The following is a 241,769-nucleotide window of genomic DNA, read 5'->3' as shown; positions in this document are numbered from 1 at the left end:
AAGCGCTCTGATACCTCCGGGTCTAGCCAGCGGTATATAAAACTTTAGAAATAAACTAGTCCGATGTGCTCTGGTCCACATGTCTGGCTTCTGTGCGTCGGGACATCTGACCTCAGCCTTTGAATGCACAGCAAACGTGACGAGTTAAGAACAAGATTTACAGGGTTGTTTACAGACCGGGAGCACTCGTAAGGATTAGACAGCGCCTGACATTTGCCCTCAGTCTTTGAATGTCCAGCAAACATGACGAGATACAAGCCCGATTTAAAGGCCTGTTTACAGAAAACGAGTTTGTGGAAGAAGACCGTAAATACGGTTTAGGAAACGGGATGGACAAACTGAACCTGCACAGCTTAAAGCAAAAAAAGCTAGCAAATGGAAAGCATGCAATGCAAGTTACAAACTGCAAAGCAAATAGCATGCAACAGGTGGAATGCATTCCTTGGTCAACTTTCTGAAAGTCCCCACGATGTCTTTAGCAAATGCAGATAGCTGAGCTGTCTGGTAGGCTGAGACCTAACTTGGAAATGGAAATTCATGAATGTGAGTGGTGGAAGAACACACACCATCCAATCAAAGGGAAGGCAAAGAGGCTGTGCTCCAGGAGAGGGACAAACAAAAGTAGAGGAAGGCAAGCCATCAAACAAGAAGCAGGTAAATTAGAGTGACAATTATATAAAACAACAGAAAGCAGTGTCTTTAAGCACACTGTAAGTGTTTTGGTATGTTCAATTCACGGCTGGCAGCACTAGATAGTGGTAGGGCGGGTAAACGGGTGTGGACTGCACATTTTAAACAAAATACAAAATGAGTATGTACTGACCTGACAAACGTACTCCTCGCCCAGGTCTGGTTTCTTTTTCTCGGCTCTGCCTCCAGCACAGGACCCTCAAAACTTCCTAACCAATCCTGGTGCTGCTCTCTTGCTGCTAATCAGCATCAGAGCAGCGCCAGGATTGGATGGAGTGGCCTTTCTCTTCGCTACCAAGGGCACTGGAGGCCTGGGCTTGGTCTAACCCATCTATCTTAAGACAGCAGGGTTACAGCCATTCTTTTGAAATACCAAACTTACTAAAATGAATAGAAACCGCTGTCTGTCCCGGAGTTGGAAGCAATAAACACTTTTCTGAACCCTCACCATCTACCTGAACCCTTTTTCAAAGAACCCTAAATAATATGCACTGCTGTTACAGATCAAATAAGATTGTGTGGAGTAAAAAATCGGGGTGAAAAAATATAATGGAATGTGAAAATTGTTTGTGTACGATGGTCACACTTTAAAATAATGTAATATGTATGGCCTAATCCATGTCATTGTATACCACCAGGCACTTTCACTTCATAATATAAGGGAGGAGGAAGGTTTCATGTGGGTCCCTGAAGAGATGAACATGCTGTCTACCAATGTGGGTAATGCTATAGAGTTACATAGATACCTGTTGGAAAGTTTAAAGGATCCTAAGGTTAGACCTTTCCCTGTCATAGTCCATGCTCCACTTTTCAAAGCATTGCTCAAAGACACCCATTGCTTCTTCATTTCACTAAATATCCCGTCTGGACCACGATTATCCCCTGAATCCGAAACTATAGCAAAAGATTTCCAATTCTAAAATATCAATATGGTTGCCTATTTCATGTAATTGGATGTTTCTTTTTAGGTGAGGTCTTTTAACTATTTTTATATGTGGTTTTTTTTCTATTATTGTTCTATATTTGTGCCAAAATTAACTTTTTGCAATTTCATCGTTTTTCATTCATTGATTTTTCACAGTCTTAATGAAGACCGATCTACTCACAATCATTTGCGTGCAGAACATAAGAGATTTCCAGACAGTTTTATTATGATGTTCTGAGAGAACGTTGGTGGGGACGTTTGGGAACACTATACACTGAGGTGGTTGTACACAAACATGCATGTGATCACATACGTCATTCTATAAAATGTCACTTCTACTTTGCAGAAGTAAGCGTCAATGTGGAGGCTGAGCCAGAGCGGCCTGCATTGCGAGAACATTAGCCTACACCACTTCCTGTATAATCACTCGCACTGTCATCACTTCCTGTACATTGTTTGGTCTGGTGCCATTGTCGGTGGTGCACTTTGACCTCCTAATACCCAACAATCAAGGACCGTGGTGTCACTTTCTGCGCAGTAACTTCCTAAGAGGTGTATCCTGCTCCTTGAGTTGTATTAAGGGATTGACTTTGTAGAAGAGTGGTCACTCAAACTATAGCAGTACATGTCACAGAGTATAAGAGTGGCCACTCAAACTATAGCAGTACAGGTCACAGAGTATAAGAGTGGCCACTCAAACTATAGCAGTACAGGTCACAGAGTATAAGAGTGGCCACTCAAACTATAGCAGTACAGGTCACGGTGTATAAGAGTTAAACTAAAATATAGTTCTGCACCTTCACAAAAAAGTTAGGCTGTACATTGCTTTACGTAATTTCAGGAGTGAAACCTTTACCCCAGAAAATGCACTACACCAATTCTGCGTGTGGTAAATTGCAAACTCAGCCATGGTCCAAATTATTCATTTACCTCAATTACTGACTGCTGAGTTCCACGTCATAGGTAGCCTTGTGCATATTCAGCGACTTGTAAGAGACAGATAAGGGCCTCAACACAATGTACGGTTATCTTAGTTTTCCCAGCGACTTACAATAAAGAGTATGGAAACTGCAACTTAGGCCTGATGAAGAGCTGACCCTGTTCTAGGCCGAAACTATGTTTGAATTCACGAGGACCGCCTTGTATTTGCAAATAGGCCTAGATGCATTTGTCCCGCGGACTCACAGCCCCAGTCCAGCATTAAGCACATAGTTAGTGGTTAGTGAAAGTTCTTAATAGTTTCATATGCACAGTCTCATGGCGTTTCTTTTACTTTCAGTGGGCACAGACAGAAGAAATACCAAGAGAACTGAGAAAGCAGTAAGAAGGTGGCTGCAGGTATTAAGTTGATTAAGAATAGTTACTAGGGTTCTTTTCTTCTTCCGGTTCACCCTATATTCAGACTGAGTGGGTGCACTTATTTGCCAAACAGTTTACGGATAGTCAAGCAACTTTAGCATATGTAGGTTACGATGCCTGATTACTTGTGTTACACATAGGTACTGCTTACAGTTACCTACCTCGGCCATGGATGACATTCACATTGCCTATTATCCGGTTATTGGAAAAGATGTTGCTTTTGTGGAAGGCTATCCAGGAGGCTTCAAACACATAGGCTTCATATGCATGTCAAGTATGTATCCGTGTATTCTTCATAACCATCCCTCATCAACATTGTTCAGTGTACACTACCAGCACAGAGTGTGTGTTTTGGTACCTTGGAGGTTTGCGATTTCCAGGTGATCCAGAAAACTTGGAAAGGTCCCTGGGCAGACAAGGGACTTCTGTTAAAAATTGCAGTTCCCATGTGCCGCGGTGAAAGAGTAACTTTCGTTATGCAGCAAGAGAGATTTTACAGTATAGTCTGTGGACAACTTCACACTAATGAAAAATGCCCACAACAAAAACATTTGGCAATATTTATTTTCCCCAAAAATATTCAGCAGCATTTTTCCATCTAGGAATTTACTGTACAATCTTGTCGTCTTTATTGGTCCAAAACCCAACCCTGTCACAAAACATTCATTTTCCGCCATCAAAAGTAAAACTATGATTGCTCAGACTGTCTTACAAGATTATATCTTGAAAGAAATATAAGAATATTAGTTATAAAATTCTTGAAGATTTCAATATAATTTCACATAGTGTAGCAATATTATTTTTCAAAAAGTCAGCCCAAGGCTTTTTTTCATAATATTGTATAATATATAAAAAATGAAATAATCTTAACCATCGCTTTCACAGTAAGTCACTCAGGTCAGATGCCATCGGATTCCAAAACGCCATTGGTGGATTTGGTGGGTGGGCCGGAATCAGCATCAAGAAATTGTTTACATGGACAGGGGAGATAGGCCCTATGGTGTGTGGCTGCGCTTGGCATAACCTAGGCATTTTCTTAGGGGAAGGGAGTGGGTAAGGTACTGGTGGTGAGTGCAGCATCAGTGCCAAGGCTTTAAAGGACTTGTAATGGACATGACATGGAGGCCTTTTAATGAGGATGAGAATCAACCTCGTGCAGACCTCACTGCCTTGTGTGTTTGGAGGGTGGGAGATAGACCTCCATACCCGAGGCCTGGGTAGGGATGAGTAGGCCCCCATGATGTGCTGTTGGGTGCGCTATAGTGTTATGGTATAGAGTTCTGGTAAGTTAGGGCAAGTGGTCCTGTGCTGGGTGTTACATTGACTCTAGGCCTTTTGTTCAGATGACAAAGCTAAACATGTTGACAAATGTCTGGTTTACAACAATGGTTATGACTCAAGAGGCGGGGTGAATCTGCGTACTGGCTTAGAAAGGTTTGCACCATGCCTTGCACCATGTCTGACATTGACATGCGCAGTGAGAGAAGGGTTGGAAGTCAGTGGTTATAAGGGAAGGTCTTGTTGGGGATCGGGAGTGGTATGAAGAGTAAATATGAACTGTGGTTTGAAACAGACATAGTAGGTACACATCTGCAGTCCACAAAGGTTTGAGAATTTGCCACAGCCCCAGAGAGGAAATGCAGCTAAAGCAACCCCTAGGAGAGCTAAAAGTTTTATCAAAGGAAGGCATAATCAAAGGTTCCAGGGACAGATGAAAAGATGCATCAGACACCAGAGTGGGATTTATATCGGTAAAGTGCAAAAAATATACCCTTGAAAAGTTTCCAGTTGCCCTCAGAGCCATCTCCAGTCTTATGGACTGCTGGAGGAAGAGGCTCCAAGGAGGCGGTGCAAGATATATAGTGCGGCTCAAGCTCCCTTTTAGTTCTCCTATTGACAATATCCAAAATGTAATGTTCAAGTAATATACCATGTGGATCATTGCAAATGTACATCCGTCAGTCTTGGTGGGAAATAGCGTTGATATATCCCAAATGCAAATCTGGGTCCGTAATGTGAAATAAGAGGACCTCGTCTACAGCATTGTACAAATCCAAAGCATTTCCGCAGTCACGAACCAGTTCCATAGGATTCACTTGAGCCCTATAAAAAAGAAAAAACAAGAGTCCTAAGATGTACTGAACAACCTTATTATCATTAAAAACAATGTACTGTGTAAATACAAATACTTTCAAACATGTTGCATTTAAGTAGAGTGTAAAGCCTCACGCTTTGGACCAGACAAGCTCCTTGGACTGCGGGACAGAAGACTGCTCTGGATTGTGGCTAGCCTAGAATTCCGTAGTCAATCCATCCCATTGGGAGCTAAATACATTGTTCCAAGTAGACATAATTGCCTACTCCTGGGTATTCTGCCAAACTTTGGAATATTTCATGAGCTCCTCCTAAGAAATGTCAGTAAACGCATAAGATGTTAGTCCATATGGTGATTTAAATATAATTGAATTACCCCATTTCTCATTTTTAAATAGGTGGTGTGGTGTAATGCTCCCTGTGCAGGCCATTTTTCAGGATCATTTTAATATTGTGATTAGATTAGAACATTTTTTACAGGTTCCTTTACTTTTCCGATCAATCATCCCTGTTCAGGATTTAAAGGGTAGTGGGGGGAATGGCTGTGCTCTACTCATTATACTGCACTTTAGATCTTGTGTATCCAGCATCAGAATGCTCTGTCCTTCCTGCAGGCAGAGGAGACTTTATGGTGTTTTGGGAATGTGCGCACCCCTCCGTCCATGTGTGATTTACTGGGGCCAATCTCCCATTGTGGTGTTGCTGCGCCTAACTGTGGGATAGATCTGGGATTTCCTGTTTGCGTGCTTGTATGCTGGCTACGTGCTACCTCACCTATGACCTGTCCATCAGTAACCTTGGGCCTGGGTCTCAGGGTCTGCCTAACCACATATTTCTGAGTCAGGGTTGATGTGTAGTTCACGATGGGTGAATATGTAAAAAAAAAAAGATGCGACCACTGACAGTGTTGCTCCACCTCTCCTAGGTATGTTTCTCAAAAGCTTTGATGTCGGCCAACTTCATCAAGATCAGCGGCTGGCAAGCATAGAGGTTATCCCCAAGGAGAACAAGCTGCCTGATGACAGTGCCTCCTACATTCCCATATCCCTGCCAAATGCAATGATATAGACCTGCTTCTCGCAAAACCTTTGGCTTCACCATTGGTTTGGTAGATCAGATCCCTGATTCATTCTGTTCAATCCGGATTTATGCCAAGAAGAAACACGGAGCTCAATCTGCAGAGGTTACATGAGATACTGGGACAAGCGTCTGACATCCGTGAGGACACGCTGGTGCTGTCCTTAAACGTACAAGTGGCATTTAATACTGTGGAATGGCCCTTTATGTACACAGTCCTAGAAAAGATGGGCTTCGGTCCCAGTTTTATCTGCTGGGTCCAATTGTTATATTCGGGACCTCTAGTGCAGATTGTAGTGAAATGCGGCACATCGGCACAGTTTCCTTTTTGGAGGGGCACCAAGCAAGGCTGTCCGCTCTCCCCCTTGACCTTTGCCCCGATATTGGAACCACTTGAAGCCTGGATCCGTAGCGCTCCTTAGTCAAGGTATTGAGCTGGACCAAATCTCCCTATATGGAGACTAAATCATGTTGTATGTAGCCGACCCCTCCACCTCACTGCCCATAGTCAAGGGATTGAGGTGGACCAAATCTTACTATATGCAGACGATATCATGTTGTACGTAGCCGACCCCTCCACCACACTGGACAGAGTAGAACATATATTCGCCCTCTATCGCAAGTACTCTGGCTACACCATCAACTAAACTAAATAGCTGATCTATGCCCTTCACAGGGTCCTCCTGGTACTCCCTGATAATTGTAGGGTGGAGGTGGTCACAGATGGATTCCGCTACTTCGGCATATTTACTATGAGAGATCCGGTCGCTTTCTATACACCCAACCTTGAAACCTCATTGCTGCACTTGTGAAGAGATGTGAAACACTGGAAAACTCTACCTCTATCCTTCCTGGGGAAAGCGGCTTGCTTTAAGATGATGAGCCTCGTGCGATTGTTATACACACTCCAAAACACACCCTACCCAATATCACAGCCCAATTTCTGCACCATAGATAGCGAGGTCTATGCGCTTCTTTGCGACCAGGGTCCAACTCGCATATCGCTCCAGAAACGGACATGGGGGGGAGGGGGGAGTACGATGGGGGAATAGTCTTTCCACACAAAATACTACTGGACATTCCAGCTCATGGTTGTCAATCACTTGGTGCACCTTCCCTGGGGCGAGCTGGCCTAATGAATGGACAGGAGAAATTGCAACCGGGGGGCTACCAACAGGCTTTCTATGGAGGGGCGACCTGTACTCCCCACTTTGACCCAACAGCCATCACTGTCCCCTTGTGGCATGGGGCACTAACCGACATGGGCTGGGGGGGGGAATGAGGATTTTGATCACACAAGCTACACCCCTGTGGAACACAGCACATCTTGGAACTCTTGCTCGCCAGAGGGGGTATGACAAATGGGATCTTATAGGCCTGTTTCCGAGAGGGGGATATGAAGAAAAACTGCAAGGTGCTCCCCTATACCAAACTGCAAAATGACTATCATTTGGCGACCAAGGAGGCCTAGGGATACTTGTAGGTCCGTTATGTCCTGTATAAAGTGATCCCACCCTGGGGAAGCCCTTTCCAAGTCCTCCCCGCTAGAGAACAGATTACTTGAAGAATACTTACCCAAAAAGGCGATCTCCCTCACACATCAAAAATTGTTAAACAACTTTCCAGACACTCTGATCCGACTGCTGGAAGCTTGGGAGAGAGATCTGTGTGGTGTGGAGGAGGATGAGTGGCCTGAGGCCTTCGCTCCCCCACATGAGATGGCCATATGCTCACGCTTCTGCCTCGTTCGGATCAAGATCCTTCTTAGGAGTTATTATGTAGCAACAACACTACTGAAAATGAGTAAAGTGGATGAGGCACTCTGCCCCAAAAGGTGTGGACAATAGGTACATTTTACCACATGGTATGGGACTGTCCAGTGCTGCAGCTGTATTGGGCGGCAGTGGTGACCTGCATTACAAGTGTGTGTGGTGGTAGATTAGAGCCCTAGGAGAAGTGGTGGCTCAAACATTTGGGGTGACACAGTTGTCACCCGCATGGACCGCCTCTGGGTCACTTTGGGACTGATGGTGGCCAAACGGAACGTATTGAAACTTTGGGGGGTTGCGATTGTACCACAGTTGGGAGACTGGAAAAGAGACAGACTGGTGCATGCAGGCAGAGAAGGCAGTCTTTAAAAGTAGAGGGTGTCCGTACAAATGGACCAAGTTGTGGGGAAATGGAATGATTATTGGGGACAACCATGTGCTCCTGTATTGCATACCCCTTCAAATATTTGGGAGCTAGGGGGGCTAGAATCGAGTGTAAATTTTAGACTCACAGGAGATGGGCCAAGGGGCGGGTAAATGAGAAAGTTTTCGTCGATATGTATTGCAAAGTGCCACTGTACTGTCGGTCATTATGCTATTACTTAATGTCACCTGGTTTTTCTTTTTGATTTTTGATCTACATACTAATAAAAAGAATAAAAAAAAAAAGATGAGATTTTGTTTTTATACATGAATGTATCGTTATTCATATTGACATTGACTTTCTCAATATTAAAAAGCACATCGGGTGAAAGCGGAAAAACAAGCATTGGCAAAGCCAATAGGTTTCGCCTAGGCAAAGTCTATTGGCTTTGTCAATGTTTGTTTACATGTTGCACAGCTTCTGTGCCACATGACTAAGTAAAAAAAAAAAAGCAATATGACACCGCAAGCATTGACTGCGTCATCGTTTTTTGGCAATACTGGTTTTAGATGTTGGCAGGTTATTCATTTTGAAGAAAGTCAAGGATAGTTTTTAGTTTTAGGAATTTTTTTATGTTATGAGTCACATTGCAAATGAAAAGCAAAAATCAAGTATAAATTAATTCATTTAGCAATGTATCCATAGTTTAGGGATTCCCCAAAAGAAGCTGGCTAAAATGATATTTCACATAAATTAATGTTGAAGCAGGCACACCCCTACACATCACAGAAGCAATATATATGTGTACCTGACACTATATACTCTGCGTGTGTTAACTTTATTAATGTAAAGTGAAGCACTAAATACATATCACTGAGGTGTATAAACTGTACAAACTAGAGATTTATATACACGTGTTCTAATGTTTAGCTTAACGAAGATTTGTAGTTCTCATTCACATTTACACTTGTATTTCAAGATACACTGCATTTATTAAAAGTACATTGCATACATAATCATGAACTTATTATTCATGCTTTGCATTTAGTCTGACATATTGCGTGCACATATAATCATGTATTTGAAGTGCATACACTGGTGGCTCCTCCGCTAATGCAGAGGAGCGTCGCTCCACTGCTCAAAAATAAAAATAAAATGATAATAACGTGCTGTTATCATTTGATTTTCCCTATTGCAGTCGGTGGGCAGGCGGGGCTGGCCAGAGCATGGGAGAAGTGGTGTACACTCCCTAAGTATGATGAACTGTTTGGACGGCCCTTTTGGGCCGACCAAACAGTTCATGCGCACTTTGCATGTTCCTACCCGGCTGCATTACACAGCCTGGTCAGGGACATGCACAGGTTCCCTGTTCCAGTCTGAGCGCTGATCTATGGCACGGAGGCACAAGTTACTACTTGTGTAACGATATATCTGTAAGAGACATTAGTTAGTATTAGATTCCTTACCTTAGAATATCTCCAGTCTGACGCCTGGGGATATTCTAAGGTAAGGAATCTAATACTAACGTGTCTCTTTCAGATACCAATCACAATGCTGCACAGCAGAGTTGTAATAGGCTCAGGGGAGCCTGTCTGCCCTGCTGCTTCCAGGTGCTGCCGGCCAGGACAGGGAGATGAAGAGGACGAGGACGGAGGCAAGGCGGAGGCCGGCCGTTAAAGGCAGGTCCATTTTTTTATTTACATTCCAACCTCCGGAACAACCCCCACAGGGAGCAGCCGTTACTGAGTGCACATTCAAAATTATTAACCAAAGTTAGCCTGACGAGGCCTTTATTTCTTAACCTGAAATAGATTTTTCCAGTTCTGCATGTTTTTTTCCTTTGCAGGTGCATTTTCGTAATTTCATAGCTAGATAAAGGAGTAATGTGTATTAAAGATAATGAGGCCTGAGAAGAGAAAACTTGTCAAGAACAGGATGATTTAACAAGCAGAAGATACCTTCTATTCATCGTGTACCAGGAACGAAGGTGCTGAAGTTTAACTTGCTTGTTCGAGCTCTGTGGGATGGGAAAAATCAATGGATGTTGCAGATGCACACTGTGAGAAAGAAAAATAATTGGGGTTTCTGGCGACGTGTAAGGAGAAATGGATACTACTCGAACTTTCTGGTTTTAATTCGTGTTCACACTGTTAGAATTTTAGCAGATCACTTTTGACCTTGAGAGGTACAGACCTCTCTGCTTCCTTTTGCCCTTACAAGTGTGTAACTTCATGCTAAACACCGATTCCCATTTTCAGAAAACGTCTACTGGAGTCTTCACTATGCTGTCACCTTCCTTCCTTTATTCCCGAATCCTTTAAGACCCTCTATTCTGAACCTTCTTTATTCCAGCTTAGAGCCTGGATTAGATGACCCTTAAATCTGTTCATGTTTAGAAAGGAAAATGAGTGTTTCTTTAGGGAATGCCAATTTATGTTTCTAGGTATCTGTATTGCCTTGATAGTACTCTTTGTATGTCTTATGCTACTGAGACTGAACCTATTCCGGCGTTTTAGCTTGCCAATTAGGATTCTGAATCTTTATGATGAGATCTTGATATGCACCAATATTGTATTGATTACTAAATTGTAATAAACCTACTAAGCTGTACCTACTGATTCCAGGTCCTCATTGTGTGGCCAAATGGGCCACACGAAAGTTAAATTGTAAATTTGTTGTTAACTCCCCTGCCTCTCAGTCATCTAAAAGGATCCATTGAATAAAGACCGACCTCCGCTTCCATACACATCCTCAGTGTGCTCTAGGTGTGCATAGTGTAATATGTCTAAAAATGTAGCAAGCCCATTAAAAAGAAGTTTAAACCTAAATTGGCCTAATAAATTCATTATTTTGCTTCATTTCAAGAGATTAAGAATTCTGCCACTCCAGTTTCTTTGCCTTACCTTTCAAGAACTCGGCTACTGAAGTGCATTCTGATATTCGTAGTTTTAATTTTCAAATTAGATGCAGCTAGTAGGATGAGAAGCGATGTGGAAAGCCAGGAGATTAGTTGCAATGGTTGGTTGCCCTTTTGCAGCAAACATCGGTAGTTGTAGGACCGTATTTTGCGTCATGAGTCCCGACTTACAATTTGTTTTTTCAAGTTATTGCTCATGGAGACGGATAATAAACAATTCTTTGAGGACACGGCCATGAGGAGAAAAATTGCCAGGTCAAGTGTCCTCTGCATCAGGGGGCAAGCAGCCCTCCGATTAAGTATTTATTTTCATGACTGTTAAAGGAAAAAGCTTCCCATAATACTTCTAAATCATGTGGAATACACTAGGCAACATTTATTTCCAGTTTATCTCATATGTCTCCTCAAGAATTTGGCTATTCTTAGACAAATTACTGCAACCATTCCCAAGTGAAGATGGGGTTTGTTTTGTCGCTGCTCCTTTTACGACCCCTTCCAGCACTGCCTGCTATAGTTACTGGCATCACACGTGGGAGCCACTGTGGTCTGCATAACAAACACACCATCACAGACAGCAGGAAGAGGGAAGGAGGGCAGGAGGGTTACAGGGCAAGCAAGGATGTGGTGGGGGGGGGAGAACCACTATAAACAACTAAATGTCTACTTTTAGTACAATTTTAGATAACTAAAAATGGCAAGTGTTGCAATACATAAATAGCTCACTGACGCACTATGAACTAATTTAGGAAATCAGTGAATTCCCATGACTGACACAAACTGTATACAGATGTCTGAAGCACGTTTGCTGCAGGGCAATTTATCAGCGTGTGCACCCACAATTTAAGTCAGCTGAATGATGTTATTTGTGATAAGTAAATCTTACTAGCAAACATGGATGAAAGAACGGGCAGCGGGAGGTAGAAAAACACGAGGGACATGTGGGAAGCAACAACAGGGGGGCTATGTGATAGGGAGCACCTACAATGGTCAGTGGGAAGGGGTGGGGTGGCGAAAGCAAGATGTGGGCGGGGGAACATGACTGCAGAGACATGCACTGTCAAAGAGGGCATGTCAAAAATTTAAAAAGTAGTACGTGGAGGAGCCTGTGGACAGTGGAAGGACACTGGCCACAGACTACAAACTGTACTTGGTCCAAGCTCTGCCACAACGCTGAAGCCCAAAAAGGTAGCAGGAAGGTACAGGAGGCGCTGACCAATCAAATTCAAGGTAACAAAAGCAACGTGGGAGCCAACCAATGGTAAGTACCAGTAAGTAAAGGGCGGGCTTTGGGCCCATTTTAAGATTTTTTTTCGAATAAAAGATTTTGCAAGCACAGCGCAAGCACTGTGAAGTCGAACCCTAAAAAGCAATATGACGCAGTCAACGATGGCTGTGTCGTAGCCCTTCCCTTTTTGTTTTATTTTCAACCATGCTGCATAGTAGCCATGCTGCTGTAAAACATGGTTAAAAAAACATTGATAAAGCTCAATAGCTCTCGCTTTGGCAAGAGCTATTTGGCCTTGTCAATGCTTTTTTTGTGAGGAGGAGCGTTCCGGTGGGACTAGGCAAGCAAAAAAGGTGGGAGATAGAAACGGAGGAAGCTACAACAGGCAATCAATGAAGGGGCAAGCAATAACGGGGCAAGCAACGACACAAGAGAAGGGAGGGGGCAAGCAAAAACAACTAGCAAGCAACAATGCAAGATGGAGTTGGAGGGAGGGGGAAGTAACAACAACCGTGCAAGCAAAGATGTGGGAGGGGGCATGCAACAACAAGGAAGATGAAGGAATAAGCAACAAAAAAAAGCCCCAGCGCGAGCAGTGGAAGGACATTATTCAAAATGGAGCAATCAGTATTTAGTCCATGCTCCATGGAAGGAATAAACGACCGAAGAGAAAGTAAAGCAAACACACACTGACCAACCAGGAATCATCAAATAGGAGTGACAATGCAGCCAACGAATAATTACCTAAGAATTGGTCGGGTTCGAGGCCCCTTTTAGTTAACAAAATGTCTTGCAACCTATGGAGTATTATAGCCCATTATGCTGCTTGTTTCTAGCTACAGGATGTCTCACCCAGGAAGGGCAGGACATCCATGGCTGGAAAAAGAATCAGAGGTATGGCATTGGACAGGGAAGGTGTGTGTGTGTGGGGGGGGGAGAATGAGGAGGCATTAAGCTTTAGAAAGGAGGGGAGAGGGAATGACTTGCAAACTTTCCATGGGACAGATGAAGGGTAGCTGTCTGAGTATGAGGTGGTTTGGGGAGGAGCTGGAAGGTAAGACTCAGGCTCATAATATGGGACTTGGGGTGGTGGAGTTGCTAAAGTGGTGTCCTTCATTTTAAAATTCTCAAAGCTTTGCTCTTTGCAAAACATTAAACTTTTTGTTTTCAAGAAAATATAAACACTAAGTTGGAAGCTGACCTATTTGTACACCCTTAGTCTATGATTGAGAATCGGTTTGGCTGGGCTGTTAACTTGGCATTTGACACTGCTATGACCTTTTATTTACTAGTGAGATACAACCATAACTTGATAGACAGACAGACAAATATTTTAAAGCTATTTTATGATTTGCTTACAACTTTTGTCCCATGGATGATGTGCTGTAAATTTATCAATTGCTTAGGCGAGTTAGCGAAGATCCAGTGTGCCACATTTTGTGCAGTTCCCTGCAATGAGTAAAAATATGCATTTCCCTATTTAAGCACCCACAGGAAATGTTGCTTACAGAAATAGCAAAAATTGATGAATAGATTCACGCCAAACTTGCCATGAAAGTAAAACTACATAAAGCATATTTTTGAAGGTTTGGTATGAATCCATTCAGTCGTTTTGGAAAAATGTACTTTAAAAAAAAGGTACTGGTGGGCTTTAAAGGGTTAACACTTTCTTATCTTGGACATTTATGTTTGCAGACTAAAATAGTAACCGTATAGTCCTCCTAGAGCTTTTTGCTCCTGTATACCATTTTGGATCCATGGATAAAAACCGAAAGAACTGACTGACTGGCTGGTCAAGACGCACAGATCCCGAGTCCCACAGAAAAAAGTAAAGACCACATAAGGGGGAGAGCATCCTATCGCCAGGCCTTAGAGGCAGTGTACACTCAAGGGCCCCAATATTAAACTGTCGGCATATGGTAGTCTGCATGCTATTTGCCAAGGTTACAAACTTGATGCATCTAAGATGGCACCCACAGTCCACCTCCTTGACCATTGCACCGCAAATTATGCGTGCCAGTTTGAGTTTATCAAATCTGTGGCCTGGTTTTTGAGGCCTTAGACTACCAGTGCCATTTTGGGTGTGTGGGGTATACAACCTCCAAAACTAGTCTGCAAACTATGGACACCTTTGGGAACTACTTAAATTGTATTTTTAAAACCCCTATACTTGATAAACATGACACCCTGGCAAATTGTAGTGGGTCATTCATACTCCATTTTTCTTTTGGTCAAGCTTAGCGGCAGTGCACATACACTGCTCGCTCTATGATGCATGCTGTAATTGAGTATGCAGTGGAAGCCCTGCCCACTCTATGCCCATATTGGTCATTGGCTTGTGTCATTGTCCTTCTTAAATGCTGGCTTCAGATTCCTAAATGGGCTTGTTATCTCCCCTTGGTGCCGCCTTGTCTGCATTTGTTACCTCCCATAACGACTGGACCTTTTACTTGGCTTGTTACACGGTCTGAATTATGAGTGGGTGAGCATTATTTTGTTTATTGACACTGATGGGGAAAATGGCGGCTGCTTGTTTTTGTATTTGCATGCTGAAGCAGGCTTCCCTAAAGCGGGTGCCGCGACAGCACACGCTTTAGGGACACCACGCTCAGTTTACATTTTATTTTTAAAACTTTGATGTTGAGCGCGAAGTCTGCTTCAGGGACACCTCACTCTGTATATTATTATTTTTTTAACTTTAATACTGAGCGTGGCGCCCACTTCAGGGACACCTCGCTCGGTTTCAGTTTTCTTTTTTTTAAACTTTAATAATGAGTGTGGCGCATTCTTCAGGGACACCACGTTCTTTAAAAAAATAAATATTTTATTCACTTTAACAATGAGCGTGGCGCCCACTTCAAGGACATCGCGCTCTGCAATACAATAAATAGGTACTGCTTTTGAAAAACGTTGAACTAGAGGGGCGTGGCTAGCGGCCGATGCAGAGAGTCGCAGCCTAACGAGGCTCCCGACCCTCGGCCCGGCGATCCTGATCTACTCCTTCCCTAGGCCCGGGATCCCCGCTCAAATCGGGTGGATCCCGAGAGCTCGCCTCGGGACTGCTCCGTCCTGCGGCCCAAACCTGCGGAACCCCTCTGGAGGCGGCCGCGACCGAAGGAACGTCAGGGTCTCCGGCGACCAAGATGGCGTCACCGGGCGGACGATGAGCGCTAGAGGGCCCCGGTGACGCCCTCCCTGGCGACCCACTGTGCGGAGTGCAGCCGGCGGACTCTGGCCGACGGGGGTTGGCGCCCCCTTTGGAGTTTGGAGGCCCCCGTCCGTGGGGCGACCTGTGGCAGAGGACGGCTGACGGCGGGACTGGAAGGGTCCCACTCCCTCCGGGAGGACCGAAATAGACACCCCGGCTTTGGGGCCTACAACCTACGAGTAAGGCGGTTCGGCCACACGGAGGAGGGCACCTACTGACGACTGCGGAGGCCGGCAACGGGAGTCAAGGGGGATCCGGCCGACTCGGCTGCCGTGACCGGGAGGGAGCAGCGGAGCCCTGCCCCCGCCGAGGAAGGTACGAGGGCCTGCCCGGCGCGAGCTGCCGCCATCTTCTCCATTACCGATTGCCTCCCAGAGCGGACCTGCTAACATCCGGGTCGCGGGGGGCGCCTGGCAGCTGATTGTCTACCGAGCCTGGGGGACAGTGGCTCTACGGGAGGGTCGCCACCTTCACCCGCCTGTGACTTGATTCCCCGGGTCGCCGGGGAGAGCAGCGACGACCCGTAGCCACGCACGCTTCGAGGGGGCTCCCCTTCCCCCCCCTCACCTGACCACGACTGGGCGGTGCGGCCTCCTACTGTCCCGGGGAGGCCACTGATTGCGACCACGGGCCGCAGGGCCTATGTGCCGTATTGCAAGGACCACGGCCTACAGTGACCTGAGCCGACCGGCGCAGGGGGCCCTGCTGACACGTTGACACTGTTGCCTGACCTGGGGCTTTAGCCCCCCCCCCCCCCCCCCCCCCCCCCCGGAGAGTGGACCTGTCCTGGTCAGAGCACGCCTAAGCCCCACTGGGAACCAACACTGGGTGCAACCCCTGGCTACACCATTTGCGGAGGCCCCGAACTGAGGCCATCCCTTGCGAGGGGGGTTTTTCACAGCCACTGGTTGGCGCTCTGCTCAACTCGGAGCGCGAGGGGATCACCCCCGCCACATACCCACAGGTCCTCGGTTGGACAACGCGAGGGAGCTATGGGCAAGCCTAAAGGCCCCAAGGGCGGTGGAAACTCTGCCCCAGACACGCCTGACGACCCCACGCAACCAGTAACGGAACTACAGCAAATGCAGGACAAAATCCTGGAGGCCATTGCCGCTACAAAGGATGCCTTGCACCGCGACATAGCACAAGTGTCGGCGGGGCTGGGGCTACTGCGGGCCGACCACGCCAAACTGGCGGACAGGGTCAAGGAAACGGAAGCAACCCTGCAGGACCTGGTACCAGCGCAGAAATCATTGGATGGAAAACTTGCGGACGCGCTGGACCGCATCCAGGCGCTGGAACGGAGAGCCGAGGACGCAGAAAATCGTAGCCGGAGGAACAACGTACGCCTCGTGGGCCTTCCGGAAAAAACGGAAGGGGCGGACATGGTGGGCTTCCTACAGGAATTGTTGCGGTCAGTGGTGGCCCCGGAGGGTTTATCCCCTTTCTTCACTCTAGAGAGGGCGCACCGAGTCCCGTCGAGACCCCCGAAGCCGGGTCTCCCTCCGCGCCTGGTGATCATAAAATTGCTACACTACAGGGACAGAGACTGGCTATTGCAAAGGGCAAGGGAGGTGGGCCCGTTCCAGGTCGACAACAGTAAAGTGACGCTATTCCCGGACTACACATTCGAGACGCAGAAACAGCGCGCCTCCTTCCTGTCCATCAAGAAAGAGCTCAGAGCGGAAGGGATACACTATTCGCTGCTCTTCCCGGCCAGACTCCGTGTGGTGGTGGACGAGAGATCTTTGTTCTTCCCAACGTCGGCGGATGCTTGGGCCTGGTGGGACACCTACAAAACTGGCACGGATGGGGCCCGCTTCCCGGCGGAGGAGGAACGCCAGGGACAAACGCTCATGCGCTCGAGGCGACACAGAGGGCGCGGACAGAGCTCCAAAAGACCGACGGACTCTCAAACAGCAGGCGAACGAAGAGCAGCACTACAAGCAGTGAAGAAAGTGTCAGGCACGGCACTAACTCACTCGGAGAAGGGATCGGGCTCGGACGGCCAGGGAACGGGCTCGGACACTGAACTATCGGAACTGGGCGGAGCCAAAGGCCCGAAGGTCACACCGCAGACGTCGGGAGAGATCATCGAAGGTTGAGCCCTCGACAAGGTACTGCATGGAGCTGAAAGGGCTTTCGGCCACTCCTGGGGACTCTGGAGCAGTCGACTGTGAGAATGTGATGGTATGGGAATTGTCATGTGTACCAGGGCGGGGGACTAGGAGATAGCACCTAGGGAGTTCGGCGGCTAGCGTGCGCACCCCGAGGCCCATAAGGCCAACGTAGCTTCGACTACGTACTAGGAACATAGAGAGTACGTTGCTCAACTGTTTGGATGGGAGCAACTCTTTTGAAGTTAGGTCCCGTTCTAGGGGTGGGAGGGACTAGAGAGGTTGGGGCGACTCTAGGTATGAAGGGGAGGAGGGACATAGGGGATGGTTGGAGAGGGCTGGGGAGGGGTCAAGTCAGTGTCGAAGTTGTTGCATACCATTGTTTCGTTTGCGCTCCAAAGAGATGATGGCTAATGTTGGATCGCTGAAATGTGTGTCCTGGAATGTGCGGGGGTTGAACACTATGGCGAAGAGACACAAGGTCCACTCATACTTGAAACGTAGAGGAGTACACATAGCATTCTTACAAGAAACTCACCTGACTAAGAAGGAGGGTATTGCGCTCCAGCGTAGATTGAGGGGTCACTTGTACTACACTGCATATTCAGCGTACGCGAAGGGGGTGCTCATTTGGATTAGAGCGGGACTACCCCTCCAGGTGACTAGGCACACAATCGACCCCAACGGGAGGTATGTAGCAGTTGAGGGACTCCTCAGAGGCCGACGCATAGTGCTCTGTAGTATTTACGCACCAAATGCGGAGCAGGCACAATACTTTGCGGGTCTCTCCAGGGGACTCGCCAGCTATCTGGCGGGCCCGATACTGATGGGAGGCGACTACAACTCGGTAGAGAACATTGCATTGGACAGATCACACCCACCGCTTCACACCTCCCCTGTGCACCGACTGGCGAAATGTCGGACGGACTGGCAGAACACATGGAACCTGACTGACTGTTGGCGCGCGCAACACCCCACTGGGAGGGATTACTCATTCTACTCTAGTATCCACGACTTACATGTACGCCTAGACACCTTCCTATGCTCCCCCCCAGTAGCTACTGCAGTAACTCGGACGGAATACCTAGCACGCACATTATCTGACCATAATCCACTTCTCCTAACACTGGACTGGATGACTGAACCCCCCAAGATTCCTGCATGGCAATTGCGACCTGACACACTGGACGATCCGCCCTTCCGAACTGAGTTGGGGGAGCGAATTACCCAGTACTTTGTGGATAATGAGGGTACTGCCTCGTCCAGGGCCATGGAGTGGGATGCATTTAAAGTGGTGGTGCGGGGACACTGTATAGGGAAATACGCCGGGGCGCGCAAGTCACTACTCGACGACCTGGACAAGGCTGAGCGCACTCTCCGTGAGGTAGAGCAGGATCGACCGAATCGTCCTGAACTACAAGAGAAGGTGGGAGGAGCACGGGAGGCGGTGGCGGTAGAGATGGAACGCCTCCGTAGCTTTGATTACAAGGCGTACCTCACGAAGACTCTGGCGGAAGGCGACAAAACGGGAACATTACTAGCCTGGCTGGCAAACCCCAACCGGAATAGCCAGCCGATTCTGGCTTTAAAGGACGGTGAGAATCACATCCAAACCACGCAATCTGCAATACTACACTGCTTCAGATCGTACTACGAGAAGCTGTATAGAGCGGAGCTGAGTGACCACACTGAAGCTCTGGATGTTTTTCTAGCTGACCTGCAGCTACCGCGACTAGAGCAGGAGCAGGCGGACGTTCTGGGAGGCCCTATTGCCCTGACTGAAATTAGGGGAGCGGTGAAGCGAATGGCGCGTAATAAAACGCCAGGGATCGACGGGTTACCCATAGAGTTCTACGGGAAATACCTAGACCTACTGGCCCCGAGACTCCAAACAATTTATAATGAGGCCAAGGACGCAGGCAAACTCCCCCGATCGATGAGCGAGGCCATAATGGTGCCATTATTGAAGCCACGTAGAGATAGTGAAGATCCCGCATCTTACAGGCCACTGTCCATGCTGACAACCGACTACAAGATACTGAGCACGATCCTGGCCACTAGGCTGATAGCCCATATGCAAGACTTGGTCCATAAGGACCAATCGGGATTTATTCCCACGCGAAACACCACACACAATATCCGCAGGTTGCTTAGGTTGGTGGACACTCTGCCCTCCGAGGCACGATCCCCCCTGGTGTTAGCGGTCGACATCGAAAAGGCCTTCGACAGTCTAGAATGGCACTATTTATACAAAGTGCTGCATACATTTGGCCTCGGTGACGGGTACATACAGTGGACGAAGGTGCTCTACTCCTCAGCAAGAGCGAGGGTGCGACTCGGGTCGTTGGTATCGGACCAATATGACGTGACTAGAGGCACCAGACAGGGATGCGCTCTGTCCCCCCTGCTATTTGCGCTTGCAGTAGAACCTCTGGCGGCTCGGGCGAGGCGGGGGGAATATTACACCGGGCTGCATCTCAGGGGAGAGCTGCATTACATCTCTCTCTACGCAGACGACCTCCTCCTCTTTTTGGATAACGATGGAGCAGCGGTAGAGGGGGCCGAGAGCCTATTGGGGCATTTCGGCGATGTCTCGGGCCTGCGGGTAAATTGGTCTAAGACCTGCCTCTTCCCACTGCGGAGGGAGGAGGAATGTCCTCCCCTTCGTCGGAATCTACGCTGGGAACCCCATTGCCTGAGTTACCTCGGGGTGCACATCTATCACGACCCGTCGGCTCTCCTCGACGGTAACATCGGCCGCTGCATCCGCTCATTGAAGGGCTGTCTGTCCTTCTGGGCCACTCTGCCGCTCTCAACGGCGGGCCGAGTTGCACTCCTGAAAATAATAGCGTTACCGCGTCTATTATACTTCTTCCGGACCCTCCCGGTGTGGATACCTGGGACAATCTTCAAACAACTGAGCTCACTGTTGATCTCCTTCTTGTGGGGAACAGGTAGGCGCAGAGTGGCACTGTCAACGTTGACCCGCCCTAAAGACGAGGGGGGCCTCGCTGTCCCGGATTTCGAGCTCTATTACTTAGCGGCTCAGATGCAATTCTTTACACAGGAAGTAGCGAGAGTGTACCGCGGCCCGGCGCAAGGAAGAGACCTCGGCACACCCCGCCATGTCCTGGCATATATCACGCTGCAACAGAAACTGCTTCTGCGGGAGCTCTCCCGGGAGGAGCGGACCCTTCGCCTGTGCTGGAACCGCATGCAGAAGCGAACCGGTACTGGCCACCCGTATGCCCCGGAGATCCCGTTGGGCATGGTGACGGCGCTCCCACACGGAGGGGACTGGTCGGGACTGCATTTATGGGAAGAAGCGGGCCTGCAGATGATAGGTGATCTTTACGAAGATGGGATATTGTCCCCGTACCAGACCTTGCAGGAGAGATATGATCTCCCGAGGGGAGACTACTTACTGCACGCGGCGGTGGTGAGAGCCATACAAAAGCACTGGGCGGGGGGCCTACTAGAGCCTGAAACAGCGCTAGCATGCCAGTACACCATGATGGCGGCGGGGACGTTCAAGGCCGTAACGTGCCTTTATCGTAGAATGCTCACGGAGACCCTACAGCCGCTTACTTCTCTTAAAACTAAATGGGAAGCGGACCTGCAGTTAGACATTCCAGACACTGTGTGGTCACAGCTAGTGAGGAGGGCCAGAAAGAGCACTAGAAATGCGCGATTCCAATTGATACACTTTTACATCATTCACCGCGCTTACCTCACTCCGAGTAAAATTGCAGTATACTTCCGCGTGGCAGACGCAGCAGGCCCGAGATGTAATCAGGAGAGGGCTGACCTGGTCCACATGTTGCGGGGTTGTCCAAGATTACAAGACTATTGGGCGGACATAGAGGTAACCCTGAACGCAGTTACTGACAGGAATATCCAATATGACAGTGCAGTGTCTATCTTACACTGGTTCCCCCACACGAAAAAGAACAAACTGACAAGTAAATTCATACATATGGGGCTACTCATAGCGAAGCGAGAGCTGACTAAGGGATGGAAATCGAAGACAGCACCGACACACAGGAGGTGGTTGAATGAATACATAAAATGGGCGGCTGCGGAGAGCACGATCCGTTACCAGATGGCGCTCCGCGGATCAGACGACAGAGGACAAGAAGCAGCAATGGGGTGGGAAGCACTAGTGCAGGCATTGAGAGACAGCGCAATAGAGGAGGATGAAGAAGAAGAGGCACAAGTCGAGACACCACAGTCAGGGACACGCGTACCAGCTGCGATCCCCTAGGACACACACATGCACTCAGTAGTATTAACTCCGTGATCCAACACCATTACTACATCTGTTCATACCATGCACCGACTTAGACACTGGGAGGGAAGGGTGGGGGAGGGACCAAGTTTACAGACTTTACAGTTGACCAGGAACTGCAACACGGACTAGCAAGTGGGGACTCCATGTTGAAAGCTGAAAAGCGGGTAGAAGAAATCCTGAAGTACTGACAATGGTATCGGGCTCAGCCTGAGGAATGCACGATATCCGAAAATAGCGCCGCCCGACCTCCGGGATGTGGGCTGAATGGCTGTGTCCAACAAGCTTAACTGACGAACATTATATTATGTTGCGCTGATCTATATAATGTACATTGAATCGATGACTGTGTTGCATATTCCTGCAATAAAAACTGTTTAAAAAAAAAAAACTTTGAACTATTGGTATTGTAAATGACAGTGTCTTAATTTTTTATAAAAGGCATTGCCATTTACAATGTCAATAGCTCAAAAACACACAATTGCGAGACCTAAAGTAGGCCCAGTCTGCAGCACTGCTCGAGGGCCCTGTAAGCCCACCAATGAGGGCTGTACTTCCTGTGCAGTCTGTCGACTAGCTTACATATTAAAGACCATTCTAACATTCTGCCAACTCAGGTAAGCTTGTTCGATTGGAAAAAAATGCAAATTCCTTGGCAACAAGAGGAAGAAGCACTAATGTGGAAGGAGCAGGAGACTGGAAGAGCTAAGCAGTTGTGTTTGGCGGAGAGCTTGTTTCCAGCATAAAAGATGGCTGACACAGATGAGGAAGTGGCCTCCACTGAGGAGATGGTGGAATTTGTAGTATTTAAGAAGGTGTGCCGCATAGGTATACACATGCACTGGTGGGGGTACAATTGTTTGTATGTACAACTGAAAAACTCAATAAAGTTTGTGTAAAAAAAAAGTTATTCTAAGGGACCACAACCCACACTACCCCTTTGCTTTTTTTCTCTGCACCAATGACGTTAGCCAGACGGTCTAGGGTCAGCACGAAAAGGAGTGGCAAGAGGGGGCAACCCTGCCTCGCTCCTCTCTATCGCTATTGTGGATGAGTTAACCTCATTGACCTAAGTAGAGGCATGAAGGGAGCCATACCTCACCAGTGCCCATGTGTAGAATTGCTGGCTAAACTCCGCCCTGCTCAAAATCCTGACAGTAGAAAAACCTAGTTCACCTTGCCAAACACCTTTTCGGCATCATGCAGGAGTAGGAGCATTTTATGGTGAGTCCTTTGTGCCAGTTCCAAAATATGGCTGAGTTTTTTTTGTTGCATTGTCTCCTCATTGATGACCTATTATGGAGCCTGCCTGAGCTAGTGCTATTATCTCGGGCAGTTTTGGGCCCAAGTGTTTAGTAATGTGCTTGTGAAGAGCTTTCTGTCCAAGTTCAACAGCAAGATGGCCCTGTAGGATGAGCAGTAGGCAGCACCACTATCCCCACGTTCCTCATGCAGTGGGTCACCTTCCCAGTTGCACTAAAGTCATTGGAAGAATTGGGCCCGAATAGAAACCAGTTTGTGAAAGAATACCTCTTAAAAAGATAGCTTGATAACCAACTGGGCCCTTCCCTTGCCCCGTTTGAGTCAGTCTGTTGATGGCGGAGAGGACTTCCTCCGTTGTCATGGGTTCCTTTAAGGAGGCTGCTTGTACTGCTGTTAAGACTAGACTGAAATGGGATTAAACAGGAATCTATCTGAGGAGAAAGCGCCTCATCCCAAGAAGAAAGATCTGGTAAAACGGACAAAATTAGTTTACTATTGCTCTGTCCTCAACGACGCCCCCTACCCAATCTAGAGTAGTTCTTGTTTTCACTCTGCCTGAATTAATGTTGGCCCTTAGTTCGAATGCTAGAAGATTACCAGCCTTGCTATTCATCTCCCAGCTCGATTTTTAAAACTTTTATTGTTTTCCAACATTCTGTTTGATTGTTTTGTGCAGTGGCATCAGTAGTGATGTCATTAATTATGCCATTTGTGATGTCATCATTGATGTCATCTGTCAGGTCATACACAAAGCAAGCAGGTGACATGAGTTATGGTTTGTGCTGCAAATCACAACTGAGAATTTTAGCAATTTTTCATGGTTGCGCCAGAACCATAACTAGGTTTCTAACAGTTTCTTTCACTAAAGATACATCAGAACAATGGTTCCACTGGACTTCTTTTGTTGTTACATTGTGATAAAGGGGCTACTATAATTAGCATGTCCAACTCCCCTTGACTATGTGCCAGTTATCCTTGCTTAGAGGGGGCTGGGCAAAACAGGCTAGAACATACTGAATATTCATTTACACTGTCAGACTATAGTTCATTTTGGCAAACAAACTATACACAGTTATGATGGATTCAATTCTTATTTTATCCCTTTGTTTACACTTACAGTAATAAACTCACACAACATAACATTCTATAGTTATGAAGACCAGCCATTGACTGTAATGAAGTGTGTAATTTCTATTCCAACTCCACGCGCGTTTTGATAGTAGGGTAGCTTATAAAGCGGACTGAAGCAAGTCTAACAGCACTTTTAGTTTTTTGATACACTCGCTCGAAAGTACCTAAACAAACTCCTGGGACCTGTCCTCATTACGCACCGGTCCTCACAAAAACAGTGTTTATCTGGTTCTGACAAGCTTAACCCACGCAATGAGAACAGAGAGAGAAAGAGAGGAGAGATGGAGTATATATATATATCTATATATATATCTATATATATCATCTACCATGTCATAAGACACTGCATCTACCACATCATAAGACACTGTTATGGGCAGTCAGTATTTGGCAATTAAGTAATCATGACTGTAAATTATTCAGTCAAGATCTCTTGCTAAACATTTTCTAGAGATAAATTACAACCACCTTCAGTTCACTCTCCAACAATGTAGGCTGCAGTTTTTACCCCACATTTTTTGCACTGACACACTGAGGGGTCTAATATATGGTCTGGGCAGTGGTAGGAGTGTTAGATTGGTAGCTGACGATAAAGTGGAGTTTTCCATCTCAGGGTTCTAAGTGACATCACAGACAACTCGAGCTTCATTCTCCTCATCCATTTCATGAGGCTTGGAACTCCGCAGAGAAAAAGAACCCTGTTATTGACAACTACCCATCTACTTTTCTATAAGTGCTACTAGCTAGTTCATGATTTGTGATTAGCTGCCGTTTCTTATGGCTATGCAAAGGTGTTTTAGTTTCCCCCATCACTTTGGAAAGGCCTGCCTCTCTTAGGACAGCCACAAAATAAGTAATATCTATTGCACATGGCTTTTGATGACAATCTCTGAATTTCTGAAGCATGTCTTGATTCCTGAAGCACGGAGAGCCATGTGATCCCCAAAATTAAAAAAACACACAACAGTAAAAAAGATCAACATGCATAAATGATGATACACAAAATGCAGTCTGGTATACACTCCTGGCTGTTAATTAGTCATTCCTTTTCCTAATGATTTATTTGAAGATTATTTTCAGTGGAACCCTTCTACCTAGGTGCTCACACAAGTCTGAAGACAAGGTGACTTTGCATGGACATTTGAAACCAGTTAAAGTCCAGAGAGCTTCACACGGATTCCCAGTAAATCAGACCCTGCCATTCTGCATTGCACTTTTTTATTTTGTTGTGCACCAATGCCTTCTAAGTGAAGAAAATATTTCTTACCAATTCGTAATCGTCCACATATTTATATTTCTTCTCTCTGTAGTAGTTTCTTTTCTTCATGAAGTGGAGGACTATCAGATCGCACAAGACGGTGGCCTGAAACGAAGCGAAAAGCTCAACTGAGACCTCAATCACGTCCAACGAGAGTCTAAGTTTAACAATACCATGATCCTGAACAATATGTCCACTCTAAACATTTTTTTCCAGTTTGACACATTGTAAATATTAAATTCTTAGCACTTACCACCCCAAACAGAGCCAACCCGGAGCCGATGTTTATCATGGTCGGAATGATGTCAAATTTTCCAGCCTATCAGAAAAAGACAGTAACAGAGATGAGCACCGGACAGGGCATGTTGTAGAATACATCATGGAAACACATCACAGCTCCGCGTGGCCTATCGGTCTATTACACTAAGGACTTAATCACTCCTGGGCTGCATGATGCACTAAATCACAACAGTGACACTTAACATTTGAAATGTAATTCTCATTTCTTTTATTATTTAATTTCTTCATATACTTTATAAAATTTCATTTTCCCTTCTTTTTTCATAAAAAAAAACAAAAAACCTTTTTATGAAGGTGTATTCATCACAGAAAACGAAATCACTTCTATGTATGCAATAAGAGCTTCAATTGGGCGTCAACCCTAACTGAGCATTGGCGAACTCACACTGGAGAGAAGCCCTATACATGTAGTGAATGTGGGAAGAGTTTCAGTGGGTCATCAACGCTAGCAAAACATAAGCAAAGTCATACATTAGAGAAACAACGGACGTGAGGACTGGTCGACGTATTGTGTTGAATCTCATCATACTTAAACCTCTGCACAAGGGGTCCTGTTACCATGACGAGGTGAAAGTCCAAAGGGACAAAACTGTGTTGGCTATAAACCGTACTAGACAAGAAATTATTTAAAGGGTTAGATGTTCTGTTAACGGGCAAGAAATTAGCCTGACACGACTTGGTGAATTAATGTGCTTTATTCCTATTAATGCATTTATGCATAAGCTAAACACAAAGGTCTACAAGTTCAAGACCAATGGAGGAAACAGTTAATTTGTTCTGTAAGTCAAGAACATTAATTGCAATCGTTGTTTATGGCAAACCACCAACTCAAGAAGAATATAAAGACTGGACCTAAGAAGAGCAGTGACCTATGCTTAAGGGCATGTTTACCAACCTGCCCAAGTTAACAACTGAGGAAGCTAAAGAGACCATCCAGTTAACACTGCAGCTGGAATGGCGCATACCATAAAGATGCCCTTGAAATACAAAAAGGCATCTACAAATAACACCTAAATGGATGATAACAGGAAGCACCACCTACGCACTTGAGGAAAACCTACTACTTCCTGCGTTCTATGTCCCCTCACAAGGCAAACCTCTGAACTGCAAGACATTGTAAAACAATATGAAGGGGGAAAAGTGAGTCCTGCTTGTTATACAATTGAGATTTGTAAATATTTGTCACTATTTTAAAGATACATGCTAATTAGAAAGATTAAAATGTTAATGTTATCGGATTTCTAGAGCGCATAGCTGCCCGTGAGCGTCCCAGCGCTGAACAAGTACTGATGGAGAGAGAGGGAGAGAAGCTCACGGGAACAGCCATGTTTTCAAGGATTTTCGAAATGCCAGAAGATTGGGTTGGGCACGGAGGTCAGGGGGTAGGGAATTCCACATCTTGGACGCATTGTAGGAAAAACGCCGGCCTCCGGATCGTGCTCAGAGGATCTTGGGTGGTTTGGGAAGGTTGGCGTTGGATGATCGAAGGGGTCTAGAGGTGGTGTAGGGAGTGACCAGATTTCTGAGTATGGGGGGGGGGCTTTCCCATTCAGAATTTTGTGTGTGAGGCAAAGTGATTTGAACTGTACCCTTTCCATTATGGGTAGCCAGTGCAAAGCTTGCAAGGCTGGTTTGGCTGAGCAGCGGTTCCTGGTGTTGGTCAGGATCCTGGCGGCGGCATTCTGAACTACTTGAAGTTTGGTGGTGACTTTTAGAGGTGCACCCAGGTAGAGTGCATTGCCGTAGTCCAGTCTTGACAAGATGAGACCCTGTATCAAAAGTTTCCTTGATTGGAGGGGGAGTAGAGGTAGGATTTTTCAGGTGGATCGCAGAAGACCAAAGCAGACTCCGGCAGTTTTTCTAGCTTGGGTTTGCATGGTGAGATTTTTGTCCAGCCATAAACCGAGGCTTTTAATCTCGGGCTTAGGGGTTGGAGGTTTACCCATGCAAGGGGGCCAGAGGGAGTCTGTGAGGAGGTGGGCTTGGTTCGCCATCACCATGATCTCCGTCTTGTCGCCGTTGAGCTTTAAGTGGGATCTATCCATCCAGCTGACGATGTCCGTCAGGCAGGAGTGAAGGTCTATCTTAGGGTTTTTTTGCTGGGTGAGGGAAACCACCAGCTGCGTATCATCTGCGTAGGTTAGAAGTTTTATCCCGTGTGGGGTGACTATCTGTTCCAGGGGGGACATATATACGTTGAAGAGTGTAGGGCTCAGAGAAGAGCCCTGGGGCACTCCACAACGTACAGGGGTCTCTTTGGATGAATAGCTGTCCTCTATCACCTGGAATGATCGGTCTTGCAGAAATGATTTCAGCCAGGATAAGGCGAGGCCTGAAATCCCAAGATCGCTAAGCCGCTGGGCTAGGATCTGATGGTTGACCGTGTCGAAGGCCGCGCTTAGGTCCAGGAGGATCACTGCCACTGATCCTCCTGTGTCCATGATCTTCCTGGCCTCCTCGACCACCGTCAGCATCGTGGTTTCAGTGCCTTGACCCGGTCGAAAGTTTTTGTAAGATATTTTGGATTTTTTGGTCAAAAAAGGCGGCCAGTTTGTCACATTGGTTATTTGAGGGCTCGACAGATCCTGACGGTTCTGGTGTTTTTAGGAGTTATTTAACGATGTGAAAGGTCTCCCTTGATGAGCAGGATGCTGAGCTAATTTTCTCTTGGAAAAAGGCAGTTTGTGCATTTTTCAAGGCTTTTTTGTACGCAAGAATCGACAGTCTGTAGTCTTTTTTGCGCTCAGGGTCGAAGTCTTTCCGCCATATTCTTTCAGCTTTTTTACAGAGTTTTTTTAAGTGGCGGGTCTCCTGTGTGAACCATGGGGCGGGGTTTTTATATGGGAGGTGAGGTGCGGTTTTTTTGGAAGGACCTTGTTAAGAGAGTTTCCGATCCAAGCGGCGAACTTCTTGTCTGCTCTTATAGGGTCTGACTCGTGGATTGGTTTGTGGAGTTCTAAGGCTTGTTTCCATTTATCAATATCTAGTTTGGCCCAGGGACGCGTGGGAGCAACAGAGGGCTTGTTGGGGGAAGAGATGTTATGTATTTCCCATCTGAAGGGGATGAACAGGTGATCCGACCAGGGCAGAGGGATCGGGGTGTTGGTTTTAAGGTCATCGATGTTGCATATGATAGGGTCAAGTAGATGCCCGAGCCTGTAAGTAGGTTGGTTGTTCTGGAGTTGAAGCTGAAGGCTTGCTAGATCTGCCAGTAGTTCTGTGGCGGTATCGTCATTGTCCTTATCAAAGTGATTGTTAAGGTCCCCTAGAATTAACATGTTAGACGATGTGCTCGAAAAAGCAGTTGAAAATTCTAGTAGGGAGCTGCAGAATTGGCCCAAGGGCCCTGGTGGGCGGTAAATGAGGACTCCTGAGAGGGAGTTGCAAGGGGACAATTGGATGTTGCAATGAACATTTTCGCAGTTAAGTAAAGGGCTGTCGTGAAAACGACATGTAAATTGGTTGTTATAGATAATCGCAATACCTCCTCCCTTACCTTTCGCTCGGTCTAGATGTTTCAGTAGGAAGCCCTGAGGTAGGGCCTGGACAATCTCGAAATCCAATTCTGGTCTGAGCCAAGTTTCTGTGAGAAACAGGATCTCAAGTTTCTCCTCTTCTAATAGCATATGTATTTCCTGGGTGTGTTTGGGTAAGGAGCGACAATTTAACAGACCAATTTTAATGGTTGTCGGGGGCAGTTGGTTCTTCAGAGCTGGGGTGAATTTGAATGAACAGTTAGGACATTGGGTGCACTGGTTCACGCCTGTGAGGATGTTGCAACAGGAAGGCTGTAGGGGCTGGTTCAGTAGGAGCAGGGAGTCCCTAGAGTATGACAGAGTTGCATGATTGGAAAGGTCCAGGGTTGCTGGCCCTGGGCTTGTCCTGGCGCGGACGGGCGCAGACGGGCTTGTCTTAGGCGCGCTGCCGGCGCGCTGCCGGCGCGCCCGCTGCGCTCGTCCGCTGAACTTCCTCCAGATGCACATGTTTATAGTTGGAGAGGGGACTCGCGGGGGGCGTGGCCTCGAGGGGGCGTGGCCTATGTGCACGCCGGCGATGGCGTCCGAGGATGTTTGTTGTGGCCCAAATCTGCTTGCAGCGATAGGATCCGCTGTGCAGCGTTTAGCCAAAGGAGGGTTGTCAATCAGCAAGTGCTCTTAATAAAAGTAAGTTTTACAGCAAAATACAACAAAAGGTGACACTCGAAATGTTAAAACAAAGTCTGCGCCCGGCTTCCGCCTCAGGAGTACTGTTTATCAAGAAGCGCTAGCAATCAGAGCCTTTTGTACAGGTGCGGGGGGGCCGTGGCCTCGAGGGGGCGTGGCCTCGAGGGGGCGTGGCCTATGTGCACGCCGGCGATGGCGCCCGAGGATGTTTGTTGTGGCCCAAATCTGCTTGCAGCGATAGGATCCGCTGTGCAGCGTTTAGCCAAAGGAGGGTTGTCAATCAGCAAGTGCTCTTAATAAAAGTAAGTTTTACAGCAAAATACAACAAAAGGTGACACTCGAAACGTTAAAATAAAGTCTGCTGGGGGAGGAGCCTAGCTCGCGACCGAGATGGCCGCGTTTTAGCTCGGCTCCGTTCAACTGCCTGTTTTCTTCGATTATCCTGTATTTCTCCTGCCCCGGGAAGCCCTCCTTGCTGTGTTTCGGTATTGCGGACACTTTGCGGACACTTACCCGTTGCTCCGGCGATCCTGGGTGCTGTCGATCCTGTGCGGTGGTCCCGCTCGGAGCCTTCGGGGCGGACTGGCCTGGACCTCCTTGCAGCGACGGGACGTGACGGAGCGCGATGGTCGGCCCTTGCTGGCGCTGTGGATCTGGTTGCGGAGGCTGATGTGCGAATAGGCCGGCTGTGCCCGTTGGCGGACCCGACTGGCCTGGGCCTTGGGGTGCGGACGCTGCCTCCTGCGGGAGAGCCTCCTCATTTATCCGGCTTGGTCCCCCCCTTTGTTCCCCGGCCCGGCCATTTTGGATTTTCCGCCCGGGCTCGGAGAACGGGGCCGGCGGCACGAGGGGGCCGACGAACATCCTTCTTCTGGTGGGTCTCCTTCCTGCCTTGGGGCGCCCTGCCGCAGTTCGGCTGACCTCCTTTTGCTTTGGTGTTGCTCCGGCCGGGGCCCCCGACGACCGAGGGCTTGCTGGGCTCCTAAGATGGCGGCCGACCCTGGGAGTCTCTGCCGGGCCTGGGCGAGCACTGGGGGCCCGCCACACGGCCCGGATGTCGAATCTTGTGAAGGGTTTCCTGCACTTCAAGTTGTCCTGGATGCACTATACTCCTGGCGGACTTCCGTGGCTGCGCCGGTTTCCCCTGTGGAGGCGGACCCACTTTTCGAATTATACGGGCCCCCGTCGTCGGATTTGGCTTCCTCGTTGCAGGGTACGGCTGGTGTGCTCCTGGTCTCTGTGCCTCCGGCGGAGACCGCATCCTTGGGTTGGAGACTCTCCGACGCCCTTCGTCGTCCTGCTTTGTTGCCTCGGCCGCTGGTCTGCGGTCCGTTTGCATCCTGTCCAGGACTCGATGATCCTTTCTGTTTCTCATCGCGTCGGCTCCCCGGCCGGGGCGCCTGTGCCGACCCAGCTGGGCTTGCCTCGTTGGACCTGTCCTTAGAACGGTGCCTGCGGTGCGAAGGTTGTACCGTAACTTTTTTGTATCCTCCGTATTTTCTTTCACGTTTCTTCTCAGGACTGCCGCTGGATTTACTCCTGAACCCTGTGTCCCTCGTCGTTTGGACTTTGTTTGTTTGGATGATTACAACCTTGGACAAAAGCGGACAGGGCTGAAATGACTTATTATATGCGGTAGTCTTGTTTTTGATTTATGACCGACATGTGCTGTTGTGATGTTGCGTAACTTCGTGGGACTCCTGAAACTTATCCTGATATCGTTAACTTCCCGTGGGCTCTGCCTCTCCCCTTTTCACAGGTGGTGGGATGGTTGCAGATGATACTGTTTTTTCGCCCTCTCCCGTGTGTAATGTTCCCTCCTTTCCCTGGCCCTTCTCTTTTGCCTTTGTTTCTACCTTGTTTCTTTCTTCTATATTTCGGGTTCTATTTAGGGCGACAGACACGCTGCTGGGGGGTTGGCCGTAGCCTTCTGCAGGGGTGTAGGGTGGGCTTGTGGGGTGGGTGGGGGGGTCTGTTGCTGTTTTTGGGGGGTCTTTTTCCTCCTTTTTTTTCCCTTTTTGGTTCTATGGCCCTTGTGTATCCCCTCTTTCGGGGCTCTGTCTCGTCGTCTGTCCCCCTGGTGTCTTTCTGGGGTATTTTTCCGGTATCACGATGATTGTGATTTGCTGCGTGTGTTTTCTTTATTTTTAATGTCTATTTTGTACCGGGTTATTGTTTTCCTGTTTCGTCGCCCGGGGGCGGGTGTTTGGGTAAGAGTCCCTTCCTTTTCCTTCTTCCCCTTTCCCTTCCCCCCCCCCCTTATGTGGGGTTCTCTTCTTTTATTGGGGGTACGTTTCGTATTGTTTTTGTATTTGGGTCCTTTTCTGTGCTGTTCGGTGGGACGGGTGGTGGCTGCGGTGGGCGGGCATTGGACGATGTGTGCAATGGCCTTTCCTCATGTTCGTTGTTTTGACCGGTGCTTATTGGTATGCCTATTTCGTATTTGTTTCTCCTGTTTTTTACGATCGTTGTGTTGCTGCCCGCCGCGGCCCCACCCCTCGGCCCGCCCTACTCCTGAACTCCCTAACCCGTCCTTTAAAAATAAGAAAACTACCTTTCTAATTCTTTTCTCCTGTGACTGCTCTAAGATGCTTGTTATTTCTCCTGTTTCTTTGCCTTTGTATACTGTGATACTCTGTGCATTGCTCCTGACATTCGGCTCTGTGGTGGCCAGCCCGGTGGGTTGTAGGCCCGTATTTGTGAGCTCTCTCTGTACAATAAAGGTTTTAAAAAAAAAAAATAAAGTCTGCTCCCGGCTTCCGCCTCAGGAGTACTGTAATGAGCTTGTTATGTTAGGCACATCTAAAGATTTCCATGTTCAGTTAAAAAAAATGAAAGTCATAACACGAGTAGTTGCAAAGCTCTTCAGTGACCCAATAGATCCCTGTGGCAAGGGTCTTACTAACAGCTACCTGTTAACTGAAGAGGAGACGGGCTGTGGATCCCCCCTCGGCTGTCACCTATACAGCCGGACATTTGGCAGACGTTCCTTCGTCTATTTGTCGTATCTCCCTCCTACCCCTTCACCCTACCCCCTTCCCCCCTACGCTCCCTTCTTCTTGCCTTTAATGTTTTTCTTTTGAGACCTAGCTATTTGACCAATGCCCGGTGGAGCTACCTGATAGCTGAAGAGGAGATGGGCTGCGGATTCCCCCTCGGTCGTCACCTACCCAGCTGGACCTTGGGCAGATTTACCCTTTGTCTCTCCGTTGTATCTATACCCTACCCCTTTCTCGCCTACCCCCTTACCCTTCTCACTCCATTTTCGTTTTCTTCTATGCTCCTTAAATGTTTTTACTGGTATCATTGGTAATATGTAACTGATGTAAGTTTGCAACTATGTGGAACCTTATGTAAAGCGCTCCGATACCTTCGGATCTAGCCAGCGCTATATAAAACTCTTTAAATAAATAAATGATTACATCAAATACACATAGCACATATTAACATATATAAATTTACTTGACAAGTAAATGTATATATGTATATATGTGCTGTGTGTATTTGATGTAATCATAGGAGTGATTTTGTTTTCTGTGATGTATACACCTTCATAAAAAGATATCTTTTTTAAAAGAATGAAGGAAGCAGGAAAAAATGAAATTTTATAAAGTATATGAAGAAATGAAATAATAAAAGAAATGAGAATTACATTTCAAATGTTAAGTGTCACTGTTGTGATTTAATGCATCATGCAGCCCAGGAGTGAGTAAGTCCTTAGTGTAATTGACAGATAGGCCACGAGGGAGTGTCCTCAGTGTTTCTTGGTTTCTTACCCTCTTCTCCCTGGCCTGAAAGTGTAATCTGAGGGGGTCCCCTATTATGCAGTAACACATCAAAGTTCTTCCTGATGTTGATTATTTGTTTAGGTTTAAAAAACATCCATAAACCTTACCCAGTAAAAAAAGTGCTGCATCTCTGAATAAAAGATTGTAGATAATTTACTACCTAGAACATATCAAAAGCAAACTCAGCAGACACCCTGCACAAATCATATTGAAAATATGAAAGTTATAAACCATATGCCCTTCTCTCAAATTTTAAAACTAGTTTAAATGTATTGGGGCATTTATAAGGCGCAAACCTAATCCCAAGAGTCAAGGGAGATCTTCGTATAGCACCATCATATGTTTTCTACACATGAGGATACAGAGACGTGCACAAATGCTTACATTCATCTAGCACTGAAGTTAACAGGAAGTCCTCTAGTCTTTTATATTTATAGAAAATCTAACTTTGTTGCCACCACAAATGTTATTGATTCAGTTATATGCAATACACAACTAGGTGTTACAAACTTTTACAAATAGGCCAGCTGTGGTTCTTAAATAGCGGGTTAGATCCTTCCTAAAGGATGCTTAAGCAATGGTTTGCTCTCAAATGAAGAGAGAGGAGAAACTATGATATGGGGACTTGGTGGTCCCCACAGGAACGAGAGATAAACCTGCTAACCTAAAAAAGCACCTTTGCCACACAGCAGCATGGTAGGTGTATGAATGTAAGAGAAGAGGGTAGTTTCATCCCCACTGTGCCTTACAGGAGATTATGCTTTGTAGGTCTCCAGCTTTACCCATGAGCCTGCTGGAGGCACACAACTTTTCCTGGAGATCAGAAAATGGACAGTGACTAGACTACGTGGTGGGGGAGGGCGGTACACTACACGTTGCTCCAGGTGCTTCTGGTCAGAAAACATATGCTCATACTGTGGCCACCAGACCAACACTGGTCCCTTCTTGCGTGGGATCACATTAATGGTTCCTGCCAAGCTCAACCCCCTTCCTCGTAAGACTGCAGGTCCAGAGTACACTGGGGTGCTATGGGCCAAGTGAACACTTACAGGCTTGGGGAGTGCATGCTTGGCCTCTTGAATTGCAGATCCTGAGGACTATACTATTGGGTGGTACTGTAGATTGAGCTTCGGTGCCCAGGCAAGTGTCATTCCAGGTGACTTAGGTACTTGATGTGAGTGAGTCTTTATCGAAGTTACTGCGATCAATGTAATTGTGAGCTTTACTGCATGCCTTCTTGTGAATAGCACAGTCTTGTGGGTATTTGATTTATTAATTTTTTTTGAGTAATACCTTTAGCAATACCATGCGGTTGCTTGCATTCTGGCTCGGTTACCCTACAAAGGTCCAATCTGCATGTCAAAGCTTCTCTCCAGGTACCAAGGTACAAAGCTTGGAGGTCGGTTACATGACGGTCCTGGTGGAAACTACCATGATTCAGGAAGGTGCAAGCCCCAGGAGTGGTGATAGCTGTGTTGGTAGCTTCTATTACCCTTGGTAGCTCCTATTACCCTGTGGAATGAGTGTGGCCCAAGTTCATTTATACTATTTTGGGAGCTATAAAGTTGACAGGTTTAGATCAGCACATAAATATGAGTTGGATGAGAAAGAGGGAGCAGAAGGAGGAAAGGCATGAGGAGAGATGGGGGAGGGGGAGTTTAAAGTCTAGATGGAGAGGCATAGGTGGAAAGGAATATTTCTATTAAAAACTCAAGTGATTGCGCTTGTCCCATCAATAGTTTCCACCTAGCGACTTACACAGTCTCACGGTTTGTTGTGCAGAAGGCGTGGCAAAGAAAATGAACCTTGCACCTACCGTTCCAAAAACGAGGATATCAAAGCGAATTCCATATGCTTTTATCAGCGTCCTCGATTCCTGGCCAGCGGCATCTTTATAGTACTTTGCAAACCTAAAAAACATGAATGGCAGGATGACTACTGAGACTCACGCTTTTTTAATGAAAAATGCACAAATCTTTCTAAATGAATGTAGGCACATGAAAAAGGTAGCCTCATTTTTAATGTGCATGAGGGCAGACCACGGCAGTAAAGGCAAAACGGTTAACTGATGAAGACACGAAGGAGTACATTATGCTTTAAGGTAATAGGGCTGCTTATGGGTAGCAAGCCTTTGAGGGGTCATGAGAAAATGTATCTTACAGTAATTGAATGGACAGAATAAACAGGGGAATAGGAAAGATAATGGGAGGGTGGAAGGGCTGAGGAGACCAGTGGATGGGTTAATGGATACTGGAATGGTTGATGGTGCCAATGAAATGATTAATGGGGTCACTGAAAATATTAATGGCGTCTGTAGATGGGTTAATTGGGTCACTGGAAGGGTTAATGGTGAGTCAGAAGCCATTTGAAATTCACAGGTCAGACAGGTGCTGCTGGTCCCCAGGTTTAGTGGTTGAGGTATTTTCCCACTGGGGGCTGTCCTGCTATGGCCCTGCACTCGGTCAAATACAAACTTTCCACACTTGAGTCTCTGGGTAGCGAGGGCGAGCAGTCAGGCTTCTTAGGGAGGAAGTCAAGAGCTCAGAACTCAACAATCAATCAACAGGCAAAATAATGTAATGACCATCCCAGTGCTTTTCTAGGTAAAAAGAAAGTAGTTTATTCACACAGCAGAACTAAATACTACACAAGTCAATGAACATGACAAACATGGTCAAACACCAAGTAGTGTTAAACAGTGAGGTGAAACACCCACCTTCCTTCCGGTATAACCCTGTAGTCCCCAACATTCTCAACATGGGTCAAATACTCTTACAGGTCCAACGTGCAACTAAGTTCAAGATCATTTTACTCCTTCGGCAAAAAGTCTTAGCATACACGGTACAATCGTCTGTGCGTGTTTAGTCTCTTGTACCCTGTGCTGGATAAGCCCAGAGTTTTACCTGCTGGTTATTGTAGCAGTTCCGGGTGTGTGGTGAATGCAGTCCGAGTTACTGCCTGCACAGCAGCTGCTCCTCTCTTGAACTCGCCATGCCAGCACCCCAACTCTAGACAACATTTGTTGGGTCACTCAGTGAGGCAGATCTGCACTCATCCTCAGTGGCAGAGGACTTCCAGGCTAGCTGCCGCAGGTGTTTTGATCTGGCAGTTTTGGCCTCCAGGTCGTATCCCTTGCCGTCATGTCTTTCTAGCAGTTGTGGCCTCCAGGCTGATCAGGGCTTCCCACTCGCAGGAACCAGTGCTTAATTTGAGCCAGTGGTTTCCAGTACTCAGCACCAGCACTTAATTGTCAACACTACACTTATGACAGTCTGCCACATGGTGGCGCTGCTCATCTAATTTAGAGGGGAGCAGAACAACGGTTGTTTATGAATACAATATACATAACAAAATTACTAATGCATACCTCCCCAGCCATTCCTTTAGCTTTGGGGACCTAGAATAATCTTAACTGTCGAACTTGTTGGTTAGAGAGATGGTTAGTAGTTGTTTCGTTACCTCCATTGGCAGCGATGTCTGGGGCAATGGGTGGTGGCAAGCTGCAGCGGCCTCCTGATCAGGGCCCTTGCAGCTATTTTACAAATTAAGCACCGGCAGGGACGTGGTTTTCACTCAGTGTTGGAAGCAGCAGCACAAGTTTATTAAGCCAGCAGCAAACTGCCAGTTGATTTGGGACACTTGTTCTGGTACTGCCTTATGCAGCTCACATGGAAACTTCACAAAAAGACTGAATGAACCTCACCACAACATGGCTCACTGCTGACTTCTCTCTCTGGAAAGTCAGTCTTCTCTGGGCACTTTTTGTGCTGAGATTCTCCTTCAGGCTTCTAGGCACTTCGGGCAGAACTGCAGCTTCTCTAGCAGAAAGTACAGACCTCAGGTGATGCTCTTTCACCTCTGGGAGACTGGCTGTCAGGCAGACACCAGCCTTGATTGCAAGGCAGCTCTTAGAGTACTCTGCAGAACACTCCTTTCCCTGGCCTAGAGAAATTTGGGACTGGAACAGTTTGGATTCTTCTTTTACACACATTGCCATTAAGTGTAATGTGGAGCCACTGTCTAAAGCTTCAGACCTGGTTTGGGTTGGTTCTCTTTCAATTGTGATTCTTACACTACTCTTCAGACACAGCCTGTGTGCAAAGTGATGGCTCTAAGAGCAGCTAGCAATGAGCTGGGCTCCAAAAACGAGTATCCAAAATATGGGCACAATGAAGTGCGAGATCTAGGCACCCAGTTGTCATTAGCTTTCAGTGAACAATCAAGGACAGACAAAAAGGTGCAGGCGTTATCTAGAAACGTCCTGGAGTTGAACAAAAGAAACAGTAGTCCCACCCCACATCCACACCATCTACCAAACGTCAGCGCTTAGGAAGAACTAATCAGCTGCCCTTTCCTAACAAGGTCTTCAATGAATACTTAAAGGGAGACCCTTCTTCATTCTCCCACACTTCAGTGCCTGGGTTTCCACCTTCCAGCTACAGGAATGTGGGCAACACACAAACATAATAATATTACTATACATGTGATAAACATAGGAGCTCTAAGTGTGTTCTGACGGTAGGACATGCCTGTGGAAAAAACTTTAGTACTCACTCATAATAATTTATTACAAGCAAGTAGTAATGTCACAGAGCTACGGATTCTATGTTCTGCAGGATTTAGAGGCTCTCTGACCGACTCCTCCATGGCTTCACCAGCTGCAAAGATCCCTTTCAGAGTCAAATGGTTCTACAGGTGGCACCTACCTGCACCGCCTACAGCTACGTCTTAACTGTTGGTGGAGCTGCATCCCCTAATGGGAATGAAGATTTCTCTGTTGCTTTTGCCAGCGGGTAGGAGGGACCTACATCTATTTCCACCACTTGTGAATCACCTCTGCTTCGGCTTGCCCACCCAGAGCACCAAATCAAACACAAGACTGCAAGAAAATCCATACTGAAGGATGCACTCCTCTCGAGCTGCCCCTGGTTGGGAATAAGCAGTGCACCCAGTTTCCTCTTTCAGTGCACCCTCTGTTTGACCCAACCCTTCATGGTTGGCCAGGAGGTGATGTACTCAAAGCCCCACCTCATTGCAGATCATGTCCCTACAAAGTCCCACCCCTCTTCTCTCACAGTAGAACATTTTCAAAGATGGCAAGTTGAGAAAATAAAACACACGAACGTTGATGGGAGGAATGCTTGTAATTTGTCTAACCACTGGCAATTGCCTGGGGTAGCATCCCAATCCATTGTTCCTTTGCTCACCATGCCAACTCAGTTTGGACTCGGACATATGAAATCAGCCTTGACACTGCGCCTCATGGGAACAGTCCAGCCCAAAGTGGCAGGCTAGCAGTGGTGGCTGGCATGTCCTGAGGGTGGGATATAAAAAAATAAAAAATAAAGACAACTTACCTGCGAGCGTGACGTGATGTATTTCTCCTCACCGATGATCTTCTCTCCTCGAGGCAGGCAGGCAGGCTCCAAACTCCCTTCATCAATCCTTGAGCTGTTCTCACCAAGATGAGAGCAGTGATAGGATTGGTGGAAGCAGCCTCGCTCTGTGCTCCACAGCGTTCTGGAGGCTTTGGCTTTCTCTAACCCAGCGGTCTCAAGACAGCTGGGTTTAAGACAGCTGGGTTAGAGACAGCTGGGTTAGAGACAGCTGGGTTAGAGACAGCTGGGTTAGAGACAGCTGGGTTAGAGAGGTTTAAAGTGCGCATCTGTGGCTGGCCGTCCGGGATCATGTTCGTGCTATATAAAACTTTATAAATAAATAAGACTGCCTGCCAAAAAGACATGCGCGCTTTAAACAGTCCAGACGCTCCGTTCAATACGGGGCAAAGAAAAATAAAATGGGAATGTATTGACTTCATTATCATTATATTGTTCTCTCTGGGGACATTTCAGTGGGGTGATGCTCCTCTGCTCAAAAGGTCGAGCCGCCCCTGCACGCCAGTTCCTCACCGAAAAATATTCAGTCTTCCAAACTAGGAGAGAAAAGTCAATGGAAAACAATGCATGATGCAGACTTGTACACTCCAAGCCACTTACACGTATTACCTGAAATTATATCCTGGCGATACATTATGGTCCGATTCTCTGTTGTCAAGACGACGGAAGGTATACTTTGGGACACAATGGGTTGCTTTGCGGTCAAGATCACAGTCCCAGTTGATCTGTATAGCCATGACACCACCCTAGAATGCCAGGACAAATGGAAAGAATCAGTGATCCAAAGAGGTAGTTCAAGCCGGATTTCCAAATTCAGGCTAATTACATTTCTATAAAGCACTTTCCCTTCAGAAAAAAAAAAGCTGTAACAAGCTATCTTCGGTGAGATGGTCAACGTCAGAGCATTGAAAGTAGTTTTTGACGTACAAGATAGCAGGGTACAGAGAATGACCACCAATCAAAGGACAAGTGCCTGGAGAGGTGTCGCCTGTTTAGGCACAGGAAAAGGGGTAGATTTGCTGGTAAGCACCTAATATTTAGTCCAGTTTTGCTGCTGCAGCTACGAACATGCTCCTAGGTACTGTGGAAGGCATTGAAATAACAAGTATTTTCAGTGCCAATCATTCTGACTTTTGTATGGTGAAATGATTTTAAGCATACACAGATTAGGTATCATACTGGCAAATGTACTGCAAGCTTCCCTCACACAAAATACCTAAATAAGGTAATTGCTTCAGCTAGTCTTACAGTCAACATTTGACACTTGCTCCAACATGTCTCATTAGTTGATCAAGGAGGCATCAGGGACAAGATGGCATGGGGTGCGGTGGGCACAAGGCGGTGGGGGACACGCACCAAGCCAAGTGCAGAAACCAATATAGAGGAAGGGTCAGAGGGGCGAAGGATGTGGGAAGGCAAGGAGGCACAGAGGACATGAGGAACAGACAGTAGTAAAGGCAGGTAAGTGCAATGGGCATGAAGGTAGTGACAAGGGGAATGAAGGGGGACAGATGTGATGAGGGAATAGAGGAGCACAGCACACGCAAGGTGGGGAGCCCGAAGGCAGTACAGTAAATGGAGAATCAACATAGCCCCCCTCGCTGCTTCTGACAGCCAACGGCAGTAGCGCGCCCTACGTCCGTTGGACGTCGTGGCCCTGCCCACTGCCCTAAACCGTCACACCGTGGCGGAATCGCCACTGCAGTTAAGAAATGCTCCAGTGATTGAGGACTTTGATGCAGAGAACCACTGATCAGCAGCCCCAGGAGAAGAGCACATGAGTACCATGGTGGGCCTACACGTCTCAACAGTGTGGAGCCACAGAGGAGAGACTGGGTAGGTGGAATAACACTGGCACAAGGAGATGAGCCAGATGGCCCAAAAAGCACCACAGATGAGATGTGTGAAAGGCAGATGTTAGGTCCAACCACAGCACTGCATGGGCCCATCATTCATCAGCAGGTCGGGATTGAAGGAGGAGCATCATGGGGGGTCTGCACGTGTCGTCAGCCGGTGCCACACTGGTGAAGAGAATCTGGTCAGACTGCTAAGCAGCATGACAGACCCTCTACATAGGAGGCTCTTGAACATCAAAATAGCACGTCGAGATCTCCGATGTTGTTGCTCCTTGGGTTAAAAAAGACAAAGAAAACCAGCTACTGTCCTGCACATGTCAACTCATGCTCTACCATCAAAAAAAGCATGCTGGAGCAGAAGGCGTAGTACATGTCGAGGAATCTCCTGCGCTGTCAGCTGCGGCACCACTGCCACCTGCACTAAATGGCAAACAACCATTTTACTTTTGTGAGCATGGATGGAGATCATCGCCTTCCAAGTTGGCAAAGCATTCCAGTACTTGTATGACAGGAATGGGCACTTTCACTGCCCACGCGCTGTAACGGAAGCACGCATTTGGCAATTCAAGCATATGTGAGGGGTTCCAGTACTTCCTGCTAAGCAGTCCATTTCTTGAAACATACACTCCAAACGTGTATCTATAGTGGCAAAAGTAATAGGCACTAGCCCATTATTTCAAAATTTTATTTTGGGAGGAACAGCACCGAACGAATATCTCACTCTTGCTAAACATACTTGATAACAGATGGGGTTGCTATAAACAAAGATTCCAGTGTTGTTTTCAGGCCTCCATCTGGTCTTGATGAAGGCTTTGTGCTGCCATCACTGGCACTAGCCAGGTTGCTCCTTCTGCACAAACGTTGCCTTGTTACTGCCACAAAACACCGTTTAGACTCCTGCAAAACCAGGCAGTTAAGGGTACAAAGGCCATGCAGAGTGTGGGGTTCATTAGTTGGATGTAACAATGAGACATGCATGCATTTGATGCACACTAACCTTTTAAATGCTGGGGTAGGCTGAAAAACTCTGTGTTGCAACCTGTAATTCAAACATATCTGACTAAATTGGATTTGTATTCTTGGATAAGTCACTGGAACTGCAGATTTATCGAAAAATGACACCTCTCAGTTACAATATATTTTAGTGATCTGTCCAAGAATTTACAGGATGTCCATCTACAAAAGTGAGGAAAATGTTAACTTCAAATGTTGGGCGTCAACAATATCCTTTTATATCAAGGTTAAACTCTACAGGCAGAAAAATAAAATATAAAGCCTTTTCAGCAGCGTACTATATAGTGCAACTCCTTCAGGCAGGTGTTTCCAAATAATTTAAACAAACCCTACCTTTAGCCTAGGGACCAATGTTCATGCAAACCAATAAAGCTACATTTGGCCTAGTGACCAATGTCTATGCAAACCAACTAAACTACCTTTGGCCTGGTGACCAATGTCCATGCAAACCAAGTAATCTCCCTTTGGCAAAGTAACTAATGCCCATGAAAAACAATTAGGATTTATTTGGCGTAGGGGCTAAAAACAAAGGCAAATGGTAACATCAAGAAAGTGAACTATACCTCCCTAGTAGAGATGTGGCTCGGTGACTTGGTTGTTTGTCTTAGAACTTGGAAAACAGGAATCCAATCCAGACTTTGGCACTTAACCAAAATCAACTAATTCTAAGTGAGTTCCTTCAACTCCTAGTGCCTGTATTGTAATTTTGCAAAACACAATTGTATTGAACTGCCCCAATCAAACTGGCGTTTGTAATTTTGTATCCGCCGGACCCCGCGCATGACAATGTTCTATGCACAGCTCCTCAAGTTTAAGGTGCCCCAGTTAAATTGTTTACTGTGACCTGTAAGGCTGTTTTTTGGAGCCAATTTCATGTTATTCCAAATACTAAGAAGTCTACACAGTTAGGTTTTATCCAGACTGAACTTTACTCTAAAGTTAAACACTTTTCTGTACTGCACAAACCTTAAACAATGAGCACGGAGAACTTGCTTAACTAACAATGCAAACATTTATTGGCATAATGGTAAAGCATTAATACATGTGAAGACAAACCTGAATGGCCATCTCCTGGAAGTCCTGTTGAGAGTCTTTTGCGATCTGTCCAAGCCGAAATATGGGGCAGAAAGGATCCGTGTTCCGGCTATACTCGCAATTTTTTAGGTAGTCAGCAGTTATATTGGGCAAAATGTTTCGCCTACAAAAGTAAGAAGAGAGGGCGGCATTGTTTACTATGCTTAGGTTGGAGGCCTCAGGACAGGAAGGAGCCATACGGCATTACCTAGTACAAGCACTCTATTTCGGGGCTCAATCTGACATCAATTCCAGCTGGCTACCAACAATACATTAGGTGTTTTAATTCTAAATTCCAAATTAAATGATAACATATGTATGATATATTAGACTATCATCGTACTTAAAGTTTACTCATTTGAATCCAGTTTCCAGCTGGCAATAGCACATATAGAAATAAATACAGAACAAGGCTCATCGCCAACAGCAGGTTACGTCTGTAAAACCTCAAAAGTGCCATTAAAAAATCAAAACCAACTTCTGCTGTAGAGATGAGGCAAGCTTAATGCCCAGAGTTACCGAGTGTGTTCCCTGGTTAGAGTAGGCACTGAGGCGAGAATTATCGAGTCCGTTGACCCTGGTCCAAGACCCTGCCGCGTTGGGAATTGAACCCTGGTCCCGGGCCATTCTCTGCTTACAGGTATACCGCCTCTAACCAGTGAGCCACACCTCTCCACACCTCTTTATGGGCGACACCTTCTAGTCTCAGAAGTTGTGGTTTCCATAGTGACACAAAATTGAGTGCTCAGCTGAAACCTTTGCTTGTAGAGCGGTTCTGAACATCAAGAACTAGATGAGTTGGCCTAACGGCTAGGGCGCTTGACCTCGGACCTGAGGAACTGGGTTCGAGTCTCGGTAATGATGCTAAACATCCTGTGATCCTGGGCAAATCACTTAATCTCCCCGTGCCTAACAAAAATATATGTGTGTGATCTCATGTAACATAACTGATGCTTTGTAAAGCGCTCTGATACCTGATTCGGGTCAAGTTCGCGCTGTATAAAACAACAAAAAAAAAGAAAAACCTGGGAAAGCATCTCAACAAGCATTTTAATGTTCACAGTCAGAAATTTGTGGACATTTTCCTGGGAAAACAAAGGAAACTTACTTGGTAAAGCCAAACTTGGGATACCAGATGTTGTTTTTCACCAGAACAGTAAAATTTTCAGCATCTTTGAGGACAGCAGGCCTGAAATAAATAGTGTTCAATTGTTACACTGGAATGTAAAGGACTGAGTCAATTACTTTTATGAGTGTTTTAAAATCACTGCACAGTTAACCATCTCATTTACGAAATTAGATATTTATAAGAATTACATTCATAAACATCCACAAGGCAGAAGTTCCATTGTTTTAAGAATGAAGACGTATTGGGGTAATTGCAATAGTGATAAGAAACCCAAAGAGATCCAAGACACTGTGGCCATGAAGGTCACTTCTCTAATGTTTTACTTTATTTATGAGGGAATATTTTCAGTTATTGGAAAATACTGGGTTTGCGAATGGGTAGGCTTTCCTATATTTAAAAACATGTAAATAAGTGTCCAAAAGTGTCATAATTTAGTCTTTAAATAACCCATAATATATATACTGTCAGTAGGCACACCACAAATTACAGTTTAAGCACGCATTTCAAAGCCAAAAGGTCTTGCCGTATTGACCTACTGGCTTCGCCAATGCTTTTTTGCCCAAGCTGTGCAGCTATGGTCAAACAAAAGCGGGTGTGAAAGCATGCGGATGCAGCTGCTTCATTATCTAGGCGCCAGCGTGCGTGATGACGTCTGTGCATGCATCAATGAGATTAACAATTTGATAAGTGATGATTGAGAGTACTTTTCAGAGTACTTTCGGGACCTAAAGGGTCTTCCAAGCACCCATAGTGTTTGCAACCTTAGAGTACATAAGTAATGAGTTGGTACATTTCATTAGTCTGCCTCTACATATTCCACGAAGAAGGTCTTAACAGGCAATAAAGTAGAAAGTGTACACAATTGGCAAATAAAATGTTACAAAAGTTTTTTCGCACTACATTCTGCCAAAATCCCAGAAGGGATCAAAAACCCAAAGCGGGATCAGAATCAGAAAGCACTGGAGTTTATGGGTGCCCTGGTTTCAACTCTTTACCCCGATTTATTATGCGGGTTGTCGCCTGCACTGTGAAAACACGTAGTGGCTTTAAAGTAGCGGTTCCGTTTTTCGCAAGGGCAGCGCAAGTTCGCAGATGCCCTAAGCGCATTCATCATAATACGGCACATTTTCCTTCATTGCGCTGGACGCACCTTTTTAAATGTATAATGCAGCCCTGGCAGCCATGAATAACCTGGAAATCATATGCACTACTATGCCAGTTACCAACGACCGCAAAGTCCTGTGCAGCGATCAGTGCTCTAAGACATGTTGCTTATGTGCAAGTTGTCAGTCATGCACATAGGGTTGATCATCTGTCAATTCACATTTACATCTCTATAACCGCATTTTACGCGTTGGACCGCAATGCCCCCGTTGTTGGTCACTGGGACCAAGCATTTTCTGTTGTACGCTTAGAGTGGAAAAATAAACGGGGACAGACTAACTAATGACTAAACCAGATTGTCGAATTCAATACATCGTTTTCATGTATGCATTGTTAAACAGCTAATCTCGCTATGTTATTATTCCGTGTCATTAAGTTAATTATAGTCAAGCGCTCTGCGTCAATTAAGACCGGCGAGGTACGTTTGGGTAGACCAGCATTATTTAACAGCAAATTATGTTAAATGTTTGAAAATAAAGTGAACAAGAAATGACACTGTGCAAGCGTATGTGTGGGCTCGAAGCTGCTATCTGTGTGACTGTGTCGACTCTAAAGAGATGAGACCAAAATCCTCCCAAAGCCGATTGAAGCGACTAGCAAAATGAAACCAGCTGCCATCACTGGCAAATGAAAATATAAGATGTCAGAGTGACGAGGAAGCCAACCAATGGAAAGTAATGGGTAGGCTCCAATTAAATTTTTTCATTATAGCTTTTTTTTTTTTAAGAACAATACAACTCGCAGTGACCACACACCACAGTCTCAGGTGAGACCTAAAAAAAAAAAAAGACAGCAACAAAATAGACTACTCACTTAATTTCTACAGCGCCCATGCGAATACATGTGTGTAGATTTGAAAAAGGGGTGTAGAGCGTATTAGAGCTGATCTAGTGGATGAATTTATTGTGTGATACAATAATTCAGAAGCTGATATATGCCAGCTTATAAAACACAATTATAAATATCCACACTATGTGGTCGTACCATCTTGGGGTGACTTTCAAGATCATTGGTGATCCCACATCTGTTGCCACATGAGACTCCACAATGGGAGTACAGGAGAAACTAGAAATAGCTTGATAGGGACATGCTTGTAATTCAACCTGCATCCTCTCTAGCGCAAATGTGTTGTGATGCAGTAGGCAAGTTCTGGCTGTTCAATCAAGCCATCATGGGTACCCTGACACTCTAGTCCCTTCGCAAGCAGGACAAGAGCCAAGTCACCATTCCTCAGAACCACAGGTATAATAGAGAGCCTGCCACCCGGAAAGTTGAAATGCACAAATGAGAGAGGAGATAGAGTAGAGACCATTCCTTTGACATCCATCCTCCTGAGGCGGAAAGCCAGGAGAGGCGAAATTTCACTAAATTTTTAAAATTGTACCTTGTTCTTATTTGCTGCACACCTGCTCCCCTTGGGGACACAATCTCCAGCGGAATTAGCGCTGTTTACGGGACTCTGGGGAAAGGATTAACACACTGCCGCCATTACCGGCGAGATCGCTGGCCACGCCCTATTTTAGGCCACGCCCCCCGCCCTCTTCATTTAAGACCTCGCTGAATGCGAGCGCGGTCTAAGACATCCATCCTCCTGAGGCGGAAAGCCGGGAGAGGCGAAATTTGCACTAAATTTTTTAAATTGTACCTTGTTCTTATTTGCTGCACACCTGCTCCCCTTGGGGCCACAATCTCCAGTCCCCAGCGGAATTAGCGCTGTTTACGGGACTCTGGGGAAAGGATTAACACACTGCCGCCATTACCGGCGAGATCGCTGGCCACGCCCCCCCTGCCTCCTTTCGACAACCATAAAAATGTGCCACTTTAGGCGCGCTTAAGGCAAGCCCGTCTGCGCCCGTCCGCACCAGACCGGGCCTAGGGGCCTGTCAGGCTGGCCCTATCATCACATATTCGGCCACTTCCCTAAAGGACTTACAGTCTCCCAACCCCACACTCTCCCCCTCCACCATCAGACGTGTCCTTGCGTCCGGCATCGCCCAGCCGGGTCGGCACCTCACCAACCTGGCCGCACCCCTTAATCCGCCTACTCAAAGCAACACCTCTATCAGAGTTCTCTATCTAAACACTCGATCTCTAATTAAACATCAAAACCTGATGTCCTCCTACTTACGGAAACTTGGCTGACTGCGGACTCACTTCCTGACATCCTGGCAGCCCTCCCCCCAGACTATTACATCCTCCGCGCCGATCGGCCTGGAAACCGCTCTGGGGGTGGGGTAGCGGCCATATTCTCCAAACACCTGCATTCCACTTCTACCTCATCCATCCCCCTCCCGGGTGTCGACAATCTCATCTTTAGCTTAAACACGGAAAGCGGAGCCCTAATCTTTTTTCTTCTCTACCGCCCTCCTCAACCGATGCCAACCTTCGCGGCCACTCTGTCTGATCAGTTGATCAATCTTCTCACTTCTCATCCCAGATTCGCCCTCTTTGGCGACCTCAATTACTGGTTCAACGACATCAATGCCGGGCCCCACGCCTTGGAGCTTTTTGAGGCCCTCACCAGTCTGAACCTGTCCCAACAAATTTCTTCGCCCACACATATCAAGGGCCGTATTTTAGATCAACTTTGGACCCAAAACCTCATTTTTTCCCCTCCCTCCGTCTCACCTTGTACTTGGTCCGACCACCATTTAATAGACCCCACCCTCACCATCAGTGGTTACTCCCCCATCCCACTGAAGGCCGGAGGTCTGTCTCGCAAATGGAATGCCCATGATGCTGAAGGACTCCTTGCGAACTTGTCAGACACTCGCCCTACTCTCGGGTCATGCACCAATGTGGATAAATTAGAAAATGACATCTCCCTCTGGCTGCAGTCAGCCAGCGATAAATTTGCCCCCCTCACTAAATTTCCCCCGACCAGACACCAAAACTCCCACAGATGGTTTTCTGATGACCTTAAAAAACTGAAATTAAAGGTACGTCAATCAGAAAGGGTATGGAGATGTAATTACTCCGAACAAGCTAGATTACACTATATCTCAGTTCGCAGAGAATATAAAACCGCCATACTCTCTGCCAAATCCTCCCATTTCTCTGATCGAATCTTCTCCTCAGACAATAACTCCAAAGAAATTTTCAAAATTATGAATGAATTGACATCTGACGACAGAACCCTCCCAGGCCAGACTCCCACCCAAGCAACTTGTGACGCCCTCAACCTTTTTTTCGTTGAAAAAAAATCCCTAAAATCAAGGCATCGATTTCCATCACCCCCCAGACCATCACTCCGGAAACTCTTTTTAACAACACTTCTACTTTCACTGAATTTCCCCCTATTAACCATACCTCCCTAGGACTGCTCGCTTCCCGGGTAAAATCAGGTTCCCCGAACGATGGCTGTCCACCCTCAGTCTTGCGAAGAGTATGCCACTCTTTACCCGATTGCATCCTACCTCTCCTTAACAGCTCACTCAGCACAGGTACCGTTCCGAGACCCTTCAAAGAAGCCATCCTTGTCCCGCTATTAAAAAAACCTGGCGCGGACCCAGCGGAACCTTCCAATTACCGCCCTATCTCGCTTCTGCCGTATTTTTCAATACTCCTCGAAGCACATGTTACCAGATGCCTTTCCAATTTTATTGAGTCCTCTTGTTATCTAGAGCCCAATCAGGCTGGCTGCAGGCCCTCATTTCCCACCGAAACGTCATCTTAGCTGTCCTCGACACGCTGAGAAGAAACGCCGACTCAGGAATACCCTAGGCTCTTGTTCTTCTGGATCTCTCGGCCGCGTTCGACATGGTTGATCATAACATTCTGCTCAACCGTGTCGAACAGGCTGGCATCCTCGACTCTGCTCTCGGCTGGATCCGGTCCTTCTTGTCGAACAGATCCCAAGCCGTCCGTTTAGGCCCTTACACAGCCCCCAAGACCCCCACAACCTGTGGAGTCCCTCAGGGCTCCTCCCTATCACCTCTCCTGTTCAATCTGTACCTCTGCCCCCTACTCCATTCACTCTGCAATTGGGACATCACAGTCTTCAATTATGCGGACGATCTGCAGATCATTTTCCCACTCAACTCCCCCAATGCAATAGACAATTTTCACTCTGCTATGCTTCACATCCAAGATTGGATGAATTCCAACCAATTGAAGCTAAACCCCGGGAAAACTGAGCTCCTTCTCCCAGGCTCTAGCCTCTCCTCTTGGGGCACCCAGTTCTGGCCTCACGAACTGGGACCCCCGCCGGCCCCTTCCACCTCTGTAAAAAGCCTCGGCGTAATAATTGACGCCGATCTCTCTCTCCGACCCCATATTAGCTCCGTGATCTCATCCTGCTCCTTTCAGCTCAGAAAGATCCGGAAGGTCAGCCATCTGCTTCCTACACCTGCCTTGACTCAGGTCATCATCTCCCTTGTGCTTTCCCGTCTGGATTTCTCCAACAGCATTTACCATGGACTCCCCAAAACCCTTCTCCACCGCCTCCAGGTGATCCAAAACCAGGCAGCCCGGATAATTTTTAAATCTCCAAAATGGCAATCCGCCAGACCTATGATACGCAAACTTCATTGGCTCCCAATTGAACAAAGGGTGGCCTTCAAGCTAGGCTGTCTTACATACAAAGCCCTCAATTGCCCCTGTCCTGCCTTCCTGACCTCCCTGATCACTCCCTACCACCCAAACCGCAACCTCCGTTCTACCCATCTCAAATCACTCACCACACCCGAAACCAGAACTAATAAATTCGGTGGACGAAGATTTGCCTTCTTGGCCCCGAAATTCTGGAACTCCCTTCCCTTAAATATCAAATCAAGCAGCTCCCTCCTTCATTTTAGGAAGTTGCTAAAAACCTTTCTCTTTCCCTCAATCTGCTAACCCTGCACCTGACCTCAGCTCTGGAATTCGATGTCTCACAGCGCCAGGAAACCCATGGTGTCAGCGCGCTCTACAAGTTTCATTTAATAATAATAATTTAGTACAACATTCAAATATAAAGGCAGGCATAAGGAGTACTCATGAGGAATCAAGGAAGCTAAATTCAGCTCAGTGCCACATTGGTGCTGGTGGTTGTGGTGGGATCCTCTGTCACTTAATTTAGAGGAACTGGCAATATCTAAATAAAAATCGAAGCACGGCTACTGAATGAATATAAGAGATCACAGCGGAACTTGCTTGGTATGGACAGTTTCTTCAAGTCTTCAGTGATGCATCCTGTTCTACTTATTTCAGCAAATTTGTTTCCAGAAATGCAAAGCAAACGTTGAGATAAGTGGATCAGGGTGGCTCAGGTCACTAGTGTATACTAAAACTGTCAGCAGTTACCCTCTACGCCAAGTCTCATCTCAATCCATCATTATTTTCACTGTGACTATACAAAAAAGAATAAGTGAAGCTATGACTTCTAGAATGTCAATGAATTTATTATAGTCAAGTCTTGTTTTTCTCAAAGAGCTTTTAAAGACATAAGAAACGTTCCCCGAAAGTTGAGCACCGACAGCAACAATGCACACTTTGCCTAAACAGAGGGCAGGTAATGGGCTTTGCACTGATGTTGCAAGTGATGTACTAACATACAGACTGGGCGGTGTTGATATCATTAGAGCAGCAGGTGCAATGTCACTTGACCTCGGGAGCGTAAGCGGTCCACTACAGCCTGTGTGTGGCTGTCCTTTACTTCCCAACAGTGGCCCATTTGTTTTACTTTACCCTTTTTTATTTAAAATTGGGGAGAACCACCTGAATTCATCTCAAGAAAAGAAACATCTCTCGCAACTCCGGTCCAGTAGAAACCCCCAACTTTGAGAGGCAGCAGTGGTGGAAGTGTGCAGTGCAAATAGGAATAGTAGTGTGCAGTGGCCTTAGTAGAACATCTTAGGCACTTTTTTGTTTTTTTTTACAAATACAGAAGCGAGTTAGCCACTTAAATGATAATGTATTCCTGCCAAATATGTGGGCAAAGAGCTAATTAGGAATGTAGAAGAATGAAAGCCTTAAGAATCTCTCGAGTTCCTTTCTCCTACATTCTTAAACAGTATAAAACAATTTGCCAACCTTGTTCAGGCAGGAAGTACCAAACATTTGTCTGCTAATTGAAGAGATAGTGTGCCCAGCAGACTTGTCATCCTCTTCACTGAAACCTAACATAGGCCCATATTCACTGGATTTGCTCCACCATCTTTGCAAGCGGCTTTAAAGCTTCCCTCTGAGAGGAGTGGTGGCTGTCACCCTCATCCTTAAAAATCAAGCTTGAGCGGATACAAGCAACTTCTGTCCCAGCTGTCCCGTACCCTATAAAGTTTACACAATAAAACGGCAACTCCAGGTCTTGGTGGAGGTCAGGGTGGCTCCCTGATTTCCAACAAGATGGTATCCCCATCCGGGGTAGCTGTGCGCTTTATAAATCTTTTATTATTAATATTTTTATTAGGCAAGGCTGAAGTATGCAGCTGGTGGTCCTCTTCACTTTGGGAGACCTGCTGTGGGAGGTGCGTGGCAGGGAGGTTAGGGCCCTAAAACTGTTGGATCTGTCCATCCCCTCATGCTCTAATCTACTGGGTGTCAGGAAGGCGGAATACATGGCGTTAGACTCTTCCTTGCCGTCTCAGATAGTTTTTCCCTTTTTCGCTCCATGGCACAAGAAATCAAAAGGGGGTGTTCCTCAGGGCTCCATCTCATCACCTCTGTTTTGAACACCCTTTTATGCACCTGGAGCGGGATCGTATATGTAGGCAGACAACACAAAGATGTTGTTTGGGCTGTCTGGAATGGGAAAGTTGCTGGGGGACCAGGGTCAACCCACACTCCGTACCTTACCGGCGTGTTTACAATGCACTGGTCAATGTTCGCCAATTTTCTTCAGATGAACCTTTTAAGGTTCTACTACCTTTTTCAGATACCTCTGCAGTTAGCCAGATATGATGGGCATTAAACCTATCCAGGACATGTTGGTGCTTAACTTGTGGCTGGCCCTGAAATGTTTGCTCATGCCAGAAATCCAGGTCTTGGCGAGCACTTGATTTCCTGTCTTAGCGTCCAGTAAATAATTCTTCAAATTTTCAGACCCCGTTTACACTTGGTTGTGGATTGAAATTGTCATCATTCAATGGAGGATTGACTATAGGGCAGGTGTGTACCTTACTTCCTCCAAGAGAAGCCTGGATCAGCTGCAGCAGATTTAAAACACTGCAGCTGCCTGTTCAATTTCACAAAGTTTATGGCACTGATCATCAAGCAAAAACCTATAATTAACAGCAGTAAAGGTTAGCTGGCACACACCAGAATCTGCATAGACCTACTGGTAGCACTGCGATCAAAACATTGCAAATGTCATCACAGCCACCATTATGGCCCGGGCATTACCAAGGAGGAATCTCTTGAGAAGCGGGAGAGAAGTCACCAGAGCTGTCACAAGCACAGAGTTCAGGTCTGTAACCTCTACCTTGAACAACTGTATCTCTGGGCATTGAGAATAGGTCTTTTCAGGAGTTATTCATTCTGCACCATGGTTAACACGTAAGCAATTTATTGTCGCCCTCTGTAGATTTGGAAATTTACGGTCAAAGTTCAAAGCAGAGTAAAGTATTTTCAATGCGGATGAGTAGAGAGCATTACCAAAGACCTGTGTATGAGTAACAGAGGAAATAAAAAAGGTGACACTTAGTTTTCCCCCCCAAATGATAGACTCGGGAACACTGTGATGTTTTATTGGGTATATTTCGTTTTATAGAATGTGTATCTACATTTGTGAATACCCCTGTTTGAATGACGGACTATTCGGATACTAAAGGGAAACTGCTCAGTAATGTAACTCAAGGGGCACATGCCAAAGTATCATTAAAAGTAATTTTACAAACAAAATCTGCTACTGCCATCTAAGGTTTCAGTGCTTCCTGAAAGGAGCGCCTTAATTTAGAAGCACCAACGGCGAAGTGTAATCAGCACTGATTTAAATGAAAGATATTTTCACTTCAGAGAAAGGCAACACTATTTTCAGGCACCGCCTGCAGCGTGAAGAATAGGGTTTCAATTGTGATGAACACATGTTAAAGGGGATGAGTGCGCCGACTTAAAACAGACAGAATCGGCTATTTATGTACACATATTTTTTAGGACAGGCATACGTCTTTAAAAAGCAACTGCTAATGGTATGTGTTATTCGCACAACCATACGTTATTCATCACTTTAGTAAAAGATGCATCTATGTTCATATTTATTTCATAGTAGTAGGAGGGATTTTATATTCAACTTCTGCCTGCTTTCATCATTCATATTTTTAAATACAAATACACAGTTATGTTTATGCCTGTCTATTGCAGAATTAGTTGAACGCAGAGGGCAGCATTCATGTATATATTATTAATTTCAATAAAATGCATGTATTTTTTATTGCTTATTATTCACCAGAAGTAGTGGAGTCACTCTAGATGAATTGAGCAGTAAATCATTCACAATGTCGGAGTGTGGAGAAGTGTGGCTCAATGGTTAGAGCGGCAGACCCTGATGCAGAGGTCTGGCCCGGGACAAGGGTAAATTTCCTGCCTCGGCGGGTCTTGGGGTCAATTTCCTCGGACCTGATAATTCTCGCCTCGGTGCCTATTCTAATCATGGGTCCCACTCTGCAACTCTGGGCAATAGCTTGCTTAATCTCCACAACGGCCCTAACAGCGCTGGGATGCCTGGCTTCACCTTGGGGGTGCCCAGGAGTGGACATTTATTTCACAGGGAAAAGCCAGGAAGGGTTCTACAGCAGTATGCGTACAAGCGCCAGGACACCCCAGTTGGGGTATTAGTGCGCTTTACAAGTACAAATAACATTTACATAGTGTATGGTGCTACCTCACTTGGGTTCAACCGGCTGCTCATGTCTAATTATACATCTACAAAGGAAAAATTGGTGGAGTGATATAGGAATTCAGTCAGTTACTGTGGTCAAAGGATTCACATATTCCTGTTTACCATTCAGCATTCATACTACATACTCAGTGTAGTGGTCTGGGTGCTCCTATTATCTGGGTAGATGTACTAAGCCCACATAGACCATGGGGCAGTTAAATATTGCTTGTTTACCAAACGTACCTCATCATTTCCTCGTCTTTGCCTGATCAGCACAGGCCCTGAGCTGGTCCAATAGAGATAGAGTGAGAGAATCACTGCACCACCGAAGGACATTGATTATCAGGGATGTAGCATAGTCAGTGTGATTTGGGCAGTGTGAATCTCAAATTTCCCAACTAAAAAAGCGGTGGCTACAGTGGGCGTGGGATGACCAAGGTTCGGCATGGACTTCTTCCATGAGGGACAGGGTCAGTACTGAGTTGCATTAGGTGGGCCTCTGTCTAAGGTGGCACAGTGCGTGAAAAATGATGGTTTAGAATGCTACCCCGAGCAGGGGCCACTAGATGGACTATTTGCAAACACTCATCGCATGTTGGTTGTTTGATTACCAGTAGTACGCCTGGAAACCTGAGACTGGTGCAGCTTTTCGAGCCTACTACTGCCAATGTATGTGCATTCCAAAAATGTGTGAACTTGCACCCATTTAAGGAGCACTTCCGTAGGAGATGATTTACTACTTTGGTAAACGGGGATATATATATATATATATAGTGTGTATGTATGTATTTGGCAAGGGCAATTTATTTCAAAATCTCGTGGTAGACAACATTTTTTGTTTCATTAGAATAGGGACGGAGTAGGCCCAGCTGCAGCCCTGGTTGATGTTTAGCAGGTGCGTGTAATTGGTGTAGTGATCCGCCGCCTGAGCCCGGCTACAGCCCTGGTTCATGTTAGCAGGCGCGTGTAATGTCGTTGAATGAGAGAGTTATCAGCCGCGGTTAAATCCATTTAATGAGAGAGTTGAGTGACAGCGAGTAGGAGAGGCTGCAGTAATTGTCCCCGCAGACACACTCATTTGCGTGTTCCCCCGCTTGAGGCCCAGATGCAGCCCTGGTTGATGTTATCAGGCGCGTGTAATTAGTGTACTGATCCGCCGCCTGAGCACGGCTAGAGCCCTGGTTGATGGTAGCAGGCGCGTGTAATTTCATTGAATGAGAGAGTTCAGTAACAGCACGCAGGAGACGCTGCAGTAACGTTACTTACCAGGCCTCCAGGTGAACGCGTTTGTCACGACCCCAGCACACAGCCACTGCAGACGATCTTCTGATTAATGTACGACCCAAAGTACGTACTTGTGCTGCAGCAGTTGTTTCCAGTGCTTCAGAGGGCCGGGCTTGGCTCCGCCGATCTCCGCCTCACCAGCAGCTAAGGGCCGGGCTTTGCTCCGCTTCCTCCCCCGGCTGGGCTTGGCTCCGCCGGGCCCCTCCCATCCCCGTGACCAGCAGTGGGCGTCAGAGGCAAGTGCCAGGAGGCGCATAAAGGCTCCCTCGGTGCTGAGTCCGAGGGGAGTCTTACTTGTGCTGCAGCAGTTGTTTCCAGTGCTTCAGAGGGCCGGGCTTGGCTCTGCCGATCTCCGCTGCACCAGCAGCTAAGGGCCAGGCTTTGCTCCGCTTCCTCCCCCGGCCGGGCTTGGCTCCGCCGGGCCCCTCCCACCCCCGTGACCAGCAGTGGGCATCAGAGGCAAGCGCCAGGAGGCGCATAAAGGCTCCCTCGGTCCCTCGTCCCGCGGGACGCGCGCGGACGCGCCGGACAAAGGGCGGACAGTCTGTGACAGTCCGGGACAGGACGCGACTGGGCTGGGCTAGGGACCCTGATTCTTATTTGATGGTGGACTTCCGTTACCCGCACACAGTGAGATTATAACATATCTAAATCCATCTCAAGTATTTGTCCTAGGTGTCTTGTTCTACCCTGTGTACTTTGGTAAAGTTTCTGATTGTACCTCCCAAACTATCATCCTCGGGTACGTATGTCTAAACAAAAGGGTCACCTAATGCCAAACACCCTGGATAATTATCTGGTGAAGGTTGTGAGTAAAATTAACAGTGAGAGACGGCAGTCATTAGGGTTAAGTTGTTCTCCTACATCCCTCACATCTTCCAATGCGCAACCTTCACCAGTATTACTGGCAAGGGATGATAGCAGGGATATCGTTAATCCCGATTTCTCGGCCAGTGACTTGCCCGAGTTAAACACTGTCCCCACAGTTGATCTAGAATCATCCCTGGACACGATGGTACAGAATCCGCCGACTCCTGTGCCTAGAGCAGTCAGAGCATGCAGGAAAGTACAGACCAAACGTGGGGGGTCACGTGCTGCTAGAAGAAGATTAGTTTCTCCACCCAAAATCCCAGATAATGATGAGGTCATCTCGGTAAAGGGTGACACTGTGAAACTGGAGGATGAACAAATAAAAAAATTAGTAAGCATGCTCGATTTAAAGATCAAGGGTATTGTCAAACCCCTTGTGGCTAAAATCGATCAGCTTACCGCAGAGGTCAATAGACTAGGAGGTCTCCTCAATAAGACACTGGAGGAAGTAGGTAGCCCATCAGCTTTGGTATCAAATAGGTGTGAAATCCAGGAGGTTCACCCAGGAAGAGGGGTGGGAGGTGGTGAGAATGTGGTACTGCAACCTCCGCCCACCCAGCTCCCAGTAGGTGAGGATTGCCAAACTGTAGTCATAGAGGCTCCCCCAACAACATTCAAAGAACCACGCCAAGAGCGCGACACATTCCAATTTGTAGTGGAAACATCTCCTCTAGTTCTAGTTCTGGCAAACGCTCCTCCTCTGACACCCGGGCAGGTAGAGTCAACGACCTCTTTGATCGATAAAGCGTTGCATTGGTTGACGAAAAACATGAAGATATCTCCCTGGGGAAAACAGCAGCTATCAGGGGAAATTATTATGGCTAGAAGGGTAGCATGGCTTGGGGATTACCCGAAAAAATTTAATGGTGACTGTATAGCCTTGAATTTCTCAAGACCCGAGGTACTCCCAAACATACTGGTAAACTTATTCCCCCCCACAACGCAGGGATTCTGATATGATCCCACTAACTCTCGATTTTTTTCTACAGTAGGAGATGGAGTGTAGCGAACCTTAGTAGATCTTGGCCGAAACGGGCCCCTGTGTTGAGCACATTGGGGAGGGGTGTCCAAACTAGGGATGGAGGTATTAGCTTGGAAAATCGGTTTGGGGTTTTGTCTGATCTGAATGAATGTGATTGACTCCTGAGAGCTGATAGATCTGTAGATATGGTAGCTACAGTGATCGGCAGAAAGCATGGTCCTAAGGATTGGAGCGGGTCACAAACTAACATGTCCCCTATACCTCATACAATCCCACTGGAGAGATCCCACCCCACAGGGCAGCCCATAGAGAGCAGGAATCTTGGACAACTAATTTGCTCGGATCCATTTGGAGAATACGATTGCCCTGTAACAGACGGGCTTCCCCCCAGAGAAGTACTGCCTCGTGCCCATAAACATAGAACATCAACCAGTGATTGAGGGCGCGACCCCAGTAGCTAAAATCTCGCAGGATTCATCTAGTATTCTACCAGGTGAGGCAGGGTTGGCTTTTCTTTCATGGAACCTCGCTGGAATCGATAATAACATAACATCCCCTGAATGGTGTAGTTTTGTTGACCAGTATGACATCATCCTCTTTCAGGAATCCTGGTCAATGGTTCCAGTTTATCGTCTGGGGTTCCTTAATTTTCATGCTCCAGCCACCAAAAAATCTAAAGGTCGTCCTGCTGGAGGTTTGATTATCTGGGTTCGCCAAGTCCAATGCTGTAAGGTGCAACAAATTAGTTCTCCTTCGAATGACATCCTGTCAGTTAAAATCACATGGGAAAATGGTCAAGGGGTGGCTATTTACAATATTTATGCAAGGGGGGACAAACATCTGAGGTAATCTCAGCTCTTGATCAGCAGCTTGAGGGACTCCCAATACAGTTGTCTACAATAGTAGGTGGAGATTTTAACACCACTTTTGAACCTCTTGGACAAAAGGATCAGTTTCTCGCTGCTGAGGAGGACCGCAAATGGGGTGTTCCCCAGCTTGAAGTACCTGCCGTAAAAAGATGGTCAGCCGTAGCTATACAGCTTAAGGCCCTATGCTTAGTGAGAGGGCTTAGAGCAGCAAATGGACGCACTCCGTCCGATCGCATGGGAAAAAATACATTCGACAATGGTAGGCATTCTAGTCGCATAGATTACATCCTGGTGGACATAAGAGGGTGGCACAGTCTGATAGATATGACTGTTAAAACTAGGATGGAAAGTGATCACAACCCACTTTGTATGGATTATCAAGCACAGATGGGGACTAAAGAACCGAAACCGGGGTGTGGGAAGGTCACCCTGGACATCGTTGCTTCCAATAACATGCGTCACATTAAATGAGGTAGTTTTATTGAGAACCCTGAGAAATTGGAGGTCCTTAAAAACATGGCTATCGAAGAAGTGGCTAATTTAAAAACTCACATTAACAAGCCAAACTTTCCCCAAAAAATGTTTGAGGCACACATCCACTTTTTCGCAAAACTCCAACTAATTTTTAGGAAAACCATAAAACCAGAGAAGGGAAACAAAAAATAACCCAAGGAGGGGTGGTATAACAATGCATGTAAATTAGCCCGCCTAAACTTGAGCATAGAAATAAGGCGCAGGAACACCACAGGAGTGAGAAAGGCAAGGGAGACCTATAGGCTTGCCCAGAAGGTAGCATAAAAACAGTGGGATGAGGAACAATGGCGTGATTTGAAACTAGCATGTGGAGCAAAGGATTCAAAAGAATTTTGGGCCATTGTGAAATGGGATAGAGGAGGTGTAGCTGAAGCCCCCCAAAACAATGTTGCCAAACAAGAGTGGGTAGATTTCTTCAAACCACAATATGCTCGTAATCGAACTGAAGAAGATTGCCCACTACCCCCAACTATCTTTTATCAAAGTCAGCTTTTTACAATTAAAGACGTTAGTATAGCCCTAGATTGCGTGACCGGGGGAAGAGCCCCAGGTATGGATGGCATCCCCGCTGGCGTATTTTTAAGTGATAGATCATCTTGGTGCCAGTACTTTGAGTGTTTAGCTAACTCTGTGGCTAGGGGCGCGCCAATCCCACCCTCATGGAAAGGTGCTGAAATAATTCTGGTCTTTAAAAATAGTGACAAATCCCTACCCAGTAACTACAGACCCATTAGTCTTATAGACTCAGCCCAAAAACTCATGGGTCGTTTAGTGCAAAACAAACTGCAAATATGGATAGAAGAACATAACATTTTGTCCCCATATCAAGCTGGCTTTCGGCCATGTACTAGTTCAATTGACCAGGTTTTTTACTTTATAGCACTTTACTGGAGGAACGTGGCCTTAACTAAGGGGACACTTTATGCGGTCTTTGTAGACCTGAAATCGGCTTTCGATTTAGTCCCCCGTTCCAAACTTTGGAGGGTTCTAGCTGACTCAGGGATATCCCCGGAGCTATTGACTCTTCTCATCCACCTGCATGAGAACAACTACGCCAGAATCAGATGGGGGATGCAGGGTGAGGTGACAGACTCATTTCCTGTCGAGCGTGGTGTTCGGCAGGGGTGCGTTCTGGCACCCACGCTGTTTTCATTATACATCAACGGCATAGTGGATTTCTTAACCGTTCCTCCACTGATGCCCCCCGCGTGCCTGTTCTCATGTTTGCGGACGACACGTTGATTGTTTCCCGGACCCCCAGCGGGCTCCAGAAGGCTGTGACTGCGTTCGGAGAATTTTGTAAACTGCGTGGACTTGAGATAAACACCTCAAAAACCAAGTTCATGTCCCTGAGTCAGCGGAAAACCTTCAAAGGTACAATTCATTTTAATGGAACTCCACTAGAGCAGGTAGAGGCGTTTACTTATCTGGGAATATCTCTCCAGAGTAACATGGGCTGGAAAAGTCATATTGACATGGCTGTTTTAAATTTCACCAGCTTGCGGGTGCCTTAGCCACAAAGCACAGAGCTTCTTTTACTAAGCCAAATACACCTGCCCTAGAGATCTATAACATGAAGGCCATAAGTGCCTCTCTGTATGGTTCAGAACTTTGGGGATTTAATCATTTGAACCAACTAACAAGGGCGGAGAATACATTTCTACGCTGTTTAGCAGGGGTCCCCCAAAGTACACTTACCATCCCGCTTTTATATGATCTTGGCAGGAAAAAAATTGAGGATATAGTACGGCTACCGCCCCTATTATATTGGAGGCGTATCTGGACAACTCCAGAACTAGCTCACTACGCCCTTGCACTAAAGGACATCATTAGGGCAGATCGCTTTCATTCTATCCAATGGCTTAAAGAGATAAGGGGCCTATTAACAAAGTTGGAGCTTGACCACCTATGGGTAGATGCAGACATCCCAAGTTTCCCGTCAAAAACAATTCTGAAAAAAAAGTATTGGGAAATGATTTGGACGTCCACCCATAGCACCTGTGTAAACACTAATTTAACAGGACGGTTCCTTGATTTTAAACCTCGCCCACTCTGTGAGGCTTATTGGGATAACATAGAGGGTCAGCTTTACAGAAAGTTGTATTTCCAGTTTAGAACTGGAGCTTTACCTGTAAAAGCTTTCAGCTATAAGTGGTCAGCAAATCGGGATGACAAATGTCATAACTGTAAAGATTTGATTGGGAACGTATCCCACATACTGTTTGTATGTCCCCTCTACACAAGTCCTCGCAGTAAGTGGCTAAAACCAACGTGTATTAATATGGGCACCCGGAGATATATTGAGGCGTTAAGGATACTGGAGACAGATTGCTCACCCTGTATAGCGATTGCTGTTGCTAAATTTCTAAGGTGGGCTTGGATTATACGCACTCGCACTTTAAACTCTATAGAAGGTAGCTAATGAACTTTAAGACACTTAAAAAATATGATTGATCTTGTCTTATGTATAATTTTAGCTCTTAAAAAATTGTGTTTTTTAATTCGTAAATGACAGCTATAAAGATTTAATAACTTTTTAACATTGTTTTTTTATTGCTATTTAGTATTTATAATGTTAATGTATAATGGTTGTGATAGGATGTATAATTTGCTCTTATGACATGCTGTCGAATAAAGCCTTTTGAAATTGAATTGTATGTGCATTCCAAAAATGTGTGAACTTGCACCCATTCAAGGAGCACTTCCGTAGGAGATGATTTACTACTTTGGTAAACGGGGATATATATGTGTAATGTATGTATTTGGCAAGGGCAATTTATTTCAAAATCTCGCGGTAGACAACATTTTTTGTTTCATTAGAATAGGGACGGAGAATGCCCAGCTGCAGCCCTGGTTGATGTTTAGCAGGTAATTGGTGTAGTGATCCGCCGCCTGAGCCCGGCTACAGCCCTGGTTCATGTTAGCAGGCGCGTGTAATGTCGTTGAATGAGAGAGTTATCAGCCGCCGGTAAATCCGTTTAATGAGAGAGTTGAGTGACAGCGAGTAGGAGAGGCTGCAGTAATTGTCCCCGCAGACACGCTCATTTGCGTGTTCCCCCGCTTGAGGCCCAGATGCAGCCCTGGTTGATGTTATCAGGCGCGTGTAATTAGTGTACTGATCCACCGCCTGAGCCCGGCTAGAGCCCTGGTTGATGGTAGCAGGCTCGTGTAATTTCGTTGAATGAGAGAGTTCAGTAACTGCGCGCAGGAGAGGCTGCAGTAACGTTACTTACCAGGCCTCCAGGTGAACGCGTTTGTCACGCCCCCAGCACACGGCCACAGCAGACGATCTTCTGATTAATGTACGACCCACATGGCATGAAGAGCGGAACGTAGCACACGCCCCCAGCGTTTCTCACGCCCCCAGCGTACCCCTCGGTGCGGCGCAATTGCGTTCACATGGCATGAAGGCCGGATACACGCCCCCAGCGTTACGTAATTGGCGCTTGTATGTACGACTCACATGGCATGAAGGGCGGACACACGCCCCCAGCGTTTGTCACGTCCCCAGCACACGCCCACAGCCCACGATGTGATGGCCGTACCATACGCCCCCAGGGTTAGTCACGCCCCCAGCCCACGCCCACAGTACAACACAGAAACGCCCACAAGGGACTACTTTCCTGGCACGGTTCTTTTACCTTTTAAATGCATAGAGGAGTTGGCCTAACGGCTAAGGCGCTCGACCTCGGACCTGGGGATCTGGGTTCGAGTCTTGGTAACGACGCCAAACATCCTGTGATTCTGGGCAAATCACTTAATCTCCCCGTGCCTAACAAAAATGAATGTGTATCCTCATGTAACGTAACTGGTGCCATGTAAAGCACTTTGATACCTGATTCAGTTCGGGTCAAGTTCGCGCTATATAAAACTCTGCAACTGCCCTTTCCAACGCTGTATTGGGTGTTGTGATTGGTGCTGTGGTTACTGAGATTACCCGCCTCAAAGGTTTGGGCTCTCTCTTTATAATATTAGTATGGATATATATATATATATATATATATATATATATATATATATATATATATATATACACACATATATACATATATACACACACACACATATATACATGCCTATACACACACATATATATATATATATATATATATCATCCCTATCCAAAAGATTAACAAGTTAAAACCTCTTAGTGAAATGAGAATAAGAAGAAGAACTGACAGACATAGATGATCCGACTCTGGGCCACTGACTCAACGGTCAAGACAAGAATGCAATAATTGGAGTGGTGTCACACACCAAACACCTCCGCCCGCCCCCTCACCCCCCCCCCCGAAAAGCTACACCCTTGTTGATTAGGCCTTCTAAAGCTGCAGATATGGAATCTGTATAAAGGTGGTGAGAAAAGTCGGAACCCTGAGCAAAACAATTCTAATTATTTGGATTTATGCACCCAAAAATATTCAAAAAGCTAATATTTTATCCAGATGTATGCCAGACACAAAACCGAGAACACATGAATATTTTCAAAGAATTGATTGTAAACATCTTAGTTGCTCTTTCACCTTCACCTCCACCCAATATCTGTTAATAAATCACACATACTAACTTACCAATCCACACAAACAGTTTTTTTGTCAAGCCCGGAGGGAATCTAAATCGAGCCTTTGCATTATCTATTTTAAAAGGCTAAGGGTTTGAAGTTTTAATTTTGAAATGTAAGATAGTTTAACAACCAAAAGATTTAAATTGTACTCACAGGTGTCATAGTTTTGTGTTTTATTTATCTTTTACTTTACTTTCTCTCTTAATCATTTCACCGAAGATTACAAGTGCCGTGATTCATAATCTTTAAAATTAACCTCTTCAGTTACACATCCCTATCCTGAACCCTAACCTTACACTACCTCTATCACTAGCCATAGCCCTGACCTTACTCCACCTAAATCCATAGCCAAACCCCTAACCTTACTCTACCTCTATCCATAGCCAAAACCCTAAACTTACTCTACCTCTATCCATAGCTAAAACCCTAACCTTACTCTACCTTTATCCCTAGCCATAACCCTGGCATACTCAACACCTCTATCCACAGCCAAAACCCGAACCATACTTATCTCTATCCCTAGCCGTAACCCTAGCCTTACTCTGCCTCTAAACCTAGTCATAACCCTAGCCTTACTCTACCTCTTTCCTTAGCCTTAACCCTAACCTTAGTCTACCTCTATCCTCAGCCAAAACCTGCACCTTACTCTACCTCTATCCTTATCCATAACCCCAACCTTACACTACTTCTATCCCTAGCCCTAAAACAGCCTTGTCCTTTCTGCTGCCTTCATCTTTCACCATACCCATACTCCTACCATAAACATTCACCTTTGTGCAAATTATCAATTTCTCCGTATTGTTTTTCCCGGCATTTTCAAATCCCTCTCTTTTTTTCAAACGGTTTGTATCCATGCCTTTGTCTTGAACTTTTAATTTCCGACCTTTTAGTCTTTCAAACTATTTTGTTTGAACCATTGTCCTAATACCTCCTTAGGAAGCACGGGTCACTCACTCTGGCACAAAGGTGTCATTTTCCACCGGACACCATGCATAGACTTCACAGGTGCTCACACTGCCATTATATGGAACACAATTTCCAGTCTGAATTCCTAAAATCAAAACAAAATAAAATACTATTAGTGTATGGACATTAACAAACATGTATGAGGCATTCAATCAGGGGTGTACGTGCACCTCTGGATCAGAGCATATTTAAAACAAAAAAGATATCAGCTTTAGGTTGCTTAAACACATGTACCCATTTGGTCTCTAAGAGCACAAAGACAAGCTAGATAATTTTTCTACACATCCGTATTTTGTAACATATTTGTGTAATACTTTGTTGTATTTCTCAAATGGTCAAATATAAATCCTGGAAGGCTAAGCAAGGAGAAAATGCCCTTACCGTGCGGAGTCCAAAAAATACCAAAAATGTGCAGGTTTCCCAGACATTTCGAATTATGTAATTTTAGATTAAATCACAAAAAGGTGGCAGAATTACTGTTTATGATGCTCTGCTCCTTTTATAACTCAGAATTTGATAGAAATAATAGGAACAATATATTTTGTAATGTCTGTATGACCAACAAAAACTAGCAGTGCGAGACAATCCTCCCTTTCCTTCATCGGTAGGCCTTTCTAACACACAGACCATGCGGTTTGTCAAATTCTCTTCCCCCCACCCCACCCCCCCTAAAAAATAGGCTAATCCCTCCACGCAAAACACACAAGATGATGGACGGAATGTTGCACAATGGCAAAACCTTCACCCCCAGTCACAGATCTGGGTTTAATCCATCGTTATTTTGCTCACCAAGCCACCCCAGTTCAGACATGGCCATATGCAAATCAGTCTTGACCCTGTGCCTCATGGGAACAGTACAGACCGAACTGCCAAGCCATGTCTTCTTTGGACCGAAATCAAGCATCCTAGGAACGGTGTCTGGCTATCAGCCGTCTTCAGCCAGGATAGCTTGACTCCAGTAGCGTAGTGAGCACGGGACCCACGTCTGGGCATACTGTCACCACATAGGGTGAACAGCAAAACACACAAGATGATGGACGGAATGTTGCACAATGGCAAAACATTCACCCCCAGCCACAGATCTGGGTTTAATCCATCGTTATTTTGCTCACCAAGCCACCCCAGTTCAGACATGGCCATATGCAAATCAGTCTTGACCCTGTGCCCCATGGGAACAGTCCAGACCGAACTGCCAAGCCATGTCTTCCCTGGACCGGAATCAAGCATCCTAGGACTGGTTTCTGGCAATCAGCCGTCTTCAGCCAGATACAGATGAGCATGGGCGATTGTGTATGGGCATCTGGGGGGTACGAGTGTGTTATTGGTTAATGTATACGGGCCAAACACTGATGATCCGTCCTTTTTTTCGGGTGTGTGGCCCTGAATTTCTGGGTTCCCACCGGCTACGATAATCTGTGGGGGGGGGGGGGGGGGGGAGGGGGGGGGTGGAGAGGGGTGATTTCAATGTATGTTTAAATATAACCTTAGATAGGGTTGGTAGTGGCACAGGGAGGCTTAAGCAGGCAGCGGAGTCTCTTTTGGGGATATTGGATGCGGGTCAATTGCAGGATGTCTGGTGTCTTTGGCATCCAGGGAGCCACGAAAGTACGTTTGTCTCCTCAGTACATGGGACCTGGTCCCGTATAGATTTTTGGCTGGTCTCCGAGGCCATCTGCACCTGGGCGGTGTGGGTTGGACACATGACTTGTACACCTTCAGACCACACGCCAGTCGTTCTTGAATTACAGGTACCCACATGTATTTGAATTTAAAAACATTTATTGAGCGCACTTATACCAAGCGGTTTCATGGCGCTTTAAGGGTTACGACCAGCAGGTAGCAGCAAAAAGCATTTCAAGTAGAAAAGGCGCTGGAAAAGAGAAAAGTTTTAAGATTTTTCCGGAACTCTAAGTAAGAGGGTGAGGTACGGAGCCCCAAGGGGAGGGAGTTCCAGAACGTTGGTGCCAGGGCCGCAAATTTTGCCCCGCCAGCTTTCTTTTTCTTGAAGCGGGGTACGGTCAGGAGTGCCATGTGGGTTGAACGAAGTTCTCTGCCCGGTAAGTAGGGGCTGATAGCTGAGTTGATAAACTCGGGAGCAGTGCCCATCCTGGCCTGGAAAGTGAGGCAGCCCAGTTTGAATAGGGATCGTTCTCTCACAGGCAGCCAGTGCAGGGCCTTCAGCAATGGGGTGGCACGATGGTATTTGGGCAATCCATAGATCAGGCGGGCAGCCTGGTTCTGGACCAGCTGCAAGCGATGTATGGCATAGGCCGGTGCGCCATTGTAGATTATGTTTCCATAATCAAGGCGCGAAAGCACCATAGCCATTATGATGACCTTTAGCGCCGGGAGGGAGAAGAAACTGGATATTTTCCTGATTATCCTGAGGGAGAAGAAGCAGGAGGATACTACCGAGCTGACTTGGGAATGTACAGAAAGTTGTGAATTTAGCAGGATCCCAAGGGTCTTGACTTTAAGGACCGGGAGTGGGGGGGTACCAAGTGAGGGGGGCCAAAATGACGGGGACCATGGACTGCAACCACCTCCGGTCAAGACTAACTCAGTCTTGTCTGGATTAAGCTTGAGGTGGTTGCAGTTCATCCAGTCCTGAATGAATAACATAACAGTTTGGACGTTCTGAGCGGACGAAGGGGAATGGGAGAGATTGAAGATTAGCTGGAGGTCGTCGGCATAGTTGAACACCGTGACCTCCAGCTGCTGCAACATAAAAATGAGGGGGTAGATGTATAGATTAAACAAAAGGGGGGAAAGTGACGAGCCCTGGGGGACGCCACACTCCACCTTGCGGGGAGCGGCAGTGAAATCAGCAAGGTGGACCGCTTGAGCCCTATCGCATAGGAAGGATTCAACCCATGAAAGGGCTAAGCCCTCTATGCCCGCCGCCTTGACACGGGTGAGGAGGGTGGAGTGGTCCACCGTGTCAAAGGCGGCGGACAGGTCCAGAAGGATGAGGGCCTGCGAGAGATTGGTGTCAATGCCTTCGCGAAGTCCATCCATTACCGAAATCACTACCTTCTCCGTGGAGTGTAGCGGTCGGAAGCCTGCCTGACGGGGGGAAGAGACAGTGATTTGCTTCCACGTGAGCACTCAGGGTGGTGGTGACGTGGGTTTCCAGAACCTTTCCCAAGTAGGGTAATAGGGAAATGGGACGGTAGTTGGAAGGGGATGAAGGGTCGACACCAGGTTTTTTCAGGATTGGAATTACGACCGCTGCTTTGTGAAAGTTGGGGACAACGCCATAGCTGAGCGAGTCGTTGAGGAGAGTGAGGGGGGGACAGGGCAGTTTAGGTAGATCTCTCTAAGAATGTGAGCAGGGCCGAAGTCTAGAGGAGAGCCAGAATTTACCCGTTGGAGCAACGGGGGAAGAGAGTCCATGGTCAGAGGAGGAATAGTGGTCAGTTTGGTGGCAGTGGGAGGGGGAGAGGGATTAACGAAAGTTGGTGAGGGAGGGGGAATGTTAATTTTGATTTTAGCAACCTTCTCAAGAAAGAAAGCATTGAGCGAGTTGCATAGATGTTGGGAAGGGGGAATCGTGGCCGTGGCTCTGTTGGATGCAGCTAATTCGTGCACCGTGGCAAAGATTTCTTTGGACTGGGACTCGGCCATTAAAACCCTGTTAGAGTAGAAAACTGTCTTGGCCTCAAGTATGGCTTTTTTGCAGGTCTGGAGAGCAGAGAGGTATGCAATTTTCAGTGTAGGGCAATAGGCTCTCCTCCAAGCTCGCTCAGCTCTCCGCGTAGCTAGTTTTATTGCCTTAAGGTCTGAGTTGAACCATCTGTTGGCTGCGTGAGCCCTTTTAACCGTGATGCGTCTCAGGGGAGCGAATTTATTGCCCGATTGAGTCAGCCAGTTATTGATGGTTGCCAGCTGGGCAGGGGCGGCGAGGCCTGAGAGGTCAGGGCTGGTCCTGGCCAGGGACGAGCAAAAGGAAGGCATGTCAGCTTTGCCCCATTTCCTGACCCAGATGTTCTTGCGGAGTGGAGGCTTTGCATCGGGGGCAAGGGCAGGGAGAATGAGATAAGGGAATGATTAGACCAGGAGCAGGGGGAGACAGTGGGGGGTGAAATGGGGACATTCAAAGCCCAAATCTGGTCCAACGTGTGACCGTGGATATGAGTGGGACTGTGGATGTAAGATGTAAAGTTGAGACTGGTCATGAGGTCCGTAAAGTCCCTGGAGTGGGGACTTTCAGCTGGGTCATCTGGCCAGAAATTGAGATCCCCTAGGACTAAGACTGAAGAGTTATTGATCGCCAAAGTGGCTAGGAGTTCTTGAAAGCTAGAGTTAAAAGACGGGGTGAGGTGGGGGGGGCGGTAAATGAGGACACAGGTCAGAGGCGTCTGATAGGAGGTTGAACGTGCTACCAGGTAGTCCACTTCTGGAATTGGGGGGGGAGGGGAGGATCTGAAAGTGGAGGTCAGTGCGAGCTATCAAGGCCACTCCTCCACCCTTCTTGCCCTCTGGCCGATCCGCTCGGATGGCAGAGTGTGAGGGGGGCAATATAGCTAGAATATTGGGTAGGGAGTCCGCCTTGAACCAAGTCTCTGTTAAAAACAGGAGGTCGGGAGCATGCGTGTCGATTAGTAAGATAGCTCGTGCTGGTGGCTAACTGCTGACCTGGTATTGAGAAGCGTGGCCGAGATGTTAAAAGCCGGAGTTTGGGGAGTGAAAGGATGGTCGAGGATCGAGGATGGTGGGACATGCGGGGGTATCATTTGTGACACAATCGTAGGAGGGGAGCGGGGAGGGGAGGCAGACAAGCCAAGGGCAGACACCAGGGTTGCTACAGGGGAGGGGATGGTGCCAGGAATCCAATGAGAGCATAGTTGATATGGGGGATAGGTGATCAGCCGGGCAGAGTGTGGTGCCCCTTGCCCCTGCCGGCCACATGTGAGAGACAACCTTTTGCATGGAGGCTTCAACCTACTGAACTCGCTGACCCGGTTTTTAAGCACACTATTGGCGAGGCAATTCATAATTTTTTCGCGAAAATGAGGGGTCAGTTGACAGCGCCGGCATGCTGTGGGAGGCATTTAAGGTGGCTATTCGTGGGGCGTGCATCGGAGCATAATCTGGAGTGCTACGAGATCTCCGACGCAGAATAAATAAACTGGCGTCTGAAATCTCTACACTTGAGCGGGGCTATGGGAAAAATTCCACCCCACACATGTTAGCCAAGATAGGAGATCTGGTCACTGACCATAATGAAATGGTTGATCAGGAACTGTTGCATAGCTCCCGGTGTGGAACTGCTCACTATTATGGGGAGGAGGGGGGGGGGGTCATCCTAGTCTATCCCTGGCGCAGAAATTTTCGGTGCAGCGTAGTCAAGAGTGTATTAGGGAACTCTTAGACGAGGAGGGAGTGGCACACTACTTGACTCCCAAAATTAGTGATATAGTTTTAAGTTTCTACACCACACTTTATGCAGCCAAAGATGCCCCATCGATGGCAGAGATAAACTCCTATCTTGAAGACATTGCATTAGGGTGGCTTTCAAACGCACACAGGTTATACTTAATGCAGCCTTTTGATGTAGAGGACGCCAAACTGGCTATTATGTCATTGCCTACCTGTAAGGCGGCTGGTATGGACGAGATTCCCAGCTAATTTTATAAAACCTATGTGGACGATCTAGCTCCTGGGTTACTGGCTGTGTTTGTAGAGGCTTATGAAGAAGGGAAACTCCTGCCTACCCTTAAAGGGGCTCTGCTGGTAACCTTGTTGAATCAGGATAAACCCGCAGATCATTGTGAATCCTATAGACCTCTCTCAATCATCAATATTGACACCAAAGTTCTGGCAAAGATGATTGCCACTAGGATGCAACCGTTGATCCCTCTGTTAGTCTTGTCTGACCAGTCAGGTTTTGTATCTGCGCGCTCTACTACACACAACCTGCATACTGTGTTCTCCACGCTACACTATTTCGACCCAGATTTTCAGGTAGTGGCTGTGCTGCTTGGTGCAGCAAAAGCCTTTGATTCCCTCCACTGGGATTTCATGTTCACAGTTTCAACTAGAATGGGTCTACCCCCGTTCTTTCTTCAATGGATCAGAGTGTCGTACACTGAACCAGTCGCACATGCTGGGTGTCTTCAACGTTCCCCATCGGTAGGGTCACGAGGCAGGTATGCCCCCTGTCGGCAATGCTTTTTACACTTGCGCTAGAGCCTCTGGCCTGTAAACTCAGACAGAGACATGCAGCTGTGGCATTAAGATTTCGGCAGAGACCACTGGTGGTCTCCTTATATGCCGATGATATGCTTTTATATGTCCAGGACCATGCTAATTTTTTACCAGAATTGCTACGGGAATATGTAAAATTTGAGCGATATTCAGCCCTTGGAATTAACCTGTCAAAGTCGGTGGTGTTTCCGCTGACGGCTGGCACTAAGGAGATGGAACTGGATTTCCCGCTGAACAGACAGAACATGACCTTACACAAGCTGCTTTAGTTTTTTTGTTAACATACCAATTAAGTGGAAAATAGCGCTATTTCAGATGCTCCAATATGCAATCCTTACATTTTTATGGGGTGGGAAGAAGCCTCGATGTAGTTGGGATGTTTTAGCTCAGCCATTTGACCGGGGTGGGTTTGAGGCTCCTGACTTCCAACTATATTATTTATGCGCGCAGGCACAGTTTGTGCACTATTGGTATTTTGCGCCAAGGTTTCAACCTAATCTTGCTATTGAATCCGCCGCTGTTCTTCCATTGCCTCTGCAGGCAGCAACCCTTTCTGGGTGTTTGGAGGTCCTAGGACTGAAATTAACCCAGTGTTATGCACTGCATGGGCTTGGAAGAAGATGCTTGCAAAAAGGGCGCGACTTTCATATTGGTATGCCCCGCTGCTGCCACTGGCCTACTACAGCTCGTGGATCCGTGTTAAGTTTCACCTATGTCAGAGTCTGGCAAGCTGTCAAAACTATGTACCCAGATTACCCGGAGGAACTGGTGACTCTGCGGGCACTGCAGGCTATGCTGGGGGGGGGAGAGGGGGGAAGTGGGGGGGGGAGTGGGAGGAGAGCGAACGGGTCTCATCACCAAACTATACAATGCCTCCTTGCAAGAGCACGAATTTGGGGAGCAACCTTCCTATCTTAGATGGCAGACTGCACTTGGGCCTGTTCTTACATTGGACGTTTGGAAAACCCGGTGTGAGCTAACTGGTCGCATCACGGCAAATTTTTATTCTCCGGATTATCCACTTTAAATATTTGCATCAATTATATGATACCCCTTTACAACTTAGTAAGTATGGTCTGCACGAGTCTGCTAATTGCGTGCGGCGTGGACAAGCTGACGCTGATTTCCTACATGTGGCTTCGATGTGTACTGGAATATCTGCATTTTGGTCCAAGGTGTTGAGTATACACACTGATGTTAACACTATGGATTAACACTATGGATGCGCATGACGGCCCAGTTGTCCCTATAGACAGTGACAGTGATTCTGATGAGGATCAGTCCTATCAACCAGAACTTGATTTGTCTTGCTCTTCAGAATTCAATTCGGATTATGAAGACACACCCACCGGTCAAAAAGGGACATCTGATGAGGCATCTTCAGCCTCTGGGTCTAAAATCCTGGACCCATTTGGGGATAACATGTTCGACCCCCTATTGATTAAACATCCCCTCTCTTCCGAATGGACTCCCTCACAACATGTTGCCAAATATATTACCTTTTGGCTCAGGAGGGAGATACCGAAAGAGGGTAGAACTCAACTACGATCCGAATGCCCCCGCCCATCTCACCCAGATATGATTGTTAAGACCCCCGAACTAGACCCAAAGGTGCCGTCTTTTATTAATAAAAGCGGAAAAGACCCTAGAAGAGGCCTAGACAGGGGCCTAAAGTCCTGTCAAGACAGGCTGCTTGACATTGTCGGACCGCTTACCAAAATCTTTGAGATGGCTGAGTCAGCCTATTTAAGAGACACCAAAGTCGACCCCAAAGAGCTGAGGGAATGGACTCAGAGAGCTGTCTGCCTCCTTGGAAACGCAAACACGGCCCTATCCAATGAAAGAAGAAAAAGCATCCTTTTAAAATTGGTGTGCTGGAACCGGTAAATGTACGCCTGAACTCTGCCTGCTAGGTTATGTGAAAAATTCAAAGCCCTGCAATAGACGGATAATTGCAATTTCCACCCGGTTTGCTAAGAGAGATGTTGCACTCTGCTGGGGAGGGGAAAACCACTCCAACTGTGAAAAAAATGGGTAAGAGACTTACTTTATTGCAGGAAACAATGTAGATTTTCCACAGCCTACTGAAAAGAAAATCTGGATTTTATTAACGACACGGAGGCCAAGATTATGTATCTTTATTGTTAATGATGTTTATTTTCACGTACTAAATGCATTTTGCATGCTATTTGCTTTCCTGTGCTTATGGGGACTTATTATATGTGTTTATGCGCATTCTCAACTCATAGTGTTTGCAGTGTTTCCTTTCAAGGCTACCGCCTTAACCCCTTTGTCACCCCAACATCCACCCGTTAAATGTGTGCCAAATTAATGCCCCACTATCCTTTCCCTTGCACTTAGTCGCTTGGGGGACATCCCGGAGGCTTTTCCTCCCTCCCTCCTTTGTATAATACGCATTTCAAAGACGCGCTGGGGACTCGTGCTGGTTCTCGCTGCCCCTCACGCACGGAACAGTTAAGCCTCCCACGCCTCGAAGGCTTTAGAAGACGGACGCTGGAGCGCAGGTTTTTCCTCTTGCGGTCCCAGCGCACATCTCAGTCTTAGCCCAAACATCGCGTCTCTCGCCACCAGCTGCATCCCTAACTTCCGGTCCACAAAACTCCGACATTACACCTGGTGCAGCCACTCTTCACAACGCGACTGCACCGGGGATTCTTCGTGCTTCCTCTCTAACTTCCAAATCATCGGCTCCTCAAACCAAGCCTCGCTTTAGCGGTTAGAGGAAAGTCCCTAAAGGAGAACCCAGAAACGTCCCTTTTTAAAGGCTTTTGCTTTTCCAACGACGCTCCGAGCTGAACAAGATTAAGCCCTATATCAAAACAAGCCGCTCCAAAGCCGATTTTAGTGATTATTTCCCCCAACATTGACCTTTTAAATATAAAACCCTCGAGTATCTTAAATCCTTATATTTTAAATAATTTATAATTTTAAATAGGATTAAATATTTATTTATTTGTTGTTTACAACTAACTACTATTATTTTATTTAACTAATAATATATTAAAAAAAAGGAACAAAATGACTGAACAAGAACTAGATTTCTTAATTGAAAATAAATTAGAAGATCTTGTAACTAGGGCTTTGACTAAAATGATGGCCGCACTCTAAGTGAGCTCTGTGACCGACGAGCCCTCCTCTAAAAATCCGAACACTCATCCGTACCTTTTGCAGCTGCTGCACGACGGGATTGTGTGCTCCTTGACCTCCGGTGACAGCGGCTTCAATCTGCGTCAAAATCCGAGGTTCCCCGGGCCCGCTACGCCGTGTTGTGGATTGCGGCCTGTTCTGGCGCCAAGAGCCGGGGTCTTGCGTGAAAGCCAGCCCGAGGTACCCAGCGCACGGCAGCACCTGCCGCACCCTGCATGCACCCCGACCGGAGTTCTAGGTACAGACGCGCTCCTGGCCCGCCTGCGGGATCTGCCAACGTCCCGAGTGACTTGACTGGGCTGCGGGCTGGAGCCGTTGCCGCTGCGCTGCGTGGCGTGAGAGGCCCACTGCCTTGCTGCGGTACGCTCCTGCTCCGGCGGCTCGCTGGGGATACAGCGGCCCGCACCCGTTTGCCATTGCTCACGCATCTCGCGGGCCGCTTGCCAAGGCGCCCCGAGGCTGAAAGGAACGACGAGGACAGGGGTGAGAGAGGTCCCCAGTGCAACTCAGCTAGCCCACGCCAGCGGATCACTCCCGGGGCCCCCACTGGCCGTGACGAGCCCTCGCCTGCCCCAGGTATTCACGGTCGCGGCCACGCCGGCCTAGTTGGAGGACTGACAATACGAACAAGCAGAGGCGGCGAGGAGACCCCGCGGCACAGCGGACGGCGCGACGGCCTGCCAGAACCACGTAAGGGCACACTTCACTTCTGAGGTACTGGGTTTTTCAGAATCGGTACTGAACCGGTAACCCAGCACCTCAGTTGGCGCCCAACGTGGGGCGATACCAACGGTACCGGTCCAAGCCAGAGGTTCGTGAGGAGCTTCGTGTGAAAATTCTGGAGGAAGGCCGCCACTTCATCGACCCCTGCATGTCGACGTGGTCCGAAAGTCTTTGCTGCAAGGTTCCCCGCTTCCCGACGGCTACGAAGGACTGCTGCCCTGGCTATCGCCCTGATTTGGACCCTTGATGTTTGGTAGAGCGAAACGATAGGCGAGTCTTCTGGTGACGTCATCGATATCTCAGTTAAGTATAAGTGGAGCATCTCCCAGTCCTTAGTTGGTCTTAGTTTGGTATCCCTCCGGGATCTTTGATTTGGAACTTGCAATTACCAAAGCCGAAGGACTCGTGTATTCACGAGAATATCGTAATCGATAATCCTTTGAAGTTTGAAGCTAGACTAGAGAGCGAAGATGCCTGGTCTTAGCAGACTTGGAAACTTGTTTTGTCTTGGTTGTAATAATAGGGATTCCCGATTGGAGGACTTGTGTCCGGTTCCTCCGATTGGAACTCCAACTTATGACTTATATGTGAAACATGGAGTAGGCCCCATCACATATAATGAAGTGTGGATCAAATACACCAGAAAAGATGGTGTTTTAAAATGGCCCCAATATGGAAGCTTTGACACGGAAATCCTAGATAACCTCGAAGTTAAACTCTTCAAGAAGAAAGCCCGGCCGGCGATGTTTGACTCTTTCCGCCTATGGCGTAAGGAATCCAAACAGAAAGAAATTAAATTAGCGAAGAAAAATAAGAGAGAAAGGGGTATTTCGATAATGCAAGCTGCTATGCAGTTTAAAGAGAACGAAGAAGAACAGATGAGTGAGCAGTTGCACAGGCAACGTAAAATGGTAATAGATAAATGCTATCCAGTTTTGCTGCCTCTTCAGCAAGATGCAGCAAAAGAGCTTGAAAAAGACCCCCTAATGTCGCATTTGTTAAGCTACAGCACCTCTGCAACCTTTAGCTGCGCAACCTGTGATTGCATTGCCTCCTGCTCCTCCACAGCACCCACCAGCTGTTCTCCAGTTGGCTCCTGCTCCTCCGGTGCAGCCTCCTCAAGGGCCACCGGCTTGGACATCTGCTCTGCCTTTACTTCCTACAACTTTAACTACTATAACGACTACCACTCCTGGTACTCCTCCTGACACTGCCTCTGCGTCTGCCTTGCCTCACCCTGCTTTTCCGCTTGTCTTTTCATCGACTTCTCCTTCTGTTCGTCAGAGAGTGGCTAGTACTGTTACTAGTATTCTATATCCTTTCTTTGGGGCGACAAGTACGACCCCTACTTCTGAACGTAAACAGTTGCGTAGCCAACTGCCTGATTCTAGGGAGAAGGAAACGTTGAATTATTTAGCACATAAATGGGTTACCGACCCGACGAGGTATGGGCTAGAGACTGTTATGGATGTCTTCCATCAGTGGGAAGCATCGAAGCAGAGATACGTTTTTGAGAAAATGTGTGGTTTTCTATGTGAAGATTTAGAGGACAATGATTTGGAATCTAATCCGCCCGAGTTGAGCCATGTACGGTTCAAGTTTTCAAAAGGCGCAATTGTGGGTTCGGATGTTGAGAAAGCAGTTGCGACGTTGTTGTCGCTTAGGACTGAAGGTGTTTCTAGGTCGTTGTTTGAGTCTGATTCTTCTGTTAAGAAGAAGGGGAGACAATATCCCATGAGAGAAGTTCCCCCGGTTTGGAGAGATGGGGATGCGAATGCTAATCCAATTATTCTGCCACACTTTCAGCGTGTGTGGGTACATGTTCCATGGAAGCGAGCTGAAGTATTGGCCCTTAAGCAGACACTGCCTGATCCCCGTAAAAATCCTGCAGGGTATTACAAGGAGTTGTCACAGACTGCTGGGTCATGTATGATGAATTTAGCGGATATAGACATGTTGTTTGGGAATGTTGTTCCATAGCCTTTATGGGGAAAGATTCGTCATGCAGATCATGATCAGGAGTTAGGTGACTCATGGGCTAATATTACTGCTGCAAATGGCCGACAAGTTGGTGGTGCTAAACCCGAGCCTTTAGTAGCTGAACTTCCTGGTAAGATCATTGATTACATGAAAACTATAATGCCTGCGATGCGTGTGAATTGGGATAAATTGTCTGCGTGTAAGCAGAAGAAAGATTAAACGGTGTCCGATTTCTTCACCAGGTTTGAGGAAACGTTTGTCGACCACAGTGGTCAAGATATGAGTACAGAAGGTGGTCAACGGTTGTTCGTCGATAAATTTGTGCATAATTTGCTTCCCGAGTTGTGTAAGAAGTTAAAAGATTCAGAGAGTTCTTGGGCAGTTTCCTCTTCAGCACAGATATTGGCTACTGCACAATATTACGAAAATAGGGACAAAGATAAGAAAGATAGAGCAGAGAAGAAAACTAAAGAGTTGAAAACGAAGGTCCTGTTACAGCAAGCGTATCCGCCACGTGGTGGTGGTCAAAATAGTGGTGCTCAGAGTAACTATCAGAATAATTATCAGCAACCTCAACTGTTTCAAAGGCAAAGAGTCGAGTATACTCAACCTCGTGTCCCTGTAGGTCCCAATCAGTGTTCATATTGTAAGGAAGAGGGTCATTTTAAGTATAGTTGCCCTGTTTTGTTACAGCGCGCGAATGGTGTTTCTAATGCACGAGGTCGAGATGTTCAGCAAGCGCCTAGAGGTAGAGGACGTGGAAACGTCCCTCAGAACACACGTCCCCTTCCACCTCAAAATTCTATGAATAGTTTTCATCAGCAGAATAACGCATCTGGTAGGACGGCTCAGTACTATGCTGATGATTACTATGCAGAAGATGAGCATATGGAAGGTAATGATTGCTAGGACAGCCATAGACAAAGAGAGGGAGTTGTTTCAGTTCCAGTACATCAGAGTGGACCTTACGTTGAGGTGATTACATCAGGCGTGTCAGAACCTTTTCTGTTGGATACTGGTGCTACAAAGAGTTCTATTATGCACTCAAAACTCCCTGGCGCACCTTTGTCTGGCGAAATGAATGTTTCTGTAGGTTTTTCTGGTGCCCCGGTTAGGAACCCGATTTCTAGTCCTATGTCCCTTTCTGTTGGACCTTGTGAATTCGAAGCACCCCTTATTCTGACGACAGGTTGTGGTGAAAACTTGTTAGGATTGGATCTGTTAAAAAGATTGTATGCGACTTTGCACTGTTCTCCTTCGGGAGTACAACTTACACTGGGTAAGAAAGTGGTTTCTCCAATGTATTTGTCAAGGGATAAACTTCCGACAGAATTGTCGTTTCTTCCTGATATTCTTTGGGCTACTGGTCCTAATGATGTGGGTCTTTTGGAAATACCATCATATGTTGTAACATTGAAAGCCAATGTTAAAATGCCACGAATTCCCCAATACAAAATCTCTAGTGAAGGTGAAAAAGCGTTGTTAGCGATCATTTATGATCTGATTGAAAAAGATGTAATTGAAGAGACAAGAGGCAACGTTTGCAATAGTCCTGTTCTGCCTGTTTTGAAGCGAACTGACCCTTCCCAGCCACCTGTTTACAGATTTGTGATTGATCTTAGAGAGGTGAATAAAATAGTTGTGCCACAATTTCCAGTTGTTCCTGACATTACTGCCCTATTGACTATGATTCCAGCTTCTGCCACCTGGTTCTCGGTGATTGACTTGAAGAATGCTTTCTTCAGCATCCCGATTGCTGAGGAGAGCAGGGATAATTTTGGCTTCAGTTTAGGAGGTCGAAGCTTCCGCTTTAAACGCGCTCCCCAGGGCTACTGTGAAAGTCCATCAATATATAGTTAAGCTTTAAAAACACAGCTTGATACGATTGTTTTACCTGATGGCGCTACCCTCATTCAGTATGTTGATGATTTGCTTGTTGCTGCAGATACTGAGGAAATCTGTATAGAAGCCACGTTTTTATTGCGTCATCTGTGTGATTTGCATCACAAGGTGTCACTTTCCAAATTGCAATATTGTCGACAAGAAGTGACCTACTTAGGTCATCTCTTATCGAAGGAGGGAAGGAAACTGACCCCAGAAAGAATTCAGGCAATAGCAAAATTGAGTGTGCCAAGAACACAGAGAGAAGTGCGTGCTTTCTTGGGTATTACATCGTACTGTAGACAGTGGATACCAAATTTTTCCTTGCTGGCCAAACCTTTGGTGGCATTAACCTGTAAAGATATACCGAACCCCCTTCCATGGTCTGAAGAGTGTCAGAAAAGTTTTTCCGAATTGCGTGATGCATTATGTTCGGCTCCTGTGTTGGGTACCCCCGACTACAGTAAGCCCTTTACATTGTATGTCCATGAGAAAGAAGGTTGTGCATTGTCAGTGTTGACACAGTTGTTTGGAGACAAGCAGCGTCCATGCGCGTATTTTTCATCAACTTTAGATCCGGTAGCTAAAGCATTGCAGAGTTGTTTAAGAGCAACAGCGGCAGCAGCTGTTTCTATTCGACAGTCTGCTGGTTTAGTGATGAATAACACGTTAATTGTAATGGTTCCACATGCAGTGGACACATTGTTAAACAGAACCAAGACACAGCACTTAACTAGTGCTCGATTGTCAGGTTACGAGTTGACATTGTTAGCGAGTCATGTGCACATAAAAAGATGTAATACGCTAAACCCAGCTACGTTGTTGCCGATTGTAGAGGACTTAGATGCTTCAGAACAGCATGATTGTTTTCTTAGAACAGAAGAAGAAACTAAAGGGAGAGTGGATCTACAGGATACTCCCCTTGCGAAGTGTGATGGTACATTATGGGTGGATGGTTCATGCTTCAAGCTTCCGAATGGTGATACGACTGCAGCATATGCTGTCACGACTTTGCATACAATTGTTGAAGCTGCACGTATCCCACATAATTCAGCTCAAGCAGCAGAGTTGATTGCACTCACGAGAGCATGTGTGTTGTCGAAAGGAATGAAAGTGACCATCTACACCGACAGCCAATACGCATTTGGAGTGGCTCACAGTTTTGGACAATTGTGGAAAGAACGTGGGTTCCTGACTTCGCATGGAGCTAAGATTCAGCATGGTCAGTTGGTGAATGAGCTTCTTGAATCACTGACCTTGCCCCTGCAAGTTGCGATTGTGAAATATAGTGCTCACAAGAAAGTGACTGATGATGTTGGTCGTGGTAATGCATTTGCTGACGAAATAGCAAAAGAAACAGCAAGGAATGTGATGAGCCGTATGTATGTTGCAGGCCCTGCAAGATGGATTGGTGATGTTGGAATGTGTGAAGACACGATAGAGAGTGTGAAGTCTATTCAAGCTGAGGCTACAGAGAAAGAGTTGAACATGTGGAGAGAAAGTACGGGTAGAATGGATGCAAATGGTTGTTGGGTTGAATTGTCAGAGCATCAGAGATGGTTGCTACCCGATGCGTACGTGCTTGCAGTGGTTACAATGGCCCATGGAATGGCTCATATCAGCGTGAAAGGGATTTGCAAGTTGTTGGCTCCAGTATGGCAAAATGCAGGAATTCCTAAGTGTGCAGAGAATATGGTCAAGAATTGCATGGTGTCTGAAGTACAATCCTGTTAGGGGAACCCCAACTCCAGCTGGTCATTTTGCGCCTCCTACGTATCCGTTCGAGGTTTTGCAGCTAGATTTCATCCACATGGAGAGGTGCAACAACTTAAAATACATACTCGTTGTTGTTTGTGCCTTCTCAAGATGGGTAGAAGCATATCCCCTAAAGGACAATACTGCCTTGTCCACAGCGAAAGCCCTTGTGAAAGAGTTCTTCCCCAGATTTGGAATGCCGAGAATGGTCTGGAGTGACAATGGGAGTGAATTTGTGGGTCGAGTGATGAAGAAAGTATGTGAAGGGCTAGGCATTCAACAGAAGTTCCACGCTGCAAATCACCCCCAATCAGCTGGACTAGTAGAATGCTATAATGGCACGTTAAAACGTAAACTGGCCAAGATTCAAGCGAGCACTGGTCTTAAATGGCCTGACGCTCTGCCCTTAGCACTCCTATCCACCAGAATGACTGTGCATTCGCGAGTGGGACTTAGTCCCTATGAGATCGTATTCGGCCGCCCGGCCAACATATGGGGAGTGCCAAGGCCCACCAAATTCAGTGAAATTGAACACCCTGTTTTGCTTGATTATTTGTACGAATTGACGGCTAAATTGCGTTTTTACACCAACAGGTGCATGATACACTGCCTCAGGTCTGTGAAGCTCCAGGACATCAGATCGTTCCTGGATTCTAGTAAAAAACTTCCAGCGGACAAAGAACGACCAGCCCAGGTGGACCGGCCCACACCTCGTCCTTCTTTCAACGAGATCAGCTGTTCGAGTGGAAGGAAAGAAGCACTGGATCCACGGTGTACATTGTAAGAGGGTGCCTTTACCTCTGCCGTACGACCAGTGGGTCCAGGAGGGTGTCGCTGACACAGACTGAAACTGTGCCTCGTTTTCTGCCTTTCAGTGATGCACGTATAAAAGGAACACTTACTGAAAAAGAGAGTGACAATATTTTGCAACCAACTGTATCACCGTCAGTTCGATTGGACACTACAGAACCTGAACTCCTGTTCTGTGACCAGACAATACCTGGAAAGCAAAGATACAATCTGAGGCCGAGAACTATGGACAAATAAAACAAATTATCTTTTCTAAGAACTATTTTTGAAAGTGCAGCTCTCCCATCTGAGAAACTTGCTTATTTTTGCTTTTCGAACCGCCATCCGGGTTCCGCTGGTAGGGTCGCGATTGCCCAAAGTCTTTGGGGTGCAGCTGACGACGTTAGGTCGACAGTTCTGGTTGGTCTAAGGGAGTTGCCCTAGACTGACAGAAGCATTCCTTAGCAGAAACAACCTACCATCGCGAGCAGCATTTTAGAGAGGATGGAGTTTTTCGAGATCTGCCAAAACTGTGAACTTTAAAGCTAGAATATGTGAAATGATGACCAAAAAACGTTTTCTGATAGTATGCATTTTTGTTCTATTCAGTGTAATGACGTTTTTTATTGGATACGTTTTATTCTCTTATCAAGTGACATTTGCACCCACTACATCGCCCGTACCTCCTCCTACTGTTTCCTCACATTCTTTTCAACCCCTTCCTGAACACGAATCAGCTAGGAGATTAGAGTTTATTAATAACTCCTTTGTTCAGCTCTTGCACCAACACCAACTTGTAATGAACACGACTAACTGTTGGGTGTGTGGTCTTATGCCTCACACAACGGATAAAGGTATCCCCTATCTGGTCCTGCCATTCAGCCACAATGGTTCTGTGTGGGCATACAGAACAATGTTCATCTATGCACATGAAGTCTATCCCCTACGTTCTGTAACAGACAATCCTAAGAATAGTGCTCTAGTTAAGGGTATAGTAGATATGATTAAGGAAGATATTTCCTATGAGACTATCCCGAGAGATGAGACACTAGTATACATAGGATGGAACGTGACCGGATATGGAGCTACTCTGAGTGAGAAACAGCAAGCTAAGAGATCTTCCCCAATTTGGATTGTACCCCATCAGGGTCATCTGTGTCTGCAAGGTACTGGCAAGAATCCCAGAGCTCAGTTAGGGAAGAGTATCTGTACTGAAACGTATGTTTTTGCATCTCAGACTTCCCCTTCGTTTTTAGCAGCTAAGGGTACCTATTTCATCTGCCATGATAGAGCCTATACATGGTTGCCCCCTGACTTTTCGGGCTCATGTTTTGTTTCGTTCCTGTTGCCTCCCACCTACACAGCAGCGGCAGTTTACCACAAGACAAGGATAGTTAGAGGTGTCTTGAGTAAAGAAGACACTGCAGGACAAGAATTTGGGGACTTCGCAAAGGGTTTTCTGCCGTTCTGGGGACCAATGGTTAATAGCAGGAACATAAGGCAATTGACAAGGGTGGTTGAGTCCACAGTAGTTGAAACTGCCGGTGCCCTTAGTAACTTGACTGCTGAGCTCCAGTCGGACCGTCTTATGACCCTTCAGAACAGGGTCGTGTTAGACGTCATACTTGCAGACCAAGGTGGGGTATGTAAATTGATCCAATCGAGTTGCTGTGTTTTCATTCCAGATAACGCTCCAACAGTGTACCAGGCCATCTCCAAACTACATAAGATTTCCGAATCTATTCATGTGGATAAAGGAGATTGGTCGTTAATGGGATGGTTCTGGGAACTGATATCCGCCTGGGGATGGAAAATTCTGATGGTCATTGGGATGGTCTTAGCCATTCTTTTCCTGTTCAGTCTGTGCGTGCAGTGTGCTCCTGCAATATGTGGCCTCTGCGATACATCTTGTATAAGGAAACCTGTATCAAGAGACCAGCTAAGTACTAGGATGGTATTGCAGCAACATCTCAATGACTTTAGGAATATAGACCTGGACTCAGATTAGCATGAGGATAGGTTAATTGCCTATGTAAGGGCAAAAGGAGGGTTTGTGGTTCTGAAAATTCTGGACTCGTGTAATAAACTTCGTCGTAGCATGACGATTTTTATATCAAAGGACAGAGAATGGCTAGTACACTATGTACAAGCATTTTCGTCATATTCGAGTGACGATTTCACCTCGAAATCGTCATTTTCGTCCTGAACCCTTGGCTTCCATTTTCTGTACGGCAGCCATTTTGTGAGTTGCCCTCACATAGGCTTATAACTACAGCCAAATTCAATTTCAAAGGACACGTACACCTTAATTGACTTCTCTGTGACCTGGGCAAGCTGGAACCATTGCCCCAGGCCAAACCTGTTCGGTCAGTTCCTCTCCCAGTGGCCGAACGAGATAGCATCAAGGTACAACATGCCATAAACCCTTTTCATCGCACACACACCCTGCCTAATCTTGCTCACACCTGTCCCTGTTTCTTTACATATGTCTTGCTTTACGAGGAGGAGGTGCCCGTTTTTATTGGGGGTCCACCGATATCTGATGAAAATGTTGGGCCTTGCCGGGTAATTTGTTGTGGGCTGGACGAACTGAAATGTGGGCTTGTCATCATGACTCTGCTTTTTCTTTGTAGTGAAAATATGTGAATAGTCTACTGTAAATATAAGAATGTTTGCCTGGAGCTTAATATTTTGTATAAAAAGAGAAGCCTGACTTAGTAAGATTGAGCAGTCTCCTGAGAATATACACACCGTGTTGTTGTACTTCTAGGACGCCTGTTACTAGGTTGCAGCCAATAAATTCGATCTTTGACTTCACCTAGAAGACTCTGAGTTTCTGTGTCTGAATCAGGAAAGTACTCGAGGTCTTTGGGTGTTGTCCCTGGCACCGCTGGGTTACCGGTTCAGTACCGGTTCTGAAAAACCCAGTACCTCACTTCGCTGTACACCCCAGGCAACAACTTGCGCACCACAAACGACGTCGGCGGCGATGAGTGGCAGGGGAACGAGGGGTCAGCAGACCTCAAAACTGGACAAGTTCGCTTATAATAAGGACCCGCCGGACGCTGCGAGGGGAGACTCCGCGCGGACACCACCCCACTCTGGGGCAGAGGTGAACAACACCGACAAGATAACTCTCCACGACGTCATGGCGACCCTAAAGACAATGCAATCATCAATGGGCACCATCTCAACGGACATCGCCCTGATTCGCGCTGACTTCGCAAAAATGTCCGACCGCCTGGTGACGGTCGAGAAGACTACTACAGACCTTGTGGTAGACACGTCGGCTTTAAAACGCAAAGTCCAACGGCTGGAAGACGACAATCTCATGCTCAAAGCGAAACTGGACGACCAGGAAGGCCGCTCGAGGCACAATAATGTGCGCCTGATTGGCGTTCCAGAATCAGAACGCGGCCCGGCCCTGGACCTCTACGTTGAGGACCTTGTAACCAAACAGCTCGAACCCAAAGGACTCTCGAAGTACTTCTCGGTGGAACGTGCCCATCCAGTCCCTGGAGGTCAGCCAAAGCCCGGGGCTCCACCTCGGCCTATCCTGGCACGAATTTTTAACTTCAGGGACCGGGACACCATTTTACAGGCAGCGCGCACTCGACCTCCTATCCACATTGACAACTCTGAGATCCACTTCTACCCAGACTACACAGCGGCAGTGGCTCAACAACGCCGGAGCTTCAAGGAGGTAAAGAAAGAAATGCGTGCTCGAGAACTAAAATACTTGATGATTTTCCCAGCGAAGCTGCGTGTGGAATCCGAAGGAAAATCGTGGTTCTTCGACACGCCACAAGCGACTCAGGAATGGTTGGATGGATGGAGACCGGCGAAAAATCCGAAGAACCGGAATCCGCAACGCAACCCCGGAGAGAGGAGCCCTCAACCTAACAACGACGCGGAATGAGCATGGATCGTCCCATTACATACTCCGTCATGGTCACCACAATCTTTCGACCCTTGATTCCCGAACCAGACGTCTACCCCCTTAGCAACATGTTGAAGGTTGCTGGACATGCGGGGAGCGGATGAGGCGGTGTCCACTTACGGAGGGCCAAGTATGGTGAGACTATGATTCGACAGGGCAAGACCCATGCAGGTAGGACTAACCGGCTATGACTAGCACTGCACGAGTTTCTACAGAGAGGGGGGACCGACAACAGACACAGAAGTCTCACCCCCACAAACAAATTCAATGTGTTGGGACAGTAAGCACTCTGCTCAGTTGGGGAGGTGGAAGGTTCATTGTCCGCCGGGCAGGGAGGCAGGGAGGGGGGTAGGGATTCTTTACATTTTAACCTTGTTGGGTTTTTGTTTCAATAGTTTCTTTCAAACCGTTTGGCTACTTGCAGACACACGCAACACAGACACCATTTCCTTTGCATGCACTTAGGTTCGATGGTCTGGCTGGAGCGCCCAACCGGGTGCTTCCGGTCAAGATCCCTTCAACATGACACCCACCTCACTGGCACACTGCTAGACACACAGGAGTACGTTCTACACTCCAGCACACCTCGGACCGCATCCTGAATCCGATGATACTGAGGCACTTGCTTACCGATGATCATGGCTGATCATGAGATCCCTACATCGGGCTCCCAATCGCAATCACTAGTTGCCCCCACGCTCACAGTATTATCGTGGAATGTCAATGGCCTGGGCCATAAAATTAAAAGAGGCCTGGTCCTCCAATATCTTAAGAGAAAGGCTCCCACATTAGCTCTGTTACAGGAGACACATTTGGTAGGGACTACCTCTAAGGCCCTTAATCGCTGGGGTTTCAAGATGGTCGCACACGCAGAATTCTCGGCGGGTTCCCGTGGGGTTGGAATTCTGGCCCAAAAGAGCGCCCCACTCCTCATTCAACGCACATGGGCGGATGACCAAGGGCGATTTGCGGCGATACATTGTCAATGGGAGGGAGGGCCATATAATATACTCTCAGTATACATTCCCCCCACGCTACACCAAGGGGCGTTCCAAGACCTGGGTAAATTCCTGCTTGACCTCCCAGAGGGCGAACTGATCATTGGAGGAGACTTCAATGCAGTATCAAATGCAGCGATTGATCTGCAACCCCCTCGTGGATCCACTAGATCTAACCAACTGTTTAACGACTTCCTAGAGGCCATGGGGTTGGTGGATATGTGGAGACTTAAACATCCCCATGACCGTCACTACACGTTTCACTCAGGGGCCCACAACAGTCTCTCTAGAATAGACTATATGCCAACCCTGGCGATCCCCCCAGAAAAGATCACGGCCCTGTCGCTCCTCCCCAGAGGGATATCAGACCACTCCCCAATGCACCTCACCTACACGATACACCCCACTAGACGACAAAGAATATTCCCGATTTACCCCGGTTATCTTAAAAATAAAGCCATTTTGAAAGCACTTAAAACCTCGACAACGCACTACTTTGAGGAAAACCCAGACTCTGTAGATTCGCCCTCGGTTCTATGGGAGGCATTCAAGGTAGTACTCAGAGGGCAGGCTATCTCCACCATTACCAGGCACAAAAAAGAACAGCGGGCGACTGTGGAAGCACTAGAAACAGCAGTCCAGGCCGCAGAACTGGCCCATGCCTCAGTTAACTCGGAAGACACAGCGCACACATTAACATTGGCGTCACAGGAATACAAGGCATACGTAGAACATATAACCAAGACAAAACTGACTGACACACTGCATAGGATCTATGAGTTGGGTGACAAGACTGGGAGGATGCTGGCGTGGATTGAACGTAAGGAAAGAGCCAATAGGTGGATTGCCACATTAGAACGCTCAGATGGCACACACACGACCGCCCCCCCAGAAATTGTAGAAGAACTGGCCACATATTATGAGACCGTATACACTGCACGGGGTGGGGAGACGGAGGAAGACTGCTCACGATACCTGCGGGACATACCCCTGCCCACACTACTGCAAGAGGATGCACAGACACTTGAGGAAGACTTTACAGGGGAAGAATTGGGGAAAGCAATGGCAGCGCTACACACTGGGAAAGCGATGGGGCCTAACGGCCTACCAGTTGAACTCTACAAAACACTAGCACGACAATTAATTCCCTACATGCTCCCGATGTATAATGACTGCCTGTCGAGAGGTGAGCTCGCAGCTGACCAACGACTGGCCACAGTAGTCGTGGTACACAAACCCGGTAAATCACCTGACCAGGCATCCTCTTATAGGCCGATCTCCCTTATGAATGTGGATGCTAAAGTTCTGGCAAAAATTCTGGCGCTGAGACTGCAGCCCCACCTCACAGACCTAATACACCCGGACCAATCGGGCTTTATGCCTGGTAGGAATACCTCACTTAATCTGCGACGCATTAATGGAGTCCTACATCGTGTTCCCATGCTGCGGGAAGACGCGGCCATCCTCTCTGACGCCACATTGGCCTTCGACCTGGTCGAGTGGCCATTCCTATTCGCAGTCCTCAGAAAAGTTGGGTCAAACTTCTCTACACTGTGCCGACGGCGCAGGTGGTAGCCAATGGCAACACTTCCCGCACATTCACACTGGGACGAGGAACGAGGCAGGGATGCCCTCTATCCCCGCTTCTCTTCGCTCTTATTCTAGAGCCCCTGGCGGTGCAGGTGAGAGTAGACACCGTAATTAGAGGAATCACATGGGGGACCGGATGGGAAGATCGCATCTCCCTCTACGCGGACGATGTATTGATCTACTTGATGTCCCCCCCACCCAGTCCCTGGCGGCCTTGATGGACCTACTCAGGGCCTACGTTGAGGTGTCAGGCTACACCATTAATTGGACCAAATCGCTTCTTTATGTCTTAAGAGGTCACACACCAAAGCTGCCCCCTGACTGCACCTTACAGACGGTCACCAGGGGATTCAAATACCTGGGAATCTATGTCACGCCACAGGAGTCCTTATTCATGGAAGAAAACTTGATAAAACCCCTGCTGAGACTAAAATCAGATGTCACACACTGGCGCTCTTTACCGCTTACTTTGCTGGGGAGGCCCGCATTATTTAAGATGCTTTCACTCCCTAGATTTCTTTATGCATTGCAAAATACACCTTTCCCAGTCCCTCTCACCTATTTCAAGTCCATAGACACAGAAATCTCGGCACTCCTATGGGACGGGAAGCCGGCCCGTATAGCGCACTCTAAATTAATCCGGTCCTGGTATGACGGCGGGATTGCCCTACCTAGTGTTACATTGTATTACTGGGCAGCACAATTAATAGTGGTTAACCAATGGTTACACGCCCCGCAACTGGATCCAGCCTTCCGACTTGACCGAACTGTGCTGCCGCCTGACCAACTCATGCGAGCACTATACACGAACAAACGACGCCACACCTTTACAGGCCCAACAGCCCACACGATCAAAATCTGGCACATAGCGCAGAGAGCCTTGGGATGTGAGGGAGTGCTCACGCTCGCCACGCCACTTTGGGACACGCGGCGTCTGGGTACCCTGGCAAACACAAAGGGCTTTCGGCAATGGGACCTAATTGGTATATCCAAAATCGGGGACTTATGGAAAAGAGGTGAAATAATCACATTCCCAGCCCTTCAAGAAAAATATGGAATGACAGACACCGAACGCTATCGCTATGCACAAATCAAACATGCACTACAAGCGACAATCCCGACAGGCACACAACTGACTGAATCCTCCCCCCTGGAGGACAGACTCCTTACTGAATGCTTGGACAAAAAGGCGATCTCCCTCACATATCGCAAACTTATCAATAACATGCCCGACCCCACGGCTGTCCTTCGGAGCAAATGGGAAATAGAACTAGGGGACATAGGGGATGAGGAATGGCTATACGCTCTAGCATCCGCCAGGGAGGCCTCCATCCCATCACGACTCAAGTTAGTGCAATTGAAAATATTACACAGAATATACTATTCCCGCACACTCCTACACTGGCTGGGCCGCATCCCGGAACCTATCTGCCTGCGCGGATGCGGTCTCCCGGGCACATTCTTTCACATTATGTGGGACTGTCCCAGGATCCAATCATACTGGGGCCGAATACTCTCCGAAATATCGGAAGCCAGTGGAGTTGAACTATTAAGAGAACCTAGATGTTGTTTATTAAATATTTGGTCGCCCACTGACATGAATCGAGGAATGCAAACATGGGCAACTTTGGGTCTAGCCCTTGGTAAAAGGAACATTGCCAGGAACTGGGGCTCGGGTGTGACACCCACATGTACGCAATGGGGGAAAGATATGGACATAGCGATGTTGGCTGAAAAGGCGGTATATGTTCATCGAGGATGCCCCAAAAAATGGACTAGGATATGGGGGAAATGGAACGAATACAGGGGCCAGCTGTGCGACCCACCACATTAACTGTCTGATCTTGAAAGTAGCCCGTGAGGGGGATGCACTGAAGTGCTAAACATACACTGACTCGGGGGGGAGTTTACCGAAGGGGGGGATGTGGGCCCCATATAGCTATTATCTGGAACAATGGGGAAAGAGTGAATGTACATGACGTGAAGACGTCCCTCCCCTTTGAAGTATGTTTTTCGGACACACCCATGGACCGATATGTTGAAATATCGCTAGCTATGCTCTGAGGACAATGGCAGTATGCCTCATGTGTGAAACAGAACTATGCATAGTAAAGAATATATGAATGTATCCTATATTTCAACCGAAATATCGATTGTTGTGTGTAACATGTAAAAGCCAATAAAATGTTTTTTTTTAAAAAAATCAAAAAAATCAAAAGGGGTAATTGAAAATGTACCGGATGACGCCGGTGATAGACTCAGTGTACTCGACACTGTGGATGGATATGACGGCCCGATTAACACTATGGATGCGCATGACAGCCCAGTTGTCCCTATAGACAGTGACAGTGATTCTGATGAGGATCAGTCCTATCAACCAGAACTTGATTTGTCTTGCTCTTCAGAATTCAATTCTGATTATGAAGATACACCCACCGGTCAAAAAGGGACATCTGATGAGGCATCTTCGGCCTCTGAGTCTAAAATCCTGAACCCATTTAGGGATAACATGTTCGACCCCCTATTGATTAAACATCCCCTCTCTTCCGAATGGGCTCCCTCACAACATGTTGCCAAATATATTACCTTTTGGCTCAGGAGGGAGATACCGAAAGAGGGTAGAACTCAACTACGATCCGAATGCCCCCGCCCATCTCTCCCAGATATGATTGTTAAGACCCCCGAACTAGACCCAAAGGTGGTGTCTTTTATTAATAAAAGCGGAAAAGACCCTAGAAGAGGCCTAGACAGGGGCCTTAAGTCCGGTCAAGACAGGCTGCTTGACATTGTCGGACCGCTTACCAAAATCTTTGAGATGGCTGAGTCAGCCTATTTAAGCGACACCAAAGTCGACCCCAAAGAGCTGAGGGAATGGACTCAGAGAGCTGCCTGCCTCCTTGGAAACGCAAACACGGCCCTATCCAATGAAAGAAGAAAAAGCATCCTTTTAAAATTGGACCCGAAAATAATTGAGCTTGCAAATAAGGAAGGAGGAGCTTCTTCTCAAGGGCAACTTTTTGGGGATAACTTCATCAAGGAAATGGCCAAATTTGTTGGAATTTTCAGTTCCATTCAAAAATCACAAAAGGAAATCAAGCAAGTTTTCAACGACCGTGTTTTTGGAAGGGCCGGGCGAACAAGGGGTTGGTTCCCTGGCCGAGGTATGGCTTCCTCCAGACCCTACAATTCACGAGGGAATAGATCCTTCCATCCCTATGGCTACTCCAACTTCTATCCCCAAAGACAGAGAGGAGGTCGCTTCAGGAACAACCGAGGTGATAGAAGACAAAGAGGATTCTCAACAGGTATGTCACCCCAAAGACCCTTTACTTTTCCCCATAAAGGTGGGAGGCAGACTGGCCCAATTCTCTGGAAACTGGGACATTGTGACACAAGACCCCTGGGTCCTACAAACGGTCAAAGGGTATCATATAGAATTCGTGGACACTCCCTTTCAAAACAAAATCCCATTTTCACGAGAACATTCAGATCTTGTAACAAAAGAGGTACAAGACTTACTGGCCAAGGGTGTCATCAAAGAAGCAAGTCACCTCAAGGGTGGATTTATCAGCAACATATTTCTGGTAGAGAAAAAGAACAAAGAGATGAGACCTATCATAAATTTAAAAGATTTGAACGAATGGGTAGTTTACCGCCACTTCAAAATGGAGGGCATTTATCTCCTAAGGGACATCCTAAGAAAAGGGGATTGGCTAACAAGACTAGACCTCAAAGATGCCTATCTTACTATCCCCATTTGGCCCCCTCATCAAAAATACCTCCGTTTTACATGGCAAGGCAAGACATGGGAATTCTCAAGTCTCCCCTTCGGTCTCTCTTCAGCACCCTGGTGCTTCACAAAAGTACTCAGACTGATAGCAGCATGGCTAAGGGCAAGAGGGGTGAGACTAATTAACTACCTAGACAACATCCTCCTGATGGGCCAATCAAAAGAAATTGTATCCCTTCATACTCAATGGGCAATAGAAATTCTGGAAAAATTGGGATTTGTGATAAATCTAAAAAAGTCTTGCTTCACCCCAGCACAAGACACTCAATTCTTAGGTTTCGTGGTAGACACCGTTCACACGGAACTTTGTCTTCCCAGAGACAAATTAAAAAAGCTAAGAAAGGAAATAAAGAAAATCTTATTAGCAAAGAGCATCTCTCTGAAAGAATTGGCGAAAATCCTAGGTCTCTTATCTTCCACCATCCAAGCCATATTCCCCGGTCCCCTCTACTATCGCGCCCTTCAGAGACTGAAAAGGAGATGTCTACATATAAATCATTCATACTCCCAAATCTTATCCTTAGATCAGGAATCAAGGGAATAATTGGAATGGTGGCTCAAGAACGCTCAAGCTTGGAACGGGAGAGCGATCTTCGGGGAGGAACCCGATCTAGTGATAGACTCAGACGCGAGCTTAGAGGGATGGGGCGCAAGGTGCGGACAGGCTTCAACAGGGGGACGTTGGTAAAAAGAGGAGAAGAACATGCACATCAACTGCTTGGAACTCCTAGCGGGCTCCTTCGCAGTCCGGAGTTTCACTCAAGAAAGGATGAAATGTTGTGTGATGCTTCGCATGGACAACATCTCAGCGGTCCAATATGTGTCCAAGATGGGGGGCCCACACTCGAAAGACTTAGCGGACTTCGCAAATGAATTTTGGGGGTACTATTTAAACAGAGGGATTTTAATTGTAGCACAACACATACCTGGTCTCAGCAATGGAGTAGCCGACTGGTTCTCCAGCAATTTCAGAGATTCCAGCAACTGGAAGTTAGACAGAGAAATATTCCTCTACATCAATCACCTATGGGGTCCATTCGACATGGATCTGTTTGCAGACAGGCTGAATACCCAACTGACTCATTTTTTCAGTTGGAAGCCGAACCCTCAAGCTGCTGGCGTGGATGCCTTCCTACAGAATTGGAGAGGTCTGACATCATATGCCTTCCCGCCATTTGTCATGCTACCCAGATTCCTATTACATACCCGGAGATTCAGAGAGACAGTAGTAGTGGTCACCCCACTTTGGAGCTCTCCGGCATGGTTCCCTGTAATTTTAGAAATGTCAATAGACTTTCCCCTATTAATCCCTCAATTCAAGAACCTACTCTCGGGCCCTCAAGGAGAAATACATCCCCTGATAGAAGAAGGGTCCCTCACTCTGATGGCTTGGAAGATTTCCGGAGACAGTGGGAATTCCCTGGCCTTTCGCAAAACCACTCCAACTGTGAAAAAAATGGGTCAGAGACTTACTTTATTGCAGGGAACAATTGAAGATATATGCTGAGGAATTGCCTGAAGCCTCACGCCCTAGGGATTTCAGGGCACCTCTTACTGCATATTTGCTCACTCATCCAGATTTGACATGAGCTGTTTGATATGAACCCTTATTGTTTGGTGGAAAGTTGTTTTTATTATGTGTGTCCTCACCTCGAATGGGTCGCTGATCCTTCACTCATGCTTGTCACTGATGTCCAGTATACTTCAAATGCACGATGCACTGTCACCTGTACTGTTGGGGGTGGGTAGGGGGTTTGGTCATTTATCGATATGGCTATTCAAATTGCATTTATTTGTTTGTCATCATGCTAATTGAAACCAATAAACATATATATTTTTTTTTAATGCATAGTACTTGTTGATATTGTGGCAACAATAATATGTTACAAAGATTTTCCCGAATGGATATTCAGTACCGCCACCCATTCCTAAATATAGCTGAAGGCAAAAGGGAATTACAGTGGAGCAAATAAGGTTTTGGGTGTTTAACGGGATAGCCTCGATCCCCAAGAGAATGATGGTCCACTCTAGTATCCAGTGCTGTAGGGGGGATTCTCCAACAAGGATGAAGACTTAAGCATGGCTGCTACTGTTTTCAGTTTCTTGTAGCTAGAAGCAATTGACGATACCATAATCAATTCCAGGATACGCTTCTTGTCATGTCAACTGTAAATATATTGATCAAGGTAGATTTCTTTGCAGCTTGAAATGTATTACTTTTTTGTTTACAGAAAGTATTTTCTTCAACATAGAACCACATTTTGACTATCCTATTTTTCGCTGGGAAAAGAAACAATTTACAAAGAATGCCTTCTGTGTTTAACATCGTTCAATATGTTGTGACTACAGGGCACTATTTCTCAGTAAGGTGAAGTCAGTAGGGATTTGGCTACTTACCATTGCTGTGTGTACCCGCAAAATCTTTTTTGCAGTCATTGTGTGATTTACACATGGTCTTGTTATCCGGTAGCTGTGAAAACATATGATAGTAACAATGTTAGAGGTTGTAGTTGCAAGAGCTTGATTATCTTGCGGGAATTCACAAAAAATTGAGCTTTTGACTTTTTATAACTCGTACTTTTATTGGACATGCGCAAACACAGTGTACTGGTGTTTGAGGCTATATATTTTCCATCAACAGATATCCAAATAGCAGCTTAAGAGGTTTTTTAAGACTACACGTTTTGGCTCTTATTCTCAAAATGTATAATGGGCTTCTGTGGGACATCATAGGGAGCAAATGCTACAGTGTCACTGAAGTGCTGATGTCATCCAAACTAGCTCCTTTTGTGCCAGAACCTGGGCCGCAATCACTGGTCATATCTTAAGATCAAGGTGGCCGGGTGTACATATAGGGCCTAACCGCAGATCAGCACGGACTGATTTGAAGACCCAAAGTTCTTACGGGTAATAACACCCACAAATTAATTAATATGGAAGAAACCAGCCCTGTATAGTAGTCCTGTTTCATACAGTATCAACATGCAGCTATGTTCAGACTAGGCAAGCCAGTTACAGTTTGCTACCATTACCAGTCATCTACACTTGCTACCTGGCCATGTTCAGAACTAGTAATACAAAGACATACTATGGTTTATTTTACCAGTACAGTGCAGCTTCCATTAAGTTCAGAGCTGTAGGCCCTATGGCCAAGACCAGGAATAAAGGGTCAGAACTTAAAAACATGATAGCTTTTCATCCATGTCAAATGTGGTGTCACTTCTTGTGAGGTTATTAAGGTCATATAGAGTGCAAATGTGCTTCCACTGAAAGATTTGTTGGAAAGGACAACATGGCAATAACAATTTCAAGTTCTAACCCCAGCAAGGTTGCATGATTGGATAGCAACAAGATCTCATACTACATGGTTGGAAGTTTGAAACTCCACAAAGTAGGTATGTGGTATTTGCATTACACAAACCTTGCCAAAAGGCAGTGAAATGTTGGACAGGGTAAAAGGAAGCAATACATTGAGAGATTAAATCTAGGCAGATGTGCTGGGTTCCACCAGTGGAGGTGGGCTATACTACACAACATCTCCTCCCAGAGAGGATTAATGGCCAACCAGTCACCAAAGATTTCAGTCCATGGGGTGGAAACTGCCAATAGATCTGAAAATAGGGGTGAAGCACTATGTGCTGCTCTTAATGAAGTAAAAGGACTGCCATTACTTTACAGCTAGTACTTTACAATCATGTTTTCAGCAACCTGCGTGCCTCCCCACCCACTGTGAAAATGGTTCTAGCACTTCTGAGGTTACTGGTGGAAAGCCCTATAAATAATGTGCCGGATCAGGCTGATTGTCTGTTATTTGCACAATGTAAATTAAATTAAAGCTAGCCAAAAGCTGCAGTTTAACGCCATTTACTTACCTCAGGACAGCGACCTTGTGTTTGGTTCTGGGTAAGGATTATGTTCGTAATGACGAAAAACGTGTTTTCCGCCTATTTGTAGACACAAAGAGGTGTGGTTAACACATATCAAATATTTACATATCTTGCCTAATACAGAACTTCTGCTCTTCACGACGAAAACACATAGCAACACCACAATCAGACCCACTCTTCATCTGACATGCTTTCAGCACAATGTTTTATCATTTCTAGTAACAGAAAATTTGAAGGAATATGTTAGAACTTTGATCCTGCGGTTACCTCCCAACCCCTATTTTGGCTGTGATGGCTGTGTAACAGGGAGTGTCAGTTCTGGTGTCCATTTGCACCTGAATTCAGTACAGAATGTCTGGGGCGACTCTTTGCACTGCTGCTAGGAGTAGTAAATGGCATCTTAGCTTTTGATACCTGCCAACTGTTTTACATTCTTTTGCATCCTCCATAAAATAATATTCCTGAAACATCCCTGACAAATATGGCAGAAGAAGCACAAAATGGCTGCCATAGGCAGGTCTAATATTTAGTGACCTGCTGGTCACTGGTCTAGTGTTTGCTGTGCCAGCCACTCCCCAAGGGATGGCTAACAACCCACCCCACACCCATTCAACACAGGTGTCACAGGACATGTGACCCTGGCAATAAAAGTGGCTGGGCGCATGTGCCCTGGGCCAGTTCCACTAACAATATTCTAGTGTCTATGTCTTCATTCTATATGCATGGGGGCCTAGGGCCCCACCACATTACAATACAGACTCATTGAAGGAAGGACTGTTTGATGCAAGTGGACCTCTGAGCCGCCGGTCTAGTATATTCACAGCCAAAGTGCTGATGGACAAATTACTTGTCTGATGCTGTCCCGCTCTCGGCCAATTTTTTTTCTTTTCCACTCTCAGTCCCTACCAACACACTTTACCTGCCCATCTCTAATTTCTGAGGGTCATCATTCTTTTATATAAGCACCAATTACTTTAGTACTTCACTAATATTTGCAAACGTATAATTTACAACTGTACATTTTTAATACCCAGGTATTTCACCAGGTGAGGTTCCATCTGCATATTTGATGCACTTTACATTTAAATATTGGCTGTGACACGCAGGCGCTATTCACCAACTGGATCATGGTCAACGTAGTGCGTAGTTTAGTTTGTGGAGCTGGTGGTGGGCACAGGCACTTATTTTTGGGCCCCACCACTTGTTTTTTCCTCATTAGACTTTGACCCAGGGCAAGATAGAAGAGGGAGACAGAAAGAGGAAGAGACCAGAAGTGGTGACAAAGGGAGAAAGCAGGAGTGGGATAAAGAGAGAGGAAGTGCTGGGTTGTGAATGGAAGAGGCAGGACTCAGAGGTGGAATCAAAACTGGAGAGTCCTAATATTTGGCATATGTGGCATTCTGCTGCACCAGCTCTAGGCTCCGAAGGAAAGAAATGATGCTTCAGGCATCTGCACTTATTTAAATTAATTAAACAATGGCTGAAAGGATCACTTTTTGTCCCTTTTATATAAGGAAAGACTGGAGACCTCAAGCAGCAGATTAGATTATCAGGGAGAGGAATCATCCAAGAGCCACAGCAATAGACCGCCTGCAGATTTACATAAGCCAGGGGTCTGCCTGCAGGACAGAGGATGCATAGGGCTTCTTTCAGGGTCACCACACGACAGACACTGGACACCCAGTGCAGTCTAAGGAAATCGATCTGGTAACAGTACCTGGATGAACACATGCTGAAGGTAGGGGCGGGTCAAACACAAAATAAGGAGGAAAACCAATGACTCAGGAGCATTGAGCTTCAATAGACAAGAAAGCCATCCAATCATGAGCTCACTCTAGGCATTGCATTGCAGACAACCGATATTTGACAAGATCCAGTTAAAGTAGTCTGCAGGCAAGACCTAAAAAACACACTGCAGCTCGCTCATGGCTTGTGTGAAGAGCAGGGCCTTTATTTCCACCTCCTCATTGGGCTAGACCGAGGAGAGAGACGCTTAAAACTGCATCAAATGATGCATCCCAGATCTGTAAAAAAAAATTAAAAAATCTGCCCTTTTCTAGCACTGTTGGCCAGCCCCCCTTTCACAACTTCCTCTCCCTACAACAAAGATTACTTATTCTTCCTTCCTTTACCTCGCGTCAGAGCCCAGTGCTGGGGAGGTAGAAATATTACACTAACACTGAGGCAGATATCAGGTGTTCTGATGTTTTGTGACCCGCTTGGCTTACCCTAGCATTTATTATTCACCCTGTGATACATATTCTGTTATACTACTTGAGATTATAATTAATACTCTTGTTGTGTATTTATTAACGATCTTTTTTACATTATAACCTCTTATCTTTTTCTCCAAAATCCAGATAGTGCCCGTGTACACCAATGTCTGACTTTTATGTATCGCTATTGACTTGCAACTCTATTTCTTCTTTCTAAATACAATACAATATTTGAACATAAAACCCTTTCGACCCACAAGGCCAGCATGGTTGACCATGTGCTTCAACCCTATCGCCTCGTCTAAGGCAAAAGTGTGTGCGTTCCGTTCTCACACTTCCTTGCCCAAATAAGCAAATTTGATATCCTCGGTCTTGCCTCAAGACCGGGTATGGTAGCCTTCCCTCACCACTCTTAGAAAAGCCTTAAACAAAAAGCAAGATGATAACCTGTTGTAAATATTATGCACAACACAAAACCGAAAAAATGGCAAAAAGTCCAGTTAAGGCACAATTCAGATCAAGGGAGGACTTCAATAAAATCTGCCAGAATTGAAGAAAAGGATTATGGCAACTATTAAATCAAGCTAATGTGCTTGTGTATGCATGAATGTTGAGACTTATAAAGTACTTAAATAGCTGAGAGGAAGAAAGTGCTGGGAGGAAGTGCCAGATCTTGTCGGTGCAGATTGAAAAGGCTTCCTTTCTTGTATTTTTTCATTTCGGCACAGATTGACCCAGAGCCCGGCAATGCCTTTGCTTCTTGTATTAAAGACCTCTTGAGTTGGCCAGTTTATAATCCAGGGCATTGGCTGGGATGGTCTTGTCGGTTGGAAATGGCCTTTACCACGCGAAACCTTTACCAAGCATATGCCCCTACCACGCATGCCTTTACAACAAAATTGTAAGTCTATTGCAGATAAGTGAAACCTATATGTGTGAATGTATGTATGTGTATATACACACAATATATAATGCGTCTGGCATTCTACTTGTGTGCCGAGCCAGGCCGATGGAAATCCTTGTAATAAATGGCTTTTGCACGTTGTGAGCGGCTTCGTCTTTTGGAGGCAACTCTTGGTGTTTTAGATGTAACGGCATGCCCTGCCGTGACGGAGCCCCACTGCACATCATATGGGTCGGTAGTGCGGAAGACTAAGAGGCACTATTGAAGCAGCGTGTCCATTTCGAGGATTTATAATTTCCTAAACCTGACTGTGTTGCACATACCCACTGGGGTAATACTAACATTTTACAGGACCAAATGGCGCCCACTGTGGTTTTATTACGAGCGGACTTCACAGACCAGAATACTTTCCAAGCACACGCCCACTGGGGCGGGATATTTAGTGCACAGGTGGTCTGCTCTTGCTGTTTGTGTCTATGCGCCAGTGACCAAGGGCGTGCTCCGCCCGAAACGCGTCTGGCATTCTACTTGTGTGCCGAGCCAGGCCGATGGAAATCCTTGTAATAAATGGCTTTTGCACGGTGTGAGCGGCTTCGTCTTTTGGAGGCAACTCTTGGTGTTATATATATATATATATATATATATATATATATATATATTTCACTTACCTGATATATTCTTACAACGTCGTTCTAAAGGCATACGTGGTAAAGGCATATACGTGGTAAAGGCATATGCGTGGTAAAGGAATTGCGTGACGAATTGCGTGACTTACCTGCTTTTAGGTATCCAATTTCTTTAACCATTTGAGGAGCTTTTGTCCCACATGGCCGAAGAGCCTTGGTAGCACCCTGACTAAGAGGGTGAGTCGCTTTTGGGAATAGCGAGCATCTAATGTATATCTAAAACTGTCGGAGGCTATTTTTTAGATATCAACTGATTGTAGAATCATTTTAAAATATCATTGATCATTGTTTGTACTTTCCACCGTAACAATTGATTGTATGATTTCTTTTTAAAAACTGCACTGCCCACAATAGTCACTGACCCTACTAGTGATTCACCTGTTACCCTGCCCGACCCCGGTCCGCGGCGGCGTATGCCGTTTGTTGCGGAGGGTCATCTTGGCAGCACACTCACTTCCGCTTACCCTGACGGAAGCAAAGGTAGCGCACTAGTCGATCTGGCCTCCTCTCCCTATTTAACATCGAGGGAGGCGCGGACGCGCGCAGCGGCACCCTGACTAAGAGGGTGAGTCGCTTTTGGGAATAGCGAGCATCTAATGTATATCTAAAACTGTTGGAGGCTATTTTTTAGATAAACTGATTGTAGAATCATTTTAAAATATCATTGATCATTGTTTGTACTTTCCGCCGTAACAATTGATTGTATGATTCTTTTTAAAAACTGAACTGCCCACAATAGTCACTGACCTTACTAGTGATTCAACTGTTACCCTGCCCGACCCCGGTCCGCCGCGGCGTATGCCGTTTGTTGCTGAGGGTCATCTTGGCAGCACACTCACTTCCGCTTACCCAGACGGAAGCAAAGGTAGCGCACTAGTCGATCTGGCCTCCTCTCCCTATTTAACATCGAGGGAGGCGCGGACGCGCCGGCGGCGCGCCGAAGGTAAGCCCGTCTGCGCCCGTCCGCACCAGAACGCCGCCAGCTGCCTTGCCACCATCCTCTGTTCAATCTGGTCCTTCTACTGTGCCCCCATCTCTGAGAATGGTTACAACTACTCCACCCCATATCAGGTATGAACGAAAAGATCTATTAGATTTAAATCGCCTCCCTTTTAAAGTATCAGAAGAATTACGAACTGATCTTGGGAAGGCTCCTTGCGCCTGCATTAAGCTAGATAATGCCCAAACCAAACTCACTAGCCCCCCACTGGGAAAATACACAGCCATGTATTTTAACGCCAGATCCATCCCAAGACATGCTCTTGAGATATAGAGTCTCCTTAACTCTGAAGAACCAGATCTATGTTTTATATCTGAAACATGGCTACACGAGCACGCCATCCCTGATCTTCATACAGCCTTTTCCCAGCAGTATTCCATGATTAGACGTGATAGAACAGGGGGAAAAGGTGGTGGAGTACTCATAGCAGCCAAGGAGAATATGAATGTTCAAATCATAGAAAGCCCTGTGGTAAATGATTCTGAAATCATAATTTTCAAAGCAAATATGCTAGGAAAAGAAGAAATATGGAAAGGGGCATTATTATACCGTCCACCTGGGAATAAAGGAGATTTTGCCAACATCCTCTTAGAAACCATAGCCCCTCACGCACTGACAGACTATTTTTTACTATTAGGTGATTTTAACTATCATGCCGACGACCCGTCCAACACAGATACAGAAAAATTAATCTCTGCTATGAACACCCTCAATTTGACACAAAAGATTACTGGCCCTACCCATCAAGCTGGCCATACGCTTGATCTCCTCTGATGTCTCACTAACCACCCCTACTCCATTATTATGGACTGACCATTTTCTTGTGAAATTTTTCATAAATAGCTACAGACCAGAAATCGCAAGGAATAAAAATAAAAAATCATGTAGAAATATGAAAAAAATAACTTTAGCTGCCTTTTCTAAGAATTTTGCGACAGACCAAAAAAATGTAAATGAAAATGTCAATCTTGGAGCTATGTATCTGGAGTCCGCTGTCCACAAGACACTGGACAAGATAGCCCCTTTTCGAAAGGTGTACTGTAGGGAGAAAATTTCGCCTTGGTTTACTGACCAACTAAAACATCTCAAAACTTTAACAAGGAATGCCGAAAAAACCTGGCGTAAACAAAAAGACCCTAATAATCGTAAAATCTATCAAACCCTACATACTAAATATATGAGGGAAATAAAATCAGCAAAAAGAACACACATAGCTGAACGAATAAACAAAGCCGAGAATTCGTCTAAGGAGCTCCACCACATCCTAAAGGAATTCACTTCCTTTTAAAGTCCGCAAGAAACGTCAAAAACAAATGAATGGACAGAAGACCTTTCTACGTTTCTAGACGACAAAATTATAAAAATATGTAAATCCTTCGAAACAGAGAATACATCTCTCCAATACCTGGAACTGGAGCTACACGCGAATCAAGCTGTACACTTAAAGGATTCATCCCCGAGCTGGTCCACTTTCGATCTGCTGGATAACGAAAAAACTATGCTATTGGGACGTAAAATCAAATCAGGCTCCCCTAGTGATCAGCTAACCTCAAAACTATTTGCCATTCTTGCCCCAGTGTTAGTAGACCCTCTTTCCTGCCTCTTAAACACATCCCTGACAGAAGCGGAATTTCCTAAAATTTGGAAGGCAGCAAGAGTTAAACCTATATTAAAAAAACTCGGTGCTGATGCAAACACTTTCTCAAATTACCGCCCCATCTCCCTGCTGCCCTATCTAGGGAAAGTACTGGAGGCATTTGTAAATGAACAACTGGTAAGCTATCTTGAGAGAAATAACCTACTCGACTCCTCACAGTCGGGTTTCCGTGCTGCCCACAGCACGGAAACAGCCCTGATCGAGGTTGCCGACAACATCAGACTTGCTCTTGACAGACGTCAATCTTGCATTCTGGTGCTTTTAGATCTGTCGGCTGCCTTTGACACCATCTCCCACCAGATCTTGATCAGAAGACTGTGGTGTCAAAGGGTAGGTTTTAAAATGGTTCATCAGTTATTTGTCAAATCGAACAACTACACTGCAAATAGGCGAGACTCTGGCCAGTACTCGGCCTGTCACAAGAGGTGTGCCCCAAGGTTCTATTCTCAGCCCCTCACTTTTTAATGTTTATATGGCCCCCCTGGCCAAATTGATTAGGGCATATGGATTGGACGTGTTATCATATGCGGATGACACGCAAATACTGGTTACCCTCGGCCCTGATGTAAATGATACCAAAAAGTGTTTTAAAATGTGCCTGACAGAGGTAAATAACTGGATGAGTCTAAATCATCTCCAGCTGAATGGCACCAAATCTGAAATTATGACATTTGGGCGAGCAAGCGAATATTGGACCCATGACTGGTGGCCCCCGGAATTGGGGGAGTGCCCTGTCCCAAAAGAATCAGTCCGTAACTTAGGATTCCGCATGGACAACACATTATCCATGAAGGACCATGTAAATCATAGTGTAGGCACCTGCTTCGGAATCATGCGGAGTCTACGTAAGGTCTTCAAATGGTTACTAACAGAAGCACGCAGGACCTTGGTTCAGGGCCTTATAGTAAATAGGCTAGACTATGGTAACTCTCTTCTTCTTGCCATAAATGAGTGCCATATTAGGAAATTGCAAGTTGTGCAAAATACGGCTGCTCGTCTGATTCTTGGTTTACCCAGACGATCCCCCTCTTTGCCATGCCTAAAAAGCCTACACTGGCTCCCTGTTAAAAAAAAGAGCCATTTTTAAAACCATGTGTTTGGTTCATAAACACATGTACGGCCCAGGACCAAAATATTGGAATCAAAAACTGACATGGTACCAGCCTGGTCAACAACTGAGATCAAGTTCCAAGTCACAACTCACGCCTCTGAGAGTTCTAACTGCTAGAAATGGCGGACGCGCCTTTTCCTTTATGGCGCCATCCTATGGAACAAACTCCCCCTAGACATACGCACAACTACTGAACTCATGAGTTTTCGCAAAAAATTGAAAACATGGCTCTTTAGTTAAAATCCCATTCAGACTCATCTTTTCCTTCCAGGACTGCCCGCATGCGCCATGAGACTCCCTTGGGATGTGATATGTTGCGCAATACAAATATCCAGACTAGACTAGACAAAAATATCCAGACTAGAAGAGTTTTAAAAAAGCGCCAAGCACCAAGCCTAAAATAAGAAAGAGTGCCACATCTTTTATATATTTTTTAAAGATTTCTTAGGATTCACAGGAGCCAACTCAAATGAGAGGCAGGACTTCTAGAAAGTGATGAATCGGAGTCCACGAAACCGGCACCAACCTAGGGCTAGGATAAGGGTGGCTAGGTGGCGCGCACTAGATAATATTAAAAGGGAGGAGGACATAGGCCTGCCGGTAAATTACTGATGCAGAAACCAAGGGCTAGAATCTCAGCAGAATAAATCAAGCACATTGCGTGATCCTTGACAAACCACTTGAACTTTCTTTGAATCAATCTTTCAAACTTGGAAGACAAAAAAAAAAAAAAAAGAAGCTATACATAATTGGACATTTCAGTTATCCCTGGCAGTCAGCTGTGTCCCCGTTTTACACTCGCCGCAGAAAATCCCTAACATATCTCAGCAATAAAAGTAGACTCCAAGCCTCAGCATACTTCCTTTCCTCATGCAACTGTGACCTACTTTAAATGCCAGAAACATGCTGTGACTTCCTACTTGGCTCTCATTCAGCGTTTCGAGAGTCGCCAATTATTCTCCTCCCAAATCCGCTCAGAAAGTTTCCCATCCAGCCAGGTTCAAGTTCCTATTTTTTTCTTTTTCTGGCAGAGAGCACACCGAGAGGATAGCTTGTAATGTCCTACTATTTTACTCGTTGCACTCCCTCAAGGATAAGTTGTGTATGAAATAAATAAGAGTAAAGGATTAATACTGGTGACCTGAAGCATCTGACTGTCAGTGGCAAACTCCCCTGTGAGCACAGCCGGCTGCACTCCTCTGTCTCTCCTCCAGGGGTTCTCACGGATCTAAATCCTGGAGGAAAGCTACTGATTAACAAACCCTTCACAGTGCTCAAACAATACACAGAAGCGTTGGGAGCCAAATCTATTTTCTGGCAATAAAACGCCCAAACTCTTCCAATAAAAATATCACGATGTGTAGAGGTTTGAGCCAAAAGAGCTCAATTTTCCTGGCTTTCAGTTTCAAATTAAGCGGTGTCTTTTTGCTAACTTGCTGATTCTTGGCCATCGTCACAGGCGCGTGGTCGTCTCTTCTGCACCGCGGCCATTTGGGCAGCTCTTAGTATAGAACAATATATGGAGGAAGTTAAAAGGACTATTGTTATGTAAATGTTTTTTGCATAGCGCAGGGTTCAAAGAACACCTTGGCTGCGTGGTCAGACGCACATCTAGATGTGAGATTCCAGGCACAGGGGGCCCGATCCACAAAGATAAACTTACACTTTTGTGGAAGATTACTACTTTTCGGTATTCACAAAGGTAAACTTAGACCAAAAGTCTAACTTTACTTGTAGTAACTTAACTTTGTGAATACCGAAAAGCAGTACAGTTACACTTTTGGTCTAAGTTCAACTATTGACCTAACTTTAACTTTGTGAATACCGAAAAGGAGTAAAGTTAGGCTTTTGGTTTAACTTTACCTTTGTGAATTGGCCCAGGGAGTCCCATGGAGGTGCTTCGCTTGCATTTCCCCTGGCCTGAGTGAGTGTATGGTAGCATTAGCTAGACCAGAGGGGCTGGAACAGTTTTCAGAGTTGGGGTGCTGCCATCAACGTTACATCACTGAAGGCGCAGCGATAGTGAACCATGCAAGCGTCACACAAAGAACAAGTGTAGTAACTGAGCCATGCCCATTGAGCAGGAGTCTGACTGGGTAAAAGTAAGCATTTAGTTGTGCATTTTGGAGCATGGTGATCCAAATATATAACAAAAAGATGGTGTGATGTGCCATGCTACTTACTAAGAGCACTTTTTCCTTTGAAATGGCCATTGAATTTGTATCATACTTTCAGTTTTACAGCTAAACAAATAGGGAGCACAATTGACAGCACATGGAAATCGGGTTTCCATGGAAACAAAGAATTACAAAAAACCTGAACAGGTCTCATTCCTACTTTTCTTGCTGCTGATACATTTTAAAATATTTGTATAGTTAATTTGGAAGTATTTACTTTTTAGTGTATGTTAGACAATATTTGACATCCTTTTCCGTCATGCTCCATGTACCTCAGCAAGCAAATCACTTGGTTCACACCAGAAATATCCCTTTTTGTAGTTCTTTAAAAGAAAAGTAAACAGTGATCTCAATGTTAAAATAACAAGAAGCGGTTTCCCAAATGCAGTGCTATTAAAAAAAATCTTAAAAGCTCATTCCCTTACACTGCTACAAGATTATTTTTGGGGGGTGCTGCACCACCTGCTGCACTGCTACTTCCAGTGCCCCTGGTTTAGAGTGAGTTTCTCCGCAGTGGTGTTTCCCAAAAGGTAGAGAGCGGGATCCTTGAAAATTGCACCCTATCTGGTGTTCGTGGGATCTCATGGCTTGCCTCTGTGAGATGTTTCGGCTCGCCTCTGTGAGGCGTTTCGGCTCGCCTCTGTGAGGCGTTTCGGCTCGCCTCTGTGAGGCGTTTCGGCTCGCCTCTGTGAGGCGTTTCGGCTCGACTCTGTGAGGCGTTTCGGCTCGACTCTGTGAGGCGTTTCGGCTCGACTCTGTGAGGCGTTTCGGCTCGACTCTGTGAGGCGTTTCGGCTCGACTCTGTGAGGCGTTTCGTAGTGATGCTTCTGTCCTTAGGACCCATCACCTCACAAAAGTCAACAGAGGTAGATTTTTCGGCAACAAATAAGCAACAAGACTGATATCCCTCCATACAATCTAGGCCTGTAGCTATTCAAGGACTATTAACTGGTGTTTGAGGCTGTTCTATTCATCATCTGGGGTGTATAGCGCCTCAGGCTGGATCAGAGGGGCTGTGGCTGCTGCAAAGGTTATATCCTTACCTGTAGTAGCCTTTCCAAAAATGTTTTTGCAAGTCAAATTTTTTTGCAAGGTTACCAGGAACCAGGATGAACTTCGATCTATGTAGCCTGAAGATAGAATTAAATGTGTCTGTTAAGCAGATTGGAAACATATAGTCCAATCTGAGCCCATTGTTACTTTCTGGTTAAATAGCATTATTTCACCAAAATGAGGTAGATTGGAAACAGCCCTAATTACGCAGAGACCAAAGCCTTTCCAACCCTTTCTGAAGAAGGCGTCCTGAGTAGACTGGCTATACGACACAGGGATTACAGAGCAGGCAGTTACGAAGACCAACCTCTGACTTAATTTGATAGCTCCAGATCCCCAAAGTTCCCAAGAGTAGGTTTCTCCTGCATTAGAAATTATATTCATGCACCCACATCCTCAGTAAATTGTGTTCCTAACACTATGTGCATTTTAGACAAATCCTAGTGGCAAAGGGGAAATAGTGCCCATCTGAGACAGAAGGCTATGGCTTTCTTGGGGGAGTGGATTGGTGCACAAAGGCAGCTAATACAGATTGTACCTGCAATTATATCACCTCTAATCAACACCATTGAGAGGATTCATATTTTTGAGAGACCATAGGCCCCATTCCATATTCGTAATAGGATTTAATGCATCTGGCATGGAAATAAAAGACATAGTACTTTCAGAAAGAAGGCCCCACACCATGACGATCACAGGAAAGAAGTATAGACAGGGAACTTCCTATGGGTCTTCTCTAGCTGGTACAATATATGCTGTAGGGATACCATCTTGAAACTGGCTGCCCTGCATGTGAGAAAAGGAGGACCAATAATTCAAGTCTCTGCGCAGTTTGTGCATTTTTGGAACCAGATTGTGCTGCCATGCACTTGATCCATCCGTCTTCAAATAGACCCTAAAAATAATGAAAGCCCTTCAATGCCTCCACCAACCCTCATGCCAACCACAGGTCGCATGCAGTCGCCTTCAATTAACATACCACAGACTTAAGTTAGTTGCTAGGCCTGAGTATTTGCCAAAGGAACATGGAATATGCAGCATCCATGGTCCCCACTAGGCTGATTCATGGAGATATATAAAAGGATCTGTAAACAACGAAACCCTACACGAAAGTGTGGGCGGCCACTCAAACCCTTTCACCAAGGCATCCTTTCATATCCACACTGCCAAAGGTTCAATCTCAATCTGAAGAGCAGGAGGGATGGTGGGAGCCCTCTTCGGTGTCTCTATATATTGGATATGCTTGAGATATTCTCTACCCACCCGCACTCACCCGCCCCCTAGCAATCAGATTTGTGAAAAGCAGGAGAGTGTACCCAATGCTTGGTACCCAAAGTTCACAATTTCCAGAAGAGAAAACAAATACTTCCATTCCATTGAGTCAAAGGCACGCTCAACCCCATTGTCGTCCTTTAAGAACGCTTGTTGCAACATAGAAATACATTGATTGAGGGGGCCGGATATGAACTCCAGTTCTGAGGAGACTGGTGAGGTGGCGGGGGTTGGGGAAGAGGGAATGGGCTTTGTATAATTTTTGGTAAAATGCTACAAAAACTCGGGCTATGGGTTGCCTGCCCGTGACCAGGTGTCCCTACGGATGCTGATGCGTCCAGATGTGCCCCTTCTCTGACATGATCTATGCAGCTATTCTCTGGATTTGTTACCCCATTGGTCGATGCAGCAAACCCACACCATTCTAGCCTCCTCCAATGCCATCTGGGACAATTTAGACTTATGATAAATATTGCTTATAGTCATCGGGTAAGGCCTGGCTGCATACTGTGCCTCCAACTCAAGGAGAAGAGGCTCTGATCTAGTTGTTTCCTCCCTCTGCCATCTATCTGGTCCCGCAGCATACCTTCTAATTCTACCTCTGGTATATGGCTTGAATGCCTCTGAAACTATCCCTCCAGACTTGAATGAATCATCATTCAGGGCAAAACAATTATCTGCTTCTGTGACAATCGAGTTTTTGAACTCTGAGTCTAGCAGACACCATGCACCCAGACACCATACACCCCTCCCTGTGCTCTCACCCTCACTAAGCACCATCTCTACAGGGAAATCATCAGAAAGGACCCCTCCAAGATATGTAGTCATAATACTGCATTCAGTCCAGCCTTTGGAATGAGATAATAACCCAGTCTGGAGAATGACTTGCACGCAACAAAATAGAAGGTGCATTCCCTTCACTCAGTGTCCAAGAGGCGCCACACATCTACCAGACCTGTGCCTCAAGAATGCCAGCCTTCTTGAGGCACAGGACATGATGCCTGTAGTAATGCTATATTTATCCCAATCTAGCACCCGCTGAGGTCTCCCCCAATGATTAAGTTACGCAGGGGAAGCATCACTATCAGTAAAATCAAAGGCTTGGAGGGTGTCAGTGGTGAGGGTTGGGGACGTATACACTTTCAAATGAGACCGGTCTGCCTAGCACCGGTCAAGCAATAGAGCCACAGTAACTCTGTGGGTCTCCTCATATCGGTTCAATGAGGCTGCACCCTATGACAGATGTTAGTTCCCTTTCACAATTGTTACTGTATTTACGCCATAGCTATACCGGCAAAGTCAGAATTGGAGCATTAGCAGTTTGTACACATATGCCAATACCTTTCCATAAGTTCAATCTTGTGTTTGCATGAGACTTCCACCACTGCCTTCTCTATCAGTCCGGGTGTAATGGAGCATGGGACATGTCTGTAGTGTACATCCTTATCCCTCACTATCTGGAAGAGTTACGCTCACAGACTTATCGTCCACCCCCAAACCACAGAGGAGGGACACCACCACCAGAGGCGCCATTGCAACACTCCACCTCCTCCAAGGAGTCTGTTCAAACAATCTTCATCACGCACTCTAGACAACATGACGTCTGCAGCCGTTCTGCTCCATAGGTCTGTAATTTCTTTGTAGCAGGGACGTTTCCCATTCCTTCCAGTTTTTTTGAATAGGATCCAGCTGTGGGCGTTTTTCTACCCATCTCAGGGTTTGTTCAAGGGACTCAAATGGGTACTTCTTATATTGGAAAATAATTTCAATTTGGCAGGCATCCTTCGAGTTTCTAAGTGTACTTCCTTTCTCTCCTGTTAGTTGTAACACCAGGTCATGATCCCTTGCGTCTAGGGTCTAGTAGGGATCCCCAGGAGGTCTCCAGATTAATAGAGTGAGCTGCTCACTCCATCAGAAAGCAATGAGCCTTTAGGGATAAAGTTCTTAAGCCTAGATTCCAAGAAATCTTTAGGATGCTGGCTCTTTGCTCCCTCTGGGAACCCAACTAATCTAAGCCTTTTGCAGCAGAAGCCGCCCACTACGTCCACTGCATGCGCCTATAAATTCGGTCAAGGTCAATTCCAGTACTTGCACTGCCATTTTGGGCTCTTTTACTGTATCTTCCAGATCAGCGATGAGGCCGTCAGCCATGGTAACTAGACAAACTATATTTTGGAGGTCCTGATCCAGCAAAGTGTACGCCTATCCCTATCTCATCAAGTATGACCTCCTGGGCCTGACAAGAGGACTGGATGGTCTGCAAAATTGGTCCAGTGGAGGCAGCAGCGCCCATTTGGGGAGCCATCATCTCTGCAGGATTTACCCTCAAGCCACCCAGTGTCTCCGCTGTGGATGTGAGCACTTTAGTATATTTATCCTGCTCAGCGCTGGGGTACCCTCCCGGGTGATAGTGCACTTTACACATATACAATTTCCCTTTGTTTTGGGATCACTATTGTGTGGTCTATCGTCGTGTGCAGTTCCGCGACAGCCCTATATGACTATCTTGGCTGTTCCAGCTACCGGCACAAAAGGTGCAGGCCAACTGATATCGAAACAGTTGGTCAAGTTACTGATGGGGGTATCGCAGTATTACTTTGGCTAGCTCTAATACAGTCGGGGCATGGTCTGGGGGTGTGCACAACACCAACCCACCTTTCCTCTGTATACTACGGATGACATCTTCAGTTTGGCAACACAGATGCCCACACCAGGCAGTGGTTAAGCAAGTTATATCCATCAACTGGTCACCAAGGAAGCTAGAAACTCACCTAATTTGTGCCTAGCAACATGTATACATAATCCTGACCAGCTAATGTTGGATGATGAGGGTTGGATGAGGAATTGTGGTTGTGGCAAAACCTGGATTAAGTTATGCCCAGTACCTGCAATCCACAGTGGTGTTATTTATTGAACCACAGCAGGCGCGTGAAGGTTCAGGGAGGAATCCACCAGCCGATTACCTCTGTGCAACATGAGGCAAGTCAGACCCTGTTGCTTGGCCACTGCCAGGTATCAGACAGCAGTCCAGAGTCGGGCAGCCGCAGCCCTGCTCAGCTCCTTCACTGCAGCCTACAGCACACATTCTGTCTCAGTAGCTCCCTGCTACACCAAGCAGTTCAGGTTCTGGAACCAAACATGAGCAGCAATGACAGAGGCAGAGTTGCGCTACTCACGCCTGCCTCCCAGCCACCACGAGCCCACTGATGTGTTGAGCATCAGGGTTGAGCTCCGCCAAACTCCAACTTCAGCCTTGCACCTCTTGCACAGGATCTTCAGCAGCAGGTTCTCCCGGCTACAGGTTTGCAGTTGTAGTAGTGCCAATACTGGCTTCCCCAGAGCACATGCACCTCGGTTTCATCTGGTGTTGCCATTTTGCTCCGGTCAGCCTAGAAATCGGGGCACTGGATTTACCTCTGCCACGTGCAGCCGAGGCAATTCCCATTGCTGCCCCATCACCTCACGGACCCCCTTCCTGCTAACGCTGTAAAAGACTTTACCCCTTTGCTCCTCCCACTCTGGACTAAAATTATCAACCGCTCACTTCAACAAGGAACCATCCCCGACTCCCTCAAAGTTGGACAAGTCACACCTTTACTAAAGAAACCTACAGCTGACCCCTCTGATTTAAACAACTACCGTCCTATTACCAATATCCCCACTCTCGCCAAATTGTTGGAAAAATGCGCACAACTACAACTGACAAAACACATTGATCAGTTTGATCTCCTCAAGCCTCATCAATCAGGCTTCCGAGCAGGACACAGTACAGAAACTGCTATGACCCACATAATTGAGGACGCCCTTCAAATCCTAGATCAAAACGATACCTACCTCCTCATCCTTCTTGATCTCTCTTCAGCATTCAACACCGTTAAACATGAGAATTTACTCGAACTATTAAACACAAGAATGGGTCTATCTGGGACTGTTCTCAAGTGGTTCACTTCCTTTCTACACAACAGGTCGCAGAAATTCAAGAGCAACAACCTGATGTCCTCGACAATACCTGTTTCGTTAGGCGTCCCCCAAGGTTCCTCCCTATCCCCAACTCTGTTCAACCTAGTTATGGAACCTCTCACCTCCTTGCTACAAGCATCCAATGTACACTTTCACATGTACGCCGATGATACCCAACTATATCTCAAATTACAATCCCCCAAAGACATTTTGCTCCTGAACTCAACGATCAGAAGCACCCAATCCTGGCTTGCCGATAATCATCTCAAACTCAATGCTCTGAAAACGGAGTTCCTTCTTATCTCACCTCCCGCTAAGATCTCTACCACTCAAAGTTGGCTTAAACACCTAACTGCACTCAATGTCCAACCCACCATCGTGGACTCAGCAAAATCTTTAGGCATAACACTTGACACCAATCTCAACATGCAGCAACATATCAGCAAGGCAACCAAGGGAGCGAACCACCAAATCAATACCCTGAGGAAACTTAAACACTTCCTCCCCGCCAAAGACTTGCAAACTGCAGTACAAGCACTAGTCATCCCTGGAATAGAATATGGCAGCATCGCCCTCTGCGGACTCCCCCTAACTACTACCGCACCCCTAAGAGCTTCTCTAAACGCTGCAGCGAGACTCATCACTGGGTCAAAAAAACACTCACATATCTCCCCTGACTTGAAATACCTGAACTGGCTGCCTTTTGAAGCCAGAATACATCTGAAAATCGCCTGCATGACGCACAAGGCTGTCCACCTGAGCTCACCCGGCTATCTCACTCAGAAGTCGACAATTTCTGGCGGCTCTAGAAACACCAGAGGCACAAACAATCTTCTGCTGAAGCCTCGAAGATTCCGGAAGGAAAAAACGTATAAACGCTCCTTCTCGGGAATGGCACCCAGGATCTGGAACTCACTCCCTCCCGAAACGAGGCGTATCTCCTCCTCTACACTGTTTAAGAAAGAAGTAAAAGCTATCCTCATGGCTAAATACACTTGAAGTATTATTTTGAAATCTTTTAAGACTCTGCACCGATCTGTACTACTTGTTCGACCCCTTTGCTTATTTGTTTTACTTGTATTATCGACTTACGTGATTTTCTATGCTCCCACGTATTTGTACTATTAGCATTACTGACGTACCTGTTTGACTATGTTCCCTCATGTTCCCCCTTTCTATGTAAAGCGCTCTGATATCTGCAAAGATCTTGTTCGCGCTATATAAAACTTTCAAAATAAAATAAATCAGGCAGCCACCATGGCCACTAATCTGTCTCTTCTCCAGTCAAGGGAGTGATTTGCGGGTCTGGATGATAAAGGATATTGGGTGTTAGTGCCAGAGTCCCAAGCCATGGAGTCTGCCATGTTCGTGCATTAAACCAGGCCCCCAAAAATATCAATAAAACACCAACTACATACTATCAAGCAAAGTAGCACAGAAGGTGTAGCCTGTGACATTAGGTTTATGCTGCTTCCCGTAGAACTAACTATATAACTTCATTTACACCTAAAGCAATTGCTCCGCCTGGCAAAGGTCTCAGTAAACATTTGAGCTATGTAGCCCAGCGCTAATAAAGATCTTTTTGATCAGTCCCGTGTGGTCAGCTATCCAATGAATGACCTTGTGGGGAGGCCGATGAAGCAGCAAAGGCAGAAAATACAGTATTTCCAATTCCATATGTTATGATGCAACTCCAAATGACGCTGCATGTAATCACTCTAACCCAAGCCTCGGCAGAGCAGTCTGAACAAATTGAATTACTCAGACACTTTGTATTACAACTGACGGGGAATACATTTATTGGTCTCACAAAGGCTTTAGAGTCAGTGTGCCGATCAGCCTCCTCTGTGGCTTGCACAAGGCAATCATAATGTATTTTTGAGGTGCTAAATTGCATAATAAAGGACATGAAATCTTGCTCTCTCCTTCAGTCTATCTGGAAGGGAGGGGATAGGAATGAACCAACAAAGTCATATCTTAATTCTTTAGTCATGAAGAACATCATGGGGCAATCAATGAATAACCATGGCCCTATAATATTGCCAAATGTCTTGGCATAACAAACAGTCATTAAAAAAAATTGTTGCGACATGTGGAAAGTCACATGGAAAATTATGAAAAAATATTATATTGCAAAAGATGAGATCATCCCAGGCTCTGGTCTAATTGAACTTCATCAAAACTTGAGGAAGTTGGTGATTCAGTGGAGCTTGGTTGGTTTTCATTCTATATTGCACTTGTAGCACAATAAAGAGGTGGGGAAAAAGGAAGTGGGCAAAGAAACAGATTGCACAAGCAATAACAACCATATTTTGTCAGCCTCAAGATCAGACAGGGCTCCAAGGCAACGGTTACCCTTCTCCATGTGCAGAGTATGAGCATCCCTTAGTCCGTGTTGACCAGGGGTTATCTTCAAGCAAAATTAGAGACAACAAGAAATTAGCAAATTTGATGATTTGCAAAAGGAACCTCGCATTCTTCACATGAAATCGAGCTGGATTCATTCGTGAACACTGTCAGTAAATCTGAATCCGCCTTCGTTATTTTCAAGTATTTATTTTTTGTTAAATAATTTTTATTTGGATTTTTAAATTAACATAGATATTGTACAGGTGACAAATCATGCCTTACACGTTGCTGTACAATACCATGAATTGCATGGTTTAGGATTATACAAAAATACAATAGTCAAAAACTCACCAACAAGGGTACATAAAGGACTGCACTTGGGCGCAGGTGATGTCAATCAGTGCCAAAAATGCTATAGAGCGGGACTGCTTACAACTGCAGGTAACAAACAGATCCTGCACTCGCTCGATGCGACAGAGGCAGTGGCGCATGGATGGCAACCAACAAGGGTGCAACCAGGGTTTCATATAATAGACCCTGCACAAAGGGCGGATTCTCACCTCCGGTGGATGGATGTGTTGTGATAGGGGATAGCCCACGGGAAGCATTAAGCAGGTTTGTCTGCGATTTGCAAATCTTCATAGATCTTCTCCAGAAGTGCATCCCAGATATCAAAGATGGGGTATTTTCCAAGACCACTTATTTCCTCCCTATGCAGTGCTGCACTCTCCACCTGTATCCGGGTCACCATGGAAAGTGCGCATGCGGAAGAGGTAGGGAAGGTTTGCCTCTTTCCACTTACGGGTGATCAAATGCTTCGCCATGATGAGGGCCAGCTCCATAAAGTGGACAGAATGTCAGAGCCTGGTGGGAAAGAGGTCCAATGTTGTAGAGTCCTAATACCCGGATTATTTGGAGACGTTGATAGAGCTAGATTTCATCAAGATTAAGCATCGCTATGCTTTTTGTTTCAGGCAGACTGCGTTTAAAATGGCACACAGATTTTGGTGCAAGTGAAAACATATGGCACATGAAACATAAAATGAGGCCTAGTCAAATGCTTTTTAAAATTGGCACTTTTGGTGCATGCAAAGTGAAAGACATGAAATGAGGCCTAGTCAAAATGCTTTCAGTCTGTAATGCTTTCACTTAAAACCATGCTTAATGAATTAATCATGGATGTCTAATGTGTTTAGTTTAGATTTAACCTCACTATAGAATGTACATTTAATTTAGAGAATGGGGTTATTGTTCTGAACTTTTAAAGTAGCACATAATTGTGCTGAATTAACATGTGTTTTTGAAGTGTAGAAAAACTTGTGATTTCAGTTTCCTCTTCAGTTTTGAAGAGAAGAATGGAATGTGTGTTCTCTCCTCCCAGCTCTTTTTCCTTGTAATCTACACTCCCTGTTCCAGTCTCAAGAAACTTTGGCTTTGTTGCATATTTAGACAATACATATTCAGTTCATAACACATCTTTCTTATAATATGTATTAATTAATTAACCATGCACCAACACTACATTTGGGGCAAACGCATTTTGCATGAAAAGCTATTTAAAACATTAGAGCATGTTGCTATGAGTATGTATTAACTGTTTGTGCTTTGAAAATTTGCACTAGTTCATGTTTATGCTATGTTGTAGATTGCACATTTTGCAATGTTGTGCACAAATAATAGGAAAACTGCTTTAAATTAATAGCTTTACAGGGTATTCGAATGGTTGGAGGTGAAAATAATGGGTTTTATTTCATAAATTAATATTTTTTTGTGTTTGTTTTGCTTTTTGGGCCCACTATAAAATGGATGCCTAGGAATCCAGCATGGTTGAGAATTGTTAGCAGGGTGCTGAATGAGAGATGCATGCGCAGAAGAATGTTCCTCAAGTGAAGACACAAGGGTCAAGGCCACAATAATCTGTACACTCCTGTCCTGCCAATGTACCAGTGTTTGTGGGAGAGTGTCATCCCTGCGTGCGATGTGAATGTGAGAAGGAAATAGACGGATACATTTTTTCCGCTTAAATGTTGCAATGTTGTATAATTATTGATGGGGATGCATATGACTGTATTAAGCCTTAACGCTTCCTTTCTTAGAACCGGTATGAGTTGGATTTTCAATGAGAACAGGATGATGAGACCCCTAAGTCACATGTGCTAACCAATCACAGTGCAAGTTTCTACTGAAACTGTAACATTATTAGTATAGTCAGCCAAGAATTAAAGTATAAATAATGACCCCTTAGGGGGCGTGTCAGACTTAGAAGGGACTTAGAAGAGAAGAGATAGGAGAGAGAAGAAGCAGATCAGACCAGATATCATTTGGGTTAGGTACGTGAACGTCGCAGGTGTAGCCTGGGAGGAGATTGCGGCCGAGGAGACACAGAGGGAGGAGCGGGCCTTGCTCATATTTTTTTTTAGAGAGGCATAGGCTAGTCTTGCATGCCATATTTTTGGCAAGGCAGATCAGATTCTTCTGTGGTCTTGTGAAGGGAGGGCATCCTCTCTGTGTGAGCCACAGAGACAGATGAACAGACCAGGGCAGAGAGCAGCTGTTAGAACAGGTTTAGATTTAGATGCTAAAACTCTAAGTTTATGCTTTGACTAACTAACTAGTTTTGAAAAGATTTGTTTTATGCATGTATTTCTCTTTATGGGAGATTTTTACCAATTATAAATTATTGATTACCCTTGCAAAACTCCCTCTTGAATTATATTTTCCTGAACACTTTAAAGAATTCTAACTGACACTTGATGCCTCATTCCCTTCCTTTATGGAATGCCTTGTATTCAATCTGTAATATGTTCTGTAATATTTCTATTTTTCCTATTTTCAAATCTGTAACCTGATTGATATTTGACTAATAAATAAAGGGTCAGAGAACCTTAACGTTTAACTAGAAAGTAAAACCCTTTAACAATACTCACAATTCTCTTTATTGGCTTAAATATTAATTGCATTTAGATTTAATGAAGGTGATACACAGTGGCAAAGGTCCATCACCTTTAAAGCGAAATAGAGGTAAATGATGTTTTGAATTGAGAAATTACCGCTGGATCAGTTTCATCTGCATTTGAAGGCCAGGTGGGACCACAGAACTCTGCTGCTGCCTGTAGTGCCCTTCTCGCTCCTGGATGACCTCCTGTAAATTCAGAGATCAGGATATGCGAAGAGCTGCCAATGGTTTCAGTTTTGTGCATTTCCTGGGGTTTCCACCTGTAAACGACATTTCCCTCAGTGCTCCAGCTCTAGGGTCAGTTCCTGCTAGTCCACAACTTTCCATTCAGCTCCATGCATTCTTGGCAACATTAAAGAAGTGTGCTTTGCCATCAGCTTGAATACGGAGATGGGCTGGGAAGAGGAGGGAGTACTGAATATTGAGTGCTCTCAGCTGGCACTTGACTTCAAGAAAGTATGTCATTTGCATTGGACTGCCAGCATGTAGTCTAGGAAGACCATCACCTTGGCATTGTCAACTGCCAGATTGTTTTGTTTGCAAGCCATGCTCAGGATAACATTCCTGTCTATGTCATGGATTTGGCGTGCCACCAGTGGACGAAGTGGGGCGCTTGGCGGAAGTCTCTATAACGGGACTCTGGACGTCCGTTCCACCAAAACAAGGGTGACGTTTTTCAGCAGGGACAAAGCCTCAAATCCAAGTTTCAAGATATGAATCTGCATCTCGGCCTTCCACATTTTCAGGGATAATTTCAGATGATCGTCTCTCAGTAGTGGGAGATCTGTAGAGGCAGCGTCTTTGGCTATTTGTAAGTCTTTGGTTGCACTCAGCCAGTTTGATTGAGGAGTAATTATACACTGAGTGATCTCGGTCTTGCATTAACGTTATACATTTTATGTATTCGCAGACTATAATCTACACTGTAGAGTCAGATATACACAAAGTGATATCGCACTGTCCTTATACCAAACTAATTGTGGGCAGCAAGCTGAAGGCTCTCATGAGCAAAGATAAAAATGTCGACAATCTAGAAGTAGTAATGAGAGGTTTTTCTGCAGTGTTTACAGCTAAAGCCTCCAGCATAAGAGATGATGCCATCAAACGTTTTTTGAAGGAATTAAATCTCTGTGTAAAGAGTGATATTCCCCACTATGTGAGCTTTTGGTTTGGGTCAAACTGCTTGCTCACAGACTATGTACCTGTAGATTATTTAAAATATTAATTCTGCATGGACTTTACAATATTAACCTTTGCTAGCAACAAGCATCCTGAACTATGTTGCTTCTATGTCACAGAATCTAGATCCAACAGTTTACAGCCTCAAACACTGGAATGCACAAAGGAAAGATTGAATACACACAAAAACTTTACAAAGAATAGAAAAGCCTGACGAGCTGTGAACAAAGAAATAATGGATTTAGGCCGAGATCTCTGTACTGGGGTGAATGTATGCCATTGTTCTGCATTCTGTCCATCAATTATTCTTTTTGCATTTGTCACCCCTAGTGGGATGGGTATGCCCAGATGTGGGTTCCTTGCTCTCCATGGCACTGTATTCAAACTATCCTGGCTGATGAGGGGTGGAACCCCAAATCCGGTCCTAGGATGCTTGTTTCCAGTCCAAGGAGGACTTGGCCTGACAGTTCGGGCTGGACGGTTCAGATTGGGCACAGGGTCAAGACTGATTTGCTCCACTTTTTTCTAAAATCATAACAAAATTTTCATCCAACCCAAACGCAGTGTTGCTGTATGCAGATGAGATTTTTGATGAGCAATTGTATGTTAAATTCTAAGTATCCTTTTAAAGTCCTCATGGAGTCCCTAATGCTACCCCCGCTAGGTGCTCCATCGCATATATAGGCAAAAACCATGAGACCGGCTACGAGGACTCCGGTTGTTCTGGGTAAAAAACTGTGGTAAGTCCATGGCTCTCTTTACTCAATTTTGAGCTGCAATATTCTCAGCTAATGGATCTTTGAGGGGGACAATTGCTGAACCAAGTTAAATATGACATTATCACATTTATATTATAGAATTTAGTAAGTGGCAAAAAAAACACAGGCTTCACATGCAGGTACCACAAAAGTCTACAATGAGGTTAGTACAGCCGCTGTTACTCCATACTACTTACATGATGGAGAGCGCTTCCTTTCTCGCTTTTTGTAGGCTTCAGTCCTACTTCTACCAGACTGCATCCACTCTACCGTAGAAAATCCTGAACTGGCAGGTGTAGGAGTTCCTCCGTAACGAGCCAGTAGATCAGCGTAGTGACTGGGTCATTGGTGAGTCTGCGCTTATCAAAAGGGTGAAGGTTGGTGGCAGTTCTGCACATGCCCTAGCATAGGTACAATGCCCGTCTTGTATATCCTACAAACGGTACGGGTGAAATTTAGCATGTGCACAATTGGGCTGTCAATGTGCCTGCAGAGTGGGAGAGATTGGATTTGCAGGAGGGGTGTATCTGAAACAGCCTAAGCCAGAATGTATGGGACGAAGCAGAGTTAGTAAAGTGTGAGGCTGGAGTGATAGAGAATGATTTCCTTACTGGGATAATGGTTGGCACCCAATGATACCTACATCTGGGAAGACCGTACTTCGGGCTGTCCACCCTGGGGGGAGGGAGGCCTTCCGGAAGGGAGGTCCAACATCAACAACTTGTGGGTGATACTTTCAAGTTGTCTTTGGAAGATCCAAATGGCTACAGACCTGCAGATGTCAGAGTGCTGGAGACACTAGAGGAAGAACCTTAAGAGGAAGAGGCATGCAGATCACTATTATGGCCATCAACCCAATTTATCCACTACACTCTATCCAGGGCCGTTGCCATTTGCGGCAGGCTAGGCACCAGCCTAAATGTCCTAGTGGCAGGCTTTTTAGATAGCCCATTCATAGAGTGAGTTACTGTGTCAGGCGAAAGAAGGGATCATTGATATATCATATCACATAGATTTGCACCGTCCTGCTCATGAAACAACTCCCTGTTCCTCCAGCAGATGGGTGTGCCTGAGATAATGATGCCGTAGGACTGCTCACACAAGATTGTTCAGTCAGTGTTCTTTTGAAGGGGGTAGGAGGCATTACACCGATATTTGTGACTGTTACTATCTCCACCAAAGGGGGAGCTACCGCACAAATACATTTACCCAGGATTGGTAGTCCTCACTCCTGTTCAGTCAGGAGCAGAGCTGAACTACTCTGGGGCCTACCCCAGCAGGGACAGAGAAGTAAAACTGGGAATTCGCGTGGCACCTTATACTGCACCTCCCGTCATCAGCTGAAAACAGGCGCCGGCACTCGAAAGCTGCACTTTTCCGCTTTAACTTTATTGGCAGACTGCCATAACGCGTTTCGGCTCACAAAAGGCCATGTTTACACAACATGACGCCATTAATTATTCTGCATGTGTGCTCACATGATTTCCTGATTAATAACAAAGACGACATTATTTTAGCATTTTTCTATAATAAAGTGAAATTGCGTATATATGCCTCACCTTCACAAAACACATGATCATATTTCATTACACCTTTAACGCGTGCTCATCAAAAATGAAAACAATCAAAATTCAGTACGCCATTTTATTTGGCGGCATGTCTGATAGAGGACAATTTCCTGGCACATATGAACCTCTATGTATCCCAAAATATATTCCCGAGTGGGATACGACTTCATCCTCACTACTTACAACAGTATCATATGTAAGTAACGTATTATCAAGTATTCTCGCCAGTGGGTAGTAACTATCAGACACGAGCCACGGCCGCTTCATTGGGGCTTAGGGGCCACACCCCTCCCACCTTTTGCCTCTCACGAACAGTGTCTGTCAGGCTGAGGAAAAGTCGGCCTGACGGACACTTTTCATTTTCAGGTCAGCAGCCAGAAGTTAGCCATGAGCTAAATGCGCAGGCTCCTGGCTGCCTGAGCTGAACTTTGCTGGGCTGAGGAAGCCACAGCTCCTGTGGTCGTGACCTCCTTAGCTCAGCAAAGGACCTCGAGGCTCTCCCACTCGTCACGAGGGGAAGTGTCACTCATTGCCTCGCACCTGGGCCCTTCAGTTTTAAGCCCTGAAACACTCAGGGTCGAATCTCAAACAGTGACACTTCATCATGGAGTGGGGTGGGGTCAGCAGTCTCACTGACCCCATACCACTCTGTGATGATGTTGGGACTGCTGCCTTCCCTCATTGGCTGACCTTGGGTCAGCCAATAAGGGAAGGCAGTAGTCCAAGCCTCCTGGGACCTCAGAGGCAGAGCTACAGGTAAGTGTGTGTGTTTTTCAAAAAAAATTAATGTTTGGTGCCTGCGTGCGTGTATGTATGTGTGTTAAAATGTTTGGTGTTGACTGTTGTGAAAGGATATGTTTGTGTGTGTGTGTGTGTGTGTGCACGTGCACGTGCAAGTAAATGCATGGCTGTGAGTGTGTATGTGTGCGTGCGTAGTCCGTCCGCCCTCCCTCCTCTACGTACTGGCCGCCACTGTCAGACATCAGTGAAGTAGTGTGGCTCACTGGTTAGAGGCGGCAGACCCGAGAGCAGAGGACGGCCCGGGACCAGGGTTCGATTCCCGGCGCGGCAGGTTTCTGGACCAGGGTCAGCGGACTCGATAATTCTCTCGCCTCGGTGCCCACTCTGATCAGCGATCACACTCGGCAACTCTGGGCATTAGCTTGCCTCATCTTCACTAACGGCCCCACCAGACCGCCGGGGATGCCTGGTCTCACCCTGGAGATACCCATTAAGGGACCATCTCTCAGGGAAGCCAGGAAGGGTTTCGCAGCGGTCGAAGCGCCTTGGGACCCTACGGGTAAGTAGTGCGCTATATAAATGCCTATACATACACATCAACATGCCAGATGCCTGATTTGGAGGGAGGTCAGCTTTATAATAATAATAATAATGCGTGTACACGTCTTCTTCCACGTTGATTTCCCCCGGGGTCTTACAAGCCAGCTCTACAGTGTACTTAAACTCCAGTTTCCGTAATTATTTTTATCTTTTCCCACCTCTGTAATGTCCTGGTATAGAACCAATCACATATTATGGCAGCACCCTGTCATCACTTGCATGGACTTCCTCAAAATTACTTGTAAGTATTATCTTTGTTTTTATAGCCCTGACATGTTGCAGTATCTGCTTATGAACTTGCTTGATGGTACTACCTAGAGCAAACCGCATGGGCATCTCAGGATATACACAGCATAGTCTGTTCTGCAATGATACATTACTAAGATTTTCACAGGCTTCTTACCCAATGAGGAGAACAACTCAGTTCTATTGATGCCATATTGGCAGGCTTTGCATTTCTTACACTTGATGAAACACCAACCCCTTCCTAACCAATTGGATCTTGCAGCCATCTCTGAACTGGACCTCACTAGATCATCCCTCATGGATCCAGTCCTTCTGTAGGTCTTCCCAGGTCTATTCAGACAATTATGGAGTCATTCTTATTCACATGCTTGTATTGACACATTATTCTCCTAATGGACTCTCTTTCTTGCAGCATGTGGTGATGACATGGTGTAATATGCCATAACTCTGTTCTTTCGCTTCCTTTCAAACAACAAGTTCTATCTCTTCTGTTAATTGGCTCTGTGCCTAGCATCCTCTATTACCTTATGCAATTAGCTACTTTCCTGGAACCTACTCCCCAACTCTGCTTGTGCCATGCTTTGCTCTTCTACCTCACTACAGTTTCTCTAAATATACAGATGCTCTCTATAAGGAAACTGTGCCTCAAACTTTCAGGGTGGAAACTGCTTGTGTGGAAAATTGTATTTCCTGCAGCAGGCTTTCTAAACATATTGGACTGTATCTTTTTGATCTTGAAGTAGATTATCAAGTCCAAAAAGTTTACCTCTTTACTACTTATTGTGCTGGTAAAGTGTAGATTTAAGTCATTGACATTTTTCCTCCTTACAAAGTTTTGTGAACTTTCCACTAAATTCATATTGACCTGGTATGAAGCGTTCCATCGTTCAACTGTATATGTGTGTATGTGTATATATCACACTGGCTAGTTATAGTTAAAATTGCTTTTCCATGGACCACGCGTAAACTTTGGAGGAGTTTGATGAATCTTTATGAAACTTTTAACAAACAAAAACAAAAAATTCACCTCAGCTCTTTCCTGGAAAGATTCAGGGTGATCGGTCAAGCCGGGACGGGAAAAATCTTGCCCCAGAGATTGTGCTGGTTGTGATTTGGTGTAAACATGCACAGTAGTTTTGGAGAAATTACAGTTCAAAAATAATTGTGCTGCTAGACAATTGGGTTTGAGGGGCTCTCACTAGTGTCCCTGGGGCCCAATTTTAAAATATAGAGTGTTCCAATTGGCCCTGGGAGCTTTTTCCCCCTGGGGCCTATTCACTCATGCCTGAGTCAGATTCCCACATGAGCTAGGGCTCTGATTGGCAACCAGCAACGTGAGAAAACTGTTGCTGGCAGCCATTACAGGACTTGGAAACTTAGTCCCCTGTCCCGAAGTTTAAAAAGAAAATCATATAAGGGGGCTGGGTAGGGATAACCTTACCCCCTGAGCCACCACCCGAAGCCAATTTCTGCTGTGATCCCACTGGACTCTTGCCAGATTGCGGCAAAAAATAAAATAAAATGGTGACCTGCCGTTAACTTTACTTGTGGAGGAGGGCATGAGTGGCCCCTCTATTCAAGCCTATTTTCTGGAGCGAGTATGTGGTAAAATGGGGATGGGGGGCAAGCACCCTTCTCCCCAAGCCATTCTAGGTCCCGGAGAGCCCATGCCCGGGGCAGTTTATCTAAAAAAATATATATTAAAAAGGAAGGTGCGGCGTAGCCCCCATCTTGTGCCTATAATGGCCCTGGTGACCCCACCCCCCAGGGACAACGGATTTAAAAAAATGGGGAGGTGTGCCACATGTCCCCCTTCTATAGCAACTGTATGACCCGGGGACCCAATTCCCCAGGACGAAAACTAATTATAAAAAGAGGGGGGGGGGGCACCTTTCCTGACCCTTAGAAGGCCCCAAGGGCCCCATCTCCTAGGGCCCATCTCCCCGGCTCAGTTACAGTGTTCCAGGGAGCCCACCCGTGGGACATATTGTGGGCAGGGAAACATGTGCTTGTTCCCACCTGGGGGAGCACTTTTAAATCTCCCGCCAAATAGGAGCAAACATACAAGTCTGGACCCACCCATAGGGAGATTTCAACATGCTCCGCCTGCTGGGAGCAGACTTCTGTTCAATTTCCCTCCTTGCACTCCTGAGAGCAGTGAAACAGAGCTCATATTGCTTATACCTGGAGGCATCATTCATAAGTAGCTGCTCCCTCTGGGCGGGAGCAATTTGAGCACCTGCATTATGCAGGGAGCCACCTGGGGCCGCAGGGGCACCCTCTGTGGCCACCAACTTAGGGTTTGTGGGTGCCCAGGTGGGGCACAGGGGAACTTACCTCTGGCCCAGGGGGTTGGGGCCCGTGGCCCAAGAAGGCTCGAGGAGAGGGCCTGCATGCTCCCTTCCCTTAACACATTTCAGACCCAGGGATTGGGGTCCCGGGGACCTAATAAGGCTTTGGGGGGCTGCATGACCCCTCCCTTTTTAACTAGATGTGGTCCCCGGGGCTGAAAGCGGCTTGGGAGGGGCTGCATGTCCCCCCTCCATATTTAATTGTATTTTGCCCCAGGGCCTAATAAGGCTCAGGGTAGGGGCTGTGTTTGAGATATCATCTGTGATAAAATTAAGGATGTCATAGAACAGGCCATGAGTGGTGTAATATGTGGATCTTTGTTTACTGTCCTGGAACTAATCTGTAACAACTCCCAGTTTTGGTTGAGTCCACTTGTGTAGTACCATCTTACTTTAGTGTGTGTGTGTGTGTGGGGTGAGGGGGTGAGACCTTAAATACCTAATTTTGAGCTGATAGGTAAGGAGGTCTCTAGTACTTAGGTTACTACTCTTTTTCTCTAAGCATAAATAATACCCAAGCACCTTGTCTGTATATAGGATAAAAGCAGTGCATGCCAGGGGCGCAAGTTATATTTTGCTCTGCTAACTATAACTTGTGAATTTCTGTCTTTTTTTTGTTCAAAACGTTATGTTGGCACGGACACATTCACCCAATTATAACGTCACTTTAACCTTTGTTTTTTTCAGTGAAAATACGTGCTGTGCAGTTCATATGCGGTATAGAATATTTGCCACGTAAACTTTGGTAGTCAGATGGTAGGAACATCTTTTGAGTAGGCTTACCTAACCAAACACAGCGTTTAAACAGCTTATGTATATTTACAAAGCAAACATTCAAAACAAAGGAAAAAGGTGGGACGTGGTGTGTTTGTCTAAGAGTCTGCTCTTTTAAATTGTATATATTTTCTGATGCACTTCGTTTCCAATGATAATTTATATTCCAAATAATTTTAAAGATGTCAATAGGGGTGCACTTGAAGACGTTTTAAAAACGGAGGCAAGAATAAGTGGTTTTAGAAATGACATATAATTGCCACTCAACTTTGTTTGATCAGTAAATCCCATATAGAGTTTAAAATGTAGCTTTATTCTAGAAAAAACACAATCTGGAATGTAGAAGCTTCTTTCTAAATTTACGCACGGGGGTTTCCTCTGGAACAAAATATGCGCCAGTGGAGAAAAATCTCAAGGATACAACGAAAATGTGGGTTGTGTGATGAGGGGGTTTAAAACTATTCAACATAGTTTGTTCCACGTTAAACTATGTAAAAGGTCTTGTTTTCCCAAAATATATTCAAACTCTTGCTGCAAAGTAGCGTTTGAGGCACTGAATTTAATCTGCTTACCAGGCCAATTAGACCATGGTTTTTTTAATGCATGAAATTGTTAGATTTATTAATCTGATGTTTCTACATATTATTGTTAATTGGCTATTTTTAAGTTTGGATACTGGATTGAAATGTATGTTTTGTTTGATTTTATTTAAAGCTAAAACCAAAACTAGTCAAATATAATCAGCACATATTTTCTGGCAAAATAAGTGTTTGCCTTTTAAGCCCACCGGACCCCACCCCTGCTCCGCACCTAGAGACAGGTCGCCTGGAGGTGGCATCGTAAGGCAGCTGCAGAAAGTGACCTTAACATACAGCTGTCCCGGTTACAAAGCACCAAACAAAGCGTCAGATGTTTGCAGTACAACTGCAGCTACTTCCCATTAATAGAAGCAAAGAGACAATATCACCACATCGCCCCAAAAGCACCAGAAGTAGAGCTGGTAGAGGGATGCAGCGACTCGCCATTTCATTAAACCTATTTACACTAAATGTTCTATTAACTATTTGCAAAGAGTTCATAGTCTTCTAGAAAGAGGCCTTACTGCAGGTGGGACAGGGTAATTCGAGATACATTTACATAGATTGTATCTAAGGGGAATCATTTACATAAGCAGGGGTTGTTTTGAAACTGTGTCATGGCTCTATTCTAGACCTTGTGAACCCATGATGGACACTGGTGATACAATTTAAAGGCCCAGTTGTTCTTAAATGTCACAGTTTGAGGGCCTTGGATATCTCTGCTGTGATTTAGAACTTTAAATTGAGTCTGCATATTCTATGAACGCATATCTGTAGGGTCAGATGATCCAGTCAACAAGAGTACTTTGTCAAAATATTTATAGTATCCTAAAATAGGCCTATGTGGGTTTATTAATTGAATAGACATTTGCTTCTTCATTTATTCCATTAATCCTACATGTCTGACTAGAGAGAGAAGCTGAACATTCCTAGACTCTCAAGCGCAAGCCTAGAAGATTCAGGTTGTAAATGTGGAGCTTAAAAGCGAAGTCGATCTGGCAAGAGTGCAGAATTCTTTTTTAGCTTCCTAGGACTTCCATTGAATTTTAACTCCAGCAAGCCAGCAAAAAGAGGATCCAAAGATCCATGTTGCAAGACAGCTACGGATTGGCGCAAGGAAGAATTTCCTGTGGAAAGGTTCTGGACTTGAAGTCTAGTTGTTGTCTGCTTTTAATAAATCCTGGACCTGATCTATCTTTAAATTTCATTGGTATAACAAGCTGTCAAGAGCAGGTCTTTTAGACAACAGCAGTAGAGTCTTCTTGGTGGGGAGTAAGAGCCTACTATCTCCACAGGAAGGAAAAACTTGTAAAACTTTCCAAAGGTCCAGGCCAAGCAGCAATGTGAAGAGCAAATAGAAGTTGAAGTAAACCTGTAGAAGGCAGAGATTCTATGAATCCAGAGAGCAAGCAATCGAATAAGCACAATTCATACAAAAATAGTATCTACTCCGGGCCTATCAAACCAAAATGTGTCCTGCAGATATTCAGATTCCGATCGGGCAGCAGTCAATTTTCAGCTTCTGGAATCACAAGCAAGTGCTCGGCTCAATGTCATCTTTTTATGGCAATGTCCCTTTAACATAACTTTGTAAGACTGAAGCAGACATTTCTCAAAATACGGTAAACGATCACAGACAGATTTAGCCATGTCGGAGTCAAGTCAATCTGACTTTGTTAAAGAGAGATCAATAGTGCCCCTGAGTTTGCCAAAGAATAGTAACAAGAAAACCATGGTAGTACATCACGAGGAGTGATACTACATATGGGGGAGGATGCGGGTGGGTTAACCATGCTACTATAAGATTGGTCAATTCATGTGGCTTTATTTCCTGTTGTCTAGAACTGCCCAGATACTTTACTGTGCATGTTAAACCACACCTATCACATCAACCTACCATGCTTGTATCCATGGACCCAATTATAATGATCATCATTTGGCAGTCATATCAGCAAGCCCCGCCCATTGCGATATTAGCAGAGCTGTAGAAACACTTACCTGAGCAGGGATAATGTAATCTGCCACATCCCAGATCCGGACTCCCAGTTCGGATGTATTGGTCACCGCTATGCCTTTCACCTTCGTAGTCACAGAGCTGACCACAGAATCAAACTCCTGGTAACCCTTTTCCCACACAAAGACCCACCTGCAAAACATACAAAATACAAGTAAGTCCTCTCCTTGAAAAGCCAGAGGACATCCCCATGTGACCAGGACAACTGTCATCATCAACAGGGCAGTTTCTTTAACTATATGTAAGCATTTCATTGAGCATCAACATGCCAACTTCCAGCGGTTTCAAAGAACTTTAAGAAACTAAGCTCACAGAAATTTCTAGAGCAATAACAAGTGAGACAGTGGCAGGGAGCACACATATACATAATATACACATAATATATATATATATACATACACACACACACACACACACACACACACATATACATACACACACACATATATATATATATATACACACACACATACACACACATATACTACTAATATAAAGGAAGAACTTTGAACCTTTGAGGCGGGTAAACTTGGGAACCACAGCGCCAATCCACACACCCGATACATCGTTGTAATCGCCAGGGTGTGCAGATGGACATAGGCTATATAAACTTAATAAATATACGTCATTTCAAAAATTTACCCCCAAAAAAAAGTAGTCCCTTGGAAGAAGCGCTGGCCGCGACGTGCGTGCTGACGTTAGGAGCGCGGGGAGGACCGGTGGACATGAGCGCGGAGAGGAGCGGTGAGGAGCGGCGGACAGGCGGTGAGGAGCGGCGGACAGGCGGGGAGGAGCGGCGGACAGGCGGGGAGGAGCGGCGGACAGGCGGTGAGGAGCGGCGGACAGGCGGTGAGGAGCGGCGGACAGGCGGTGAGGAGCGGCGGACAGGCGGTGAGAAGCGGCGGACAGGCGGGGAGGAGCGGCGGACAGGTGGGGAGGAGCGGCGGACAGGCGGGGAGGAGCGGCGAGCGGCGGATGAGGTATGTTATTTATTTAGGAGCAGTGAGTGGCGTCAAAATACAAAAGCAAACCTTACATTAAATGAAACAAAAATGACAATTGTGTGCCAACAAAATAAAAGAGGAAGCAAATGGTGCATTACAAAAGTGAGCCAAACGGTGCATTACAGGAGGAAAAAGTGACGTGTGCAGGTTACAAAAGCGTACAAAGTAAACATAGAGGTATAATACTGCAATATATGGAGGAAGGCTCCGGGGGACCCACGGACAACGTCGGGACGGGCTGCTTATATATATATCGCCACACTGTAGTTATAGTTAGGGTTTCCAAAGATGGGAATTCCTCTATTTGCCCCTTAATAACTTTGCATCCGTTTGATAAATCTCTGTCAAACTTTCCCCCCGTTAATTGGCAGAGCATGGAAAGTTTTGCAACGTCTGGTCAAGGGGTGCTAAGAAAAAAGGGGGGATCCCAAAACCTTTTGACCCCAGTGCATTTTACATAGACTGTATTGGACATAGAAGTGAAACAGCTGATCAGAATGTTTCCCAGCAATGTACATACGACTATGTAAATGATCCTTTTTGCAATTGCAAGTGATGCTATGTAGTTAAAAGGGACAAAAAAACAGTGATATCTGTATTGCACAATACAACTAAAAGTAGCAAGGATGTCCCAAATTATTATTTTTTTAAACTAGATTGCATATGTAACGTTTCAGATTTACTACATGACAACTGAAAGACCCATTTATGGTCCTATGCTAATAGAAACCTATAAACAAATACAGGGCAAATAGAATATATCTTAATCTAAGTAAGTTTTCTTTGCATGCGCTCTGACTCACAAAATAAAACTGTGCCCAACATGCAAAACAAAGTTCAGTCATGTTGAGTGCAGTGTCATACAGTAGTGAGAGTTGTACAGTGTAGTGTCCTACAACTGAGTGCCATTATTTGTGAAGACACAATGCATGGTAGATTGGCGAGTATTGTTAGTGTTGTCTGGTTAGAGAGCTGAAAAGAATGCGTGAGCTACTAATAATAATTTGGAGGTGTTGGATGAAATGTAAACTAAAGCTATAGCTATAACTTTAGAATTTTTATGGCAGCATATCAATCTGGGTTTATTTATCAAGTACAATTATCACCATAACTCCCACCAATGTGTTTCAACCAGAAAGGTCTTGCTCAAGGTAATGTGAGTTCATTGTCACTTTCCACTTTATATACCAACTCCCATTCTAGCCCATTATGAGAGTTGTAGTTTACACAACTTTAAAATCAATTGTCATTATTTTTCTCTCTTATTTCCCCTTTGATCCCTGATTAATCCTAGTCTATTACAGTATCATACACTTTCAGCTAAAGTATATTGTGGAGCTATAGGGGACTAGTCTATATCTTGTGGTGTTTCAGAGTAGTCCTTTTATCGTTGTTTCTATTTTAGCGTCACTAAAATATGGTCGACAGGCTGCCCCCTTCCAATCCACTGTGAACAGATAGACGAGATTTTATGATATACAAACTGCTGCCCTTTATCTGGGGCTATCAGCGTTTCCTCTTTGTAACAGTGTCCGCTGAGGCCTTGTAGTTTGTCAGACACCAAATGCACAAACATGAAACTCTTCACCACACTTGAAGCGTAAAATCTAGTAACCCCGGCAGACAGGGCACAACAAACTCTGTTCAGTGGCAGAGGGCTTGTATGAATCTGCCTCACTTCATTCTCAGACCATCTCACAACAGGATTTGTGCAGTGTTGGACTAAGAAATACAAATGGCCAAGAGCACAGATTAGAACTTTGACCTGCAAATCATTAGTCGGGACATGTAAAGGTTTTCAAGTGAACTTCGGTCACAATCAGTCAACTGGGACCTGGAGTTCCCCCTGGAGTGGTGTTCAGATTCAGTAAAATATTTGGGTGTGCATTTACACCTCGAGTCAGACCAGATCATCCGGCGTAACTATGGAGTGGCTATTTCCAAACTGGAGGCACAAATAGACACATGGCTTAGGCTCTCACTGTCCATAGCGGGTCAGGCTGCCCTCATAAAGATGAATATCTTGCCGAAATCTTTATATCTATTCCAGAATATACCGATCCCACTCACAAATACATTTTTTAGCACGCTTCGCTCCCACTTAGCCAAGCTAGTATGGGGCAACAGAAAGCTCAGGGAGCGCTGGCAGGTCATGATGCTCCCCTGCAACAGAGGAGGATATGGAGTCCCAGATCTGAAGCTGTATTATTTAATAGCGCAATGCAGCTTTTCGTAACCATGGTACCACCCGGATGCTAGGATCCCATTCCTGAGGCCGGAATCAGATTTTGTTCTCCCGGACACGTTGGCCACCGTTCTGCCCACGGGGATACCTAGAGACATACAGCCGGTTTCAACCACCAGTTGGGCCTAGACCAAACTGGGTGGCATCACGAACACTCCGACACTCTACTCCTCAGCATTTCCACTCCTGAATGCTAAATGGCTGCCCATTACTGGTGAAAATTGGTACAAAAAACTTGCACTAAATTTAGCATCGCCAAGATGGGCGACTTTTATCCAGGGGCCACATTTTTGACCCGGATGACGAGTCCGCATTCCCTGACCTCATATTTATGGACAGATTTGTATTGCTGAGACTACGCTCCGCATTGCGGGCAACGCTCCCGGACTATCCACTTCAACCTGCATCCTCCCCCCACGTACGTTAGTGATAGATAGTAGTAGAGAGGTTCATATCATGTCCCAGCTCTACAGGGCGTGTGCAGACATTATCCCAATGAATGAGGACAAGATACGCAGTGACTGGGAGGCGGTCATGGGCAATCCTATAACGGACGAACAATGGGCTGTATGTTGTGCAGTCACAAACAATGTCTCCCTAAACAGTTGACACAAACTGATCCACTTCAAGTTCATACGCCAAATGTACATCACCCCCTCTAAAGCACACAGGATGAACCGCAATAGATCACATTGTTGTCAGAGATGCAATTCCCCACACGCCGACTTTGCCCACCTGGCATGGACATGCCCAGGCATACACACCTACTGGACTGGCATGCACAAAACGCCAAGCAGTATGATTAAGATGCCGATAGTACCTATTCCAGAGATCGCCTTACAAGGTTATGTAATCCAATTCCCCCAGAAAGTCCGTAGGTTTGTTGCTATTTGTTTATTGTTAGCTAAGAGCGAAGTCGCAATACACTGGGGAAGCAGGCATTTGCCTAAGATCAAGAGCTGGCTTCACAGCTTGGCATCATGCTCTATGAAGAGTGAGCTAAATGCCAACACTGTCCCTCCCTCCTCAAGACCAAAAGATATCTGGGGTCCTTTCAGATCCTTCCTGTTCTCTCAACAGACAGATCCCCCCACGCTGCAGAAGCAAGGCATTGCCCCGACAGGGGTGGGGTAGGAGGGCGTGGGAAGCGCACCACTTTTAACACCAATATGATTATACAGTTTCCCAGGTGCAGGGATTATTCTGCGTCAGGATACAGGGTTAACAGGACTGTCAATAAAGCATTCATAGTTATGGGAAATTATGGGTTGCTTGAGATGGACAGATCGAGAATTGCTGCTTTGATGTACGATTTATAACATTTCTTTAACTGTGTTTGCAGGATAACCATGTTAGCTTACCATATTCCCATGTATATATTGAATTGTGAATGAACTGCATCGCTTCAGTTTGTTAGGAAAATGCTAAATAAAGTAAAAATAAAAAAAAACTTCGGTCACAATCAGCCATTCATTCATTAGATGTAAAACTAGTGGCCCTTATGCTGGTCAAAGAGTGCAGCGTATGGTCACCAACACCTCTAAACAGCATCATTTGGACCGTATCCACAGTTAACGTATGTATCAGATATGCATACATGTGTATATACATACACACAAAGTTTGGTTTGCCAGCGGTAACACATAATAACCTCGGACCACCTTTCGTAGATACTCATTCCAAAAAATTACAATCAAACTGGTGGTGACATGTGGATTTTTCAAAGATTGATCAAAAAGGACATCCCTACAGCTTGGTTTTCAAATAAAAATAACGCACAGGTGTTTGGTATGTACTTTATCACAGTTTGAGCCTTTGGGATGTTTTGTTTCCAAATAGAAAATGTACCAGGATCCAAATCTTCTTAAAGCTTTAGTTTTGTCGCTTCTGGTAGGAGGTTCTTGATGGAGCAGAGTTATGCACTTGATTGAAATATTTAGCAATCAGCTGACTAAAGTATGCTTTTCTCGTGGATTTGACATACACAATTGATGGCCGTTTGCACAACCAAGCCTGTTACACAGTTAAATTGTGTCCCTCCCTTCAATTTAATTCATCAATTTAGCTCCAGTTCCTAAAACGTGCATTTGTATTGCACCTGCAGGCTACACATTAATCGTATTTCTTGATACGTGTGGTTGTTTGCTTCAGTAAACAGTCAATCTATCCCTGGTTTCATTAAAAAAAACTGAAAAGTGTATCCTTTCATTCTTAAAAGTAGCTTTATGTAGTTGATCCCGAAGCAGGTTATCTCTGAAATTAAGGGGCACGCATAGTACTTGCTACTGTATTATTACTCTTATGGTCCGCTGTGCTATATCCTGTTGTGAACCACACACATTATTATCCGTATGCGGAAATGAAATGGTCTTCTACTTTTTCAACAATTCACTTTCGGGGTTTTTTAAGATTTTGCTTACAGACCTACATATTTGAAAATTTGCTTCAAATATACTATTTCACCTAAAGTGCCTGTCAGCAATGTCCTTCATGCAAAAAAGATAAATACAGATAAAAAATAAAAAATGCAGACTGCCTTCATGTTGGCAGCACGCTGTTAGCCACCATGGGCTTCCTGAAAAGAGCCCTCTCTAAATATTCTACCATGACTCTGATTGCAATGTCTAGATTAGCAATAATCGGGACACTAAAGTAATAGGTGGAGCACAGATTCTGTGTTCTATTTAGCACCTCCATGAAGACCTTACATGACTACTCATCTCCAACCCAAGCACAGGTGTGAAAAATCATCAATTGCCATGAAGATAAGTAATTTAAGAAAAATATCATAGCCACAGCCTTGTTTTATCATAGTAGAAGTGAAATCTATATTTTCAGCCATTGAGTTTTTGAAAATTGTCAGATCTACTGCATTAAGCCAGGGCTGGTGGCTAATTGATCGATCCCTGATTTCACTGCAGGGATCAGTGTTTGAGCAGTGGTCACAGATTCATATTACAGCGGGGTTTCATTCTTTCAAGGTTGACAACATGAGTATTATTGAGTTAGGCGACAATAAGCATCTGTTATTGGTCAACAGCACTAAGACTCCTCATGGGGGATGTGTGCTTTCCAAATACCATTGTTTGGCTTTTTATGCTCACTTAAGTTTCAACTTGCAACCCAGAAGTGCTGAGGCAGAGCCAATCATACAATTAAGGACTATGCTTCAACGTTATCACAATTTCAGGTGCAAGACCTATCACTACTTCTATGGTAGACCATCTGGACTTCATGTGTGATCCTAGCATGACTGAATGCTAATAATTCAGTCACTGTTATGTTATGTTATAGGTGGTTTTGTAGCGCGCTCAATTACTCTTCAGTATCCTGGCGCGACATAAAATGAAATCTAAACCATTCCTACCAACCTTTCACAGTTAAAACACTAAGATAATTGACCCTTATCCATCCTTATTTTTACAGGTGATTCTGGAATATGAATGACACTTGTTGACTTCTTCCAGCTTGCCAGTGGTAACACAATAACCTCTGACCACTTTTCAGAGATGATTACAACAGGTAGCTGCAGTGATGCCAAGTTGCCCCATGTCATGTGTGACACTTCTGGCCAGTGTGAGCTTTTTATCTAGTCACTCTGCAATCTGGAACTTGTAGTTTTATTTTTTCCCCATTTTTAGTGTGCACCATTAAGTCTCTGTATGGGAGTGCTCTTTTATAATAAGCCATTACTGGATAACACTATATTTGACATAGTATTTCTATGCACACGTGTGACTGATTGCCCCAGAGCTCTACCAGGGTTTCAGAGGCAAGTTGGAGAACGCCAATCGTACATCAATAAATTCCCATAATGTTGCTAGAAACAAAAGGTGAGAATATTCCCTCAGTTAATGCATAGATTAGTAAAATTATGCGCAAATTAGAATACTGTATTTCAGGCCAATTCATCCTTTGAGTGATTTGTACCATCTCTGCACATATAAAACAAACACACAGAAGAGGTCAGAGTCACTGATAGATGACACTTACAATTTCTGCAAGTTCAAAGGGAAACTAGCTTAGTTACTACCTGGTCAGGTAAAGAGGTACAACAAGGTGGACCTTCAAAAATTCTTCTCAACAATGCAAGCAGGCATAGAGACATTTCTGCCCCTAGAAAAGGTAATGGCTATAAGATCCTTTGTTTGCTGCCACACCTGTACTCTGCTATAGACGCCCACCAACCTTGGGGTCAGGAAACTCTGTTGCTCCAGTGCCCGCACGGCCGCCCGCAATCCTGCTCACGGTCTCCTCCCGCCGCCGCAGCTCTCCAACAGCCGAGCGCGGCCGCAGTGCGGGGGGAGACCAAAGGAGGACTACGACACCCAGGGGCCTCAGCGGCCGGAAGCCGCGAATACCTGCGCCAGGAGGCGCATAAATTACAGGTCAGCCCCCGCGTCGCGGGACCGCGCGCGGGCGTGCGACGGGCTAAGCCCGGGCAAAGGGCGGGCCCGTTTCAGCCCGTTCCAGACTGATCCAGGCTGGGCTGGGCCACCTCCCTTGGTTCCTATTTCCAGAAGCTGTATTCCTCTTGCAAAGGTATTGACTTTTTGGACATTTGTGTAATCTGGAACTTGAACTTGATATTTCGCAATCATGACGAGGGGCTCCAGAAGTAAGACTGCAAAAAATACCGCTGCGTTTACAGGTCCTATTGACCTGTTTATCTCTAAAACTACTGAGGCCATTAATCAAAATATTACCCTACTAGAACGAAGGGTGTCTCAGGACCTTGCGATCGCCCGGAGATCCTCTATGGGCCTTATCGCAGCTGCTGTTACCCCGCTTCCATCAACCTCTCCCATCCAAATCCTACTACAGTCTGGTGTATCAGCCCAAGTTCACTCCATTCCAAGTGCTGTTGATCTATCAGCCACCAACCTGTCGTTGGACTCTGACACAACAGGGAGCTTAGAGAATACCCCGGACCATGAGCAGATCTTATTAGAAGATTCAGAACAAGTAACCCGGCTTAAGGGGGTTAGAGAAGGTGCAGTCCCAAAACAAATACAACCTCATAAACAAGCATTTACAATGCAACGGTCTCGCCTTTGCAAAAGTTAGCGCTTTTGGCATTGTAAATGACAAATGTTTTATTTATGTGTTGGTTTTGGAAACAGATAAATAAATGGCATTGTCATGAGCAGTAGAGAGTGAGTAGTAGAGAGTGAGTAGTAGAGAGAGTAGTAGAGAGAGTAATAGTGAGTAGTAGAGAGTGAGTAGAGAGTAGTAAGTGAGTAGTAGAGTGTGTAGTAGAGAGTAGTGAGTGTGTAGTAGAGAGTAGTGAGTGTGTAGTAGAGACTAGTGAGTGTGTAGTAGAGAGTGTGTAGTAGAGAGTGTGTAGTAGAGAGTGTGTAGTAGAGAGTGTGTAGTAGAGAGTGTGTAGTAGAGAGTGAGCAGTAGAGACTAGTGAGTGTGTAGTAGAGTGGTGAGTGTGTAGTAGAGTGGTGAGTGTGTAGTAGAGTGTGTAGTAGAGTGTGTAGGAGAATGTGTAGTAGGGAGTGTAGTAGAGTGTGTAGTAGAGAGTGTGTAGTAGAGAGTAGTGAGTGTGTAGTAGAGAGTGTGTAATACAGAATGTGAAGTAGAGAGATTGAAGTAGAGAGATTGAAGTAGAGAGATTGAGGTAGAGAGATTGAAGTAGAGAGTGTGGAGTAGAGAGTGTGGAGTAGAGAGTGGAGAGTCTGTAGTAGAGTGTAGTAGAAAGTAGTGAGTGTGTAGTAGAGTAGTAGAGAATGTGTAGTAGAGAGTAGTAGAGGGTGTGTAGTAGAGTGTGTAGTAGAGCGTGTGTGTAGCAGAGTGTGTAGTAGAGTGTAGTAGAGTGTAGTAGAGTGTGTAGTGTAGAGTGTGTAGTAGAGAGTGTGTAGTAGAGAGTGTGTAATGTAGAGTGTGTAATGTAGAGTGTGTAGTAGAGTGTGTAGTAGAGTGTGTAGTAGAGTGTGTAGTAGAGTGTGTAGTAGAGTGTGTAGTAGAGAGTGTAGTAAGTAGTGACTGTAGTAGATAGTGTGTAGTAGAGAGTGTCTAGTATAGAGTGTGTCGAAGAGAGTAGTGGCTGTAGTAGTGAGTGTGTAGTGAGTGTGTAGTAGAGTGTGTAGTAGAGAGTAGTGACTGTAGTAGAGAGTGTGTAGTAGTGTGTAGTAGAGAGTAGTGACTGTAGTAGAGTGTGTAGTACAGTGTGTAGTAGAGAGTAGTGACTGTAGTAGATAGTGTGTAGTAGAGAGTGTCTAGTATAGAGTGTGTCGAAGAGAGTAGTGGCTGTAGTAGTGAGTGTGTAGTGAGTGTGTAGTAGAGAGTAGTGACTGTAGTAGAGAGTGGGTAGTAGTGTGTAGTAGAGAGTAGTGACTGTAGTAGAGTGTAGTACAGTGTGTAGTAGAGAGTAGCGACTGTAGTAGAGAGTGTGTAGTAGAGTGTGTAGTAGAGAGTGTGTAGTAGAGTGTGTAGTAGAGAGTAGAGTGCGTAGCAGAGAGTAGTGACTGTAGTAGAGAGTGTGTAGTAGAGTGTGTAGTAGAGAGTGTGTAGTAGAGTGTAGTAGAGAGTAGAGTGCGTAGCAGAGAGTAGTGACTGTAGTAGAGAGTGTGTAGCAGAATGTGTAGTAGAGAGTAGTGACTGTAGTAGGGAGTGTGTAGTAGAGAGTAGTGACTGTAGTAGAGAGTGTGTAGTAGAGAGTGTGTAGTAGAGAGTGTGCAGTGATTTGAGTTTTACATCAAATTAAAAACGGGAACGGAACAAACTCATCCTATACATTATTGTGGTAGGTGCCCACGCATATAGGGTTAAATGATGCGTTAGATGCCACAGGTCCCACCAACACGCTTCCTTTATGATAGGAGAATGCCCAACATCGCGGAGATTTGCTCTCTGCTCTTCCCAGATATTTGTATTTTCAAATGTATAATGTTATCCTGCTAAACGAAGACGATGCTCAAACTATAAAAGAAGAGGGGTTCACAGATATGTTAGTCCTTCCGGGCAAACGAAATGACCCAAAGAAAGATCAAGTGACAGTTTAGAGCTCCAAGTGAGTCTTAATAAAATCAGTGTCTGGAACGCATAGCATCAAAAAACGAGCGGGGCATCAAACTGCAGTGTCATTCAATCAAAGCTTCAAGGCTTCTGAGCGCTAGCCGAGAATTATTTTTTGTGAAGCACTAATCACTGTGGAAGGTGCCCCTGCTATCCCAGATGTGAGAAGTCAGTCTGATATGAAAATAAGCAGTATTTGGAATGAATGTATTTGGCAGGGGGAAGGTGGGGCGGCGCAAGACCGTACTGACGAGTGAACAGGAGCCATTTTGTACCGAGTGATTCTGCCTGTGTGCATGTAGACAAACCAGGCAGCAGCATGAGCATGTGATTCGGTAAAATAACAAGCATTTACAATGCAATGGTTTTGCCTTTGTTAAAGTTAGAGCTATTGGCATTGCTCTTGACACTCTGAAGCTCCACTCTGCATTCTGAAGCTCCACTCTGCACTCTGAAGCTCCACTCTGCACTCTGAAGCTCCACTCTGCACTCTGAAGCTCCACTCTGAAGCTCCACTCTGAAGCTCCACTCTGAAGCTCCACTCTGAAGCTGCACTCTGAAGCTGCACTCTGAAGCTGCACTCTGAAGCTGCACTCTGAAGCTGCACTCTGAAGCTGCACTCTGAAGCTCCACTCTGAAGCTCCACTCTGCACTCTGAAGCTCCACTCTGAATCTGCACTCTGAATCTGCACTCTGCACTATGAAGCTCCACTCTGAAGCTCCACTCTGCACTCTGAAGCTCCACTCTGAAGCTCCACTCTGAAGCTCCACTCTGAAGCTCCACTCTGAAGCTCCACTCTGAAGCTCCACTCTGAAGCTCCACTCTGAAGCTCCACTCTGAAGCTCCACTCTGAAGCTCCACTCTGAAGCTCCACTCTGAAGCTCCACTCTGCACTCTGAAGCTCCACTCTGAAGCTCCACTCTGCACTCTGAAGCTCCACTCTGAAGCTCCACTCTGCACTCTGAAGCTCCACTCTGAAGCTCCACTCTGCACTCTGAAGCTCCACTCTGAAGCTCCACTCTGCACTCTGAAGCTCCACTCTGAAGCTCCACTCTGCACTCTGAAGCTCCACTCTGAAGCTCCACTCTGCACTCTGAAGCTCCACTCTGAAGCTCCACTCTGCACTCTGAAGCTCCACTCTGCACTCTGAAGCTCCACTCTGAAGCTCCACTCTGCACTCTGAAGCTCCACTCTGCACTCTGAAGCTCCACTCTGCACTCTGAAGCTCCACTCTGAAGCTCCACTCTGCACTCTGAAGCTCCACTCTGAAGCTCCGCTCTGAAGCTCCACTCTGAAGCTCCACTCTGAAGCTCCACTCTGAAGCTCCACTCTGAAGCTCCACTCTGAAGCTCCACTCTGAAGCTCCACTCTGAAGCTCCACTCTGAAGCTCCACTCTGAAGCTCCACTCTGAAGCTCCACTCTGAAGCTCCACTCTGAAGCTCCACTCTGAAGCTCCACTCTGAAGCTCCACTCTGAAGCTCCACTCTGAAGCTCCACTCTGCACTCTGAAGCTCCGCTCTGAAGCTCCACTCTGAAGCTCCACTCTGAAGCTCCACTCTGAAGCTCCGCTCTGAAGCTCCACTCTGAAGCTCCACTCTGAAGCTCCACTCTGAAGCTCCACTCTGCACTCTGAAGCTCCGCTCTGAAGCTCCACTCTGAAGCTCCACTCTGAAGCTCCACTCTGAAGCTCCACTCTGAAGCTCCACTCTGAAGCTCCACTCTGAAGCTCCACTCTGAAGCTCCACTCTGAAGCTCCACTCTGAAGCTCCACTCTGCACTCTGAAGCTCCACTCTGCACTCTGAAGCTCCACTCTGAAGCTCCACTCTGCACTCTGAAGCTCCACTCTGCACTCTGAAGCTCCACTCTGCACTCTGAAGCTCCACTCTGCACTCTGAAGCTCCACTCTGCACTCTGAAGCTCCACTCTGCACTCTGAAGCTCCACTCTGAAGCTCCACTCTGCACTCTGAAGCTCCACTCTGCACTCTGAAGCTCCACTCTGAAGCTCCACTCTGCACTCTGAAGCTCCACTCTGCACTCTGAAGCTCCACTCTGAAGCTCCACTCTGCACTCTGAAGCTCCACTTTGCACTCTGAAGCTCCACTCTGAAGCTCCACTCTGAAGCTCCACTCTGAAGCTCCACTCTGCACTCTGAAGCTCCACTCTGCACTCTGAAGCTCCACTCTGCACTCTGAAGCTCCACTCTGCACTCTGAAGCTCCACTCTGAAGCTCCACTCTGCACTCTGAAGCTCCACTCTGAAGCTCCACTCTGAAGCTCCGCTCTGAAGCTCCACTCTGAAGCTCCGCTCTGAAGCTCCACTCTGAAGCTCCGCTCTGAAGCTCCGCTCTGCACTCTGAAGCTCCGCTCTGAAGCTCCACTCTGCACTCTGAAGCTCCGCTCTGAAGCTCCACTCTGCACTCTGAAGCTCCGCTCTGAAGCTCCACTCTGCACTCTGAAGCTCCGCTCTGAAGCTCCACTCTGCACTCTGAAGCTCCGCTCTGAAGCTCCACTCTGAAGCTCCGCTCTGAAGCTCCACTCTGAAGCTCCACTCTGAAGCTCCACTCTGAAGCTCCACTCTGAAGCTCCACTCTGAAGCTCCACTCTGAAGCTCCACTCTGAAGCTCCACTCTGAAGCTCCACTCTGAAGCTCCACTCTGAAGCTCCACTCTGAAGCTCCACTCTGAAGCTCCACTCTGAAGCTCCACTCTCCACTCTGAAGCTCCACTCTGCACTCTGAAGCTCCACTCTGCACTCTGAAGCTCCACTCTGCACTCTGAAGCTCCACTCTGCACTCTGAAGCTCCACTCTGCACTCTGAAGCTCCACTCTGAAGCTCCACTCTGAAGCTCCACTCTGAAGCTCCACTCTGAAGCTCCACTCTGAAGCTCCACTCTGAAGCTCCACTCTGAAGCTCCACTCTGAAGCTCCACTCTGAAGCTCCACTCTGAAGCTCCACTCTGCACTCTGAAGCTCCACTCTGCACTCTGAAGCTCCACTCTGAAGCTCCGAAGCTCCACTCTGAAGCTCCGAAGCTCCACTCTGAAGCTCCACTCTGCACTCTGAAGCTCCACTCTGAAGCTCCACTCTGAAGCTCCACTCGGAAGCTCCACTCGGAAGCTCCACTCGGAAGCTCCACTCGGAAGCTCCACTCGGAAGCTCCACTCGGAAGCTCCACTCGGAAGCTCCACTCGGAAGGGGCAAAGATCGGAGCATCACGGAACTAAAACAAATATAAACAAGGCAGTGAGTGCAGCACCGCCTTAGCAGTGGGATAGCAGCCTTGATAACATCGGAGCAGACCCTGCGCCCGGCCTCAAAACAATAAAGGCAACTCTAGAATGCAGATTTACCTGTATCCCGCAAGTGATGTACGCAGATGGGAAAGAAACAAATAGCAACCTTGGAGAGCTGGCGGGGCAGGCAAACACAGCATCGGGAGACGCAATATAAATAAAATAACAGCTAGTATCAAATTATACAAAAGCCCAACGTAACGAATTGCTCAAAAAAGTCAAACATCATGTGTACATGAAGACGCAATATAAATAAAAAAAAAAAAACAGCCACCAACAGATTAAAGAAAAGCCCCTCCATAGCGGATCGGTAAATAAACTCCAAACGCATCTGTTTATGCAGCATCACACAACCCACATGCCCGTAATATTAAACAAAAAAGTCCAGAGGCAATAATTATCAAGAAATAAAGATTATTTCAAAGTTACCTTGGCGGGGCTTGCTGGGCTTGCTTGTGTGCTTCCCAGAGAGACAGGAGATTGGGAAACGCGCGCGCGCGGCCGGCGCCGATCGCTTTCCAGAGCGTGCGCGTGACATCTCCTGTCTCCTGGGAAGCATAGCCGATGACTATAGTATCGCGCCTGCGCGATGCGCATATGGCTTCGCCATATGCATCGCAGGCGCGAGACCTAAAAAGGGAATAACTCCAAATTATACTATAATACTAATAATAAGAAAGGGTCCACTATACCATCTTCTAAGAACGTTACTTCGAGTGTTACTTGTGTACCATCTGCTAAATCTAACCTACATGTGGATAACGCCCAAGAGGTTGGCTTTAGCCTGCTTGACAGTGACACCTCGCAGCTATTTGCTAGATTCAGGGATTTATTAAAATACCATCTTCAACCCCTGGAACGGAGTATTATGGCAATAGAAAAACAACTTGCCATACTCCTGGTCAAATTACCTAGCCAAACTATGAAGGGAAATGCTAAATCTGGAGGGGTCTCGACAGTGGTCAATTCTGGGGTTACACTAGCTAACCCAGATAGACCACATGTTATGACCATAGCGAAACCTAAATCAAAAGAGCCATCAACATCTATAACTCCAGCATTGAAAAATTGCGAAAAAAATAAGCCTAAAGCAAATTCCCTATCCCAGTCAACCCCACCCTGTCAGCAAAATTCTTCCCTTTCCCCCCCCAGTAGTCTCACTAACAACTGTCAACCAGACCATGACTAAAGTGTCTTCACAGCCATCACAAACCAAACCCCCAGTGCCCCCAAAATCAAATCTTACTGAGGGCAAGAGGGGGCCCAGAAACAAACGTCCAGTTCATTTGTCACCCGAGGTCTCCCCATTCACGGTGATTCTAACGGGAGTACCCGAACTAACAGTAGGAACAGATGAACCCTCCTGGTCCCTCATGAATAAAATCCTTCAATGGCTTAGTATTAAACAGGCCAATACTGCCACCAATTACCAGTAGAATATCATCTGTCCGTAGAGTATCTTGGGTGGGGGCTAGTCCGAAGAATATTCAGGAGGATTGTGTCATTGTTACTTGTGAAGACGCATCCACCGTGAATCACATTTGTTCGTGGCCAGATTTGGAGAAGAAAAGGGGAATCGATACCCATCGACTCTCCTTTTTTTACCCACCTGTATATAACTATCATTCCCCAATACCACCACCTAATTGGGTTTTACCTCCGGAACAACTATGGAACTATGGAGGTCCCTGGATGACCCAAAAGTGCAGGAATAGGGAATGGGTACCTCGTCCCTGGTATTCCAATAAAGGCCACCCTATGGGTGACGGGTGGCGAGGTATCCACACTAACAACAGATTTGACTGTTTGGAGATGGTCGATTGACCTTATGCCCCACCATCATTAAGCACATATGCCACCAGGCAGCCAGGGTCTGCTGCACGTGTGCAACTAGTTCACGATAATGTCTTATCAGTTCCCTCATTGGATTACGTTCCCCCCGTTGAACAAGTGGTTATATGGGAGGACTTTACACAGTAAGGCAGCTCCACAGAATCTCTTTCTCCTAAAACTATCCCATGTAATATCCAAACCCCCTTCTGTAGGTCTGCAGTTGGGTACCCATGGAAAGGCGCTTCATGCACCAGTATCGAAGCGTGTGTGTCCCATGATGCCCCTAGTTTTGTCCTAGGAGAGAGCTCTAAGGAAGTCAACCTGACCACACCCCGCGTCATACAGTCGGAGCAAGTTGCTTATGGTCCCACTGAGTCTACCGGCCTTACTCTTATTTCCTGGAACATTGCCGGTATTGCAGGGAAACTAGACACCCCATTCTGGTCTAAGTTTATAGGGGAAGGATTTGATATAATCCTCCTCCAAGAAACTTGGTGCCTTGAACAATTAAATATAGAAGGCTACTCATCCCATTGCCTTAACGCCACTAAATCCAGTTCAGGCAGGGCCAAGGGGGGACTTCTGCTACTTCGGTCTAATAAGATGTGTAACTGTACAATCAGAAGTAGCTCGATTGTGGGAACGCACAGCCAGATAGTGAGGATTGAATGTAGTAAGGGAATTGACCTGGTCCTTGTAAATTTTTATAATAACATTTTTGATGCTTCCAGAGGGAATATTTTATTCCCCCTGGAAAAGGAAATTGTAAGGGTTTTGGATATCTCCAACAGAAGGGCAGACGTTCTGTGGGCAGGGGACTTTAATCTGCAGCCATGCCACCTATCGAACGGGAATCCCTGCGGACTTGGAATGGAGTTGGTCAACTATAGGGGGAGTGCGGGTGAGGGAGAGGATTTTCTTCATTTTCCTCATTGTCAATATGGTTCAATTTTAAACAAACTGTTAATCAAACTAGATCTACACCTGTTAAGTTGTAATAAAAACAGTTTGAATGTTACCTGCCCTACCTTTACAGGGAGGGATGCTGGGACATTTATAGACCATATTTTGTTCTCCAGTACAGGAGACTTTTTAAATTTATATATCAGAGAGGAAAGTCTAAGCGACCACAATAGTATCTGTGTAACGCTTCCGGGACGAGGGGCAAAACAAGTGACTGGAGAAACATGTTCCACCGATTTAGTACCCATTAGACCAAACGGTCTGAGGATTAGATGGTCAGGAACAAACTATGGCCAAGCAGAGGGAAGTCATAGTTAGTTGTAAAACGGAAATCAATTATTGCTTAAAAAACGAAATAAATCCTGACTTCCTATTGTCGCAATTTACCAAAATTAATACCATTATTGATGGTATTTTTACTAAGACATCCCCTTCTAACAGAGCTATAAAACGGGGATGGTTTGATAAATTTTGTACAATTGCCCTGCGGGAATTGAAGAAGGCATTAGGTACCAAACCTAGAGATAGTAATGGAATAAAACATTTAAGGGTTAAATATAAAATGGCAATCTTGAACAGGAAAAAGGTTTTACAAAGCGAAGCCTGGGACAAGTTAAAGGAAGCAGCTGAGACCAAAAATTGCAAACTTTATTGGGAAACAATTAATAGCCCCTTTCTCAATACTGATGGTATCCCGGAATTAACTTCATATGTTGCATGTAATGATTGGATCATACATTTTACTAATATTTTTAACCCTGAAGGGACATCCCTAGATGTTTCAGTTACTGAGGCCTCATCTTGGATACCTCTACCCTTGGGAGTAACCCTGGAGGAGGGTCATGAAGGGCTCTTCAAAAGCAAGGGGGGGAAGGCCCCGGGCCCAGACGGGGTCCCCATTGATTTATTAAAAGCAGAACCAATCTTGTGGGCTCCTATTTTGGTGAGGACTTTTAACTGTGCAGCAGAAGGTACCATTCCCCCCTCCTGGGGCCAATCAGTTATTATTCCCCTATTCAAAAAAGGTAGTAAATCTGAGGCTTCCAATTATCGACCTATTTCTTTGTTGGACGCCTCAGTAAAGGTTATGAGCAGAATTCTGCTCAAAAGGCTAGAAACCTGGGCAACAGACTCTAATATTTTAACAAAAGTTCAATATGGCTTCAGGAAAGGCATGGGCACTCTGGAGCAATGTGTAAATCTGGACCTAATTTTTAATAAATATACTGTAGCAAAAAAGGGCAATCTTTTCCTATGTTTTGCTGATTTGAGCAGCGCGTTTGATTTAGTTAATCACGCTATTCTTTGGGAGGTTTTGATAGAGTCAGGGGCACCGAAAGAAATTGTCCATTTCCTGGCCAGGCTTTACGAGAAACTTTCTTGTAAGGTTCGTTATGGTAGCCTAGGCGAATGTACACCGTTCCTTAAAGTCTCTAGGGGAATTCGTCAGGGATGCGTATTGGCCCCTCTTTTATTTTCTCTTTTTATTAATAGTATTGATCGAAACCTGGCCGATATCCCAGCAGATGCTCCCCTGATAGGAGGTAAACTGGTCCCAATTTTATTATATGCGGACGACGCTGTTCTTTTATCCCGCACCCAGATTGGGCTACAGCGATTAATTGACAGTTTTATGTTATTTATTCAAAACAGGAAGCTCTGTGTGAACAAATCCAAGACTTATGTAATGTTGTGTGGGCAGTTTGCCAACAAATCGAAGCATAGTTTTTTCTTGGATAGTGATAAAATGACAAACGTTAAATCATTTTGTTACTTGGGAATTACTTTTACTAATGACGGATCGTGGACATCTGAGTTCGACGAATAAACAAAAGAAATCCAACTTGTGCTGGGGAGGTTGAGTGATCAAATAGATAATGAAGCACTCATTGTTTGTGAAAAAACCCCTCACACACCAACAGGCCCCTTGGTGTCATGCTTCATCATCGGGGTCTTCGCACCCCTCTATCGGGATGCGGCGTGCTGCGACCAACGGCTACGCGGGAGCACTACAGGTGTTGGCTATGTGTGGTGTCCAGTGTGTGGGTTATATTTATAAGTGAGTAGGGTGTGTGGTGAAAGTTAAAAAGTACCTGGCGCTAGAGTGAAAAAAAATTTTTTATTCTGTGCTCTGGCTGGTACTGTTAAAAGAAAGTGCAGGGCGAGGTCAGACCTGTTATATTGATGAACAGGACCTCTAGTGTGCTTTTTGTGTCGACATGTTTCGGAGACAAGCTCCTTCTTCAGGACAGGGGCACAAACTCCCTTCCCTACTCACGTCTTCTTTTACATAAAAAGTGTATTTACATAAAAAGTGAAAAAACATTTTAATCGGCTAAGTGTGCCTACAGCGGTCTGCTAGAGGCACAATGACCTGTAGAAAGACAAAAGGACAAAATATGTCACCTAATGGTTACCCATGTAGCGGGTAGTTCATGCAGGTGCAGTCACCTGGAACCTCACCATTTTGCTTATATTAAGCTTTGAAACGACTCACAACACAAACAACATAAAACACATAGGATACTAGGTTTTTACTGTAAGTTCTTTCATACTTCTGAAGCTTGATTTGTTGGCTTCATGAGCAAATGGGACGTCGGGGTATCTGCAGTGAAGAATGAGGCTTTTACAATTCATTCTGTTGCACTTACTTATTTAGATGGTTTTAGGTTCTTGTGGCCTAATGGTGTCTTTTTCGCTATTGATACTCACAGAATCAGGACGCTCTGGTCACCGTCTTACCCCGCACGCTGCTCCGCTGATGTGGAGACAGGTAGCGGTGATCGTTTATTTATAGCCCATTTCGTTAATTAGGCGGAAGCAAAAATCGTCCCATGTATGGGTATTCCGCTCTGTGACCATACAGGGCGTCTGTATGTTGCAGGCGAGGTAGCATGGGATCAGTGTCTGCGAGTGCCGCTGGTCGTTTGTGAGCATGCGCAACCTCTTTCCACTGATCTAAAGTACATGCTTACTCCGAAGTTGTCTATGCTTCGCACATGCGCAGCTCGTGTGCGCACACCAAGCTCCGTGGCTACAGTGCGCGTGTGAGGTCTGTAGAGTCCCGATCTTATCAAGGTCTGGACGGAGAGACTAGTGTGACGTACTATTGGCATTATGCTGATTGATAGAATCCAGGGTCGAAAAAGCAATGCCCTAATAAGCAGACTACCATTGATCTTTCCAGTGTGCGTGCTATGATTAGGATTATGGTGGCATGGTTGTGGTCCACGGCTGGACGATCGGTTAGATTTAGTATATGCCTGTGCAATGGACCATATGTATGATTTCAGAGTCTCAGATACTTGGTAAACGTGGTCCTATTATATCTAACCCACCGAACATCATTGTTTATAGTGGACAGTCATTATTTAGTGGACCCTTATACCGACACTTGACTCCATGGGACGTCATCGTTAAGCCCATGCAGATGGGTGCCCAGACGGAACACCCAACGTTGTTCCTTTTGAAAGAGGCCCACATCAGAGGGTAACTGTTCAATGATGGTCCATTTTAGATCGTTTACGCAGTGCTGGGAGGTCAGGAAATGAGCAGCCATTTTAGTAGTACTTTTTTTACAACGCACGTTACTCTTATGTTCATTCATTCGCGTTTTCATGGCTCGTGTGGTCATGCCCACATATTCCAGATTGCATGGGCATTTTATAAGATAGATCACATTCCTTGAATTACAATTTGTGAACCTTCTTTGTTCCCATGTTGAGCCATTGCTGAAGTTGAGTCTGGTACTTTTCGTGGTGAGATGACAGCTGCTGCAATTCCCGCATGGGTAATGTCCATGGATGCTCATTGTTGGTTGTGTGGGTACCATTGTTGTTTTCGGTCGGGTATTAACCAAAATGTCTTTGAGATTACGCCCCCTGCGGTGTGCGAACATCGGTTTTTCCAGGTTTAGTTCGCCGCATGTAAGTATTCTCCAATGCCTGTTAACTAATTTGGACACCTCATTGGACACTGTGTTGTACGTTGTGATACAGATGGGTCGTTTATTTTCAATAGGATCCTTGATTCGTTCCTCCAATAACGCCTCTCTGTTATTGTTTTTCGCCCTCTTGAACGCTTTGTTAATAATCCTGTTCGGATATTCACGTGATTTGAGTTTCTCTTTCAAATCTTCTGCCTGTTTTTTAAATTGGCATAAATCTGTACAATTACGCCTTAGGCGTAAAAACTGTCCATATGGCAAGTTTTCACACAGATGCCGGGGGTGAAAACTGTCGTACCTCAATAAACAGTTTCTAGAGGTTGGCTTGAAGTGAGTCGTGGTTTTTAACATCCCTGCTTCCGCATAAATGTTGAGGTCCAGAAACACCAAGGACTGGTTTGAAATGGTGATTGTGAAATTCAAGAAAGCGTTCTGGTTATTGAGCCAATCCAAAAAAGTCATTGCGGACAGATGATCACCTTCCCATATGACCAGAATGTCGTCAATATACCTCTTCCAGCATTTTATCTTAGACCTGTATGGATTCTGTTCATGTAGGATTTTGCTTGTCTCAAGGTGGTGCACATAGAGACCAGCCAGGCTAGGAGCAAATGTGCTTCCCATGCTGGTCCCATGGCATTGTTGGTATATGGTGGTCTTATACTGAAAAAAGTTTTTTTGCAGTGCCAAGGAGATGCATTCCAAAACCAATCCTCGAGGAGTTTGGTACTTCCACGGTGTGGAGAAGAGCACCTCCTCAATTATTAGTAGTGTTTCATCATGAGGGAGGCTGGTGTACAGGCTCTCCACGTCGAGTGAAAGCAGTAGCTGTGTATTTGGATCAAAAGTTGTATCTTGTAGGAGTTGTAAAACGGCCTTGGTGTCTTTTAAGTAAGTACTGGTTGATTGTACTAGGGGTCTGAGTTCGACAACATCAGACTGAAAATGTTGCGGACTACCAGTAGTATATTTCGATTCGCTTCCAAACTTGGATTGAGAAGTATCCCAGATATGACCAACATATATAACATCCGTTGTGTTTCTTCCGCACTGTATGGGGCGGGTGTATGGGGCCATACTGAAGGCAAGAATTTAACAAGAGGGGGGAGAGAGAGAGTCAGTGGATTCGGCCTCCCTAGTTATATGAATAAACAAAGTAGAATCCACTCAGAGTGGTGGTGATCCCTAACAAGATGGGGAACACACAGTGTTGTATAAATGCCCCTCACACACCAACAGGCCCCTTGGTGTCATGCTTCATCATCGGGGCCTTCGCACCCCTCTACGGGATGCGGCGTGCTACGACTCGCGAATACGCAGGAGCACTTGAAAGTGAACTATGTGAGGGGGTGTGTCTACAAAAGTGTGAGTGAGGTGAGGTGAAAAATGGTTAAAAATACCTGGCGCGTGGGTGAAACAAATTTATTAAATCCCCGGCTGGTATTATTAAAAAAGTGCAAGGCGTGGTTGAAAAAATACAAATTAAGGTATTACAACCACTGTGAAAAGTGTCAACATGTTTCGGAACTCAGAGGCTCCTTCTTCAGGACAAGGATAGCACTTACCCTCCCCTTACTCACATGTAAATGTAAAAGTGTAAAATTTAATTACAACAATGTGTAATGTACCTAACAATGTTATATATGTAGGTGTGTGTCGTTGCGCCCAATTGGCGATGAAAACCTGTAAAGAAAAAGCATACATAAACACCCTGGTCTAAGATGCACAGGCCCTAGGAGAAGAAAACAACTTCTCAAAATACAACAGGGTCAATCCAAAAATAGTGGAACCCTGTAAAGAATGAAAAAATAAAAAATAAAAAATAAAGTACACACACAAGGACATAACACAACGCTCACGGATATGTATATGTATATATGTACAAACACAGAACACAGACTTAATCTCTACTCTGATGGAAATAGAGCACAAAAATAGATAATTTCACAGCTTACTTAAAGTTCTCAAAAATAAGACCTCATGAGCCTGTGCGTGTTATTGGGGGATCCTTCCTTTCTGTTCAGAAAATGACCTATAAAAACATTAATATATGGGATTCAATTTGTTGTAGGTACCAATGCACCAAAGCGCCAAACTCAAGCTCCTTTTTCTGACCCAAAACTCACGGTTACTGCAATGGCTAGTTGCCTGCCTTCCCTCAACGCGGCTCCGATGAAGTGAGCGTGCATCGCGTCAGTACCCTTCTTTATACTCTGCCATTAGGTCATTACCGATGGTTAATTGAATAATGAGGCCCCGGAGAAGCCCAAATAGGGACTTGGTAATCCGAGGAAGTCCGGTGTTGCGCGATCGGCCACCGCTATACCCTGCGCATGCGCCTCCCCAGCAGGACTAGTGTTAACTGCGCATGCGCGGAAAGGTGAAGTCACCGCGCATGCGCAAAGGAGCGGCACTGCCGCTAATGTCAGAACGCCTGCAAAAGAAACTTGGAGGTATTTCGAGCATGCGCGCTTCGGCGGAATATCTCAAAAAAAGAGCTTTCATTCCAATGTAACAGGAAGAGAGCGAAAAAAGGCTACGTGGGGATTAACAAAACAGTAATTAGCCATACATTCTGGAAGGGGCAATGGGTTTCTATGTCGGAAAAGGAGACATACAAGAATGGGGTGTGTTTTCAAGAACCCAGACTGAGTTATAAATAGCCCCATCAGCTATATATTGTTCTTAATTCACAGGGGTAATGGCAAAGAGAAAAGGAGGGTGAGATTATCCTATTAGTGATGATATAATTTGATACACCCCAACACAGGGATTCTCAGAGGTCATTTCGACAAAGTTTGAATGAAAGGGCCCAATGCAGTTCATCTCAAGAGGTTCCAAGGAATGGAATCATTAAGCCCAGTGATATCAGTGCCAAGACGGAACACCCATCTTTGTTCTTTTTCCAGGAGGCCCACATCTGAGGGCAGTTGTTCTATTACCGTCCACTGTAATTCGTTGACACAGTGTTGGTGTTCGATGAAGTGGGCAGACATTTTTGTTGTAAGTTTTTTGCACCTGATATTACTTTTGTGCTCATTGAGTCTTACTTTCACTTGTCTCGTAGTCATTCCCACATACTCTTTTCCACAGGGACACGTGATCAAGTACACAACATTCTTACTGTTGCAATTCGTAAAAACACGTTGGTCCCACTTTGTCCCGTTTGAAAAAGTCAAGGACAGGCTTTTTTGGGTGAGATGGCAATTGTTACAGTTGCCACATGGATGGTGGCCGTGAATGCCCTGCAGTCTTGGCTGGTCACTTTTTTTAGGCAATGGTCTTGTGTGGACAAGCATGTCTCTTAAGTTCTTACCCCTTCTGTGTGCAAACAGAGGTTTTTCCAATGACAGACTTCCGCTCGTCAGTGTGCGCCAATGTTTATTGACCAGTTTTGTCACCTGGTTTGTAACTGGGCTATATGTTGTGACACATACTGTTCTTTCCCCTTTATTGTCACTCCTTGGATTTTCCTCCAGGAGGGCCTCACGGTTGTTATTTCTAGCCCTTTTCATCGCTTTTTGGATCACAGTTTCTGGATACTGTCTCTGTCTCAGTTTTGTACTGAGGTCTTTCGCCTGGCCCTTTCATTCAAACTTTGTCGAAATGACCTCTGAGAATCCCTGTGTTGGGGTGTATCAAATTATATCATCACTAATAGGATAATCTCACCCTCCTTTTCTCTTTGCCATTACCCCTGTGAATTAAGAACAATATATAGCTGATGGGGCTATTTATAACTCAGTCTGGGTTCTTGAAAACACACCCCATTCTTGTATGTCTCCTTTTCCGACATAGAAACCCATTGCCCCTTCCAGAATGTATGGCTAATTACTGTTTTGTTAATCCCCACGTAGCCTTTTTTCGCTCTCTTCCTGTTACATTGGAATGAAAGCTCTTTTTTTGAGATATTCCGCCGAAGCGCGCATGCTCGAAATACCTCCAAGTTTCTTTTGCAGGCGTTCTGACATTAGCGGCAGTGCCGCTCCTTTGCGCATGCGCGGTGACTTCACCTTTCCGCGCATGCGCAGTTAACACTAGTCCTGCTGGGGAGGCGCATGCGCAGGGTATAGCGGTGGCCGATCGCGCAACACCGGACTTCCTCGGATTACCAAGTCCCTATTTGGGCTTCTCCCGGGCCTCATTATTCAATTAACCATCGGTAATGACCTAATGGCAGAGTATAAAGAAGGGTACTGACGCGATGCACGCTCACTTCATCGGAGCCGCGTTGAGGGAAGGCAGGCAACTAGCCATTGCAGTAAACGTGAGTTTTGGGTCAGAAAAAGGAGCTTGAGTTTGGCGCTTTGGTGCATTGGTACCTACAACAAATTGAATCCCATATATTAATGTTTTTATAGGTCATTTTCTGAACAGAAAGGAAGGATCCCCCAATAACACGCACAGGCTCATGAGGTCTTATTTTTGAGAACTTTAAGTAAGCTGTGAAATTATCTATTTTTGTGCTCTATTTCCATCAGAGTAGAGATTAAGTCTGTGTTTGTACATATATACATATACATATCCGTGAGCGTTGTGTTATGTCCTTGTGTGTGTACTTTATTTTTTATTTTTTATTTTTTCATTCTTTACAGGGTTCCACTATTTTTGGATTGACCCTGTTGTATTTTGAGAAGTTGTTTTCTTCTCCTAGGGCCTGTGCATCTTAGACCAGGGTGTTTATGTATGCTTTTTCTTTACAGGTTTTCATCGCCAATTGGGCGCAACGACACACACCTACATATATAACATTGTTAGGTACATTACACATTGTTGTAATTAAATTTTACACTTTTACATTTACATGTGAGTAAGGGGAGGGTAAGTGCTATCCTTGTCCTGAAGAAGGAGCCTCTGAGTTCCGAAACATGTTGACACTTTTCACAGTGGTTGTAATACCTTAATTTGTATTTTTTCAACCACGCCTTGCACTTTTTTAATAATACCAGCCGGGGATTTAATACATTTGTTTCACCCACGCGCCAGGTATTTTTAACCATTTTTCACCTCACCTCACTCACACTTTTGTAGACACACCCCCTCACATAGTTCACTTTCAAGTGCTCCTGCGTATTCGCGAGTCGTAGCACGCCGCATCCCGTAGAGGGGTGCGAAGGCCCCGATGATGAAGCATGACACCAAGGGGCCTGTTGGTGTGTGAGGGGCATTTATACAACACTGTGTGTTCCCCATCTTGTTAGGGATCACCACCACTCTGAGTGGATTCTACTTTGTTTAGCCATACTGAAGGCACCTTGCTCCAAAAAGATGAAAACAAATTTTTAAAGAGAATGTTATGTGTCCCCCCTTCTGCCTCTGTACAATTAATTCATGACGAGGTAGGGATCGAGTTTATCTCCGACTTAGCAGCCGTTCGGCCACTCTTATTGTGGCGTTCGATTTGGGCTAAGTCAGAGACTCGATTCACTCAAGAGATTATCCTTGATTGTATAGGTCTGGATCACTCTTTACGTATACAGTGGTTGAAATACATTCATTCCTGGTACTAAATTTTATTTGACATTGATGTTCTCCAGGACCCTGAATTGGCAGTTGCAATACCCAAAAAAGAAATTAAATATACATTTTTAAATTTTAAAAAGAATGAGCGTGATAAGGTGCATGGCAAGTTAGCCACCGTGAAGTTTTATAAGGAATTGAACTTAACCCCGGGGCTACAAAATTATCTTGCTATTGTGTCTCGTCGCTCCCATCAATTTGTGCTAACTCGAGTCAGATTGGGTATTGTACACCATCTCGTCGCATTCCCAAATCAGAAAACAAGATCTGAGATTCCCTGCCCATGTGACAACATATCACGACAGAGCTGTTGTCATTTTCTACTTTTTTGTACATTTTATCATTTTTTAAGGGTAAAGTATTTAAAACCCATCTTTTTAAAATACAATATCCGATCTTCAAAGGGTGCTTTAGTCTTATTATGTTCTCTAGAGAATGCGGACATCTGTTTCTTTGTTGCTACTTTTATTTTGAAATGTACAGCTGCCAGGAAGAGCATAGTGCCGCTTTAACCTATATATTCCTGTCTGTACATAAATGTCCTTTTATGCTGTATATAGTATTCTATCCCTGTTTTTATGCCCAGAGTATGTAATAGTATGGTCCTTTTTATATATCAAATTAACTTCTCCATGTGTCCCGGAGCCATTTCTTGATCTCTTGTCTTAAACTGTACAGCTGCCAGGAAAGCACTTGGTGTGATAAATACATTTTCCTGTCTGTACATGTAAGATCCTTTTTATAGCTTTTTAGCCTATTAGTAAAGTTTTAAAATTATTTATGCATTGTTGTCCAGTGTATGGCAGTATTTGTTCCCTTCTTTTATGTACTTTCCCTGTGTATTTTTGTATTACTCTGCTTAGACTTATTACATATGCAATGAATCGTTTTTAGGTTGTTTCTGCTCGTATGATTTGTATTTTCCAAATCGAATAAAAGCTTATGAACTGAACTGGCTATAAGATCACTTCAGCCTTGTACTTCTGGGCAACCTTTTGCACCCACCACTTTCACCAGTTATGGCATATATTGGGGCAAATAACGTGCCCATTACAGAGCTTCTCCTTTGTTTCTAGTCCTTCAGATAGCAAAGCAAAGCATTTCTTTTAAAACATAACAATAATATATTATAATGTATAAACATCTAAATGTGTTAAAGTAAGTGTTAAAGGAAGCACACTGTTCTGGTGCTCGTAAAATATTTTCATGTTTGCTTGTCTCCTTCATGTTGGATAACAATATATATTCTATCTTGGTGAATTTACATATCCTTTTCAAGGCATTGCTTTCAAATTGTTGACAAGGAATATATTCACTATGAATTGTCAGTCTTAAACCAGGCAAAATCATATAACTGGTAGTGGCACAATCTGCAAAAGTCCAAGACCAGCATTAGGGAAAAGAAAAGAATCCATGAAAATGTGTTTATTCAATTCATATTAGACATTGTGCAGCCAAACCACTTAACCTTTGTCGGAGCAAGTCAGACAAGGTTGTTAAAACTAAAGTGCGTTACTTGCTGGCAGGGATATGAACTGAATATACCGGTTTTCACAGATTCTCTTGTTTGGACTTTGTATGCTAAACCCAGCTGCTCTAAAAGATATACATCTCACCAAAACAATCTCATCCAAAGAAAAGGGAAAAGGTCTGTGCTCCCAAAAAATATTCACGCTTTCCAATTCTTAGGCACAGAGTCATTCTCAAGAGCGAACATCACCTGTTGCAAGTGCATTTCCTTTACTGCTAATCACCTTCACACACATGAATTAAAATTATGTGTTTGTCTACGGACATAAGATATACATTTTCGGCACATTTTGAATCTATCAACTGCATCAAATTTTCACACCCACCACACCCACCATTTAAATCCAATGGTCTAACAATCCGGTTTGTGAAAATAAATCTGACATTGAAAATTATACTAGCGGAGTGAAACAAGCTGTCCTATAGCATCAGCTAAAATCTTCTCCATCACATTGAAAGTTCATATGAAACAAATGCACAAGAGACAGAACCCCGGCACTCTAAATATTCTGTGTACAATTTACTGATAAGTTTGTACAGCAATGAGAACACCATACGATAATGAGAGAAACGTTCTGTCACAGGAATTGTATATACAAAACAGGATTAGGTAATTAAACAGATTTATTTTCTCAAAAACACGTAAATTTCATTTTAAAAAGTCTTAGCATTTACAAAGGACAAATTCTATGCTGTAACTAGAATTCCAGTTCCTTGTCTTTGTAGTACGAAAACAGTCAACGCGTGACTTCCTCAAGGCTTGTATTGTAGTAGCATAGGAGCCTGAGAAGTTGCTCTTGTTTTGGCTCTGAAGTCTCGAACTATTGAGAATTCTTTGTCAGAACTTATAGCGGACAGACTATAGAAGCTCATTCATATTGCTTCAGATCCTATCTTATCTTGTTCTGTCCTGGGCACTGAGGATGGAGGTCGACTAATTACTGGGCAGCAGATACTCGCAATCTATCAACTTTGATTCTCCAGGTTTGAGTTTTCTTTTTTTAAATTAAAAACTCAGATTTTAGACATTCTGTAAAGTTGCTAACGGAGATTTCTCTAGAAACAAGTTCAGATCTGTGTTGTAGTTGCCAGTCCAACAATGAAAAGTCCAGATCGTTAATATGTCATAGTCAAACCATTCGGAATGTAGTAATCTTTTTCTTTAGTTAGATCTGGAGAACCGGTTACGGGTGAAGGACGGACGCGGGCTGCTGGGGTTACCTGACATACTTCTACAGGGTCTTCTCATAGTACCCGAAATACTGGGAGGTATATTGTCTCCAGCTCTAACTAAAGAAAAAGATGACTACATTCCGAATGGTTGACTCGAGTTGAACTCAGCTAGTCCAGGTACTTGATGTACTTTCTACTCTACACACAAGTGAAAGTACAATTGTGCCGACACTGTCACGGAGATGATCCCAGCAGCCATAGAAGTGAAAGAGGCCCTTAACAACTGAGAATCTACAATCACACAACCACACATGCAGCAGTATGGAGACACTGCTTACAGTCCATGACCAGAAATAGAACAGAGGAACAAGAATGGGAACTATCAATCACGGACAGGACTATGGTACGCAACAAAACCTGATGTTTTTTTAAAAGTGATTTTTTACATATATCAAATAAACATAACCAGAGCGTTGCTTATCTTAGAATAGTGCATTGTGCCATGTTGGAATGTGGATTATTAATGGTAAATTTAGATGGTATTTACATGATGGATAGTAGACAACAGCCAGAGCAGCCACTTATCGTAGCTCAAAATATACTTCTTGACTCCCAAAGAAACGATTTGTACTCTAAACAAAGAAAGGATCTTTGCCTGTCAGTAGACACAGATGTATAGAGCGGGTGTCTAGAGGATGCCGCCTCCACATGTACACATGAATAACCAATGCCTGATGTAATCAAATAAGAACATATGCCCTAAACCATGGGTACTCACAAAAATTTGCCCAGGGGCCACAAAGTAGGGTTTGTGGTGTGCCCAAGGGCCGCACTGATGTCAGCAGGTTGGAGGGAGGGGGTCTGGTAGGGTCATGGATTGTGTAGGGAGGTTCAAAAACATGTTAAATAAATGGCAAGCATTTATTTGCAGGTATATAAATACTTGCCCATTTATTTAATCACCAAGGGGGCCGCATCTATAGGTTAAGAGGGCTGCAAGCGGCCCCCAGGCCTTAGTTTGAGTATCACTGCCCTAAACCATCAAATTATAACATATCAAATATATGGTGGCAATAGCTAGAAAACAATAATCAGGCACCATTTAATCTAATTTCTAGCTGCCTCAGAAAATATTCATGGTTCAGAGTAAATGGGCAATAAAACGGATGTTATCATTGGCTTCATTAGGACAGACATTTTCAACCCTGTGGATAAAGTAGTGTTCTTATAAACATAGCACAGTGTAACACATGACGGTTTGCACCCAACATAACACCAATGGCCCTCAATTAGTATTGCACTGGATTTTTGGGCAGTCTGGCAGTGCCGAATGTGCCAACTGGAAAGGGCCACTCAGGGGGTCATCTCTTTTTGCCCCATGGGCCATGAGGAAACCAAAAAACAGCCCACACATTAATTAGTCCTTCATGTGTGTAATAGAGTTGACAGTCTAGTAGCTGGGGTGGGCGGAGCTAGGAGGGCTGAGTGGAAGAGGAGGAGTTAGAACAGGATGAGGGCAGTTAGAGTAGGGACAGGGAATGTGTTGGAAGCAGATAATAAAGCTCCATAGAAAGCATTAAGAAGTGTCTGTATTTATTTGTAGCACGATGCTACAACTGGTGACGAGGGTGGGATGACACTGACTGCAGCCCACGAGACCACATACAGGCACCCTGTCCCATGCAGCGTCGAGGGAAGAGCTCCGCTGCCGAGTAAAGCTGAGGCCTGATGATTGTGGCCCAGAACAAGTGACCGCGACCCCAAAGAAGCCAGGGAACCCCGAGGAAATCCCGACCTGGGAGCGCTGAAACGCTCGGTCGAAGAAACCCTGTGGCGCTGAAAGTGCGAGTCCCGCCGAGTGTGTGTAACCCAGCTGCCGGAAAGAAACAGGAGTCGGGAGCCTACTCTGACCCGGTACAGCGCCACACAGTGAGTGAAGAAGTGCCCTGGTGAAGAGGACGCTGTCCCAGAGGGCCTGCTGCCAAGCGCGGCTGAACGCGCCGGAACCGGAGCTTGGGTGCCGTCGGAAAACTTCACGCCCGATGCATGAGGTTTGGCATGCTGTCGGCCCAAGAGCACGGAAACTGAGAAAGTGAGCTGGGAGCCCACCCCAATCTCACCTGATGACTGCTGTGGCCAGAAACGAGTGAATCCTGGTGTGGACTGCCCCCCGCGAAGGTCCACTGCCAAGCGCTGATGAGCGCGGTAAAATTGGAGCCCGACGTCGGAAAACCTCACGCCGGATGCGTGGGTTTTGGCACGCCGCCGCCGATGGACCCTGCAAAGTGAGGCGGGAGCCCACCCCAACCTCACCTGACTGTAGCCTTGACCAGAGGGAGCCAAATCCGGAGTATGCTGACCCTAGGAGCAACTGCCGGTGAGTCCTGTGTGAAGAATCGGGTCGAATGAAGAGAGAGAAAGTAGTGCCTGCAGATAACCACGGCGGCCATCTTTGAGTCAGGCAACTTTTGGGACATCCTTCCTGTGCAAACTGTAGGCGGCCATTTTGAGGTCAGGCGAGCTGAGTTTAGCAACAAGCATTGGCGAAGACCAAACAAGCATTGGCGAAGACCAGACAAGCATTGGCAAAGACCAGACAAGCATTGGCAAAGACCAGACAAGCATTGACGAAGACCAAACAAGCATTGGCGAAGACCAAACAAGCATTGGCGAAGACCAGACAAGCATTGGCGAAGACCAGACAAGCATTGGCGAAGACCAGACAAGCATTGGCGAAGACCAGACAAGCATTGGCGAAGGCCAAACAAGCATTGGCGAAGGCCAAACAAGCATTGGCGAAAACCTAACAAGCATTGGCGAAAACCTAACAAGCATTGGCGAAGGCCAAACAAGCATTGGCGACGACCAAACAAACATTAGCAAAAGCAAGCAAGCATTGGTATATGCCAATAAACAAACATTGGTATATGCAAATAAACGAGCAGTGGCGAAGACCAAACAAACTTTGGCAAAGACAAGCAAGCAAGCATTGGTACATGCAAATAAACAAGCATTGATACATGCAAATAAACAAGCATTGGTACATGCAAGTCAACAAGCCTTGGTATGTGCAAATAAACAAGCACTGGTAAATGCCAAGAAATAGGCATTGGTAAGGCAAATAAATAAGCGTGGATAACGGCGCGTGAACAAGTCTTGGCAACCAAAACAGAATAAGCACAAGCAACCACAAGAGTGACTTTCCAAACATGCATTGACAAAAACAAATGTCAGCACGGGTGGAAACGCGAACATTGAGAAACGCAAGCGAATGCGCAGTAAGACGACACTGAGCACAAACCGAAGAGCGCCGAAGGGAGAAGAGCTGCTGGGCAGAACTGCAGAAGACCCAGAGGAGGGCAGTCCTACAGAGGACCCCGGAGAGAGTAGAACCATCCAAGTTCATTCACCGGCGCATACTGTGATGGTTACAAAGACTATCAATTTCTAAGCAAACGACAGACCAAAGACCTTGACCAGAATCTCCCTCTCTCATGGCGGGAGGAGACGTAACACAGCGGGTCACTCCATACATTGAAGTACCGCCCCCTGCGGTGCAGACTGATGATTGGATCTCGGATCTCAAACGACACTGGTGGCTCGAAGCATTGGAAGATTTCTTAAAAGCCAGTGGTGAGCAAAGAGAGAGAAAATGTCTGATACTACTCCTCCATCTGGTGGGTCCTGAGGGCCGATGCCCAATCAGGACATTTTCCAAAGAGGATACAGAAATCTATAAAAGACTAGAAAGGGAGCTCTGTGCCCATCTCAACGCACAGACAGATGTGGATCATAATCGCATGGTTTTCAATACAGCACGGCAGGAACCAGGCGAACCGTTGCCAAACTTCATCACTCGGTTACAAAGTCTGGTACGAGGCTGCCACTTCAACACTTTTACAAATGAGGATGCGGTTCGACTTCGGATAGTTGAAGGTTGCACAAACCCTGACACCAAGCGCAAGATCCTGCAAGGGCATTGTTCGTTAAAGGAAATCATCAAGAAGGCCGAAATTGGAATGCAGATAAAAGCAAGAGACGGATTCAAGGACGTGCACCTGAGAGCAAACCATCAAGATACCGGGGAAGATAGAACTCAGAAAACAAACAAAACTGAAAGGAGAGAGAGGGAAGGCAGACCAGCAAACAAAAGACAACGGGAAAGATACAGCGACAAGGAAAGTGACAAGGATTACTCAGAGTCAGACTCCTCAGCGTCCGACTACTCAAAGTCAACCAAGGATTACTTAGAGTCAGACTCCTCAGCGTCCGACTACTCAAAGTCAACCAAGGATTTCTCAGAGTCAGATGACTCAGAGTCAACCATCCAAAAGACAATTCCAAGGAGTTATTCACCCTCCAAGAGTTCCTCAAGGACTCATTCAAAGTATGACACACAGTACTCTGATGAGGAAAGAGCGTCAAGTGGGACAGATTGCACTCCTGGACAAGAGGGCATCCTGCACAACAAGTGGGAGAGAAAGACAAACCCTAGAAGAAGGGGTCGCACTGGTCAACACCGGAAGTCGGCGCAGGAACATCAGTCGCCAAGCAGTGAAGACTAGTCCAAGGAAACATCTGGCAGGAGAACACATCACCCCCAGATCAGAGGTGTTAGAGCATCAAACAAGCGCGAAGGAGAAACAGGTCGCACAAGACGGACTGATCCTCCACAGCAACGAACCAGAAAAGATCCATGCATCTTTGGCTCCCGCGACAACGAAGAAACGGAGAGGAAATCGTTAACTTCAGGCGAGAAGGACAAAGAGGCAAAAGCTTGGGATCAAGCACAAGGAACAAGCACGGGGTCATCAAACAACCCCCCAAATGAGGCAGCATTGAAGATGCTCCAACAAAGGCTCACGGAGAAGCATCTCAAAGACAATTCAAAGGGAAAGAGCAATTTGTCACGGACTACGGAATTCAAAAATCCATTACCCGAGACAGTGTCAAAGAAATGTTTGAGAAGGAATGGGAAGAAGGATCTCTCTGACGCGGATCGCACATCCATCCAATCCTGGAAGTTGACAAAAGACTTCTCTGACCCAGAAAGCACGTCTATGGCCAGGAACTCCTCTGGTTCAGAGAGCGCGTCTGTCCGATCCTTTAAAAGGTGTATGGCCCGGACCTCCGCTGATTCAGAGAGCGCATCTGCCCGATCCTGGAAGTCGACAAAAGACTTCTCTGACCCAGAGAACATGTCTGTTCAATCCCGTGAGTCGACCGAGTCAAGGTCCCGACAACAGACATGGCGTCAACCATCCGAACGCACCATGGAACCAAAGGACATCATTCCCGTCAAGAGCAACAGGTCACACACTAAGGTCTCTGAATACTCAGTCACTCCACAGGACAACCTGTCATGTCAGTCACAAATATATCCAGACACAGATCAGACACCGTCACCCCTGAAGGGGTCCACGAGGCTGACTCAAAGGACCTACAAAAGGAAAACAGAGACAGTGGACCTCAGTAACCGGATGGGAAGGGACCAGCCAGTCACTCCGCAAGGAAAGCCGGACGTGTCAGGAGAGAGAGATCATCAGATGAGAGAGAAACATGCCTATGCACAGAAGCCGGACGTATCAGTAGAGAAATATCATCAGATGAAAGAGAAACATGCCTATGCACCGATAGCTCACGAGCTCGCCAGACAACCCGAGGCCGGGAATGAGTTATCGAACCAAACCAAGACCGTCTCAGCAGATAGCACCGTACTGTCTGGCATACATGACCCTGAATTGGAGGGCAGTGTTGCTCTCGACCGACTAGCCAAAAGGAAGTAAGGGTAGATGCGGCGAATGAAATACCGAACCAAACCAAGACAGTCTCATCAGGTAACACCGTACTGTCTGGTATACATGACTCTGAATTTGAGGGCAGTGTTGCCCTCGGCCGGACAAGACAAAAGGAAGTAAAAGGAGACGCGGGTGCTCGGAAGAGGACCGGGACATTATCCACTCGTGAAAGAGATCGAGCATCTGAACCAACCGTAATTACACCACCGGAAGGAAACATGAGGACTGCGGACCGTGAGAGTAAACAGTTTACACGCAATGTGGTCAAGAATGCCTTGATCAAGACGACAGAAAGATTGACCAAAGCCAAGCCCACCACTGATTCGACACTACTGAAGCTTAAAAAACAGGCCGTCCGCCGACCCGTGTGGTGGATTGAAGAATTGCGAACACTGAAGACATTAAGCTCATTTTGTTAAGAAAGGGGGAGATGTAATAGAGTTGACAGTCTAGTAGCTGGGGTGGGCGGAGCTAGGAGGGCTGAGTGGAAGAGGAGGAGTTAGAACAGGATGAGGGCAGTTAGAGTAGGGACAGGGAATGTGTTGGAAGCAGATAATAAAGCGACATAGAAAGCATCAAGAAGTGTCTGTATTTATTTGTAGGACGATGCTACAATGTGGTATTTCTTTTCTTTTAGAAATATCAAGGGCAGTGTTCGACTGTCCTTTTGGGAAGTCTGGCGATGCTAGACTTTTCAATAGGCCAGTGTGACACCAGAGTTTTTACCATCAAAAGTAAACCCCTCCGTCCGTATAATGATAGTGTTTACGATCAAAGAGATTCTTCGATGGAGGTCTTTAAAAATTCAATATTTATCCACTACATGTATACTCACATATCTAAGAACACACCATTGTGTTAACTATTACAATTCATTAGATGTCCAATCTTTAATAACTTACTCATAAGCACCCTCTATTCACACCTTGTTTCTAAACCGTACATATCGCACTCATTGCTAACTTACGTTCCATTCATCACATATTGACTAAATAATCTGCATACCAATATTCAATCTAGTAAAATATTGGAATAAAATTTTACAAATGTCACTCCAAACTCTTTTGATCAGTCTCCCTCAGGGACATCAGTATAACATTACAAAATGTATCTCCTGCTAGTAATCGTTCACCAAATAATACTGGTCCAAGCAAATGTATTTGCCAGTGTTCCATATTGCTCACCGTCTAATTGCTGAATTACAAGCTGTACAAAACAAAGCGACTAGAATAATATTTAAATTGATAAAACTTTACTAGAATAATATTTAACTTGAGAAAACTTTACGATGGGCCGTATTACGAGTACAGTGATCCTGGGGCCGCCGTACTCGCAGTGGCAGTTCAACCACCACCACCCGTGCGCCGCATTAAGAGTGTGGCGGTGGGACTGCCACAAAACTGCCTCCAATGCTGGGATCAAGGATCCCGCTGTGGCGCGGCAGTCTGAAAGGGCCTGAATATGCTGGCAGTGCCGAAACAGGCACCGCCTAGCACATTACGACTTGCATATCCACCGTCCTTTTCATGGTGGGGACTCCACCATGAAAAAGGTGGCAGACATGCACATAAGGGAGCCCTAATAGGGCTGAATCTTTGCCTGGGGGTGCATGCGTGGGGCACATTTTGTGCCTCCCTGGAATTGCACCCTTGTTCTTGCAGAGTGTGGCGTGCATGAAATGGTGCATGCCATGCCGTATAGGAATGTGCTGCAGGCACTCTCAAGGCGGCAGTATGCAACTGAGTCTCTCCTATGAGCGTAACACACCTGTTGCCGAACCGCCCGCTCGGGTTAAAAGTCATAATCCGGCGGGGGGCTCTGCACAGGCCTGGCAGTCTTCCTGGGACCACCGTGGTGGCAGTCCCATCAGAAGACAGCCAAACTCGTAATAAGGCCTATGTCTACAATATATGTTCTATGCTAGGCACTGTGCAAACACAGATAAACTAGTTATTTGAAAATCCACTCGTGGCAAGGAAGCACACTGCAAACAATATGCTTTCAATTAGCTAAAACAAACTGAAAAACCTGTGCCTATCCAATGACCCCACAGTGCAGATCACCAAATGGCAATGCACAAGACCTGCTGGGAGGCATCTAGAAGCACCTGGAGAAACACTCTGAAAGAGCTGGTTCCAAAACTATCGCTCTGCTCACCAGCTCGAAGAAAAAAAATGAAATGCACTTCATAAATGCCCCTGAAATGAATTTCTTCTGTATTAATGTTCTGTTACACCACTTTCATATATGCTTACATAGTGTGACTTGTATCTGCTACAATTCGTGTGTACTTCCCCTGCCATATATAGTTTTAGACCAATTACTTCTGTATCACCTTTCTCTTTGCTCTTAGCAGTGTCTATTATTCCCACTGTGTATATTACGCGTGCAGTTGGTACTAATTATTTCCTTGCAATGTCCATAGGTAAAAAGCCCATAGCCCCAATATTAGAGATTTATAATCGTAAATATATACTGATTTTAACATATGGCATGGGCATCTGCGGATGCAGGGACGTACTTGTTATGCAGACATAGGAGAATAGATTTGGTCGTAGTGTTTTAGGAGTTCCCCCTTCCTCACTGCACTTCTCCCTCCATCTGGAGTTAGGTCTTGATTAGGTCCAAGATACAATAAATATGGCACCTCTAGCCACCTAGTGTTATATCTGGACTAATGAAGAATCTGATCTTAATCAGGCAATTATTAGAGGCTGTTTACGTTGCACCAGAGGCCTTTCTACCCCCTGGCTCCAATATATTAAAACCTGCCTCACGGAACTTGGTTGTGCTTCATTGTTTGAGCACCCAGATTAAATCGGTAAAGGGGACCGACAGTGGGTTTTGGATAGCTTACGTAAGCACAAAGTACTGTCCAGGGAATTGTCTGAAGTATCCAAACCCACTATCAGGGATTATTGCCTTATACAAGTACCTCCCTCCATTGCCCGTATCTTTTATATGTAAATAATGTGCACGGAAGGAATGGGTTGACTATATTTCGGCTGGGGTCATTTTGCTGGTTGATATGCTTCCCCCTGGGCTAGTACTCCCCAGAATCCATTACCACTTGCCCTTGTGATGAGCATTCAAGCCAAACGATTTTACATTTTGTATTTTTCTGTCAATTTTATCTTCCATTTACTAGGAAATGTTAAATTTTCTAAGTGTAAAGCAGCTTTGTATTTTCTCCAGCAACTTAATGATCGTGATGTTTGTTTTACCGTTGCAAGTTTTTTTGAAGTGCACTTTAGCAAAGAGAAGGAGCATGCTGTTTTAATATCAATGCATTTTTATAGTTTTTGTATATATTGTATTTTTATTGCTGCTAAAACGTTTATTGCTGCTGCTAACCTCTTTATATGACTGATTTTAATATTTAATGCTATTGGATAATATTTGCTGCTATTTACAGATCCAGTCTATCTGCACTGTCACTTTAGTTATGAGCAAATTACAGTTTTTGTCTGCAGCTGTACTTATTTTAAATGGAAAATGTGACTGTAACTTCCTGAGATGAGTCTGGTGTTTTGTTATTATGTGTATCTTTTATGACCGGTCTTCAGAAGGACGAAAAAAGAAAGAATTGAATTGGATTCCTTACGTATTAATTTTCTGTTACACCACTTTCATATACGCTTACCATTGTGTGATTTGTATCTGCTATAATTCTTGTCTACTTCCCCTGCCATATATAGTTTTAGACGAATTACTTCTGTATCACCTTTCTCTTTGCTTTCAGCAGTGTCTATTATTCCCACCACGTATTTTGAATTTCCCATTACTATATCTTTACTCTATTGTTTTGAAGTCACGGAATGCCAGCTTTCATTTATGAAATTTGTTGTGCAATACAAATAAATGAGTTCTTAATGTCCTATTCACAAAGGTAAATTTACCAGTAAGTAGGTCTATATGGGTAAAATTACTCTTATACTTTGTAATTACTACTATTGTTCATTCACCATTTCAGATAATTTACAACAAACTGTAGATTTACATATCTCAACTCCATGAATCAAGAAATAGACCAAAATGTACAACTGTAAAGTGACCACTAGTAGCTGTCCACACATATGCAGAGTTCTCTACCACATAGGCAAAGAACTCTCTATGCTAAAGTATAGGACATGTTTTAAAACTGTATTAAACTTTAAAACAAATCAAAAATATATTTATATTAATTATTAATGTAAATTCAGTTAATATATTTATTTTAAATGGAGAACACAAAATGCTAAGCACTAGACTTAATTTTGAATTAAATATTTAACCAATTTAAATTTTAAATATATGATTTTTTTTTAAGTCTACTCAAAAAAATCCAACAAAAAATAAATGTTTATAATTTATTGTGTATTGAAAAGTACATGAAGTTATGCACATAAAATAAAAATGATTAGTTACATTTTTAAATGAAAAATGTTATTAAAAGATTGAAATAAATGAATCAATTTTTTTAACATTATTTCCATTAGCGGTGCTATTTTAAGTCCCTGCTTCCTTTATTGCTAATGGGAAGTTATTGCAGTACCAGTGCTTGGCCATGTGAGCTCCTGGATTGACTCCAGGTCTCGGCTGGAGTACATTTACTACTGCTTTGAGTCCAAATTGGATGTAGTATGGCTAGAGGTGCAGTTTGTGAATAGCAATAGGCTTACCCTCTTCTGTTGGTGGGTGTCTATCCATTTCTAAACCCCTTAACTCTTCCTAAACCCCTCCTCACTCAACGCTGAATCCCTACCATTCAGTAGTAGACAGTCCCCATTTTCCAGCTACTTTCCAGATCTCTCTCGCATTTTTTTTTAAGTAGTTCACCTACATGTGTTACGATCTCCCTATAGATAATACAGGACAGGTGGAGAATTCCACCTGCAGGTTTGTGAACTGCTTTTTGTAGTAAGTAGTACTGTAGCATTACTACTTCAGAAACTACAAAATACAGTGAGTGGTCAAAGTTTCTTGTCATTTTACAGCTCGGCATGGATGGCACTGTGCTAGTGCAATGATTGATTAAAAACTTTGCTGTTGAAATGTATTACCCGATATGCATTTTTTGGGGATTTCCAGGGCTCTTTAGTCATAAAATCAATTGGGATAGGTTCAAAACACTGCCCATGTCATATTTGCTTTAAAGATGGATTTGAAGCCCCATCTCTTTTGGTGGATGGACAACAAGAGTAAATAAATACCTGGAGAACAGACAGGACAAAGTGATATCAGAAAACATATCTTCCTTATCCAGGCAGGCTATGCCAGATTTTATCAAATGGGATAAGCATCAAGTATTTATAGTTAAGGGGGCAAAATACAGCAATCAAAATTGTGGTTGGTCCCAAACTGAAATACACTTTCAGTATGCGGACTCTAAACCACACATTGGTCGGTACTGGACATTGTATTGCCTGACTAGATTACAAGTATGCATGTGGGTAAACTCACACACCCACATAAGGATCCCATATGGAACAGTGTTACATTAAAATAGGTGTTAAGCCCCTCTTGAATGTCTTTTGGGTGGAAAAGGTCACAAGGAAAAAGCTAATATACTCACAGGAAAGGGCGATCTCCAAATCTGACATGACGGTGGATCAGCACCAACTACCATGCACGGACTTCAAGTACTTACACGAAAGCACTGATTGGAGGACACTTTACCACACCCAAGAGGAGTTCAATGCTGTGCCAGCGATTTAAGTACAAGAGCAATTACTCTGCCTTTGTCATTGTGCCATGTGTATCAGCTAAGAAAGGGGCATTGGAGCCTAATTTTAAATTCCATAATCCTGGTCACGCTCTAACCCTGCAAAGTCCTGCACCGAGCACCGACATTCAAACCATATGCTGCCACTGAGCAGCAGTCTCAGGTATGGTACAGAGTTGCATCTGTCTCACAGGGAGCAACAGCAAAATGCACGGGAGTGACCATTCCTCACAATTCAAAAAACTGCACCCACGAAGCGACACTTGTATCGTTCACATTAAACATCCTGTATAGAGTACGGAGGTATTCAGTCTGGTCATCCAGCTTCAGTATATACCACATGCAGGTAGCACAGACACAGCGCAAGCCAGAGGATCAGCTACCATACGTATGCTCTGGTCACACCTCCATACCAAGCTAAATAAGGGAGCTGGAGCCGTATCTATTACCGATTGCCTCCTGGAAGTCCAGGACCAGATGAATGCAACGCATCCGTCTAAAAGCAACCAAAACAGAGGGAATGTGGCCCTGCTCTAGACGTTCAACACCAGGTTTTGCATTCAGTTACTTGAGATTCATCACGATCATGGATGAAAAATGTCGATAGCATTATATGCTCCGTCTACCACTGAAGGCTTCCACAAGGATTGCTCCATCGCCACTGCTGCTACCACACACAATATTCCTGATAAGCGCAGTGGTACTGGATAACTAGACTACTGCAATGGATTCTACATTTGGTTGCCCACAACAACACTGAAGAAACAACAGAGTGATTTTAAAACCATAATGCCTGTTCTCATCGGCTTAGGGCGCACAGGCCATACTGAAAAACTCTCCACGAGCTTGCGATGGACCAATGCTTTCACTTCAAGGCACACTGCCAGAGTCTTTAATGCCTTGCTTGTATTTACATAGTGACTAGCTGGCTGAGGTGAGCCTCACAATTTTCAAAGTCTCTCTGTCTGTGACTCTCTCCATCTTGATCTCCGAATAGGAGCGCTGGAACAATCTTGAGTAGCCTTGCGCTCTAAAAATCCCTTCATATTCACATGTTAGTTGCGTGTCTGCCTATAGAGCCCATCTGTTCATTTCCCACACCTCATCCATCACCCCACCACAGTCCAACACGACCTCACCTCATCAAGGTGACTACTTCACAAACAACTATTTCGTTATCTTATTTTCTTGTCTTTTTTTGTAGTTTTATATAGTATGAACGTGGCCTTAGGACATTTGAGAGCCTCATAACAGAACCAGACTATTTTACACATGCTTTCCATCATTAGGGATGGGAAGATAAAAGGATTTGCCCAGAATTACAGGATGTGGAGGCAAGGCTGGGAAAGGAACCTGGGTCTCTAGTTCCAAATCTGGCAGCTCTAACTTCTAGACACATCTCCTCACCTATAAAGGCACTTTTTGTTGTTCTGTTTTTTTCACCTTGGTTAGAAGTAGAATTTAGATTTTTAGGCTGTATTTGTATGACTTTTAGGGAGGGATTAGCTACATCAAATAAAGCACTTCACCTTTCCTCATACAGTATAATGGTTTAAATAGTGCCAAAATGTCAGGGCACACTAAACACATGCAATCATACCAGAGTAACTGGAGAACACACCTTCATGCCGCATTGCCTGAAGTACAGTGGGGTTACTTGGGAGAGGGTTTTGGCCATAGACTTCTCTGTATGGAAACAGCTGGTTATGTTCTGACTTAGCTGTGCTAATATTTTGAGAATACATCCTGCTACATTATCCATGGAGGTTGGTGCGAATGTGCCATTTGATGGCAGCAGTTAGCGGTGTAGTGCTATAGGCAGTGTGCTGCTGTCGGATGCTGAAGACTAATCGCAGACTGACAGCTAGACAGTGACATCCTAAAATCTTGAGGCCGCCTGGACTTTTCTGTCACTTGAGAAGAAAGTTGAGGGAAAGAATGAGTAGAACGGCTGCACAGATCCAGAGTCCCAGACTTTGAGGGATCTGGTTTCAAGCACTACTAAGTTATTGGGGTTTCCCATTGTAAGATGTCCTGGGGACCCCTTCTTTTATTTGTAAGTTCCCCTCTTCCGGGTTCATTAGATCAAACTTCCTTGAATAGCGTGGCTGCTCCCTTCCTTTTACTGAGGCTGGACGAGAAGTGGATGCCAACACAATAACAGTATGAATCAGCATCAGGAACCAGGTGAGCACAATCAAATTACCTGGTGGCACTGACAGGGGAGAGGTGTGGCGCCGCGGCCAGGGCGCCTGACACTGGAATCTGGGGACCACGGTTCGATCCCCCGCTCCGGCGGCAGGTTAGCCCAGCACCATGTGACTCTGGGCAATAGCTCGCTTAATCTTCCCGACGGCCCCCCAGCGCCTAGAGACCCTTACGGGTGATTGTGCGCTTTACAAATGTGGACTTTACTTTTTTTACACGGCCAGAGTGAAATGTCGCCTAAGTCCATGGTGGACGTCAGCATAACTGGAAGAGTGGCCGCACACCTGAAAATATTTAAACAATCAGTGGGAAGGAAGTCTGAAGCAAAGGGGATGCTTTGGAGCTACAATTAAGCCTCCTACGACTTGCATTCTGTTGTCATCCATTATAGGTACTACTCACTTCATCACAAGCTCTTTGTGTGTCCATATGCAAAACCAATCAGGAGGGTGTGTTTTTGGATGCTCTCCCTTATGCCAAGAATTACCTGCAATGTCTCACCACCAGCATCTTCTCACAGTGTTTCCTCCAGCATGCAAGTGGTACCATTTTTCCACGAGGGTCCGTATGTCAAGAATCATTTCAAGTATGTCAGGGCCTGCATTTGCCACGTATGCCCTTCCTTATGCCAATAATTATTTCCAATATGCCTGCAGCAGCATGCTACCACCATAAACCCAGAATTATACTGAGTATGTCATGGCCAGCAGTAGACGCACGATCATAAAACACACACACACACACACACACACACACACTTTCACTCATACCACTCCCTCTCACATTCAGTTCTTCCTCCTTACTCACTCTCTCTCATAAACTCATTCTCACCCATACTCACTGTTACTCTCCAACAAAGGTACTCATAATCACTAGTTCTCAATTTCACTTACAAACACACACACTAACACTTTCACACTTACCAGCTATGGCCCTGGTGCACCTGCTCCTGCTGCACTAATGATAGATATACCCCTGACTCACTTCCACACTACTCACAATTTTGAATCACTCACTCCTAACGCACTCACATTCCTCACTCCCTGCCTCCCAGCCACGTTCCCTAACTTATATATAATCTCAACTCAGATTTTCACTAACTTTCACTCTGAAACACCCACACCATTGCGTCAAAACCTTAAGCCTGCCTCACGGCAGGCGTAAGGGTGACGCAAGCCCTTTCACATGGGGCTATCTCCATGTGAACGGACACATTGAAAACAGACGCAATTCCATCAGAAACAACCCAGCAATGCGTCACTTTTGTGCCTACAGATACATCAGTAATACTGACGTATCTATCTCCTTGCAACAGGATGAGCCGTTCTGTAAATACGGCACATCTATGGTACCGCAAGGAGGGCGGTCTGAGAAGTGTTGCTTCCCTGCTTTGTTGCAGCGATGCAACACTTCTCATAAGTAAGACCCTGATTAAATAATACACAGTGTCACGAGAGGCAAAAAGCAGAATGTGGGGACTCACAGGAGGCAGGGCAGTGCCCCAAAGCCCCTGATAAGAAACCAACACTAATTTGAAGCGCGATGTATGATCACACAATGTTGTGGAGTACAGAAAGCTCTGTCTAAATGCATTTTGTGATGTGCAGCAGTCTATATATGTTTGATGATTATAATATGCGTTATACGCCTTGACTTATTAATATGGTCTGTATTAAAACAGTACGAGTGCTCCCTGAGCATAGTTTTTCATTAGACCTTAAATGACTCATTTCTTGCTTCATTCCTGCCAAATATGTTGTGTTTGCAAACTCATCACATAACTTCCGTTCTATGCTGCTTAAGCTAAAGGGGAATTTCCTTCAGGATGACCTCGTGAAAGCTCCGGTTTCCACACTAACGGGGGTGAGGATGCAACTTGAACTATTGCTTCACTTCAACAAATGCTTGCAAATGGTTCATATAAAAGCATTATATTCATCGAGTTGTTGCAACAAGGAGTTCTGAGTAAGAGTAACCCCATCATCTCCATAACAGTACTACAGAGGAAGTGGTATGTAAGCCCTCCCCGATTTTGGAGAGGTAGAGAGACAAACCAATTGCTGAGAACTGACAGTGTCAAGACTTTTTGAGTCTTTCAATTCACATATTATCTGTTTTGTCATTAGTAAACTCTGGCGTTCACAATTCTGTGCTAAATTGGGAACAATAGAAGATTGACTTTGATAATATTCATAATTACTGGCGTATTTATTATCAAAATTGTTTTAATGCGTTTTATATAGCGCGAACTAGACCAGAAGATATCAGGTATCAGAGTACTTTACATGAGCACCAGTTTCGTTACAGATGGACACATTCATTTGTGTTAGGCACGGGGAGATTAAGTGATTTTGCCCAGAATCACAGGATAATGAGCGTCGTTGCCTCGAACCCGGATCCCCTGCTTCAAGGTCGGCTGCTCTAGCGGTAAGGCTGTATCCTCTCCCCTAAATCATAGTTGTAGTTCTAATTCTCATGATTTACATTTATTAGCAAATGAACACTAATTATTCTAAAACACTGAAATAAGTGTGTATAATACTTCAGGATGAAGACCCTGATCTTTAACCTATAAGAGATTTTCAACCCCTTTGTCCAGACTCTGAACAACCCCATCCGCCTGCAAGTCCAGACGAGTGGCTGGGAAGCACCTCTCCGTTTTGCTGTTTTGCAGAGACTAAGGAAAAATATGTGCCTTTAGGTGCTAAGGGAACCTACTTGGACTGACCCCCCGAAAACAGGGGGTCTTACTACAGCCTCCAGGTTTTAGATTAAAGATATTCTGACTAGTTAGTAGATTTATTTAAACGTTCAAAGAACTTGCGAGACTCTCTTGTACATACCCGCCCAAAAGAGTCACAAAAGAGAACAATTGGCACATTGTGGGATCTACCAGCGGCCACGGGGCACCACCCATGCGGTGGATGCTCAGTGTGCTCACAGACAACCAACATGACAAGCATAGACATTGGTACTGATCGACCATGAGAGTTAAGGAAATTCACTAATTGCAATAGCTCCAATTTAATTTACCAACTAAGATGTCCTTGCAATGAGCGATATATTGGTATGACCACCAGAAAGGTCCGCACACGCATGTTAGAACATAAAAGCACCTTTTGTTGCAAGAAAAGTGTCTCTAAACTGACAAAACACTTTTTACAGCACAATCATGGAGAATCGGAGTTTACCTGGACGGTTCTTGAGAAACCTTTCATTCCCTCTCACATAAGGGATGTATCCAAATTTCTGTTCAACAAAGAACAGAAATGGGTATATAAATTACATACAGACAGCAAGGGGTTAAATGATGAAGTACCCTGGTTCAGTCTCAATTAAACAAGCTTCTATATACAGACGGCCAAAGGATAAAACATATCATTCTCTATGTAACTAGCTCATAGGCTAAAAATTAGACATCCATCAGCTGAGGTGACACACAGCATCAAGGTTGCCCTATTTATAATGAGCTTTTGCAAGTTATATAAGGTATATATGGACAGTTTGTAAGTATGAGCTCGTGTCCTTCTGCAACTCCTACATTGTTTGATCAAGTGATGATTATTTGTTACTTTTGGTAAATTTATTGGTACTTGTATCTGTACCCCGAAGGTATAAAACAATACGTTGCAAATCTGACACAGGCGAGGAGCACCAAGTATTACGAATTTTAGATAAAAAAGACCAAAATGGCTCCTACATCGTCATCTGGTAGTTTTTCTATCTCTCGCGAGATCACGAACCTGACGTGATGAGACCTAGGTGCAGACACATCACCTTATGATATAACGCTGTAATCTCTCCTTTATTTTCATTAAAAAGCAAACTAAACTATTTGCAACGTCGGGTTATGGCCTATGGAGCAAGTTTGGAATTCTTTCCAGATACACACGGGGCGGGAGACTACCCGGAAGCAGGACATTACGTCACTTTGTAGTCCGAGACTCTTTGAGCCATGGCCTCTCGCGAGAACACATTTTTAACGATCAGAGAACGAGGCTCGCTTACAAGTGTGATGCATCCGCCGTGAAACACTCGGGTGAGCTGAATCACGTTATTTAATCTTGATGAATTTATATTATTATAGTTCATAGTACACAGACCAATCAGACGACGATTTAGCCCTGCTGTCTGACGAATCAACAGTGGAGGCGTTCATTTAAATTAGACTCTCCCTGCCACGTTCGTTGCCTCCCCCAGACTCAGGACCAGTCTGAGGCAACGACAAACAGGTGAGCAGCATGATACCAGGAGGCAACTCTTTTTGGGTTTAGACAAATGAATACCCAGGATAATTCTTTTTAAGCGGTATTAGGTTTGCCTTTACTGGTGTGTCACGTGCTGAATAATTGCCTAATCGGTAACCCCTTGGAGATTTCTAGACACAGCATAAGTAAAGGTTACTGGTTGATAAACTGCTGAAGCAACTGCTACCTTTGAGGTCATTTTGTAAACACAGCAACAATAAGGCTAGAGAAAAGGGTCATGCACCTGAATGATTTTAGCTTTTCTGAGTGGGGACTAAGAGAGCAAGCATGTCTCTGAGAGGCTAAGACAATATGTGCCGGAGTATACTATATTTAGAGGACTGAGCAGTACAGTTTTAGGTGTCCTTTCTGCTGTCTTTTAAGCTCAGGATTTCTTGCCTCCACAGAGCGGGGTCTCACTATTCCTGAGCCAGGTCCAGGAGAGGTGAGGTCTGTTCCCCTGACACACTGGGTGAGTAGACCACTGTCCTATAGAGCGTTTTTAATGTCTCCTGGACAGTGTAACAGGTATAAGGAGGACTCTAATGGTGGGCTCACCATATGTTTGTTGTTTCAGATGTCTGTTGACACCAGGTGACACGGCGAAGTTAAACAGATGGAAAATAATATCCTTTTTTGCAAACACTTTATTGAATTAATTTAGCACATTAATTTTCACTTGCAGTAGCATTTATAAGTCAGAACAGAGGCCCTGAAGAAAGCCTAGGGCATCTTTCCCATCAGGCTGAAACATGTTGGCCTCCTTGCAGCTATTTGGTTAAACTGCAAAAAACATTTATTACTGCACTGTTCTTGGTTTTTAACAGGAAGAGGCCGCCTCTTTCTCTAATCAATAAATAATTTCTCTAGCGGTTCCCTATCCTATTTTAATCTCACCACTTCATAATTTTTCTGCACTGCACTGGATTCCCTCAAGACCAGAGTCACATGGTCCTAAAATGATTGTGGGTTGGAATCCCATTTTCGGAAAAAGGGTACAATCCCAGTCTCAATGATCTAGAGACTTGCGACCCTAATAGGATTACCAAGTGATAATATTGATCATACAATTGTTTGATGGGAATCCTAAATAAATGTGTTTCCTTTACAATCATTGGTGGCCCACCTGCTTGTTATTCCTTATCCTGAGCCGGAACTAATTAGTCTTGGCTGTATCTGGTTGTACTATTCTAGACTTCCAGGTAAATACATAAAGGTTGTTAATAATACTCCCTTTTCTAGACCCCTAGGTTTCTCAGTTGTATATGGGAAACAACCATTACAACGCAACTTTTACAACGAACTACCATTACAACGAAACTTTTACAACGCAAAAACTTTTACAACGCATACCATTACAACGCAGGATTTTACAACGCAAGTACCTTTACAACGCATACCATTACAACGTAAGTATTGGTAAGTATATAATTATTTTTAAAATATTATATGTTTGGGTTTTTTGGTGAAGGGGTATTTTTAGGGTTCAGGGTCAGTTTTCAGTTTTTGGGTAAAGGGGTATTTTTAGGGTTCAGGGTCAGTTTTCAGTTTTTGGGTAAAGGGGTATTTTTAGGGTTCAGGGTCAGTTTTCAGTTTTTGGGTAAAGGGGTATTTTTAGGGTTCGGGGTCAGTTTTCAGTTTTTGGGTAAATGGGTATTTTTAGGGTTCAGGGTCAGTTTTCAGTTTTTGGGTAAAGGGGTATTTTTAGGGTTCAGGGTCAGTTTTCAGTTTTTGGGTAAAGGGGTATTTTTAGGGTTCAGGGTCAGTTTTCAGTTTTTGGGTAAAGGGGTATTTTTAAGATTCAGGGTCAGTTTTCAGTTTTTGGGTAAAGGGGTATTTTTAGGGTTCAGGGTCAGTTTTTAGTTTTTGGGTAAAGGGGTATTTTTAGGGTTCAGGGTCAGTTTTCAGTTTTTGGGTAAAGGGGTATTTTTAGGGTTCAGGGTCAGTTTTCAGTTTTTGGGTAAAGTGGTATTTTTAGGGTTCAGGGTCAGTTTTGGGTTTTTGGGTAAAGGGGTATTTTTAGGGTTCAGGGTCAGTTTTGGGTTTTTGGGTAAAGGGGTATTTTTAGGGTTCAGGGTTAGTTTTGGGTAAAGGGGTATTTTTAGGGTTCAGGGACAGTTTTGGGTTTTTGGGGTACAGGGTTAATTTGTAAAAATAAAATAAAATTATATTTAAATTAAATTAATTACATGTAATTAAATAAAAATTAATTATATTTTAATAATTTAAATTAATTTAAATTAAAAAAAATATTTTTAGGGTTCAGGGTCAGTTTTGGGTTTTTGGGGTACAGGGTTAATTTGTAAAAATAAATTAAAATTATATTTAAATTAAATTAATTAAAATTAAATAAAATTTAATTATATTTTAATAATTTACAATCATTTATATAAAAAAAATATTATATACTTACCAATATTTACGTTGTAATGGTATGTGTTGTAAAGGTACTTGCGTTGTAAAATCCTGCGTTGTAATGGTATGCGTTGTAAAAGTTTTTGCGTTGTAATAAATTCGTTGTAATGGTAGTCGTTGTAAAAGTATGCGTTGTAACGTCATACATCCGTTGTATATATATGTATATATAGTAGATTTATTTTGTCAGAATAAATTCCACTGAAGTAATTTCGAAGTCCCCTTCTATTCTATTGTTCATGCCTTTCGCCACGTAAACATAGGACCCTTCTTCTCAACCTTCCAAGGAGTTCTTAGAGGAAAAACTTGTGTAATCCACACTTGTGGCACTATCCATGACTCAATTACACACACATTGATCTGCTGATACCTACCCCTACACAGGTTGTGTTTGTTCCTTTGTACCTGGACTCTCGATCATCGGTTTCGCATAGGGATGCGAGCTTACACTCCTCCTATCCCATACCAGGTTCTTCTGGGCTTGCCCTTCCCATGTGTCACTCGCCTATGACCTACCTAGTGTCCAGTTCCCTAGCCACAGTCCTCTCATTTTGTCAGCTCTACGCCCATCACTGTCAATTCCAGTGTGCCCAACTCCTGGTGAGAGAATATTGGTCATTCAGGTAGATATTAAGACACTGAATTTGTCAAAGCATTTATTTCAAAACTGAACATGATTCCCTGCTCCTCCATCAACAACTGAACTCCGAGGTTGCTAAGCCTGTGAATCAAGTAGGCCTGGGCGGTAAATTCCGTTCCGCTCGCGGAACTTGGGTAGTTACGCGTTCCGTGGAATAGCCAAAAATTCCACAATCCGCAGAATTTTTTGCTTGTTCGCGCTTTCAAAATGCATGTTCGCGAGATATTTCTCGCCGAGCACGCAAACAGCGTTCGCGAACTGGAAAAAATCATAGCGGACGGAACAATGAATTCCACGTGTTCGCGGAACTTTTGCGTGCTTGTGGACATTTTTTAACGCTTTGCGTAGTGCGACTACGCAAATTCCGCCCACCCCTAGAATCAAGTGCCTTTTTTGGGTGGTGGAGAATAAAACTTCAAAAACACAAATACTAATTTTAACTATGAATCAAAACAAATAAGAATCAGAATTTTGGCCACATTTCACTAGGAGGTGTACAACTTGGATTTAATAGCCCTTCCTCTGATATACATTCATTAAATTGAAGGCATTTTAGTTGTACATGTAGCAGTTCATACCTTACATCACAAATGTAGGTGTCTGTGGCTATAATTCTCACATACAAATATATTTTGGTCCCGAAGGTGGTCATGCTTGAATACATTTCCTCACATTTACTGTAAATGCAGCTCCCAATATCATTACTGAAAAAGTTATGTAAGAGGGGAAAAACAATGCTTGAGAAAACAAACATTGCCAAAAACAATCGGTTTAACCTATGCAAGAACTATTGGTGTTTTTTTAAAGATGTTGCACAGCAGAGTGGGCTGCTGTGCAACATGGCTCAAAGTAAATAAGAACAAAGTACCATGGCACGGCCAGCACTGGACACGTCATAGCACTTTTTGTGTACTTCAAGCCAGGCATGTTGCACAGCAGCCCGTGCTGATGTGTTATATGCCTTAAAACAGGGGTGGGACTTGAGGGTGGCAAGCAACAAGAGGTAGAAGAGTGGGGAACAATAAATGTGGCCAAAGGGGGATGTTTTAAAAAGAATGGATGGCAGGAGGAGGGCAGGTTAAAAGTATTGGATTGCGGGAGGAGGAGGAGAGAGGATTGACACCACAGAGAGTGAGAGAAGGCAGCTGTGAAGGAGAAGGACTGCAAAAGAATGCACTCTCTAAGAGTGAATGTCAAAAAGTTAAGAATATAAAGCACCTGCAGGAGCCTGCAGCCAGTAGAAGGACACTGGCCACAGGAAGCCATACTCAGTCCATGATCCACAGCAATGATGAAGACTGAAGCCCAGGAAGACGATGAAGGCAAGGAGGAGGAGGAGACCAATAGGAAGCAAGGAAATAAGAGACGTGGAAGCCAAGTAAAGGTAAATAATGGACGGGCTTTAAGCCCCTTTTGAGATTTCTTTTTTTCGTTACAAGCAATTTCGCAAGCACAGTGCAAGCGCTGTGCAAGTGAAACCTATAAAACCATAAAGAGCATGGGCAGGAAGGATTACATCAGTTTGCTCGCATTGTTTGAACAAAAGTTAAATAACTTGGGAAAAGTGTCAACCATGATATACAGAATGTATACACTTTAAATGAACCAGTTGAAAAAAATTCAACAAACCAGAAACCACCACTAGAAAGGAAAAGTGTTGGGGAGGAGCCAAGATGGCGTCCGGAGCAGACCTGTAGGCTCCCGGTTCCTTCAGCCTGTTACCGTCGCTCCGTGATCCTGGCATATATCCTGATGCATTTCACTACCGGATGGAGAGCGGCGCGGCGCTGATTCCAGAGGTGTGATCCTGGTCTCTCGACCTGCCCGGCGGCCGGAGATAGCCGCGGTGATGCCCGCAGCCCGGGAGCCCGTCTGCACAGGGGCTCTTTGCCGTTCCCCGGAGACCTGATGGCGGCCAGGATACCTTATCGGCGCTGAAGACCTGGGCTCTGGTGGGGACCTCACGGAGCACTGTCTGTGCTGCGACGCGTGCGGCGATTGCAGAAGGAGGCCAGGAACGAGCACTCATGGAGCTGAGGCACCCTATCGCAGCACATCCTTTGTTTGGGGCAGATACGGACGGAGAGTGTTACACGGCCATGTTTGATAGCCTGTGCTTGCCAGGCCCCGCGCCTCGCTACCCCCTATGATACGGGGCGCCTCTCCGCGCTGTGTGCCTTACTGGTGCTGTACTTTATAAATGCTTTAGCCCCGCAATGACGCTCGCCTGGGCCACGACTATCCTGTGATTTCCCCGGACTTTCGCCGTGATGGCTTTGTTGGAGGCACCGAGGTATGGGGGAGGGCGCCCGTCCCTGTCACTGGCCTGTGTTACCCCGCCTGCGACGGGGTCAGATTCTCAAATACCCCCCTTGGGAAGTGAGAGCCCGGGGCTTCAGCCTGCAATTTCTCTCACAACCCTCCTGACTGCCCTGCATGTCCTCCGCGCTGATATGCGCCTAGGCTGCCAAGTGCTGTGGAAGAAGCTGGACGACATGGCGTCGTCGCTGCGATGGGACTGCAATATACTGACCCCGCCACGTCTACCCTCGTCTCCGCTTGCGCTTCATTGCGATACAGTGCTTCCTTCAGCCTGCGGGACAGAGGTGCTCGCTCCCGAATTGACCGGTGCCCGAGATTGTCTGTCTGCTGCCTTTACCAGAGATACTTTGTTTCTCCTTTCACCGGAGAGTGTAACATTGTTGGACTGCTCGTCGCGAGCGCCTTGGGGCATTTCTACACCGTTGTCGACCTCATCACGGGCCCCTGGATTGTGCCCTCCAACTTTGCATTCAAAGAACTCGTATGCTCTGCAGGTTCCTAGGGAACTCACTACTACAGCTGATGGAGTTACTGTTGGATCTCGACGGCCATTTTGTGTTCCTGCGACACTCACACTCTCTCTGTTGCCATATTGTTTCTCTGCTTCGCTGTGGCTCTGCCTGGTGGGATTCCGACGCTCGGGACAGGGTTGATGACTTTTTCCCTATTGACACTGACTGTCCGCTTGGTTGTGACCCCGGACTGATACATTGTTCGATGTGTTGATTAAGCATTCTGTGAGACTTCTACCTATTCCGTACTGTCTCTCCTGTTCTGTGCGCTGGCCTCTCCCTTCATTTCAAGTCGCAAGTATTGTGTTCTATCATTTTTGGTTCCTCTCTGTGGGGCGACTGTTGTTTTGCGGGCGGGTTGCTCGGGGACGGAAGATGCGGTTGATGGCTATTGAGCCTATATTTGTTTCAATATTATTCCTATGTTGTGGAGGGGATCGACACTTATGGAGGGTTATGTACTGTCTAATGGGACGGGGGTTTGCCTGTGAAGGGTGGCGTCCATTTTATTTCTCTTTGTCTCTGCACTGCCTGGGGCGGCCATCTTAGTCTTTGCTCTGGTTGGGGCGGGTTTCGGGCAGGTACCATGATGTAGTGATCGTTTGCAACTTATATGACACTAGGGGGTCCCGGGTTTTCACTTGCATTGGCCTATTTTCTGTGATTTATACCTATGGCGCCTTTTTGGCGCGTATCAACGCTTCAGTTCTTCACATCTGTTTTCCTTCTTGTTTCTCCTGACACCTTCGATTATGACTTGGGACTGCTCATATCCGGTTGTCTATTTTACACATGGGGGGGTGTTTTATGGGTCCGGTTTGCGCTCTTGTGTACCGTATTTGTGACCCCCTTGTTTTTCGGCCTGTGTCCTTCTAGACTCTAATGACGTCTGTATCCTTTTTGGCTGGATGTCCGGGAGATCTGTTATTTTATTGGCTCCTCCCCACCTTCTTCTTTAATGGGGATCCGGGAATGTCTTTCCTTGCTCCCTTTATCTCTTGTGAAAGTTTTTTCTTTACCTTTTCTCCTCTTCATGAGTGAGAATCTTATTTCTTTTCTTTTCTTTTCTTTTCTTCTCTATATTTCGGGTTCTTTAAAGGGCGACAGGCACTTTACCGGGGGGGGGTAGGCCGTGGCCTCCGGATTGTTGTAGGGTGGGGGGGTGGATTTAGTTTTTCTTTTTGGTTCTATGGGCCTTGTTTTTTCTATCGTTTCTGCGCTTTCTTGTTCCTTTTTCTGCTCTGGGTCTGACAAGGGATTAGTGGGGAGTGGGTGGCACTGTAGGTGGTGCGTAAATGTGTACTGATACTCCTGCTGTTCGGCATTATATTGCAATACCGTGGAATGTTTCTCTCTACTGTTGATCTTCATTATGCTACCTACCCAGGTTGTGAAGTTATTGTATGGACTCAGCTCTTCTTGCATCTATTCTTCATTGATTTTCTTTAGATTAAATTTAAAACTTAAACCTCATTGCTCCTACCCTTGGCGACGTGTTCTTGTGTATTGTGACTGCTACTGATTGATGCTATATTGTTTGATGCCGCTGAGGAATTGCATTGCTTACATTTTGTGCCTACAGTATCGTGGCCGGCCTGCTGGTTGTAGGCCCGTATTTGTTTTTCTTTTAAATGCACAATAAAGGTTTTTAAAAAAAAAAAAAAAAAAAAAAAAAAAAGAATACATATAGCAGTGTGAACATTAATGTAGAAGTTGTAGAAATGTTAGGATGATGTGGAAACCTCATGTTAGGTGACTGTTTAAAGGAGAAACGAAGCTCTGTAAGAAATGAAACTCCGTAAACCATGGAAAATGTGTAGGCCACATGGCAATTCACAGTCAATATAAAAGTGCTGCTACATTGTCACGAGATGGGGATTTAACATTGTTTAATCTAAAGTATTTTAATCATGGTATCGAAATATATGTTTTATATAGATGTGTTGCATTATAGAAATGTGTGTTAGTTAAATACTGTTTAAACTAAGAAATTAAATGTTTTCAGAGTGCAGAGGCCCGCTTCATGTAAATCAAGTAGGCCTGCACAGATAAAGTCATTTCTTTGATCTGCAATGTGCTCGTTAGAGAGGGGTCAAGATGCACAGAGCACAGAACCCATTATATGTTTTACGACTAAAAGATATGGCGGAGACTGGAATTTGGGGCCCACAGTAGAACTGTTCGTTTGCAGGTGCGAGGGGTCCTAATCAGTTTGGTGATGAATGGGCTTTGTTCAGAGACGTCTGGCACCGGCCTGGAGGAGGCTTCAGGAATTTCCTGGGGGTATCGTTCTGCCTAAGAAGCGCCTGGGAAGCAAGGTCAACTTTAACGAAGGGTCCAGAGGAGTATCAGCATGGACTTTGCCGCTAGAACCGATACCACGGGAGGGGCGTCTTCAGGGGCGTGCCAATTGGAAATGTGATTTGATATTAGGGACAGCACCCCGGGGAGGAGGCAGAGCAGATGATTTTGGGAGCCTTAGAGAGCGGCTGGGTAGGCAGATAGATTGACTACCAGAGATCGATTCACAGAGAAGACTAAGAGAAGTGTGTGATCTTCTTTGGAAGTCACCACTGCTGACACCTTTTTAGGTAAAGATCTTGTTAAGTAGGGATGTCACTTAGTCTAGAGTAGGGACAGACTAATCTGAATTTTCTTTTCTGTAATGACTCCTAAGTTGCAACTTGTATCTATTCTTGCAACGTTGATGATCTTTGAATTCGTACTTATAATTTTGTTTTGCAGACTCAGAGCATTCAAAGAATTTATGTTTGTAGTGATACCAGTATATCTTTTGAATCTTATTCTGAGAAGTTTGTATCTTCAGTTGTTTTTGACTTTACATTAAATCTTTAAAACTTAAAAAAAAAAAAAAAAAAAAGAAAGGAAAAGTGTTATTTTGGTACCAAGGGCGGAGTAACCTATGTGTTAAAAAAGATACAACAATATTGTACATACAGCGAATTAATGAGTAACCAACTCAGAATTAACAATCACACATAGAGAACAGGTAACACAGTGAAATAAAATCAACTTCAAAGACAGTGCTAAACAGGTAAGGGCTTTATTAGCTTATTTCTTATCGGGAGGAAGTTCACCTGCAACTGCCAACTAGACTCCCAATTGCATTCTAAAATCAAAGTCTTCAACACTGCACAAGCTACGAATAAAACACTTCTCCCTCCCCAACTGAACACAAATAAAAAGAAAATGCTAAATTGATACAAGGTAAATCAAAGCATAAACAAACACACAAATCAATAAAAAGTTAAATCTTCGTATCTCTTAGGACAGTGAAGACCGTTGCGATCCCAGAGAACATTACATTTTCCTTCTAGGTCACACAGCTTCTCATTTCCCAAACTTATTTTCATTCTGCTTCCTTGCATCATGCAATGTGGAATCCTCGCTACCTTCTTACAATTCTACATATTGGTATCACAGAGGACAAGAGTAAACGTTTTCACTCTCCTGACTAGAAGAAGAAAAGAAAACTTGGATTCCCCTTTAGTCCCCCTTCTACCTCTAAAGACCCAAACCCGATCAGCAACCACATAATGCTCAACTCCGCCAGTATCCTTCTACAAAGGCTCCTTCTTCTCCACACCCTTAAGACAACAAAAAATGAAACTTGTGACCTCTCATTAAATCAAAAGGAGATTTTCCATGGACAGTGTGAGGTGTGGTACGATACACCCAAATCATCTTACTCACAGCCTTCCTCCATTCACTTACACTACTCAACTCTAACTGCAAAAAGTCTTTAAGTGTTATGATCCATCTTTCAACCAAATCATTACTTTGCAGGAAATAAACAGACGGTTGCACAAGTTCAACCCCACACTTACTTAAGAATCCCTTCATATCTTGGGACACAAATTGCACGACATGTTCGATACCATCATCTTTGGCACACCTTCAACTCATTCAAGAAATCAACCCCAACCTTGGTATTAATCTGTTCACTGAACTTCACATCAGGTCACCGTGAAAAATAGTCAATCACAACCACAGCACACTTTGGAGTTTTGCCCAAAACACGCAATGGACCAATCACATCAGTAACAATTTTTCCCCTTGGTCCATCAGTCTTGTTGGAAACCAGGGAAGGTATTTTACTATCCCTTGTGACTTGTCACTCCATGCACATTCCCGTATTCTAACTTCTACCTCACAGTATATACCAGGCCACCAATTTCCGCACAGTATATACCAGGCCATCATGCTTCCTCGATACCACCATCAACTCCCCTCAGAACAAACACCATCCACAACAGATTACTCAACACTCACCTGGCAGAATGACTCCACAGCGTCAGACGCTTTCCTCTTCAAAGGTCAGCTATCTGTCATGTAGCCCTTCTCTTCTTGCATAACCCAGTCATTTTCCACAACACACACCCATTCCTCATGAAAGATCCTCCCCTCCATGATCATATTTACCTGAGCCACCACCATTTCAACCTGTTTTCTTCCCCGTGTTCACTCTCATTGGATGGCAACCTGGACAAGCAATTATCCAAAACATTTTCCGAGGCACTTACCCATCCTGAAATTATACTCCAACATTCTCATAATCCAAGGTGCTATCCTAGCAGATGTCCTATCTGCACCCTTGCCGGAAGAAAAAATCCACTACTGGCCTATGGTTTGTGCAAACTATGAACTCTGCTCCCCATACTTCCAGAAATGGGCTACACCCCACCAACAGGCCTCTTACACAATGATAGAATAACTCTTCTCTGCATCTATTAAAGGTCTAGATGCATAAGCGAGGGGTAATCTCCCTCCCATCACAAACCAGCAATAAAACTGCCCCCACTCCTACACAATTAGCATCGGTCTTTATGATGGTAGTATCTTTGGTGTTAAACGGTTTAAAGTGCAGGAGCAGATGCAATATTACCTTTCCATTCACAGAACTTCCTCTCACAATAATCGCACCACACAAATTTCTAATTTTTCAACATAAAAGTTTACTCATGTGTTTTGTTTCATTAGCAAACATAGTAATGAATCGAGAGTAATATTCTGCTGAATCCAAAAATAAGGCTGATCCTTATTGACAGGCGAAGGGGCTTTCTCATTTGTAGTGACCAACTTTATTTTCAGAAAAACCCCTTTAGCGTCAATCCCTGGCCCCTAGTATTCAACACCATTTGCTCGTAGTTTGCACTTGTCTCTTTTAGTCGCAAACTCACCCTTTTGTAAGATTTCCAAAAACCACCTTTAATGCTTAATCATGCTTTTTCCTGTGTTTACAAATACTAGAATGTCATCTTGAAAATATGTAACATGAGAAATTCCTTTAACCAAGTGATGCATTGCACACTGAAACACAGTGAAATCGGAAGCCAATCTGAACGGCATCTGCTTGAATCAATAAGAGTCCTCTGGTGTGACTAAGGAAGTGACAGGTCCAGAATAAGGGTGCATTACTAGTTGATTGTAAGTCGAGGACAAATCCAAAGTGGAAAATATCTAAGCCCGCTAAATAGTGGAAAGCGTTTAATTTATATTGGGCAAAGGATACCCGTCAATCCAGATGGCAACATTTAAATCATGCAAATCCACACACAAGCGCAAATCGCCATTACGTTGCTTTGCTAAAACCACAGGGGGCAACCCCTCCGATGCTTCTAGTTCCTCAAGGATTCCTTAATCACATAACCTCTGTAACTCCTGTCGTAATGCCTCCATCATGATAAGTCGAACCCCCCAGGGCTTATCCACTTTAGCGGTTACCCCTTCCCTCAAGAAAATGTTGTGTATGAACCCCTTTTGCATGCCCAAACTTGTTGACAAACCCTGAAGGATAGTCCACTTCAAGAGATAGAAACACCTGTTTTATTCATCCCAGATTGCGCCCCCTAAATCCCGATCAGGATGATTAGGGTTTACCCGCATCATTAAATCTCTTTGCTTAAGCCATCCCAGTAGACAGGAACCATCTTTGGCAAAGTAAACCTTGGAATGGACCAACCACTAAAACTAAAAGTTGGCTTCAATAAACCCAATCAAATCTCTAAGTTTATTGCCATACGCTACCAATTTGACATCTGGGGATTTGAGAGTGTGACCGCGATTAAACTTACTTCTTCACCATTAATCTTGATCATGCAAAAAATTATTTCTTTCCATTACTACTTACAGGTTGTATATGCAAAAATGACGTCCTGATCTCTCTCCTCCTGGATGTGGTAAATGCTTTCTATATCTATTCCCCTTTACCACTGCATCAGAATGTCCTGTGACATCATGGAATGTTTGAGTGCCTGACTGTGACTAGAAAGTCAGTTGGTCATCTCAGGCTGAGGAGCTGGTAGCTCGCGCCTGGTGGGGTTTTCTACTTGTATCTTACTATCCTGTAACCTGCCACCTACCCATCTACTAATAAAGAGGGATCTTATACTACAACTGGACTACGCATCATTCTTTGTGTACCACAGTTTGGCGACGTTTTGAAGCTGATGAATCTACGTGTGTGAACTAAGAACAAGTGTCTACTAAAGAACTAAGCAACTGTAAAAGAAGGAACCTAAACTTAAACTAAAAGGTAACGCCCAGCTAACCCCACCAGTGTCCTTTTCAACTTGGACAGCCTGCACCCTGGGCGTCTGTATTGTGAGTGAGCTAACTGCCTTTTCGCTGTCATCTGGAGTCTGTCGGTTTCCAGCTACAAGAGCCACTGCCTCAGCGGGCCTGATCACCCTGTTGTGCCTTCCGGTTTCCTTGTGTGCAATGACAGTTCGCTTTGAATATAACCACGGTGGATGTAAGGTGTTTTCACACAGTGTGGGCTTTGGAAGTGCCCTGGCGCTGGCAGTTCACTCTCAATAACAGCAACCATCATTTGTGAAGTCACGTCTTTTCTCTTTCACAACAGCCACCCACCATCTGTGTTGTCTAGCTCTACAAGCTCTACCTACTCCTACAGCGTGAGGTTTTCCCTACCTTCCTGTGATCGTTTTGGATTTCGAGATGAGGTCTACTCAGCGTGAGCCCACGTTAGACTTTGTTATTCTGATTATATTTTCGCGGTGAGTTGGTGACATTTTTTTTTCTTTGTTTTTGGGGGGGATCCGTCATGCGCTCCGTTTTGTGGCAGTTGAACCGCCACATTTCAAACAAGTCCCATGCCATGGCGCACATACAATTTTACCTGTCTCGTGATCCCGGCTCCTTTGCCTTTGTGACGTCTGCCTCTTCTCCTCAACTTCGGATAGCACGTCTTCGCCGTGAGCCATCTGGCGCGGACGTGACAGCGTGCCTTCATTTTGATTGCAGTGTCTGCGCAGTGTGTTAGAGTGCGTCTGCTTCTGCTTTTCTTCTAAAACGCAGCACAGTCTGTTCAGTTTGTGTTTCAGTCATAAGCGGAACATGTGGTTTTCATTGCTCACCTACGTGACTCGATTCTTTTCTTGCTTTCGCTTCGTCTCAAGCTTTCACCAGCCCAGTAATGGTTCGGAGAACAACAGAACATGATGAACTTATCTCTTTTGGGATGGTCGTGACTTTTCACTTTTGTGACTTCAGCTTTTGACTTTGGTTCGTCTGGAGCCTTCTCCACTGCGTTTTCGAGGCATGCAACTTTCCGAGGGAGCTGATTACAGGAACCCGGGTGAGAGATCGCTCACCGGAGCTATAGTTTTTGTTTATTCATTTGCTTATGTTTGAACTTATTGGTTTCTCCGTGCATGTGGTGGGTGGGTGTATGTTTGGAGTATAATCTCTTGTTTTCATTGGGAGGTTTTTCAACTGTTTTTATTTCTTCCCATTGTGTATTGTGCATTTTGTGTCTTCTGCTGTGGTGGTTGCATTGACACACACCTAGAGTTACTCTTAACTTTCTCTTCGTGGTCTTGTACTTTACGTTGTACCCTTTTGTGGGGAGTTTGGTTTCCTAAGGCAACGTCTTAACCCTATGGTGTACCCTTATTTAGGGGAGGGTGTGTGGCTAGTCAATGCCATATTTTTAAACTAGGGCGATGTTGTACCTTATGGTATATCCTGTATGTTTATATAGGGGATGTTGTAGTTTTGGTCTCACAGGGTGTGTATCCTGTGTTTCACCCTGCTTGGGCAGCTAGGGTGTTTGGGTCTAATTATTACCCCATCCATGTACTTAGGGTTAGTACTTATGGTGTACCCCTACTTAGGGGAGGTTGTGGGGTTGTGGTGCCAGTCAGTGCCTACATTTTGTTTCCTAGAGTCTTGTTATTACCCTTTGGAGAAGTTACATTGCGCACTTTCACGTGGTGTACCCTTTTATTAGGGGAGGTTGTCTGCATCTAACTATTGTGTTCGAAAGTTTCAAGGATTAGTGTCCTTGTGTACCCTTTTCTGGGGAAGGTGGTGTGCGTAGTCAGCGCCGCCATTAAGTGATGTTGCGTTGAATAATTCCTACATTGTTCAATAGTGTACCCTTTTATTAGGAGAGGTTGTCAACATGTAACTACTATATTGGAAGTTTTAAGGATTAGTTTCCTTTGGTGTACCCAAATGACGTTGATTAACTTTTACATTGTTCCGTTGTGTACCCTTTTGTTAGGGGAGGTTGTCTGTGATTGCCTAAGTTGCATCACTCTTCTTGGGTAGGCGAGGATCGCTACCTTGTTTTATTAAGAAGGGTGGATGGGCATGTTATGTAATTTGCATTCTTGCGTTTTGTTCAACCGTGACCATTTGTGCATTTTATACATATCTCTACATGCCTCTTTTAATTTTCCTATGTTTCTACTTCTACGCTTGTATTTCTTGCTTTTCAAACTGTCTCTATGACTTGCTCTTATGTCTACAGTCTCCTCTGGATTACTCTGCTCTGTCTTAACTTATTACTTGCTGTTGTTCACTAACGGAAGAGGATGTGTGGTAAATGCTTTCTATATCTATTCCCCTTTACCACTGCATCAGAATGTCCTGTGACATCATGGAATGTTTGAGTGCCTGACTGTGACTAGAAAGTCAGTTGGTCATCTCAGGCTGAGGAGCTGGTAGCTCGCTCCTGGTGGGGTTTTCTACTTGTATCTTACTATCCTGTAACCTGCCACCTACCCATCTGCGAATAAAGAGGGATCTTATACTACAACTGGACTACGCATCCTTGTTTGTGTACCACACTGGACACCCCTCACCACCCTATGAACTCCATCTTTTTTTTTTTTTTTTTTGAAAACCTTTATTGACATTAAAAGGAGAGACAAGTCGAGGTCTACAACCAAGCCGGCCGGCCGCAATGTGCAAAACAATCAGGAGTCGCAAGGCAAATATTACATAATCAATCAATACAAAGCAGAGGCCGTACAATCGTAAAGGGGGAGAAGAGATACAGGAACCAAAGGGCTAAAACACAGGAGTAAATAAGGCTTAATTTTATAATATGGGAAGAAGACGTATGACAGGCTCACTTTCAATACGGAGGCATCCGACATCCCGTAACCAACCTCAACATTAATAAGGGGGCATAGGGCCAAAATATCAAGGGGATAATACAATGCATTCAAGAAAATCAGGATATGTGAGACACAATCGGCCCCCGAGCATTATCCTCGTCACACGCCCGCCACCCAAGTCACCACCAATCCAGAACAGAGGGATCGGAAAGACAATGCATCAAAACCAGCCTGCCATAGTAACCTCTAGGACTCAGGGAGGAAAAAAGGGGGAGGGACGAAGTAGGGAAGGGGAAGAGGAAGGGAAAGGAAAAGGGAGGGGAGACAAAATAAAACAATAAAAAGAGATTAAGGGAATATAAAAAATGAAAGGAAGAAGACACGCCGACACAGGCCCCCCGTGGCGGGAAGACAGGAGACAAAAGGAGCAGCGGCCCAAGTGGGGGTATGGCGATCGGGGAGAAAGGCAGCCGAAACATATCAGGAGGATTAACGACGCCACACCCCCCACCCGAAACACACCAGAGGAGGTCGGGACAGACGTGGCCTCACGAAAAAGAGACACAAAAGGGCCATAGAACCAGAAGACAATGGCCTACCCTTCAAACAGCGTGCCTGTCGCCCTAAACCAGAACCCGAAATATAGCGAGAAGTCAGAAAGAAGAACGAGACAAAAAGGCAACAAAAGCGGAAAAAAAGGAGACAGAAGGGAGGAGAAGAATAACTATAATCAAAACGGTCGGCCGCAGCCCTCCGCCCAACCAGACAAGCACAGTCAAAAACAAACCAGGACGACACCCCATCACGCGCCACAAAACATTATGAGAAGGGGACCTCCCACCTTTCCACGAGTAGAAACAAGTGTGCTACTAAATCGTATACCGGGAATCAAACATAAGTCGTACATTTCACCCCCAACCCTTTCGAGCGACAAACCCCACCCACCACATGGCAATGGAAAACCACCTACTAAATACGAGATCAGCATATAATCGAGTGGAATGGTGACTAGCATAGCTACATGGGGGGTAGATAGATCCGCAAGGGAGCAGAAGTCCAAACGGAAAGTAGAGATGCATCAACAATCGCAGCACGAGCCATGAAAAACAGGAGTTCAGTTGCGCCACTGGAGCGGACGAGGTGGTCCCGAATATAGACACGTACAAAGTCATCGAAGCAGGCTCAGGAGGCAGTCCACCAATAGTTCCAGGCAACAATGTCGAACAGGGTTGCGGTACAGCATCCGAGTCCCCGGGGTCCGAACCTTGAAAAGCAGGGCGCCCCAAAGTCACCGGCACACTACACGATCTTCGATCAATGGTGGAGACACACAAGTCAATCGAGGGGGGCGAGGCAATGGAGTCATCGAAACAAGAGGGCGACAAGAAGAAATGGCCGCCCAAAATGGCGGCAGATCGCGGCGGACCCACCGAGATGCCCAGGGCCAGGGATGCGTGCAGGGATCTCAGGGCTTCCAGGATATCTCTGACCGTCGGCTCACGCTCACCACATCCGATCCCCACACAATTAGGCAACATGGGCCCGCCGCCACAGGGTGACTCTCGTTCCAGAGGGCCGGCCGCCATTTCGTGAATCAGCCCAATCGCCGCCCACCAAGACCCCCGGAAAGAACAGTTCGCAAATGTAGGACTTTACAAGTTCCGGGGGTCCCAGCAAGGGCGGCCTCGATGCCAAAAGGATGTCCGCCCAAGACGGGTCTCCGCCAGCACCAGCACCGGCGCCCCAAACAAGCGGAGTCCGGGCACCAAGGACCAGGGCCGCCGGACAAAGCAGCGGTGGGGGGAGACCCCTTCACGGAATCAGGTCCCGGGGCTTCTCACCCACATCGGCCGCGCGGCCACCAGGGCAGGTCAGGATCGCCGGGATCTTCGCACATCGGCTCACAACATTGGTTCTCGCTCTCAGCCGGGGCCGAGAGCCGTCGGATCCCACCGGCCAGGTCCCGGTCCAAGTCTCGCAGAGGCCCCGATCTCTCGGAGGACACAACTCCGGAGCCGCTGCACTCCGAGACCCCGGGGTCAGATGGCAAGTACAAACAAGCCGTTATGTTTCCAATTCCCCAAAAATGTGTCGTCCCCGAACAGGATAGAAGACAGGATAGGTAATCAGGACGGAGGGCTGCGGGAGCCGAGCTAAAGGGCGACCATTACGGCCGCGAGCTAGGCTCCTCCCCCATGAACTCCATCCTTGATCCTTGTGAAGCTACCCAATTTTCTCTGGCACGCCCTGGCAAAATGCCTCTTCATTTTGCATTGCCTGTCCACTAGACCAATAGCAGGGCATATTTCATCTGTCGCCAAAGGTTTCTTCAGTCTGCACTTGTAACAAGTCTTTTCATCCAACATCAACGATGCAGCAGTGTCCTTCAATGATGGCTTTTGACTTAAATAGCATCCACTCTCCCTCCTGAAGCGAGATCCTTCAATCCCTCATTCATGATTTTAGCTCTTCATAATGTCAACAGCCATTTGTAATGTCAAACCTTCAGTATTCAACAACCTCTCTTGCTGTTATTCACTTTCAATACCACTGTCCCTAAACATTTCATCAAGGAAATAGTTGTAGTTGCATGTGGTTGCCAAAGACCTCAATCCTGCAAACTAACTTTAAACCAATTCGCCAAGCATTTTGACTTCTTTGGAGAAGTTTGAACCTTTCTACAACTTAATTTTTCTTCTTTCCGAAATTAATGGTTTTCTGAATCATTGCCGTCTCATATTAATCTCCTCCTTAGTCTTACTCTTCCGCCACATGCATGAGCAGAGTAAGGTATTTTAATATACAACTGCCTTCAGCCCGGAGGCAATTTTTACGCATGGCCAACTTCCTAGCGGCTGTAAAAATATACCCACCAATGACCTGAACAAACACCTCAAAACCATCTTTTTCCCCAGGTACACTAGATTTACCTGGCATCTGTAGAAAAATGTGTAAGCTAAAAACCCTTCCATAATGACTTTTTTGGGGGATTTGTTTGCAAATGTGAACAGTCACTCTTCAGGTAGCCGAATATTTCTGCAGTCACCACAGGGTCGAGGTATTCTTTTTTTTTTTATGTACTTTTTTTTCCCCTTTTACTTTCCCAAATAACTTCAGCACAGTACATACAGACACACTGGCAGAAGTTGCAGAGCAACAAATATCTCGGTGGATATCCAGCGTCTTTTACGTCAGTACACCAACGATGCCCTGGGGCCGTTCAGGAAGCGCATGCACCCAACATGCGCATGAGACGGCTCAAGCTTCACCCTCAATGCTGCACCCTCATTGACAACGCGCTCTGCACAAACATAATTCCTGCAAATACCTGTCAATGGCAGGTATTGCTGAATTTTTCAAAACAAATCTGTGTGTGCGGACTTTAAACAGGGGAATCTCCGTTCAGTCTTCCGAGATGACGCAATAATGATACTCCGTCCTGCCAGCTCACAGTGCATGCCCTCTTCGTAGCTCTCCTCTCAGTGACAATGGTTCCACAAGACGCTGGTCCCCAGTGAAACATATCCAACTTCAAAGATGCCGTAACAAACAGGTAAGAGCTTTATTGGCTTACCCCTCGACGTGAGGGAGTCTCCCTGCCACTGCAAGCCTGACTCAATTCCTATCTAGAATGGAATCCTTCAACACTCCACAAGCTCCAAATACATCACACAGCTGTGTGATGCAATGTAGAAGGTGGCCTCTCATTGGCAAACTTACTGGTCCAGCAGGAATAAAACTCGGAAGGGATAATTCAGGACTTTACCAAGGATTTCCTTGACCTTAGATGAGGAATGGTGTAGAGAAAGAAGGAGACTCCCCAAAAGCCCGATGAGTTGAAGAGGTCAAGTATTCAAGTCAGGTGAGACTATCAGGTGGTTGGGATTGGGCTGCACCGATCATACAGGGCTGCTCTACTAGTCTTTTAGAGGCAGTAACCCATCAGGTAAATCCCCCCACTGGCCAGTGAGCCATTCCAACGTTTTGCACGCTAATCTGCTAACCATGAAAACCTACTAAGCACAAAAGGAGGAGGTTGGAAAAAGAACAGAAGCTGGTCTTCTATAGAGCAGTGCAGTGTGTGCCCCAACCACAGCTTGTGGCATTGGAGAAAGGGAGTGTCTGCACAGAGTGGCTGAAGTAGGCCCAATATATTAAAAGCAGACCCGGTCTCTGCTTGGCAAAGAGAAACTGTAGTGAGTGCACATGCAGGACAAGAGCTCCAAAGGAGACATTCTGGAGCTCGCTACTCAGCAGATACATGATCGTAGATCCTATGGCAGCTCCCGCACAGTTGGAAGTGAGAGACCGCTCAGAAAGCAGTGTCAATAGCACCTTTATGCTGCCCCAGTGGCATTTCCACAGCGGCTCACAAAACCTTGGCAGCACATCTTTCACAGAGTGGAGAGAGAGAGACAGACACAAGGTGTTATTATTTTTTTTTTTTGTAAGACCTTTAATATTACAAGATATCTTTACACAGCTAGGAGCCTACAACCCTGGGGCCGGCTGCGAGACAAGAAATAGCACATTTCAATGATGAAATTACACAGCCTCAGCAGACAACGTGAGGTCCGGCGGCGTGATGCATATCATGGTGTCTTACCTGTTTCTGGTTTTTGGTTATGTCAAATGACAAACGAATAACACTAACTCATAAACCTGAAAATGAGACCATTACAATCTAGCAGTCAAATCAATGAAGTTTGAATAAACCACAGTGTACTCGTGCAGACAGAACCATAAGGCACTCAACCACAGCGGCTCCAACCGACTCATGTAGTATCGCTCTTATAGGTTACTCATCGTGGCAGTCCCCAATGTTCGCACATATTCCGTGAGGAAACACCAGAAATCTTTAGGCCTAGATTTCGCCGAAAGTTCTTCCTCATACGTCAGAAGCTTATCTCTGCAGCTGGACATATCTCGTAACCATATAGATGTTAATGGTACCTTTGTACTGTGCCAACATTGTGCAATTTGTCTCTTGGCAAGCAACAGTGAAACAACACAAAATTTACGTTTGGTGGCTTTGAGGTGTGGTGTGATACCTAGCAGGCAGGTACGTATCGTGCAGTCCACCTCCACCCCCATCATAATAGATAGTTTTGCAGTTACAGGTGCCCAGTACTCCTGGATCTGCGGACAGGACCAAGCTAAGTGTGTCAAATTCGCACCCTCTGTACCACATCGTTTACATCTATCTTCATCTTGCAGACCATATTTACACATTCGTGCAGGTGTGTAGTATGCCTGGTGAAGAAACTTGTAGTAGTGTATAATTCTCAGATTGCCATTAGGAGTGAGAATTTGTATTAATGCGCACGTCTGCTGCCATTCCCGTTCTGTTAGTGGACCCTCTAGTACCGAGTCCCATCTTTTTTTAGCCTTCTCCGTGGTGTGCGGTATTTCTGTCTGTGCTGTGGTGTACAGCCTCGACACTAGGTGTGATAGGTCTTGGGTTGTGATGATCATCTGCAGCGCATTAAGACTTTCCGGTTCGTTGGGAAAGGTGGGATAGAGCTCCTTCAATGCACGCTTCAGTCTGTAATGCGTAAAGCAGAACAGTTGCGATTTGTTTTGGATATATGTCAGGTCCCCAATGTCTATAAATTTGCCATCGTGAAATAGGTCCCCCATCTTTTCCATGCCCACCTGTTGTAATAGTGACATACCCACTCTTTCACCCGTGACCGACAACGCCTGATGATGACGTAGGGGCATTGCTGGTGTGTATAGGGGGGTTTTATGCGCCAGTTGTCCTAATTTCCGCCACGCTTTGACTGTGGTGTCGATCGTATTTATGTCTTGAGCATGTAGGGGCTGTCTAACATGTGTCAGGATAGCTGTCAGCGGGATTGGTTTTGCGTCCCCTTCCTCTATAGCAGCGTGTGTGAGGTGTGGTACCAATAAGCGGCATATTGGGCCTGTGCACATAAATAGTACAATAGGAAGTCCGGCACCCCGAAACCTCCCCTAATATATGGAAGTGTCAGTGTCTGGAGGTCTATGCGAGCTTGTTTGTCCACCCATATGAGCTGTAGTAGGAGTGATTTTATGCAGCGGAAGACTTCTCCGGGAGGCGTGATAGGTATGTTATTAAAAAGGTATAGGAACTTGGGTAATACATTCATTTTCACGATCGCTATGCGATCTGCCAAAGATAATGGTAATTGTATCCAGCGTTGCACTTTGTCTTCCAACTTGGCGATCGTGATCCCATAATTGGAACGGATCACCACCTCAGGGTCTCTATGATATAGAACCCCCAAATACCGTATAGGACCAGTTTGCCATTCTAATGGGTATTCAGTGTCTAGGGGAGTAGTCGTATCCGTCAGAGGGATGATCGAGGATTTAGACCAGTTTATGGCCAAGCCTGAGTGTCCGCCAAATTTAATATACTCTCTCAACAGCTGATTCAGATGTTCAGCGGGATCTCGGACGTATAACAACATATCATCTGCATATAGAGCAATATTAAGTGGTCGGGATGGGAATTGCAGGGCAGACGATTTGTACTTCTGACGGATCCGGCAAGCCAATGGTTCTAGGGCCAGGGCGAACAGCAGGGGCGATAGCGGGCATCCCTGCCTGGTTCCACGTTCAATAGTAAAGGCGTCAGAGACGTACCCGTTCACCCTGACTCTGGCGCACGGATAAGTGTATATCAGGGACACCCACTGTACAAACCGCTTGGGGAATCCCATTCTCTGCAAAATAGCAATCAGATAGCTCCACTCTATAGAATCGAATGCCTTGGCGGCATCCAGCATCACCGCCACTGCCTTCGTAGAAGGCTTAAGATAGTGGGAGAGGGCAAATAGTGTCCTAGTGTTATGGGACGTGGACCGTGTAGGTATAAATCCCGCCTGATCAGGGAGCACCAAATTTGTCATCAGTGGCGTCAGTCGAACCGCCAAAATTTTCGCCAGGATTTTGGAATCAACATTGATAAGCGACAGCGGCCTGTAGGAGTCGCATAATTCTGGGTCTTTGGAAGGCTTCAGAAGGGCGATTATGACTGCTTCCCTAAGTGTGGGGGGCAACTCCGCTTGGTCAAATGCTGCACCGTACATTGCCACCGGTTGGGGAGCCAATATATCCATGTATTGTTTATAAAATTCGTTTGTGTACCCGTCCGAACCGGGTGCCTTCCCATTCGGCAGTGATTTTATCACATCCGTGACTTCCTCTACAGTTATGGGTGACGCTAGGTATTCCCTCTGGCCATCCGATAACCACGCTATTGCCACATCTTCCAAGTAGCTAAAGATCTCCTCCGCCGACGCTATTGGTTGTGATTTATATAATGCCCCATAAGTGTCAACAAAAATGTCAGATGCTTGTGTCTGTAGCGTACCATCCCTTGATTTGATACGTAGAATGGCCGAGTGTCCCCTACCCTTGCATATTTTGGCTGCCAGAACTCTGCCCGGTCTGCCTCCCTCTCCATAAGATCTAGCCGTGTGTTTCTTATCTAAATATTTTATCTCAACGTCGACAAATGTTTGATGCTCTGTGTGGATTTGACGCAGCTCCCCCAGAAGAGTGATATCATGCGTGGTCTCAAAGGCCATCTCTAAGTCCTTCATACGTGTTTCACAGCGCTTTATTTGCTGCCTTATGTCCCGGAGTATGCCTACTGTGGTGCACATACACACGCCACGTATCGTAGCCTTAAAGGCTTCCCACAGGAGACCTGGGTCTTCCACCACCGGTACATTTATTTGAAAGTATTCCTTGATCGCTTTATGAATGGTGTCAGCGTAAACTGTGTCTGTTAGGGCACGTGAATTGAATCTCCATTGAAAGGGGGGTGGTACGTAATTCGGGATTGTGAGTTTTAACAATACGGGGTTATGGTCTGAGAGTGTTCTAGGGAGGACATGTAAGTCCTGTGCCCACAGTGTAATGTTATCTGTGCCCAGCCAGTAATCGAGACGTGACCAACTGTTGTGAATAACAGAGATATGTGTCGCACCCGGTATGTTAGGGTATCTGTGTCTCCATAGATCCGTCAACGACAAATCCCTCAACATATGAAGGAGTTTTGCCCTCGCCTGCCTATGTGGTTCGGAGGAATTTAAAGAGCGATCTGTATTGTCCACCAAAGTCACATTCCAGTCGCCGCCGCATATAATGTGTGTGTCTGTTAGCGTCTGCATATGCCCCCACAGCTCTTGAAAAAATTCTGGTGTATCCACATTTGGACCGTACACATTAAGCAACGTTAATCTTTGCCCACGCAGTGTGCCTGTCACAATAACATATCTACCATTTGGGTCCTATATAACCTGTTGTGTTGTGAAGTTCATGCCCTTCCGAATCAGCGTTATCACCCCTCTTGATTATGATGAGTAACTGGCTGTATAGGACGATTCCGCCCAGCGCTTGCCTATGGATTGATGTGTGTTAGGTGCAATGTGTGTCTCTTGCAACAAGGCCACGTCTATATCCCATCTGTTTAAGTAGGCAAATATCGGTCTTATTTTCTTGGGCTGTGTGAAACCCCTAACATTCCACGTGAGGAAATTTACATGATTTCTACCCGTACCACTAACCCAATGTGTCATTGATAGGGCAAAGATATATAATCCATCAGAAAAGTACAAGCATGAACAGGACCAGTAGACATTTCAATGCTTATGTTCGCAAGTGTCAGAGTAACCATCTGTCGCATTTCAAGAAATCGATTGACATATTCCAGACGTCTTGGTCTCACAACATTAACAATACCCCAATCCCTCCCTCCCCCACCCACTCCAGCAACCCAATCCTGCCGAAGCCATTTACCCTTCAGAACTAAACCCCTTAACATAGCTAATCCCTCAACAATTCCCATCTGAACAGAACTCTTTTGGGGAACACCCTTGTGAAGGACCGCTTGGGGCACAACTCAGCATCCAACTTAATGGATGTGGACGACTCAAATAACATTTGTGTTACTCATACGCGTTTCTTCTGGATGCCCCAGTGCCTCTTACGCCCAACACATACCTGTTCATAGCCTGTGAATAGCATCAAACACTACATTATTGCAATATCCCTCTTAGTGAAGTCAGAAGTAAGTTAGGACAGATATGCAAAGTTGCCAATAGTGTTCACGGGATTCAACAGCCTGTTTCACGCCCAATGCAAACGTTATCCCTTTTAACCCACATACTGCTAATGCATCTTGACACGTGTGTATCTCACCACAACAAAGGGCCACAATGAGTTCATCACACTCCACAGGTCATGTGTGTAGCTGCCATTATGCACTGAACCCAGTGTACCAAGCCAAAATCAGTTTATGTAATGTACAGTTGCGTTCAACATTTCTCCCCCGAGCACCAGAGTCTTAAGCTGTCCGTAACTGTATGTGTGTTGTGTCAATTCTGGCTCAGTATCTCCTAAAATCAGGGAACTTATCGCACCCCAGCAGGGTGTGTTGCTGTGTATCGAAAATGAACTACATCACCCAATCCCCCACATCTTGGGGGCAAGAAGCACGCCGTGTATCACAACTGTGAAACCTTACCACTGTCTATGAAGGATCATGCACCAGCCGAGATCGTCCCTCAGTCCGATTCTAGTTGCTGCTCTTAATGTGCTTTAGCTTTATTCTGTTTCGCTATTTTTTTCACAAACTCTTGCGCTGCCATTGAGTTCGACAGGATAATTGCTTTACCTTCCCACTTTACCCTCAGCCGAGCTGGGTACAGCATAGAATAATCAATGTGAAGGTCTCTGAGCTTGGCTTTTACTGATGCAAATTCCTTCCTCGCCTGCTGGACAGCTACAGTGTGATCCGGATAGAATTCGAACTTGTTTCCCTGATGAGTGATGGGTTCCTTCTCACGTGCAAGTCTCAGGATTGTATCCCTGTCCCGATAATTCAATATTCTCGCCACGATGGGCGGTGGTGCAGCGCCTGGTGGAGGACGTGGCCCGAGGGCCCTGCAATATCAGCCCCCGGTAACAAAATTGGCAGAAATCGGCTATTGCAAACAGCTCGGCTGCACTCCCTCAGCCCCCCCAGGGGGGGCCGGCCGGCCGGCCGAGCAGTTTGTCAGGGCTGGTATCGTTCCCAGTCCGGCCCTGTCATGCTCAGCACCTCGGAGGTTACATAGATCGGAGCCTTTTTCGAGCACACTGCACCCAATCAAGCAGGGCTATCTATTCTATTCATAACAGGGTTCTGAAAATCAATTCGCAATTCTAGCGCCCCCACGTTTTCTAGTAGAAGAATAAATTTGCTAAACTTTAAAGGTGAGAAGAGATATCTCCTACCCATTCTTTAATGTATAATTAATGTACGGCATAAAACCCTATGCATTGCCTCCTCAGGATGTAACCCATTAAACTACACTAAAGTTTTCAAAAACAACATACGTCAAATTTGGTAACATACTCTGCTTGCCCATAAGTACACTTATGATAAATTCCCCTCCTTTAGAATAAGATGATATTTTTCCCCAAGAAAACTTAGGTGAAACTTAAATGAGACTGAAAGATAAGAAGTTCTTTGGTGTCAGTTAGTTCTCTGAGGATTGAACACCCTTCCCCTACCACATTTAATGGCTAGTATTAAGTACTTTACTGATCTCCAACAAGCATTCCATTTACTGCAGTCATTCTTTCTCTGTCCTACCTTTAACTCTCTACATGTTCTCTGTAATTTGTAAACACCAGGGGAAAGACTCCATTTCTCAAGGCAGGTAAAATATACAATCTGTAGTAACTTTGCATAGTGAGACCATGCACAGTAGTCCATGTCACTCCTGTAGAATGTGCGATGTAAATGGAATGTGGAGCGAGTACTGAAACAGGTGGCTAGGAACGTTGTGAGGAGATGGTTGGAAGACGCTTGGATCCTGTTGAGAACCAAGTTATTGAATAAACATTATCTTAACCTTTGCTCTTCGTGTAGACTTGACTTTTCCTACACAGCACCACAAACCTGACGGTGAACCTGGCCTCTACTTAACATAGGCTCTTTTCTCAACTTGCAGCTTAACCAATAAAGGAGGAAGTTTGCTGACCCGTACAACCATTGACATCAGGAATCTGGGACATCTCCGAGATGAGCCAGAGAGAGTCTTGGTATTGATCAAATTTCAAGAACTACAGCAGTGGGCTAAATGTAGGATGAGATCTTCAAGAACTCTGAAAAGCAGAGAGCTTCTGGCCTCAAGCACTCTGCGCTGTCAGACTCGCTTCTCATTTGTTCACCATCCTATACCAAACCTCAAGTGATAAACATTCTCCTTCGCTGCAACCTAGCTCAACATTCCAATGACGACATCACAGAGCACCTCAGTTCTGTCCAGCTCAGAAACATTCTACATTAAGGAGACATACACACAGACAAACAGACGAAGCAGTGTTAACTGCACTCAGAAATAGCCCTGCTCAGACCTGGGTCCAGTGAATTGACTTCAGTCCTGCCAAACCCATATCCTCTCCAGTCATGTAGACCATAACCCTCAAAAGGGTACACTCACAAACCCCAATATACACATTCCACATCCACCTTCAAACCAACACATGAGTGAAAGCCCAGTTCTCCAAAGAGAACATTTTAAAAAATGTACACGTAATGTACATGATCTCACTAACAGCCCAACTTTGTACTCAGGTTTGGCCATGAGTAACTGTTGTACATAGAGGAAAGCTGCTGAACAAATTCTAAAATATGAACATCGTCTGGAGTTACAGCTCACACAAAATACTGCACAGAACCACTACCACTGATAAAAGATTCATCTCAATCTCGCTTAAAAACAAATTTGTATATATCTTTTGTAACTGGGAAGAGACCACCACCTCTTTGATCCTCTCCAAACTGTAAACCCATCATTAGGTGCATTTTATACCCCATTAAAAATGTGTATCCAATGTGACTGCTCCATGTAAGTTTCTTTAGAGAAAACCCCTTCAAAAATCAATCTTACTCAAACGAAGCTTTGAAAAAGTTCAAATTCTTGGAAAGGATGAAACATGTTGACTGGTTAAGAGGTAAGGAATTCCTTCCAGATGTCAAAGATTAGAATAAAGCATCTAGACAATTCTACAGACGCAGAGAGGCCCACTGTTTATGTACCTTCAAAATTGAGAGAGATGTGCAGCTCGGGCTGGATTATTTTAAAACACTGAACCAACAGTGGGTCTCCAGAAGCACCTTTTTCATTTAGGAAAGCCCCATAAAATAGTATTGTGCATTACATTTTGTTAAGAACCACTGGAAGTTCCAGACATCAGACCTTCAAAGGTCAAATGTTTGGGATTGTTCTGTACACTGGGTGCCTTCTTGAAATTACCGCTTCTCTGAAATGAGTGACCAAGAAGGAGTCATTATTTCCACGCTGCTTGAAATACATTTAATATTAAGGATGTTTTTCGTGGTGCAGACAAAGGCCCTTCCCTAGTCATCAACATAAACCGTTGCTACAGTCTATGCAACAGTCTCATCCCACTAGTACTGGTTTAACACCTGAATTGAACGATGAACAGCTGTTGCTCAACATCAAGATGCCCCAAGTGTTGTGTTTGCGTTGAAAAGGACCAGTGAACCTTTGCAATGTGTCTGCCACGGAATCGTACCATAAAAGTCACATTTATTTTAGCAACTTTTGATCTGTTTGAAATACAAATTTTAAATCTGCGAAGTATGCAGCATACAGTGATATGTGGCACATGTGGTAAATCCACAAGTATGCAGCAAAACAGACGTTTGTATAATTGCTGTTGTGCTGCTCACAGAGTGAATTCCATATTTATGTGAGAAACATTTCCATCTGGTTTACTATAGGTAAATTACTATTAAAAGGTTCTTTTCACGGTTCGGTGAGCAATAATGGTTTGTCTATCAAACATGCCTAGCGCTTAAGCAAGTAGAAGACTTCTTCGTAGCACTAAGAACAAGCATTTGCAATGCAATAGGTCTCGCATTTGCAAGAGCTTGATCTATTGGTATTGTGAATGTCAATGCCTTTTATTTATGCGTTTTAAAAACCTGCAAACGGTGCATAAATACGCACTTTGTACATCTAGTCCTTGCTTATGAGAACCAAGGCTTTCAGTAACTGCGCCTCCTTAACGATCTTTTTTTCGTAATCAAGGACTATAACTATAAAGTGCTTGTTTACGCACCGATTACAGTTTTTCAAAACAAGTAAATACAAGGCATTGTTATTTCGAATGCCAATCGCTCAAACTCGCAAATACGAGACATACTGCATTACAAATGCTTGTTTAAAATATGAACCAGTATTTCTCAGGGTATCCGATTGCTAAACAGGAGTATCTATTGAACAATTAACAAATAACTGATGGAATCTACATTGATGATGACCTGAGCAGCCAAAATAATAGCAGGCTGCATCCTTATATTTATGAAGGCCTAGATGATGAAAGGGCGGTAATACAAACATTTAAAGATCACTGACAAAGATTAGGCAGAATCATAAAACATGGCCTGTGCTTTCAAATCTGTAGCCTCAGCAGTCAGTGTTTCATCGATTGCAATGTGCAGGCAGGGTTTCATTTTGTGCAATGTTGCATAGGCAGAGAAAGACAAAAAAATATTTTGAAGTCTCTGGCTAGGACCAGATATTAATAGCCATTATTAACTGATCGGCTGCTATAGATAGACAAAACGAAGCCTTTGTGCCCCTTTTTCCCGAAATACGACAGCATCACTAAAGTTGAGAGAGAATCATTTCTTTTATGGTATTTTTTCTCTGAAACTGCCCCCCTCTCTTCCTCCAGTCGCCCAGACAATGATCCCGTACCCCTACACATAGCACCTTCCTTGCTGATCTTATTGTACAGCAATCCCCCGTTCCATTGCACAAGACTCGGGCCCTGCAGCACCAAACGCCGCATGAAAGGCACAACCAGCGAGACCCAGAGTGGGAGACAGACGGACGTCTGCCAAACGCCAGATGAATAGTTACTGCACTCCCACGGTAGAAGTTAACAAGTAGCAGCTGAAATCGTCGTACAACACTGAAACCAACTAGGAGGACGTGCGGGGGGGGGGGGGGGGGGGTGAATGTGAAAGCGCACTATGCGCGGGCTGGTTCAAACGCCAGCCCTACGCTGGGACAGGAGATGTGCACGCATACGGAGTACACATCTCCTGTCCCCCTTCGGCAATGTACCAATGACAAAAGGTCTCGCCAAGGCGGGCAGCGCATACGCTGCATCGCAAGGCGAGACCTAAAAATAGAACATGAATTATGTCCTCTCATGTCGGGATGTAAACCTTCCCCCATCCCCCGGGGGACACTTTCCTTAATGTGCCACAAAGACTTGCATTATACATACGCAGTCTATAAAATATAAACGCTGAAAGTTATAGGACTTCATAGCTTCTTAAAATATTCTCTACAGTGACTAATTTATGTGTTGTGTGTGACAGGTATAAGTTATTAATGGATGCATGTATTTTTTTTATTTAGGTCCATCTTGGCTCCCATATACACTGGTACAGAAGAAAGTGCATCATTTTGAGTGGTTACCCCATTTTCCACTTGAATGCACTTGTATATTTTGACTCTGGACTGTGGGAGACTGCTGAACATCTTAATGTATTGGCTAACCCTAACTGGCTTTTAGATAACACCAGAGTACAGTGACAAAACAATTGCCCATTTGCATAAGCGTAATATGTCACATGACGGCTGCTGTGTGGATTACACCAGAATGATTCTAGGCAGGCTATCTACCACTGGGGAGAGGGAAGGCTTCTAGGGGTCGCAGAGGGGAAGTGGCATACGGCTATCTTTGAAAGTACCCTAAAGTTCTGGTTCTGCAGTAAGGTTACAGGAGGTTCTGCAGTATGAACTGGGAAAGGGAACTTTCTTGGGACAAGGTCGGCCTCATCACCAATCAATCATCAGTGAATACTGTAAGAAAGGCTCCGACCGCAGATATTGCAGATCACAACTAGACTACGAAGAAGACAAGAAGAATTCTTTTCCCATGTGGTCCTTTCTACAAGGGAAAGGACAGATACTTTAAATACGGTTTTTCCTCGTATTGAAACTTTGGAAGTGCTTCCCAATGGTCAAACCCGATTGCCTCTCATAGTTCCAGTGAGATAAAAGGCAAATAATGGCATCTTTATGGAATAAACAGCTGACCAGTACAGACTAAACAAAGTGTACTTACAAACCTCCTAGGGGAAAATACAGTATGGCCTGTGGTGTGACCAAGGGCTGGACTGTTGCCAGAGTGATGGGAGTCGGGCGAGGGGGGAGTAGGGAATGCGAAGCATGTACAGGGTGTGGACAATAAATCGTAGAGTTATTTTGATTATTAAATTCTATACTACCCTCTTTACTAGGTCCCTAGTGTCTAAAAGAGTCATGGATTTAAAAATACTTTGGTATGCTGCATCCGAGCCGTTATCCCTCTACCACACCCTGGGGTAAGCCTTCTCTGCTTGCTATGTGTACCTTTGATGAGTCAAGTGTACAAAAGAAGTAACTTTACTACCGAACTGGAATCAAATAGAATCTTAGGCCTCAGTCTCTTTATGACTTTAATCTCTCATCTGTAAACATTTGGAGTGCTTGGAAACAGAGTCAGTTAAAGAAGCAAGTTCTATAAAATAACAAGCATTTGCAATGCAATGGTCTCGGCATCATTAAAGGTAGAGCAATTGGCATTGCTCATGACATTTCTTTTTTTTTCTTTAAATCATAAATAAATGGCATTGTCATTTACATTGCCAATACACAGCACTCTGCACTAAACAGCACACACCACTCTGCACCTGCACTCACTGCTCTGCACACTCACTCTGCACACTCACTCTGCACACTCACTACTCTGCACTCTGCACTCACTACTCTGCACTCACTACTCTGCACTCTGCACTCACTACTCTGCACTCTGCACTCACTACTCTGCACTCTGCACTCACTACTCTGCACTCTGCACTCACTACTCTGCACTCTGCACTCACTACTCTGCACTCACTACTCTGCACTCTGCACTCACTACTCTGCACTCTGCACTCACTACTCTGCACTCTGCACTCACTACTCTGCACTCACTACTCTGCACTCACTACTCTGCACTCTGCACTCACTACTCTGCACTCTGCACTCACTACTCTGCACTCTGCACTCACTACTCTGCACTCTGCACTCACTACTCTGCACTCTGCACTCACTACTCTGCACTCTGCACTCACTACTCTGCACTCACTACTCTGCACTCTGCACTCACTACTCTGCACTCACTACTCTGCACTCTGCACTCACTACTCTGCACTCTGCACTCACTACTCTGCACTCTGCACTCACTACTCTGCACTCTGCACTCACTACTCTGCACTCTGCACTCACTACTCTGCACTCTGCACTCACTACTCTGCACTCACTACTCTGCACTCACTACTCTGCACTCTGCACTCACTACTCTGCACTCTGCACTCACTACTCTGCACTCTGCACTCACTACTCTGCACTCTGCACTCACTACTCTGCACTCTGCACTCACTACTCTGCACTCTGCACTCACTACTCTGCACTCACTACTCTGCACTCACTACTCTGCACTCACTACTCTGCACTCACTACTCTGCACTCACTACTCTGCACTCACTACTCTGCACTCACTACTCTGCACTCACTACTCTGCACTCACTACTCTGCACTCACTACTCTGCACTCACTACTCTGCACTCTGCACTCACTACTCTGCACTCACTACTCACACTCACTACTCTGCACTCTGCACTCACTACTCTGCACTCACTACTCACACTCACTACTCTGCACTCACTACTCTGCACTCACTACTCTGCACTCACTACTCTGCACTCACTACTCTGCACTCACTACTCTGCACTCACTACTCACTACTCTGCACTCACTACTCACTACTCTGCACTCACTACTCACTACTCTGCACTCACTACTCACTACTCTGCACTCACTACTCTGCACTCACCACTCTGCACTCACTACTCACTACTCTGCACTCACTACTCTGCACTCACCACTCTGCACTCACTACTCACTACTCTGCACTCACTACTCTGCACTCTGCACTCACCACTCTGCACTCACCACTCTGCACTCACTACTCTGCACTCACTACTCTGCACTCACTACTCTGCACTCACTACTCTGCACTCACTACTCTGCACTCACTACTCTGCACTCACTACTCTGCACTCACTACTCTGCACTCACTACTCTGCACTCACTACTCTGCACTCACTACTGCTTCCTTCCACAGCTAGAACTAGTGCATAATGTCAAAACAGAGAAAACAAGGAAACACACTGAAGCTGTCTGTACCACGCAAAGTTCACATTTCGAGCAGCATGTGTTAAATCACGCTTTAGACTACTTCTCTACTCAAAAGTAGTACATTTCCTTCAAAAAGATAAAAATATGACATGCAAACAGTAATGCCGAAACAAACTGTTCAGCATGGGTTCTGATTTACATGAAAACATTAATTTCACTTAAAATAATAATAGTTTTTAGCTAAATTAAATTTACATTTGGATTTAGGGCATATTCACATATTTTTAGTAAATTTAAATGAATTTATTTTCTCATGTACGTTATCATAACCAATGCTATACTATAGTGTACTACGAGATTATTTTGGATTGGTATTATTAGTTGGCTTTAATAGTACAGTACTTAACAAGAGAAACAGTATTTTGGAGTAAAAAAATAAATCAAACATTGCAGTATTTTAATAATGGGATCTCATTAGGAAATAGTTTGGGAAGTGGAATGATAAACTAATTGTAATCCAAAAAGTAACAGTAACACTAAAAGAAATCACTCACAATGTTTCTTCACTTTACTTTTGCATTAGTGTTCACTTAGCACCTAATATTTTTTGACAAAACAGAAAATTTAAAATATTCACAATAGACTACCTCTGTCCTTTTCCTCATCTTCAAGTTGCCCACCCCTCTCAACTCCTCTTTTTTAATACTGTTGAATAATGGAAACCGAAAGCAAAGAGTTATTACTGCAATAACCCAAAGACTACACCAAGAATAACTATAATTAAATTAACTATTATCAAAAGTAAGATGTATTTTAAAGTAAATGGGAACTAAAGATGTGCAAAAGAAAATCACGAACTGATAAAGTTGTAACATCTGAACATCTGTGAGAGGAAGAGTAAATGACCAGATTTCATTTAGGGATCTTACACAATTAAAGATATACAGGAGCAAATGTGTTCAGTTGCAAAGATGCTAATACAATATATTTATCTACAATAAAATCAGGCTCTACTAAAAACCTCCCTTTCCCTACCATCACCTAGATGAAATCTTTACCACGTGCCCCATGCGCTTGGACAGACCACGAACATAGAATTTACACAAGAATTGAAAAGAAAACACATAAAAAGATGCTTAACTAGAAAATCTTTCTACAGCATAATACAGTTTAAAGTCCAGGGAACGTAAATAATGTAGGTTGCGCAGAAACTCTAATGGGGATGACAACCATAGACTCCATATGCCTTTTTACAATAATGTATCGAATTATCAAACATATTTCATTACCGAAAACAAATGCTGGAGATCTGTTTCAGAGAAATTAAGAACACTCTCAGAGCATCAAAAGCTAAGACACTTGGACTTTGAAAGAAATGTCAGTGGCAGATGGACACGCTTTCATTTAGCAGCCAAATATACAATAACTCTTACTGCCCCCGGAATTCCGCCGCGGCCGCACCGGAAGTCAGGCAAGGTCGCCTGTGACGGGGGCGGAGCCGCGTCCGGACCGGAAGAGGAGGCAATGCGTGGAGCGGCCCGGGGCTCCTGCGAGCGTGGAGAGCCCCGGGGCCGACAACAGGACGTTGCACGCGTGTTGCGGGGCTCCCTTGACCAAGAGGGAGTCCCGGGATAGGAGCCGCAGCGTCAACTCTCCCTGCCGGTGCGGAGAGCGGAGTCCCCCAGATTACCACAGTAAGTTAAAGGGGAGAGGGGGGGCCGGTGCGCGCGCGTGCGTGCGTGCGTGTGTGTGTGTGTGTGTGTATATGAGTGGGGGGTTCTGTATGTATGTGCGTGCGTGAGCGCTTCTGTTTCTATGTATGCGTGTGTTGTGTGGGAGCCTCGCGCAGCGCTCGTACTAATGCGCGTGCCAGTTTAGATTCGCCTGCGCGCGGCCAGGAGTGTCTCCTGGGAAGCACGCTCGGTGACATAAGATCTCGGCGGAGACGCGCTTCCGCGCGTCTTTAGCCGAGACCTAAAAAAACATCATTGCAAAACACCCCTCAACAGGGTGTGCTGGTCACCCAGTTAGGCAGGCACAACCATCTATTATCCACGCTTAACTTGAGACAGTGGGAACGTTTTAGCTATGAAAATAGGAGACTTGAGGTTTAAACCTGGCTTTACCACTTTGCCAAAATATATTGGTTGTAAACCTGTGGATAATGTTTGGGCAGGTTCCCCAACACAGTTCAATTTTTTTTAACAAAGATAGTAAAATCGTCAATCAAACTAAACACTGGAAGTATATATGCAATAGGAAAACAGGAATGTAACCCAACAATCATGTGATTTTACCCATGGGCAGAGAATATCTAGTCTAATAGTGTACTCACTAAAATATGGCGTAGTGAGAAAGTTATGGATCATGAATCAAGGAGTCTTGCACTCATAAAATTGATTCAGGATACTCAAATGATGCACTTCCTGCCTTTGTCCCGTAGCGGCATTATATAATAGAGGTGGGTGAGCCACTGAAGACTTGTGCCAAGTTTGAACTACATGCTTGGCTTGAGTCGGCTCGAGAATCTCTTGGAACTTCAAGTCCGAAACAAGCTGAACCTTCATATAACTTCTGTGTGCCACGATGCTCAGACCTCATGTGTCAAGACTTAAAGACAAAGCATTAACTTTCGATGTAAATCAAGAGAGTGGAGGCAAACCCATCTATTGGCATAATTCCGTACTATGTAAACAGAAAATTCAAGATCAATCCCCAGCTTCCCCACTTGACCAAACTGTATGATCCAGGGCAATTGCTTTATTTCAATTGGTCTCCTTCTTCATTATAACATATGAAAGTCCCTTGAAAGGCAAGCGTTCAGGAAGTACACGGTACAAAACATTCTCTGGAGTTTGATTTAATAAACTATACTGTAGTTCTATGTAGAGTATTTATCCAGGTCACCCAGAGACATAACTTGCCTCTTGGTTCACTAATGGCATGGCTGTGGGGGTGGGGGGGGGGGGGGGGGGGGAGGCATGAAAGTTTCTAAGTTAAAATTTTTGAAAATGCCTCTTAATGCAGTGATCTAATCTGATGTACTAAGGCGAAACACTTCTGCATGGAAATGATAAACAATTTGCTTAATGTTATCATATTTTAGCATGTTTGTTGCAAGATGTCTTTAAAAATGATGATGTTCCTAAAGATAAGTGGAGCGGGACACACTCTTTGCTTCTTTTCCTTTACTTTGCTTAATGTGTAAATAAATGCTTGCCTGTTTAATATCTTTATGAATGTTAGTGCTAAGTCAAGAAAACAGCACCCTAGTGCTACTGTTCACCAGGGGGCAACCAGTGGACCCTGGGCCATACTTTGAGTATCCCTGAACTAGACTGACTCAGTCTTAACTAAAATGAGTGGTTGAATCTACCTCCTGCTGCTATCTTGCCCTGGAATTCTATCATCTTTCCCCCACAGTTTGGAAGCTTTATAAGTGATCACAAGGAAGATATACAGGATCATGGAAAGTTTGAAATTAGAAGATGTTTTGACCGCCAAAGGATGGAATAAATTGCTGAGGCTATCCGAGAATGTTGCACCCTCTGTGAGAAGGAATTCTCACTTGAAGCTTCTTGCAAAAAGAAATAAAGCTTTATTAGGACCCTACAGGGAACATATTCAGCCATGGAGAGTGAAGCCCAGCTGCAGCCCAAAAGTTTGCCCAGCTGAGAAGTTTGAGCACCAAATATTTTTTTTTTTTAAATTCACAAAACCCCCAAAAAACAAAAATAAAGCAAATGGAGGCAAGCTGCTCCCAGCACTGCGAGGACAGCATCAGGTACAGTTTTTAATATATGTCCCACTCAGTGAAAATTCCCAAATCCCATGTATTCAACCTCATGTAGTCCTTGTCGGCCAACACGGCCAGCCTTGTCCCACTGAAGAGGGCAGCGGGGGGAAAAAGCGCTGCCAAGCAGTGAAGCGATTTTGGCGAGTACAGATTTCGAGTTGGTCCAGCTTGGAGCCACCGCAGAAGGAGTCAATAGAAACCCAATTCGTAATAACTAGCCTTGCAGAGCCCTCGCCAGCCAGAGTGCCCTGCCTCGTTGACTGAAGGATTCGGACTTTCAGCTGAAAGATCAGTTCTTAAGAAGCTGCTAAACTATATTAGACCCACACTTCAATGCAGTCGACATGAAAAGTTGCATAGGAGCAGGACACTGGTCACAGGCACCCCATAAAATTAACTTTTACCTTAACATTGTTTCTTATAGGTGCTTTTTAGGTTTCGCCTGGCGAAAAGCTGCGCAAGCAGCGGTTCGCGCAGGCGAAAACTTTTGTTTACCAGTATGGATGTTCGTCCCGCCTCTGTTTCCCATTGGCTAGCTCCATAAATGGACGCTAGCCATTGGGAAACAGAGGCGTCCGTCATTCTCCGAGGCGACTCGTGGGCGTTTCTGAGAATTTTTCTCATCCGGGGTTTATTTTTTTTTGTCTTTCCGTGTTGTTTTCGTCTTTTCAGGAGTGCCTTCAGCCAGATTGGTGTGATTTTTATTTGCGTTCAGGTAAGATGCATTTTGTTTACATTTTTTTAATTGTTTGTTTCTCCACTTTGTGTGTCTCGTTGCTGCCCCGTGTTGTGAATGTTTTACTTTGCACGGTATGCTCCTCATTCCTGTGTTTCTGTGCGCTCTCGCCCCCGCCCCCCTCCGCGCAATGCCAGAGCTTGTTCGAATGGTTCCTTTGCCTTTCCTCGCACTCCCGTTCCCCTCACCTCTTGCACACTTTTGCCCCCCATCCAAGAACTTTGCGTAACATTCTGTCAGGGACACTTCCAAAAGACTCCTTTGCTCACAACAGCCGTGTCTAGTCTGTGTGTGTAAACTTTAAATAAATAGATTAATGAACAGGCTCCCAGCACAGCACAATACAATCCTGCGAATGAGGCAAGATAGTATTGTTTACAAGCTCAGTGTCCTTATGCTGGACCGCTCGAATTGCCTTTAGTCAAATGTCTCTTTTTATCCATGTCTCTTTTTGTGTGTTACTAGTGATGTTAATACGAATGTGGAGATGAATATAACTGCTTTTTACATTAATGGGTGTTTTCTTGAGAAGGCCAAAGCTAGTTTCACTCTCTCCCTCCTTATCTCACCCCCTCCCTTCTTCTCCGCCAAGTCCTCCCCCGCCCCCATGCCCTCCCCACTGTCTTTTTTGCGCGCCCCTTTCTCCACGTCAGACCTTATATATGCGTACACGTTTACATACCACTGCCTCCTACGTATATACGTGCTCCTCATTCCTGTGTTTCTGTGCCCTTTCGCTCTCGCCCCCGCCCCCCTCCGCGCAATGCCAGAGCTTGTTCGAATGGCTCCTTTACCTTTCCTCGCACTTCCCCTCCCTTCTCATCAGCTTTAATCATGCTCCTTTGCTTGTACTTCCCTCTCTCTTATCCCCCACCCTTCTCGTCACCTCTGCTGGCATTCTCCCCTCACTTCTTGCCCAGTTCTTGTCCCCCCTTCAAGAGCTTTGCGCTACATTCTGTCTAGTCCTGTCTGTATCCCTGTGTGTGTACACGTTTACATACCACTGCCTCCTACGTATATACATGCTCCTCATTCCTGTGTTTCTGTGCCCTCTCGCTCTCGCCCCCGCCCCCCTCCGCGCAATGCCAGAGCTTGTTCGAATGGCTCCTTTGCCTTTCCTCGCACTTCCCCTCCCTTCTCAGCTTTAATCATGCTCCTTTGCTTGTACTTCCCTCTCTCTTATCCCCCACCCTTCTCGTCACCTCTGCTGGCATTCTCCCCTCACTTCGTGCCCAGTTCTTGTCCCCCCTCCAAGAGCTTTGCGCTACATTCTGTCTAGTCCTGTCTGTATCCCTGTGTGTGCACGTTGCTCTTCTCAAAACTCGTATGTGTGCATGTCGCCTGACTCATCACCCATAGACTCCATGTACAGGCCCCTTTCTTCTAATTGCACGTCACACCCTATTACATGCGTACACGTTTACATACCAATGCCTCCTACGTATATACATGCTACTAATTCCTCTGTTTCTGCGCGCACTCGTCACCACGACATGCAATTTAATGAAGGACGCACAGCAGAAAGAGCATAATGTAGACACACAGAAACACCATTTACATACTGGATTTATAAAACCACCAAAGCGCGTCCGTATCCTCATTAGCTACCAGACCCCAGGCAGACACGATTCACGCTCTTAGATCAGCTTCTCTCTCAGAAGTCGGGCATATTAATGCCAATTTGTGACGCTGTACAAAGCAGCCAATAAGCTGACGTGCAGCTAGTGTTTGTGAAATATTTCAATAAAGCGCGCGGAGATGCCTTGGTTATTTTAGGACATAGACTTCTTTACTGTTTGTGTGTAGAGTGCTTTTAAGCTGCGCCATGTTTGATATTTAGAGTTTTGGTTTTCCGTTATAAATATGGGACATTAAGTACTGGAATCACTTATAAAAAAAATGAATTTTTTAAACTGCGTTCGTCGATCTGCATACCTTTTGGCTACATCAAAAATGTTGTTTTATGCCCACTTTAAAAGTATATGGAGAAAGTGGCTATCCTTGCACATCATGCCCCCTTAGCCTCACTTGGATTTATTCAAATTGTTGGCATGTGTCTCTGGCATGGCTCCCTGTTAATTATGTCCTTCACGTTTGCGGTTCATTGTACAACTAAGTGTGTGTGAACTTATGAATGCATGGATTGATGAACAGGCTCTCAGCGCAGCACAATACAATCCTGCAAATGAGGCAGGATTGTATTGTTTACAAGCTCAGTGTGCATTTGCAGGTCCGCTCACATGGCCTTTGGCCAAATGTCTCTTTTTATCCATATCTTTTCTTGTGTGTTACTAGTGATGTTAACACGGATATGTGGATGAATTTAACTGCTTTTTACGTCAATGGGTGTGTCCTGACAAAGCCAAAAGGCCAAAGCTCGTTTTGCTCTCTCCCTCCCTGTCTCACCCCCTCTCTTTTTCGCAAACAAGTCCTCCCCACCCCCCTTGCCCTCCCCACTGTCTCTTTTGCGCGCACCTTTCGCATTTTTGCATGTCAGCCCTTATACATGCGTACACGTTCACATACCACTGCCTCCTACATATATACATGCTTCTGATTCCTGTGTTTCTGTGCGCTCTCGCCCCCGCCCCCCTCCGCGAAATGCCAGAGCTTGTTCAAATGGCTCCTTTGCCCGCACTCCCCTCCCTTTTCATCTGCTTAAATCAGGCTCCTTTGCTTGCACTTCCCCCTCGCATATCCCCCGCCCTTCTCGTCATCCCTGCTGGCATTTCCCCCTCGCTTCTTGTCCAGTCCTTGCCCCCCTTCCAGGAGCTTTGCGCTACATTCTGTCTGGAACAATTAGATGAATCCCATCTTCCTTGCTTTACTATTAAACACTACTATAGTTGGGGAATGTGGCTCTGGGTGTGTGTGTCTGTAGCTCTAGGTGTCTATGTGTGTGGCACTCTGGGTGTGTGTGTGTGTAGCTCTGAGTGTGTGTGTGTGTCTAGGGCTCTGAGTGTGTGTGTGTGTGTCTCTGGGTGTGTGTGTGGTACTAATTGCTGTCTGCTGAGCTTGTCTAAGTGTGTGTGTGTGTGTGTGTAACTCTGGGTGTGTGTGTGTGTGTGTGTGTGTGTCTATAGCTATAAGTGTCTTTGTATGGCTGTGGCTCTGGGTGTGTGTGTGTGTGTGTGTGTGGCTCTGGGTGTGTGTGTATGTATGTATGTATGTATGTATTGCGACTTATATAGCGCACGTATCACCCGAAGGCATCAAGGCACTTGCCTTGGGAACCCGTCCTGGTTTTTCCCTGTGAGATAACCCCTACTGGGTATCCCCAGGGTGAAAGCCAGGCATCCCGCAGCGGGTGGGCCGCCGTAGTGGAGATTAAGCAACTATTGCCCAGAGTTGCAGCGTGGGACCCCATGATTAGAATAGGCACCGAGGCGAGAATTATCGAGTCCGTGGACATTTTTGGGCTCAGGACCCTGCCGCGTCGGGAATTGAACCCTGGTCCGGGCCAGACCTCTGCATCAGGGTCTGCCGCTCTAATCAGTGAGCCACACTCCCCATGTGTGTATGTGGCGCTCTAGGTGTGTGTGTGTGTGGCTCTGGGTGTGTGTGTGTGGTACTAATTGCTGTCTGCTGAGCTTGTCCGTAGAGTACAATAGGTCTCACAGTTGCGAAACATTAAGATAATGACAATGTAAATAACAATAACATTTATTTATCTGTATTCAAAACTAAATCATAAATACAAATTTTAACATTTTCAATGCCAATAGCTCAAACTTTTTTCAAAGGCGAAACCATTGCATTGTAAATGCTTGTTACCATTTCCATCAAAAAATCATAAATTCTCATCCCCTGAACCGATTTAAAAATTCAGGTGATGTTTCATTGATTAAAAGTTTTTTTAATTTTGTACTAAATTGGATTGGGAATATTACTAGTTCAACTCTTAGGTGCTGCTTAAAATCTATACTTACATTTTCTCTCAGAAACCTTCCTTCTACACATTTGGAACAGGAGCTTAACTTCTACCCTCCAAATGGTTAATAATACAGATTTCTACAATTTTGATATGCCCATATAATATGAAAAGTACGATCCAGAGGATACAGTGAGCCTCCCAAGAGACAAATGTGGCAAATCCAAGTCAACACATGCCTACATAAAACAGCAAAGGCTGTCAGTATACAACCTTAATGTGTTAAAAGCAAACAGAGATGGAGCGTGCAGCGTTGCAAAGGCGATACGCTAACACAGGCGACTGCTGCTATCTAACCAAGTTGAAATAACGAGGCTTTACCCCCCACACCCCATTTCTAAGCATCAATGCACGGTTATGCTCGACATCATACATGTTCCATGCAAAGTATTGTTCAGAATGTAAAATTGACAAATACTGCTTGATTTAAAACTTGTATTGGAAATGTATGTAGGCATATGCTCAGCAGTATGTAGGCATATGCTCAGCAGTATGTAGGCATATGCTCAGCGGCATATGCCCAGCATTGAAACCTGTTGAAATGCATGAAAACTTAAAAACAAAAAAATATGAATAATGCGAAAAGTAAAATTTTTGCCTTGAATGTAACTGTAAAATATAATTTCTCGTTGAGTAATGGATACCATACGGTTGTGACATCACTTCCTGTCGTGAAGCAACAATTTTTCTAATAGCCGAATTAGTCCTCCTCACCTCACTATTTGTTTGTAGGGCCCATTGACAGCTACCAGCATTGAAGGGAGTGACGTCAGGGTGTCTGACACTACCTGGCTCGATTGGTGCTAAGAGTCATGCAGGCTTCCGGGGTCTGTGGCTTGGAATGTGCATCAGTGACCTATCCTTTCCAAAGAACAGGGAGCACATGGACCAGGGTACCACAAGGGCCATGCGCGGCATCCATAGCTCTTCATACCACCTGGACCAGAAATGATTGAGTGAGCCAGGCTGCCATGTTTTGCATCTGTCAAATCACCAGCATCTGGGCAGATGAGGAAGAGAATGAAAAGAGGAAGAGGAAGAGGAACGTAGGGGTAGAAGATTACAAAAAGGGTTCAGAACAAAGAAAATGACTCCAGGAGAAAAATGGAAGTATTATAAGAGCATGCAACAGCAAGGAAATAGAAGAGGTGATAAGATTAAAAAGTAAGTTCAGGAAATTAACGAAGCTAAATAAAGAGGTGCAATAGGAGAGGAAGTAGAAAACCATAAAGAGACAGAAAATACAGAACACAGACAAAGGATCAGAGAGGACATTGGGGCTTTGCGGGGGGTGGCCGACCGGAGGGAGGCTCGCCCCCCCGGGGATTTTGGGGCTCCGGGAGGAAGGGGAGGGGAAGTAAATATGAGGACACAGGAAGGGACTTTGGGCTGGTTGGGCTGGGCGGCGGTTTTTGGGCTTCTTTTGGGCTGGGAGGGTACATAAACGGCCATTTTGGGTCACTGTGCACCATTTGATGGGACAGTGACCCAGCAGCCGGGGAGGTTAAGGTTTTTTTTGTGTGTAGCGAGCAGTTGGTGTAGTTAGAGGGCGTTCGCGCATTGCGTGGTAGTGTGAGTGAATTTGCCTTACTTGTGTTGGACTTGCTGGTCGGTTTCCGTGCGAGGTCAGACTTTGGCGCGGAGAAGCGGCGGGCCGACGCGAAGAGCGGAGAAGATGGCGGCGGATGCACTGGCGGATCCTAGGGTGCAGGAAGCGCTGCGCCTTCTGGGGGAGGCTGGAAGGACCGATCTCCTCCGCAGCGATGTGCGGGTAAGGCCACCGCGGCGCTCTGCTGATGGCGCCGCGGCGGCTGTTGCTGCTTGTGACCCGCCGAGGTCACGTGCGCGTAAGGGGGAGGGGGCGGGAGCAGTGAAGAGGGCGGCGCGCGGTGGCGGCCTACAGGCGGCTGGTGCGCCGAAGCGAAGGAAAGGCCCAGGGACGAAGCGCGGTGCAGGCAAGAAGGCGCCCTTGGTCTTTGTAGGCGATGACGAGGGGCTGGGGGGGACCCGGAATGGCGGGGGGGCGGGGAGAATGGCCCAGGAGGATCGGGCATGGTCGTGGAGGGAGGTGCGACGCTACCCGGGGATGCGAGTGCGGGGGTGGGGGAAGGACACCAGGGGGGAGGGGCCGGGGGGCAGGGACAGGCGGAAGATGCGGTGGGGGGGGCATGGAGGGAGAGGGGAGTGAGGGGCTTTTGGAAGGAGCGGGTGGGGGACAGGGGGGGGGTGGAGCAAGGAGGGCTGGAGGGGGGAGGGGGGGAATCCCCATTGCTGATTGAGGACACTGAGGGGGAGGAGGAGGAGGGGGTGGGGGGCGAGAGCGGGCAGGATGGGGAGGAGTCTGAGGATGAGCAGATCATTCCGCCCAGCAGTAGGGGTTCCCCGCGGGGCGGGGGGTGGGGGATGCACCGGGGGGTGGGGGCGGACGGAGGAGGGGGGAGGAGGTTTTTGGGGGGTCCCAGCGGGGGAGGGTGCGGTTGGGAGGGTGCGGGGGGAAATAGCGGGGGGGAGATGCGTGGTTGAGATGCGTGGTTGGGGTGGTTCGGGCGGGGTGGGGAGCGAGCGGGTGGGGGGGGTCGCCCGGCGTGGCGGGGAGGACATTCTGCAGCAGGGGGGAGAGGCGGTTGGGGAGGTAGTGGAGACAGTTTTGCCCCGGCTTGCTGGACTTCCCCTTTTTTCTCTTGGCAGGAGCAGTGGGGTAGGGGCTCGGGTGAGCAGCATGCGGCTCCACCCCGCCGAGTGGATGGGCCGGCTCTGCCTAGTACGGGCAGTCGCGCTCCAACGAGGGACCTGGGGTGGTCGGAAAGTAGCTCTCCAACGCCCCCCTCCCGATGGGTCGCTCCGGCCGCCGGGGGACGGGGATGGAGCAACCAGGCAGCGGTGTCTTCTGATTACCAACAGGAGGGTAGACGGAGAGTGAGTGTGGACTTAGGTGCATTGATGGCGGAGTGTAGGGCCAGAGCGGGGTTGAGTAGAGTATCCACTGGTAGGATTTTGGTGGAAGGGGCAGGGAGTGTTGAGCTGGAGTCGGAGGAAGAAGGGGAGTTGCGGGAGGCCGGGGAGGTTTGTAATGTTGTTGGCAGTGTTTTACAGGAATGCCCCCGGCAAGTGGTGCCGCGAGTGACGGCCCCCCCAGCAGATCTGGTTAGGCGGCGGGATCCGGTGAGGACGCCAGCCTTGACGCCAGGTAAGACCAGTACGGGGTCTGGGAGTGGCTTGGGCACGCCTCAGGGAGGCAAGGCGGGAGGTGGTGGTGTTGGAGGTCACCACGTGTCGGTGGGGACAGATGCGGAGGGAGGGGATGCAGTGAGACTGGTGAAGGGTAGGTATGTGATGGATGCCGGTGTGTGTACGGAAACGGTCTGCGGGGCGTCGGGGAGTGCGGGGTCAAGCGTGGCCTCTAGTGAGGTAGTGGCGACGTGCGCCGGAACGAAGGGGAACGGCGAGGGACCGGTCGCGAGCGCAGCGTTGGGGACTGGTGGGACGGACGTGGCGTCAGGCGGGTCGGCGGCGTCGAGTGCCGGGGCGAAGGAGAGCTGCGACGTACCGGTTAAAAAGCTGCCGTACATGGGGGTGGCGAAGCCGTTGGGGGCACATTTGTCGATGGCGACCAGGGAGAAAATATGGAAGGGGGAGTATGTTGAGATCTTGAAGTTGCTGCACCGGGAGTTGATGGCCAAGGAGAAGTCGAAGGAAGAAGAGCAGGAATTGGCGCGGCGGCCGAGAGTGCCGGTTACTATTGAGAATTGGTCGGCGGCATTCTTAATCTATGCGAGCGTATACTGTGAGAAGTATCCTGACAGGGCAGTCGCGCTGTTCAAGTACATGGACGTGGTGCGGAGGGCGCAAGTGACTTACGGTGGCAATGCTTGGTCGCATTACGACGAGGAGTTTAGGGCGCGCATGGCGTCGGACCCGGAGGCTAAGTGGGGGGAGTTGGATGCGGACCTTTATCAGCAAACGATGAGTGGGGCAAAATTTGGCCGCACCATCTACACGGCCAGTGGTTTGCCACTGGCTCCACCACCCTTTTCGGCTCGCCCCACCCGTGGGGGCGTGGGACCGGGGGGGAGCCGGGAGCTACCAAAGCGGGGGGGCCTGCTGGGATTTTAACAGGGGTTCCTGTCTCCGGCAGACGTGCAAATTTAGGCACGAGTGCTCCTCTTGTGGTAAACGCCATCCAGAATCACGATGCTGGGGGCTTTGGGGAGGCCCCACGCAGGGCCAATATCCGGCTCCCGTGCCCGGCAGGGGGAGGGGGGGGGAAGGGGGGGTGCGAGTACCTTGGGAAAAGGCTCGTACACCGGTTAGGCTGGACCGGTTGGAACCCCTCTTGGAGGTTTATCCGCGGGCGGATGATGCGACGGTGCTGCGTCGGGGTTTCAGGGAGGGTTTCCGGTTGGGGTACGAGGGTCCGCGGATCGCTCGATGGGCGGAGAACCTGAAGTCTGTGAACGCACACAAGGGCATCGTCCGGGAGAAGCTCCTCAAGGAAGTGAAAGAGGGGAGGATGGTGGGACCTTTCGAGGTAGCGCCATTGGAGGATCTGATCATTTCACCCATTGGAGTGGTCCCAAAGAAAGAGCAAGGTCAATTTCGCCTGATTCAGCATCTCTCGTGGCCGGAGGGCGCGTCGGTGAACGATTTTATCTCAGCAGAATTGGCGTCGGTGTCATACTCGTCCGTGGACGTCGCGAGAAACTTGGTGACGACGGCGGGGCGGGGGGCGCTCATGGCAAAATGCGATGTAAAATCGGCATTCAGGTTGCTGCCGGTTCACCCGGCTGATCATCAGTTGCTGGGGATACAGCTAGACGGGTTAATTTTTGTGGACAGAGCGCTTCCGATGGGGTGCTCCGTGTCGTGTGCCTTGTTCGAGCGATTCAGTTCTTTCCTGCAGTGGGCTTTTTCCTGGCGCACAGGCTCTGAGGCGATTACGCATTATCTGGACGACTTCTTCCTGGTGGGCAGCCCCGGTTCAACGGACTGCCAGCAGCAGCTGAGTAGTTTTATGGACCTGATGAATTACCTGGGGGTGCCTTTGGCGCCAGAGAAGACACAAGGGCCCAGCACGGTGCTGTCGTTTCTCGGGATAGAGCTCGACTCAGCGGCCATGGAAGCACGCCTGCCGGAAGACAAGCGGTCGGCGATGGTGGTTTTGGTGAGGGACATGTTGGCCAAGCGGAAGGTGTTGGTGCGTGAGGTACAGGTGTTGCTGGGGCATTTGAATTTCTCGTGCCGCGTGGTGCGGGCGGGGCGGACTTTTTGTCGACGGTTGGGAATGGCTTTGTCTGGGTTGTCGATACCTCATCATCACGTACGGCTGCCAGCGGGCGCGAGAGAAGATCTGTGCATGTGGTTGGCCTTTTTGGAGCGATTCAACGGTGTTCCCATGGCGCCGCCGGAGGAGTGGGACGTGACGATGTCATCGGATGCGGCGGGAGTCGGCGGTTTCGGCCTCTACTGGGCGGGCCGGTGGTGCGCGGAGCAGTGGCCGGAGCAGTGGCAGGCGGGGGGGAGAAGCATTGCTTTTTTGGAGTTGTTCCCGCTGGTGGTGGCTGTGACAGTGTGGGCGCGTGAGTTGGCGCACAGGCGCGTGTTGTTCAAGGTGGACAATATGTCGGTGGTGCAGGTGGTGAACCGGCAGTCTGCGAGGGAGCCTCAGGTGCTAAAGCTGATGCGCGTGTTCGTGTTGAGGTGCCTGGAAAACAATATCTTGTTTCGGGCGCAGCATGTGCCGGGAGTGGACAATGACATTGCGGATGCTTTGTCTCGTCAACAGTGGCAGAGATTCCATGGGCTAGCCACGGAGGCGGCGGCGGTCAAGACGAAGGTGCCGGAGGAGATGTGGTTAGTGGGAGAGCGCGGGTCGTTCGATTGGTGAGGTCGTCCATGGCAGTGTCCACGTGGAAGAGTTACGAACAGGCCTGGCTGGAGTTTCTGCGTTTTGGAGCGGTAAGGCAGCGGGACAAGTGGCGTCGGGAGGAGCAGGTGGTGCAATTCATGCTGGGGTTGATGGACAGAGGTCTGGCGAGAGTGACCATTGCGGGTAAACTGGCGGGTGTGGCGTTTATGGGCAAGCTTTGGTGGGGCTATGCTCCCTCGTCGGGGGAATTGGGAGGGCGTCTTCTGGAGGGTTGGGAGAGATAGAAGGGGGCCCGGGTGCGACAGAGACGGCCCATTACGGAGGCAATGTTGGAGGGGTTGTTGAGTCGGTTGCCGGTGGTGTGTAGAGATCAGGAAGAGGCTGTGCGGTTTTCCACATTGATGTCGTGGATGTATTTTGGGGCCTTTCAGGTGTCAGAGCTGGTGGGTTTGAAAGGGCAGGCGGGGTTGACGTGGAGTTTCGGGGAAGGGAGGTCGCCGTGCGGCTCCGACGTTCCAAGACCGATCAGCGGGAGAGGGGCACGTGGGTGTTACTGGGTCCGGGGGGAAAGGAGGCGGTGTGTCCGGTGGAGTGGGGGAGGCGGTTGGCGGCCGGAGGAGCGCAGGCTGGTGCGGAGGTTTTTGACAGGGGAGAGGCGGGACGTGTGACGGCCGCGCAGTTGTTATGGGTCCTGCGGCACGCCCTGCAGTCTATGGGTGAGGATCCAAAAGACTTCGGGACGCATTCATTCCGCATCGGGGCGGCGACGGAGGCAGCGCGACGGGGTTGGGGGAAGGAGGACATAAAACGGTTGGGGCGCTGGAAATCGGATTGTTATAAGACGTACGTCAGGCTGCGAGGGGTAGTGGTGGACTGAGAGGGTGTGTGGACTTGCTGCTTACATGTGTCTCTTTACAGGTGCGGTGGCGGGGCAGACGGCGGCAGCAGTGTCCATTTACGTGGTGGGACATTCTTTTGTAAAAAGAGCAGAAAAGGCCGAATGGGAGAAATGCAAGAACCTTAACCTTGAATTAGATGAACAGTTGTTTCGGTGTCATTGGCAAGGCAAAGGGGGTATGCGTTGGCACGAATTGGTGCAGGTTTTGAATAACGTTGTACGGGGAGGGGTGTGCCCGGATGTTTTGGTGGTTCATCTGGGTGAAAACGACCTGGTGCAATGCAAGGGATTGGCTCTGGTAAAGCAAATGCGGAGGGATTTATTGGAGATCAAGAGGCAGTGGGCAGGGTGTCACATTATCTGGTCGGAGTTTATACCGAGGAGATGCTGGAGGGGGGCAGTGAGGCCAGGGGCGATTGACAGAACTAGGAGGAAGATCAACAGGGAGATGAGGGCCTTTTGTGATAAAGAAGGGGTGGGCAGAATGGAGCACCCGGAACTGACGTATGGAGCGATATATTTTTTCTTGGAGGATGGGGTACATTTGTCCAGATACGGGATGGAACTTTATGTGGTACAGTTGAAGGAGGCGTTGGACCGGGCGATAGGGGTAAAACGGTATCCGAAGGTACAGAGGTCCTAGGGGGGGGTCGAAAGCGGTAAAGGCTTTCGAGTGGCGCTTTTCCCTAGTTATAATGGGGGGGTAGGATAGGAGGAAGGAGCTTTACTGGTTGAAAGGGAGGGAGTGTACATAGGGCAGAGGTTAAAACAGTTGAGCCAGGCGTTTGGGTAAATGATAAGGAGGTTTATGATGTTGTCGGGGAACTGTTTAGGGGTGGGGGGTGGGGGGATTGGCAGGTATGTGTATATTTAGTTAGGCCTAGTTTTGTGCGGCAAAGGCCAAGGTTGGGGTATGTTCAGGATGCACCTGTTTCCAATAAAAGCGGCCTTTAACACACCTTATACCTGTGTCCGGTCGGTTCTTACCCTCCCCGTCTCCCGATGGGCCCCAATGGGGCTTTGCGGGGGGTGGCCGACCGGAGGGAGGCTCGCCCCCCGGGGATTTTGGGGCTCCGGGAGGAAGGGGAGGGGAAGTAAATATGAGGACACGGGAAGGGACTTTGGGCTGGTTGGGCTGGGCGGCGGTTTTTGGGCTTCTTTTGGGCTGGGAGGGTACATAAACGGCCATTTTGGGTCACTGTGCACCATTTGATGGGACAGTGACCCAGCAGCCGGGGAGGTTAAGGGGGTTTTTGTCCCACCCGCCCTCCCTGTTTTTTCTGTTAGCTAGGGTTGGGGGGGAATGAACAAGGGTTTTTGTTGGTCGCAGGTGCTTTCTGTGGTAGGGTTGTCAAGTGTGTCGCTAGGAGCAGGTGCTGGAGTGGTTTCTGTGGGTTGGCGCTTTTCCCTAGTTATAATGGGGGGGGTAGGATAGGAGGAATGAGCTTTACTGGTTGAAAGGGAGGGAGTGTACATAGGGCAGAGGTTAAAACAGTTGAGCCAGGCGTTTGGGTAAATGATAAGGAGGTTTATGATGTTGTCGGGGAACTGTTTAGGGGTGGGGGTGGGGGGATTGGCAGGTATGTGTATATTTAGTTAGGCCTAGTTTTGTGCGGCAAAGGCCAAGGTTGGGGTATGTTCAGGATGCACCTGTTTCCAATAAAAGCGGCCTTTAACACACCTTATACCTGTGTCTGGTCGGTTCTTACCCTCCCCGTCTCCCGATGGGCCCCAAAGCCACACAAGTATAACAGAAAATGTACTGAAGAGTGACATCAGTCAAACACGCCTTGGCGAAGCCAATCGGTCTCAGCAATGCCCAAGCTATTGGCCTTGTCAATAGGAATGCCTTTAAGTCATGTTCTCTAGCAGCACATCTGCTATTCAGCATGCCTAAAAGTCACATAAAAAAGCGCTATGATGTGGCCAACGCAGGCCACGTTATAGTGCTTTTTTTGTTTGAGGAAGCACTCAAACAAGAACATCAATATGTGACACGTCTGTAGTCACCCTTCGTGCAGCAAGGAATAAACATCCAATTACTACACGATAAGGAAATTCAGACAAAAAAGTATGATAACAATACGAAAACGAACAATTTAGTAAGCGATACATATATACATTGTGGCAGGACCTTCAATTTAGGTAAACGCTGTCTGGCACAATGACGGCAATTTAACAACACTTTTCTGAGAACAAACTTTTACAATGAGAGTGGCAAAAATATTGCGGACCTTGGATCATATGTACGAAACTATTTTTAAAAGAACCTGCACACACAATAAAGGCACTGTGAAGGGTTCTCAGTTGAAGCTGGCTGGCTATATTCAGTTCAGAAGCAGAGCCATTTGTTGTTAAACTTAAATTGATCTCGGAATTATGTATTAAAGAACTAAATGTACTGGCTGTTCCCCTGTAAATACCCTTGCTGTTTTTATCTCATGAACTTGTTTTATTTTTAATGTATTAGGTACACTCATTTCTTCCAAATATTATTAGCTCATGTTTCTAAAATAAGCACATTTTAAATTCATTACGTTATTCTTTTTAATAATAAATGTACCATGCTTTTATGACCTGTATTGTTGAATAGAACGTATTTGATTGGTTGAACTTAAATTAACTCTCCAAGCTCCGCGTTAACGATTTCCAACACGCATGTTCATGTGGTGCACCATGCAAAGTAACACAACGACGCCTGACAGACATTTTCTTTCCGTTTTTAAGTATTTTGTGAGTCTCTTGCCGACATCGCAATGGCCAGCCCTGTGAGTGGATTAACTCTTTGCCTTCCTCCACCATTACATACTGTCTGTACAGATAAAGCAGCAATCAGTGAATAAACAGGGAGAATCAGCATGCTTAAATAATGAACAGCATGTTAAAGGGCGGACTATGGATAATCTATACCGCTTAGTTAGGGCAAGTTGAATAATAGAAAAAGAGGGCATGTTAAGAGTAAAGGAGTACCAAGATTCCAATATGGAAAACGGGATAGATACCCTGCAAGCGAGCTTAGCAACACAGAGAAGTGGTAAGTGGGAGAGGAAAGAAGGAACTCGGGCAAACAATTAGAAACACGCTCAGAAGATGGAAGCACTGTATCGCGCCCAGAGCTCAGCATTGTAATTGCATTTATATAGCGCTTTATACCCCTGGCGAGGCGTCGAAGCCCTTTGCACCAGGTAGCACGCTGCTCCGGAATCAAGACTAATGGTTAGTTCAGTGTCATTGGTTACTGTTAGGTATTAGGATTCCACTACTGCGCTCAGGGCAAAGCATTCCATGCAGTCATTTCAGTTTTTTTATGGTGGACTAAAAATATTGGGTGGTTGCAATCATTGGTGGGGGTGAGCTCAAGCACATGGTTGGTGAGATTAATACAGGAGTTAGAGGAGAGGAGGTATTGTTAGCTTCCATAGATATGACTTCCAGCCGAGGGAGGAGAGAGTGTGATCTTGTAAATGAGTGGTGGGAAATTTGCTGAAATAGCGAATAGTCAAACATGCATGTGTCAGAGTAGGTTGAGCTCTGAGAGATGAGGCATGAAGAGGATGGAAGGGAAGGAGAGGGACATTTTAAAGAGAGAAGAAAAAAGGAGAGGCGACTAACCGAAGTTTTAATTAAAATACAGTTTTTAATGCAGGATTTGAGGAACGTAGCGAATATTTTTGAGACAGCATGCAATGAGGGGCATCACTAAAATGTACTGGTGAAAATGTAAAAACTGCTATGGGCTTGAAGCGAAATAGAGTCCAAACAGCTGCAGTGAAAACCTCATATTATTAGCAACGCCCTCATTCGCGGGCTAACGCACAAATTGCTGCGATTTGTGAGAGCTGCAGTGCAGCAATGCTGTTAATATTGATTGGGCAGTGGAGTCTTTGATATCTCTTAGGGGTTACGCGCAGGATAGGTTCCAACACCAGTTAGTTACAGCGCTATGGAACTGAGAAAATAACTTGTTTCTTATGTAGCAGTTTGTATCACTGATTTTAATTATAAACAAGAGATAAATGACAAATAGTCCCGATGCCAAAAATACGTGCAAACAACAGACCTATATTTATTTATTGCGATTTTATATAGCGCAAACATTACCCGAAGGTGTCAGAGCGCTTTACACAAGAACCAGTTGCATTACATAAGGACTTTGGATTACACGAGTTACATAAGAGATACAAACAGAAAAAAATGCTAATATAAAAGTGGAGTGAAAGGAGGGGAAAGTTGCAAATGTACAATTTGTAAAGTCACTCCAGAAAGAGATACAAACAGATAAACTCTAAAATCACATAGGAGTGGTAGTAAGTACAAAGGTCTACTAAATATACTAGTATATATATATATATATATATATATATATATATATATATATATATATATATATATATATATATATATATATATATATATATATATATATATATATATATCCATCCCAAAGTGCCCCGGAACATGAGAACGCCACTCCACAAGGATGGGAAGCATTCCTTTTAATTTGCGCTAAACACGATTACAGCCCCAGTTCATTTTAAAGCTTCCCAACGCGTTTCATTGCCACTTGCAATTTCTTCAGGGGAAATGGGGAGACACAGCCAAAACCCGGTGTCGTACTTCAAAGGATTTTAATTAGTGCTTTTTCCCCACAATGCACAAACTGCTTACTTTTTCACTCGGGTCCGGTTTTGATATCTGTAATGTTTTTTTGAAAACCCATCTTTCTTTAATGTTCATTACCCTCCAGTGGGTTCCAGGGCTGCTTTCATGTTTAATTTCGGCAATCCTTAGCGCTGGCAGGCTGTTCCAGTAACAGCCTGTAAGACCTGCTTGCTTCTCAGGCGGTGCATTCTCTGCGGCTCGGAGCCTGCCGCATATATAATCATCCCAAAGTGCCCTGGAACATGAGAACGCCACTCCACAAGGATGGGAAACATTCCTTTTAAATTTGCGTCACCGGGTTTTGGCTGTGTCTCCCCATTTCCCCTGAAGAAATTGCAAGTGGCAATGAAACGCGTTGGGAAGCTTTAAAATGAACTGGGTCTGTAATCGTGTTTAGCGCAAATTAAAAGGAATGTTTCCCATCCTTGTGGAGTGGCGTTCTCATGTTCCGGGGCACTTTGGGATGAATATATATGGCTCAATAATTTAAAAAGGCTGGTGAAATCTATAGGTCTGGAGGAGAGTTGGATTTCTCAAATGCCACCCTCAAAATCAATTGTTAAAAAACTTTACTGGGATTGGGTTGTTGCAAAAGAACTCCGGAATCCTAACTGGGGTCATTTAACTAGCACCTTCCTTGACCACAAGCCTCTTAGAAAGTTAGAGCCTTTTATGGATTTCATCCAGGTCCCTCGCGATAGAACACTGTTTCTGAAATTCAGATATGGTATTTTACCCCTTAATTCATTCAAAGCAGGATGGAAGGGATATATAGGAACAGAGCTTAAATGCCCAGGTTGCTCCTGCCCGAAAGAAACATTGGGCCACTTCCTTTTTGCATGTGCAGCTTACAAGCAACCAAGAGCAAGGTGGCTGAAACCTGTTTGTAGGAATTTAGGGGTGAGGGACCATAGAATAGCCATGCGTATCATTCTAACTAATGTCAGTTCACTGCATATGGTTTGCGGGGTGGCCAAATATGTGGCGAATGCTTGGTTAATCAGGTCAAAAATGTTACCCGTTGTCTGAATTGTTTCCTTGTACAGGTCATTTTTGCTTTATATTTACGGGTTGGAACACGTTAAATGTATTTTGGATATTGTATATTGCATTTTTATGAAATTGTTTCAATCGTATATGGTTTTAATATGTAACTATGTACTTTTATGATTCACATGAATCGAATAAAGTTTTTTCAGAAGAATATATATATATATATATATATATATATATATATATATATCGAAGCTCCAATGTTGCCCTGTTGTGGGAAGCACGGACGCGGTTCATGGGTAAGACCCTTTTATTGGTACAAGAGGCGCAAATGAATCAATCGCGTAGGCAGTTCAGCAACATCCCAGAGCCTGATGCATTTCGAAGTATGGAAACCTTCCTCAGAGGCAAAGACGTTCTGAAGGTGTGTATTCAGTGGATATGCCCCTTAAATTGCCAAATGGCCCGCCCTTGGTGGGCAGCTTATGCCATTCTGAGCAAGGAATGCTGAACCATGAATACGCCAGAAAACCTGGTCTGGATAGACTGCTCATCACCACCAAACAGCCAATGCCTTTCCCAAGCTCCCTTACTGCACCCATTATTGCAATCCCTACTATTTTTGCATTGAAGATGCGTGGGGCCACTGTGATATATAATCACAGAGATAAAAACCTAGCAGTGCATGGATTGTCTCCTGATAGTGTGGAAAACCTTCCCTGAAGAGAGTTCTGCTGATATGTTGCCAAGTATGTGGAATACTCTGCTGCTCCCATGGTGTGTGGTTGCATCAGAATATGTGTGTGGGGTTGTGGAAGGGGCTGAAGGGTGGAAGTGATTAACAGAAGCATAAGACACGGTGAGGTTTCTATAATAACAAAGCTAATCAGTCTGGCTTTTGCAGCCAATTTTTTTGCTTTGACGACGCGGATATGGTTTTCTATTGTTGTTATGATACTTTGCAGCGAAAGCGGCCAGACTCTGTATAATAATAAAGAAAAACATTGGGGATTAATGCAAACATACTTATCTGGTCTCAAACAGCACACATTGCTACTGTAATCCCTTCTACTGAAGGCAACTACTTTCTGTGCGCATGTGCCCTTTGGGATAGAGCAGAATGCCATCACTCATTGTGAAGGTAGCAACTAGCTGACGTGGGCAGACCTACTGCCCCATGTCGATGTAATGGTCAGAAGAAAAATGTGAATGACAACAACAGCCCTATGGGTGAAGAAGGTTGGCACAAAACCCTCATAAGTACGCATATTAATTATATAATTTTAGTAAAATCAAAAGGACTTGGCTAATGCCTGACCTAAAACGTAGCACGGACTGGCTATCCCTCGGTTCATTCTGTGGAAGGGACTCTACCCGTCTGGCCCCACGCTACGATAGTAGTCCATGCACACGGGCATTTGTCTCCACAAACGTAAAGAGGAACATGCAGCGGAGTTATAAAAGAGGTCTTACCTTATTTCATTAAACACAAACCCTGGGGGCATAAAGAATGAACATTTTAAAAATATTGTAATTGCATTTAGATAGCGCCTACTACCCCTGACGAGGCAATGAATCACTGTACAGCAATTTGCACGCTACTCCAAAACCCGCGGTTAGTGGTTAATCCGGAGATTATTGTGATTAGTCTTGGGCACTCAACAAACAATGACATGCATTTACTCCAGTTACTGTGTGACAGATTATATTAATACCACTTAGATGTGAGTGTTAGTGGGGACTGGATGGTTTCAGGTGAATGGTTGGCGAGATGGCCGCGGAGATTACAAAGTGTTAGGTTGCAGGTATAGCGTTCTAAAGGAGAAGCTGTGATCTATGAAATGAGGTACCGGCCAATTGCAGAATTAGAATAAGAGAGATTCATGCAAACAGGCAAGAGACTAAGAGTAGACTCAACTAGGAAACAGAAGACATGAGGAGGATGGAGGATTAAAAGGTCCCCTCAAGACAGAAAGGAGTGGATTCAAGCGGAAGTCAGGGTCAATTTTTCATGCATGGTTTTAGGCGTATTGTGGGATGTTCTCCGAGCTAGCCAGCAATCTGAGGATGGTAGCAACATCACTACATACAATGCTCCATATCTGGAGCAGACAGCTTAAACACGCGAGTCCAAGTGTGCACATCATTTAAACGTTAAGAGCTCAGGCCTACTGTGTGCCCCGCGTAGGTCACTGTGGGGACCTGAACCCAAGTCCCCACAAGGCAATGTCTTCCAAACAACAAAAAATGACTTTAGAAACATCCGTGCCACTTTTTACAACTTTATATACAGTAAAGCCCAAGATTATTTTACAATGTGCTATATCCATCAATTTACAGTGTTACCAAGTATCTGGAAGAGGTGCCCCTGTTGGAGCTCGAATGCATGCTTCTCATTAAAAGATTACACCAGATGTGAACAACCCTGTTGTACAGGTAGAATTAGAAAACCTAAACTCAAACTAACCCCAAATCCATAACTGAAGCCATTTTTAAAGACAATTTAAAGCCCAGAGAAGGCGGCATGTATTAATCTATCTGTTTGGGTTCTAGTCTGGCCCAAAAAAGCCCAACAGTGACCACAACATTAAGGGGGACTGGTGGCTGAGAAATTGCAGCTGAGCTAAAGACTAAGTGGGAACAAAAGGAGCTTAGGTCAGGGGCCCCATTGTTTTTTTGCCTCTAGCCTACGCTCTACGTCCTTAAGACTGAGTCTGCTCAGGTACAGGGGCCTCACTCCTAGAGCCTGTGAAAGCTGCCCTCTCTGGGGGAGCCTGAGAAGGAAAGAAAGTAGGGGCAGGTCCGACGCCAGAGGAAGTGTAATTCCCTTAAGTGCATCTTAATTGGGGAGCTCACCACCAAGCGGCGGCTAGGGTCTGTGCTGTCTATCAGAGCAGTACAGGAACAGGCTCTCATCTATGCGAGGTAAGAGGTGGAAGTTGCCGTTCCTCTCTGTCCACCCAAACATAAGGGTTTGCCTTGCACTCTGTCCTTCCTGGGTAGGGACTCTCCTTTTTCCTTGTCCATCCTGACAGATATTCTTCCTTCTACCACCTTGTACATCCCAAGGCATGGGAGCCATCTCCATCCTTGGGGTAGAAGCCACCCCCATGTCTGTCGATGCTGGAATCCTGGGGTATGGAGTTCTCTCCCTCTCTGTCCATCAGGAAGCAGCGATGCTCCTTCGCTACTGATCTGAATCTGACACAGTGGTTCTCCTGTATCTCTGTGCCACCCACACTTTCCCTGAAGAAGCAGGCCCCCAATACCTGTGTACCGCCTCCCCTTTACCTAAAGAAGCAGGTCTCCAATACCCGTGTGTCACTGCCCACCTTCCCTTTACCTGGAGCACCAGGCCCCCAAAACCAGAGTGCCACCTCCCGTTTACCTGGAGCAGCAGCTCTCCTAATTGGCCCATCTGCTGATCTCCAAAATGAGCGTTGTCGTTCCCTGCACCAGAGAGCTCCTGTTCCTCGTAGTACCGTTCAATGTGCAGATGTGCCCCCTACATTTATGTACAGCCCCTTTAACAGCAGCTGGTCTATTCCTACAGTGCTCCATGTTATCTGTAGCAGATAGTGTACCCCCGCCACCCCTGAAGGACGCCCCCGCTCGTTACCACCCCAAAAACATGAGCAGCAGGTCTTCCCCACCCTGTATTATGACATTTTAAGTGAAGCAGCACAGCCAGCCTTCCCCAACCTATACATTGCCCCGGTCTTTGGAGCAGCAAGGGCCTTCCCAGCCCCTACGGTGTCCTGTCGGAACAGAAAGCCTCTTCCACACTCCCTCGACATCCGCTTAACCCTCAAAATCTAACAGCAGCAGGTGCCCCCCTCCCAGAACAAGCCCTTTTTATCTTGAACAGCCCCATCCACCTGTGCTCTCTACCTCTTACAAGAAGAAGCAGCGCTACTTGGCCCCCATCCCTGATGACCCCCCCCCCCACCTGAACCTACCCATACCTCTTGTGCTCTCCCTCTCTCCGCCCCTCCATTCTGCAGCTTACCTACAGTAGACCGCTCCTGATCGCCAGTGACTCCCTCACCCTTACCAGGGAGTTGATGGTCTAGCCCAGTTTTCTGGCCCACCTTTACCCGAGCAACAGGTTTCCAGTCCATTTCCCTCTTCTCTTGCAAGAGAGCTCACCCGCCTACTCGACTTCCTGACTCCCTACTGCTTCGCTGGAGTAGCAGAAATCAACAGCCCCTGCTCTGGACCAGGTAACCAGTGGACCAGCCATGCCAGAAGCAGGCCCACCAGACCATAAGCTCCCACTGCCCCTGCCACGGATATGCACCGGCCCAGGCCTGTGCTGCCCCCTACTTACAAGAAGCAGCACACTTCCCACCACCTCTCCCACCCCAACAAACACCCCCACCTATGCCCCACTCTTCTGAAGCTGTAGCTTCTAGCCGCCACTCTTTCACCTCCAGAAGCAGGCCTCCACAGCTCTCACTCGTCCCCTTAGCCTGACTCACTTCTGTGCTTGAGGCCTCCTACGACACCCACACCAGCTGTCTGTTCACCCCAACAAGGGTTATACCCGGCAGTGGGCCAACCCGACTGAGTCAACATCCTGTCTTGGACTTGGCGCTTACCGAACCGCAGTATGTCATTAACTGCAATGTAAAACTGTCCAGGCCCAGATAATATGAACCAACCCAAGATGTGGTACCAGATTCAGAATGCTCACCACAAACCTGATTTAGATCATTCCCCCTAAAAGCAGACTAATTTATTTTTAATATTTGGAGCATTATGGTCAACGCAAAAGTGATTTGATACAAAATTAAAGGCTAACCCTCTTTGTTGAGGTTGTAAAATTAGTAGATGGTACAGCTAAGCACACGATGCAGGACTATTGAGTTAACCTGTTTTTTTAGGTTGATGTATGGAAAGAAATGAATAAAAGTCTACCTATCTATGGGCTGGCGAGAGAGGAGTAACTAGGCCACAACCTTATGGAAGCGAACATTGCTGCCCAGAGTAGGAAAGCTCACGGGCTTTCATCGCTGGGAACAGATTGGGCTAGAAACACTAGACGGTGGGGAGTTCAAGACATTTGAGCTATTACTGCAGGAATACGCATTAGTCGCCAACTAAAGATTCAAATATGTGCAACTGACACATGCCCTTAGGAGGGGAGGGGTCCTGGAAATGGACCTCCCAGAAAGATTGACCTCCAGCCGGAAAGCTGAGTCCTTGGCAGCGTGATCAACCATGAGGTGATATCCAAGTTGTACCGCACCATATTTAACAACGCCCCAGACAACCTCAGAAGTCTCCGAGGCAGGTGGGAGGCCGACGTGGGGACCCTGGTGGATATTGACTGGGGCGTATCCTTCATGCACCCAGGGAAGTTGCCATTAAAGCCACTGAGACTCATTCAATTCTATATACTTCATACGCCTTACCACAAAAGCTCCAGGCTATTCAAGATGGGACAGTAGAGAACCCACATGTGTTAGGTGCAGTGCAAAAGGAGAAATGTTCCTACCCAGTCTTTGGGGCTGCCCCACGGTGAAGGAGTACTGGGGGGAAATCATTAGTGAACTGGAAGCCTTCCAGGACACCCCATCTGGTTATGCTGGGCATCCCCAAAGATGTAGCGATCTTCAGGAAACAATGTTGTTCTGTACGTTGGGGTCTGTAGCGGTGAAAAGGGATGTGGCCAGAATGTGGGGGCGGAGAGAGAGAGAGAGAGAGAGAGAGAGAGAGAGAGAGAGAGAGAAAACAAAAAAAAAAAAGAAAAAGAGAGCGTTGCGGTTGCCCAAAAACTTTTTATAAAGGTTTGGAGGAAATGGAGAGCCTATCAAGGACTAAATCGACAATGTAAGCAATTCATCAGACATGAAGTCCCTATGTAGTAGACCCCTTCTTCAGGAGGGGACACAGTGGACTATGCGGGAAGAGAGACTCAAGACGTCCACAATACACGGCATGAACACAAGAGGCAAAGGGGGTAGGCAGAGAGTCCTGTTGGGGAAACACTTGTATCCTTAAGAGGCGACTGTGTGCACGGTTGTAGACCAAAAGCAAGAAAAAAACAAAGTTTGTTTTTAAAGTCTGCCAATCTACTTTGGGAATCCTATGTTTGTATTTGTATCTTGTTGGAGGTTCCACTTCATGGTAAGAATGTGTTCCAATGATAAATGTATTCTAATATCTGGGTTGCATCATATATTTAAAATTGATTGTTACATTTTACATATTGGGATCTCAGATATAGTTGATTCTCATTACAAAAACAAAGGTAGTAGCTCAAACAGAATCAAAAGTTATTTAAAAACTAAAAAAAGCCACACAGAGGGTGCAATGAGAGGCATTTTGATAAAGGTAACTGGCCCCCTTTCTGCTGCGATTGCTGTATCCAGGTTTGCCAGGTCATGTCAACATCCCCACCTGGAGGAAGGGTATAAGAAGCTGTTGTATGCAGTGGGAACGAAAGAAAAAAGTATTTGCTAAATACAATTGAAACAGGGGGCAGAATGAGGCCTCTTTCTAATAAAAAAAAAAAATTCCCTTGCATGCTGCCGCGATTCTGCGCCTGTGCGGCAATTTTAAAGAGTGGGCGGGTTCATGACACCCCCCAGCCGTCATCAGCACACAAGCGCCGTAGTGCATGACGGCTGGCGGCCGTCATCAGCATGCAAGGGGTTATCAATTTAGGTTTACAACACAGACACTGTTCTCAAAGTCAGATATTTCACAAAGCCACTCCAAAGTCTGAACAAATCCCAAACACGTATTTCTTTATATAGACTTGAATCTTAAAGGGACTGTGAGAAAGGTATATAGCCAATAGGTACCATCAAATAATTAAGCAGGGCTGTATTTTTAATGGCGCTACGTATAGTTTATCCTAATTAAACAGCTGTATCTGTTTTTACACAAACTATTTTTCTCTGGAAGGTAGGCAGGATAGTATAAATGATCTGGTATTCATCTGCTATCAAACTATACAAAAGTATTACTTATTGGTGAATACATTTTGAATGAGTATGAAAGGCTGACTGTGCACTATTTTCTAAAGTGTTGTGTGAGTTTGTATTTACGGTATATAAAAGTCAAAATACCCTGGCAATAATGCCACAGAGCGTGCCACGTAATTTGTGATAAACTGCATAATTTAAAGCATTCGATGCCTCTGCATTGCTGAACAATTAAGTCGGTTCTGTTGCATAATATATACCTTCGAGGCAGCACAATTCCGGTAGTGCCGCCTATTCCTACTTCCCTCTTTCTCCCCTATACATTTCTTGTCTTGTGTGCCACATTCATATCCCGTTTTTCCCTCAAAGATTTGAATGTGGCTTCGCACACGTTATGGTGACCTATAAAATCCCCAAACAAGACGCCTCGCAGTATCAGCCGGGCTTCTCGGCAGGGTGGGACAGAGACAGAAAATAGACCCGGGCACTAAAATACATTAGATAGCGGTAAACGTGGCCGAAGTTTGCACATTGGGGCGAGGTTGAACTTGTAAAAACACGCTGTGTTGCGTGTTTTGGAAGGTATGGAAGACTGCAGGGATGTGAGCTTGCTTCAGGCAATGTTTGTTGTAATTTCAGTGAAATCAATAGTAAAGCAACTAACTCACCTGTCAGAGCAGCCAGAGGCTGTCCGACACTGCCTGACAGCCCTATAAATCAATCCGACCCTGCTTCCCGGTCCCTTTTACCAACCTTTTGCAGCAAGTGCACCCCGTTTCATACTCCTATCTCCACCTGTATCAGAAGGTGCCCCGTCCCAGAGCTCTTCTCCAAACCTCAAATCTGGCATCAGTTGTAGCATCATTTATGTAGCGCTTTCCAACCCTGGCAAGGCGCTAAAGCGCTTTGATAACAGGTGGTTGCACATCACTCAGAGTCTGTGGCCGGTTCCAGAGATCATATCTACAGCACCGGAATGGAAAAGCAGCTCTGTACCTCACCCACAAAACGACACCAGTATTTAATACTGGCATAAATGGACACACGCGTGTTGACAGGGCTCTGTTTACAGTATTTGTTTATCATTTCCAATAGTAGCCCTGCAGCCGAGTCCCCTCCTCCTTGGAGGCCCTCTTCACCTGTATCAGGTGCTCCGCCTCTACCCTCCACAGCTCGGCCACCTTTGACCTCTGTGCACGAGGCAGCGGGGGGCTGATCTCACCCAGTCCTCCCACCTCCACCACAGCAGAGTCCCACACCTTTCCCCGCTCCCGCGGGCCCGCCAGCTGTGCCCGGCCAGGGTGGCACCCACTCACCCGATGACATAGGCCAGGATGCCGAGCTGCACCAGCCTGTTCATCAGCCCCACCTTCCGGCTCTTGATCAGCACGATGCGGGGGGTGTCGTACTCGAAGACGAAGCCGTAGAGCTGCGCGCAGCACGAGGAGCCCCCGCCCGCCATCCTGCCCGGTGCTGCCCGCTCCAGGAGCCGGCGGTCATATGATGAGGCTGCGCTCCGCGCCAGGAGGACGGAGGCGGGGAGGAAGAGGAGGGCGGAGCGGCCGCCCCGGGAGGAGGGCCCGGGAGCTTCCACACACCGCGGCCTCACCGCAGGGACACGCACCTGAGCCGGGGGAGCGACCACGCCGCGTCCTGTGGGGTTTTAAACCCCGTTACCTCACAGTGTCCGGAGCCCGCTGCACCGGGCGAACTTCCACACACTCTCACTCCAACTTTCATGAGGTTGCCACTTTTGTCTTAGTAGAATGGCGGCTGTTTGTTTATATTTTGAGACTGGAAGGAAGGATCATTTTTTGCACCTGGTTAGGATTTTGTGTAAAATGCTCTGTTATGTTTGACAACAAACGTGTGTTTGCTTTAAGTAAACGTACAAGAATAGTTTAGAGTGCTTCCTTTATTTTCCAATTCAAGTGGGAGAAAGTACCAGCATTTAAGTTTTTTTTTTCTTCATTTATTTTACTGGCTTTGACATGAAAGCGTTGGCTGTATTGATAACGTGCTGGCCGGGTCGGCATAATAATGGCCACGTGGCAACCCTACCTGAGTGCCAGAGGACCAGCCTTCGTACTATGTCAGCATTAGCAGAAGACTTTGCACCCAGGACAGTAAAATCCCCTTGAATACAAAAGCCAGCCGAACCACAGATGCGCCTGACAAGCATATTGCATTCTGGTATATAGGGTTTCAGTTTTCCTTTATTTGTATGGCAGTACGATCCCAAAATGCAAACGACATAGTTGAAAGTTTTTCAGTCGACTAGGGGTCCCTTTAGGAGCCCGTCATGTTTACAGGGGTCTGTCATTACCCATTTTCCTGTTGTGGACAATTGGCTGGAAACAGAATTCATGTGGATGCAACTGGGGGGAGGGGTCTGTTAAGTTCAAAGATGCATGTGATCTTATGTCGTACGTGAGATGCTTACCCAATCCAGGCTTATTATCCAAATTAATGTTTGATTGGTGGACTTGTAGTTTTGCATCTAACAAAGCACATAGAGGTTTAAACAAATCCCGAATTATAATTGGCCTAAAAGCTACATGTGTCGCATGACCTACGATCAACTGGTAACTATGCTTTGAGTACTGATGCACTAATGACCAACAACATCTTACCACAAAAACAAAACTTGACGGTCACTGTGAAAAAGTAGCACATTTAAAGGCCCCAGAAAAGAAATACAGATGGACATATTTATTAATGTTTATATGTACACCAAGTTCTGCCAGTTTTCCCTATTTTAAATGTGTATCTTCCATTTAGTCCTAGCATTTGATGTTATTTAAGATAATAGTGTTTTTTTAAATCACTCGTCGTCTTTAAGTCTCTTGGCACTAGCAACAGAGGGAACAGCATGACCCAGCATACTAAAATGTATAAAAAAAGTCCGGGATTTTTCCTCAAGGTGGTAGGAGAGGTAGTGGTTTTAAGATTCAAAGGCTTCCAAAGGGAAAGTTCAGGAATTTAAGTAGTGCATCCCAAAAAAGAGGCTTTTCAATCGCAGGGTGGGGAAAATCTGTCTTGCTTGCAGTGGTCACCACAGAGTTTTAGCCTTTTGCCTAGGCTCCTATCTTGGTCGGGTGAGTGGAAAATTATGTGTAGTAGCTTTAAGGTATATGTCTGAAAAATCTTTTTTCCCTTCTTTATTTTTTGGAAACTCTTTTTCCTATGAAAATTCTTTCCTTCAGTCACGCTGTTTGTGGAAAAAGGCATTTATTGGTGCACTTTCGCCACCCTTACAAGAACAAGGCAGTGAACTAAGGTATGAGAAATTTAAAAAATATAATTTTATTCCACTTGCCTTTTCATAGAAATTTGAGACCTGTAAATGAGTACCTGAACATTGATTTTACCTAGGTGATATGTGGAACCCATTAAATCTCATCCAGGCGTGTAAACTAGAACAAACAGACTTGGTTCAGATTGCGAGAGTGATAAAAGGGTTGGTGCATTTTTGCAAATAGGAGCTTGGCCTGCTTCCACATTTAATGTTGTAAATGACTGGAGTGGGCATGACTGCTTGTTTTACAATATCCTCTCATTGACATGTAAGAGGGTGAGTACTAATGAATAAGTGGAAGGAGTGACATGAATGAATTGTTCGAGAAATCCAGAGGAGAAGAGCATTTGCCCTGTATGCACCCAGAATGTCCTGATCATTTACCGGTAATCTTCATTGCGGAGTCCAAGTTTTCCCTATCACAATCCTTACAAAATAAAGGGATGCCTCTGCCCGTAGACAGGCAATCCTGTTGCCCTCTTAGAAAAAGAAAATACCCTTTTCCCAAATGTTTAAAGATATTTATTATTATTATTTTATCTTCTCATGTTGATATTCTTGTAAAAACCTCAAGAACTCACCTGACATCATGTTCACTACCAAGCACAATAAAGACCAGGGGAGGACGAAACAGATCCTTTGGCATATAAAGGAACTCGAGGTAAAACTGCTGCTGCTGGCACATTGAAGGCAATCTTTGGTGCACGGGTGGACAACCTTGGTATACAGGAGAGAGGCACCCTTGACGAAATGCTAATCCTGACATACTAGAGGTAATTTTTGATATTGGGGTCACCCATGGTATATGGACAGCATCCATGGCGAAATACTGTCCCATGGTATGTCATTTTTGGCCTAACGGTGCGTACATGGCATAAGAGTGGTATCGATGGCAAAATGTTGGGCCTGGCACAATTGAGGTAAGGTTTGACAGTGGATCACCCGTAGCACATTTTATTTAAAACAGCGGGTGAACTCCTGGGGAGTGTTAGGTAGCATTGAAAGGACTTGAATAATTGAGAGTTTTTCCCAGAGCCTATGGCTTTTCAGGAAATGTATGTGAATATTGGCCTTTAAAATGCAATATTTTACCAATTTTCTTTTCAAATTTTTCTGGGGGTATGACTCCGTGAATCCTCCCAGAAGAAGGTGCGATCAATCGGAAATTACATGTCGGGGCACGTACTACACTCCTTCAGTTTCCATGGTCACCTGTAATCACTACATCACAGATGAGACGTAATTAAAAGTCAATGCATCACAAATAGCTAAAGAGTGCCCAGAAGATATGAAGAGCAGAGACCAACGTCCCCGTGGCAATCGCTCTATACCCAATCATTGGCTAGTGTTGGAAAGGGCAGTCTATACCCAGTCCAGTCCAAGTCAAAAGAGGGCACCACAGCTGTTAGTCCTTGTGAAGCAGAACCCAAAGGAAAACAGGTATCAAGCAATAAATGTGCATTAAACTTCAGGCCCATTACCAACCCCCCTGAGACCAAGCACGCAAGTTGTACACATCTGCAAGAACCCCATGGAATCAACTCGCAACAGAAAGGAATTACTTGAACAATGCTGTATAACAGCACCAGTGCGTCCTTATACAGCAGCCTCTGAGCCCCCGTAGAATAAAGGAATTGGAACAAGTCACCCTTCAGGCCCTATGACCAGAACAAGTCACACTTCAGGCCCTATGACCAGAGTCCTGTACCTGCTCATCTACAAAGAGGGCTGTAAAGTTGCTGAACAACATCAGTGGAAATAGATGAACATCCCCTTCCAATAGGAAGGAACCTATTAGAGTGGATTAAATGCATAATTGGCCTCTAATCCGGAACACAAGCCATAATGAACAAGCATTAGTAATGCATCGGTTTCGCCTATGTAATGAATAAAGAGCTGTTGTCATCAATCCTCGTCGGGCGAGGGTGTGGCACAGCGGCCAGAGTTGCTGACTTGAGAGCTGGTGATCCCGGTTCGAGTTTCGTTGGCACCGTGCAACAATCTGTGATTCTATGCAAATCACATTAATCTCTCCCGGTGATCAATTGATATAGAAATATGATGCAAGAGTAAAAGCCAAACCTTCATGAAAAGATAGTTCCCCCAAAGCGGATGTTAACAGTATATTGGCAACAGGAAACGGATCAGAGAAGCAGACCAAGAACAAGCATTGGTTAGTGCAGGAAAATATGCTACAGCCAATAGAAATGGAGGAAAGGCAAGTGGCACACACAAGAACCAATGAGAAGCCAGGAAAGAGAGAAGGCGGGATGTAAATCCCTTAAGTTTATATTAAAAACAATAGATTTCTCGAACACAGCTCAAGCGCTGCGCAGGCGAAACGTAAAAAGGAAGAACCCAAGACAGGCATTCTTCCAAAGAACAATACCACTTACCTGGACTTTGAAAAGAGGTAGGCCAGACTCTATCAGTGAGGTGGCACACCCCGAATGATCAGAAGCAACAGTAAATATAGAAAGAAGTCTTATAAAGGTGATAACAAACAAATCAGGACCCGAGACAGGACGAAGAGTTGGCACCCCCCACTGGGGGCTGAGTGTGACAGGGCATGGCCACGTTGAGAGGTGGGCGCTTCTTGTCGGTGTTGAGCAACAGTTAATAGAGAATATGGTCCTGAGGTTGGGCTGGTAATTGAACTTCACATTGTTATTACAAGAGTTGCTACTTATCATTATTGTATCTTCCTAACTAGCAAATTCATATGATATACTGTAGGTCTATTGCAATATTACCAAGCCTACAAAAGAGATGATTGTTTTCCAAGAATGTCAATACCTCGGATTACAAAAAACACCAAATCTGGGTGGGGAAAGAGCCTCAATGGCCATTGTGTTGCCTCAGGGCAGTAGCAAAAAACCAAGAAGAAACTATAGTAACAAAGCCACCCGATACCATAGCTGGGCTTACAATGCAGGCCACGGTTGAACCTTGCTTCCCAAAAACAAGGAAGATGAAACAAATGGTATGCTAAAACCCGAACCTACATAGCCAAAGCCGGAGGGTGACCAAAACAACACATGACTGGGAATGAGTAGACCTGGCCACTGCTGGCCCAGAATCACTCCAACAAGGTCATCTGCAACAGGGAGAAAAGGATAAGAACCCGCCAACTCAGAACCATGTGAAAGAGAGCACCAGTAAATAAGCAAAATATAAAACTACATACTGGAGAAGAAAAGTGTGTGGCGTGAGCAATAGCAAAACAAGAGTAAGATGCAAATGTCCAATAAAAAGGTGGACACATGGGGCACACAATAAAACTGAGATGGCACTTCACACTGAAAAGTTTGCCAAAGGTAGACAATTAAGGCTACCAGAACATGTCAACAAGGACATTCTGCATCCCCAGGAATATCCTTTTCCATAGTATCAAGTAGTATGACTTGATGTGAGCCAGGAATACAACTCCCAGAATGCAATAGTTTATGATAAGAAAATCCGTGCCACGACCCACACTATAATCACAGTAGAAACACTACAGTCTCACAGGTCCAACAAGGAGGCCATTACACATTAAACATGCGAAGCAGGAACCCCCCGAACAATTCCAGCAGTCCGTATTTCAGTCCAACCCATATATTGTGCTAATATATATTATTTAGGACAAGACTGTGATAACTAGTAGTTCCTAAAAGTGCATTGGGTGGGCCAGCACACTCTCACATGTGTGCAGTGATTCACGTTTGGGTATCAACCATTGCAGTTGATATTCACAAATCTCACTGATACACGTTTTGTCATATCTGTGTTTTATCAAATGATGCAGAGGAAACTTGTTTCCTTGCGTCATAAAATTGTTCACAGTGAACTCATTTTTTAGTGAAAATCTTTTTGCACAAGTGTTTACCTTGTGTTGATTTAATCATAAACAGAAAACGATAAATCCAGTTTGGGATATGGTAGAATCCATCTACCCTTAAACAATTACAGAAATATATTATTAATTTATTATGAGAAAGAAGTAGCTCGAGGGATATGTGCATTTTTACTCCAGCCGAAATGAGTAATATCTTTATTCATGATTTCAGACATATTATGTCACACCAATTCTATATTTACAATGCAAGAGCAGTAATTCGTACATTTGTTAAAAAGCAAAAAACAGTGAGAATTGTGACCCAAATGAAGTGACCTTAACCAACGCTTTATTGAACATATAGAGACTAAAAATCAAACGACAGGTTATTGGAGTATTTTAAGGATGTTTTGGTGGCTCTGATTCAATAATCCAGACCAAGAACCAGATTATTCTCTGGCGCGTTATTTAGACTATCCTTAGAAGTTGATGGACCAAACCATATCGCCTGGGGTC

The 241,769-nt window shown here is 45.7% G+C and overlaps 2 protein-coding genes across 3 annotated transcripts; one reads left to right on the top strand and one right to left on the bottom strand.

Moving 5' to 3' along the window:
* Positions 1-3,520: 3,520 nt before the first annotated feature.
* P2RX4 (purinergic receptor P2X 4) lies at positions 3,521-235,878 on the bottom strand. 2 transcript variants are annotated; one of them, XM_078667503.1, is made up of 13 exons: positions 235,455-235,712; positions 127,278-127,425; positions 95,129-95,200; positions 93,654-93,726; positions 64,421-64,517; positions 44,385-44,465; positions 43,259-43,400; positions 39,942-40,078; positions 35,753-35,846; positions 25,939-26,004; positions 25,695-25,790; positions 10,237-10,335; positions 3,521-5,077 (listed from the first exon to the last, which is right to left on the bottom strand). In XM_078667503.1, exons 1-12 carry the CDS (start codon positions 235,598-235,600, stop codon positions 10,276-10,278), a joined length of 1,212 nt encoding a protein of 403 aa, XP_078523629.1. In that variant the 5' UTR covers positions 235,601-235,712; the 3' UTR covers positions 3,521-5,077; positions 10,237-10,275. The 2 variants fall into 2 exon arrangements, with proteins under 2 accessions (XP_078523629.1, XP_078523628.1); XM_078667502.1 differs by lacking the exon at positions 10,237-10,335 and having other exon boundaries at positions 235,455-235,878.
* On the top strand, positions 81,501-83,003 carry LOC144792064 (endogenous retrovirus group PABLB member 1 Env polyprotein-like). Its single transcript, XM_078666914.1, has one exon. The coding sequence runs from the start codon at positions 81,501-81,503 to the stop codon at positions 82,944-82,946; it is 1,446 nt and encodes a 481-aa protein (XP_078523040.1). The 3' UTR covers positions 82,947-83,003.
* Positions 235,879-241,769: the final 5,891 nt, after the last annotated feature.

Source organism: Lissotriton helveticus, chromosome 11, assembly GCF_964261635.1.
Source record: "Lissotriton helveticus chromosome 11, aLisHel1.1, whole genome shotgun sequence".
Lineage (NCBI taxonomy): Eukaryota > Metazoa > Chordata > Amphibia > Caudata > Salamandridae > Lissotriton > Lissotriton helveticus.
Note: the sequence above shows the minus strand (reverse complement) of the source record. Positions and strands in the feature narration are given on the sequence as shown.

Excerpts from the sequence above, each read along its gene's own strand:
- LOC144792064 (XM_078666914.1), top strand. The coding sequence starts at position 81,501 with ATGACCAAAAAACGTTTTCTGATAGTATGCATTTTTGTTCTATTCAGT.
- P2RX4 (XM_078667503.1), bottom strand. The coding sequence starts at position 235,600 with ATGGCGGGCGGGGGCTCCTCGTGCTGCGCGCAGCTCTACGGCTTCGTC. Across the intron at positions 43,401-44,384 it reads CCCAAGTTTGGCTTTACCAA|GCGAAACATTTTGCCCAATA; the intron begins GTAAGTTTCCTT and ends TTACTTTTGTAG. Across the intron at positions 25,791-25,938 it reads GGTTGGCTCTGTTTGGGGTG|GCCACCGTCTTGTGCGATCT; the intron begins GTAAGTGCTAAG and ends GCTTCGTTTCAG.